This window comes from Pagrus major, chromosome 13 (genome assembly GCF_040436345.1).
Source record: "Pagrus major chromosome 13, Pma_NU_1.0".
In the NCBI taxonomy this organism is placed as follows: domain Eukaryota; kingdom Metazoa; phylum Chordata; class Actinopteri; order Spariformes; family Sparidae; genus Pagrus; species Pagrus major.
The window spans coordinates 8,984,104-9,239,879 of NC_133227.1; the positions used below are offsets into that span (position 1 = coordinate 8,984,104).

General features: G+C 41.4%; 5 protein-coding genes and 2 non-coding genes across 9 annotated transcripts; 5 read left to right on the forward strand and 2 right to left on the reverse strand.

The window, feature by feature from the left end:
• The first annotated feature begins 37,320 nt into the window (after positions 1–37,320).
• dchs1b (dachsous cadherin-related 1b) lies at positions 37,321–129,746 on the forward strand. The gene is made up of 29 exons (XM_073479403.1): positions 37,321–37,623; positions 54,047–54,892; positions 55,001–55,198; positions 55,390–56,163; positions 106,852–107,040; positions 109,162–109,393; positions 109,680–109,916; positions 110,774–111,832; positions 112,065–112,252; positions 112,438–112,534; positions 112,655–112,812; positions 114,760–115,197; positions 115,885–116,180; positions 116,301–116,416; positions 119,442–119,681; positions 120,225–120,350; positions 120,446–120,655; positions 121,199–121,455; positions 121,580–121,786; positions 121,877–122,273; positions 122,392–122,505; positions 122,637–122,848; positions 122,985–123,136; positions 123,533–123,663; positions 123,813–124,099; positions 124,610–124,751; positions 124,866–125,037; positions 125,122–125,531; positions 125,639–129,746. Exons 2-29 carry the CDS (start codon positions 54,065–54,067, stop codon positions 127,681–127,683), a joined length of 9,912 nt encoding a protein of 3,303 aa, XP_073335504.1. The 5' UTR covers positions 37,321–37,623; positions 54,047–54,064; the 3' UTR covers positions 127,684–129,746.
• On the forward strand, positions 43,313–43,385 carry trnav-uac (transfer RNA valine (anticodon UAC)). Its single transcript has one exon. It is a non-coding gene; the product is annotated as a tRNA-Val (tRNA).
• A 37,154-nt stretch (positions 129,747–166,900) lies between the features above and the next one.
• Positions 166,901–182,466, forward strand: arfip2b (ADP-ribosylation factor interacting protein 2b). Of its 3 annotated transcripts, XM_073479462.1 has the most exons (10): positions 167,132–167,216; positions 169,511–169,621; positions 172,530–172,586; positions 174,521–174,629; positions 176,706–176,792; positions 177,194–177,309; positions 177,411–177,632; positions 177,774–177,931; positions 178,150–178,324; positions 178,825–179,064. In XM_073479462.1, the coding sequence occupies exons 2-10, from the start codon at positions 169,523–169,525 to the stop codon at positions 178,978–178,980; spliced, it is 1,179 nt and encodes a 392-aa protein (XP_073335563.1). In that variant the 5' UTR covers positions 167,132–167,216; positions 169,511–169,522; the 3' UTR covers positions 178,981–179,064. The 3 variants fall into 3 exon arrangements, with proteins under 3 accessions (XP_073335561.1, XP_073335563.1, XP_073335562.1); XM_073479460.1 differs by lacking the exon at positions 176,706–176,792 and having other exon boundaries at positions 166,901–167,216; positions 178,825–182,466; XM_073479461.1 differs by lacking the exons at positions 172,530–172,586; positions 176,706–176,792.
• Positions 182,467–183,576: 1,110 nt separating this feature from the next.
• Positions 183,577–192,163, forward strand: fhdc3 (FH2 domain containing 3). The gene is made up of 12 exons (XM_073479872.1): positions 183,577–183,687; positions 184,715–185,245; positions 185,546–185,607; positions 187,868–187,970; positions 188,334–188,419; positions 188,896–188,996; positions 189,127–189,197; positions 189,342–189,449; positions 189,618–189,688; positions 189,832–189,949; positions 190,047–190,211; positions 190,911–192,163. Exons 2-12 carry the CDS (start codon positions 184,775–184,777, stop codon positions 191,952–191,954), a joined length of 2,400 nt encoding a protein of 799 aa, XP_073335973.1. The 5' UTR covers positions 183,577–183,687; positions 184,715–184,774; the 3' UTR covers positions 191,955–192,163.
• A 3,234-nt stretch (positions 192,164–195,397) lies between these two features.
• trnaw-cca (transfer RNA tryptophan (anticodon CCA)) lies at positions 195,398–195,469 on the reverse strand. Its single transcript has one exon. It is a non-coding gene; the product is annotated as a tRNA-Trp (tRNA).
• A 17,087-nt stretch (positions 195,470–212,556) lies between these two features.
• Positions 212,557–230,867, forward strand: trim3b (tripartite motif containing 3b). Its single transcript, XM_073479961.1, has 16 exons — positions 212,557–212,609; positions 217,642–217,817; positions 220,798–220,927; positions 221,490–221,600; positions 221,710–221,861; positions 222,833–223,013; positions 223,256–223,357; positions 223,542–223,640; positions 224,686–224,838; positions 225,082–225,460; positions 226,062–226,165; positions 226,288–226,455; positions 226,587–226,755; positions 228,094–228,164; positions 228,300–228,440; positions 228,672–230,867. The coding sequence occupies exons 2-16, from the start codon at positions 217,672–217,674 to the stop codon at positions 228,822–228,824; spliced, it is 2,259 nt and encodes a 752-aa protein (XP_073336062.1). The 5' UTR covers positions 212,557–212,609; positions 217,642–217,671; the 3' UTR covers positions 228,825–230,867.
• A 13,243-nt stretch (positions 230,868–244,110) lies between these two features.
• On the reverse strand, positions 244,111–253,362 carry trim47 (tripartite motif containing 47). The gene is made up of 8 exons (XM_073480071.1): positions 253,136–253,362; positions 252,554–252,765; positions 249,471–249,516; positions 249,191–249,286; positions 248,765–248,989; positions 248,398–248,420; positions 248,187–248,308; positions 244,111–246,503 (listed from the first exon to the last, which is right to left on the reverse strand). Exons 1-8 carry the CDS (start codon positions 253,316–253,318, stop codon positions 245,974–245,976), a joined length of 1,437 nt encoding a protein of 478 aa, XP_073336172.1. The 5' UTR covers positions 253,319–253,362; the 3' UTR covers positions 244,111–245,973.
• Between the last annotated feature and the right edge of the window lie 2,414 nt (positions 253,363–255,776).

The following is a 255,776-nucleotide window of genomic DNA, read 5'->3' on the forward strand; positions in this document are numbered from 1 at the left end:
CCTGACTCTGCATATTCATTCTGCTGCGAGCTGTCACATATATCTGACTCATAAGAGATGTCGCTTCCCATGTGTGAAGAATATATGACAACGTCCACTTCCAAGTCTGTCGTTCTCTATAGTTAAAGATTAACTTGTCAGCAGAAACAAAACACAACACTTTCATGCAGTAAAGGAGATCCTTTCTTGAATTTGACACCAATTTGTGCTCACTTTTCTACACTGTAAGAGGAAATGATAAACTGATTCAAATTCCCTTGCAAGTAAGCTACAGAACTGTTTAAGTGATGCTGTTGTTTGCATATTGACCACTAGATGTCCCTCTTGTAATGCATACAGTCGAACTGACATGCTACACCAACAGTATCATCAGCCAGCACCATAAACATATAAAGCCCTACATAAAACACCAGCTGTTGTGGACATGGAAATATAGGAAATATGTTGAGATCTGTCTTTTGTTATCCTTTATGATCTCTTACAGTACATGAAATGAATCACAAATGTAGACTCGCCTTGCTAAAGTGTACTCTAGATGGCCTTTTTTTTTTTTTTCAAAGGGTACATAGGGTCTATTGATGGCTCTGGGTTTAGCCATGACAAACTTTGTTATGTTGTCAGCTCAGCGATCTGAAAATTAGTCAAGAGCTGTCTCCACACAATGTCATGGTCCCTAAATCAAGAAAAATGCCATTTGTGAGTCCCCAAATGCAATTAATCTGAGATGCAATTAATCTCTGAAATTATGGTGACCAATTCCTGCTAATTAATGTGAATTAAAGGGGAAAAGCCCCCTTTTTTTTCCACATACACGTCAATTTTTAACTCAACACTGTTTCTCCTCGTCTGACACCTCCAAGTTATTGTATTTGTTTTTCCAAATTTGCCACCTCCTGTCTTTGTCCACCGCAGAGAAGGCTCGTCATTGTGCGTAGATGCATGTGTGTAAAACCTGTTTTTCTAAGACTCGCCCTGTCTCTGGGAGAGATGTGAGATTCAAGGAAAGCCTGTAAGCATGCAAAACGGTGTGTGTCTTATGGATGATGAATGGACATCAGAAATCCTGGCAGGGATCCCATCAGATTTCCATGCTCGGTTTACTGGATTGTTAGTCCAGCGTGGAAACAGAGCAACAAATGCCTGCCACTGCGAAGATAAACGAGATGGCGGCGATGCAATACTCACGTGAATCTGCAGTGAATATGCCGCATAAAATCAGATTAGACTTACACATGATGCATCACGGGTATGGTTATCAGCTCAGCTTTAAATTGGGTCTGTTTGTTGTTGGGATTTTTCATCTCTGCAGCTTTGATTCTACGAACTCCGTTGAGAGAAGTGACGCACACAGGAGGATGGCACACCTCCATGAAGAAACTTAAGTATGCTTGTTTTAAAGCTGGTTCAGTGTAAAAAACATGTAACAGACCTCCTCACACTTAAGAGACATAAAATCTTGTTGCTTTAAAACATTGTTAAAGTAGGAACATGCCAGTGAAAGTGTGTGCAATTTCCTTTTTCTCCCCCCCCTTTCTTTAAAATTTACACATGGCACGTCAGTTTGAATTGGCTTCACTCACGGAAACCCAAATGACGTCTGATCATAATGTGCAGTTATTTGATTTCCACCCTCAAGTCTTGAGAATCGTGACTGCAGCTAGATTGTAAGGTAATGTTGACACTGAGTTTCTCCTCGTGGAGGTTACACCAGGGATCATCTGAGGCAGTAGGGCCCGCTTGGCACCAAGCATGAGGTTTTCTGGTTAAATTAGAGATAGAGGTGTGGTGAGCAGTGATGGTTTTCCCAGGGTAGAGGAGGAACTCCGGTAGGGGGGAGATGGTCGTGGTGGTGGCTTGCGTCTGTGTGTGTGTCTGGGGTCGTTGAGGATTAAAGTGAAGTTTGACAACGTATGGTTGAGGGGATCGGGGGTCTTTGGTTTCTGGTTTCCAAACTGGCTGAATCAGCAGTATGATCATCTGCACCATACCACATCACATCACCAATAGCTCAATTTCTGATGTTGATCCAGCATGTTGCTAACAGACCTCTCTTTATCGCAACCTTCTGCTGCCCAGGGAGGAGATAATTCACTGTAATACAGAAACCCATTTGAGGTGGTTTGTGTGACTGAATCTAAGGGGGGCAACAGAGGGGCTTCCCGGTCTGGAGTGATTTGATCATGTGAGGATCATTTGATCACGCCAGGATCCACTGCATATTTATTTTTCATTCTCAGTTTTCATGAAGTAAACAGGCTCAACAGCACAGGGAGTTTATTACACTATAAGACAGATGACAGTTCATATGAAAGTGGGTTGATTTTGATATGCGAGCAGACAATTTCCTCTCTTACTCAGGAGAGTACTCTGACAACAAAAGCTGTTTCTGAGCTGTTTTCTACACGTCAAATTCCTAACACTGATGCATTTTTTAGAGGTTTTTTTAATGAACAGCTTCATTGGAGCAGATGCAGCGCAAACCCTCCCCTCAAAGAACCATCTTTGACAGTTGAGGTAGCGCAGAGTATTATTGACATACTTTCCCAGGCAGGTTATGAACTTCATGGTTGCATGCCTGCTTCTCTGCGCTCCTAATGAGTCCAGGGTGTACAGTTTACAAACCCTCAACAGGTTCTGTAACAGTAGCCTACTTAGACTGATCTTTTTCAATGTATTTGTGTCCCCCGCTACTTTTTAAAATGACCAATTTTGTCCCCATCACTTTTTAAAACCATAATTGCTGAAAAAATGTTTTGTTTTTTTTTAAATAGCTTGTGTCAAAAAAAATATAAAAATGTCTGTCCCTCAAACCCCTCGTCAGTAGTCTCGCCTTTAATTCTGTGACTCTGTGACATCACACTATGTCACCATGTCACACATTTGCAAAATGTATGCCTAGCGGCTAGTTTGGCATGTAAGACTCAATTCACCACAGCTGCTCTGTTGTTGTTAGCGGAGCTGGCATGTGAGAGCTGACCAATCAGAGCAGACTGGGTGTTTCAGACAGAGGGGGAATACAGTGCTGCTGGACTGGACAGTATGAGGAAACTGATGTGTTTTTTGAGCATTAAAGCATGAAAACCTATTCTAGTAGTAACCCAAAATAAAAGTATGAACCTGAAAATGAAAATAATATCTCTCCTTTAAACGTAATGTTTAATGTACCTACTGTAGCTTGTTAGTGACATTATCCGTCAAAACCACTTTTCAACACAAAGTGACGCTCTTGGTTTACATCCTAGATAAAGAAACCTACACTCATGATATACATTACATTTACAAGTTTTTTCAGTTTTAATGAAGATACATTGTTTAAATTGTGGATATATTGTAACAAGACTGGCAGTAGAAATTAAGTCAGAGCAGTTTGTTCGGCTATTGTCATCAGCTTCCATTTCTCTTCCACCCCTTTTCCCTTCTACAAAGGTCACGCTGCTGTGTTGGTTTACCCCTGCTGGTAGACCTGCTATCCACTGTGGATGCATGTTGGTGTGTTGGTAAGTGACGCATGCTCTCACCATGCTCCCCACATGCTCTCTGCGTCTGTGTTGTGTGTGTGCTACACTGTCAGAGGCCCAGTAGCTCTATCCCTAAACTGTAATTACTGCATTCCCTGCTGTGCTTTCCTCTGTGAAGGGTTATAATCACTTGTCGTAAGTGAAAAAATCTTCACATCATTTTTTTGGGATTTTCAACTCTCCCTCAATCCAATAGCATGGCTGTCCCTCTTTTCTGATTACCATTCGTATCACTGAGCTCAACACATTTGTCTACCTGTTTCTGTCCCATCTGGATCCCAGGGCTTCATGTGGTTACCCACTCCTTCCACAGATGTCTTTTTCCCGTCTAAACTGCCAATAATGTCGATTCCCCTGTTGGCCCTCCTCCACATCCTCCTTATTTTCTCTCCACTCCTTCACTTAAGAGAATTGGCTGTCTTTTTTTATGATCTGTTTCAAATATAGATCTAACTGCCATTATTGGCACACGCCTTAACCACAGACCTCTCTTCTCTCCTTCGCCATCTCCGACCACCCTACCAACCATGCTTCAGACTACAGAAGTGGTTTTACAGTCAAATCTCCACCTCCCCCGCCCTTCGTATCTACTGTGTGCGTCTCCTGCCGCTCACTACATACACTCAGACAGACAAACACAGCCTCAGCCAAGTGCTATATCATTCAGCTGCTTGTCTGCCTTCTGAAGTGCTATCATAAGAGGTGTGTATTAGTATATACACACATATTCATACCCAAGTTGGTAAAATGCCTGGATTTGTTGAGCTCTAAGTGTAATACAGTTCTTATCAAATCTTTTATGACTTATATATTTTTTTTATTAGCACATAATGTGATATGTTGGAAATACATCAGGTTTTTAGTTCTTTGAATGTCAATCTTTGAATGTTCGCTCTTTTTTATGATTTTTTAAAAAGCGTTTTGAAAGCAGAAAGCTGCTCCTCAATAGCTATACTATATAATTCTGAAAGAATAGAGCCTCAATAAGTGGATACAATACTAGATTAGGTTTTGATAAAATACAATCAAACCCTGCACACAAAAACGCTTGATTGATAATGTCACTGTATTCAGGCTTGTTTGATTGCCCATTCAGGAATGTAACATATGACATACTGTGTACGGCCCTCTGTCTAGAGGGAGGCTGCCTTTATATGTTAGCTATAAGGTGATATATGATCATTACATACATACATCCTTTAGATATATGAATATATAGATTTAAAACACATATGAAATACTCAAAGTAAAATCTGTACATGTACAAATACTAAAAGAATATATATTAAAGCATGTTAGGGGTAGATGGGTGGAAGTAAACTGTGTTTAAAGGTATACTAAATCACCACAAATGTTACCTGTTCTGCAGTAACTGATGTTCCTCAAAAATGTTTCTTATAGATTGTGGTTACTTTTGCAGTTAAACATTTTGGCACCATTGAGTGAAGCCATTCAGATGGTTTAGTGACTTCCTACCTGTGAAATCTAATACAACGCAATGTTAAAGATGAACCTTGATGAAAGTGAGGAGTTATTTCTGAAATTTCATCTTCCTCAGCCTGATGTCTGCGACAAGAAACCCAAATCTGCTACATTCTAATAATCATTTCATATGTATGTACATAATAATCTACTTATTTATGTAGAGTTTGTGTTTTACACAAGTACATGTATGTTATATGTATAAGTGAGTATAGATGCGACATACGTCAAAATATATAATTTATGTACATTCATATACATATTTGTATAAAATTGTTCTAATCACTAATAGGTGTCATATTTTTTGTACATAATTGTACATATATGTATATATATATATATATATATATATATATATATATATATATATATATATATATATATATCAAACTATTATTATGTCAAAGATGACTCTATTAGTATTTTCTCTATAATTCTACATTACTAAAATAACACAACAAACTGAATTTTAAAGCTTGTGTTATTGGATAAAGACGTGCTCCACTTCATGTCCATAGGCTGTCATTTTCTGTAAACACGGTGAGTTATATTGATTATCGTCCCACCCCTCTACTGAGGAGGACCGAGCTGAAGGTTGTTGTGTGTTGTTGCCACCCCGTTGAGACCACAATGATTACAATTTGCTGTGTGAAAGCTATGAATGTCATTTGTGCAGAGCAGCGTTCCTGTCTTTATCCACCAGTCTTAAAGAATGGCAACCCCCCACATGTCTCCAGAACAGTGGCAAAGGAAAGGTCACTGTGACAATCAATACAGCCTGGTTCTGCTTCAGTGAGTCAGACTAATCAGCCTGCCGCCGCACGAACAGTGATATACGGGCCACATTCAGTGTCTGCAATTTAAAGGGATTACAGTGAGCATTACTGATCCTGCTGGCACTGCCATTGTCTTCAGTACTCTTGTCATGATTTCTTTGCAGTCGTCATCATCTTCCTTAGAAATTCTCCTTTCTTTTGGTCTCCAGTCTTGTTTCTCTGGTCTCAATTTTCCTTATGAAGGTTTTATTGTCTCTCTGGGTATATTAACAGCAACGTGTGCCTTAAGTGGGTTCACACTAATTGCATTTGGTTGGGGCGTGCTCTTAAACACAAGCAGACAAACTGACTAAGAGAGGTATCTCTGGTCAAATCAGAAGCTCTCCTAACATTATAGGAACCACAGAGCCAGTAAACCTTCTGTTTGGCCACACTGGTGAACAGTAACCCACCGTGCTGTGGAGTGATGTGTGAGCGCACAGTCACATCTGTATTTATCAGATTTTCTCTGACCCAACCCATGCCTCTGTTCTTTGCAATGAGCTCATTTTTTACAGCCTGCAGTTGGCTACGTCTGGTTTTCGCTGGTCTATTAATAGGCGTTTTCATTTGGGTTTGCATTAGCACGGTTTCCGCAGCACTCCCAAGCATCAGGTTTCTGATTACAGTCTTGGGGTGGATTTTGTCAGAAAAAGTTAAAAAACCATGAGCTATGAGCAGCACAGAGTATATCAAGCTATTATCTTACAGATATCCAGAAAGTCAATTGCCAAGTATATTAGGTCTCTGCACACATATTAGAAATGAAAAAAGTCAGAAGTAGCTGGTAATATATTAAAGGATAAGTCTGGTGTTTTTCTGTATATTTGTTACTTTCAATAAACCCCAAGAAAAGACCCAAACGCCTTTGTTCGATAAAAAGGTATGGAAGTGACAAGTTATTACCATCCATGTTAGCATTCTTTTCCATTTTCTTGACCGCTTTAATCCGTGAGGGTCGTGGAGATGTTACCGCTTTATCCCCCCCTTTCAGGGGGTTGCGGGGGTTACTGGGGCCAAATCCAGTTTTCATATGGGCGGAGGCCATATGAAAACATTGATATGAGAGCATTCTTTGTTGTATAACGTTATTGGTATGTAAAGTGAATACAGTACACTTCCACTGGTGGTTAGTTGTTTTTTTTCTTCCCACTATTGTTTTGTATGTACACAAATTTTGCTTAAATAATTCATTTATAGTGTAAATTCTGGGTCCTTTCATACATGACACCATGTGGAAAAAAGATTTAAAAGTGACAGTAATTCTATCATGGTAGCCTGTCTGCTTCTGGCAAAATCATGATGGGAAAAAGAAAGTCATTTGCTCTATGAAAACATAATCTCCTCAAAGCTTACAACAAACTGTCAAAAACGTTGATCCTCTAGTGTAGTCTACTCAAACAAAGGGAAACAGTCGTACTGTAGTCATGGAGTCACTGTATTTTGAAACAGAAATAGGAAACCAATACAAATGTAGAATAGATAGAAATAATGAAAAAAACACCAACAAACAAACATTTTTTGGTTTGACTGCTTGAAGTGATCACTTTGACCCACTGAAGACATATATCTTCAAAAAGTGGATAGAAAACATTTAGTTGCATTTTCAAAAAAGGCTCAGTAATTTTCTAAAACTGATGAGCACTGTCATTTTTAGCAAATATTACTGAAACAGCAGTACTGCATTTAAGAGGGACTATTTTCAGCGGTGGATTGATATACATTGGTGCTCTAGTGAGTATTTCCTGCAGCAGGATGAAGACTGAAAATAACCTAAAATGGCTGTTTATTCATTATAATGAATGAACATATCACCCAGTGCAACTTCTGGCACATTGATGTGTTTTTAATATTTTTTGGACAACATTTGAGCTTTATGGCACAGATGAATAAAGTATGTCAAACTTTGTCTACACAGACATTTCTTCTCCCCGTGTGATTTGTTGACAGTAAGAACACTCTATCCTTCAAAGACAAACAACTCAAGTGTCCCCTGCAATTCATAAGAAGAATGTTAAGAGTATTTCCATGAGTGCTGTATTCACCATACAAGCTCAGTTTTATGTCAAAAGTTCCCCAAACAACAACCTCCGACTGGAACCCCCCTGTCGCTGACCCTTTAAATATTATTGTTTTGCTTTCATTTGTCTGAATTAGCAAATCCCTGGATGTTCAACAATGGAGTCAAATGATACATCTGGACCAAGCTTTAATGAAAGCAGTTATTTGAGATAGATTTGTGTTTTGTCTATGAAGCCAGTGCCACGAACCCAAACACGAGAGAGGAAGTCTCCATCACCTTTGGTACAGCAGTAGATGATAGTAGACGGGTCGGGGTCGGGATGAAGGGGATACAGGGATATTATGGTGAATTTATTGTCCATGCATCCCCACGGGCGTCCTCCCCCTCTCCTCTCTTCCTCTCCAACAGTGAGAGATTTCTTGGAGAGAAAACTTGCAGAATGAGAACACTGCAATGTCCTTGAGCCTCTCTTTGTTCTGTCATCTCCAGTAGGGAAGGACTGAGACAGAAACCTCCTGGAGTGTGCATAGCCTTGCAGCAGAGGCATATGCAGAAGCAGAAACTTCCTACCAGCAGGGCAAGTCTCGTGATACAGATAATATCCCGAGGGCTGTTTTGCCCTTATCTTCCTTTCAGAGGTCTCTTCCTCCAGCTGTTTAGACTTATTTGTGTCGACTGGAACACTGCTGAACATCTGTCCCATGTCTGTCCGTGATTGATGTCAGCAGTGTGAGTGATATCAGCAATATCACAAACACATATGAACATGAACATACGCATTTGTAGTACAGAGCAGACATCTGCCCATACATACGACTGCATAATCAGAAAATCAGACATGTGCGCATGATAGCTTTATTGGATATCCAGCTCTTATTTTTGGCACATTTACAGTCTGAGGAGCCTCATTTCCTGGGAAGCTGTGTATCTGTATTTGTATAGTGTGATGATTAAAATGCGTAGTTTTGTGCATTAAAAATAAGTTTGCCCAGCTAAGACTCTCAAATTTCTAATTATTTCTAATTATTTTTTATGTTTTTCACTCAGCCAAACAAAACTGAAAGCTTAACCCTGACCTTCAATAAAGTTGCTGAAATTGCCTAATAAAATGTGCCTCAAAGTTATTTTACTTGCTGAAATGTAATCATTAGGCAACCCTACACACACTACTGTCATAACTATTCTCAGTCTTCAGTACTATATAGGGTGTGCTGATATGATGTTGATATTCTGATACAATTACTTAAAAAGCCAAACTAAATAATGAAAAAAACACGGAAATAGTTCACATGTGAGTTAATATAATTACTGAGAGGAACACACCCACTGGACACTGTGAAAATAAGTGTAACCATCTTTAAAATCATTGAAAACCACGCCCATAATTTAGATTGTGAGTCATTTTGGAGGTATGAAAGTGTCGGGTAAAGATCTATCCTTCAGTGTTGGGAAGATGACAACAAAACATATGACAAGTCGAAGTTTTGCCAGAAAAACAAGAGAAACAACCTTTTTCTATATGCAGTAGTTGAAAGTAGCTAAATATACTCACATGCTGTAGTGAAATATAATTATGTGGTACTTGCAGAGTATATTCAAAATATTCAATACTTTAATTGAACATTTTTATTTTATGTTACTTTATACTAACCCCACCTTTACCAGCTGCAACATTAAAGGTGCAATATGTAAGAATTGGACACCTGTCAAATTCACACTCAAAGCAAATGAGCACCAGCATATCACCAGAGTACCTGCTAAGTGCCTCTAACTTTAGCTGCCGTTAGCTAGTTAGCTCAGTTAGCCATGCAGCTAGCGGTCCGGACTGAGAGCTCGGACACCAGATGTGTGTTGGTGTTTACACTGCTAGCACAGGAGCTTTAGAGCGGGATGGGCTGGGGCTAGCTGGTTAGCATGCTAATTTCTCCGCAACAGGATTAATATATTGTAACGTCAAAACTGTTATTTGTTCATGTTCTGTTGATGAATTTGGTTGATTTTTGAATACATTACAACTTACATATTGCTCCTTTAAAGTGATACATTAATCTATTAATGATTATAATCCATAAACTGTATAATATACGTATGTTATTCTGAAATAGGCCTTTTGCATAGTGTGTACTTTTGCATAGTGTGTACTTCACTGTACTTTTTACTTTTGTATTGTTTGTAAGTTTTGTGTGGGTTGAACTTTAGCAAATAAAACACATCTCTGGCCTAATCACAGTCATGTTTATTGCAGAGTAGTTGTTAAGCTAAATACCTTTAATAACCCGAAAACAGCATCTTGACATAACATGTTTTGCAGCCATAACAATGAACCATAAAGTAGCCTATTCCTTCCTTCCTCTTTCTCTGAAATGTCCACATAGTCGCCTTTCCCTTCGAGCTGTGTAGTGCTCCATCCAGCTTGATGTATATATAGTGTACAGTTTGTCCAGATGATGCCAAGCTAAATAGATGACAGCTCGCATTTCACTGAGAGGAAACCACTGGTCAAATACCAATCTATGTCAGTCTTCCAACTTTAAGTATGGTCAGAAAACAGCTTTAAGAATACTCTGTAAGACCACAGAAACACACACACACACACACACACACACACACACACACACACACACACACACACACACACACACACACACACACACACACACACATGCAGCCTTGCACACAAACCAAGATGGACACACTCACACAAGCATGCATGCAAACACTTACACCCACTTTTTTTGCAGCCTGCCTCACTCGTGCTCATAGTCTTTAATGTTGTATTTGAAGACAATATCTCTCTTTTCTTTCCCTACAAGATAAAAAAAGGATCTGAAGGTGCTTTTTAACATCCCTGCACCTGGAAATGTCCAAACTCTGCCAAGATTTTTCCCGGATTCCAGTTGTTAAATGCTAACTGACACAATAGGGGGTGAAACCAGATGCCTTGCGCAGGACAATTGATTCATTTTCTTCCACCTTACTCACCGATAAAATGGAAATGACCTCTCCTTAAAGCCAAGAGACCTTAATCATAAACTAAACTTTTAAAAAAAACCCAATAAATGTGTCTGATCGGACCTTTTTTGGACTAAATATCGCTATTTGAAAAAACCTTTTGGTGTTTCCTCCAATTACAATGAAATCTTTTGCCCGAAAAGAAGCTGGCTACTTGTCAGTTTTCGACTTTACATGTGTTGCCATTTTAAACAGTGAACTTAGGCAACCCAAATAATCTGGCGGTGGACTCCATCAGTACCAGATGCAGTTTTTGTGATATGGCTTGCTTGGTGCTGACTGTGATGTTTAGCAGAGAGGGGTGATTAACCTTCATTTGACCTTATTGATTATCCCTCTATCAGCCTGGCCAGCTCATATTTACTGATTAGTGTTGCTGTAGTAAAACAGAAAACAGAGATGGGTGGTGAAATGCTGACCTTTTAATAAAACATTTGGCCCTTTTAGCTAAATGTAAGAATTTCATATTATAACATTAAAAAAATAACTAAAAATATCTGTGAAGTAATCCCAGTTTTGACATTATGTCAAATATGCCTATGTATTGTGTTGCAGTGATATCTAAAGTAAGCATGCTAACCAGGTAGCCCCGGCCCTTCCTTTCTTGTAATACCACTTTGATAGTGAATGAACGGCACAGTGAACGCAGCGATGGCTGAAACTCCAAGCAGCTATTAGGCAGCAAAGAAAAGAAGTAATAGAAGAAGCAAAAGAAGGGTTAACACTGGCATTGCTCTCCTCCACTAGACATAACTCTAAGTGAGTAAAGGGATAAAACTTGCTGAACCCTCAACGTTTCTAAACTGGTAAACAGTTGTGAATGCTAATGTTAGCTATAAGCTAACAAATGTAGGCATCTTTGGTAATGGTGTTGATGTTCGGCTGACGATAAAGTTTATCTTACCACACAACCTAATCTACTCTGTACATCGGACAAAATTTGTCTTTGGTTTTGGGAACGGAATAAACAACACCTTCCACATGGTCGGGGTGTCCAGTGTCCCTTTTACAGGTCACCCAGCAACATCTTTTAGCCATCTCGGTAACTTGTTTTTCTTTTTTATACAAACCTAGCACATAACACATAAGTTTAACAGGAAACAGGGAAGTTCATCTGCTCAAAATGGGCGGGACTAAAGGGTCAATTCTTACATTTAGTGCTTTTAAGAAAGCAGAGAAATACGACTTCTGCTGTTACATTCACTGACCAGCACTTTTAATCATTCGATCTCATTATCGTGCCAAACTCTCAATAAGGGAAGGGAAGGTCAGTTCATCCGGAACAGAAGAGAAATGCGTTTTATGACATTGTTTTTTTTTCATTTCCCCTGCTTCACAATGGTTACCGTTTCCTAAAATCAGTATTTCCAATCTTTACAAAGAAAAAGCTCATGAAATTTTCGGAGCCAAGTAACTTCTGGTCTCCAGGCCAGATCTACAGAGGAACCAAAGTGCTATTGTTCTCAAAGATTTATGGACAATATGTCATCGACCGCCCTGCTGAAATATATCCTTCCACTTACTGACTGTGCCTGGGTGACCTTTCTGACCGGTTCAACAAACGTTGACCAATCAGTGCTAAATGTCTGTAGTACAAGGTACAATCATTATACAACACAGGGCTGCATAACGAAATTAAAGTTTGTAAACTCCTTCATGCTACACAAATTACAGAACATATAGAAATATACATCAACATGTAGTGCATCTTTTTAATCTGCATCAGGGTGTGTGTAAACAGCAGCAACAAGATGGTGACGATAATGTGGTTGGCATCTTTATATTAAAAGTTCAACTTCTGAAACACTGTCCATCAACTTTGATTGTGTGTGAGCACCATGCATCGATATAAGTCCACCTCTCCTCGTCCAGCTGTAGTCATGCGCTCTGTCAGCCTGGAACACGGTTCGCTCGTCAAGTGCAGCAGTTTGATCTGAGATCCTGTGGTGGAGAGACTGTCACTGATTTCACGTTTTTGTCCATTCCTTTGTCCAGACATTACCCAGGACCAGCCTTAAACCAAGCAAATGTGTGTTTTAAACAAATGCCCCTTTTAAGTGTATTTTTTACATTAAATTAATATTTCAAATTTTGGAAAATAGGCTATGCTAATTCACTTTCTTAACTAAAGTTAGATGATAAGATACCACAGTATTTTTTGTCTTTTGTTTATATATATATATATAGGCAAAGTTAGCTTAGCTAAGTTTAGCATAACTGAAACAGGCGGGAAACAGCTAGCTTGGCTCTTAAGCTCATGTTATACTTTCTTTGTTTGTCAGGCTAGCTATTTCCTGCTTCATCTATGCGAAGCTAAGCTAACTGTCTCTTGGTTCTAGCTTTACATACAAAGAATAGATATCGATATTCTCTTCCTTAAAGCTAAATAAAATGTTAAGTCAGTTAGAGACTTTCAGGGGCTGTTTTGAGTTAAGTTGTTATACTGCCGTACCTGTTAAAAATGCTAAGCTCAGCCTGAGATGAAACATGCTGTAATTATTTTTTCTTTAGCTTAATTTTTCCCAAAGCATTGGTTTACACTGTGTTTATGGAGGAGGTCTCGTGAGTGACATGACCTTTGAAATACTCCAGGGAGGGAGTCTGGCTGGCAGCAACAGTTTCAAACAGTAGTCGAGCTTTGATGAGGTCTGCTGCTGCCCTCTGTATTTTTTGTGCCAAGCAACCAACCAGTACATACACTGCACCAGCTCCAAGCACACATCCTAAACACAGATTTAGTAAATTATAACCTGCGCTTAGAGCTCTTTAAAAAGCTAACACTTTCTTTGATGCCGTTGAATGTAAAAGCAGACCACATGCAAACTCACATATAGTATATGTAAGCGCAGTGGTGGACTGAGGTCTACTGAGGTCAGCAGAGTCGGTATAGGATGTCCTGTTGATGTCACTCTGAGGACGGTGTTAAAGGAGGGAAGACACAGCTGGAGCAGCTGAGGGCGCTGCTTTGATCCTGGTGTGTTTGCTGGAAACCCCTGGCAACACAAGAGTTACAGCTCACAAATGTCTCTGACAGATGACAGTTTTATGAAAACTTTGAACCTTATCAATGACACATGATGAGAAAAGAGACAGGAGTATTAAAAGTCAGATCTTCTGATTGCTGTTTTGAACAAGATACTATGAATCCCTGATGCAAAAGCACAAGCCCCCATTTTCTCCAGTAGCCTGATTCTCTTGCTTACTTCAATATACTGAAAGCTAGAAAAGAAAACCTTGTGCTTTTCACTTCATATTTATTTAAGTGTGTTGTAGCTATCTGTGAAGATATGTACTGGAATTGTTGGTAATGCAAAAAGTCCTGCTATTTTGTGACTGGATCTGGACCGGGCGATTGAAACCAGAAGATGTGCCGAGACAATGTGAGTCTGTCAACATGCAACCCTAACTTCCCTAAGGATCAATATATTGAATGTTTTTATGTTCGACAAATTTGGAGCAATTCTCTTTAGTATTCCTACTTTCATTTTTGGAAACACTTCACTTCACCATGTCCCAACAGGTTGAGGCTTAGCAAACTAAACTCAGATTTTTCGATGACCATGGGCACAGGAAGTAGGGGTGCTGAGCGGGCTGCAGCATCCCCTAAAGGCATTATAAAACAAAAATGTCAATTGATTGTCCACATGGTATAAAAACTTTCTTTGATCGTGAAGCCTAATGTTACTCCACAGTTCTCTGGTTTATCTGTCAAGTGTATGATCTACACTGCAGACTGGAGTCTCTGTTAACAGTGCAAATGGGCACATATGCGTTATGAATGCTCTTCTCTATGTCTGTATTGGACATAATGTTTTTTACAAAAGAAAATAAATAACTTCATGTATAACGTTTGCCGAATTTACAAGAAGGACCAAATAATTAAGATTTGTTATAGAAAGTGTTATACAAAGTTCATACAGTTTCTCCTAACCCAACAACTCACAAAATTAAGAGATTTTAAAAGGGAGTCTGGGGAATTTTCTCCGTCTTCCTCTCTTTGCTGTTGTGGATTGCAGCTGGTGTGGCTGCTTTGACCTGTAGTTTGTTGGTGTTCAAGTTTGCTGTCTGCTGTAATTCAAAATGTTTTCACTACGCAATATAAGTAATCCTGGCCATTCAAATGAATACAAAATACATGAATGTTTTTACTACGACATCATTATACAGACTAACCCCTCAGCACCCCAACTGTGACTGACTTCCAGCGTCCCTGTCAGTGACTGAAGATGTGGAGACAAAGGAGGATTTGTCTGTGTGTGTTCTTGGGGCTGGATGCAGAAATGTGACACTTTTATACAGCATTTTTCAGCATATCCGACCAAATCACTGTCACTTTCACACACAGACGTGTCATTTTCAACATAACTCTTTTTATTTTCGAGTAATTACTGTGAACAAAATGGGGCCGTAGTCAAGATGATTTGCAGCTTCTATCCCACAGCAGTGGCCGTAAACTGTAAGCGTTTCTTAAAATTACGACTGCTTTTCCCATTAACCGCTTTCTTTCGCAATAAGCAACTTTATTTCTTCTGGTTGACAGTTTTCATCTTTGCTCTGCTAAAGAAGGTAAACACATTGGATAAACAGAGAAATCTTCCCATCTGCCATTGCAAGAAGAAGAAGAAACTATTGAACTGGGAGAGCTAAACCCTTCTCTCAAAACTAATCCAGGGTGTTTGGTGAGTTCTGACCTGAAGGCACAACATTCAAAATAAATTCTAGAGACTTGTATCAGCTGCAAGTGTCCCACCAGTAGGACTGTCGACAGTAATAATAAAAGTGTTTGAAAATTAACCTCATAATGACTTCTTGATGTTAAAACATTTGGCATCAATTGTGTGACAAATCTTTCGATGTTTTCATTCTTTAATGACTCATGACCGCCCGCTAACCAGGGCCTTCTTCTTTCAGTGCAGCTTCAGACACTTTGGGACAGACAGAGCAAAAGTGGAGAGAAGAAACAAGAGTTTGGAGAGGGTAAGTAGGGACACAAGAGTTAGGTAACGCAGAAAAAGAGGGTGGTTCCGAGTGCAGGGGCCAGATAGCTACAGAGGACAGGAATCCGAAGATGATACTGTCACTAAAATGAAAACCACCTGCAAATTAAAAATCACAGAGGCAACCCTAATCTTTTCTGTAGCCTGGGACTGATCACAGTGTCCTCAAGGGGTTATATTTGCTTTACAGAATCAGCTCCAACTCCCACACACTGTATCCAAATAAAACTGCCATATATTAACATTCACACGCACAAAAGACAGACCTGCACGCACAGAAAGTACACTTTGTTTATTGGGACATTTCTGATAACATCCCTCAAGGTTTTCTACACTCTCTGTTTACTTCTTCGCTCGTACCAAATCCAATCTGAAATCTTCCCGCTTTTTGCGCTCCTCCAAGTTAAGATCTCCCTCAGAGAACTACCACATCAGAGGGCGACAGGCCTTTAGCATTAGGCAGAACTGAACAATACTGGCATGTTGAGCAGTGTGACAGATGGACAGAATGAAAGAAAGAACATGAGGAGCCACAAGCCATATGAAGGGTCTTAAATCCCAGCCCCCTTCCATCATTATTGGGCTGCGTTCATCACATGCAGCGGTGGAGTAAAAAGCGTAGATTCCTGGTCAATCCTCACAGGGAATCTGTCGCATTTAGGAAAGTGTTTCATATTTTTCGAACCCATAATGCACAGTGAAATATTAAGGCATTATTCTATTAGTTTGAACAAGAGCTCCTGTGTTCTGCGTCAAGACCCTCTTTTATGGTCATGCTGAACACCTGGAGCGCACTGCGAAGTGCCCGAACAGTCATCAAAGTCGTTTCAGTGCGCGCCTATTTCAGTGGATCTAATGGCATACAAATGGGAAGGCCTGTTAGGCTTCCTCTCACACCTTCAACCCCACATGGCGCCCATATTTCCCTTCACACACACTCATGCACGCATAGATTGAGTGCTTAGCATAGCACAATAAGCCCATAACTATCAAAGCCCTCTGATTTTCAAACTCTTTCCTGTCTTTGTTGTCGAAAACCCACCCCAGCTCTCTCTCTGATGTTCAGGAAATTAACCAGTTGGTGCACAGGTGACCAGCTGCTCAGCTTCAGAAGTGATTACAGGCCGAGCTGGTCGCGGGGAAATGTGATAAAGCTAATAGCAACACTTGGCAATCACCTATAACAAACGCATGTGTTAAAAATCAAGAATTTGACGACCAATCTGAGAAAGTTACAGGGAGTAAAGGGAGTCTGGCTTTAGTTTTCAGTGAATGTTGCTTTCAAGTGTCAGGAGTCCAACATACAATTCCAAAAGTCCCTCAAAGACAACTGAACTTTGCGTTAGATTTGATAAAATGCGACATTTTCTTTTGTAAATCCTGGGATTAGATTTTTTTCTGCAGCTGCTCAGCAACAAAAACAAACTCGGCGGACCTCATGAGAGCGACCCAGTTGCCGCTGACATGATTCATCACACTGTGATGTTATTATTCCTTCAATAATTCATGCCACTATCACTGATAGAGCCAGATCACTTTCTTTCTCTTTGGCATGAGTTATATAGCATCAGCATACAGGCTTTCTGCAGCACTCTGGATCCCTTGTCTTATAACTGAAGTTGAGAGCAAAAAAGCACATATCCATCATGTGGGAGAATTTCGTCACAACTTGAGAAAACATTCCACGCAGAAGTAGAAAAAGATGTGTGTCTTCTTCACTGGTTATTGTTGAAATATTGTGCTCGAGCATTTTGTTGCTGGGGCGGATTGGAGGCAACTGGCAGAGGATGTGGCATTGTCAAAGAATGCATGTTGAGGTTTCCAGTCCAAATCATCACTGACTTATTTTTGTTTGTGTGTGTAAGCATTTCCATAGTTTATTTTCCTGATTCCATGAAAGATGGCCCACGTGCTATCTATATATTTAACTGTGTGTGTGCGCATTTGTGGCTGACACATGCTGTTCTTGTGTGCCAATCTCTCAGCAGTTTGCCAGCTGATGGGAGTCACACATAATAAATACATGATGGAGACCGGAGGAGCTCTGACACAGTATTCATTTTTTTATTCATTAAAGGGGCTAACTGGTGAGTTGAGCTAACTTTCATGACAGCTGTAACCGCGAACTCTGTAATGAATTCAGCTCTGGGAAGACTTGGGGACAAGTTTGCGGGTCTCCAACACATATGTGCGAGCTTGACGGAGGATAAACATTTATGGCTGCTTCAGCCTGTCATTACACCCAGCTGATTAACAGTGGATGAGGAAGAAGTCATCACTTAGACATGCACAAATGGAGGTGATTACGTGTTTTCTCAGCTTTCTAACGTTCTGCCCCAAAAACAAAACCCTCCTTGTTCTCCGTCTTGCTTCACATGGATATCACAGATACACACACTCCTCCAGCTGCCACTGCTCTCAGACCATCACGTCTAATCTTAATCTAACTCTGTTTATTATTCCTTACAAGCAACTTCCACCCTCTCCATGGAAACACTCTCTCTCCCTGGCAATTTGCTGTCTAATCCATAGTCAGATTGCACTAAAATAGTCCTGCGTATGGTGATTACAGAGCTCAGAAATCAGTGGTCACTGTGATGTGGACAGCCGGTGGGCATCCTAAGCAGTGCAGCAGATTTTCTGGTTGCGGTTGCACACACACACACACATGCACACACACCACCTTGCTTTTCAATTTAGGGGTATCTGTGTGTGCAGAGAATGATGGGAAACGCAGTGACCACTCTGTCCCCGTGTAAGCCCTGCTCACAACCGCCTCTATGGCATTGGCAGGATGGCGATGTGCACGTGTATGTGTGTGTGTGAAAGCTGCAGTAGTTAAATAATAACTGCCTAATGCATGGAACATTTGTGAATAAAACAGTGGTTGCCTGGAAGAGAGACGAGCGAACGCCCCCTCCCTTTGCCACAACCTCAATCTCCCCCAAATCCCCGCACCCGACACACTTCACCAACATGAAACAGACTGCCTCTGCAAGGCACGGTGATATTTCAGAAGAAAGCATTAAGCCGTGCCTCTGAGGCAAACTCGGAAAGAAAAGCAACAATTAGGTTAGGAAAGGAGGGGAGCGTCAGAGAGGGAAAAACGGGCAAAACAAAATAAAAAAGGAGAATTTGTGCCAGCTGGGGCCACGTGGGTTGTTTAACAAATGTCAGCACCCTGGAGCATCCAGGTTTACAGATCTCTCTGACTTTCAGTGACTTTGAAAAGCAGAGAGCAGAGCAAAATGAAGTAATTATGATGTCAACCTCATGCTCAAAGGTGACTGGCAGCTCACTGTCTGCCTGACAGGCACCATTACGACAAAACAGGGAAGAGGGAAATAAAGAATTCATCATTACGTTTCATGGAGGGGACTGAGGAATGAGTGGATTTCTCCAAAAGCACTTAAAATAAACAAAATGTGGCAGTGGATCACACACACACACAACCACACAAAGGAAAACAGTTATAAGGGCCTATGAGGAATGCATTTTTACCAAATTAACACGTCAGTTCAGTGTTGCGTGCCAACATCAGAGCTGGTAAATTCCTTTTATTGTGCTCGGTAGTCTCTGTGCCATGTTATTCTGAACCCTCCACTTATCTCACACAGTAAGTATTAGAAAGCAGTGTAGTGATATAAACCGGACACACAGAGGTGGAACTAAAACCACTCGTCTTGTCCTACAACACAAATATGATCAAAGAGCTCCTCTGAAAAGATGTCAAACTGATCTTTAACAGCAGTTTTTCACATTTAGCTGAACCATGTAACCGCATGTATTATATTCCAAGCTCATATGGAAGTAGGCACACTGGGTAAAAATGAAAAATTAGCTGCCAGTGTTGGCTTCTTTGGACATTCATAGTCATCAAGTAATTATTTGGAAATATTGTAAGAATAATAAGCGCAGTGCACATTTTTGCTCAGTCTATGCTTGTAAAGAAATACTTTGGAGCGTTTGCAAATATCTATACTACAAGTTGGCAACCTCGCTACTTTTTGTTGGTGCCTGACTATTCATGAACTTGGAGGTATGTATTGTAAAAAAACACAAACGTTCAATAAAAGAGAAATATGGCTGTAAATTGGAGAATACCTCCCTTGTGGTAGGTAACTGCTGGTAGCTCATACAGTGCTCTTTGTAAAGCCAAAGAGGCCCTTTTCCAAAAAACACCTCACCACGCCGTCGGCTCTGAGCGGCCCTACCTGGACCTTGAATCGTGCAAAAGTAGTGTTTATGATTTCCTCACCAGTCAAAATGTTTTACTGACAGTATTTAACAAATGTCATACATGCATCCAAAGTTTCTCTCCCGTCTGTTTTGAATCAAAGCCATTGGGACCGTACGGTTGTTGGTGGAAAATGCTCGCAACTTGGCCGAGACCTGCAGAGTTCTTTTTGTCTTTGTGAAATGAAGCATAATTGAATAAATATGTCCTGTAGAAAGGGTGTTTAGATGGCAGACGAGGAGCAGTAAATATTTGGGTCTTACTGACTGCCAAGCTGCCAGGGGAGGAGAGAGTTAAAACCTCTGAGGACCGACTCTCCGGTCAAAACATGCTATGGGCTAAACCCTTTATGATTTCTTACACTACGATATGTGCAACAGTAGAGCTAGCTTTGACTAAAGGTGCAATGTGTAAGATATGGCCAGAATCGTAGTTAAAAACATTCAGAAAATGTATATTATCAACAGATTGTGAAGAAATAACAGTTGTTACATTATGTCAAAGACATCTATGTATTGTGTTGAAGAAATGCCTGCTGAAGTTAGCATGCTAACCAGCTATCCCCATCTGTCCAGGCTGGTATTACCAATTTGTACCTCCAGCGGCTATAGTCCGACAGTATAGTCGCCTGTAGTTTCAGCTGGGAGTACTGTATGCTAGTGGCGAGTTCTCTACATTTCACAAGTTCTCTTAGCTTTTTAGGCTAATAAATAAACAAAATAACGTCTAGAAAGTAATATTCTTAAACAAATTTAATGCAAAAAACAACTGAACACATGCTGAATTCAGTTTTGCTCTTTCAGCAGACTTAGACAAGCTTAGTTGACTCACCAAAAAACACATTTCATTCAAACTCGACCTAAACAAAACTTTGTCTTTCCACAAAATGAATCCTCAACTCACAGAGAAAGATGTGAAAATATTTCAGCTCTGTTTTCTGATGCGCAACTCTCTCCGGCTACTCTCTCTTGTCCCAGCTTGCCATGTCTTGTCATCCTCAGAGTCATAGTCCTAATCCGAGCTGCTGTAAATCGCCTCCATACTGTATCCCCTGTTGTCAAACTGACCTCCGTTCGTCATGGAGGCTGTGTTCAGTCTCAGTTTGGTGTCTTACTGTATATACTGTGCTTTTTTAAAATTTCCTCCTGAGTAGTGAACATGCACAATAACAGACACAAATCATAAAACCAGGAGACAAGAAAACATATCTTCAAATGAAGTTTAGTGAGCTTTGGGAAGAAGCACGACTGCCATTAGTGAACACGCACCACATCATTAGTGGCTCCTGTCCGTCTCCCGCTCTTATCAGTGTGAAGTCTAGACTTAACCTTGTTTACCATGTTTACTATGCAGACAGGGCTGTCTAAATGTGTTTACAAATTTACATTTGTCTCTCTGTATGTGTGCCTTTCATGAACCATTTAGGAGGGGATATCTTGGATGATGCAGGCTGCACGGTCACATGTCGAAGGACACGCAGTGGAGGTCACATCTTTACATGGGTAGAGATGGGCTTCATGAAGGAAGGATGAATAACTCCCTGTTTAGTGGTGGACACGCCTTTGAAAGCTCCAAAGCAGATCTAATGGAGACACTCTGCAGTGCTGAGGAGTTTCAAAACCAAAAGTAAATCAATCTCAGCTTGTTACATACACTGTTGGAATGGCCTTTTGTGGGTTTTTATTTTGTCATGTTCTGCTCACGCAAGTTTTTTAACGGCTACAGCAGTGCAGTCCTTTTTTGTAACAGCAGTCCAAAACAGATAAAATACGCTTTTAGTCTTTAGACTCCTGTACAGAACCTGAGCTGCTCTGGTTTTTTCCTTTTTTTATGTACAGTGGCCTCAACTTAACTTTGCTGTTGCTCTCCATCTTTCTCCCTGTATACTTTTGTCGCCTTGCCAAACATCCTTATGAACAAAAATGAACTTTGTTGGAGCCTTTCCATCTCCTGGCCCTAATCCCTCTAAAAGCTCAGACAGCCCTCTGTAATGTAAACATAATGTGACCTGTACTGTGTGTGGCATTGGTTGAGAAACCAGCATTATCTTATCTTGCTTATTGTCTTTCTGCGGCGAGACATTTATTGGGAAAGAAATCCTAAACTCTTCCAAAAAACAAACATTCAAACAAAGTAGGAGCAGTGGGAGATGGCCGGCCTGGACGTAAATCACACTGTAGGAAGGATGCAGAAAATTCTCCAGCTTCTGCCCTGGCTCCAGCCACAGACAGCTGTGAGAGTTACAGAGCTGATTTCAGAGTTTTTCTTGACCATTTTCCAGGCTCAAAGTGGGGTTGAGTTCCTGCTCTCAGATTCTAAGAAGATAGGCAACGTTTTGAGAACACTGTATCATAAAACCTTAAATATAATAGATCAATTCCTTCTGTTTAGATGTAATCTTATACCCTGAACCATACTGAAAAAATAACAGATATTACTTTGGAGGTTGTGTCGTGCTCTGTATGTTAAAGCCAGATTCTGTTGAGTTCAAGCGGCAATCTGCAGGGCTGGAAATGAAGACAGCACAGAAGTGCCAAAAACTGCAGTTCCACTTGAGTCCATTTACAGTTTTATTGTAGATATTCCCTAACTAGACACAAAAGAAAGACATTATGACAATACAATCACCTAGCTATTACACAGACAAGACAAACAATAAAAAAGGAGGGTGGGGTGGTTACATTGTTAAATTATTTATCTCATGTGTTACTATTTGGCACAGGTTTCTCTTTCAAACTCAGCACCGACTCAACAAAGTTTAAGTGCTGCTTGAACAGAAAAGTGAATTAATGTGTTCACCCAGGTTTTGTGTTTTAATCAGAACCGATCAGAGCTGTAGCAGAACACCCGTGACTACTGCAGATTCAATTGATGCGGGAATAAATGCTGATTATACACATAAACATTGAAGACAAAAGCCAGATGTTAGTGGGTGTTAGTGGGTTTTTGTTCAGTGTGAAAGGAGTGTGTCCACAGGAACACATGCATGCACATGATTTTTCAACTGCACATACGTATAGCTCCAACCAAGATTGAACACCTTTATTAAGGAAAAAAAACAGGAAAACAAAACAAAAAACTCTGCTTGTAATTTTAAAAGTCCAACAATGACCTTGTTATTTTTACAAATGAAAGAGGGAACCATGTTCTGAGTCTAGGAATGATCTTATAATGTCCCATATGCATTCCCTCCCCTATCGCGACATGATAGAGATGATGCAGCTTCTTCCATGCTAATAAGCTTTTGAAGAAAAAGAAGAAAAAGAAGAAGAAGAAGAAGAAGAAGAAGATAATATAACCTCTTATTCAAGTGTACAATGAATGCCGTTTGGTTCCAGTGTTGGGCTAAAATGCCCAACTTTACAGCAGAGATGGACATGTTTACAGCCTGGTATAAAAGCTGTTTTGGTCTGCCACTTTGAGTGACAGCTACCTGCTAGCTGTCTAGCTAGCTGTCAGGATCCAGGCTTCTTTCAGCAGCGATGGCCAGAGCCACAATGTTGCACTTCAGAATGGTTATGCAGAAACCTCTGTGATGTCACAGGGACTTCACCCATGTTTGATACGCTCTACGGTTGAGTTTCATTCAGTGTATGAGGCATTCAAAGACCTGTTTGGATAATACAAGAAAACTGCACACATTCACATAAGATGTGCTAAAGTATTACTACATTTTGTTGGATTTAACATCTGATGTTTGTTTCAGTGGTTGGAAAATGTTCTTGTTAGCTGCAGTTGAGAAATAAAAGGTGGGTCAGTGTAAACTTCACCAAAGTTCACCATTTTTTATGCTAATATTATCAACAAGTCTTCTTCTACTAATTAATCTCCAACACACACAGATAATGTTGGGCCATAATGATAGCATGTGAACCATGATGGTGATTAATGGATTTGTTAATGATAATGTCAAGGCGGCCACTCAATCATAACGCTGCACTATGATCCACTGTGACGTACAAACTGTCCAATGTGAGTAGATGGCGGGTCACATCGGTCATGTGATGAGGTGTGACGAGGCGCTGAAACAATATGGCATCCGCCGCAGGATGTGCTTCTGTTCCGCCTGAGTCAAAGGTTGAAACCTTCTTATCTTCATAGGACAACACTTCAGCGCAACAATAAACAGGAAGCAGCTGATCCAGAGGGGCAACGTGAGGGACGACTTATCTCCCCCGACGCACTTGACCCTCTCATCTTCCTCTTCCTCTGAAGTCTCCTGTGCACACTTTACAGCCTCAGCCAAGGTTCCCACAACGCACGCACCACACACGTATAGACATAAACATGAAGAGTTATTGTCACATTAAGCTGCAAATTTTATTTTGGGGAGGACAACGGAAGTATGTGTGTGTCATGCTTGAATCTGGTCCAGAACATTAACCTTTAGCATGCAAAGAAAGATCAGATACGTTTCAAACGTGCAATTTGGCTAACAGGCTTTAATTAAAAGCACACGGACTCGTTATCAATCTGTCATTCACTCTAAAAATGGAATCAGGGTGGCACATTAACAGCACAGTTTCACAACAGTTCCACGCGGCAGCACATCTGGTTCACAACACCCACTAAATCTGTCCCCGTCTCTGCTGCTTTATGTGTGCGGTGAGTGAGCGAGTGCGCTGTGTAGAGGTGAGACTCGCTCTTTCCCACGATGCCGTGCACCAGCAGGCAGGACAGGGGCAGGGGCAGGGAAGGAAGCGGAGGGGATGGAATGCCGAACGCACACACACAAACACACACTAAGTAAGGACGCATTCAGGAACCTTGTGTGCCCATAGTGCAGAAGCTGGCCAGTGGATGGGCTCATACAGGAAGTTCTCAGCTTTGGCTACTTCCTGTTTGCTAGACGCTTGTATTAGAAGCACATTGTGGAATAGAGAAGGCTTTCAGCAGCTATTCAACAAGTGTCATGAAGCAGTATGAGAGTATTGCAAGCAAGTATTCTATAGCTGCTGTAGCTAATTGTCCACTTTTAAACACATATAAGCAGCACAAAAAAATGCTTTGCACATGAATATCTGGAAAAGATTAATTTAAGTTCCATGTTTCATGTTCGCCAAGGTTTTATAGCACGTGTGTCGGCCAGCTGCTAAATAGTTTCTGCATAACCTAAACAATCTCAGTTCTTAAATCGAGGCTGTCCTGATTTAGTGGATCTGCCTGCTCAGTGTATTAGCTTTGTAACGATAAAACACTGATAGAGGGAGGAAGGGAGGTGTCACGCAGAGATAAATTAGTGAGCAGGGGTGACAAGAGTGCAATAGAGGGGGATGCAGTCTGCAGGTACCGTGTTGATGTGATGTTCATGGTGATGAAAAGAGAGGAACAGGAAGTGAGAGGAGTCTTAAAAGGTGTCATGGCAGAAAGAGTGCTAAGTGAAGAGATAGACGTTGATCTTGAAACCAGCCTCCGTGGCTTCTGAGATGATTTCTTTGGAGCGAGTAAGTCCCTGCGGCAAAATTAACATCTGCATCCTGTGGAGGACTCCTCCACAGGAACCAGTGGGAATACTGTACCTGACAGAAGTGTGATAATGCCCTGTTTTCAACAAGATGCAGTAAAAATGAGTATAAAATGAGGACAACACCTGGACAGTTACATATCATAAGAGAGATATATGGAAGGGGAGTGCAATGATCTTCCCAACAAAGCGAGCTTCTGACCCTGAAATTTCCTCCGTCGCACAAAACCTGGAAGCTCGTCAGAGGAACTGTTTAATCTCCTTCTCTGATATCAGCCTGCACGTAAAGATACAGCGAGAGTAAGGGCTATTACAACTGCGGTATAAAACCTGGACTGCTGCTTTCCTGTTTTCACTCTTTTCCTCGAGATCACTGCTCGATAAGTAAAAACCTTCATGCTTGAACGTTTAAGATAAGTTTCTCCGCGAAATGATCAGCTAATGCTGGGAGGCCTTGTTCGTTCTTGGTGAGGCTTGCCAAGTGGAAGGAGGCCAGACTCTGAAGTAATAACAGTTCAGTCAGAGAAAGACAGGTTTTAACATTTCTTTCAACCCTAAGCACATTACGGGGGTGACGTAATTCAAGATAAGGCTGAAATATGACGCACAGAATTAGAAGAAGTCTTTGCTGTGTGAAAAGAGGATTTAATGATGGATTTTGGAAAGTACTGCACCCTGTATAGCAGGTTTGTTAGGGGTGAGTGGCTGCCATGATGATATCACAACTTTGTACACTTTATTTCAGACATAATTTCCGTCTGGATGTGAAACAGTTTGTGTGACTTCATTCTTCGAAACTCCAGGGAAGCTCTGAGCTCCTAATAACAATGCCCTTTTCCTGCTCTGTCATCCCTCGGCCAATTAATCCTCAGCCTCTCCCCAAAATACTCCAAAAGCTGCACATGTCCACACAGACAACTGGCATAAACAATGCACATGTAAAAAATCACTGAGATGACTAAAAAGGTCCGGAGGAAACCACATATAACCAACAGGAAATGTGGTGCCAACACCCAACAAAATGGACACACAGACTTCTCTTTTTTCCGTAGGCAGAACAAAATCACTTCTCCCAAGTGTATATATTCAATACATCTTATTCCACTTAACTCTCGGTCCCCTTTTTAGTGACATCTGCAGAAGTGCACAACGTAGTAGCTTTGAAAGAACAGCCAGAGTCATTGGGCCGGTGTGCGGTTGCATGGAAGGCACTCTGGCCTCACAGTAAAGTAAGCTATAATAATCTCCCTAAGAATACCCTGCAGGGACAGATGAAGACATATACAACTCTATTTGTTGCCCGTGGTAAAGGAAGGCACTTGAGAAAAAAAAGAAAAAGCTAGTGAAAGTGCCCGTAGTCTTTCAAGTGTGCTGAGTAGAGGTGAATATCCAGGATTGTAAAATCTTGACACGCTTTTTACTAGCATGACTATATATGAACATTTTTAAAGGATAAGGAGGTCATCATTCTATATTTGTCTTGTCAACAAATACACTGAAAAGACCAAAACCATCAATAAACATGCTACTCATTTGCTCGAACCATGTCTTTTGCACCCAAAGCCCATTTGTTTCAAGCAAATCTTTAGAAATGGCTCACACGTACCTAATTTCCCTATTTGTTGGGGGCAATTTTCAGCTGCATATTGACACATGTTTGTGTTAGAGAGCAGGACAATGTGTTTGGAAGTCATTTAAAAACACAGCATATAGTGCCCACACACAAACATACCGCTGAGCTAGCATTGCAGTAAGGTTTCAAACATACAAAGCAATACGAAAAACACACTGGTATCAAACCTACTCGTTATTTAGTTGGCTTCGATGAGGTTTAATGTTTACACAGTTTCCCCTCTCTACCCATGCTAATGCCTGATTCAACAGGTTGACCTACAAAATGGAAAAACTTACAGCTTCCAAGTTTGAAGTCGGGTCTCAGACTGCTGGTATCTATCTATTCTTGAGCTTGTACAGTTACTGGCCCTTACTGATAAGTCTGTAGTAAATCACACATCCTTGAGCTTGTGAAGTTAACGGACCTATCGTCTATGCAGCTAACATCAGAGCAGCCTTGCTTGGCTCTCAATTCGTAGGTGGACATATTCAGGTTGGGGGTGGTATTATTCAAATGTGCCTCTACCTTACGTAAGAAGAAGGCCAAAATCTGAATGGCTTGCTGAATCCCATGTTGTCTGACCTAGGCAGACCCCAAAAAGCTGACTGGGATGTCGTATCTAACAGTTTGTGGGTTGGTAGGCACTCCAGCTACCCTAGGTTTTTCATAATACGTCCCCTTTAATGGTTTATGGACAACAGTGGATGGCTACAGCACAGAGAAATAAGCCGCATCTGGCTTTGGCTGCACAGTCAACACTTTAATAGGATCAGTTCATTCATCTTGGTCTGGTCATAACAAAAGAAATATAAAAATGTGCCAGCCTTATCCTTTAAAACACTGAACTGTGGATAACAAGTTTTCCTTGCTCAAAAGAGCTACTGAATTGAATGAAACCACTATGACAAGTGGTATTTTGGCCATGGGAAAGGAAGGTCAGATTAAGCCACCACTCTTTCCTCTCTTGGCACAGACTCACTGAGTGGGAGCTGTGACCTCATCCTGTCCTGCTGCACAGGAAAGGTGGATCAGATAGCGGGGACACACACCTGCGTGGACACAGGGTCGAGGGAGAGAGAGCGACGGAGCGGAGAGACAAAAATTAGAAAGTTAATGTATGTGCAGTACTGTAGATATGACAGGAAGGGGACCGAATCCAGAGAGATGAAGTGATAACAGCTGAATGAAATAAAACATGGTGGAAAAAGACACATTAAGTCCTTTTTGGGACGGAGCTGCCAGGATATACGGAACTAGGATATTGTGTTGCCCGGCAGTCAAGAAATCATTTCAAGACATGTTTTCCAGAGGATTGCACTCAGAGGGAGGATACTTGTTATGTTACAGTATTCACTAGCTTTTTTGTTTTAAGTGATGAAATCTTTAAATTAGTTTCAGTCCACTGCACATGCAAACATGCCAATTTGGCTAATTTGCTGCTTTGATTCACATCGGAGGCGTCACAGTCCTGTGGTCAACTGTATGTGTGTGTTTGTCTAGGAGAGATTGAGGGAGAGAGACCCGGCCAACGAGACCAATCATACAGCCAATGTAGACAGGACCCACCATTAGCTCCAAACGATGCATTTCCAAATGACCCCGCAGCTACCACTTGTTAGCTAACCACTGTATCACACTTATTCCTGGGTTGTGTTCACGATGGGTCCAAAAATAATTAAAATGAGTAAAGAATATCAGATGATGTCAGATTAAATCATTTCTAAAGGCTTTCCGAGAATTTACAGCTCTGATTTAATCAGCTCTGTATAAATGCATCGAGCTGGAATAAATACAAGGCTTATCTAAGACTTGACAGGATATAAATCAAGGAGGTGTGCTAAAGGTTTGAAATGTGGACCGGGGTTATCGTGGTCACGGCTGTGGAGTTTGGGGTCAAAGGGAGGAGCTGACAAACAGGATAGACACAGGAGCCAAATAAATCCTGGTAATTTATAATACATTTCCTGATAAATGTCTGTATGTATACATATGAGTTTATGTATATGCATGTGTTTGTATTTGACTGAGAGGCAGAGAGAGATTTTTACATTTATGAATGTGTGCGGCAGCGATATAAATCTCGCGCTGGTCTCCTCCATCGTGGGGAGCCCCACCAAAAGTGTCACTCCTCAGCCATCTGCTATTGGTTAAAGCTGTGTAATTGCAACTCTGTGGCAAGTGTTCACACAAGATCGATGACGAATAAATTCAATCGCACAGACTGAAAGCACTGTCGCACACATGGACGGATGCAGGCTCTACAAAGACAAGGACAGGAATTAAATGTGAGAAAGAAGTATTAAACTTCTCCTCTTTCTTCGGGCTTGTGCTTAGCTCTTGTTTCACCAAGAAATGGTGAATTTATTTGTCTATTTATTCTGGTGACAAGCACTGAGGACCAGGGATTTGTGCATTTTAAAGGGACAGTTGACCCCCAAATCAAAATACATATTTTTCCTCTTACCTGTAGTGATAGTCAAGTTTGGGAGATATTGGCCGTAGAGATGTTGGCCTTCTGTCGAATACTGTGGAGCTTAAAGCACCAATACATTTGAAAAACTCAACAGCAATGTTTCTTTCTACAAATCTGCTAGCTAATTAAGTTAGCAAACATTACAGGTCAGATGAGGAGGATAAGGTGTAGGTGTAGTGCTGCTGGAACGTACCGGAGCGCTGCACCACCACTATTGTGATGAAGTGAGGAAATTAAATGTTCACAGTTTGCATAATCCAGTTGAAAATCATATTCATTTTAGGTGCTTGAAGATCCAGTCATCACTAAAGCCTCTGTCATGCAAGAGAGACAAAAAACAAAACATATAAATAAAAAAATAGCAAACGGAATTATCAACAATGTCATATTGACATTTAAGAGTCCATTGCCTAAAATAGATGTAGCAGGACTCAAAAGGACTCAAACTTTATTTTGTTTTTAAAACCCTTGTTTAAAAAATGACATTAAATTTACCTTGTACCTTGTAAGATGTGCTATTTGGTTCATTACGTCATACCCATGCTTTGAGTAACATTCAAGAAAATGTTCCACCTTAAAAGATACCGGTAGTCTTTGTGAATTTGTTTCCCCCAGTTTAAAGCTAGATAATGTCAACTAGTAACAGTGAAAAGGCAGCAAAAACATCCTTTCATTTCTTGGAACAGCTATAAAGGTCAAATGTATTACTTGTATAGAATGAAGTATGTGTATGAAAGTAATCTTTTGCCACATCATATTCTCAACATTATGAAGTCAGTCTAACATTTCATCATGTGGTCAGTTATACATGACTAATGTATGTAAACTTGCCACTGTATGACTGCCGGTTACTTGATCTTCATCATGTAACCGTTTGCATGTCTTCGCGGCGTGGGTGCTCCTGGTGATAGGGACAGAGTTCCATTACAGAGGGAAGTGTATTGGACTCACACGTTACAAACTAAGAGTTCAAAAGGTTTGAACAAAGAACTGCTGTTGCGGTTGCTTTTTATAATCTATTTTCCACGGTTATATACTGTATAATACTATGAGTGCTGGAGTTTGGTTTGTCTAGATTCTTGTTTGTTTTGTTCTGTCATTAGCATTAGTATTTTGTCCATGAGTAGATGCAGCTTCCTTCTGCACAGTGCTGCTGTTGGGTGTAGTTTGGTAGAAAGAAAATAAGTCTACATTAACTGCTCTCATCAACAGCTGTGGATTATCTTGAGTAAATGTGTCAGAATTTCTGGAAAAAGACAGTTTTTCAAATACCATCTAGTTCCATTATATTTGAGAGGATGCAGATATTTCTATGGCTGATATCTCCAAAACTACGCAACTCACACCAAAACAACCTAGATGGATAAATAGCACTTAGTAAGAGGAGAGATACTGTATGTATTTTTTTATTTTAGGGTGAGCTGCTCCTTTAAGCTGTCTTTCCTGTCTACCAAGCCTTTTCAAGTGCAGCATATATTTCCAAAGACATGTAGTACAGTCTTCATAACTCACAACCAAGGAAGTAAAGGCACAATCAACTGCTGGATCATTTTCTTATCTAAACTATAAATTGCATCTTTCATGTTAACCCTTTGGTATGCTTTCTTTTAGAAATGCGAGCATATCTGCAGGGGCCTCGGGTTCAGTCAGGAGGTGAGAACCAAAGTCTGAGAACAGGAGTTGGTTTACACTTTGTATCCACTGGTAATCTTATCTCACACATGCAATCATCCAGGGCCGGCCCTGGGCATAGGCAGTATAGGCAAATGCTAAGGGCGCCGTCATCCACGGGGGGCGCCGCAAACAGGGGGAGAAAAAAAAATACTATTTTTTACCAGTGCTATTACTAATATTATTTAGAAATATTATATAAGCCCACAGCAACATAACCTTATTGCAAAGCCTATTAAATATTGGAGAGGCCTTTTTTCTGGGTTCCTGGCTCGTTGCACTGTACCTGCCCTCTGTGAGGGGGCGGGGTCGAGAGGCGAGCTGCCTGAATCTGACCGGGACCGTGACCCAAGAGAGACGTTTATTGATACTGTACGGAACTACAAAGTCCAATAGACTGAAACCATCCGCGCCCAGGGGAGGACAAGAAGGAAAGCAGAGGAAGAAAAACGTGAAAAAGAAAGAGGTACAGTGACGTCAATGTGATTAAGTGAATCAAACTAATAGTTTAATGATCGTAGTTACCGTTGTTGGAGCAGAGTGTTAGCTTGCTAGCTTACTTCGGACGATAGTAGCATTGTTTGATAATCAGTAAATAGCTGAGTCGATGTAAGTTAATGTTACTCCACCTTACACTCATCAGGGACGTTTGGAAAGTTAACGTCAGGCCTGTTCAGGTGTTATTTTAACCTGTTCACTGTGTTTTCCTGCTTGTATGTCAGTTAAAATGCTCTGAGTTTTCCATCCACTTTATAAGTAACAGGGCAGTTGTAAGACTTTGGTTTATTGTGTCACAGTTTGTGTTTGTTAAAGTTTACATCAGTGTTAAAGTGCAGTTAAAGTGTATTACTGTTAATACTCCATACCTTAGCTTTCCCATATCATTCATAGGCTACATATATATATACACATATATAAATTTCACTGCACTTTACTGCTTTTTGCACTCTGGTTAGACTGAACTGCATTGCACTGACGATAAAATTGAATGAATCTCATTGTATTTTAAAATGTAACATCCAGTGGTCACATACTTCTCTCTTCAGATGCACTTTTAAAATATTTCACCACCACCGCCAGTGACACAGCATCAGGTGCTCCTGTCCTCTACCTCAGCACAGAGAGTGACACAGCATCAGGACTAAAGGCTGCTGACTGACCGTCTCTTCTAACTGACAAAGTAAGAAAGGAGTTAGTTCACAGACGACCATTTCAAATAAGAAACAGTTACACATATCCCAAAAACAAAGATGGGATAAAGTGTCCACATGACTTTTTTACCAGAGTCAAAAGAAGCTGGCTGATCTACTCAAAAAAGAATGATAGCTTGCACTGCTTCTGCTGCAAAAGGTTTCCTCCCAAAGAATACAGACTGTTTTTATTTTGTATGTAAATAGAATATTCTTTAATACCAATAGTATACCAGTGCAATACCTTATTTATATTGTATTTTTTATTTATCACTTGTTTCTTTCTTCAGTTTTTATTTGGTGTGATATTTTTGACTTAAAAGAAATAAAATCTTGAATACATACATGTAGTTTCTGTGTGAGTGTATGAAAATTGATTGTAAAATTGACTGCGATGCAATGGGGCGCCAGCCAAAATCTTGCCTAGGGCACCAAATTGGTCAGGGCCGGCACTGCAATCATCCTATAAAAATAAAGCTCAACACACTATGATAACAACAAAGACCGGGAATATAATAAATTTGATGTTAAATATTGTTGGGAATTATGTCGTCGGCCTGTTAAGGAGGGCAACTAGGAAAAATAAAAGAAAAACATTGATAATAGCATATTTATAGCTTTTTCTCAGAAAAGAAAGGGATTTCAGCTGCAGTGCAGTATAGCTCTGCAGTACAGGAAGACCATTACAGATTATTTACTGTATGTTGACCCAGTTAATTTTGGGAAAACAGTCTACTTGAAACTCCACTTCAAACCACTTCCTCTTGCTTGTTGCTCCTCTGGGACTTGATTTTATACTTTGTTAATTTTAAGTACGAGCACATGACACTAATACTGCCATGACTGATGGTTCAATCCCCAAGTGACCATTTTCACAATATTGGGAAAACAGAGACATTATGTTTGTTTGTTTTTCATAGATCATTGCAACAGTTTTTGAAAATGACTTCCCTGCAGAGTTAAGTTAGCCTGACTCCACAGTGTCTGGTCTTCCTGTCATGGTCGATCTGCATTACTGGTTAAAGTGTCAATGGACCATTTTCCCCCATTGGCGGCAACGTACACACTCATCCGTCGGGTGGCCTCCTGAAGCCAGAGGGCATGGATTGATTGCTGTCCTTGTCCACCGCCTCCAACACCCACCCACAGACCCCTCCCCATGTTCACACCTCCCACCTCCACACCATCTCTCCCTCCTCCTCCGCATCTCCCCCCTTCTTGCTCTGCTTCAGCGATGCAGGTGGAGGCTTGACCTAAAATCTGGGGTGATGAATGACTCCATCTTGCTGATGCTAGCAGTCCAAAGTGTGTGTGTGTGTGTGTGTGTGTGTCTGAAACTCTGCCCAGACTGCTGTGCTGCTTCCTCTCTCAGATTATAGTCCTAATCTTTTACATCCAGACTGATTTTTTATCAAGTGAAATAGCTTGACTACAACTTCAATAATAAAGCTACTTTAAATTACACTAATATGCCTGACGAATTACAGATAACACTACTTATTGAACTGCTCGTAGCAATTGTTAGTTAATCGGTAATCAGGCCCTTTAAATCCTGATTTAATGCTTACATCATTATTATTATTATTATTATCATGTGTCCTCATAAACAAGTTTATTGTTGCATTATAAGACAATTTTAAGCCCTTTAAAGACACTTTCATAAAAGTTTATAGACTGTGCAAGAACATTAATAAAAGCCTTGTAAGTTTCTTACAATTACTTATAATAGGATTACAAAGACAGAGTTTACCATTTTTATTTGTATAGTGCCAATTCACAGCAAAGATAAGATAGAGAAAGAAAACCCATATTTTTTGCTGGACACCACCTCGACAGCCAGCAGTTGAATGATGACATGCAGCTAGACATGTCATCATTGGTCAGATTTGGCGGGGGCCCAGAGAAAACTAGGGAGTCTGACATTGTCTTAGCAAATGTACACACCGACGCAACATTAATTTTAGTGACTTCCGAGAGAGCCAAACGAGAGTCATTACCACTGACATGTATTATGATCTTACTGTATTTACGAATTACCTTAGCCAGCAGTTTCAAATTTGATTGGTGGTGAACTGTGGGCTTTGTCTGTGAACTATGCATCTTTCAGTCACCTCCCTGGTTTCCCGGCTACCGGCGACGAGTGGGAGGAGCTACACTATGTTGGTCCACGGCAGCTACTGGGGACCGGCTAACTACAGCAGCTAATGATTTGGCATCCATGGTGCTGAGCTGCATCTCCAATTCAGTAAGTATAGTTAGAAGTTAACTATGCTGTAACAACCATTATTAATAAATGTGAATTAACAGTTACTTACTGTTTACAAACTATACTTTATAAAGCATTTATTAAGCAATTGTTTATTGCTAAGTTGCAACTGATGTTTATAACACTTTGTAAATGGTTGATTAATGGTTTATGAAGCATTTTTTGTTTGTTAACAGTGAAATAACTATTAACTAAGGTTTAACTAGAAATTAACCATTTATTAATGATGATTATTATAAAGTAACCAACTATGCAGTTATTAACAGTTAACTATTCCCTTTTCGTCTACTGGATCTAAAGCAAGACCACTGCCTTGTTAGGGTTAATAAATCCTTTATTACACACTTATTAACAGTTAACTATGCTTATACTTGCCAATAAGCATCTCATAAGGACTTATAAGACTTATAAATGATCGTTCCCTGTTTTTACCATTGTCTAAAGGGGTTCTGCAAGGTTCAATACTGGGTCCTGTCTTATTCACAATCTATATTAACAATATTACATCCTCTTTAACAAATTGTAACGCCCCTCTTTATGCTGATGATACAGTCCTGTACTGCTGTGCTAAAACTGCACATAAAGCCATTACAATTATTCTCCAGCAAGCTTTTGACAAACTGCAAGATTCTCTTATTAAACCTGAAATTAGTCCTCAATGCAAACAAAACCAAATTCATGATATTCTCAAGAGCCAGAGATATCACAGACATTGGTCTGCATATTACCACTCTAACAGGACACAGTACTGAAAGGGTTTCTGAATACAAATATTTGGGTACCTGGTTGGATCAGAAACTCACATTTAAATTTCATATTAACACACTTGTTGGCAAGCTAAGACAAAAAAAATGGTTATTTATACAGAAACAGAACTACTTTCCCCATGATCTGTAGGAAACGGATCATTGAAGTTGTCTTTTTATCTGTCCTGGATTATGTGATGATCTATAGACATGCCTCTGTCTCCACTCCACTCCACTAGACCCGGTTTATCACTCCCCCCTCAGATTCATTACTGGTGACTGTTATTCCACTCATGCATGGGCAAATTTAACAGTAAGACGTGACAGCCATTGGTTTCTGTTTCTTTTTAAAGCCTTGAAGGGCAACATGCCACCATATATCAGCTCTTTATTAAACTGGTCACAGAGTCACTATTCAACATGCTCTAGTGATTGTATAATGCTCCAAGTTAAACACTACATTTGGGAAAACTGCTTTCAGTGTCAGTGCTCCGTACACTTGGAACATTTTACAACGTACATCTAAACTTGATACAGTCATACCTATAGGTCAGTTTTAGACTTCTTCTACTCAGCATTTGACTGTAACTGTTTTTCACTACATGCTGTCCTGTATATTTGGCTGCCGTTTATCTTTTATGCACCTCAGTTTTATTTGTGTTTTTTCATGTTTGTTTGCAGTTTCTTATCATTTTCAAGCACTTTTTCCATTTTATCTGTATTCTGTCATATTGCTTCTTATCCGCAATTATATTTATGTACCCATTCTGTTTACTCGCTCTGTGATTATGTTTGTTGTTTCTGTTTGTGATCATATTTTTGCACCTATTCTGTGTTTTCAATTTGTGCTCGCGATATCATTAAAAAATTATTTTTTTGAGATTTAAATAAAGGTTGAATGGATGGATGAATGAATAAATTATAAGGGCTTTATTGCCTTTTAACTAACACTCTTTACAAGGACCTTGATGTAAAGCCTTACCATTTTTTAATTAAGCTTTAATTTTTTTATACCACATAATTGAATTTGAAATCATAATGTTATGTTGCACAGTTCTGTGCAAATCCATGATTATTAAATCCATAATTATTCAAATCAAAACACACAGAGACAGTTATTAGAAGCCACACATCTCAAATACACAATTGTAATTTTTATGGGATAGATGAAATGCAGAATTCCTATAGGGGACGTTTATCGTTTTGTAAGATTTAAGCAGTGTCCTTCTGAATCACATCATAATATTAATCTCAGAAGAAGGGGAATAATAGAAACGATCTTGTTAATGACTCATTTCCATGCATAATGTACCATGCTGAGCTAAACTCCTCTTTGGATGGTGCATGGTGCGCTCCTTTGTCTCAAAGACTACTTCCACTGAACGGAGCTGGGGGGCACCAAAGTCTGCTCTCCAATCTCCTCTCTCCACAGCCTCCCCTCTCCCTCTGTCCCCCCTTTTGTGTAGCTACTATACCCGAATAAATTAGCAACCCAAGTCGGCGAGGGGAGGAGGAGGAGGAGGGGAGAGGGGAGAGGGGGGCTGGGCCTTGTGGCGGAGGAGTCGGCTTTCACTCGGTGAGGTGCGCGGTGCCTTGAAGCGGCTCTGTCTCAGCGCGCGCGCGCACACACACACGCACACACACACACCGCGTCTGAGTGACTGGATGCTGAGAGAGAGAAAGAGAGGAGAGAATCGTTTCAGATCAAGCGAGAGGGGACCAAGGAGAGCACTGCAGCGCTACAGACGGCTCCTTTCTTCCTCCGTGGAGCTTTTTCCAGCTGATCCAAACGCGCTCACCTGACACGGGGACGGAGGCGCAAAAAAGATAAATAAATAAAAAATAAGACTACACAGAGCCTTCACTGGAGGAGTAACGCTGTACGGGATCAGAAAATCTGTGGAATTGGCTCAAGTGTCATTTTTTGTGGATATTATGTAAAAAGAAAAAAGAAAAAAAGCCCAGTCCAGCTGGCCAGCACGGCTCCATTCAAGATTTTGTCCCGGTGGATTGTCTGTCGTTGGGGGGTGATCGGAAACCCGTTTGCATACTAATCAGGTTTGGAGAGGATATCCAGAGCGCACATCCAGAGCTGCGGAGCGGGTCAGATGAATGTAAGTGACAGCTCCTTTATTCTCATCCTCAGTGTGTGTGTGTGATCTGTGATGCATCTGATCAGTGCTGGGTGATAAAGGTGGAGAAACGAGCTGTGGAAGCTTCTGGTTCTCCATATAGATGGGTGCACCCTGCATCTGCACCTTGCATGCATGAGCTGGTAGCCGGTCGGGCTGCTGGAGACCATAGTATGAAAGGGACTACAATAGTATGGCATGATCAGTTTATCATGTTGATGCAGCGTTGCCTCATATTGATTTTTGATCACCATTCACAGCCATTCCAGCTAAACAGCCAGATTGGAAAAAGAGAAAAGCCCCTTTTTAGGATGAACATGAAAGGGAGTTTGGTCTAGTAGGCCGTTATAAAGCCTTATTATATCTTATGGAACTATTTAATAAGAGTGAGTCAGTGGTTTCCTCTCCAGGGTTGCCAGTTAAAAGCGAATACACTTTATTTTGGAGGGAGGACTGAACCACTTAATGGGAAACACCATGAAGTGCACAAAGTGTGCCAGCATACTTTGGACTATCTCCTGGGGAGACCGACTGATGTGGCAGGGATTTAGGAAGACTGTGAGGCGTCATTAGTGGAGAGAATTAGAAGTATGGTTGTGTGCTTTTGCGCAAGGCACCCTCTCACTTCTTTTTTTGTGAAGACAGAACCAAAAGACCGCAGAGTCTCAGTAGACAATAAAGACCAAGTTACACACAAAAATAAGAAGTCCAAGAGGTATTTTATGTAGTTTTGTTATCCAGCAAATAGATTCTGACACAATTGCAATTTTCTTTTCTTCAACATAAAGTGTATTTATAGCAGCCAGTTCTGCCTGTATATGTTTACATGGCCAAAGAGCTAAAAAAGGGAACCCAGGGGCATATTTAAGCACCCAACCACAATAGTTATTCCAGTCATATCTGGTGTCCGTTGGCATCCACATGAGCTCCTGGTTTTTCTCCTTTAAGCAGGGATACGGATCTTTGCATTATTACACTATCCACTTACACGGTCCTGTGTGTAGTATACTGGCCTCAGCCTCTGGTCTGCACACAACCAGTAAGAGTTTGGTTTTTCTCGCTGAGCGATGAGGCGTGCAGCAAGACATTTTCTAACAGGAACCATATGGATATCTGTCGGTGCAGCTGCAACCGAGCAGAGCCTGTGTTTGTGCAAACAACATATGATTACTCACATCAGCTGCTTTACAGGAGCAGGACTGAAAGAAACTCTGGAAGCCTTCAGAAATCATGGCAATTAAGACATTTCTGAAGAGTTTCATTGTTTCCTTGTTTGATTCTTGAGAGCATAATATAGATTTTTGAGCCTGGCCCAGCATTTAATGTGACCTGAGAGTGACTGATTTTGGAGTGTGGCAGCTGGCGTTTCCGCCTTGACCCCTGACCTCCCTGTGAAAGATGTTTCCATTCATCCTCATCCTCATTTAACTATCAAGAAGAGCTGTGATAATTAATGTCACTCCAATTAATACCTGTAATGGGACAAGCATGTCAAGGCAGAGAGGGCGAGTAAACAACCATGCTGTTTACCTTGAACTTCATGTGGATCAGTGCAGCTGAATGGCCGAACATGATACAGGATCAGGGGATTGATTCTCATGCCATAATACATGCACTTCTTAGACAACAACATCTGCTAAAAGACTTACTATTACAATTCTTGGGGGAGGCTGTACAGTACCCTCTACCCTCCAACCCCCAACCCCTTCATTGTTCATCGGATTTTTTGGGCGCATGTTGGCAGCAACGTGGCATAAACCTTGGCGTGGTTTCCGCATCTTATTCCCCTACTTGAATCTTAAAATCTTACATCTGAATCATGCAGGCTTGCTGGGAAATATTGTTGAATCTCTGGTTTAAGCTTTCATCATTTTGACGTTATTTTCCCAGATTAAATATAATACATCCATCCACTGTCTCTTTTTTGTGTTTATTCTAATGGTATTACTTTAGGGAATGTCCAAGTTATTCTTCAGCAAATCTCAAACAATCTCGAGAGTTTACTTAAAACTCAGAAGATATACAGAGTAATCAAATTGCGCATTCGCCACCCACATTGACGCCGAGATCCAGCTTGTACTGTATACACCGGTGTCCTGTTCGTGGCTCCCACAAAAACCCACATAAGAAGAAACATTTGTCTTTTTCAGTCAAGTTTCATTACGTGCATGATTTTCCTATAACCCCTTCACAAATTCAGATGTTTGAATTGTTAATTAAGAATACAAAGACACTAAACTATTGCAGAGGGGACTGCAGAGAGTGAAGGCTTTGGTGTAATATCTGCTTCAGCTTATCAACTTGAATCTCGGAGTGCTGCCAGCAGAGAAATTGAGTGAGGGGTGAAGAAACAGAAAGCATCTTCCCACCCAAATGTTGCAGCTCAAACAAGAATCTGTCTAATTGTATCCCAGAACTGTTTTTTCCTGGGTTTTGTTTTTTGTGCATGGGAAATCAGCGCCTGAGTACAAATATCGGAAAGTGACTCACAGACTCCCTCACCCTCTGTCCCCCCCCTCACTCTCTCTCTGACACACGCATACAAGTGTACCCACATGGTAGGTAGGGCTTATATTAAGGTCCTTGTAGTAAACATTAGTTAATAGGTAATAAGGCCCCTATAAGTCCTTATAAGATGCTTATTGGTATGCCAAAAGCATAGTTAATAAGTGTGTAATAAATGATTTATTAACCCTAACAAGGCATTTGTCTCACTTTAGATCTGTAGCTACATGCCATTGGTAAACCTTTACTAAGCTTTTTTGTTGCTTTATTAGGATTAATACATACTTTATTATGCACTTATTCGTAGTTAACTATGCACTTATTTACAGTTAAGTATGCTTTATGCAGCTATTGGATCTAAAGTGAGAACAATGCCTTATTAAAGGTGTGATTTGTTAGAAAATTAGTTTAAAATGTCAGATTACCAACAGAATGTGAAGAAATGAATGTTCGTCAAAGACGTCTGTGTATTGTGTTGAAAAGATATCTACCGAGCTAGTGTTAGCGTGCTAACCAGCTAGCCCCATGCTCAAAAACCTTTTTCTCCCAAAGCTCCTGTGCTAGCAGTGTCAACACCAACACTCCCCTGGTAGTCCTGCTAGCTGCACGGCTAACTGAGCTAACAAGCTATTGGGAAAGTCATGGATGTATAAAAAGAATACAGTCAACAGCAGTTTGCAGTTACTCGGGCGATATGCTACCTCTCTTTCTTGGGATGAATTCAAGGTGGCCAGTTCTTACATACTGCACCTTTAAAGTTAATAAATCCTTTATTATGTCTGTATTAACAATTTTTTTAAAAGATTATTTCTTTGGGCTTTATTGGATAATACATCTAAAGATAGGGGACATGGAGCAAAGGGCTTCATAAATGTCTTATAATGTAAGAATGAACATGTTTATGATGGTGTTATTAAACACATATATAGTCATATTAACACATAATAATGTTAATAAGGACTTACAAGGGACCTATTAACTGATGCTTATTAAAAGGACCTTAAAGGGGCACTATGTAGGGAATAATACAAACTGAGAAATATTTATCTTTTCCATAACTGAATAATCAAGCCGTTCTCAGGGGAAAATAAGGTCCCCAGAACACTGTTTGAAGCTAGAAAGGTGACAGGGTCCACCAAATGTAAACAAGACAAAGACAGTCTGAAATTGTGTTGTCCTTTAAGGTCAAGTTCGTTTATTCAGATTATTCAGTTTATTCAGTCATGAAAACAAAGGGAGTTTGTTTATTTAGTTTGTTTAGGCATACAAAATCAGCCAGTGAAGATCTTTCTCTTCTGATTAAAATTTCTCTCCCCAAACTGGACCTTGCACCTTTCAAACAAAGTGTCACCATCACTCAATTACATCCTAACTTAGACCCTTACCCCTACCCACACCAAACAGCTAAATTAGCACCTTAAAAGCAAGGAGAGCCATAAAGAAACATCGACCCTCACAAGTATAGAAATACAACCCACACACTCTCCATAGTGTTGAATGGGAAGCTGATGAGAACCACCAAAAAATAATTAAAGTAACATAAATAAGATTGTTTTCCTCTTCCTGGCACCACAAGTAGCAAGAGGAAATATTTACCCTCCATCTTTCGCTCACTGCGCTACGCTGCTGATGCCTGGGGTTAGTGTTGGTGTTTTTATTTACCTCTCAGACCACCGTCTCAGACATAACATAAACCAAAGACTCAATATCGAGGGGATTTTGTGTGATTTCGGTTTATAAGGCAGCATGTGAACTATAACCAGTGTTAAGCTGCAGAGGGAGTTTCCTGGAAAGCCACTTGCGTTTGCATCATCCATCCACAGGAAGGCCAGGCTGCGGTTATTAATAGCTTTAGTTGTAGAGTCAGAAAAATATGATTCCCATTGATAAGGAATCCCCTTTGCTGATTGTTCCACATTTCATTAACTTCACCCCTCAGGGCCTCTTGGTTGCCATGGCAGCTGTAATCACCAAGTCTGCCATCTTGCTTGTGATTATAATCGTGAAATTTAATTACAGCATTGTAAAATTTGGGTTGTGGTGTGTGTGCTAGAGAAAGTGGTGCCCAAAATCTCAGAGCTTTAACTATGGAATTTCAAGATTTTATTTCTGGAAACCTTTCCCCTTTCCCATTTTCTAAGCAGTTACTATCCAAATTTATTTTATTCTTCATTCTTGCCTCTTCAACTCTTGGAGATAATGTTTGAATTATGAGGTTCATACTTTGCAATTTGTGGTCGTAGTAGTAATATTTTCATACAAATACATTCTGGCAAAATGAATCAAACCTGGTACATAATCATCCAAAGTCATACCTCATCTTTTAGCTTGGACTGAAACCTATTTTCTGACAGTGCACTGTACACTCTCCCCCCAGGGGAAATACATATCTTACCTTCCTACTTACAGTATGAAGACCCATCTATAATCTGCTGCTCTGGAGAAGATATTACTATATGCCTGACTCAACCAATCAAAGGAAATGACTGGACTCTGCTGTCAGGCGCAAAGTGATTGACTGGCTGGAGGTCTGAGACGGTGCAATTCAATTTTTGTTTGTTCTGAAGCCCAGTTCTGAAGTAACCGCCTTCATCGTTATTCATGGTCTTTGTCTAGTAGGGATCCTGTTAGTGTAATGATCAGGTCAGCTGAATTGGAAAGACTACAGACACTGGCCAAATAATAAAAAAAAGACATCCATACAGTGCAGGACAGAAAAGGGCTGTTTCAAATGTCTTCACTTGCTATGGTGTAATCTTTGAATTTGACAACAGACACTGATCCAAACTAGCCGGCATAGCCAGACCTTAGGATCTGGGATAATGACTGCTGGAAATGGGCTGTTATATTCCTGGATGAAGCTGCAGATGGAAGTCCTCTAAACCCTGGTGTTGTCTCGAGTTTCCCCATCCTGTGCTTCTCCACTGTGGGTTGGACCTGTGACACTGGCTCCTGAGTGCCAAAGTGTGGCTAAATCGTTCGTTGAAAGTCTGTGTTTCTCGTTGTTGCAATAGATGGATGGAATAAGTGAGATTGTTTCTGTGCATGAATGGATGTACGCAAGCAAGTGTTTGGCCTTTAGATACACTAGTTGTTGATGGAGATATGCCATTAGGGGTGAACGCAAGCCCTGTTTCCATCATTGGTTAAGCCATCAGATATATGTGGTTCTGTAGTGAAGTGTTTATCATGTCTGCTTTACACGCAGGAGGTCCTGGGTTCAATCCCCAGTGGAACCACTGTCTTGGTGTGCATGCAGCCTGTTACAGTACATTGGCTCCCGCTTGATTTATCCATTTTTTCCCCAAACTTTTAGCTGCCCTTTTTTCATCTTACTTGTTTTAACTTTATTAGTAATTTATTTAAGCTGCACCCTTTCCAAACTGCTAGTAGGGAGGGCTCTGTTGGCCTGTTTTCTTAATCCAAAGATCCAAAAGACAAAGGTATTCTGTGTAAAATTAAGCCAGGCTCAGACTAAAGGCGTATGGGGGTGGGTTTAACCCCAATTTGGCCCTCCCAACAATTGGAGGAGAAATCTGGTCTGGGGAATTTGAGGGGTTTTCCGATCCAGCCTTAAATGTCCTAAACTTCACCTGGACTCATCTGGGGCGTCCCGATACTTTCACACATGTTTGATTTTTAGGATTTAAAATGTGGATAAATGCATCAGTACTTTCCAAGCCAGACCACTACAAGCAATGAGAAAGACATCATAAAGCAGATGACCATGCTGCCAAACAAACGTTCTAGCCCTTGAGGCTAATTTTGGCGAGCATAGTACCTTTGACAGATGCTAAACAAGTGTGTTTCCCACACATATATTGTACTGGGGCAGCCCGCCCAGGTATATTAATGGCTAGCCACATATATTTGGCAACCCATTTTTGCCATTTTATACTTTTTTTTTTATCTGTCCAAGAGAATGACACTATTCATGATTGAGTAACTAGTAGACAATCTGCCCCATCTTGTTGCACCACTCTTTCTCCATTTTCTCAGTTTTGTTTATGTCTGCTTCCCCATGAGATCATGTGAGGTGGTGCATTGCTGCCTCTGGCGCAAATCTTACTAATACCCTGTAGTGTGTGACGTACTATCATTTTCAAGTCTATAAGTGTGTGCGTGTTTGAGATTAGAAGAACATCTGTGAAGGTACTCATTATGTGTGTGATGCAGCCTGATTTCAAAAGCAGTCTTAAAACTCCTTTAGCCGGAGCCCAGGTTTATATAAAACACAGTAAATCTTCATATTTGCAAAGCTACAACCAGCAGGTATTTGACATTTTTGCTCAATGAATGTCTTAATTGTTTTTGGCTGTATTTCTGTCTGTCCACTAATTGGTTAATTGATTAGCTGTTTCAGCACTGTATCCTGAGCCATCAGAGACATTTCTTCTCTGATCTTTTCATCGATTCTTCCCCATTGAAGGGGCGACCGGCGCAGGCACATGTGCATACACTGCACACATGTTTCTGAATGAAGCGAAGTATTAATTTCATTAGTCACATAAAGAGATGAATGTGGAAATGGCTCTGAGCGAAGATGAATGAAATGTGGTAACTTCTGCCCATCTGGGAGCTTGATGGATGAGAAGTGTCTGAGCTCTGAGGCTAGAAAGCCCGGCAGAGAGAGAGGAAGCGAGAGAGCCCGTCTTTGTAGCATCTCATGTGTTTTTAATGAAGTAAGTGAGATGATCTGAGCTCCTGGTAACTTCAAACACTCGCACCGAGCAGAGATCCGCATGTAGGGCATGGCAGCTCAGGTAGTGCAACGTGTTATGCAAGTTAAGGGATTCAGAGACTGGATGTGTGTGGGTGGTGAGAGGGGAAAAAAGGAGGGAGGAGAAAAAATTGGCCAGAAAATAAAAGTTTCTTGTTTCTTGATAACTAAGAGATGGAAAGCGGTGACCTTTAGCAAAGTCAGAAATGTTTTTTGTGAACCGTTTGATATTTCTGTCAGAGAATCAAAGCGCTATTGATCAGTCTGGACGTTAATCTTTCATTTGGAGCTCCAAACACATCTATCACATCATGTCTTTTTTATCATGATTCCCATTTGCTCATTATTAACTGATGAGTATTGATGTCTATGTTACTCTGCACAGCAAATTAAAACAAAGACAGACAGACTTAATTCCCAGGCTTACCACAAGAAACATAATGGAGTAACATGATCCAAAGGCATTCTCTTGGAGAACAGCTGTCGGCGCGCCACTAACCCGAGAGTTGATGGAGAATTTAATAACTAATAAGCCAAGTCACTGTCCCATATTCTGAGCGAGAGATGAGTAATTACAAATTTTAACAGTTTCCCAGATCTGTCAGCCAAAGAAGAACCTAATTCCCACTCTTTCCTCGTGAAGTTAAGCCTGTAGAGTTTCTCATAGGAAGATACTGACCTCTTTTCAACCTAAAAAAAAATTCACCGATAGCTGGCAAACTTTTCAACAAATCATTTAATCACTTTGATTAATATTTATGTGTTTTCTGGAGTAATAACATGACCTGATACAACCTTTTTCCTGGTTGGCTGTTAGGTCATGCCGCTGATTATTTCATTGAGTGGAATGCAGAGGGAGATTAAAGTGTGTGCTCGCCAGTGTGTGTTTAAGTTAGAGGATGGATCTTTGGTTTCTCTGCTCCTGAGCCTGTTTTGGCTATCAGCTAAGTGTTTTGTCTTTGAACCTTTCCCCTATAATGAATTCTGTTATTCCTTTAATATTGTACTGTGTGTGTGTTAATGTAATTATCACATTGTGGGGTCAAGAGTGTGTTCATATTGCCACATGTTGGGACTCAGCTCCCATATGGGAACAAAACAGAAGTCCTCACAAAGTTCAACATTCATTTTAGAGTTTTAGGTTTAAAATTATGAGTTTTGGGGGTTAAGATGGGGTTAAAGGTTGAGGTTAGGCATTTAAGGTTAGGAAAATCCTACAGGGAATTATCGTAAGTCAATACACTTTCCTTAAGAGTGTGTGTGAGAAGTACCACCTAATCATGCACAGAAACAAAATGAGTAATTTGGCATAATTGCGGTATAGTCAAGTCAATTATTTGCATTGCATTTAAATCACATTAACATCCAAATGTAATGATTCTCAAATGTTGCATAAGGCATTCAACTTTACATCGCAAAACATACTCATGCATGCAATGTCTGATATTGGGCTGCAACTAATGATTGTTCTCATTAATAATTAATGTATTATTACAGTAATTTGTAAGTTTGTAAACGGTAATTTACAAACCCGATCACCAGAATACATATTAGCTATATACTTTTCTGCAAAACCACAGATAACTTCAATCTGAATGTTCCTCTACTTTGCTACTTTCCGTTTGTTGCAGTTGAATTTTCTATTTCTCTTTTGTCACAACATTGTGCTTATGCACTGGTTAGGTCTACACACAAAAACCACTTGGTTAGAGTTAGAAAACAACATGGTTTGGCTTAAAATACCTGTTTTCCTTACCACAATCACGGATGGAGATGGTTTGACTTCCTGTGAAAAATAGTCGGTTTTGGTCCAAAATGTCCTCAGGTGTCCTGAAAAAACACCCGCTTTCGTCGCCACAAAAACAGATGGTGTCCTCACAAATACCCACCGGTGTGACCTGAACTGCATTCAGCTGTTTGGCAGCCTTGTTGACTGTAATAACTCCACCACCGTCCCTTCTGTCTCCCAATGTGAATATATCTGTAGTTAGCAGAAACGCTAACCCTAATGTTATATCCTGGCAACTGGGCTGTAATATACATGATTCATCGTTTAGTCTATAAAATGTAACAAAAATGTGAAAAACGCTAATTTTTATTTTAATTTGATGTCAAATTGCTTCTTTTGTCCAACCAACAATCTAAAACCCAAGGACCCTTTATTTAATCTCATAAATGACGAGCATGTGACTGACTAGTTGTTTTAGCTCTATTCTAATAATGCGCCACTAATACCTATAACAAAATACCTAGATATCTACCTAATACATAACCATAAATGCCTGTGTGTGATGGGAGTGCACGTGTACAACAATCTGCAGTCAAATGAAACCACCAGGTGCTTGTTTGTGCATTTTAATGTCTTCCACATTCAACCCTGATAAGAATATTTCCTGACGTTTAATTACTTCCAGTCACTGTCCTGTGTATTGAATCGGGGGTTACCTCCCAGACAGAACTCAAAATGCAAATCATGAATAGAGTAACAGTTAGTTCGGGCCTCTATCAGTGTATTTATTTCAGTTTCGCCATTGAGGTGAGGTAACGATGTTTGACAGAGAGTCATGGACTTGGTTCTGCTCGACAACTTGCCCTTTAGGGATATTAAACATGCTCTGATGGGGAGGGGTGATGAGTGATGGTAGATGGCAGCTGCTGCTTCACCTTCAGGGACATCTCGCCGTGTCTTTTTTTGTTTTGTTTTTTGACTCTTCTGGCTTTCTTTGTTTTGTTTTATGATCTCGCAACTTCTTGTCCCGGTATTCTTTGAATTCCTCCACACTTCCTCCACACACAAACGCACGTAGAAACAAAAAAATCACTGCACAATCACTTGGCAGCGTGGCCTTGAAGGTTAGTGAATCACCTCCAGCTGTGTTTTCACTTGTTCCATGGCTTCACCGACGGCCCAGAGGGTACATTATTTATGTGTTTGCGTGAGTCTGCATGCGTGTGTGTGTGTGTTTCAACACTCACTCGCACTCGGTTGAACTTCTTCACATTTCTGTCTCCATCGCTGTGGCAGTGTTCTGAAGGAAACCTCATCCAGAATCAAACTTTTCTTCTTCTGACTGCAACGTTCTCTTTCTTCTTCTGGCCTGTCGGGCAGTAAAATCTAGGACGTTTTGTCACAGGGGACGTGGAGTTTGTAAGTGTGTGACTGTATTCCAGCTTGACAACCTCTGTGCGGGTAAATAAACAAATCTGAGTCATCACACCAGCTTTGAATCGTTATGCTGCTGCTGCAGTTTTGGAGTCTTCTACAGTTGTTTTTCCCCAGCTTATAGTTCCCCGTGGAGTTGTGTAAGAATGTCAGTGCAGAAATGCAGAAATGTAAGTGTAACATGCCTTAAAGTTCTGTTGCAGCAGCATAATGAATTTAATCACTTAAACCAGTCCTTACTTGTGAAAGTGACAGAATAAATGAGTTAAACATAGCCCATAGCTCAGTACTCAGATGATTGAAAATGCACAACCTGTTGGTGTTAATCCAATCAGATGCAGCATACCAAAAATGACTTTATTGAGTAATATTTCAAATAGCGCTGACCCCAAAACGAGGCCACATACTGTACAACCAGGGCTGGTGTTTTATAGTTGAGAATAAAACAAAATTTAAACAACAAGTCACCACTTTAACCTCATTTTCATCGCATCGTTTCACATCCAAATGAGAGGATTGAGCCAAACCATGAAAAAATATTTCACTCTCCAAATACCTTTGGATTGGAACACAAGAAAAAAAAAAATCATTCAGACTTCCTCAATCAAAAAATAAGTCTTGTGCCCTCTAGTTTATTATTTTCTTGTCTGCCCTTCAGACAAGAACAAAAACAGAAATATGTTAAACAAAAGTGAGCACTTGAGCCTCAAACTAAATCTCAGTAGGCTCCTGGCACAAAGGCTCACTCTCGCTGTGAACTGACTAGTCCCTGCGATGACGTGGTCCCCCCCCCCCACACCTCTCTGCAGCCTCACTGATGTCACTGACGTGGACATTTATGTAGGAAATAAGTCATAAAATAAAACTCCACAGCAACATTTCATGGAGAGAGTTAAAAACAAAGGCTTTCACAGAGCTGAGGCGAACTTGGAAAAATGAGCTTGGTACAAAAGTTTCACTGATTCAGATAAGAAATTAAAAGATGTACCTCTCTTTCCCTTTCCCGGTATTTATTCGTGGCTGGATTAGTTGTCACTCTGTATCAGGTCAGCCAATGAGTCACTTCATCATAATTAATTCAAACTTAGGTGCTACCGGTCTCCACAGATAGGTTGGGTTTCACAGGTTGTGAAAGCTTTTACAGCTACTTCCCCTGAGGTGAAGTAGCACAACTGTATGTCACAGTCATGAACTCTCTCAGCGCATAGTAGTGGTATTAATATTGATTACGTTTGGTGCATGTATATTTTAGTGTGTGTGCGACTGTCCAGACAGCGGTCGTCTGGCTGTTTGAGGGTCTGGTTCAGAGTTGGTTCGGTTATGGAAACAAACTGATATCAATCTTTTAGGGCTGCAACTGACAATTATCTTCATGTCGATTAAGCCCAAGATGATGCTCTCAAATGTCTTTTTTTATCCTCAACCCAAAGACATTCAGTTAAATGTCAAGAAACCAGAAGATATTGACATTTATAAAAGATGGAATCAGAGAATTTTGACTTTTTCAATTAATTGTTGCAGCTCTGAAATCTTTAGTGTAGACCTGAATGGAGGAAAAGTAAAGGAGGAACTTAGGAAACATACGTATATGAGCATATAAAGGGACTTAAAATTACAGACACACACAACACATGCTCACAGCGCTGGTGACAGCTGGGGTTGGAAAACGGGACGTCTATATCCAGAGATCCGGTGAAAGGCAACTCAAGGGGAGACAGGGTTAGGGTTAGGGTCATAGTTGTCGTCCCCCAAAACACACGCAACCCAAACGACATGAAAACTGAGATGCAAAGCATTCCTCCACCTTCTACCCCCCTCCAGACACTCAGCCCTCCCTCCCTCTTCTCACAAAGCTTTTTACTACTGCAGACTGCTGCAGCCGGTTTCACCACAACCTGGCCTAACCTTTCATTCCCAGTCATTTAAAGATTTGGTGTTGCTCCAGTCACCATGTAATTGTACACTTGCTGTGAACTGTCACAAAAGGAGAAAGATTTAGATTTTTTAATGGCACCAAAACTAGTGCATTAACACCATATACATTCCTCCATGAACGTGATTTTTGCAGTTGGGGTTTTGAATATGCAAAGCCAAGGTTGTAACCACTGCCTGTATTTATAGCAGGCATATTTCTGATGTTAACTTGTGTATTTCACTTTGACAGCTCTCCCTTTATTCCTTCCCCCGTCTGACTTTTGCTGTCAGTCACAGAATCTGGCCAGTGTTTGTTCTGGGTGACACAGAAGCCGTTGCAAGGCTGAACTAGCGGCTGCCAACTATCCACAGGCGATGCCAGACCTCTCAACCGCTGAGGAACTAGCTGAACGCAACCCCGTGCTGTTCCATCAAAGCATTGAAAACATGGTTGAGATAGAGGCGGTACGGAGTGGACATTTTTTTAACTTGGAGCTTCGTGACTTTGGGTCCTGTTTAGCTTGGCCACGGGTAGCTGTGGCGTGCCCGGCTAGATCTGCTCAATCCATTAGAGGGGACGGACGGAGGGAAGGAGGAGGGACAGACATTGGAGGGATAGCGAGATAGAGAAGCCTGTTTAGATTTGGCACTGCAGGAGGAAAATGAACTGTTCCTCCTCACAACTGAGATGCACCAGTGTAAACACACTCAAATGGTCCCTTCCTATAGAAAACACTATGGTCTTCTATTATATGTTAACAGCACTTTAGAGCGGAGGCCCATGTATTTGAGGCTTTGAGGCTTGCGCACAGCAGAGGCAGATTATGGGGGTGCAATGCCAGATAATAATGTGGCTGAGACTGCATGGAGCCCTCTGGGTCTGCCCTGCCTGTCAATGTGGTCGCACAGAGATGATGTCACTGCTCGCATGCACATGTGTTGTGCAGGCGCACAAAGACACAGACAAATAATAACCCATGGCACACATTTTATATAGTTTTTTCACATTTTAGATAAGAAATTACACTACCTGAAACATAATTGATCATAATTAGCCAAATATTATAAAGAGTGCCACTAGAGGGAGTGAATCAGGCGGTTGTCTTTTACTCCACTGACCACCATGTCCAAGCCAGCTCCTTTCAGCATGGGCTATATTTTAGCCCTCGCTCCCTCCATTCCTCGTCAGTGCGTGTTTTCCAGGGTAAACACAAGAGTATTACGGCACACGTCAAAAGGGAGATGATGTCATGGACCGAGCGCTCATTGACAGTGACAGATTGCAGCCGTGCGATCTGTTCATCAATGTAACCTTTCACTGACACTCAACCGGAGCAACGAGGACGTATAACGACACACATACGCACTCACATACACACTCTGGAGTACGGCCTCTCTGACTTCATTTTTCAATCATAGGTTTTGCCTGCACAGCTCAGTGCTCCCTAAAGACAATAAGGCCGTTGAGCCAAAGCAAACTGTAATCACTCCCCGGAATGTAACTTTTTCTATTGTGTCCTAAATCCACGTTTTCCATCTCTTTGCTTTGTTCTTTTTCTGTCCTCCCTTGTGTTCTCAATGGCTGCATTATGGTACAGTGCTGTGGGTTCATTTCGTCAGAGCGGGGTCTCCAAGGGCTCTGACTCAGCAGTACAAGGGTTTCTTTTCATCATCACGCCCCTAATTGTTTCTCAAACCTCTTCTTTCAACTTTTCTCTTTCCCTTCTGCTCTTATTCGAGACAGACGCTCCCATAGACACCAAACACTCACAACTTCTTTGACAAACAAACAAAAGAAGGGTGTGCGCATGCAGACTGTGAGCTCAGCCTCAGCTTTGATTCCCTCTTTGTGTAGGAGTGCAGCAACTGTCCGGAGCAGCCGTCTGCACCACATGTAGGGGTCAGCGACTGTACCGGAGGGGCCAGTATCAGTGTCCCTCTGCCTGTCCCAGTGGAGCTATAGACTTTATTAATCTCTCCTCCACAGAGGTCTCATAAACTACCGCAGGAGGTCAGGGTCAGCACAAAGGCTGGAGGGGTGGAGGGTTGCTGGTGGATTCATTAGATATAAAATAATGTGCTTTATATTCTGTGTACACTCTAAATAGTCTCTCAGGAGTAAATCTAAAATTAATAACAGAGTTCAAGAGTATCAACACACATGATTTGAATAATGATTTATGTTACTCATGTTACTCAGATCTACACCAAAAGTATTTATCAGACTGCAGCCTTGAAATGAAACTGAGCAGAAACAAGAAAACTACCAAATTTAGCTTTAGGGCGAGCATCTCTGTCTTTATCTCTATTATGGGAAGTGATACAGTGATTTTGTTTCTACTGCTAAGTGCAACCTCACCACGATGAACTGTTGTATCTTTCCATTGGCCTGAAAGAAGCTCAGTCCATGCTCTTTTTGCAGGTGCGAGTGTGAATGCTTCAATTCAACATATGCACAAACACTGCAGCCCGGCAGCAGGCTGGCTTTCTCTCTAGAGGTGCGAGACATTCCTAAAGTTAACTGTCCAGATTATACATGCACATAGGGAGTGATTGTCTGGGTGAATATGGCTGGACGGCAAAGGCCAACACCCTCCGCTGACAGCTCACCTCCTGTCTGCTACTGCCCCACACATTTATAGTCTTGATAATTTGTCCCAAATATTAGCTAATAGCTGCAGGACTCATTCACATTCCATTGAGTTTTTTAATGTTGTCTTCATCAGTGTGTAAGTGTATAAAGCGGCATCCCTCTGGTCCCCGAACATGATGAATGGGTTGTGTCAGAGCTAGATGGTCCTCCTCATTGCAGGATGTTTTGAAGAGTTATATGCTCAATAAATCTTCCCCTCTAAATACGAGAGAAACATGCGTAAACAATTGGTCTCATTTCGAATATAATCTAAATATTTGCAGACCTCATCAAGGGGTAAAATGAACATCTATCTCGTGAGAGTTTACTAGAGCAGCCGTGCAGGTTAAATTTGCCAGAACAGTTGTGAGTGTATTTCCAGAATTTGGTTGTAGTGTGCGAAAGTATGCGTGTCAAACTTGGGTCAAATACCATTTGCGAATAATTATTGGTGTTTGTTTTAACTTGCTGGAAAGTACCAGATGGTGGTTTAGCTGCAGGATAGCTCAGACAGTGTCAGGTGAGTTTTAGATTTAGCCTTTTAAACTGTTGTGGTTACCTTTCTTGCAAATCAAGTGTCATCTGATGACACACAAGGCAAGTTAAAGCACACAGTAACAACTTTTTGCTTGAAGCATGACTTTGAAAGCTATAGTACGTATATCTGTTCATGATTAGATTCAGTTTATGACTGATAAGAATGATTTAGCATTAGCATGGGGATGGTATTATCTTAAGGATTTGTGAATGATTTAGACTTCAGAGAACATAAAGGATAAGCTGGCAGTCTTAAATGAATGCTTTTCCCCATAAATGCCCTGCTGAAGCAGCTATAGACTTACTTTCCCATGCATTCCTTGTTTTTCTGATTGAGTGTGTGTGCGTGTGTGAGTGTGTGTGTGAGCATTTGCTATCCTGAGACGAACTGCTCACGAAAGATCTTGTTGCGTATTTCAGTGACTTTAATGCGTTTTCTCTTGGGATTCAGTGTGTGACCGTTCCAGACACTTTACAATGTTGTCACCCAGTGAATAAAATTTGTTATCCTTCAGATAAATATAGTTTATGATTCTGTCCTCAGTGTGTTTCCAGCCAATGTGGATCCTGGACAGATTTAGAATTCCATTTTCATGCTCGTTCGAAGCTTCCTGATCCAGGCGAAGAGTTCTTTCCAAAATGTTATATATATCCATTTTATTGGGAGAAAAGCTGAAATTCGTCAGGCAGTGTTTTTAATATAAGTTCTGGATTGTAAAAGTGTTAGCACATTGTCATGTAAGGATTTAAGATACAATTTGTTTTCATTTCATGCTAAGAGAGAAAGTGATTTTTCAAGATGTTTTCAAATGAATTAAATGAAAAAACCTGTTCAATTGCTCAATTCGCACATCATAAAACATATCCGTACTTATAGAAATACATCTTTTCTCTGGCTGATGTTTTTCTCTTCCTCTCTTTTTCTCTCTCACAGGTGTAGCAGTACCCAGCCATGCCGTTAACAAGTAAAGGGTCAAGACGGAGGGCTTGGGTCAGCGGACCCTGTGTGTGCTCAAGTCTCTGGCGACGGAAGTCACTCTTTTATTTCTGCATCGTACTTCTTGCGCAGTCTACAGCAGTTCATGGAGGAGCACTGGAACTCCAGCTGGATGAAGAGCAGCCGGCAGGGACCATCGTTGGTGACATCAGTGCTGGGTTACCGCCCGGTGAAACCGCAAGTCTTTACTTTATCTCGGACCATGAGGGCAAAGGCGTCGGCAGCGATCTCAACATCGATGAAACCACGGGCATCATTACCACTGCACGCCGTCTGGACCGCGAACAGAGGGACCACTATAGCTTTATCGCTGTGACAATGACAGGAATCACTATTGAGGTGTCAGTCACTGTCAACGACATCAACGACCATGCACCTGTATTCCCCAAAAAGAAAGCTGTTCTCAAGATCCCAGAGCACACAGCAGTAGGGACAAGGTTTTCCCTGGAGCCTGCGACAGATGCGGACAAGGACCAGCTGACCACCCAAGGCTACTCTATTCGAGAGGGAAATGTAGGCCAGGCGTTCAAACTGGAGACCAAGAGAGGTGCTAACAAGGTGCTGTATCTAGACCTGGTGGTCAACGGACTGCTGGACAGGGAGAAACGCTCATTATACACTCTTGTCGTGGAGGCCTTTGATGGGGGCTCACCCAGAAGGATGGGATCCATGACCCTGGAAGTGACTGTGACTGACATCAACGATCATGCGCCAGCCTTCAATCAAAGCAGATATCACGCTATTATCTCTGAAAGTCTCCCACAAGGCAGCAGCATCCTCCAGGTGAGCTCAAGTCTTGTCAGTGTTCAGATAGTGACCTGTTACTGTCACTCTTGCTGCCCTCAATCCAGATGTTCCAGGGTAATTTAAATCTCTCTTTCATCTTTGCAGGTGTTTGCGACAGACGAGGATGAGGGCGATAATGGTCTGGTCCTTTATGAAATCAACCGACGTCAGAGTGACCCGGACCGCTACTTCGTCATGGATATCAAGTCTGGGATCATCACGCTGAATAGGCCCCTGGATTATGAACTGAAGAGGGTCCATGAACTGGTGGTCCAGGCCAGGGACAACGCCAGCCAACCTGAGGTAATTGCATTATGGTTATTCATTAGATACATTTTAGTCTGTATTTTTATGTCACCACATACCACAAAAAAAGATTTCCCTTCTTGCAGCATTGATAGCTCAGAAAATAGTTCTGCTTTACAGAGTTATGAGAAGTCCACTACTATAATGACAGAAAATGATTTGAGCACTAAAATGCACCATTTTCCCAGGTGACCAACGCATTCGTGACCATTCACGTACGTGACTACAATGACAACCAGCCCACCATGACCATCATCTTCCTCAGTGAGGACGGCTCTCCGAGGATTTCCGAAGGGGCCCAACCAGGCCAGTACGTAGCTCGGATATCTGTCACCGACCCAGACTATGGAGAGTATGCCAACGTGAATGTGTCCCTCGAGGGGGGCGATGGGAAGTTTGCTCTCACAACCAAGGACAGCATCATCTACCTGATATATGTAGACCAGGTTCTGGACAGAGAAGAACGGGATTCGTATGACCTCAGGGTTATGGCCACAGACTCCGGCACGCCGCCCCTCAGGGCGGAGTCATCTTTCACCATCCAGGTGACTGATATCAATGACAACCCCCCTCTGTTCGACCAGCAGGCCTATAGACAGACCATACCTGAGGTTGTCTATCCTGGCTCCTTTGTTCTCCAGGTGACTGCCAGGGACAAGGACCAGGGCCCCAATGGGGACGTCCGATATAGCCTCCTTAAGGGCAAAAACTCGCACTCTGATTGGTTTTCCATCGACCCGGTCACAGGGATCATTACCACGGCGACGGCTCTGGATTTCGAGTCAGAGCCGGCCCCTAGTGTGACTGTTATTGCGACAGATAGCGGTCGGCCGCCACTGTCTTCCACAGCAAAGGTGGACATTGTTCTGCAGGATGTTAACGATAACACACCTGTGTTCTCCAGCAACTTCTACAATGCCTCCATCAAGGAGAACACCCCAGCTGGGACCTGCTTCTTAGAGGTAAGAGAATAGACTAAGAAGTTTTCTCTCCTCCTTTCCCTTCAGCTCTCTTTCACTCTACTCTTCTTTATTTGGTAGGGGAACTGCCGTTTTTAATTCTCATGGCGCTCAATCTTGCGGCGTGTTGGCCACAAGATTATTGTCCTACATATGTAGCCAAAACCAAGTATTCACTGTCTCCCTTGTTCTCTCATCTCTTTCTTCACTAACCCTTTTTTCACTCTCGCCCACCCCTTAAGCCCTCTCTGATTACTCCCCTGGAAAAAGCCTGATTTATACATCAATATAAATGAGTCTGGAAATCAAAGTCATGTCTGAAGCGAAAAGCTGCCTAAAAAGTCTTATTTCAGAAAGGGATGGTGCATTTGGAAGCGCTGATGTATTTGTGATGTGATTCATAAAAAGTGGGCTACGAGGGGAGAAGCGCAGCCATTCAGTGTGTTCATTTAGAGTGGAAAAGATTTATAAAGGTGGGAGAAAAAAGAAACAGAGCGAGAACGGCAGGGAGGGAGCCTTCACCTGCATTCCTGAAGCTACTGCGAGGAGATTTACTCTATGCCGGTATGTCCTCTCTCTCACCTCGTAGGGTTGCCACGGTTACCAAGCCATCAGCGTAGGGTGAGCCGTCGGTATCGGCCCGCTATCTCGCGGCAGCTTCGGCTGTCTTCCTTTTATCTCGGTTCCAGCAGTTCTTATGTGTAAGGAGGACCTCTCCTGAGAAATGAAAAAGGATGACTGGCTGTTTGTCTTCCAGCAAGGTCTGAACTTGGCATCATGCACCGTTTAGACCGACTGTTTTTACAGGTTGGTTTTACCCCTCTGCCGTGAAGAGGATGAGAAGGAAAAGAAGCATTTCTGGCTCTCAGCACTTTTGAGAAAGCCTGCTGCTAGAACTTAAAAGCGCAGTGGTACTAATAAAAGGCTTTGGACCCCTAATCATACCAACCGAAGTGGAATTAGATAAATAGTTGAATTTCACATGCTTGCAGCTTCATTTAACATGTATTTGGAAAGGATTGCTGGATGGTATTCTGTGGAAACTGGCATGTGGGCCTACCTTTTAGGGAACATAGGCGAGGAGGGAAGTAATGAAGAGAAGTGATATGAGATGCAAATGAAAGAAGTAGGAAGAAGAGAGGTGGATCGACTTGTGGAAGGACTGAGAAAAGGAAAAAGAGGGATGTGGATAAATAAAGCTTTAACATGATTTATTTCTGAGGTGTCTTTACAATCACAGATACAGCTTGTCCGTTGCTGAATCACTGAACCCTGTAATTTACTCCTAATTAGGCTGCTCTGTTGAATTATTACATCCCTCAACCAATGAAATGAACCCCCTGGACAACGATTCCAGTGGTTGCAACAGTTGTAATCAACCGTTAGTCGTTTTCCTAATCCTAGCCGGCAGTTACTCTGGCACTAGGTGCAGGCATAATCCCATGCCAGACATCACGGGTGGTTTTCCAGTATGCCAGAGCGAGTGAATAAGGCTTGATTTGCTCATTCCGGCACGTTTCTTAAGGCTCGCTCAGACTGAGCCAAGATTCTCCGGGCAAGAGTCTCCCCACAGGGGCTGCGATTTGCAAGATAATGGTAGTTGGAGTAAACTTTTTTTTTTTTTCTGGGCCGGTGGACTATGTGGCTACTCAGATTGGACACACGCACACATGATGTTAGACCTGGCATTATAGCCTAATGGATGCCATTCCAGATTAGCTCTGTATTTTCTCCATTTGCCTGCCAACCAGCTGTCAAGATCAGGGAGCATTTGGTATTTTACTCTGTCAAGATAGTGACAAAGTGAAGAATTGGGTCAGGTGGTCCAGTCCAGCAGGCCCACTTTACATTTTTGTGGGATGTTTTCTGGCACGACGATCAGCTTGTGAGGTTTTGTCACGTTCCTAACAGAGTCGAGACGAAGGCAGAAAGTTCTCAGAATTGTACCAATATTTACAATAGATAACAATCACTGTTTGGCTTGAGGATTTATTATACTGGCAAGGCTGGCTCGGTTTGAATTTTGGACACTTTGTTTAAAAATGTGGGAAGAAATCAGCAAATGTTTAATATCTCAACAACAAAATATGTTATCAGAAGCGTTTGAAGGGCCGGTGGGACACGTAGCTACGCAAGGTAAGGAGTAGTTCTCTCTCCTTTCAGCCCAAACTTTTTCTGTTCCAGGTTTCATTTTTTCCACGTCTCTTTTTTCTTTCATGTGTGACCTCATCCTCCTTATTTGTTCTTTTTCTTCTTCTATTACATCTTTCTCGTGATGTCTCTTTTGCTTTCTCTCTCTCTCTCCACTCACACATACACACATGCAGCAAAAGTGTGTAGGAAGTTTTTCTTATCAGTCCGGCTACTATAGTAATCTGTAATGTGCTGCAATGTTTATGTAGCCGCGACACAAAGGAGTTATTTATTTCTTGGTTTCCCTGCTTTCCTCTTCCCCCGCTTCCTTAAAGTATTTCCCAGGCTGGAGAGGTTATGGTGCGTCAGTGTGTGTGTGTGTGTGTGTGTGTGCATGCACATCCATCTGATTCAGGTTCATATCCTGAGAAGGTAGAGATCATGAGAACAGCGTGAACTGTGGCTGATGATGAAAAGTGACAAGTGTATTTTACAGTGGAGCTTTTTCATTGTTTAAAAACTCTTATTTTAGGCAAAAGTTGCCGATCTGTGAGGCGTCTGTTCCAATGAGTGCTGATGCCACTGAGTTGATATGATTACTGTCAGTTTTTCTTGATCTTTTTCTTGGGCTTAATCTGTGTTTTTCAAAGTCTAAGCGTATTTTCTTTCTTGTGTTGGTTGTGCCTTGCACAGTGTCTGTCAAATCCAATGACATGCTCACTTCCAGCATGACCTGACCGCTGGGAAGCCACTACTGATCTCACAAGCACTGACGTGCACCCTCTTGCCAAGACTCAAATGCAGCACCAACAGACATCAACATTGAAGTTGCAAGCTAAAAGAAATACTGCTTAAGGAATAAAGAAAAATAATTTCAAATGAAAGTCAAATAAAAGAAAAGCACAGCAAAAAAGAAAGCTAGAGTTGCATGTGTGCCTTACTGTACTGTATGTGCCTGCCCGTGTATGTGTACACTATTAGGGCCAAGAACTCACTTTCAGCAGGTGATGCATCTCCCCTGTGATGTTCAGCATGTGGTTTCCTGGTCAGGCCTGTTAAACGACACTCAATCATCTCAACAGAACCACAGATGTGCTTGGCTGGGAGGTGTACAAAGACATGGAGAATGGCTTGCTGGGATTACGGCAGTATAATGCTAATGCTAGTCCTACATCTCACTGTATTGCTACTGTCTGGGCGACTGGTTGTTAAACTAAGAGTAATGAGATATTTTGACCAGAAATTAGACAAACATACCTGCTAAGATTTTGCAAATTTCTGGTCAAGACAAAATTTTGCTTTCATTTTAGTGTCACCAGTCAAATATGGCGATATCTACCCCTGTGGCCACACAACAGATTATTTCACCCACTGAGCAGGCCTAGCTGGTAGACAGATAAAAAAAAAAAAAACGAGACAAAGTGAATAAGAATATGTGAGTGTGGTGTGAGTCGACTGATATAGAGCAAAAACACGTAAGAAAAGAGACAGGTTTCTTTTGACAGGTGGAGTTAGTCCTCCTGAACTTCCCGCAAAACCACTTAAATAAACACGACACGTCTGTCTGTCAGAGTGATCAGCCCTTTTGGTGTGAAATCCAAAGTCTGGGACCCCGTGGCGAAAGTCTATACGGCTCTATAAGGAAAGACTAATCGTATTTCAAACATACACACACGCATGCACACACACTGAGACTAATCGCATTTGATAAACCAATAGAGCCAAGGACATAAGGTGACGCACTGAAAACAGGAAGGTGTTCAGCTTCCTGTAACACTCGACCGGTCTCCTGCTGGTGTCGCGCAGAGAAACCAGAGCCAGACCAAACCACAGCTTCCACTTGGAGCTTTCACGCTCTCCGCCAGCCCAGACTCAAAACACACACACTCCAGTTTTTATTAAGCTTGAAAATGCTGGGAGGAGATGAAATTTATTGCCCGCTTGATGTCTTCTCCCCCGCTTGATCTCACACAGTGGCAGCTGTGCTTTAATTCGCCCCTGCTCTGTTGAAATTCTGTCTTGTGTGTTTTAATTAATCTGTCAGTGTGTTTAATTTGCGAGGATCAATAGCTGCAGGTTGGAGCGATCACTGTCAACACACGCCTCGGTTGCATCTAACGGGTGATCAGCGCTGACAAATGGTCGGGTTCACACACAAACGGACACCAGCGAGATCGAAAACTTGGTGAATCGTTTCGCGCTGTTAACAGCTGGCCCCTGTTCTGACACGCTTTCTCTCTCTCTGGTTCTGCATTTCTGCCTCCCGCCGCTCTCGCTCCCCGACTCTCAGCTGCCAGCGATGTTGACAGGATGTGTGTGACGAGGGATCAGGATGGTGTGTCTGCTATGTGAACTATTCTCATAACATCAATCAACACTTACTGAGAACTCATCACCTGTTCGCTACTGGAGAGCGAGAGCCATCTTGGTTTTTACGCTCATGACCTAAACTTTCTGTACAAAGTGGTGACCTGTATTTGTTCACTTTATGGTGGAAAAGAACAGAAGGTCTGATTTCATGAGTGCTTTTTTTATTTAATTTTTTTAAATATCAAGGTTACCATCCTTGAGATTTGTAATACATTAACCCCCGTTTTTGTTGAGATGGCTTAGTTGAGCTGTTGATCCACCACTTTGGTCTAGACTAGAATACCTCAACAATTATTGGAAGTACATTCAGAGTGTTGCAGGGAATATGTGTATTTGAGGATGTTAGTATCGCCCTGGTTCCCTCGACCAGGCCGGTGGGATTATTCCATTGGATTTTGGATTAGTGCAGAAACAAGCTTCATGGCAAACACAAGTTTATGATATTTACAAGTTTTGTTTAAGGTCCTATTTGTAAGAAAAGATAATTTTTGAGCCTCATTCTCCACTTGTCAAATTCTGATGCTTTGGGAGATGGCGGCTGACCCGACCTAAAAGTGTGGAATTAGACTCCAAATCTTTTTCTACAAATTGGACTTTCCAGCAAGACAAATTAACCCATTTTCAGAATTTTTGAAGCGTAAATGCAATGGAAAGAAGTAAAAAAGCTAACTTGAGGCTATAAATGTACACCACAGTTGCATGCCCTCAGCACCATCAATAAGGTTCCTAGTACACTATACTATAAACACTTTGCTATAAATTGATAAATCTATAAGTTGTAAAGATATAAAGAGTTGTAAAGAGTTAGAATAGTTTGCAAGTAACCAGAGTATGAGTTTCCTTGTTCGGTGTAATGGTGTTCAATGTTCCCGACAACCTCTTTGGTTTAATTTAGCCACTTGTTAGCAACCGCCTTTCTTTAAGACAAGTAAAAGCTTTAAAATTCACCAATGGGTCATTTACTGTCGTATTTTATGTCACAGTAAACATAAAAATCTATTAAGCTTGTGTTAACCACAGATCTTATTACTGGCTGACCATAAATCCATTCAAAATACCAGTTGACTTCGAGATGAGGGAACCGTCATTTCCAGGCTTCTGGACTGCACTCTGTTGTTGTGAGAGGATAAATTCTACTGACTTTAGAGAACTCCTCACCTTCCCTTTAACCATGAGGTTGACATTTAAGGTTTCGAGTGAATCGCTCAACAACTATTGGATGGATTGCCATGACAATGCAAATGTTAGCATCCTAGCATTCTGAACTAAGATGGTGAACATGCTTCTGTATCCATTACACTATTCACTCAATTAGTATTCAGTAACTGTCTCTTTAGTTTTCACTCTTCAGTGTTTTGTCTGGCAGCACTGCAAATAGATACACAAGTTGCTCTTCTTCTGCTGCATTTCTGACTGTTTTCTGACCTCAGTGGTTGATGCTGTGACCTCCAGTAACCACACGCAGGGCCGGCCCTGGGCATAGGCAGTATAGGCAAATGCTAAGGGCGCCGTCATCCACGGGGGGCGCCGCAAACAGGGGGAGAAAAAAAAATACTATTTTTTACCAGTGCTATTACTAATATTATTTAGAAATATTATATAAGCCCACAGCAACATAACCTTATTGCAAAGCCTATTAAATATTGGAGAGGCCTTTTTTCTGGGTTCCTGGCTCGTTGCACTGTACCTGCCCTCCGTTAGGGGGGGCGGCGGGGTCGAGAGGCGAGCTGCCTGAATCTGACCGGACCGTGACCCAAGAGAGACGTTTATTGATACTGTAGCGGAACTACAAAGTCCAATAGACTGAAACCATCCGCGCCCAGGGGAGGACAAGAAGGAAAGCAGAGGAAGAAAAACGTGAAAAAGAAAGAGGTACAGTGACGTCAATGTGATTAAGTGAATCAAACTAATAGTTTAATGATCGTAGTTACCGTTGTTGGAGCAGAGTGTTAGCTTGCTAGCTTACTTCGGACGGTAGTAGCATTGTTTAATAATCAGTAAATAGCTGAGTCGATGTAAGTTAATGTTACTCCACCTTACACTCATCAGGGACATTTGGAAAGTTAACGTCAGGCCTGTTCAGGTGTTATTTTAACCTGTTCACTGTGTTTTCCTGCTTGTATGTCAGTTAAAATGCTCTGAGTTTTCCATCCACTTTATAAGTAACAGGGCAGTTGTAAGACTTTGGTTTATTGTGTCACAGTTTGTGTTTGTTAAAGTTTACATCAGTGTTAAAGTGCAGTTAAAGTGTATTACTGTTAATACTCCATACCTTAGCTTTCCCATATCATTCATAGGCTACATATATATATACACATATATAAATTTCACTGCACTTTACTGCTTTTTGCACTCTGGTTAGACTGAACTGCATTGCACTGACGATAAAATTGAATGAATCTCATTGTATTTTAAAATGTAACATCCAGTGGTCACATACTTCTCTTCTCTCTTCAGATGCACTTTTAAAATATTTCACCACCACCGCCAGTGACACAGCATCAGGTGCTCCTGTCCCCTCTACCTCAGCACAGAGAGTGACACAGCATCAGGACTAAAGGCTGCACCAATAGACCTGCTGACTGGCCATCTCTTCTAACTGACAAAGTAAGAAAGGAGTTAGTTCACAGACGACCATTTCAAATAAGAAACAGTTACACATATCCCAAAAACAAAGATGGGATAAAGTGTCCACATGACTTTTTTACCAGAGTCAAAAGAAGCTGGCTGATCTACTCAAAAAAGAATGATAGCTTGCACTGCTTCTGCTGCAAAAGGTTTCCTCCCAAAGAATACAGACTGTTTTTATTTTGTATGTAAATAGAATATTCTTTAATACCAATAGTATACCAGTGCAATACCTTATTTATATTGTATTTTTTATTTATCACTTGTTTCTTTCTTCAGTTTTTATTTGGTGTGATATTTTTGACTTAAAAGAAATAAAATCTTGAATACATACATGTAGTTTCTGTGTGAGTGTATGAAAATTGATTGTAAAATTGACTGCGATGCAAGGGGGCGCCAGCCAAAATCTTGCCTAGGGCACCAAATTGGTCAGGGCCGGCACTGACCACACGTGTTGGCAAACATACCCAGACTGAAACTATTAAATTTTTTTGGTCGAAGCAGCAGTTCAGAGCACAGATTCTACGCTGATCTCTTTTTCTGCTAGAATATTTTCAGTACCAATCAGCTTCACAATGTCAAACTCTTATCAGACAGATTTCTTTTCTCAGCTCATTGCAGGGTGCTGGATTCGGGCCCGGACAGGGTAAATCACTCTTTTGTCTTTCTTTCTTCCCTCAGAAGCAGTAGTTTGGTTCCATATCACTAGCTGTTGGCATATGCTGAGTTTTAAACCTATCAGAGTGTTCATTCATGTGTGATCAGACTGGCCGATGCCTCTGTGGAGAGGATGGCCTCACGCCTCATTAAGCCCAATACTCTGTACCATATGGCAGCGAGGGCTTTTCTCTCTTTTCTTTCTGTGCCTCTTCCAGTCTCACTGGTTTCTATTCCATTTCTTCATCTCATCTGTTAGTGAGTATCTCGCTTTCCATTCTTTTTTTTCTTACGTTTTTACCCCATGTCTCATGGGCTTTTAGCCTTTTGACTCCTGCACTGGACTCAACGTGATCTTTTCCTCTGCTGTTTTAATGGAACCAATGTCCCCTCAGCTAGTGAGTTTATGTATGGAAAATATTTTTTTCTTTGGGCTGTGCTGCTTGTTGTTGTTGCTCATTTGCTCTGAGCACCAAAACAGGCATCATTTTATTTCCTTTTCCTGGTTTAGTGACACATTTGTCTATTTAGATTTCCTGAATCCTGAGTTCAAAGACAAACCTTTGCATCAGCAGAGTAATTTTAAAGATAATCAACTTCTCAGAACCCACCAGGCACGGCGTACCATAGGAAAACAATCGTTTTGTAGGTGATGTGTTTCTGGCAACGTGTCTCAGTGTGATCAGACTCTAAGAAAGCAACAAATCTTTTTATATATGAGGCTGAAAACAGACAGCTAGTACTGTTCTTGGTCGATTAATGACTTATGCGAATAATTTTTGTTAATAATAATTCTCAAAATTGTTGCAAAATCTTTGACTAATTATTGTTTGACTTATTGTACCTAATTAAGAACCCCTAATGGCTGTTCTGGTTCCTGAATATCAGCAGACAGTTTATTTTCCTAGGTTTGTGGAAGACTTAGGTGCACATATATTTTTTTTCATCTTTAATAAAAGTATGGAATTTTGCTTGTTTTTGGACCATTATTATTACCATATCTGTATACAAGAAGTTGGAAAAGCTAGAGCAGATGATAAAAAAACAAGACCCAAAAAAACTTGCTAAGTTGCTCTGGCACTCAACTTCAACCATTACAGCTGGGAAAAGTCATAGAGTTTTGATGCTCTCTGCACTGACTTTACCCTTTGTCCAAAATGGCTTGGGTTCCATGCCTAAGCCTTATAATGGTAGAAAAAACCCTGCAATGATGGATAAAGGTGTATAGAAAAGAAGTTTGTGACTTGCAAAGCTTGCCTTTAGTGCAGCGAGTTTCTTTCCACAATCTGAAACCGACAAGGTGGACACATTCAGCTTTAACAAGAACACAACCGAGATAGCTCTGCCAGACTGAGGAACAGACGGATATCAAACAGCTGCAGGCACAGGATCCTCCATCCTCCATGGAGCCACACATGCACACTTTTTCTATCTGTCTTTCCCCTTCAGCCTATCTCTCTATTCCAGCTCTCCTGGGCTGCTTTGGCATTGTATTTCTTTTCAAACTTATCTGCAGTCCATACGACCTCTCTTTCTCCGTCTTGGCCTCCATTTTGTCCCTGTCTCATCTCTCATTGCTCCTCATTCTCCCTACTACACTGGAGTTTGAAAGTGAAAGGAGCAAACTCACACACAAGCGCACACAGAAAAACTGCACACACACACACCACGCGCGAGCAGCAGGTGATCCTGAGGCTCTCCTCAGTTCATTGGTCACACTAATCTAATTTCATGACACATTGAGTTAAGTTGGTGTAAATTAGTATGCTTCCTGTGTTTCTCTAGATTGTATTTGCTTTGGGAGGGGGCTGTGCAGTTTAGGACAGCAGGTGGTCGATAAGTTAGGGGCGAAGGGCGGTGAAAGCGCTCGTTTCCCAGTGTATCAGATTCTGTCATTTCGGCTTTACAGAGAGACAGATTTGAAGTCATAGTTGGGTGTGACCGAGACGTTTCTCTCTGAGCGCTGAGGTTGTGTCATAGTGTGCGAAAAGATGTGAATGATTTGAGTGATTTAATTCATTTTCTATGTTGTCTCTTTATCCACACTCCAGGGCATGACTTTCACTTGTTGTTTGTGTGTATGTGTGTGTGTGTGTGTGTGTGTGTGTGTGTGTGTGACGGCAGCAGCCTCTGAGCTGTTATCTGGCTGACTCTGCTCCTCTGCTGTTGTGTCTGTCCCAGCTCTCCCCACACTATTTATTTTCCTCTCAGGGGTCAAACACTGTGCAGCTACAGATATTTGTTTTTTCAAATGAATCATCCATTTAATCATCTCACTTGTCTCTCTCTTCTTCCTCCTTCCTCACCTCAGGAACTCAAACGGGGAGTGATGCTGAGCGAGGCAGAGAGGGGGGAGACATTACTATTCCAGATTCTAGTGTTGCGTTCACTGTGCCAAAGGACACAGTATTAAACAATACCGCTGATCCTGCCCGCTCTATATTTGAGATCACAGACATGGCACCGACTAACAAAAAGCATTTTATACTCAATATGGTCCACATCAGGTCTCTCGCTTTCTTTACATCTCCCAGATGCATTTCTGTCATGCGTGCACCTCATATTGTCTTTTCTTTGGACTTGGGCTTTTATAAGGATAGTTCTCACCATGAGATGTCTATTAAAGGTTAGAGCAACACCAGAAAGAGGGAGAGAAAGTTTCCACTACCCCTGAGTGGAATTTTTTAAGAGAATCTCTTACTACATCCCACCTGCCTATTTTGACCTTCGCTACTCCCCTTTTCTCCTTCTTTTTTCTGATTGCTGTCTGGTTTCAGAGCCATATGTGGGTTGAAATGTGGCATTTCACTGTACATTATACAGTATATGTTATATGACAACATCAGTTGTGGAAGAAGTATTTAGATCCTGTACCCCACATTTGGAGATACATAGTTGTCACCGGACAGGAAGGGTATGAATGGAATCTGAAAAGTACCTAAAGCTGTCAGAAAATGTAGTGGAGTAAAAAAGAAAAGTATTCGCCTCTGAGATGAAGTAGATGTATATAGTTGGATGCATAAAATGTAAATGTAAATATTAAAGTAAATAAGTACCTTGAATTACTTTAGAGTACTTGGGTAAATGTACTTGGTTACATTCCACCACTGGACATATGTAGATGTATACAGTACATTAAAATAAATGTATGTACAGAGAGGAAAAGAGGCACAGCATCAAACCCTGAAGCTTTTGGCTTGAGGGTTAAAACCACAGAAAAGTCAGAGACTTATTTCCACTGTGGGCCTCCGTGCACGTGAGCGTACATTTGTGTTTGTGGTCGCTGGCTGCGGTCTGTCAGACAGGCTTGGACGGACTACAGGAGTGGAAATAACTTGAGTGTTTGCACGGGCAACTGCTGTGATTTGTTTCGTTGAACTGTACAAATCTTGAGCTGCGAGGGCGACGGGACGGGGATGAACGATCGAGTGATGACAGCGGATGGAGAGGTGATCATGACGGGGATAAAAACGTTGGCGTGGAAAATCAATCGACACAAGAAAAATGTATTTATGGCGCTTGATTGTTAATTTTTTCTCCATCACAAACTCTTGCCTTTTTTCCCTGCAGTCCCATCTTCAGACACGTTATGGAGGTTCCTCTGTACTGTAGCCCTGTGGACTCGATGAACCCGTCCATGCAAGACGAGCAGAAAATTAATTTAAAAGGCAGCCGTGGGATGAAGAATAAACCTCAGTGTTTTTTCCTTTCAAACTGGCCACAAGTGTGCTTATTGCAGTTTCATCTACCCTGTCTCCAAGGTCTCATTTATCAATCATTTCAGCACAAATAGCTATGATATCCTTTTGAATGAACACTAGCTGTAATATTTGTAAAGCTCCACTGACATTAACACTAATAATAGACCTATAAATACACGTCTTTGAGTTTGCTGTTCATCAATAACGGCTTCGATTATTTCTCTGAGCTCTCTGGTTTAAACATTCTTGACAAGGCAGTAGGCTTAGTTCAAAACTTTCCTTCATGCCACTTTCATCTGCTTCAGGGTGGTCTATCTTTTTCTCAGCAACCATACCATAAGTCGTTATTAAGGAAAAGAGATTCTTCATCTTGGTCTGTCACTCTGCCTTTTTCAGTATTCCCACCCTGCAATTTAGATGAAGCTCTTGTAAGGACTATGACAGGATTGTCTCGCAGTCAGATCATGCATTAGGTGTTTGTGTTGGAGTCTTGTAAGGACTCCAAGATGAATCTTTCTGACATGAAACAGTAGTCGCGATGTGTTGTTTTAACCTCACACTGAGTACATTTACAGGCATTTGGCCTGAGCGATAGGTGTCGGCTGAGGTTAGGTAAATCATGTGACTTGGCCTGCGTTCTGTCTGGCTGTTGTAAGTGATTTAACTTGTAGAGTAAGGATGTGTCAGATTTAATGTCAATTTAGGAGAACCAACATTTCTGGTGCATGTGGCCCAAATTCAGCTCTGTGGTTTTGGATCAGATTTACTGTGGCCTAACACACCCTGGTGTGCAGTGCGCAGTTTAGGAAGCTCTTTATACTACTCGGAATAAATCTCTCGGTTTTGAAATAACATGCCAGTCTTGCAGAATTTAGCAGTAAAAGTGCTACGAGATGAAGTTCTCAAGTCAAAGTGCACAGACAATGTAAACAGCAGCGTATCTCTGAGTTTGGGTCTGGGTTTTGGAGCAGTCAGACACTGAGCTCCGTCTGCTTGAGGATGTAGCTCCGCTCCTCCTAAAGGGATCAAAGGAAGTGACTCCAGGAGGGAGTTGCACCAGCCATCTTCGAATGTCAGCATCGGGTGTCCTCACTGCTGTCACTCACCACTTGCTTAATGTTTTCACATCATGGCTCAGCAGAGCGGCACTGTTGTGGCAAGTGGGAGTGGTTGGCTGGCTCCAAGATGAAAAAGGATACCTTATTCATCGAATCTGATGTCCTACTCATTCATGTTCACAGAGAAGAGAGGAAAAAATGGTTTTGGTTCCTGGCCATTTCTTTACAAAGGAGGTTTTGCAAGGAAAGGATTTGCCTTAGTGATTCATCTAAATCCGTATTCCTTCCTACACCAACTAAACCTCATGTCTGCACGTAGAAAGATATACCAGCACAAATTTATACACAAATTAAAGAATTTTAGTTGAAAACATTAAAAAATAAACTGAAATTACAGACAGAATGTTAAAAAAATAACAGCCAAAGACGTCCAAGAACTGTGTTGCAGTGATAACCACAGAAGTTAGCATGCTAACCTGCTAGCCCTGGGGCTGAAAACCTCTTTCTCCTGGCAGTCCAAAGCTCCTGAAATACTGGTGTAAACACCAAGACTCCGCCAGCAGTCCAGCTAGCTGCATGACTAACTGAGCTAACAAGCTAATGGAAGCGACAGTCAGAATAGAAAACAGTTAACAGCAGTTAGCAGTTAGACTGGTGACATGCTGCCCCTATTTGTTGGAGTATGAATTCAACAGTTGGCCAATTCTTACATATTGCACCTTTAAAGAGCAATCACAGGTGATGCATTTAAAACAGGAATAATAACACAGGGAATATTTGAACAGAAGCTAAAAGAGCATACAAAAGACACAAAACCTTAGAGCTGCAACAATTAATCCATTAGGTGTCAACTATTAAATTAATTGCTGAGTATTTTGATAATAGATTAATCTAATTCCAGCTTCTTAAAAAAGAATATTTTGAGTTCTGGACAGAATAAGATGTTAAATGGTGTCATCATGGGCTTTGAGAAAAACAAAATGACATTTTTCACCATTTTCTGACATTTTATAGACCAAAAACTAATCAATAAATCCAGAAAAATAATCAACAAATTGACAACAAAAATGGTTGTGAGTTGCAACCCTAGTTTAATCCATAGTTATGTATGTACTGGTGATGCACAGTCTCTTTGTATCTCTAGTAGAGGCAGATATTAGTGTCTTGGCCAGCATCCTTCTCTCTGTAGGGGAATATCAATTTAGAAAGCTGGCAGTGCTTCGTGATGTCAAGTGGTGTTCATGAACACACATACGGTACATACACTAACTGCAATGCATACATGCTTCCCCATTAACATGCAGACACGTGTACATTGACAAACACCCACACCACTGGCGGGCTGTTGAGAGTATTTTGTGCCCTGCCCCAGGGGACGATTATAGAGGAGCTGCTTGATTGCAAGAATCTTGGAGTGCCGGATCCGCCGCTCTAAAACCGGATACAAGGGCTAATGTGAATCCATCGAAGGGTATTTTCTTCTCTCAGGCCTTTGTTTCTTATCTAAAGAACTATTCTTTCAAGTCATGCAGATGGAGAAATCAGGATCACAGGAAGTGCAGGACAGATGATACTGCTTAGTTTGTAACGCAATGTACACTCTGCACTTCATGTTCTAATGAAGCATGCAATGGTAATGAATTGCGAGTGTCTGATCTTGATTGATCATGGCTGTTTGGTATTTTACCATGAAGTGCAATTGTATTTACCTGCATTAAATTAGAAGGTGATTCCTTTAGGAAACTAATACACAATACGCACATGTATTAAAGCTGAATTATACGATAAGAAAACTTCTATTTCCTTAACTTAATGTATGTGCCTTCCCTCACTCACTGGCACACACATAAAGCAGGATACTTGGATTTTGAAGACGGATTTTGTGGAGCTATGTGAAAAAAGAATTCTCAAGGAATTTATTACTCTCGCACAAACATCTCAATATTTCATAATGAAGAGCTAAGTGCCGGAAAATATGGATAAATGATAGTACATAAATGAAAAGGCGCGGCAGGACTCAGAACGTTTTTCCGACAGCAAACAGGTCTACATGAAAAAGAAGACGAGGGGCTGATGAAAAGGATGGCTGCATGTGGTGTGAAAGCATGAATGCAGGATGCAGCCGAGGTGCTGATGGTTACCATGACAATGAGAGAGACGTAGAAGCAGGTCAGGGGAGGTGGGGCCGAGCCAATTCATCACCGCTTTTACCTCCTGTGTGCGTGGTCGTGTGACTTCACCTCTATCTGTCTAGGTACGCCCTTGAAACGGGGCGATCTCTCTTTCTCGTACCTCGCTTGCACACACATTTACACAGGTATTTATGAAAGAAGTGGAGCAGCACAGTAGAGAATTGGATGTGGAGCAGACTGGGAGTGGGCAGACCAGCCATGCGGGTCGTCTAGCACAGCATTTTCCTCAGAGAGATGGAGTAAAGGAAGACAAATGTTTCTCTTGAGTCGTTTTTACACTTAAGCAGCCTGTCATTCTCTCCATCGTCGGTGTAAGAAATTATCCTCTAGGACAGAAGGCTTCACTACGAGAAGTATTGATTAGATGATAGTGGCTTCAATGAGGGGACTCTTTGCAAATTAAAAAGACCTGATGAGAGTGAGTGCAGATTGGACTCTCCCCCCCCCCCTCCTGTCTCTGTGTGCAGGGGAGGAATCTTCCATCCAAAGGTATCTTTCATGGCTGTCAGAGGGGAGAGTGGGGTCATGTTATTGTAACTGGGCACAGAGAGGAGCAGGCAGACTCCTCATATGAACACTCACCCATGTGAAGGATGACCGCCATTACTTCACTAAGATAGCATGTGTATGCGTACATGTGTGTGGCGGGAGGTGGGGGGGGAGCGTGATGGTTTTCAAAAGGGGCTGGAGCCATCGTTCAGAGGTAACCATGGTAACAGGACTCTCAGGACCACAGGGAGGGAAGAGAAGAGGAGGAGGAGGAGGAGGGGGGAAAGAGGGTGAGACAGAGGGAATTATGGGGAGTGGCGTCTGTATCTTATGATAAGCGATGATGTAAATCTGCGCCTCACAGAGCGAAAAATGGAATGGAAAGTTTTTTTCTGGCAAGATGACAAATTGAAGTCAATTTTAGAGCTCATTAAAATGAAAATGAAAATGAAGAGAGGCTACAAAAGGAACGGCTTGAAGATTGATCAGAATGAGAGAAATTGGGTGTCAAAATGGGTGCAACCTACTCAGAATGCCTGAATTGATTTTAGATAAAGATAGAGGCAATCACTCTTGGCTAGTTTGCAGTTCTTCTATATGCTTCTTATGGAAGCAAATAGGGGACTTTAATAAAATAATTATGTACACTTCAAAATGAAATGGCATTATAATTTTCCACATACTGTATATGTACGTGCTTTACGAGTAAAAATCTTTATTATCTCTATTTGCATTTTCATTTTCACATCATCGTATGGGCTGTCTACGGCCATATTAGAATGAAAATCTGTTTGAAATTTTATTTTCATAGACTTAACCTGTTCTACAGTGGACAATAATCAAATGCAAATTGACTTATTGCATTTTCATTGTAATTTTTAGTCAAACAACATATACATACGTAGAAATGTATAATATTTTTGTGGAATTACATTTAATTTTCAAGTTTACAGCATTATTTTACATTGTCAGGTTTGAACCGGCTCACTGTCAGTGTTGACCAAAGGCAAACAGCAGCTGTATGCCTGTCCTTACCTTCACTTGACTGAACAGAGATGTACACAGACTGTCAAGAAAGACAGTCTCAACTTGTGTTGGTTATGATTCATATGAAAAGTTTGAACTTTTTGGATAATGTCCAGATAATTCTCAAGAAAACCTCAGTTTCAGAAATCTTATTTCCTACAAGTCACGACAAAGTAAAATAAAATAAAATAAAAAAAACCCAAATTGGATTATTGCATTTTCATTGTTTTACTCAAATAAACATACATGTGTGGACAACTCTAAGGTTGTTGTGGAATTCTATTTTTATTTTTCAAGTTAGCATCATTTTAATAAAGGCCCTCATGGGCTTCCATCTCCTTCATCTTGTAAAAACAACACAGATCTACATGCAACTACCCTTTTTAACAGCTCCCACAGTCCCTTATAAGTGGGTACAGAGGTGGATTCTCTCTGCCAAAAAATGTAGAAACTTCTTTATCTACTTGCTACAACGGGCCCTAATACTTCACAGCTCTCCTTATGAAGGAAACGTGCTATGCTTTGTGTGCAGTTTGTTTGCGTAACATAATTTCATGCACATTTGCAAGACAGATAACGTGTGTGTACGTGCGTAAGCCCCCAGCTTGCTTTCCCGACACCTCAAATGTGACTTAACATGAGGTTAACGATCCTCAGCCAGCTGAAAAGAAACAACATGTGCGGTTTTTATTTGCATCACCTTTAAATCCCTGTGGTCTGCCGCTGCTTTGAGGTAAACTGAGGTAATGCTCGCCCTGCTCTGCACAACTGTAAATACTCCATGCATGAGCCAGATCAACTGGCACAGCAGTAGGTTAGGCCTCGTGGTTTGAATTAGCTGAAAAAGTAAATTCGCGTTCATTCTGTTCATGCCTGCTTTTACTCACGGCTTCTTTTCTCCTCTTGCTTATCTAAACTGACAATTCAGGTTTGCTGCAGCTTTTTGAGGCTGCTTCATCCACAATACTTCCCCTTCTGTCTCTTTCAATTCAGCAGAGATTCTTGACAAGCAAACGCAGTATACACAGCCTCCAACTGTGGCTCTAAATGGAGTCCTTTGTTTTCTTAATTGTCAAATTAAACATGTCACTCTATTTGAATGGGACACACATATGCCAGCTGCCAGCTAACCCAATGGAGAAATGGGGGGTTTAGCCCTTATTCATTGACGACACGAGCCCCTTCCCCCCCAAAAAAAACCACTTGAACGTGCTTGAAAAATCTTACACGCACACACACACACAGTGAAAGGAGGATGAGGAAAAGTCGGTGCAATCTTTTGTCTGTCACAGAGTGAGGCTGGATGGACGACCCCCCCCATCTGGTAACAATCACCTCACAGGCTGCCTCAGTCTCTTGCTTGTGTGTGTGAGTTTAAGCATGTCTAGTGCTCACGAGCATAGATGTTAGGACAAGCATGTGTATGTGTGTTTATGCGTGTGTTTCTAATCCCCGCGTGCCACTAGAAAAGCCCCATCCATCCCAGCCCTGTCCTTGAAATATGAAGGAGGGAGGGAGGGTCCTGCCTTCAAAATGGAAACATACAATGTGGAATAGAGTGGGCTCTTTCTTTCTTTCTTTCTTTCTTACTTTTTTTTTTTTTTTTCCTGTGGGTGATTATTCTTTTATATTTATTTGCCCAGCAGACGTCCTGTTCCCTCTCCAATCACACATCCTCCATTTTACACATTAGCCTGGCCTCTCCTCCAGCTGCCTCTGTCTCAGAGTGGAGTGGATGTGAACCCTGTAGCGTTGTCCAGGCTGCCCGCCGCTCCGCACAATGCACACCTACATTTCACGCCGCGGGAGCGAGTTACTTGCTTGTTCCGAGATGAATGCTGCGAGATGTTTTGCAGAGGAAAGACCGTTTTGCTTAATTAATGTCCTCCTGCTGCATGGCCCTGAAGACACATAATTAAGGCTTACAATTCAGAGCTGTATTTATTGGTTTAAGACTCAAAAGAGGGAGGACTTGAACCTTGGCTTGACGTCCAATCAGTGGCTCATTTTCTGAAGCAGGTGTAGGTTCTCTATGGGAAAGATTATGCACGGAGCAGGGGTGCGTGATATACCAATATGGACGATAATGATATTTAGAAATGAAATATTGATATCTTGTTCAGAATACACATGATTTTTTTCTTTTTTCTTAACATTAAAGCCTGTTAACATTTTCCAGTAGACTCAAAATAAAAGTATGAAGCTGAAAATTAGCATAATATAAAACACGACAAATGAATCATCGAACCTGGCAAAGGCAATTCTTCAGTGAGCGACTGAGTTAAAGCCAGGTCCTTCAGTTGGATTTAAATTTATTCTCAAAACAAAAACAGGTTCTCCTATTTTTGGAGGTAAGCTTTCTATTTTCTTAACGCCCCCCTTTTTTTTAATGTCATCTCATCTTGGTTTCAGTCATGGCTCCAATACCACTCAGCCTGTGCACTGTGTAATAAAGTAATTTGGCTTCTTCTTCCCCCTGCCATTTCATCCCAGTGATTTAGAGGACTATAGTCAGGTCCACATTTTCACAAGGTTAGGTTTGATGAATAAGACTTCTTCTGGCGCAGCTCTCTGGGCGTCTAAGAGTGGTTCTCTCTCTTTCGACTTACATCAGCTAGGCATGATATACACCAGAGAGCATTTGGCTGAAATCCCGAAATGAGATACTGCATTGAGTCACCAGGGTAACAGATAAAATTAAGCCGGCGTCTCTTCAGGGGGAGTGTGAAAAAGAAGACGATGGATAAAAGCTAAAACCCTGAACATCGCCAAGTAGAAAATCTAACTTTGAGGTTTTAAAATATTCACCCGAGGTAGAAAGCATTCACTTCAACACAAAAAAAAGACAGAGAAGACGAAAATGAGACAGACAGGCGTGCAGGTGGACTGGCAAACAGGCTCTTATTCAGCTACACACAGGATTTCATGGTCTTTCTGTCTCAATATCTTGGTATACGAGGTTAACACGATGCTGGTGGTCTGCATGGAGTTAGCGTGCTGAGTGTTCCATTAATCCTGCTATGTTGCACATTGCCCACTCCAACACACACACACACACACACACACACACACACACACACACACACACACACACACACACACACACACACACACACACACACACACAGACACACAAGCTGAACATCCAACAGAGATCTACAGCCAAGATAGCGGAGAGCTGTGGCAATTATACACCTAATAAATCAGTCATTCACTCATTTTTGTATGTATGCGCTCACCGTGTGCCCCCCCCCACACCTCCCCCAACACTGCTGACCTTTACACACACATTCATTCACATACAGATGCACAAATGCATGCGGGCTCACAAATATAGAGGCTTGTATATTATATATTGGCGGGAGCTTGCACGCATAAAAAAAAAAGCTGGCTTCTGAAGTGACCTAACTGTGGTCTGTCGGGGTTGTCCCCAGGCCGAGACAGACTCCCTCGGATTCCACTGTTGGGTGGAGCGATGGAAGACCGGGTATCCGAGACCTGGATCAGGGGCGTAAACATACAGCCTGGTTTAGCCATCAGTCTCTTCTACTTTTGGAAACCTACAGTAGAAGAAAGGCGGGGTTCTCCTTGTGTCCTGCACTAAGCCAGGGGTTGGGCAAAACAGGATGAGTGTGTCAGATGTACTGAGGTTTGTCAGGTGTAGGTGACAAAGGTACATTTACGTCCCAACACCTGTGACAGAATTACAGCTGACAGCTCCATCCTCGAGGCTTAGCCGCAACTTCCACCCGAATTCATATTCATGCTGGACATACAGGGGCATACGCGAAAGAATGCAGACCACAGTTTCGACGGGCATGCAGGAGTTGCCAGGTATTGTGTCTTTAAAGTAAACGCTGTATTGGTTATGACATGAGATGTGGGATATAAGATATCCTGCTGGTATCAGATAGATGGAGAGCTTGCTTGACATTTTGCCAGACATTGCAGTCAGCGTTTATAGAAGAATAAGGAGACCTCTTTGTTTATGGCACCAGACTTATAGAAGTTCAGGGTCTGCAGTGTGCAAAATATGATGAAGTCAACAGATAGAGACAGATGGATAGATTTAATGTGCTGTAGTCATTAGCTGTTTATTCAATGTAATTACATGGTCCTTGTTCCTTACTTAATTAAAGGACAAATATTATATCTCATTTTCAGGTTCAAAATTTTTTTTTTGGGTTGCTAATAAAATAAGTTTACATGCTTAAGTGCTCAAAAAACACATCAGTTTTCTCATGCTGTCCAGTGCAGCAGCACTGTATTCCCCCTCTGTCTGAAACACACTGATTTCACTCCTGTCTCTTTAAGGCCCCACCTCCCACATACCCTGCTCTGATCGGTCAGCTCACACATGCCCGAGCCAGCACTGCTCGCCATCCCTCTGGTCAGCTCAGTCATGTTTTCAGCTTCCAGTTAGCTTCACTTCTACGGCGAAAATAGGCATAAATTATGCAAATGTATTTCATGGTGATGTAGTGTGATGTCACAAAGTCACAGAATTAGAGGCCGGCCTACTGACGAGGTTCTTCTCTCCCACAGAAAACACAAACAGTGTTCTTACATGTGAGGATTTACTGCTTTTCTTATGTCATTTATGATGGTTGCATTTTGGACTGTTGGTCGGACAGAAGAAGCAAGACGTCACCCTAAAGACTGACATATAAGTGACAAACTCTTGCTTATCTAATTGTGGACCCCTCAGTGGCCCCTAAAGCTACCCATTTTCTGTCTGGACCCCAATTTGGGAACTGCTGCTCTAATCTGAATGCCACCTACTGCAGGAGAGACATTGGACTTAGAAGTCAGGTTTGGTTAGCCGGCAGACCACAGAGCCAGGACAGAGGTAATGTGAGATGCAGGCTGTAGCAGACCTATGGAAACAGAGAGCCGTCCGTTTATAGTCCAGCTATAGAGATTTAATCTGTGCTATTAAGCTGGCCGGCGGCGTCCCTCTCCTGATCCTCTCTTATGGGAATTTTCAAAGAGAACTATTACTGTGATTTACTGTGGACAGGTTTCAAATAGTCCACACTCTGCTGTCTGCATCTCTGGGTCTGTTCTTTTTCCTCTGTTCGCTCTTCTCCCTCACTTTGTCTGTCTTATCGTACCTGAGCCAGACGACGTACACATGCATGAGTTCAATAATAAACCCCCATATACAGTATAGTATGCGGTGTGTTTATACATGCAGTAAACCTCGGGGTCTCTGTGTACACACATGGGTCTGTGTAGTGTATCCCTGCAGGGTCTCTGAGGTTAGGGTCAGGATCTCATGTAACCCGCCCCTCCCCGTTTTTTAACTGCAGTGCCCCCCTCGACCTCACTTCGATGTCCTGATCAATTACAGCAACGATAATCACAAGAGGCACCCCTCCCACCACCACCACCCCTTCTCGCTCCATCTCCGAGGACCATTTTGGTCACGGTAAAGTTGGCAGTGCAGCAGTTGCTTGCCTAATTTCTCTGCGATGAAGAATGTTGACAGGAGTGTAGCTGGATGTTGGCTGCCTATCAACTAAGGGTGCTGCATAGCTGCTCGTTCTGTAGTGCTGGTATTTCACTATTCTGCTAATTATTTCCATACGTCCATTTTCCCACTCGTCACGATTCAGATTAGTCACTTTCTGTGCTCCGCTGGTTTATTTTCTTAATGAGAAAAATTTCCCTTTTAAGTAACAAAACTCATTTGTGATAAGTAGACGAATATTTCGGCCATCTTTGCCCCACTTTCTCTTTCGCACTTGGAAGCAATCACACGGAGCCACACGAACTCTCCCACATGTTCCATAACTCAGTGTTGCTGTTCCTGTGTCGAACGGTGGGAAAAAGTGAATTATCAACAATGATCTCAGCGCTGTAGCACCGTATCCTCCATCTGGCATACAGTTTAATACTGACCACCTCTAGGGGTGACTCAGCTGTGAGGAAATGACTCTAATTACTGATTTGAATTTGCCGCAGCTAATTGGAGGATAGAAGAGGGGACAGGGAGATGAGAGGTCTTTGATCTGGTTTAGGGATGGTAAAAAACTTAAAGCGAGACGGTGATTATGAATTAATATTCTCCCAGTTTCTTTTGGTCTTGGTTTGTTCCAGCCCTCATGTCAATCTATTTGTCTGTCTGCCTCATCCTCTCAATCCTGTCTCCCCCTAAGGGATAGATTTAGCAGATGTATGTAAATATCTACATATGTGTATCTGGTTTATCCATCCCTTTGATTGGGTTAAGGCCTGGGCCCGGGGCAGAGACCGGGGTGAGAGCTGGGTCTGAGGCCCGCTACTCACGCAAGGTGGTGAGTTTGGACCCTAAGCCATCTGTCAGCCCTGTCTCTCTCACATAATGTACACACACACACACACACACACAGAGGGAAAGTCTTTGAGACAAAACTGCTGTTACATAATGCAGCTATTTACCGGCAAAAGTTTGAAACTCCGTTTTTTCTTGGATTAAAACATTGCATGGTAATTTGATTGCTGATTAGGGTTTCATGGCCATAATTCATGTGTAAACTCATTTAGTAGAGGATGTCATGTATTGGCATCAGTGAAATTTCCTCTCTCAAATGTTGGGTTTCATGTCTCATTAACATTTAGCACATTCAAGGCTGCTCTGATGAGTTGTTAACAGAGGACTTAACAACAGTGAGCATAAAAAATACACAAAGAAACGTCAAGAAAATTCACAACCAGAACTGACCTTTTGACACTTTTGACAAAGTGTCTCAGATGCTTTGAGAAGATGAACATGTGCTTGTGTTTGTGAGTCCCTGCTGGAGGGCGTCACAGGGTCACGCGGGTTAAGAGGGTTGCAGCAAAGAAGTCCACACATTGGGAAATACTTGGACATGAGCAGCAGGCAGGGTTACACACGCTCACTTTTCTACTAATTCTCAGGTTAAATGCGCAGTATGTAATTTCTGCGGCTCATGTAACCTCTCTCTCAGTCAAAACCAAACAAAAGATGTAAGTAATATGGGATCATGGGAGTTGTTTTCTCCCTGCACCAATTCTCATGGACGAGGTAAGGTTGTTATGTTTATTTTGCTACTGTTACAGACTTCTCTGGGTTTGACAATTGTTGGAAACATTTAGGATGAGGGAAGTAAGAAAACTCAACAATAAATACAACAAGGATCTGGTTGTTTTCAGGCATTTTATTGCAGAAATGTTATACATCTTTGATTGCAAATGTTGCTTTATTACAACTTGGGTATTATTTTCACAGTTGTATTGTTGTTGTTGTATTTCTCATTTTCAAATCATTTTCATCAAATCATGTATTGTTTATAACCTGCAAAAACAAAAAAACAAAAAAATGTCCAATATCCTGATTCAAATAAAATGTTGAACACACTGTTATTTGAATTTCCTTTGATTAACCAGGGGGATTGTTTATAACCCGTCTGCTCGTGTTTCTTGCCCTGTTAGACTTCACTGTAGCGATGTCAAAAGTTATCATAACCAATATAAATGATGGCTGAAACCCCAGAAAACAAGGATCCAAGTTTTAATGAACCAGGATTTCCTCCAAGTATTCCAGTTTTAATCTCCTCATTTCCCTCTGCCCGGCTTCCTACTGAGCCAAGATCACTTTTCCTCTGTCATCTGTCATGCCCGGTTGTCATATAACACCCAGCGTAACCTGAGGTCAGCTCTGCTTCCACATAATTGGTTGAAGTTACCTGAAGTATATATGCGTGTTCGGTGCAAACAGTAAGTATATAAGCAGGCGTGTTTGGGTTTGAGCTCATTTTGTGTATATACATTCAAGTAAATCATGTGGAGCCTGGGCCGAGTGGAGTGTTTGTAAGTGTGCGGGAGGGTGGAACAGGAGTGGTTAAACGTAATCGTTCATGTCATCAGTTGTTGAATGAGTTTGAGCTATGTAATGGTTTATATGTAAACAAATAATCTCCTTGAATCTCATGTGTTTGTGTGTATTTCTGTGAGGACAGAGACAAGTGTTATTGATGAGACGGTAAAAAAAGAAATAAAGTTTATCTTCTTATCAGGAAAGTCAATCGCTTGCCAACTCAAAGATCAATGTAAACTAGTTGAAGAGAAGTTTTCAGCTAATTGTTCAGACAATAACAATCTCTCTTCCCTGTCTCTCTTCGCACAAACACTGGTGTAGAGTGACTGATTGGGTAGTTTATAATGCTGACTGGCTCTCTAGTGTTCCCTCCACCCTCTCCACACTCATGCATACAATCCCTCCTTCATCCCGCGAGGTTGTGTTTCACTCTGTCGCTTCAATATTTTATGCCCGTTGTAGCGCCAGCGCTAAAGCATTTACAGACCTATTGATCATGTGCCGGCATGAAGGGGCAGTTTGGAGGACCACCGTCCCAAATCCAGACATCAAGGCTTCAAAGCACCAACACTGGATGTTTATGCTACGTCTCCGCTTGCTGTAGCATCTGTCTGTGTTATGCAGAGTGCATTGTGCATCGCGGTGCTCTAACCTTGGCGAGTCAAGCGCCAGGATTACTCTTCATCTCTCTGAACTCAACCACTCTGGCAGTCATTACCTGGAAATGCCCTCGCTTCAAAGACTTCTTGACGACAAATCGACGTGTTCACTTCTTTCTGGTTCTGTGCTGCCTGAGCTGATAGGAGGGGCTCGACTTTTGGCGTCTGAAAAGAGAGCTTTCTGTCAGGAGCAGTTAAGCATCCTTGTGTTCCGAGATTTGAAATAATCCGACGAAATCAAAGTTGCGTTACATTTCTGTTCCATATCTCATTCCTTCACTTGCGAGCCCCCATGCTGAGGGAGGCTCTTTGATTTCATAGTTTCATAACTGTGAGGATCAGTCCTCAAACAACCTCGTACTTCCTTTGAGTGAGTGGCTGAGGAGTCCAAGAATATCGCATGCGGTGAGAAGCTGTTGTACATTGTGCTGTGCATTGTCGACAGAGCAATCAAAATATTTTCCCAAGAGGACACGCAGTGCATAGAGAAGTGGATGCAAACAAATCTTCTACTTTCCCTGTTAACAAAACAAGAGGGAACAAGGGAAAGAAAAGCAGCTACATGGAGCACAGAGCCTATTTTTGTTGCTAATAATATTGAAATTCATGTTGAGTACGAGATTCCGATTTTATCTCATCATGACCATCTAAACTGTGATTTCAAATCCCTACATGAAATATCCTCAAATTTCTCAAGTGAGTCTTTAAACCCATGTGGCACCTTAGCGAGGTAAAACAAACAACCAAAAGGAAATGTAATAAATTTGCTTATAGTATCTGACCCACTTCTCTCCCATGGCTCCTGCAAGTGGGACTTTCTCTGTGTGTGACTGTCATGTTGCCATAGTAACAAGCAAGGAGACGACCACATCAGGGGGTCTTCTCTCCCATCTCCAATTTGTCTTTCAAAATAACACAATTAGCCACATTACAGTATGAACACGCCAACACATAGTCATGTAGTCTCCTTCTTAACCAGCCGTTACTCACGGCCAGCTGTTTGATTAAGGCTGTATGAGTAATCCAGATGTGTTCTCCAGTGAGTTGGCTCCCATAATGAACCAATGAAAGGCCTATTTCATCTCTGCCTCTGTCTGCAAAGCTTTTCTTCTTTATTATTTCACAGAGCCTTGGTCATGGCTGGTAGAGATTGGTTTTCATACCTATTCCCCGACGCCTTGTACCGTCTGGCTGTCACTGTCTGCCGCTCACTTATACAAATACATCCATGCATTTGCACACACATGTGCACACACAGTTTGTCTGGCGCTGCGGGTAGCATGCCGAAACCCCTGTTTAATCAATTTGTGATTGACAAGCATCTTTTTTTGTTCTTGTTCAAAATGAGGTTCGTCTTGTGAATAGAAAGAGAAAGACGCACAAAGAGAGCACGCTCACTGTTGCAAAACATCACATCGCTCGGAGCCAATTGAAGGCTCCACGCTGAATGTGCCAGTTATATTTTTCTACATGCATGTCTCTGTGTCTGTGCGAGAGAATTTGGGATGTTGATAAGGAGTTTAAGCATAGCTCGGATGTATAAATCAATGCTATGCAACATAGAGACTTGAATGCAAGAGAAGAAACATTTGTGCAACCAATCGTTTTATGTGTGTAACAGGAGGGATGAGAGGCGGAGGGGTGTGTTGAAAATAGAGGGATGTGCGTGTTTCTCCTGGGGTGTTACTGTAAAAAGGTTTAATTGAATCTGTGGAGGAGAGGTGTGAAATGCGTTTGTTGAGTCACGCCAGCATAACGGCCGTGTTGTCATCGTGATTCTGGAGGGTTAAGTAAATAAAGGAGTAATTGTTTGACTGCATGTGACCCTTTTAAGAATTACAGTGTTGTGTGAGAGGAGGAGAAATCCAATTTGTGACCTGCTCATCACAGTCCACCAAACTCAGCGACGGTCTGCTTCACAGTTCAATATCACCCACATAGATCATTAAAAGCACTCACACAAATCATTTCTAATTGCCCTGTAGAAGATGAATGTATTATTTCTCGGCCATAAACCACAGGCCTTTAAAGGGATTTTTTGTGTATTTGATCATCTTCTTATACTGATGATTCACACTTTCCCAGCAAACATTGGTCCGAGACCAAAACTTCCATGTGGTTTTGTCTTACAAACCAGGAAATATTGATCACATCTTTGCTTTTGTTGGGACTTTCACAGAAGAGACTCGGGTTTGTGTCCCATGTGAGTTTTTTTTTTTTACACTTTCTTTGCACATAGTTGACTTATTATTTTCAGTTTTTGTGATGCATAAAGCTGCTGAGTCCAAAGTTTGCACAGCTGGGAAAGCTGATTCGTATTAATGTCATATTTCAATGTTGATAGGATTTCAGTGTTGATCAGTCCCTACTGATGGCCAGGTTTCATTTTGGATCTATTATTGAACCATAACGTCATGATTGAATGATCACACAGCAGTCAGCAGCTTTGAACTGTGTTACTGTGGTGATCAACTCATTGTTGACCTTGTTTATTAGTACGTTAAGTTATGACCTCAGTGTTTCCACTTTACAAAGCATAAGGAATGTCAATTAATAGTTCACCCATAGTTGCCGTGGCAGTAAAACATCTCTTTTCATCAATCAGATACATCTAAAAGCAACCACAGACGTTGTGTTGTCAAATGTCTTGAAGTTCACAGAGGAAGTTTCTCGGAGGATACATCACTTATATCTCAGAATTATGTTGAGAAAGAGTGTGTGAAGGTGTGTGTGTGTTTGGCGTCTCCATGTGCTTTCCTTCTGTGATTTCTGCACAGAAGTCCAGCTCCTGAGCATATCGTTCCAAGCAGAACATCCGTTGCAGGTCCTAACAATAGTGGCAACTTCCTGGTTTATCGCATCATTTCCTGTCTCGGTTCTAATACCGTCTCACACCGCAGCGTCCGGTCCAAGAGACTGGAAATCCACCCCTAAGCCACCACAGTGATCAAGGACAGGGTAAAAGTTGAAGGATCAGGCGGAGCTGATTTAATTTCATAGATTGAATTTAGTGATTTAACACACCATAAATAACATTTTCTCTTTCTTCAATAAACTAAAGGGACACATGAACTCATGTCACATTACAGTCAGCCCTTAGAACATAATCTGGTCATCTTCATGGTGTCTTTTCACCGTCACATTCAAATGTTTCACTTATTAGGCAACAAATTCCCCTGTATCTCACATTTGAATAGCACGTGGTGTTGTAATTCAGCGATTTAGGTCAGCAATGGCAAACGGACAAATAGAGAGAGAATGTCCACCTTTTTCCTTTTTAAAGCCACATTTAGGTATCACACACGCAGGACTTAAGGACATGTTATATTTGCTTCATTGCATTGAAATAAAAGAATAAAATGTCAATTATTTAAATTGCCTCTACTTATGAAACATACTAGCCCCATCACTGCAGAGTATATGCCTGATTTTGAAGTGTGACCAGGTACAGTGAGGTTGTTCTTCTGTGGTGTGCTTGCTTACATCTCTGTTTGCAGAGGAGGGATCACAAGAAGGGCTTTCTCATCTTCATGTTTCGTGGATCAAAGACCTCAGACCGGGTGGTCTCGTGTGACAAGAAGAGCGCCTGAATCCTCTAGTCCAAATCTTCCTTTTCTCCCTTGTCTATGGTTTTATTTCAAAGCCCATGTAAGGCAAGCATTCAATAATACTCAACAATGACAAAACCATGGCGCTCCCCTTGGCTGCTTTCATCATTGTTGAATTAACTCATGCCAGTAAGGCTGAATCCCTCTGTAGGTTTCGTCTGGGAAGACACCTGATACACCTGGCCTGGAGCCTTGTTTATTGCAGCTGTGGAGTGCGATGAAGGCAGCAAAGACTAGCTGTGGGCTGCAGGTCAGAGGAGGACAGGCCTACTAACGCTCCGCTGACAAGTTAATCTAGTCCTGCTCCTCATCCAGCGCTCTCATGCCAGGGATATGGAGCGAAGTAAACCCAGGGGTAATGACAAGGACTTAAACCTGAGCAGGAATGACTTATTATTGTGTTGTTCTGCCTGGAACTTTCTTTTTGTCATACGTTTCATCCTGCCCGGGGACACGTGTCTAATGAAAACCTTCTTGTAGTGCCATGTAGCAATGATGCACTGATTGTGTGTAATCTTCCTGGATGATTTTAGCTTCCATTATACAGTATGTAATCATAATGTTTGGTATAATCTAAATCTAGAATTACTTCTTTGTATTTAGAAGATTGGGCCCTATTGTGTAAGGGCTCATCAGAATCAAGTGGCAGGCCTGCTATCAAAACGGCTCATACAGTATGAAATATGTTTTAAATCAAATTCAGTTTAGCTTTTTATATAATACTATAAACCAGGAATGTTTACTAAGTAAAGGCTGGAAGGCTCTCTTGACATTACCCATACTGAAATTCAATTTAAAGGTTAAATCCAAGAAAAAATAATTTACATTCTGCTGTTGCAATTATTGTGGACAGAAAATTAACATGTTCTCACTCCAACTCATCAAGTTTCAAACTATGACACTCTACTTACTCCTCAAGTGGCGCAATTTAGCCAAAAATATTAAATATGCAATGTCCAGTTGGACTTTTAAAATTAACCTTGCTGACAGTTAAAGGTGTAATATGCAAGCTTTTAGTTGAAAACATTCAAAAATAAGCTAAAATTGTCAGCAGAATGTGACATCTACTGATGTTAGCATGCTAACCAGCTAGCCCCAGCCTGTCCCAATCCAAAGCTCCTGTGCTAGCAGTGTAAACAACGACAATCCCCCGGTGCTCCAAGCTCACAGTCAGACAGTTTAAAGTTGTCGCAGTTAGGTTTAGGCACCAAAACTACTTGGTTGGGTTCAGGAAAAGACTTTTGGTTACACACAGGACTTGAACTAAGGTCTCCTGGGTGGAAGTCCTGATGATCAACCCACCCAACCACCTTCTGATGTGGACTTTTCTTGCCTTTTATACTACTTTGCAAGAGGGACACCTCCAGAATTTACACTAGGGGTACCTACAGCATCATAATTTTAAGCGTTTGGCCATTGAACAAGCTGGCATGTCAAGCATCAATCATGTGGAGGGAGAACAGCAAAGAATTTCAAGCAGCTATAAGGAAGTTTCATTTTTGTTGATTCTGGCTCAGATAAAGAGCGTGAACCAAAGCAAACTTTGTTTAAGTGTTGTACAGTAGCACACTATAGAGGAGCTTCTTTAATCAGACTGTGAGACCCCCCAATTCATCCTCAGCACTCAATTTTTTTACTTATCCAACCCCTTGATCTTGTTTGTTTGTGTCGGTCGTACCGATGCATCAGTGTTAAATTGATTGGAATTTTTCTAAAAAGGTTGAAAGTTCCTTGTCGTACATTCAATATCTACTCCTGTCTGCCAAAGAGCAAATAAGAGCATCAAGACTTGAACTGAGGATGTCATCAGGTGACACTTTTTGTGTCCATGAACTGAAATAGTGACTCATAGCATGCTCATAGTTTCTGTTTCAGAAAAATGAATTTCACTTCCAGCTATGACAAATTTTCCACATATTCCAGTAAAACCAGTACTGTCATGGTGTCCTAGCAGTTTTTCCATTATTCACAGCAATAATAGTCATACATTTATAGGAAAGGGTTAGAACTACAACAGAACTCTTTAAGTCCACATCTATCTTTACAAGAGGGGAGAAGTGTGAGTGAGTGTCTTCTACTTTGTAATGTTTCAGTCTGTAGAAATGTGCCATCTATGTATATGAGATGACCCAATCAGAGACATAAAGATGAACAATCATCATCAGCAAGTAATCAGCTTCGTCTTCCAGTTTGTGTCCACTCAGCCTTTCTTCATTCTTTGTTTCCTGAACCTGACACTGCTCAGTTCGCTGTTCTGGACGAAACACTGAGCGAGGGAAACACAGTATCCACTGATGGAGCCAGGTTTTTAATGGGAGGCGCATTGCAGTTGGCGATCTGCTGCTGTAAGCCTAAATATGAGTTGTCCATATGCATTATGCTGATGGAAAGATCAGATTTTGCTTTATTGTTTCGCACAGAAATTGTTCTTGTTGGTGAACTCTGTGTGTGTCTCTGTGATCGTGCTCACTGTACATACTGTACAGCCTGAATCTGTTTGTATCCTTATCCTTTGTTCACAGCTCTTGTGTGTGCACAGGCCAGGCATGTATGCATGTGTGTAGTCACAGCTTGTGTAGCCCTGTGCCAGTATGTGCCACAGTGAGTGCTGGAGATTAGCGAGAGCATCAAAGCAGCGAATCAGTGAAGCGGTGTTAGAGCGACGCCTGAGTTTACTGCCCCCTAGCCTTCTGTCATCGGCCACACCTAGCGGAGAACAAAGGGAGCGGAGGCTGGCACTGACTGGAGCATGGAGAAAATGAGGGAGGAGTAGAGTGGGAAGCAAAAGACAAAAGAGGAAAAACAAAGATTAAAAAACACGGGGGATAAAAAGTCCTGGCAGGGATAGGAGTGAGAAAGGAATGGAGGCTTAACACGGTTTTTCCTGCCTTAAAGGGGTTTTTTGGCTGTTCCTTGTCGATTAGGACCAGATGATGTCACACATTTTCATATTAGTGATGGCATCAGTTGCACCAGTGTTGGCTTGTGTGCTACATAAAGGTAAATCTAAGCCATTTCACAACCTTGTTAATGTCTTATAGATTGAAATAAAACACCAATGTAACCATTAGAATGAAATAAAATGCTCACATGAGTCAAGGCTTTCGATTTTGAGCAGCTTAACAACTGTAGCAACTGTAGCACTGAAGCTACTGCAGGATGTTTGAACCGGAGTTTTGTGAGGACGACATTAAAATAAAGCTGGAATTTGTAGAAAGTCTGCATCTGTTCATCGCTAAAATCCATAGCGTGGTGCATGTGTGTTTCCTTTTTTTAAAACAGCAGAGGTTGTAGTTAATTTTGGCTTGTGGTCCATTTACAAACCACATACCAAACCCATTTCCACTCTCAAAGCTGGCTGCAGCCCAGAGACACAACAAGCTTAAATGTTTATTCAGATTGAAGTACACATTGAAGTCCTGCGCGTGTTTCCGGGAGGACACTGAAGATTGTCGGATCCGATTTTCTTAAAACTAAAAGTGTTGCCCAGAATGTACAGCAGAGGAAACAAAGTGCACCCAGAAGTAGCTGAAATAAAATAAAAAATCAACCAGAAATATTTTTGGGTTCTCTTCCTGGTCAAAACCAAAATGAGAGTGGACTGTAGCAGAGAACATCCAGAAATGAATGCGACACACCCTGTCTGTGAAGTAACGGACAGTAAACTGGAACCAAAGCGGAAAACAGAGAAAAACAAATCAGAAAAATGCACATACCTGAGATGCAGATTCCGAAATAGAGATGGACTGAAACCAAATTAGATTAACGTGAAAAGTGGGGGGAAAGGAAAACAAATCATTGCAGTTCAACAGGCAATTACCCTGCTTTCCGGATTTTACCCTCAGCAAAGAATATTGCACACGTTGCCTTGAGACTTCAGACAAATTGTCAATAAGACGGGAGTGGTTGAGACAGTAGAGACAGCGAGCGGCCGCGAAGATGAGATCGAGGTGACGAGGATCGAACAGCGGGGGAGGAGGACGTGATAAGAGGGAAATGGAGGTTTAAGTCGGAATCAGGTTTAAAGGGGAAACACCCTGTCAGGGCAGAGATGGGCCAAGAACCTGGGGAACGTTTTGGTTGGCCCCCACACACAAGGCACCATTGTGCGTCCACAGTGGCCTGCTAACAGGGTTTGACAGGCCTGTTTTGACGTGCCCCTTGGGGAGCAATGTGTTTGAGATAGAAATTTACAGGGGCATTTTGTTTCTACATCGTCCAAGAAGCTGCTGTCTTTTGCTCCTTTCATGCTCCATTCATAAGAGACGCAGGAGGGATGTTTACCGTTTCACATGGAGGCAAATCTCTGCATGCTGTTGGTTTGCTACCATCCGGTTCATGTTGATGCCACTTTTTCTTTTTAATTGCCATCATAAATGAAAGAGAAGCTAAAAATCACTGCTGTCAAAATAGTCAGTGTGCACATATACGCTCATGCATGTTTCAGTATGCATGTATGAGTGAGAGCTCGACTGTATGTGTGAAGGCAGTGTAGTTGATCCACAGGGGGCGAGCAGTGTGCAGAGTAAACACTGTGTCTGTAATGAAAGCGAAAACCAATAAGACTAAAGACAACAGGGACCCCCTTTTTCCTCCCCCTCCCCAACGCTTTGTATACCTCCATCCCTTTGTCATCCCCATCCCTCCATCTCTATCTTTCTCTTTCTTGCAGTTGTATCAGTTGTCCTTTTGTCATTCTCTCCTGTAAGTGCTGAGCTGGGCTAAATGTGACCCCGGCGATGGGGAGCTCTGCTGCTACCCGAACTGAAAGGGGAGGGCGAGTTTAGGGGTGAGAAAAACACCATGATGTGGATGCCTCTTGGAGGTCAAGTAAATACATTAAAGGGTAGGCAAACAGAAAGGATACGGGGGCAGAAGCCGTTTTTGGCAGCAGCGGATCAAAGTGGGGGTTGGGAAGAAGGGGGGCAGTGGGATGCAAATCTGTCATAGCAGGTGCATGCTGATAGAAATGGTGAAGGCTGAGTTACAGTAGGGCGAGTGCAAGATTATTTTCATTTTTGATTAAACTGTCAATCATTTTCGCCAACAATTAATCGTTAAGTCTATAAAACTTCAAAAAACTGTGAAAAATGCTCCTCACAATTTGTCAGAGACCCCAAAATGACCAACAGTCAAAAACCCAAAGACTCTCTTTACTATGACAAATGAAATGAAGAATGAAAGGAGAAATGAAATGAGGAAAAGAAGCAAATCCTAACAATAAAGAAGCTGCAATCAGCAAACGTTTGACATTTTAGCTTGAAAAATTACAAAATTTTGTTTAGATCAATAAATTGACTCATCGTTACAGCTAATCCCAAAGGAAAAGTAGCATTTGTAAGACTATTTTTACTTAACAGTCTAGGTTTGAGGGTCATAATGACTGAATACCAACATTTTGCTAATGATTTGACGAGGCTACTTCAACCCCTTTGAAATGCTGTTTAGTGTATCTTGAGATCTCCGCCCTCCCTTCATCTTACACTCTGCCCCTGCTCTCCTCCCATTTGTGAAACCCAAATCCACTCAAACGCGGCTTTGATCTGGGTAATAATCTACGCCACCGCCCCCTCTCACCCCTACTCCCAGGCAGCCTTGGTGTGACCGGCCATGTGATAGCCAGGACCCCATCATTTCCCATTACTATGTGGCTTAGTGCATCTTAGTCAGTGCCTCCTACCTTGAACCCCTTGGCTCACAGTGTTGGAGGTCTGTTTACCCCGTGACTTTAAGCTAATCTCCCCTCTAACTCCCAGCTAAACCTCTCAACCTTCATCGCCTGTCCTCCCCTCCTTTATGGGTGAAATTGATGCCAAAATATACATCTGACATCTAAAGGAGAGTCACAGGAATACAACTCATATTTTCTATCATGCAAACTTCAAATTAAACCGTGACTGCCACAATATTCTGTCATCGTCTTTATTGGGCGGAGTGTTAATTCTCTTTGACTTTCCTTCTATCCCCTCTGCTTCGTCTTCCTCAACCCTCTGTTTCACATCTCCGAAACACCACATTAGTCCGGCACCCCCTCTCCCTCCCTCGCTATCCGCCTCTCCTCACGCACACGTCTTATCCTAACAGTTTCCAATCCCCCCGACACATGTTGTACGTAGCACTTTCACTGGAACATCATCACCTCATCTCTCGGCATCGTAGCCATTAGCGGAATCTCTCTTTCATCCCTTTTAGTCCGGACTTCTGTTTACACCTCCTTCTTTCTTTCTCTTCGGGACGGCAGTGACAGGTGCATCAGGATTTAGGCAGAAGAGTGCAGCTGATCACGTCCATTAGGGCCCACAGTGACGTCCTTAAAATGCTTCTTATGAAGAATGAAATGAAGAGAATCAGCAAATCCTTACATTTAAGAGGATGGAACCAACAAATGTTTGACATATTTGCTCAAAAAGTTAATGAAACAATTAATCGAGAATGAAAATAGTTTGCAGTTTTCTTTTGTAACAGCTAAGCAGTTCATCAGGTTATCGTTTCAGCTCTAATGCCCACCATGTCGACATCTGTGTTGCTGCTGATCTCCTTTTTTTTTCTCCATCGCAAAATCTATCCAACTTTTACCACCCTATTGTGGAAAGCATTTAAATCCGCTCAAACTTTCTGCATGAGGCAATCAGCGCCGTTTTTTTTCTCTGCTGCAATGACGTCAGGGGCGCCGTGTTAATGAATCAGCACAGTGAGTGCATGCAGCCGAGATACAGATAGCAGGAGAGATGGAGTGATGAAGATACAAAAGGCCCCTCAATTAATCAGAGTCGCTGAAGTCTCATTATTTCTATCTTTCACGCTAAAGTCTCTCTTTGTGGGGACTATTCAGCTCTAAATTAATCTTCATCCCGGCTTATCTCTGCTTCTTCGCCTCTGTTCGAGCAATTAGGATTTTCAGTTTTTCCCAACATTCAGATAAAGCGTTTGACATTCCTCTGAATACCTGCGGTGTGCTTTTCTAGTGTTTTATTAGAGACAATGGAGTAATCAGTGGCTCAGGCCCTGTCTGCCCAGTTCACGTCTGCAGTGTTTGTGTTTGAAGCTACTACTGTGCTGTACAGTGCTTGCACTGGGTCTTTGTGTTGAGAAGCCATTTCCCAGTGAGCTGACTGATGAAGTGCGGACGTGCAGCTGATTTAGGACTTCTTTCCACACGTCTGTAGGTGTGCAACGCTAACCCCCTTCTCTTTTTTCTCCCTCACATTCTCTCTCTTTCCTTCATCCCTGCCTGATTTGCTCCCTGCAGGAGTTGGCTGTGTCTCTGACCCCAGGGCTGCATCATGCCTAGCCAACCTGTTTTTCTTGGAAATTCCAGTTGGCTGAGCTAGCCGTGGAGGATGGGATGATAATGGGGAGGAAGGCTGCGCACATGTGCACTCGCCCTGTGCACATGAATGTGTCTTTAATAGATGCTCTACATCACTGACAACCTGGTTTACCAAGTGTGTTTTGGGTTTTATGAGGCCTCCGGTGCTCGCTTTAATCTGATAGGTTCCCTGCTGCTCGGCTGAGCCATCGCTGTCCACACCGACTGTCTTTTGTTTGTGCTGAAATCAGAGGGACGGAGAAACAAATGAGAGAGAGAGCTGCCAACCCAAAGGAACAATTACCTTTAATCCTCTCTGTGATGAGAGCAGATGAAAAGCGTGAGGAACAGAATACAGGGGAAAACAACAGAGAAAGATGATTCAAGCAGCTAAAGTAGCTTTAGACAGAACAGTTTATCCAGAGAATAACTTGGCTGCCTCCTCTGAAGCACAGTCAGACATTGTGGGTATCAGGCTTTGGTCCCACACGAACTGTGATTTAACAGGTGCTTTAGGAATCAGGACTGTGTTTCTCACCACTTCCTCATATTCACCTCACATGTGCAGAGTCAGGAAATTAATATAAGAAGGATAAGCGAGTTTCTCACCCCCTCAGGCTGTGTATGAATATGTAATCGCAGTGTCTAATATCCTCCCCCCACACATGCACGTGGAAGATTTTTGTGTCTCTGTGGCTCAATTAACCAGAGCGTGGTTATACTGTAGGCACGTGTGTGTGTGTGTGTGTGTGTGTGTGTGTGTGTGTGTGTGTGTGTGTGTGTGTGCGCGCAGAGCAGACAAGCGTTTGGCTCCTGACCATTCAGCAGAATAAAGTCAATCAATAGAATTCATTAAGATGTGATTGCTTCGACTGCGAGCTGACTGAGCAGTTAGTGTGTCAGTATGAGTGCATGTTGGGCATGAGTGAGTGTGTGTGTGTGCGTTGATGAGAATAATGTGTTTTAGCACTAGCTGTCGGCCTTTAAAAAACGGCAACACACACCGTGTGTAGTAGCTAAAGTTCATGACCTTCAGGGTCTTGCGTTGGGCCCAAGTAGTTTAACCTTCTCAACATTAAATTTACTAACTATGTTAAGTATCATCTTGCCGTCGACCCCGATGCTAATGAGCATTAACGCACACAGAAGAACCTCTATATGTTTCTCTCAACAGTCACCGAGCGGGTGACCCATCTCTGACTCTGGCCTTGGTTCAGGCCCAGGTCAAAGAGAGGCTAATCCAGTTATCATAGCTGCCTGTTACTCCTGACTGCACAATCAACTTAGCCGCATTGTCAATCTGAGGTTCAGTATTAACAGCCTCTGTGTGACCCTTAACATGCACATGACTACAGCAAATGCACAAGGTCAAGGCGATGTACAGTAACTGATCAGATCAGATGTGCGTGAATGCACATAAGTTTTGGTTGTACAGTATTACTGTTAGCTGTCAAGGACCTTTCCCAGATGTCAGAATACAAACATCTGTAGGGGAGCAACAATACTGAGGCATCAACAGCTGCAGCAGCAGGCAATAACACCTTCAAAAAAATGTAATTGTTTATATAGTGCAGAGAATCATTTGAGTAATCGTGTCACACGGAGCGACAGAACATATGGTTATCTCTCACAGTAACATCCAGTAGGTCATTGTGTGCAATGCTACTTGATTGGCTTATTGTTTCTAACAGTTGCCCTGCTTTGAGTACTGTGCGACATCTTGTTATTCTTCATTTTACCAAGAAATGTTTTGAAATCTTTTCCTAAATGGCTGTTCAGGCCTTTAATTCATTGTGAATATGAACGTCACCAAAAATTACAGCTGCAAGTTTCTTTTCTTTTTTTTCCCTTGCCAACAAATTTAATTAGCTAATTTAAATATCTCACATTTAATTAACATCTGTTTTGGTGTAAATCTGCAATTTTTTATTCATGGGGCTCGCGATTCATCTGAAAATCAGTGTTTGGGTTAAAATATGCCTGTGGCTGCATGTGGACACTATGCGTGATTGTGAGTGATCATATTTAGATTTAAAACCGGCACTGACTTAATTTGATAGATTGAATTATCTAGAGCTGACCACATAAGACTGTTTGATCTAATTCAAGTAAATGCCACTTGCTTTGTCTCAATAGCAGTTTTGGTTTGACTAGAGTCTTGCTTGTTTTTTATTTTGACACTAATGTTATTTGAACTGATTTGATCCCCCAGTATTGACTGTTAAATAGCATTTCATTTAATTAACGACACTAAGCATGAGTTCCTTGAAATCAGCCCTTTTGAGGCTTGTGGTAGACTTATTTTAAGACATTATAAGTGAAAATCACTGACTGCACTGGCATCTAAATTTGCTCATTTCAAACAGGACAACGCTTTCAACTAATTGTTTTCACTTAAACTTGATTGGGTGCCTTTACAGGGGAAGCTATAACAGCAGCTGTCATATACGGGCCTGTTAGCGGTTTTACTTATTTATATTGACCTGTGTTTCACCCTTGTTTAAGACACTTTTATAACGCTTTACACAGTGTACCTTCTACTTTGATACACAGACACTATGGGATTACTGCTTTACTGTTTGAGGTAAAGTGAAGCAGACTCAGACAAACACGCACGTGGACCCTCTGGTTCGGAGCTGCTGTGCCTCTCTGCAGTCAACAACAATCAGAGTAACCGAACACCAGATGTAAGCTCAAAGCTCAGAGGGTGCTCCTGCTATCTTTTATTATTGTCACTTCCCTGAGGTGGAGGTTGCCAACTGCGTGACCTCAGGCAGAACAGGGGAAAGAGTACAGATGTTGACGAGGAATTCAGGTGTAAAGAGCACAAACAAAGAGGAAAGAGAATGCACGTACGCACTGCTCGTTAAATCTGTTCCGTGTGCTGATCTGCCGTTCATCAATAAAACAGAAAACATGTCCGATTAACGCCCACGTCACACAGGCCGCTCGTTTTCCTTTTGCACAAAGATAACAGGTGTTACGCCCTTTTGTTCTGTCAGTCATACATTCATCTGCTATCATGAATGACCTGTTACACACACACAAAAAAGCCCCACGCAAACTCGTCTCTAGGGGTCAAAGAAAGCGAGGAACAGCTGGCTCACCTTTGACCTTTAAGACGCTGATTTGATCACACATACACAGACCCTCGTCCTTGAAACTAATACTGTCAGAGGAGTATTGGCCCTTTGTGGGACCGTTTCTGGAGGGCAGAAAAAGGTGCTTTACTCTCTCCCCAATAAAGCCTAGCTTACTTATAATGATAAACACACTCTGCCTTATTAGTGTGAACCTCCCACACAGCTTGTGTGTTGGTTTACAGATCGAGAAATAAAATGACACTGAAACATAAATGTTTATACAGAGAAAATCAGGCTTCAACTAGCCTGGAAGCCTGAACGTATGCATCCAACAGAGCCTGCTGCTCCTCAGAGGGGACTTGGTTTCAATCAGATTTACTTTATAAACCCGTGATTTAGTTTGAATTGGAAACATGTCAGTGTAGAATCCTTTAACTCAAGTTTGGCTAGATTTATTGTATTCTTAGCCCCTGGGCGGAGATAGAAATAGATAAATAATGTAATAAGTCTTCGAGTTAAAGGCTTCCATCTGGCAACATACAACAATGCCCTAACCGCGGCAGTGCCACAGGCGTGAGATACAAGGAATCATTGTGGCAGTGACTAATCATTCTTGGAGTTTACCTCCGTGTTTGGACGAGGTCAGACGTTTTTATCTGCCATGCTTTGAGCTTTTAGGAGTGGTGGAGAAACGTTTGTGGTTTCTTCAATGAGTCATGTTTGGCTTCACCTCACAAGAAAATGCTACGTCTTTTGTCTCGTGGCGCGAGTCAACCGATACATTCGGATATTCCCAAGTTGCTTTGACGTTTTAGCAGCCAGTTATATTTTCAAAACAGCATATTTATATTTCACATGAGACCAAACTCTTCAAATGTGCAAACCAAAACCTCCAGTGACTGATTTGCTTGTTTTAACATGCAATTTGCTTTGACTGTGGCCAGCGGCAGTAAACAAGATGATCATATTATCACAATATGATATCACTAAAAAGCCAGTCAGTGAGAATATTGTATTATGACCTAGCCCTAATAAATGCTGATGTTAATGTGCCAGTTTCTACATTATTTGACTGAAATCTGGTGTTAATTCATTTATTAATTCAGAGCTCACTGTTGACACGCTGACTGACGAGGCCATGACGAAACTGTCCCCTGGCCTCGGGGATCACATCCAGGAAGCATGACTAGCTGGGCGGAGGGCTTCAGAGGCTTACAGACACTATTTTGGCTAAGTGGAGCGAAGCTGTGCAATCAACAGGGATAAGCTTGAACCTTTGTGCAGCATGTTTGGAAGGTATTGTCTGTATCTCTATTTGTGTATCAACTTGAACCATGTTATTGAGAAGGCAGCAGTTTTTTTCCCCAGTTGGCCCCAGATGGGAAAACTTTGTCAAAACATCCCAGAATAATATCGTGATGGCAGCAATAATGTTTATTTTAAGACTGTTGAACATGAGCTTTATCAGAAAAACTCACCAACAGAATGTAAACATGACCATATCAGACATTTTTCTCAACAATTTACTACCAGTTCAAAGCTCTAACTTTAAGTTCTGTCAAACATTTCTTCTCCACTTTGATAAGACTCGCTGATGACAGAATCTTATTTAGAATATTTTAGATCTCTGGAGGAGGTTGACATTAACTTTCTCCACTCCTTCAGCAGCTGTCTTCGTGATAGATTGTTCGAATCGCACCCATCGATCTCCTCCTTTGTGCACTTTTTGCTCTCACAGATGGACTAATCAATACTCATAATCAGAACTGTTCACTGCGTCTGCCCGCGGAACACAAGCAAACACACACAGATATCAATCGGGAGTCGCAACGCAACGCACGCAAACAAACAGAAAAATGTCCAACAGAGCAGATGAGTTAATTCTTCCATCTTCTCCCCCTTTTTCCTCCCCCCAACTTTCCGAGCAGACATGCTTTAAACATAAAACACAAATTAGAAACAATAACCGTCAACAAGATGCTAACCCTCAAAGTGCCCGCGCCCGATAGTATACACTTAACAGAGTCACACACTCGTCAAAAAGAAAATAAAAATCCTGTGGTGTCCCAGTGGAGGCAAAAAAGAACAGCAAAGATTCCACACTCTCTCTGCGTCTTTGTCATGTTTGTGTTGGATAAACCACCGAAATGCCCAAAATTTATATATATAGACACACACACACACACACATGTCTGCTTCCATCCTGGGAGGAATGCTGCAGCTGAAACACAGATGCACCCTCCCAAACACACACTACAGTTTCAGCGGGTTAGAGGATTTGAAATTACCCAGAGCGGTGTCCCCGAGGCTACAGTGGGCCGCTCGCTCTCAATCATTCATCCTCTCATTCATCCGTAAACACAACAGTCTCAGGCAGCGGTCCCCTGTCTGAGGTCCGTCTTTGTGCTCTCTCACTCCTTAATTACTGTTTTCTCTTCATCTCTGAAGCTAAATTACGACGGGAAGACAATAAGTGACAATCACTGTGTAAATCAAAGATGATGACCTAGAGAAAACTTTTCCTTCATGCACTTTGTTCTCTGTTTTAGCAGTTTTTGTTGCACGTTGATATTTTTAGGATACATAAAACAGAGCAGTTGCACTTCTCATCAACAATGTAACAGCGCTGAGCCTCATTAAGCTCACATTTATCTGAATTTGATTGTTGACCAAGGATCACTTACGAGGGCGCAATGTTGATTTCCCTAATTATGCTTTTAAAAAGAACAACCCGGCTTCTCAGCTGATGTTGAAGACTTTTGATAATTGTGGGCCATATTGTTTCTATCATTTGCAGACTTAAAGCTGCTGTAAGTGACATATTTTTATTGAAATTAGTGTTAATTAGCTCTATATTCCAACAGTAATCACTGTTATGGAGTGTTTGGTCAGTAACCCATGTCTCTCCTCCAGCTGCTCATGCAGTGAAAGAGAAAAGAAATTCTGGCATTTCTGCCTACTTTATCCAATCAGGGCAGAGAACTCTATGACAAAGGCGGTCCTGTCTGCTTGTAAACCCATAGAGCAAAAACTTCACTCTCTCCGTATTTGACCAGGTGTTTCTGCAAACATTGCAATAAGTGTCGTCTGCGTCTAGTTTTGAAAATTGTAACCACACTTGCAGCGGTTTTCAGCTCACCATTGCGCAGACTCACTGTCACTAGAACACGCTGTAGCCGTGACATAGTCTCATGCAGCATTCAGACCAAACGCGATGAAAATATTTGCGTTGCGTTACTCGCAAGTTTGATTGCAGGGTTATTAATTTTCAATCGCGCCGTCCACTCGCGTCACAAGATAAAGGTAACAGTAAACAATGAAAGTTTCAAAACTAAAATTCCTACATTTTGCACCGTTATAATTAGAGTTGGATACTTTAGACCTCATATAAAGTGACATTTTATATTCGTCTCTGTGGGTGGCGAACATGCACATCCACCCTTCAACTTTGACACCTGACCTCAGACTCCTCATTAGCTTCACTGTTAGCAGATAGCGGCATTAAACCCCCTGGTATTTCACAGATAGTCACTGTTGCTAGCAGCTGCCGCACCAGCCAGAGTGAGCTTCGCTGAGGCCTCGGACACAGACAGAGAAAGAGAGACGGGGTTTAAACGGCTATAAATATTTAACAGTAGGTAAAAAATAGGGCCGATTTCTTTGCTGATTAGGCCAGCTGTCAGTCAGGGCCCATAGGATTCACTTTGAAAAGATCCTTTAACAAGGGGGCAGGGAGGCACAGACACACACATACGTAGCAGTACTATAGCACACACACACACTATTGCATCCCTGGGTTAAGAGTTGCCACACCGCAGGGATTTGCGCAAGATAGGATCGAGACCATCCAAATCCCCCGCGTCTCTTATCAGTCTTCGGAGTCCAGTAAGGTGATGTCATCCCTCATTGTGTTGCCCTATCCTTCTGTCCATCCCTGTAACCAGCTTTTTATCTCCCTCCGACCTTACTTTTAACCTCCATTCACAGTCGAGCCCCTCTCCTTTCTTCCTCTACCCGTTTTCAGAAAAGAGATGACAGCTTTGTTCCTGATCTATAGAACTAATAGTGACTGATCTGGTATAATTGCTGGGTGTGTTTTGAGGTTAAAATATATATAATTGAAAAAAAATGGGAAAAAACAAACATCATACATAAATGTGAGATCATTCAACTTTGGAACAGACTTGTGAAAATGCCTGAACAACAGCTCCTGTGTCCTTTAACATGAGATGCAGCCCGAAGATAAACTTCCTAACACACACCACATGGGCCGAAGCTGTAACTCTACGGTATAGTTTACTCTTTAGCTCTGAGTGTGGTACACATGTCCCGTTGTGTGTATATGCATTAAAAGTATGCACATTTGTGAAAGACAGAGGGCACTTTGAGTGGCCATCACCCCTCATTATGTTCATTAATAATATTAGCATTCTTTCTTCCAAATATAGAAGTCAATCTCTCTTGCTCCGTCTCCTCCACCTCCCTCCCCTTCTCTCCCCTTCAGTGGTTTGATGTTCCTAATCATTTCCAGCCGTGAACTCCACATGAAAGACAACAAGCACTTGCCGTAATAGGGTGGTGAAAGAACGAGCGAGGGAGAGGACAGAAAAGAGAGAGGGGGGACGCTCGAAAAGAAAAGGGGGAGGTCAAGGGAGGAACGGAGATTGAACGAGAAGCGAGATGAAGCCTCGGCCCTCCTCGTTCACATTTCAAGGTCTCATGTTATCATTAGCCCTGCCTTTTGTTCCTCTGCCAAACTATTTCCCTCCTCCTCTCCCACTTTCCCCTCCCTTCTCTCCTTCCCTGCGATATATCTTAATTGTACCCATAGTGCCTCAACTCATCTGCGACAGAAAGGCAGAAATTGATTTGGAGACTTGAGAATGCCTAATGTGAGGATTGCAGCTCACTGGAGAGCAAAGGAATGTGTCAGTGGAAAAGTTAAATGAATGTTTTCACTCTATCTGACACTCCAGCACAGTTATTGCCTTTAAATCCAGACTCCTATTTCAGTTTGTTGTAAATAACTTCAGCTTGTGTGCAATTATCCAACAATGATGCATTCAGTTCACCAGCTCCAGGTCTGTCATGCTCTTTTATGGTCATTGCTGCTCCTCTAAAGGGTTTATTACAGCTTGGGTCTTATTCTTGTGCTTTCTGGCACCAGTTAGGTCTGTAATAATAAGATTTTGCTCCTTAAGTTAATTTCTGAGATCTGCTAATGCAGTGGCATCCCCTGAAAATAAGTCAGATGGGGAAAGAAAGTATGAGAAGTCATGGTAAACAATCGCTTAGGTTTCAAACAAACTCTGAAACAAACGTGAAACAGAAACTGCAGGAAAACTGATCATTTAAATGAGCAACTATCTCATCAAAGTAAACAAAACTGAGAATCAATGCCAATTCAATGCAAGATTGAAATGTCATCCCAACTGCATAAACTATAGAAATTACTGCCAAAACTGTTAAAGTAAGATCCAAGTTGTAATAAACTGGAATTATCCTTTAATTCAGCATATGGTTGGACAACATTTGCATTAATATTAGGTTTCTTCTTGGCCTGCTTGACCTCGGAGATGATGATTGCTTTATAAACATCAGAGGAAGGGTGGATTAGACTGGGACAACTCTCTGCATTTTACAGGTTTTGCTATGAAAGCCTATAGAATCTCTCCCCTCTCTCGCTTTCATGAGAAGCTGTAAAAGTCCAGAGCCGCTGCAGAGCTGCAGCTGCGTCCGAGGAGCCGTGCGCAGACTCCCTCTGACACTAACTGATGTTTTACAGAGACAAACTGCAGAGAGCAGCAGGATCCACCTGGACCAGCGCCCACATCTGGAGAGAATGAGCATAGAGGAGAGGAAAGGAGAGACGAGATAGAGTACAGCAGAAGGGGGAAAGCAATGAGGATAATGAACGAGAAGGACAGAGAGGGAGAGGGGTGACGAAGGACTGAAGAAGGAAAAAAATCTAAATTAAGTAATCTGATGTCATACCTGTCAACCTTGAGTTTTTGGGGTAGATGTTGGCCCACTAGCATCATTATACACTATATGTTTATCTACACCCCATTACAGACGGGAGAGCATTAAATACCTCTGACAGACGTCTCTGGATGATGTGTGTGAGCCTTGAATTGCAGATAGGAAAGGTGTGTGTCTGAGATCTAAGTGGACCCTTGGAGAGCCATCTACCCATGCCTGCAGAAGGAGCATACGGTAGAGGAAGGCTAAGTGGAAAGGTAGAGAGCGGTTGTTAAGAAGAGTGAGGCAAATGAATGATGAGGTCTGGATCTTTGCTAATGCTCCAGTGAGTGATTGCTCCTCTACTGTCCCGGCCAGGGATGAATGGCTCTCCATGGACAAAAAGCTCCGGGCCTGCAGTCCTGGCTGAAGCCGACACTCGGCACGCTCTTCCTGGCTGTTTTTCACATAGTCCTTACCAGGCTGACGTGGGCTGAGCGAGACTTAGACTGTGTCTTTTAACAGATACGAAGTCGTCGGTCAATGCACTACATGATAGGTAAATCAAAGGACTGTATGAAAATCTTAAGCTGGAAGCATGCTGGATGAATTTATGGTTCATGTATTACAAGTTCAGATGGTTGGCAGATGCTTAACAGAAGCAGTGCATTTGATGATTTTTCCACTGATAAACGCACATGTTCTCAGAATCAGAAAGGAAGCTATGCAGCAGGTACATCAGGTAATGCATATTAGAATTATCAAGTCTAAATGATTCCTCTGCAGGTCAGTTATCATTCACGTGCAATGTTCCTGTCATATGACCGTGGTTATTCTTTTACAAAAAGCTGGTTGACATTCCCTCGGCTGACGACACAGTTGCCTCCACTAATTTAACATCCACATCCAAAAGATTTTGTATTTGGGAATTTAAAATGGATTACAATAACGTTTAAACCCCCTTTACATATGCAGTCTATCCCTGAAATGTTCAAGAACATTTCCTGCATTTCTGGTACAGCTGCGTTGCAAAGGAAAGCATTAGCATTGGAGGAAAAAAGCATGTTTTTGAATCTCTAAATTATTTACAGTCTTTGGTCACAGAAAACATTTCTCTCTAGGGGTGTCATGATTAGGATTTTAAATAAAAAATCAATCAAAAAGAGCTTTCAATTTTGTCTACCGACATCAATCATCTGGAAATGTCAATGACATAAAAACTAATGATCTATTGATCTTCCCAAATCAAGAATCGATAGTCCAACAATTGCTGAATGGTGGATTTTGAGACTCGTGACACCCCTAATTTTCTCACAAACCTTTTTGAATATAAAATACATTACAAGGTTTCTCCCATGTTCTTCTTTCTATGGCGTGAATACTGTCTGAATGGTTCTTCAGTAATTTACCCAGAACTATGTGTGAAAGAGGCTTAAGATGGATATTACCTAATTTTTCATCATTCTAGTTGAATTTTCTGAAGTGAATATATCATTTTGACCCTTTTGATTCTTGTTACCTCAGCCTGCTGGCATCGATGCTTTCCCTGCCGTGCATGTTTTACCATGTTTCCTCCACACGCTGCTGCATTACGTGATCCCATCAGGTGGGATATCAGAGCTCCCACGGAAAAGAACCACATTGGTGGTTTATCCACGTTTAAGCCCATTAAGTACAAATTGTGTGTACTTTGCTTTACTGCAGAACGTTTTGTAAAGTGAACCACACTCTAGGCATTCACCACCTTCCAGGCAGCCATTAGTTTCAGTTCATGCCTGCAGAAACCACTATTATGGTCCTTTAATATGATAATGACCACCATAGGATGTGAATGTTTTTCTCAACTGAAGCCCATATCTGTACATGCTGAATCATCCAAAGCAACCTGATGCGAACCAAACTTTTGACCCTTCAGTTAAAAAACAGGCCTTCTAATGAGTAGACCAGCCTGCCATCGACAATACACCTGTGTCCAAAAATCTGTGTAAATGTCGTTGTAACCACAAATATCATGGAAACGAGCGCTACGCAAGCTTGTACTTGAGTGCCAGAGAGATTAAGATGTTGAAAGGTATGGGCTGCTGTCCGTGTATGTGTTGCTATGTAGTTGTGGTTGTAGTTTATGTATGTTTACCACGGCGGGATACCTCCGGGGAGTAGGATGAGCAATAGGTGAGCAGAGCTGTGGCTGGCTGGCTAGTCATGGATCAGAGAACAGACTCCGGCGTGGGAGGAATTCCTTGTTGGCAAACACCCTCGTCTGGCCTACCAGGTCTCTTGATTTAAGAAGACACGTCAAGAGGGTGTGTTTACTAGATTATCTTATTGGCTTTAAAACTGTGTTACTTATTTGAGTCGAGATAAGTGATGTAAATGTTGAATTTGCCAACAGACTGGGAGTTTTTGCTGTTGAGTCGGCTTGACAGTTTGATCCAACCCTCTGGCCTGCGCAGTGTAAACTGAACATTGGTGCCGTGCTGTCAGACGGATTGACAGGAAGGAAATGTTCTGATGACAGAGTTGATCCTTACAAGCTCCTGTCTCTTCAGGAGGGCTGATGCGATTTTCTTCTGCTACTGTACACATTTCAAACTGTTGTGCTTTGACAACGCTGTCATGTACTCCACCCATGGAGGTTCGTCTCCATCTCTGTTTTGTCCTGTTTTTTGTCCTGCTTTGACGTTTCAAGCCTGGAACCACATAACCACTGTGCTGTATGAAAATCTCAAATCAGTACATCTTTTATTTTATAGCTCCCAAGGTTTCCATGAGAATGCGCTTGCATAGGCGTTCTCTTCGTACAACCGTATGTTTTTCTTGCATATTATTTCCAGCATGAAGAATCCATACCATACTGCGGAGGGTTTTTAAATTTCAGAGCGTGTGGAGAATCAATGTCGTGCTCTTCTTCTTGTTCCCAGCCTCTAACCAGTTCAAAAACTACTTCCAAAGTTATTTATGTACACTGTTTCCAACCCCTGTATATCATAAAGCTAACAACCACGGTCATGTCTGAAGCACCCTTTCCTTTGTCCTTGTTTGTGATCTACTCTTCGGGGTAAAGATAGAGGTGAGGATGAAGTCACCCCTATGACCAGGTGGGCGGTCATGGCTGTTTAAGCCTCTTTAATTAGATTTACTGAAAAGGATGGGGTCATCATATATGCAAGTGTCAGTGTGTGTGTGTGAGAATTTACACGTACGTCCAGTCCTCATCACCACAGGTGGCTAATCCATCACAGACAGTCAGGAAGATATGAGGAACAGCCAGACGCGAGCCTGTAGATCACAAAGATAGCGTTAGTCTCAACACTGCACTCTTTAGGAAGTCCCAGCAATGATCTAAAGTCCCCACTGACCAAAGAATGACGGACAGTATGACCCCTCAAAAACCACAGCCGTCTAGCCACGGTAATGCTCTGACTAAAAACCCTGAAGGATGTGGTTTAATATCTCATGTTTTAATATCCTAGAGGAGCAACAGTATGAGTCAAGGTGGTGTGTTTCTGTCTATCTGTCCATAGCCAATAGGTAAATGTAATGGTGAAGACATGTGTTGGACATGTGGACGGAAGGAAGTCGTCGGCGGATGTCTGCTACGGTGGTCCTGTGCTCTGTGGGGGTCAGGGCCAGAGCAGGCTGTGGATCATGACTCAGACATAAGATGAAATCATTAAACAACAAGCACAGACAATGCAGTGGATGTGCATCTTCAGAAAAGGATCCTATATGAGGATTTTACAGTACAATATCGGGGCCACCATTGAAAAAGACAACAAAATGTAACAATATTCATCTTATAGTCATCATATTCATGTAGAATAATCATGGTAGCAGCAAAAAAGACCCATATGAGACTCCAGCCACATAAATGATTGAACAAAAAGCGAGCTTTAATGACAAACTGATATTTTAAAAAAAAGAAAAAGAAAACAGGTAGGCAGCTTAAACTGAGAAAAGAATCAGGAGGACAAACCAAGAACCAAGGAAACACAAAACACACAAAAACTAACAAGTACAAACCAAATAAAGCGTGAGGAACACAGGCTGGAACACAAGGTACAAACACCGACAAACACAGACCAACTGACAACATAAATAGGGAAAACACATGGCTAATTGGGGACAGGTGAACCTACTCAGGAAAATCAGAAGGGAGGGAAAACAAGAAAAGACTGGAATATAACATTACATTACACATGAGGATGAAGCTTACAAAATAAAAGTGGAAACAATAAAGCTGGATCCCAATTTTATGACAAAAACAAGTGTATCCTCTACATATTTCTGACTTTTTCCAAAATATTCTTACATGATGGCACTACTTAAAGATATGATATATAACATATCGACATTGAAAAGTCTAAAAATGACTTCAAACCCAAAGAAATCTGCAATTTTTTTCCCCAAGGTAACGATCCGTTTCATTTGGTCGCCTGTTGCTACAACTTTGTCAGAAGCATCAAATGATATATCAAAGAGTGAGGATGGAAGTCAGTGAACACAACTAATGTAAAATGTATTAAACTCATCCATGAACATATCTGCCTGAGTAACATTAGATACATTTTCATCGGACTAACTAAGACTGCCATGATCGCACACTACTTCACAACATCATCAGACTCTTTTTTATTGTTTTTTACTGAGAGACCTCTAGCAGTAGAGATAACAAACTTTGCATTTCATTCTTGAAATATTAAAACTTTTTGTCATAAATCATTCATTCTCATAACATTGCGACTTAATTCTCGAATTCTCAGATCATACAACAAACAACTGTCTGGCCATAATACTCATACATATCTCTATTGTTTTATCTCTCTGACTGTAATGTCTGTTTATTGCATTCTGAATTATCATATAGCAGCATTTATGATGTATCATTTTGGTTGGACACAACTGCCTTGCAGACAAAATTGTAACTACTGTAAAAGTTTCTAGGGAAACAAAAACGTTGCCTTATGAGGAGAGACTGTACGACAGAGAGGGAGTGATGTCATGAGGCCTCCTGGGTCTTGGCTCGCATTCAAGGCTTCGAGATCTGAGGGAGAACGCTACTTTTAACAAGCGTCATAAACGCCACCAAACAATGTTATGGACCAGTGTAAAACTTCTGTCAGAGGCAGGACCCGGGAGCTCAGGGGACATTTCCCTTTTGTGTTTTGCAAGGAAATCTTTGTTGTATTATGGGATTTCTGAATGTTTTAATAGATTTAGTCGGCGCATACAATGTATGTTTGTGCATGTGTGTTTTTAGTAGAAAGAAGGATGTTAGGCAGATGTGACAAATGAGGTCAAGGGTTGGGTCAAGCCCTCTGTCTGTTATGAGTCTATGTGTAAACAGTTTGAAGTCCTTTTGTAGGAGAAATATGGAGCAAGGATTAAAGTCTGAGGTGCGTTTTTAAGTGGCTCTCCCAGTCAGTCAGTCAGTCTGTATCTTATTTAAAACCCAGTGAAAAACCAGTTTGTGTCACTCGACCTTCCAACATCCTTTAAAGTGCCTCTGTTGACCCTTGAACCAAACTCTGTCAAACTCTCCTCTCTTTTACTCAAGGTTGCCTGTCAGTTCCCTCCCTCTGCATGCATGATAGCACCTGTCTTTTTGCCAGCTTTTCAAATGCACCACAGGGGAGATCTATCCTTTCTTTTTCATACCCTATATCTGTAATCTATAAAAGTGAATTGCTCTCGCAGATGCTCGGTTTTTATAGCACCCTGGAAATCATAACAAGTAGTGCTATGGTGTGTGCTATTTGGATAAGTGCAGATGTATGGGCCTGTGAGATGACTGTATTACGGGACATTATTGTGATAGCAGAAAGCCCCTTAGCTCGTATATAATAATCGTGACACATGTAGGTTTTCTTTCACACTGATTCCTCGACATGCTGGGTGTGTTCATGTGATGCTTTTTTGAAATCCTTATGTCTCACAGGCTGTTTGGCACTGGTGGACCGACCACATCTTAACCTCATGTTTCTTTTCCCATCAGGTGTCCGCCACAGATGAGGATCGTGGTTCCTTTGGTTCTATATCCTACACCCTTGGTTCTAGTTCTGGAAGCACAGCACCGTCCCTCTTTACCATTGACAAGGAATCTGGCCAGCTTTGTACCCGCACAGCTCTGGACCGGGATGAGGGATTGGACAAGTTTGACTTGACCGTCACTGCAACAGATGGAGTAAGAACACTCTTGTCCTAAAACTCTTACTAATAGCATTTCAGTAGTTGTAGCCTAATACTTATCTCTCTTGCCAAGAGTTAGACAAGAGGATCGATACCACTTTTACATCTACGATAAGCATGAATATGAAGCTACTGCCAGCAGATTTGCTTATCTTAGCCCAAAGATTAGAAGCAGGGTATAACAGCTAGCACAGCAAGCTGACAAACCCCCCATAAAATAAGAGTGTGTATCACAGCAACACAGGTGCACACAGATAAAGGGTGGGAAAGAGACAAAGACAGGAAGTGGAAAATCACAACAAGACACATGAGGATATAACTACAAAATAAAACAGGAAATAACTAAACAAAAAACCCAAACCAGGACAGTAGGTGGATTTTGTTAGTCAGACAGAACCAGATTAGCTGTTTTCACCTGCTTCCAGTTTTTGTGCTAAGCTAAGCTAACTGGCCACTGGAGGTAACTTCTTATTTATTAATAGATATGAAACAACCAACCCACCAAAAAATGATTGTTTTGTTACACAAAATCATCTGGGAAATCATCCTTGGAAACTGTCTGGAAAAGGGCAAGTATTTTCAGAAAAATACTTGGCAGGTGATTGGACGATCCGTCCGTTTGTCACCTCGATCACAGGCTAACTTGAACAAATCTGATCAACAGTAGAAGAGCGCAATCAGCGGAGAAAGTTGTGAAACAAACTCTTAATAAAGCCAGTTGGAAGAGAGCGAAAACATCTTTTCCACTGAGAAAAGCCTTCAGTGCCGTTCTTTCATTTTCATTCAATGAAGAAACACTCTTCAGTTCTCTTCAGTTCTTAATACACTAAATTCTTTATGAGCCACCAGTGATTGGATGCTAATTGGTGTGCATAACTTAAAGCCTGGCAAGATTAATTCTCGAGATCACATGGTCACAACTGCCTTGCAAGGTAACATCAGTCGCTTTGTGCAACACCAAAGTACGCTGAAGTCAAAGAGCTATTTCTTTGTGTTGCTCCATGACCAAACACATTGCTTACTGAGTGTGTAATGCATCTTCCGATCAAAGCTTCAAGCTAAAGGCAAATTAAAGATGTGTACAGCTGCACTCAAATAAATCTGATCAAAGAGACATGTTTGAAGAAGACAGCGTCCTGTCTCTTACTGTGCGTCTTCAAACAAATCAAGGGGGAACCGCAGCAGCATGGCAAAGCAATCAGAGCAAACAGAGAGGTAAAGAAGTAGGAAAACAGATCCACTTGAACAGTCAGTTCAAAAAAGGTCCTGCTGTAGGATACCTTTTTAGTTAAACATGATGATTTACTTGACCACATTTACACACTTGTTGCTCTAACATCATCCCAGTAGACCCATACACATTTGAAGTATCAATTAATCTCATTGGCTGAAATTTAAAAGGCATTGGAATTCCACACGAGCCGTTAGGGTTACATAAAACCCTAACGGCATAAAAGAAATAACACTCCAATTATTGGTTGGTATGTTGATTGGTTAGTACGGGTAGTGTTCAAACTTATTATTCTCTTTATTTACCCCAGTTCAGGTAAAGACTGAATTCAGGTCTATGATTTACCACCCAACCCCAACAGTGTATCTTCACTCCCAGCCCCCAGCACATTCCCAGCTCCGTTCAGCTGGTGTCTGTTCCCTCTGTCTCGGCTATCCTTGTCTTTAATGGGCTCGTAAAACTAAGCCCGCAGATTCAATGTAATGAATGCAAACTCTTCCCCTCACTGACAAATGCATACTACGCTTGATTGGCTCCATATTTCAGGGATCTTCAACAGAGAATCCATCCTCTCTCTTTTACAGCTGCTTCTTCTTAACATAAATCTTTTGTCGCAGTTTCGTAACATGAAAGTCCTGGTCTGTCGCTTTTCACCAAGGGTTAGGAGACAAATTGAAAGTTGTCTTCGGGGATATACAGTGCAGGAAGGGAGGGAGGATGTGGTCTGACTCAAATACCTATTCTTATGATTTAACCTCCCTTTGCCTCAATAAACTAGTCAGTTAAAGTCCTTAATTCCTTGCAGCATTTGTGCCTGCTCTGCTTATGTTATATTGAATGCATCTTGAACCAAATCTAATCAGAGGAATCTTTCCTTTTTTTCAGGGTGGTTTGACCTCAGTAGCCCGTGTGCGGGTCAAAGTCGTGGACATCAATGACAACAGGCCCGCTTTCTACCCAGTCCTCTACACAGTCAGTCTCAGCACCCATAGTGCCCCTGGAACCTCTGTCGTCAAGGTAACGGCGAATGATCCTGATGCTGGGGAAAACGGCAGGGTGACCTACCGCACGGTACCTGGAGGAGGCTCAGCGTTCTTTACTCTCAACAAGGACACAGGTATGTACTCACCGTCCATCCCCAATGCTCAACCCAAAGTAATCCCGGTTGTAATGGCCACATCTCGCCCAAATTCAGGGTGCCAAGCATTGGCCATAGCTGGTTCAAATACAGGTAAAACAGCCCAAGCCATAACACCCGAAACCTAGCAAAATCGGACAACCAAGCTTGCCTGCATTGGAGTGTTTAAAGGGTTAGGGGTTAGGGGTCAGGGGCGAGGGGTTAGGGTTAGGTTTAAAGGATATGGAGTAATTCATCTTCTCTACTTATCTGTCTCCTTCTACAGGTGTGATTTCTCTCTCTCGCTCGCTCCACGGCAAAGCCAACACGGTAATCTCCATGGTGATATCTGCCGAGGACGGTGGAGGTCTGACGGCGCCGGTCAATGCCAGGGTAAACGTGAGCGTGGTGGCAGGCTCGGTGGCATCTCCTGTGTTTGAACAGGCCCAGTATTTCTTTACGGTACCCGAGGACGTCCTCAGGGGGACACTGGTGGGAGTGGTCCGTGCTTCTGTCAAGACAGGTGAGTCTGTGCTCTCAAGTCATCTGCTGGAGTCTGGCATTAATCTGTCGATGTCTATTTGTCATTTCAGGCTTGATTAATTTATGTAACATGAGAGAAAACGCCTTCAAAAACAAGTTTAAAAAAATCTGCCAGCAGAATGAGTGAACATTGTCTAAAAAAGTCTGTATATCTGTCTGAAATGTTACTTTCTCAGATTTTGAGTTTTTGCCGTGAACCTGCTTTATGTGACTCACACAGGTTTCATCTGTCTGACAAATACCAGTATAGAAATGCACTAATGGGCTGGACAGTGTGTGACGTCTTACCTTTCACCCAAGCAGTTGCACAAATACACAAGAGCATGCACTCCATTAAGAAATCACATCCATCACACAGCATGGACTTTACTGGGGATTATTTTCACTGTGGCCAGACTTTTTATTCTCTCTCAGCATTAATGATGGAGAAATGAATTTGGATGGGGCTGCGGTTCTGAGTGGGAGTCAAAATAAAGTGTTCTCAGCGGTGCAGTGGGCAGAAGATCACTTATATCTGTCTGTGTTAGTGTACAAGGCTTTCAGTGATTCCATCTCCGCACCCTCTTTGAGTGAATCCAGCCTTTCATTAACACTTAGACGAGAAATAAACACACCACATTGCTGTCTGCACGAAGTGGATATGGATCTGTCATCGGTGTTTTTTATGTGGCGGCAGTTTAACAAGCAAAAATGGCCTCAAATTGCTTGTTCCAGCATTTCAGAAGTGATAATTTGATGCTTTTCTGCAATAATGACATGCCTTTTAAACTACTTCATTAAATTACAGCTCAGCGTTTTCTAACACTTTCTTTTGCCGTCTCCGTCTCTTCCATGCAGGTGTTTCGAAGGATATCTTATACTCCATCTCCTCCGGTGACCCTGATGGTTACTTCACAGTAGACAGTGCCTCTGGTACTATCCGCACCGCCCTTCCTCTGGACCATGAAACCTGCTCCAGTCTTGACCTGGAGATCCAGGCACGCTCCGGCTCTCCTCCGGCATACGGAACCAGCCGGGTACGAATAACCATTTCAGACGTCAATGACAACGCCCCCACCTTCCTCCCCTCCTCTTCAGAGTCCCTCCTTTTACCTGAGATCACCAAAATGGGGACTGTCATCTACACTATTCAGGCCACCGACAAGGACTCTGGTCATAACGGTCAGCTCAGCTTCGACCTGGTCTCTGCTGGAGCTGCAGGCAGCAGCGGCCAGAGGACGTTTGGTGTTGACCGTGGCAGTGGGGAGGTACGTCTGATTGGGAGTCTGTCATACGAAAGTGTCCCACGCTATGACCTTCAGGTGGTTGCCAAAGATGGTGGAGCACCTCAGCTTAGCTCCACCTTCACCCTTGTGGTCCACATCCAAGCGCAAGACGCACAAGGCCCAAACTTTGACACCCTGACGTACCGCGTGGAGCTGCGAGAAAACACACCTCTCAACACACGCTTCCTCCAGGTTAGAGCACTCAACATAGAGGCTTCTGGGAACGGTGGAAGCTCCTCCTCATCTTCCTCCTCCTCTATTTCCTACCGCCTCAGGCCTGATGGTGACGCTGCTGGTTTTGGCATCATGCCAGATAGCGGATGGCTTTTTGTTCGTAGCTCTCTGGACCGAGAGGTCAAAGACATGTACCTGCTGACTGTCCTGGCCACTTCAGGCCCAGCAGGAGCAGGGAGAACCGGAAGTGCGACGGTCAGGGTGACAGTAACCGACGAAAATGACAATTCCCCAAGACTGAGCCAGGAGAGGGTGTTCCTGGCTGTCAGAGAGAACCTGCTGGCGGGGACAGGCTTTGGCAGGGTGTCTGCAACAGACAGAGATGCGGGACTAAACGCTCGACTTACCTACAGGCTGCTGCACACTGACAGACACTTCCAGATTAACTCACAAACAGGTGAAGACTTGTATTTGAATTGGAAAATGCTAATAGTACACTTCAAGCAGTTTGTTGTAATTGTGTTTCACTGAATGAAATGTAGTTACTTCATAAACAGCACTAATACCAGCATGATTTCCCTTGAGGAAATAATGATTTGCTGTTTGTCAATTAAATGATTGTGGCAATTACCCCCTAGCTATTGCAAGTAATGTAAGCTAAGGCCTTCTCCCCTGCTCTATTTCCTTAGGTGAAATTAGCACTCGCCTTGCCCTAGACAGAGAGCAGCAGTCCAGCTACCAGCTTGTTGTGGTTGTACACGATGGGGGTACGCCTCCTCGCAGCGCTACTGGCACCGCTCATATCACTGTGCTGGATGAAAATGACCACGCCCCCAGTTTCACTCACGCCAGGCCGGACAGGGAACTGGTCCTTCAGGTGAGAATGACGGTTTAGGTTTACAGTAAACTTTTCACATTATATCATGATATCGATTCATTTTTCCTTGCTGTAAAAGACAAGGTAGGAAAAGGATAAACATAAAAGTAGGATGCTGTATGTAGAAAAGGCATGGTGTTTTGCAGAAAGACGTCAATATGAAGAACAATCTCCCTTTATTGTAGGTAATGGAGGGACTTCTATCTGGAACAGTCCTAGCAACTGTGACAGCTAAAGACCCAGACGAGGGAGAGAACGGGACTGTATACTACTCTTTATCAGGTGAGTGCATTGCTACAAAGCCCCCCACTTAACATTTCCAGACCCATGCAGCTGTTAGTATGTTTATTTAGTGTTTAACTTAACTTGATGTGATGTCTGTATCTGTTGCATCCTCTGAAGGCCCCAGAGCAGAGCGTTTCTCCCTTAACCCGACCTCTGGCGAGCTGAGAACAGCATCCCCCCTGAGAATGGCTGAGCGTTCCGAGTACACCTTCACAGTGACCGCTGCTGACCATGGCACACCAGGCCTCAGCTCCACCTGCCAGCTCCAGATACAGGTAAACATAAACTGAACATTTTCATATCCTCATTCATCCTACAGCTGCGTGCACATTTGCTACACATTTGTTGTGTCTCCAAATTGTTTCGATGGCATTAGGCAATTGGAAACAAAAGCCAATCTGCTGACCGAACCCAAAACTGTCACATCCACACATTACCTCAGTCCTTTTGCATTCCTCACAGCGAGTAATTTCCTCAAACTGTGCACAAAGAGAACAGTATAACTGTCAAAGGAATTGGAAAAGGAGGTAAATATGAGAAGGAGAGAAACTGAACCTGTGCCTGAACAAACAAAAGCATCTATCCAATCTAGTGTGTGTTTCCTGCTCCGAAAGTTTGTGGGGTAACCAAAACCCAAGGTGAGAAACCCTGAGCAGCAGGAGGGAGCTGGTCTGGACTGAGTTATTGTTCTGAACTTTCTGTCGGAGGGTCAATCCCGCATATCAACACACAATATCAGGAATTCAACAGCACAGAGGCATGTAGCCAGAGAAGGGTGGTGGTTTGCTTTGACTGTGGAGCTTTGAGCGCCGTGTTTTTATGTGATGTGATTTCAGAAAGGAAAAGGATGCTAATTACAGCGGGAGTGCTTGCCTTAGATTTCGCTTGTGCAACACTGAGATTAGACAGAGGGGAAACAGGCACCTTGGAATCAAATGCTCCCAGATGAGATTTGATGAGAGCCAGCTGCATCGAATCACACACAGAGAGAAAGGGAATACACCGCCGTACGGTAGCAGGCGGCGATACATACACACACGCACGCACACACTCGCTCACTGTAACGACACATTCAAACACTCTCATGAGCTAACATTTCCAGATAATGATTTTGAGATAACATTTCACATAGCTGTGGGTAAAATCAGACACAGGGATACTGCTGTACACCACAAGTGCTACAGTACTACAGCTTGTAAAGGGAAAGTGCACTGGGGAAAAGTACAAATAGCATCAGAGAATCACATTCGAGATAATTGAAACACTGGAATGTACTTGAGCAAATGACTTTAAAAACATCAAGACTCCTTGGAGCTGCAGTCCTGTCAACCTCTGTGCAAACATTTGTACCTACAACACCAGAAAGCTTAATTTAATGCGTTCAGTTGCTGAATTTCAGACGAAAAATAGGACATGATTTTTTTCATGGGAGTCAAATGTCTGCACATAGGGCCTGTGTGTATGGGGCTAAATAATGCACATTATCCACATCATGTTCCTCTTCTTTATTTTATCCTTGCTATTCATGTTTGATAAAGAAAAGATGCAATTCGCTGCAACAGATCTTGCTAACGAAAGCGAGGAATGCTGTGTGTATGGATTTCTTTTTTTGATGATGAAACCAGAGCTTGTTAAAATCTGCTTTTGTTTGCTGTCTTCAGAGCGCTTTGATCTGTCCAAGAGCGATGTTGAACCCTGAGGCTGTTGCTCAGAGTGGCGAAAACCCTCTGGCACACGCTCGTTTCCCTTTTGACCGGGCTGCGGCATATGGAGGCTGTGCTTAATGCTCCGCATTATTTGAACTGGAATATTTACAGTTTTCCCTCCCATTACACCCTTCATTATTTTGTCACAGGTCACAAACTCTGATTCTCATCTTGAAGCCAGAATGCTGCAGTGTCGAGATATTTACTGGAAGGATCGTACATAATGTCTCCATGCACAATGGGAATGCCTGTGAGGGTTATTATAGTAATAGCAACAAAACAGAAACAGACTACAGCCCAAGGTTTTGTTTAGGGATAGGCTGGGAGAGAGCCATATAGCTGCATTGTCTGCAGAATATCAAAGGAAATCAGATCCAGTATATTCCCCTTGACACTTTTCTTCTATATTTGATATAACACTATTTATATCGAAAGGTTTTCACAGAGAGAACTTAACATGACCGGAATCAATATGATAAGATGAAGCCCTTTTGACCCTGGTTTACTTTCCTTCAGGTTCTCAGCTCCGCCAAGTCCAGCCCAAAGCCCAACACGCTCTCCATGACCTTGAACACAGTCGAAGGGGCCACTCCGGGCTCCATCATTGGCTCTGTACGCCCACATGACCAACAGGAATCTTTATTGGAAGGCCAGGTGACCTACCTGGTAGTGGGGGGCACTGACCGAGATGGGACCTTCATGGTGGACCGTTTAAAGGGTGACGTGTACCTGGTCCGCGAGCTGGACTACGAGAAGGGGTCGAGCTACACGCTGCACATCGAGGTGTCGGACTTCTCCCAGGCATTTCCCAGCAGCCACCTGGTGCGGCTGGATATCAACGTGCAGGACAGCAATGACCATGCCCCCCAGTTCACAGAGGATCCTGTTACCATTGTGATCCCAGAGAACATCGAACCAGGGGCTTCAATTTATACCTTCCAGGCTTCGGATCAGGTAGGAAAGAGATAATATCATCCGCTAAAGAAGAGTTAAAATGTTAACCAGTGATTGATAATTGTTGCCATTGTATACGAGGGATATAGCCACACAATTAAGACCACTGACAAGTGAAGTGAATAACATTCAATGTCTAGATACAGTTAAATGTTCTGCTGGAAAACATTGGGCCCTGGAACTCATGTGGACGCCACTTGACATGCACCTCATGGCACTCCCAATGGCAGTGTGCCCCACTCCCCACCCCTGAAGACATTGACGCAAGGTCCAGCTCCAAATTCCCCCAATCCTAATCTGATCAAGCATCTGTGATACCATGTATCAGACTTGGCCATCATCCATGGTAGCCTCACCATGGATGGGACTTGGCTCTGACCCATTGAGGCATGACACAATCCTGTGGGTTGTGAGGTGGGGCCTCCATTGATCACACTTGGTTCGTCCCATGCGTGCTTGATTAGATTGGGATCTGGGGAATTTGGCAGCCAGGCAGGCGTCTTGAGCTTCATGTTTTGTTCCTCAGGCCATTCCCTAGCAGTTTTTGCTGTGTGTCAGGGTTGTCCTGCCGGTGCAGTGGTGTTTGGGTGGGTGGTGTCTGTCATCAAGACCCAAGGTTTCCCAGAAGCACATTCATCATCAAAACTCTCCACTAGCTTTGTAATTCATCTCTTTTCTCCTTTATAGGATGGCAGTGGACCCAACAGTGAGCTACATTACTCCATCGAGCACTACTGGCCAAACACGCCCGACCTCCTGACCCTTGACCCCTCCAGCGGAGTCCTGACTCTGGGGCAGAAGTTAGATCATGAGTCGACACCATCCCTCTACCTCGTGGTACGGGCCACGGACCAGGCAGTGGATCCCTCTCAGAGGCGCTGGGGTTCAGTCACCGCCCGGGTGTTTGTGACAGACGAGAACGACAATGCTCCGGTCTTCAGCTCACCGTCTGCGGTCAGCGTCATGGAGGATCAGCCTGTAGGGTGAGTAACTTTGGTACCTTAATGTACATTATTGTCATTGCTTTGACGATTTCATTTAAAACTTGAAGCGGTTGTCATGTTTGTTACAATCTGACATTTTGTTGGTATATTTATCTATAGGTTTGTGATTTTGTACGTGATGGCTCGAGATGACGACGAAGGAGAAAATGGCAGAGTATCATACAGAATCCAGGCAGGCAACAGCGCTGGTCGCTTCAGTCTGAACCCAAACACTGGTAAGCTTATTTTTAGGCTGGGACACATCATCTAAAAATATAGTAATGTTCCAGTAATCTAGGAGGGTCTGTGCAGACTGGGGCTTTCCCATAAATACCCAATTTACACCCCATCAAGAGATGATTAGGGCAGAATTCACATCATTTCTTGCGTTTACAATCCTGCTTTGAATGATTTAACACAGCAGGAGTAGTGTGGCCTTTTTCTGTTGGGTTTTATGATTGATAGATAATCAGCGTCCCACCCGTAGAAGCCCCCTGAAACAAAACTTTCCAGAAGATCGTAATTACCCACTGAAGTGCTGCGTCTAGGGGTCTCAACTGCTAAAACACTCATAACGCTCATAACCCGCTTTACTAGATGATCTTTCAATGCCTCGGAGCAATATTTCACTTGAATAATGCTTTGGTTTTCTTTTCTTGACGGATTTGTTCATGGGAACCGATTTGGGACTATGGACGTGACCGGCCTTTGATATCTTATATATGTGTGTGTATGTGTAATCTCTTCATCGTCAGAGCTGGTCGGTGTGGGCGTGCTCAGATCTGGCTGAGATGGGATTAGGAGCCATAAGACAGATATTTAATGCAGCTTCCAGATGGAAGAAAGTCTTTACTTCATTACTGTCAAGTGTCTGGTGTATTAGCAGGGGCTGATTTCACTTCTGGTTTGTTTCTCAGACTGTGTGGTGTTAAGCTTACGGTTAATAATAGCTGTAATAGCAGATTAGCATTGTATTGGGAAGACATTTACCAAACTGCCCCGCTAATGTGGGGGGTATCATTAGCCTGATTACCACCTATAAATTATACGTCTGCGCTGCCAACATGAACTTTCTGTTATTTCCCAGTACAGCTGCTTTACTGCTGGTTTTATTGACCCCTTTAAACCTAATGTTTCTTACATGTCCATCCCTTTTTTTCACAAGTAGCTTCAAAATTAGATAAAACATTTAATGCATGCTGTTTGAGAGCATTATCTGCCTGTTCTATCCTTAAAGCTATGCCCTTCTTACGGTGTTAAGGTAAAATAAAATCCCAGACACAATCTTTATAGCTGCAGTTCTGCTGAAAATGAAAAAAATCTGTTTGCCTTGTGCAGTATATTATGCTCATTTCCATGTAATTCAGTATGTTTTAAATCTTTGGAAACCTCAAGATCTTCGGTAGCCTCAAAATAGAATTTCATGTGAGTTTGAGCAAAGCTAATCCAGTAAGAGCATCTTTATCATATGGTTGGTACTGTATCAGTAACATTAAATTGGCTACAGAGGAGGATAAAATAGTACAGTAAATGTTTTGCATCTGTTTGGCCGAAACACGGGAGCAAGCAAAACCTCACAGGAACATCTGAGCCAACAGTCAACACACGATGTATGTGTTTGGCATGCTGTGGCATTTATAAATTACACATGTCTCTCAGACACAGCATGCCAGCTGAAGTTGTACACCACTGTGAGCAGTACACACACACACACACACAGATACACACTCATATTTCCTCTCACTTTGGCTGACCCTCCTTGTAGTCGCTGGTAAGAGAGGAACTGAAGCCAGAGACTGAGAGGTAGTGGTCTGATTCAAAGCCTCTATCTGAATCAACTCGATTTACATAAAACACACACACACAACTAATGCTAACTGATACTGTTATGTTAAGCCCAAAATGTAGTTTTATTGCAATTCCAGGTTTCAGTCTGGATCCTGCATATGTTTTCCTGCATGCCTGCACTCGTGCTTTACAATAATCATACAAGTTCACTGATAAAGCACCGCAGCACACCAGTAGTGGAATGGAACTAAGTACATTTACTCAAGTACAATATTTAAGCACAATTTTGATATACTTTACTTTAGTATTTCAATTTTGTGCTCCTTAATACTTCCTGCACCTACAGTTACCTGTCACTTTTTACATAAAAAAAAATCTATGCCTATTCAGTGTTGTAAAAAGTACCCAAAGTCATACTTGAGTATAAGTAAAGATATCTAAAATATTACTTTAGTAAAAGTGAAAGTCACCCATATAAATATAATTGAGTCAAAGTCTTAAAATGTTGGATATTAAATGTATCTAACTATCAAAAGTACAAGTAAAAGTAAATTATACACATATTTACATGTATGCAGATACTGTAGACTGGGGTTGACAGATTGTTGACCGCTAGACTATATCATATCTGATATTCAGCATTTTTTTGATTATTAGAATCATTTTTTTAATCCGATTGCTGATTAAATAATTTAATTTATCTAAAAATGTGCTACTTTGTCTCTGATGCTGCAAAATTACTAGTAACTAAGTTTTCAAGTAAATTTAATGGCGTGAAAAGTACAATATTTGCCTCCAACTGGAGTGGAGTGGAAGTATAAAGTAGCTCGAAATTGTACTTAAGTACAGTACTCGAGTAAATTTACTTGGTTCCATTCCATAACTGTGCTTATATGATATGATGCAGTTATGTATCAAAAAATCTACTAAATGGCATAGACTGTATCTAAAATCAACTCCACATTGATGAACTACAACAGTATAATGCTAGAAGCCATTCAGCATAATGAGTACTTACTTGCTAGTAATACTTCTGCACTTTGACTTACAGTGAGCTACATTTTGAATTCAGGACTTTTACTTGTAACAGAGTATTTTTTGCCTGTTGTATTTTTTACTTTTGCTGAAGTAAAAGATCACAGTGCCTCTTCCACCCGTGCAGCACACCACTGATTCACATTTGGGAGCCAGAATAGAATAGCTGGTGTGAAGTCACCGTGGTCTTTCACTTACTGTGGAAACTCTCATAAAGCAAAGCTGTAAGGGTTTAGTTTTTACTGGTCCTCTAGGCATACAAATACTGCCTCTCTCGGGTACACAAGATTACATGTTCACAAAACACACACACATTTCAAGAACAAAAAAAAAAAAAAAAAACCCAAATAAGAATAGAGGTTTTAAGTGAAGTAATCTGGAAAGTTTTAGAAAGTTCCTCACCCACTGCTCACTGACTCCTTTTTTTGTCTTTTGTAGGCTCTCTCTCCATCCTTAAAGCCTTAGACCGGGAGGAGCAGGAAGTCTTCAATCTGACCATTGTAGTAGAGGATTATGGGATACCTCAGCTGTCCACCTCTCAGGTGCTGTCTGTGCAGGTGATCGATGTGAACGATGAAGCTCCAGTGTTCCAGCGAGCCGAGTTTGAGGCCCAGGTGATGGAAAACCGAGGACCAGGCACAACTGTATTGACAGTTACTGCCACTGACCGGGACCAAGGTTGGTTTAAATGTGTCATTTCAATAATAACAATAAGTAGAGTTACTCTGCTTGATAATTCAACAAAATATTAAAGTCAAATCATATGAACCTTCACAGGAACATATTTTTTTCTTTTGGCCAGTAAGAAGTATGGATAATGTCAAGACGGATGGATGTAGAACAAAGTATAAAATAAAGAAAGTTTTTAAAATTCAATGAAGGCAGAATGAGTTAACTTGTACAGCTGGTTTACAGTACAAGTGCCTCAAAAATGAATGGCCAGAGAACTAAACAATAGAGACATTTAAATGGTTTGGAGAAACCAAATCACTTTAAACCAAACCACAAGCTCACGCTAATGAAAACGTGTGGTCGCAGTCAATCGTCCAGAGCATAATATTTCTGGAGCTTTCATTAGGGCTTGCCAGCGGATTTATGCAGCTTTGGATTCATTAATATCGCTGCTTTATGTCACTGAATGTGGCCTGTTTTCTTTATTGCTTCTTCCGTAGTGTGCGCAGCCATTTATTTTTCTTATGTCTGTTTTCTGTTTCAATCCAGGTTCTAATGGCCAAGTGACGTATGGAGGTGTGACAGAGGAAGGCTTCATCATCAACCCTGTGACGGGAGTCATCACCACCACCAAGGAACTGGACGCTGAGCTACAGAACCACTACACACTCACCGGTACTTGTCTCAGCTCAGTTATTTCCACATATAGCCACAAATCTTTGTATGGGATCCAACATCTCATCCGCTTCACAATTTCCATCTCTCATCAGTGTATGCCAGGGATAGAGGGCTGCCTCCTAACTTTGCCAAGGCTGTGGTCCGTGTGGAGGTGCAGGATGTGAACGACAACGCTCCGGTCTTTGCAAAGCCGTGGTACGGGCTGGAGGTGCCGGAGAACCAGGCCCCTGTAGAACTCTTCTTTCTCATGGCCACAGACCCTGACTCTGGTCCTGGTGGAGAGCTGGAGTACAGGATCACTGGTGAGAAACAGTGTTGTGTTTCATTAGAACGGGTTTACAGAGCGATTTGGCTCACCACAATTGCTGTAATTGCCGTTGCAGGGTGTGTCGGATGTGAGAATAAAAATATCTTGGGAGAGACAGTGAATTTTTGTCATTTCTGGTGTTTTCCAGGCTTAAAGTGGTCAAGTTTAACAGATTGTTGACAGATTATTACAATTTGCACTCAGTTGCATATGTATGTGATCACACTTCGTCAGTTTTGGTGATATGTAAAGTTGTGCAGGAGTTATTTTGGTCTTCCCAAGTCAGGATTGGATATATCCAGTATTCGGATCAGTGTATTGCTTTTGACAGAGCTCTATATGAAAGATCAGATCTGCATACAGGTCCGTTCTTGACATACTTCTGTATTATTTCAATTATAGCTCATTCCATATACCTGTCTGGAGCACATTCAAAATTAGTCTTAAGTGCAGAATTGGCACAGTTTCACTCTCTCGTCTTCTTTTAACACTCAATCCACAGAATTTCTTGACAATTTTTTCTTTTCTTCCAATTCAGCTGGGGACCCTGATGGAGATTTTCACCTCCACACCAGCACAGGGGCCCTCTCAACCTCACGTGGCCTCGATAGAGAGACGAAGGCTGTGTATACTCTGGAGGTAGTGGCCACAGACCGAGGCAGCCCTGCTCTCAGCACCACTGTCACAGTGGAAATCAAAGTGCTGGATGTCAATGACAACAGCCCTGTCTTCAGCAAAAGTAGCTACACTGTTGACGTATCAGAGGACGCTGCAGAGGGGTCCAAAGTTCTAGAGGTAAGTGGAAACGGGACTCAGAATACACGCTTTGTCAAAGTATCTGATCAACAAAATGTATATCTGACTTTTATAACAAAATATTTCATATGTCAATCATTAAAATGTGTTTATCTATTTCCAGGTGTCAGCCGTAGATGCTGATGATGACCTGAATGGGAAGGTTCTGTATTTCCTTAGCCGAGAGGCACACGGAGCATTTACAGTGGATGAGAACACTGGTGTCATCACAACAGCAGCCCCTCTGGACCGGGAAAAATGGGCGTCATACAGCTTCCAGGTGTTTGCTGTTGACCTGTCACCTGCTGCTCCCAGGAACACCTCTGCTCAGGTAAATGAAGGGTTAGATTTTGAAAGTGTTCAGTTGTCTGATTGTTGTGTTTTTTTTAAGTATTTGTATTTTTTTTAATCTTCCTTCTAGGTGACTGTCACCATCCTAGACGTCAACGACAACACTCCCTTCTTCATCCAGGATCCGCTTGTCATTGAAGTGTCCAGTAGGCGTTCCCAGCGGGTTCTAGCCACCATGAAGGCTGAGGACAAGGACTTTGGAGCCAATGGTTCTGTGTTTTACCGTTTCGCCACTCCAGTGAAGGGCTTCAGCATCAACTCCCTGACTGGGGAGATCCAGGCAACTGAGCCCCTAGGGGATCTGTCCCAGGCTCAGAGGACCCTGATAGTGGAGGCCATGGACCAGGGCACGCCAGCTCAGTCTGCACAGGGTGTGGTGGTGATTTACGTGAAGGAGGTGGAATACAACGGCATTCGCTTCTCTAGAAATGCCAGAGATGTCAGCATACAGGAAAACGCTTTGAAAGGTGCGACACTGATACAGTATTTTTTAAGGATTGGAATCATCATCTTAGTCGATTTGTCCCTCCCTCTGCTGTCACAGTTAAGTATATATATTTTCTCTTGTCTGCTTAAAAAATTCAGGCACAACTGTGGCTCAGGCTCAGGCTCAGCACCCAGATGGCACACGAAGAGGTATCAGCTACAGCCTCTTCAGTGGGAACAGAAAGCAGGCCTTCATCATCAGCTCCTCATCAGGTGAAAGTCACAATAAAACACTGTTGTTTTTAGGTGTGAGTAACAGATTGTTAGTGTGATGTGGTTATAAAAAGTCAGCAAACACAAAGTTTAATCTGTTATTTTATGATTTCCTGATCCTCATTTTCCAGGTGAAATCAGGGTGCAGAGCTCCAAGGGACTGGACTTTGAAGACACCCCCAGACTGCGTCTAGTTGTGAAGGCAGAAACTATATCCTCCACATCTTTCATGGCTATCAACCTGATTCTGCAGGATGTCAATGACAACCTTCCTCGCTTCCAGCTGCAGAATTATGTTGCCTACATGAGAGAAGCACAGGGATATGAAACACCAATCATACAGGTACCTCCATATATAAAAACTGCACAGTAAATAATACAAAGTCATACTGACATTTGGTCTACTGGAGTTTTGCGAATGGTAAAGATAGATCCTCATTATTCTCCATTTTTCTTCCTCCTCTTCCACCTTTTCCCAGGTGATGGCTGAGGATGTGGATCAGGGCCAAAATGGTCAGGTGACCTACTCCATCCAGTCATCCGGCATGAGCGGCCTGTTCAAGATCGATCCAGTGACAGGAAGCATCACTACATCGGCCATCATGGATCGTGAGATCTTTACCCAGACCAAGTGAGAACAGATCTGAAAATTCAGCAAGAAACTATTCTGTGTGCACATTTTGAGGAGGGACATTTATTTTACCTGTACAGCTTGTACAGAGAAGAACATAACAGTTTGTATTCACAAACAAGTAAACGTGTATAAAAGGACAAATTAGATGTAGCACATCATGAATCATATTCACTCCGCTGGCTTATATTTAGATAGCTTGTGAGGAGGTTTACATAGTCTGCTGAGGATAGAAGCACCAGTGCAAAGTGATATCTGTATGCCAACTTTGTGAATCACCTGCTGTTCATTTTCACAACATGTTGCTTTTGTGACAATATAAGAATGAAAAACAAAGTAGATGTGCATCATTTTGTGTTCCTTTTTAATTTTCTCTCAAATTAAAACCCCCCACAGACTGGTAGTCACAGCGACTGATAGAGGAAGTCCACGATTGGCTGGTTCAGCCACACTCACAGTGATCATTGTTGACCAGAATGACAACAGCCCCACAATTCCTTTGCCCAAGGAAGTCCGCATCCCAGAGAGTAAGTACTTTATTAACAGCAAATATTTTAAAATCGCAAAGTAAATTCTGTCACTGTACAAACCAAGGTCGTATAGTTTAGCATCATGGCTATGCAACAATATAAAAAGACTAACAGTTTTATGTTCAATGTCGTTCTCTTTCAATCAGACATGTTGATCGGCACAGAGATCACTCTTGTGACGGGTAATGATGTCGACTCCAGTCCTGCCCTCTCCTACTCTTTGCATCTGGACCCAACAGCCTTAGGCAAGTTTGGGATTCACCGCTACAGTGGAGGCGTTTCACTCACCGCCCCTCTGGACTTCGAGGAGAAGACGTGGTACACCCTGACTGTCAGAGCCACGGACACCCAGCACCAAACAGAGGCTAACATAACGATACTGGTGGAAGATATTAATGACAATGCACCTGCATTCACCCATGATCTCTATCAGGTAGGATGGCTTATAATTCAAGCTGGTCTTCTTTTTTCTACGTACATAGTACATTCGTTACATTCATTGTGCCTAATTAAATGTGTGTTAATAAAGTTTGATAAGGAATTGAATAACTACAGAAACAGTGTCTCTCTAGTAGACTACTTCATCGTGGGAGGAGAAAATTGCACTCTACACACACTGTAAAAAACACACATGTGCATTCCCAACGTGTACACAGTGTGGGTGATAAAAGTTAACTGCCTAATATTGACTGGGGAATGGTTGCAGAGATGAGCATGTACAATATTTACTTCTCTGTCTCAGGAAATGACCTCAACATTAGCACAAGCTTAAGAAAAACAGGAACTACAGTATAAAATGCAATTTTCTCCACTGTGAGTTTAGTGCTTGTTGACTTCCTGAGTTTGGGAAAACAGTATACAGTATTTCTGCAGTCTGTTGTTGGTTTATTTGTTTGTTTTGCCCTAATGTTCTAATGTTGTTATTTATATCTCTGCACCCCAGGTAACTCTGCCTGAGCACACGCCACCAGGAAGTGCAGTTGTCACAGTAACAGCAACTGACAGGGACTCAGGAGAGAACGGAAAGATCACCTACCGAGTGATGTCATCAACACAGGAGGGTTTCTACATTGACCCCAATAATGGTGAACAACCTTGGCTTGCTTTCCTGATATAGTTTAGCTCAAGTTTCAAAAGAAAATCATATTTAACTGATAAGATTTTGAAAGTAACTCCCTCTCATTGTCTTCCTTATCCAGGGACCCTGTTCATCAATCACAGAGCTGAGTTTGACCCTGAACGCCCGTCAGTCAGTATTGTTATCGAAGCATGTGATGGAGGCTCGCCTTCACTCTCCTCCCTCACCACTGTCCAGGTCCAAATCTCTGACGTCAATGACAATGCGCCTGTGTTTCACCAATCAGAGTACAGGTCAGTCTACATTCATTAGATTCTGGAAGTATTATGGTGTAACCTCAGCTGTTCTTACATATGAGATCGTCCTTCTGTCTGCAGGGCCACAGTTTCTGAGGATACCATCCCAGGCTCAACAGTTCTGACTTTTGAGGCCTTTGACAGCGACCTTTCCCGAGAAAACTGCGGCTTTGACTTTGCGATTGCCAACGGGAATGAAGGAAATGCATTCCAGATTGAAAGCAGCGTGCGGTTCATAGAAGGACGGGGCTTTCAGACAGTTGGGACTCTGCTGTTGGCGGAGGGGCTCGACTTTGAAACCAAACCGCTTTACAACCTCACTGTGGTGGTATCAGACCGCGGTGTGCCCCAGAGGAGCTCTAGTGTTGCTGCAGTGATAACCATTGGTGATGTGAATGATAACCCTCCGGTGTTCAGCAGAGCAGAATATACTGTGTCACTGAGTGAGGGAGCTGCCTCTGGGACAGAGATCATACGACTGACTGCTACAGGTGGGCCAAAGTCCAGTTATCTCTCATTTTTATCTCCTTTTTTCATTATTCCTTTCTTACTATGTACCTCACATACTTCATTCTACTCTGTTGTTGTCTTTTGCCAGACCCAGACTCAACTCCCAATGCTGAGATCCAGTATACCATCAGCTCTGGTGATGAGGTGAACTTATTCACCATGGACCAGTGGACTGGAGCCTTGCGACTTCAGCAAGCACTCGATCGTGAGCACCAGTCCACACATACTGTCATCATCCAGGCAACAGATGGACAGGGTCACTTTGCACTAGCTCCAGTCTTTGTTGAAGTCAAAGATGTAAATGACAACCATCCATTCTTCCCTGTGGATGTCCTCACTGCGAGTATCAGAGAAAACCAACCAGCAAACTCAGCTGTGACTGTCCTACATGCCATAGACCATGACACAGGAGTTTTTGGCCAGCTAAAGTACTACATGGTGGAGAGGTCTGGTGCAGGAAAAGACAGCTTCAATGTGGATCAGAAATCAGGAGAAATCAGAAGCAGAATTCCCTTTGACTTTGAGAAAATCAACTCCTTCAACTTTGTAGCAGTGGCAGTCGATTCAGGCAACCACTCAGCCACTGTAACTGTGCAGGTGTTTGTCACAGGAGAAGATGAGTATGACCCACTCTTCACTTCCTCTGATTTCTCCTTCGAAGTCCCAGAGGGAGCCAAGAAAGGCCAGAGCATCGGCCAGGTCCAGGCAAATGATGAGGATGGAGGGGTGGATGGTATTGTTCTGTATTCTCTTCCCACCAGCTCGCCGTTTTTTGATGTCAACAAAACTACTGGGGTGATCTTCCTGAAGTTGGAAGGTTCAGGCAGCAGTAGCGGCAGTGGATCAGGCCGGAACAAACGGGAAGCCAGGCTGATGACCCTGGATGTGAAGGCTCACAGTCCTCTAGAGGCATCTCGCACCACTACAGCCCAAGTCTCCATCGATGTCACAAACACCAACTTTGGCCTGGCCCCTGATGTCAACATCCTGCTGATTAGCATCATTGCTGTATCACTTGGTTTTATTGTTTTGCTTGTGATCATGGCTGTGGTGGTGTTCCTTGTCAAGTCACGCAGGAGGAAGAAAGCCCAGGATGCAGGAAACAGAACTGTTGCCTCAGGAACTGCTCTGCAGAAATTGGATGATTGCAACTCAGGGCAGGGAGGGGAGAGGATCTACCACCAGGCATTGCCAGGCTATGCTGGAGATCAGAGTGCCGGTGGTGGTCCCTACACTAGAGGGGGCTCTCTGGATCCTTCTCACTCCAGTGGAAGAGGGTCAGCTGAAGCAGCGGAGGACGATGAGATCAGGATGATAAACGAGTACCCCCGCGTCGCCTCCATCACCTCGTCCATGCAGGAGCACATCTCGGCCAGAGGACCAGACTCTGGAATTCAGCAGGACGCTGACCAGCTCTCTGATATCTCCTGTGAGCCTGCAGCTTTGGAGGGCAGCACCTGGTTCAAAGGAAAGAAACTGGGAGGCAGTCTCAGTGGGACCTTGCTCTCTGGCCAGCTCCCAGTCTATAGGGACGAGGGAGGTGGGTACCTCGGAGTAGGTCGCGGCCTCAACATTTCCCTCCCCAAGGATTACGCCTTCCCTGAGGATGGTAAACCGTCAGTGGATGGTTCCCTCACAGCTATCGTTGCCAGTGACGAGGAGCTACGTGGAAGCTATAATTGGGATTACCTGCTCAACTGGTGCCCTCAGTTCCAGCCTCTGGCTAACGTCTTCACAGAGATTGCCAGACTGAAGGATGAGACTGCCCAGCAGAGCCAGAACCCTCGCCAACCCTTCCAGCCCAAGCACAAAATGGATCCCAAACCTAGAATCGACCCTCCACCACTGATCACATCAGTGGCCCATCCAGGGGCCATGTCAGTTCCCCCGAAGGTCCCAGTGATTGGACGGACATTCCCGCACTTGGCGTCACTTCGCAGGTCCCCTATCAGTCATGAGGGGTCCATTTCATCAGCAGCAATGTCCCCCAGCTTCTCCCCTTCTCTGTCCCCGCTGGCAGCTCGATCTCCAGCTGTTTCACCCTTTGGAGTCAACCAAGGGCCCTCAGCATCCATGATCAGCACCAGGGAGCCCTCGCTGGACCAGAGTCCTGATCACGAGATGAGAATATGAAGGAAAAATTTGAAAATTATTTAAGCACGAACTTAGGGACAGACAACATAAACAAAGCATGATGGAGCATCCTTCTGGCTGTTCTTTTTCATGGATTAAAAGAAAGAAAGTGGAGGTATCAGTTGTACTGTCATTCTCAGAAATCGTTTAGTGAAGGTCTCACAAATGTCCAGATTGTGACATTTGTTTCAAGTGTCCGACCATATGAATTTTGGATAGTAAACACACCCACAAAAACGTACTTAACCCTCTCCTGGTAGAATATTTGCATTCTTTGAAGTACTTCTGTGGGTCGGCAGTGTTACAGGAAAACACAAACAAGGAACATGTGCCTGGGTTGACAGGACCAGCCCACTCAATGTCAACAGAACAGTGACGCAGGTCTCCATGAACTGAACAGGGTTAAGAGGAAACCGACCTCTTCATGGGAATGTGCACTTACCATGCCCTGCAGTCAGAGATCCCTTAGTGTGTAGATAGATAGATGTGTAGTTTTCTTGTTACCTCGCTGGCTGGCCAGAGAGCGAAGGATCCTGTTCCTCTCTTCGTGTCTGTGGACATTTTTACACTCCAGTATTAAACTCATCTAGTGGCTGCTTTTAAAATGGCCTCTGGACGACGTGTGTGTGTGTGTGTGTGTGTGTGATTCCCATGGACAGAAAACTGTGTGTTCACAAAGACACTGATTCATTGAGTTGCCAATGCATCACAAAGTGGACGAGCAGTGGAGACAATTGTTTTTCCTCACCGATTCAGATGACACTTCTTTTGATTTTTACTTTTATTTTTATATATTTTTATATGAAATTATGATTTCAGATCCAGAAATGCCATTATTCCACATGAAGAGGTTATTGTTTTTGTGTATTTGCATATATGTATATTTGTATGTATGCAGGCTACGCTATGTACTGTCTCCTAGGTTTTTAGAGACTCTTGTGACAGTTCTGATGTGAGTGAGAGGGAGACTTTTGTGTTTCTAGCATTATTTATATGAAAAGAGGACTTGCTGCCACATTTTGACAGTAGGAAACCAAACACAGCTCACACTACGCTGTGTTATTACCTTAAGATTTTTCTTTTTTTTGTCAAACTGTAGATCATCCCAAATCCAGAACAGAAATCTGATGAAAACCTGTGATAAATCTAAATGCCTGCTTCTCCAGCAGTTCAGCGCTCTGCTGTGGTTTGCAGTTATGCACAACAGCACATTCCCCTTTGTTATTCAGGGATGACTCAATTTGCTGATCACCTCTGTGTCTTTGAAAGAAAGTGCTTCCTAAAAGTCAATTACATTACTCACTAACTTAAATGCATTTTACTGTGAAGTTGTTCATCTCAGCACAACAAAAGTAGCGTGCAAAGAACAGGCTTGGACTCTCGTAGGAAGGTGGCGTAAGTGGCAATGTAGCACATGAGCCAGACGAGCGGGAAGCAAAAGCCTGAATGCATGAGCCTTGATGAATGTACAAGGATTTCGAAACCGGTGCAGTATTTATTTCCATGTTAACTCTCTGTTCTGTGCATTTTATTGCTATGATTCACTCATGATTGTCACCAACATGATGAGGTGTTTTCAGGTTCCATGTGTTAAACTCATCATCTGCACCTTCTTTCTTTCCTCTCATCACTGAGATCCAGTTTTAGCTATCTGCTTGTGTAGCATGAGGCTTTAAAACTGTCTTTTTCATGGGTTTTTATCCTTCTGGCCTGTTTTTAATCTTTTGGAGGTAATTACAGTGATTGGAATGTCCTCTTGTTTTCCAAAAAGATGGCTTCTACCTCTGTTCTTTGTTCAACATAACCCTACAAATCGCCTGATGCAAAGCTGGCACTGCAGCTAAAAGCTACACATGCCATGAGCCTAACTTCAGCACAACACGCTCTCGACTCGTAATTATGCTGTTTTCAGAAAAATTTCGGCGTTGGAGGACGTCCATTTGGAGTTCAGTTTCAGATGACTGCCAGTGACTGATCAGTGGAGCGATGGCAGGATAAAAAAGAGCTGTACATGTATTTAAAGCAAATAATAAATTCCTACTGATCTCTTTTGACAAACTGGAGTCAGACTTCATCTTTTTTGGAGTTTAAACCGAGGCTTTGAGGGAAGAACTGAAAAGCAATTAAAGTTTAACAATGTTCCTGCTATCTGCGCTGTGAGTGGTAACTTCGAAGAGCTGGAGTTCACTTCAGTCATTTATGAGAAGAGTATTATAAGGGAGGGGCAGACTTGGCTTTGGGCAGAATCACAGCAGACCTTATGAGGACGGTGAGCCAGGAGACAGAGACCTACATCCAGGTCACCATCTGGCTTTCAGCAAATTTTCTCCTGAAGGTAAAACTACATGCAGTATCGGTTAATACTATATATTATCATATTAGCTATTTCTTCTAAGTTTGGTTTGCTGTGGTTTGGTGAATCCAATTGATAACATTTTAAAGTGGGGAGGCAGAGGATGATTGATGATTTCCAACATGGATGAAAGGTGCTGAAGAACGACAAGAGAAAACACAAATTGAAAAGAAAATAATAATGTTGAAAACCAACATTTCTTATTTGAACTGTAAAATGAGTAGATGCATTTAAAATATAACTTAAAACCTAATACAACCATGGCTGATATTATTTGTACACTGAACCCCTGATTTGACAAAATGTGTAAAGTTTGGCACAGATATAGAGAGACGAAGACATGCTCCTTCCGGTGGACCACCATGGGATCTCATTCCATAAATAATGTATATGGTAGAGAATGGCGAGAGACAAATACGTTTCTGAACCCAGCTGAATTCTGCCATGAATCACATATATGATGTTTGTGAATTTAAAATATTTTTTTCAGCTTGAGAAAGTGACAGTTTGTCATAAAACGTATCAAGTATAAGACTGTGAAAGTATGTAATTAGAAAGACTACACACCCAACAGTCCCGTAAGTGAGGTGGTCTCATTGAACGCTCACCAAAACCTATAACTGAAACCTTGCAGAGCTATGGTCCCTCATATTAGATGCTCACAGACCTGACTAACTCTCTGCGACTGCAGCTGTCAATATGGCCAGAATTTTTCTTTTTTAATACTCTTTCTGTGGTGAGGTAACGGCCATTTTGGACGATGTAGTTCACTGACCGGTTTCAGACACAACTAAATGGTATTTTACTATCTTTATGACAAACTGACTGTCTTGATTCTTAAATTTATGTTCTAAATTGACACAGTTTAGTCAGGATCAAAAAAATGTGTCTCTCGCCATTCACTACTGTACACATTTTTTCCGAAAACAAGGTCTTCGCCTGGATTGTTGTTATAAAGACACTTTGCCTCTTTAAACTACAATACATATGACATATGACATACATATGACATTTACTCATATATTCCATATATTATTACTCTTAATTATGATTTTACCATTCTGAAGAATGCTCACATCCAACACTGTCCTGAATGTGTTTTTAACTAGAATGTGTCTTTGGTAAATCCGTGGGAAAAGCATTTATTCTATTACAGGATAAAGTAAAGGTTTGCATCTAGTGGTAATGACAAAACCTGAGATGGAGCCAAGCTCCCATCAACAGTGGGTTTCAGATCTTCCAGCTCATATGAAGGCGTATGATGTTTATGTAGCTGAATAATTGCAAAATGTTTATTTCATGTGGAACACAGACATGTTTGCATAGCTGCTGTGGATTTCTGCCTCATTTGGTCATCACACACAGCCGGTACAGTTTCTCTGTTATTGTTATGTACAGAAAGAGCTGGACATTGATTTTGACAAGGTGCAAGAGAAAGAGACAGAAGCTCCGTTTGCTCACGTCTTACAGATTGAGAGATGATGATGAATGGCACATTTGAAATACAAACATTTTGAATATAGATTTTGTTCTTTATACAGTGAACTGTGTGACATTTGAAATCACCTGAATTACACATGTATTACACATGAGTATATTCTGGCTAATTTAGGAACATATAGTCTTGCCTGTAAAATAAAAAAAAAACCTTGCTCCCCTCTCTTACACTCTCACCTCAACACACAGCTGTGTTTACAGCCTGCTGTCCCAAGACTGCTTTTGCAGCCTACTCCTTCACTAACCTCACACAACTCCAAAAAATCACGAGCACACACACACACATACACACTACATAGCTACTACACAGTGACACACATGGCCCACAACAATCTCCCCAGCTGATGTTGGCCCAGGTCCAGCTCCTACAGGCACATACTTGGCAGGTTCTTCAGTTGCAAAATCTGGGAGAAATCTATCCGGAGCACAAGTCTATCCCCTGAGGAAGTTGTAAGCCACATATGAAATCCTTGCTGGTACACTATGATATGTGTGTGTTTGTGGGTAGAATCAGTGAGAGAGTGGTGGCCCCTCAAAAGACCCAACGCAGTGCCATACATCCTATGCATCTGGTGTTAAAGCAATAACCACCATGATAATGGAGACTTGTTGAACCCTTGAAATGAACGTTTTATCACCGAAAAGTCTCATTTGTATAAGCCGAGACATCACTTGAACATCCATTCTCCTTTACTTTGCTTATGTGGGCCTGAAATCCAAGACCCTGAAAATCTATGTTCTCAATCATGCTCTAACTCTTTGATGGGCTCTCTGTAAAAATGTGATGCCAAATAGAGTTCAGCAACATTTGAATCAGAAACTGATGACAGTTGTTGGATCATTGGTTTAAGTTAAAAGGGCCCTGTCAATCAAATCTGATCAAACCACACCCACACTGTTCTGATGAAGCAAATTGGCCCACTTATGTGCATTTAACTATTGATTAATGATAACGAAGGAGGTTTCTCATTCTTATTTTTTTAAAGTTTCTTTTTTTGTCATGAACATATAATGTAATAGATAAATACTTAAAATTTGAAACCAGGTTTGTTGAGTTTTAATATGATTAAAGGTCCAGTTTGTAAGAAAGTTGATTTTTGAGTCTATTTCCAAACTCAATCAAATGCTAACGCTTTGGGAAAGTACGTCAGGTCGGCCACCACCCCAAAGAGTTTGTATTTGGAAAGTTGGGAATGAGACTCAAAAATCAACTTTCTTACAAATTGGAACTTTAACATCTTCCTTCTGAGTGCGCTGAGATCCAAATTCTCAAATTTGGTGCAAGTCCCCGATCACAGAGAGACTTGTTGCTACAGGTGCGTTCGCTTTAAAACTGCCATGGAAAATCCTTTTGGACAAAACAGTGTGGTGGATTGGGGCCGTGTGCGCAAATGGCCATCATATGTAAATAATGGAAAAGCAGTGATACTTGCACTGAAAGGTTGAAATATATTCCAACTTCTAAAAGCCAAAAACACGACACGTGGCACAAGAGAGGAGCGCGCATTAGGCATAGCTCTGCCATAGGAATACAATGGTTTCACGGGTGGTGATGTGTTTGCGACATGTCTCAGTTTGATTGGACTCGAGGCTCACTTAGAGAGTTGTATCACAAACATTGTTAATGGTGGATGAAGACTTTAAATGACAAACAAGGGAGCGTTTTAATTTATCACTGTTTGCACTTTCACATTGGAACACAAATACAGGACTTCAAGCATTGCTTTCTCACTGACAACTTTTGGAATTTGTATAATTGTAAATGCCAGAAAAGTCATCCTGAGAGTTTAGAGAAGAAGTGAAGGCTTTTTAGAAACACTATTATGTACTCTGATAAATCTTCACAAATGTCAGTCTTGAAAAAAAAAACAACTTTCCATAACAGCTCACTTTGTTTAAGAACGTTTCTTTCCAGTGAGTCTGGATAATCTGCAGCTGCACTCTCTGGGAATCAAGCCTGTAAACATCGCATTAGACTTGGCCCACGCTGTAGTTAGCATCCAGGTGCTCTTTTCTTCTGACTTTGAAGAAGTTAATGATGAATCAGTACATGCACATTAATGTACAGCTCCTAAATCAGAAAACCTGCATGCAGCTGTTTAGTATGAAGCATTGTGCACTGTGTACTGGAGACAAATATTGATGCACCGCACCAGATACAGTACTCAAGAATGTAGGTCAGTGCACACACACAGAGGGAGAGAAAAAGAGAAGAAAATGGTTAAAACAAAAACAGAACAGAAATAAGAACAGCTCTCACTGTTGCTGTTGTCAGAGAAAGAGTGAAGTTTCCATTAAGACAAATTAATGAAAAACTGTTGTTAGAATAAGACCCAAATATGGTGTCTGTTGCACACATGTGGCAATCTCGTGTGTGTTCTGTATGAGAAGACTGAAAAGCATCTAAAACATGTGACTAATTTTGCCTGGATGATCCACCTCTTAATACTTAAAATCAATTCCTTCTGACAAAAGACAGATGAAAAATTAAGTTTCTGTCATGCCTTGGCAGGTGATTTCCAAAGTATGAGAAAATAAGGATGACACCCAGTTTGGGCGTGAGATTTTTTTTTTTATCAGAAAGCCTCTATTAAACCCTGGAGGTGTGGGACTTAAAATAGGTATTTTGGAGGCAGGGAGGGCCTGATTGCATTGTGGGGAATGTAGGATCAGAATGATTACTTCTTTAGTGGGTTAGGGTTAGGGTTAAGGGCTAACTGTGTCTGTACTCACAATTAAACCCTCCAAGTCGTCTGAAATGCTGCAAAAAAGTCAAAATATCTCGGCCTTTGCAACATTGACCATTCTCACAAATGTGTCTCTTGTCAGTCCACCTACTTTATGGATGTACAATATTAAATTGACGGCGTAATCATGAAAGTGTTTCCCACAAAGTTAAGACGTTTCATTAAATCAAGAGTATCAATTTGAACTCTGCTGACTGCATTCACAGTCATGAGATCGTCCTTCATTTTGCATTTTACTTCATTTGAGTCAACAATGTTAAATTTCCATGTATGGAAAGATAAGAGTAACTCAATTCAAAAATCTATTCAAAATGTCCTTTTCACCCAAAATTCTCTTTGAAGAGATTCCCAGAACTACAAACAGGACCTGTGGAAGTTGGCTAAGACAACTTCAACTCCAAGGTCAGTCAGGCCCCAGTGAATCTGTTCCCCCTCTCTGGTCTCCCCATCCCAGGAAATTACCATGAACACATACGTCCCTACGCACTGACATCCAAAGGCTCTCAGCAGTATCTCTTGTGCCAAGATCCAGTTTCACGCTGTTTGTCAGTTGTTATCTCTGCTGGCGAAGGAAAAGCTTCTCACTGTTGTTGCTGTGTTGTTAGCGAGATGTGTGTTCTGTAAGCGTGTGTTTGATGTTTGTTTCGTGTCTTTTTGGTCCGTTTGGACATTGATACTGTCATATGGTAAACGCATCAACTTTGGAGAATCAGCCTTTATTTTCAGCTGATTCCTGTGATCCAACTGCTTTTCTGTTAGTTTTGAGCACCAAAAGAGGTGCAGAATTCTCTCAAGCCGAGGTCCAAAGGTAAACGGTAAAATTTACCAAAATTTAAGCAACATAAACTGAGTTAATTTCTGCTTTCCTTTGGTGCTGTACCACATGTGTGACCGACAGTATTCATGGAGGAAAAACAGTCACCGGGCCTCTGACTTTCTATTTATAGTGATTTTTAGTTGTTTTTTTTCTTCGGCGTCAAGCGGAGAAAAAAATGACAGGAGAAAGGAGCCAGCTGAGTCAGTGTGAGCCTGGTTCTCATTTGTGCTGACCTTGCGTTACAGGGCTCTCTCACTAGTGTCACTCACACTTCGCACTGCAGGAGAACAGAGAGTGTGATGGAGTGGAGAATGGTGGAGATGGCAAGGAAAAACAAAACGTAGTTCACCACGGTACTTGTCGGGATTTGGAAATGCAGTCAGACTCTGCTTTATAAAGCCAAAATAACTGGCCGGTGTTTGAACTCCGCTACATTTTGAATTAGTCAGAAATTACAAGAATTGAATGGAATAATTCCACTGAGACTTTGGTGCCGTTTTAGCCTTTCTAATTGCCATTTTGACAGATTGTTTAATGCACATTGTTTGTACGTGGTTTAAAAATAGCAGCATTAATCAAGTATTTAAATCTTGAAAAAATTAATTGTTCTCCGGATTGCGGGGCAGAGCAATCAGTCAGCAAAGCAAAGTATGAATGTATGAAAACGCAACACGCTTCTAAAAAATGCTAATTTCCCCAAAGCTCCTGAACGTTTCCCTGTGAGAGCGTGCAGGTGTCAGATGCTCTGGTGAGAGCGCAAACTTTTCAGTTTATGGCCAGTCAATCAATCTGTTGGCTTTTTACGGGCTCAAAATACCTCAGGCAAGACATGAAATATGGACTACATACAAGTTGTTCCAAGAACTTTTAACAAATGTAAGAACTTTACAGTTCAAGTCAGGACTAGTGCTAGAATGCAAATATCAAGTTGTAAACTTCACAACAATGATAGACTCACTAACATTTTGGCCACTTTGACCACTTGTGATCAGAGCTCATTTCCCCGTTCTACATATGAATAAACACATACAACATTTCAGTTTGCAAAGACCAAATGCAATGTTGTTTTTAACCAATGGCCCAACAGTAGTAAATGCTGGAACAGACGGACACGCACAAAAAAGGGTTATGGTAATCTATAACATTTGCCAAATTAACGAGGCCCAGATAATTCTGAATTTGTTGCAGAGTTTATAAAGTTCCTCTCAACTCAACAACTCACAAAATTGCACAATCTTTCCAGGGAGCCTGGGTGACTTTCTCCAGAGGGGACAAAGAAACAGCCTATATTGGCTGGTGTTTACTGCATTTGTAAAATTTGACATGTGAACCATCAATAAAATGTTGTGTTCTTTCATAAATGTAGTGTTAATGGTGCATCTGTCTGCTAAATGTTGGCAGGCCAGATGTAAGATTTAGACACAGAGTCACACACTGGCCAAGGAAATAAATCTTACCGTATTGCATTTAATGCCGAATATACAAGAAAGACACAAATGAATAAGAGTTTGCCTTTGCCGTTCCGCAAAGTTTATTCTCCCCATACAACATCTTATCAAATTGCACAACTTTTAAGGAAATCTGATATATTGTGACTACTAGTTAAATGGGGCAATCAGTGTAAACATCTGCTGCTCATCTTGGTAGGTAAGACTGTCCAAACACATAATTTGTATTAAAATGAACGAGATGGAAATCAGGCAGCGTGTTTATTGTGCTCTTATGGAAAGGATGTCAGTTGAGTAGGAGGCCCCTCAATGTGGCCCAGGACTCATTCAAATACACATGTGGCCACCATCTTTGAATGGTCTGAGTGATCGGATTGGATCTCAATATTTTGGTTGCACTCACAGATGCCAGGGGAAAGCATGGCCTTAGTCGCACGGGAGTCATAGAATTACTAGACTGACTCCATAATATCAGTTACACGGTAATATCCATTTCCTGTTTGCTAACAATAGCTATCATTGACTAAGGATGATACAAGCCAAGTGAGGCTGTTAGTTTATGACCTAAATTTAAGCCTGCTCATTATTTTAAGATCAGCAATTACTTGGTGATCTTAAAATAATGAACTTGAAATTAAATTATTAGCAATCAAAGCCACTCACAGCTTCCATGGTCACTGATAATGAGACTTTAAGTGCTTGGTAGCACTTTGAATGATCACTGAACAAAGTTCTGGTAGAATTTTCTGATAATTCACATCTTATATATGGTGTAAATTAAATGGAACAAGGTCAGCAACGAAACTACATCCACCACCACAGTGCAGAACCAGAAATAAACTAAACTTTTGACAGCAAAGTCCCGTGTTGCAGCCATCTACTGCTTTTACTGATTGTGAAGAATGAAGAGCAGTAACATTTATTCATGATCTCATGCTCTGAGCCTGAATGAACCATTCAGCCCTGCACAGGTTGTGGTGTCGCCTGCCAACACATAATAGGGTGGGGTGCCTTTTCTTTCTAGTGATTCTTTATTTGCATGAATTACAGAGCATGGTTACTGAGGCAGAGTTCAGAGGTTGTGGATGGCACCCAGTTGGAAGGTGCGGAGGAAAAGGGAGGAAAGCTGAGCGAGCCAAGGTTATTCAATCATTCCTGCTCTGCAAAAGTCCTAATGGACTCCATACCTCTCTCTCCTTCATCCCCTCTCTTCTGTTTTCTCTCTCGATCTGTGTTTCTACAGTAGGCGACTGCAGCGGGAGAGCTGGTCCTGGTCCGAATACCTGTCAGCCTGTTAGTCCGTGCGGATTGTCGGGATGTCAGCAGAAGCTCTCTCGGAGTTCAAGATAAGGTTTAGAGTCCTGACTTGCCTTTTTCGTACTTTCATTTATCCTTCTGCGTCCAGTTTTGAAAACTCACCATTTCTCCATTTACTACTCGACAACACCGCCCCCCTCTCTTGCGCTCTCTCCTCTTTGCCTTCTTTATTTGTGTCCAAGATGTGAGCCAAAGGTCTGACACAGATACCGAACTTAAGAAAACACTTGTGGCCCTCAATCAGGAAGGTTAAACCAACACTGTAGGCAGTGAGGAAAAGTAACATGACAACAAAACCACTTCTTTCCAGCACTGCAAACAAAATCTGAGCTAAACTGAGCCCTTTAAAAGGGGAAAATTGTGATTGTGGTGGAGGCAAAATATGTTTCACATTACAAGCCATTATGCTGATACATGATTGATAGATTGATAGAGACAAGCTTTTTCTCAGATGGAAAATTTCTATATTCTGCGCTGAGCATTTTCAGCATTTTTAAAACACAACCGTTGCCTATTAATTTCCCCGTGGCTCTGCATATCACGTGCACACCTGATGTTTTTCCGCTATGTGTGGAGCATATCCCAAAGCTCTGTAAGGAGGTGTAGGTCGCTGACCTCTCACTGTCAAGGAAACATCAGGCATTATCCTCTGCAGATTTTTCAAATAAAAACAATAACGGCAAGCTTTACTTGTGGGGTTACAACAGGCATTCCATCCGGATTATTCGTCTGCTACTCACTCCTGAGCAAACTCTCACGCATGCAAACTTTCATAATGGATTCAATAAGAGCAGAGCAAATCAGCGGAGACATCCGATCTCAGAGCTTTCACTTATTGTTTTGCATTTTGGCCATACGCAGTGAAAACAATAGCAGAAAGTCATTGCTCAAAGTCACAGCGTTCTCTCCAAGTTCATTTTTAATTAATTTTCCATTTTATTCTAATCTCCCATGACTGCTATCTGACAAGAATGTATTCATAGAAACACAATCCATGCATAATAAGCTTCCAGTAATGAAGCAGCTTACAGTGTTGTTTTGTAGCTACTTCTGTTCACTCAGTTCTATTATGATTCCTGTCTAATTATTTGATTTATTCTCTCGCATTTGTAAACAGCTTCTGTCTTCCTAAACATGTAAATTTTCCGACATGTGCCCGTCAGCCTGATGCAAGAGTCTCTCCATGAGACTGTCAGAAGTACAGCTGTTTCATGATTTGCATTACAGTACATGTTCTTAGAGACAGTAGCAGTCAAAAGTTAGATAACCAGAGACACAGCCAGTAGTTCACCCTGGAATCATTATTATTTCCGGCCAACAACAAGGTTATGTTTTCATGTTTTCTGTTTGATTGTTTTGTGGTCAGTTGGTTGGTTGGTTGGTTGGTTGGTTGGTTGGTTGGTTGGTTGGTTGGTTGATTGATTGGTGGGTTGGTTGGTTGGTTGGTTGGTTGGCTTGTTAGATGGTTGGTTGCTTGGTTGGCTTGTTGCATGGCTGGTTGTTTGGTTGGTTGGTTGGTTGGTTGGTTGGTTGGTTGATTGATTGGTGGGTTGGTTGGTTGGTTGGTTGGTTGGTTGGCTTGTTAGATGGTTGGTTGCTTGGTTGGCTTGTTGCATGGCTGGTTGTTTGGTTGGTTGGTTGGTTGGTTGTTTGGTTGGTTGGTTGGTTGGTTGGTTGGTTGATTGGCTGGTTGGTTGGTTGGTTGGTTGGTTGGTTGGTTGGTTGGTTGGGAATATTGAATGGAACGTGATTAAAAAATCAGGTGTGTTCAGGTTGCTGGTATCTATGCGCGAGGACAATTTGGTACAGATCCTTAATCTGGGGATCTTAAATTACAGCATGGTTAAGCAGTTATGGTTTAAACTTTAGAGTGATACAAGGCTCGTGAGTTTGATATTGGATTAGGCTTGACTGAATTAAAGGGGACTGTTGGGCCTTGGTGGAGGTATGCGCTCTACTGATTGCCATTCTAGTTAACTTTGAATATCCAATTCTTCAACATCAGACCACTCAGTGTAAGACACAGAGATGCCTTACATCATACCACACAAAGCTTAACTTTGAAACTATCTTATTTTGAGGACTGCCCATTGTTCTGACAGCCCAGTATTCAGAAACCCCAGTAGTCAGAAAAAAGCACCCAATGTCCCTTTGGTTGGTTAATGTACGTAGCTTGGTTAGAGTTTGTTTTAGATGGTTGGTTAGATGGTTTGGGTAGGAAAAAGAATGTCAGAGTAAATCAGAGGCAAAGCAGGGGGTTAGGGTTTTTGTGGAATATGGGTGATAAAAAAAAATAACACAGGGAATCACTGGCACGACATCCCATTTTTGTGTGTTAATTTGCATTCAAATTTACTGTACCATTACAGCCACATTTGTCAGTTTGGAGCAGATGCCTTTTTGTTCCCTACCCCTCTCCCTTTTTTTTGCACATTATTCATGATTTCTCGCTCCTTCGCCCGTCTTTCTCCAAACCATGTCTCATGTGAGTTACATTCATATGCAGCTATTTTGCAGCAGTGATTTACATTCGATGGCTGCGTTCATTGCCAGCAGCAAGCAGTAGTCTGATATTCATACAACCAAGAGCAAGAGTGAGAAGGCTGTACAGGACCAAGTGGGTAACAGAGTTATTGCCATTGTTCATGTGCTATTTTGTCTTTAACCCAAGCAAAACAACTCTAGACTGTCTAAAGTTATCGCAATATAATTGAAGTCCTGTGTATGAAAATGAAACAAACAACACATACACAGTAAGTTTTGTTTTTTAATAGCATGCAGTGTAGTGCTTAAAAGTGTCCTTTCTGTGTTGATAACAGAAACATTTACTGTAGATGACGTATAAATTTAGAAATTCGAAATATTGCTCATGTAACAAAATGAATAATTGTTGTTTTGACTAACTTTACAGATCAGAATGTGTTTCAAAACTTTTTCTCACTCACTCTGCTTGTCTTATGACCAAAAAGATAATCCCAGCAAACCTCCTGTGGCTGATTGGACAAGAACTACTCCATCTTTCTGTCTTCAGTACGGACGAGTCTTATAGCTTCAGACGAGTCTTCCCAAAGTGGAGAAGTAAAACAGGGAATTAGGGAGTATTTACAGTAAGAGGGAGATCAGTTGTATGGAAGGTTTTGGACGAGAAGAGACGTGGATCAGGCTTATCATTGAGACAAGCCAAATGCTTGTCGTCTCAGCTTAAAGCATTGGACTCCTTAAGTACTGTAGGCATGAAAAATGTGCTCAACACTTTGTTTAGATTAAGTTGGAGGGAAAAAAGAATTGCTAAGCATGATGGCTTATCCACATTATTTGCACTTAAATAAATTGACATCAAGTTCAGTAGGATTTTTTTTTTTGACAGACACTCTTTCAAGCGGGAGCATCGTGCTCCTTTGAATGTCTGAGTTGTCAGCTGAAGAGTGTGAATTGATGGCTGGCGTTATAAAATTCGAGCATTATGTCATTTTGAGCTGTGGAGCAAAATCTAACTTTACTTTTCTCTTCAAATATTCTAATATGATTTATGTGGGTTACATGTGATGACAGCAATGTCTTTTCTCTTGAAAGTATTTTCCAAACTCACAGCATGGAACACATTTAGTACAACCAATGCTTATCTCAATGGATTGGTCAGTAGGCTATATTGGTCAGCCAATTACAGCAAGGATGAAAATGTTATCCTTATCATTAATGAATATGTTTAGCTATTACTTATTTATAAATGTTGCTTGCCTTTCTACACAACTGAAAATGAAACATTTTGCTCTCTATCAATAAAATCCCAAATTTTACGATTTGGGATTTCGTTATCATTTCACAGCTTCCTGATTGATCAGCAACTGAAAAGACAACAGCTAACATTAGCATTCAACCACTTCTTTGCTAACATTACCGTTTACACAATATGATAGAAAGGAGTAATTCATTCTGAAAAATAACCCACATCTTGGACACATTTATTTAAAGGGGCTCTATGCAACAATTTGTAGTAATTTCCATTCATGAATCACTTTTTTATTGGCCATATGTTGGCAGATTGTAACGTGACAAGAAAAATTAGACCCTCTCCGTCTCTCTCAGTTGCCCATTCAGACCCTGTTGAACTGTGGATTTCTTTTTTAGTATTAGTATTTTATTGAATTTTTGAACATTTACACCTTCTGGTTCATGACTTCGTGCATGTTTTTGAGTTGAGTTCACTAACATAAACAAATGACTGGCTTCCAGTGCAACACAGAAGTTCCACAGAGCCCCTTTAAGTCTGGAGAGAAGTGGTGAAATGATAAAGATTTCCTACGACGTGCAAACTGTAACACAGTTGGAAACAACTGAGCTACCCACTCTGAGCACTAAGTGAAAAGGAAAATGGCCGCCCTATGAATATGGTCTGTTGCTGCCATTTTGTTGACTTGTCATATTTTGTGTTGGTGGCAGCAGTAGAATTGTTGACAATTCAATCAGACATTTGGGAGCCAATGGGATGGCTGGTCCACATCCAGTGAGTAGGTGTGGTCATGATTCATGGACTCTAAACCCAGGCTAGGTCTGGCGAGTATTATCAAAGCCCCCACAGTTCTTTGAACATTTTGTTTCTGTGTCACTATTGTATTGATTAAGGTAAGACTGATGATACACTGGAATGTGGCACCACCTTTAAGAAACTCAGCAGGGAAACTGAGTAGTCCAGAGTGCTCATTATATAATAAATCATTACTGTAAATGGCAGCCAAGTGTTTCTTTGACAGGGCTGAGTCACTGCAGCTGTCAGTAGTAGTAGCAGCTGAGTCAGGATACTGTGGTTCCTGTGTTTGATTATAAGCCAGTGTCTCAGGGCTCCACATGTCTCCCAGGGTGTCTCTCACAGGCTGTTTCTGTGAGTAAAATACGAAAAAAAAAGGACAATCTGTTTTGGCCCATGTGAGTAATGAAACCACATTTCTTCTCTCTTGCACGGAAAGGAGTGAGAGAGGGAGCAGAGAGAAAGAGAAATCATATTAACAAGGTTTACGGTTTGCGACTTCCAAAAATGTTGTTTTCTGGCTGATAAAAACCTGGCTTTCTTTCCCTGATTTATAACGATGCTAAGCTTAGCGTGAGGCTTATTCCGCAGCCGGGTACGCACCTGAAAGGTCAAACGATCAGAACGGATTGTCCCGGTCGAAGTGGGTGGCGTAGCTGGAGATTAAATGAGTCAGATTTAAACGAGGTTGTTTTGTTTCAGCCTTATAATGAATGGTTAACCTCCGGAAGAATTGGTTTGGCTTCTTTACTGATGACAGCCGCAGACCCCATAATAGAGATATCAGGCATAGCGAGCTGTGAATGATGAAGATTTACGGGGGCGCTGTGGATATCTTGGAGGTGTCCCCCATGGCTCCCACATTTCCTGTCATGTCCAGAGAGCAGACTCCCTCCGTAACCTGAGCATGAGAGTTCACTCTCATCACTGCCACCTCCCCTACTGTGTCCTCTGCTGTTGACTCCCTTTACCTCCCCTCTCCCCAGACTGATAGTTATAGAGATTTAGATAGATGCATCAGGGTATTGCACCTTTCCAAAGCCCTTTTCTATCATACTTACAGTGCACTGTCATTTTGAATTATATCTAGCGAGGAAAAACACAGCCTGAAACACTTGCTGATTGAGGAAAAACAAGAGCTATCCGAGTCTGGTGGCAGGGAAAGAAAGAAAAATGGAGGTATTTTTGCAAGTCACTGTGCTGCTGGCGATGTTTTGATCCATTCTTATCTCCTTCTGATTCACTGCAGTCGCTCAACACTGGTTTGTTTTTTCTCGCCCATAGTTTATTTTTAAATCTTCACATAATGAAACATGGTACCGGTCAGTGCTTCAAGGTTTGTTATCCAGTAGTGTCAGTGTGAAAGATGGCAGCACAGTAACTCTTTTCCCTGGAAAGACAGGGGAGATTTGGATGCAAGTTTTGTTGGCGTAATCGTTAGTAGTAAAGCACAAATATGTCTTAGTGCCAGGGGAGTGGACACAAGGTGCTCAGAGGTCCACGTAACTATTTTATACTTGATTAAACCATTTTGTAGGTCGGCTGACATGGAGAAATTTGGAAGAATATTAATTTACTAAGTTGACAAACCAAATTCTTTCTCTCGAGGGATTCATTACTCCTTCGCCTCATTAAACCCTGTCCTCAAGAAATCCTGTTTATCAAAAGGTTTATTTAGTGTATGGATTTATGATTACAGTCCTGAGGCCTGTACGATGAAGCAACTTCAACTTACCCAGTAAGTCCAGGTTTTCAGGTTGATTTTGATGGTGCTTAGAGGCAGTGCCAACTGGGGATTGTGAATTGTAGTTTCCCCAGTAAACACTTAGACCTCTTCCGGTGTTGCAGTCCTGTCTGACCGGCCGGTGACTGCTCTTCTTGGGTTATAATCCTCATCCAGAGCCGCTCTTCCCGGGTGGTGTGTCTCTGAGCTACAGATGGTGGACAAGGACGGGCTGCCTCTCCACGAGCAGCCAGGTGGCAAACTCTGCCTTGCCAAAACCAAGTATCTTTAGTCCTGTGTCCAAACTTGGTGTTATGGAGGGTCAGCCATCCCTGCAGACACTCGACCAGTCCACTCTGCCTATCCTAGAGACACAGCGGTGAGCTGGAGAGGTCAGTGTGTTTACCGGGTAAAGTACAGCTGGCAATCCGCTGTATCACCACCGGCAGCAACGCGGACACACATGTATAAATGCTCACAATTTAGGTTATCGCGTAGCCTCTGCATAGAGATTACACACATAAGCACTGAGTTGACATGCAACTATAAATCAGCCTTTAAAACACATAATCCAGGCTAAAAGCATTTGCAGCTGCCAAGTGCAGGAGGAACAATTGAAGACTGTGTGAAGGCCAAAGTTAAGACTCATTAATATCATTGCTCCATCATTAGAGCACGAGTATATCAGACTACAATAACATTTTTGTATTCCATTAACTTAATGCGTTGCCTAGATGTATTCCTACACTTTATATGACAATTTTAGTCTTATTTAAGTATGCAAGACTGTAGACACAGATAAGTCAGTCCCTCTAATGAGAATTGATATTTCTCATGATAAAATATCACCAGGGAAAGCTATAGGTCATTGCTAGTATCTGACCACTCTTCCCATTCTAAGAGACCCTCTAATGAACTACGTTTCAAGCTCCATGGGATCTTCTACAAGTGGTGATGCAACTTTCCAAGAGAACTGATTAGCCAGTAGGTGGTGCTTTTTAAGTGTTGATCTGTTATCGCAAACATAACCGAAGCAGGTTAGGTGTGCAGCATAAAATACCATGACGGTATACCCGGTAACACCATCATCATGACCCTGAAAACTCAGGGTTAGACCTGAAGTTACCTTGCTAACCACAAATCCTGCATTGTTGTGGTGTTCTGGTGTTAAGACAAATGAAAAGTAGCACCTTTCAAATGGTGTAACTGAAGTGTCAATAACAGTGTGTATAACTTGATTCATGTTCAGATTTGTCCTGACAAAATTGTCAGTTTTTGATGTACTCATGAAGAGACAAATCTGCTGTATTGAAGGGTCAGAGGTTTGAACCTCAGATTCTGAGACCCTGAGTGGATAACATTTACTGAACCTGCCCAAAGAAAAACAGCATGATCTTGAAAATCCATCGTCATGGCCAAGAAAGGGCACCATTTGTCTTTTGTATCATTCAGTGTTTCCAGCTTTAAAGCAACACTGACTTTCTCTGTCAGCCTTGTGACATTCCTTTAAGCTCTCTCTGCTCAGTGGTCGGAACACTCAGCACTTGCGGTTACTATTTGTAGACATACAAGTAAATACAAACCACTATCTCCCCGAACATTTCAGAGGAACTGCAGGGGGGATTTTTGACAGGGGGCGAGTTTAGCTTTGGCTCTTTTACCCCCGCTTTCTCTTCTCGCCTCTCGTGGCCCCCGCTGTGAGAGTCATCCAGGTTGTAAAGGATACGGTTTGTGGTTGTACATAGCTCAGATGAACTGAATTCCTGGCAGCACGGCATGTCACTCGGAGGAACAGTAAGATGTCAAGGCCAGCGAGCCCTGAATGAAGGAGGGAGAGAGAGGCAGAGAAATGTGCCCAAGAGGTTGAGTGTTGGAATAAGATGGATGAGGTGAGAATTCCATTTCATTACAGAAGCTGCTCAGAGCGAAACTGTTTAGGTTTTTTTTCTACTTTTTTGACATAAAGAATTTTCTGCTTACTATGAATTCTTTTCCACATCTGCAGGTAGCGAATGTCTCAGCAGCTTTGTTTCAACATCATGCAATTTTAATCAGCTTTCTATGTACGATGCAAGATGCAACGTATTCCACTGACTGGTATTTGTAAAGCTTTGACATGTTGAGAAATATATGCTTTTTTGCTTCACTAATGTACTAACTACTCCAAACCAAAAAACATGAACTATGTAGTTTGTCTTTTTGCTTTGTTGTCTGTTCTACCGCTCCATTGTTGGTAGTTATGTTTGATCATTTCAAAACACAGTGGATTTACACAACTCATTACCCCAGGCTTGTTGCTCATACTACACCCTGTTATATTTGAATAGGTACCACCCACCTTAAATGTTTGAATTCTTAGTCTAGAAACTCAAATTATTGCTCCACTTATTCCCCACCAGCTACATCTTTTAAAATGGTAGAAGTGCAGAGTAGCAGCTAAAACCAAGGCTGGCATCGCACAAACTCTGGCCTTTGACATGGAAAAAATGATTGAGGGTGAGGGACAGTGTAATCCTCGGGGCAGCAGACGCTGGGATTTGTGAAAAATGCATATCATGAGGTTGATGCTTGAACTGGATCCAAGTCTGCGGACCTTGTGAATAGTACACCGTGTGAAAAGAATTGGTCTGTATGAATTCAGACACGGCTACAGAAACACTTTATTCTTATGCTCTTGTTTTCCACTGAATAATGGGCAAATGGGGAGGCTGCTCACAAAAGAATGGCTCGTGCCATTAATCACTGGCTAAAAATAAAACTTGCACAAGCACAACTCTAAGTGATGGAGAAGGTGACCAAAACAGTGACTCTCCAGAGAGTACAGCTAGAGATGTTGAAAACAGCTTAATCATCCCCGACAGTGTGTGTGTGTGTGTGGTGTGTGTGTGTGTGTGTGTGTGTGTGTGTGTGTGTGTGTGTGTGTGTGTGTGTGTGTGTGTGTGTGAGGCTATACAATGCACATACAGTAAATGTGTGTTTCAAAGACCTAAACTTCTAGAGTAGGACTATCACTCATGGCCCAGCATATGTGTGTTTGGAGAACCCAACAGCCGCTGATTGTACTTTATTTACAGCCAGCTATAAATACATATATGGATCTTTTTACAGTCAGCTCAAAACTGAAGGCCGACTCTGAGACACCCACACACTCTTCACTCTCAGGCGTGTTAAGTGAATGGGAGTATGGCTCGCCTGTCAGATGGAGGATGCAGACAGAGGACATATAGTAGATACTTGTTTTTGGGATCTCTGCGTGCTGAGATCACGCACTTGGCTCGCACACATTGTGCAGCTTGATGCCAAAGTGCGTTGTGCATTTACACAAAGATAAATACAAGGGTTGGTTATTTCCCCGACTTTGCGCGTCTGTGTCACATTACAGATGTTCATGTTGCAAACATCATTCTTGTCATCCAAAAGGGGAAAAAAATAAACCGCCTCAGCATTGTAAGCTGTTACTGTAAGTTATTGTCCAGCAACGCTGTCAACTGACCTCTCCTGAACCTCGCTCAGCATTGTTTAGCTGAGCCAGACATCTTATTGTTTTTGCTTTTGGGCTTTCTCTCACGCTCACCCTGTCACTGCGGAGGGTCTTTCCAATACCACCCTGCTGACCTCACACAGCGAACTCTCACTTTGTTATGAAGCATTTCTCTCCCTGAGCATCTTTGCACACATTGCAGGGAATGCTCAAACGTCTGTGTACCAGTGCTCGTACCTAAGTTCTTGTAAGCACAGGCAGGATTTGTGTGTACGTTCCTACGTGTGGTTCAAAACCTCGTGTTGAAGGCCCAGAAACACAGGTTGAAGAAAACTGGAACGGGCTCAGAAACAGCGAGCAGAGCAAACACGAGTCCAAGACTTCAAGTGGAAACTATTCCAGACGAGAGTCCCATCTGCTTTCACTTTAGAGTCTGAGTCCTAAACTAAATAAAGATCCCTCCTCAACACTTTTATTGCCTTTCTCTTTCTATCCATCCTTCTTTCTCGTCCGCTGTATCTCCTATCAGGATCATTGTTACTTTGTGGGAGCTACACACAGTTGACTTGAATGTGAGCATGCTATTCTGTACTGGAATTTTTTTTCAGTTGGTTAGGTTCAGGAAAACATTGAGGTTTGGGTTAAAATAATTGTATCAGTTTTGTACAGTATGTTGCGTACGTATCTTATCATATCCGTTATGTTAGCTTAATGAGGTTAGTAGTTTAGTTACGTCATAACATGGTAAAATTGTAACATGGTAATATGTTATGACCCAATAAGTACCACTGACTTAATTTCAAACTGGACACTAAAATCAGTCTGTGCTTGTTTAGCCCAAATTTTCAGAGGTTGGCGCCTATGTAAATATAATATAAGCTGCTTTTTCAGTCAACATAAGTGGATTTTTTTCTGATGAGGATGGGCATGAGATCATGCCCAGTTCACATGTGACATAATTTTATTTTTAATGTTAAAATTTTAGTTCATGTGTTAAAATACCAAAGAAGCAAAATTTCATGTGATTTCATGTGACAGGCTTTTGTTTTCACATGTGAAAACAAAAGCCTGTCACATATGAAATTATGTCATTCACACATGAAATTGTAAATTTCAGGTGGACATTTTCAGTTTTATGTGAGAAAAGCCAATTGCTTGTGAAAATGTGAAGTTCCCATGTGACATTGTTTTCTTTTCACATGTTGAAATTTTCGTTCACATGTGAAAATATTCAATTGACATGTGAAATTGTGATTTTTCTCCTGAAAAGGTACACTTCATCACATTTATTTTTTTATCCTCTCATCACAGAAGGGGCATCCTGCTTGTAAAATAATTAGTGATAGGCAAAATTATTTATTGTTTATTCTCAATTGTTCATACAGTATACAGTATTTGTGCATGTGTGTTTTATGTCAGTAACGGCAACTTGCTTTCTCTTCCTGTACTACAGTAAGCACTCATTTCTAAATGTGATATGGGAAGAGAGGGGGAACAATATAGGGATGCGCTAAAAGACAGATGCCAAAAAACATCTGAATACTTTTATTATTTGTTTGTGATGCCTGAGTAATGAGGACATAGAGGGCACATTTCATGTGACAAACACATTATTTACCATCCCTTTATTTTAGTGCTTTGAGGATCATAATATGATTAAGTAAACCATTATTCTCTGAGGTTGCATCATGTAAATGCTTGTCTCTGTGGCCAAGACGACATTTATCAAAGACACATTTGTTTTTAACTTTGTACACTTCCCAGCAGCACAAGCGGCCATGGAGTAGCATGGCAGCATTAAGTCTTCCAATCAATTCAGCAAACAGAATTGCTGAGTGCAGGCTGGACTCACAGGGCACTACCGTAATGAATAGTTACCGCACTAAACCAAGACCATCCGACTGAGTCAACACCACAATTTTGAGTCCCATTAAATTCTCACAGGGCTGCAGCTCTAGTGCTGCTGGAGGTAGACCAAGAGCTGCTTGAATCCACGTTTAAGTGTCTGTGTGTTCAACGTTAACCCTGGGAGCTCCTACACAGTGAATTATATCCATCTGCTAATGTCATTCCAGCATGCTGCCTCTCCCTGCCTCTCCCTGCATGGTACGGTTTGTATTGTCACACTCTGCAGCCAATGCAATCATTGGGCTAACTCCCAGGCAGCGGCCCGTAGCCAACGGAGGCCATGTTTTTGTTTGTCTAAACAAACACTGTCCATTTTTGATGTTAGGTTTGTTTGAGTTTCAAGCAGCAGACACCAAAGAGAGGGAGTGGAGTTGTTGGGCATTGAACAAAGGCTTCTTCATCCATACAAATAATTCATAAAATGAATGAAACGCTCCTGAAGTCCGCGCGGGTCTGGAGCGGCATCAGCTGAACAAAGAGCTGATGATGAATCAGTGGTCGACTGCCTGTCCCAAAGAGACATTTACTGTATATTTATGGGGAGGTAATTGTGTTTGCTGATGTGCAGTCTAACTGGCTGTCTCTGGCTTGCTATTGCAGGTCAGTGGAGGGCAGACTGAGCTCAGAGAGCGTCTGCCTACTAGCTGACCTCATGGACTATGCTGCCTCCCATCTAATTCTTCCCGTGGGACTCTAACCAGCCACACAGGGTGCATGAATAAGTCATGAAGTCTTTTTGTCTGAGATGATGCTCCTCTTTCTGATTGCTATCCTTTTCTTTCACTGTTGCGTACTTTAACTCAGAAAGACAGGCTCTCTTCATTAAAGCAAAACCAGCCCGTGCATCTGTGGTTCAGGACCGGTTTTCTTTTAGGAGATGCACACTTGCCCTTCTCTTTCCCCTCTCCTCTATTTCTCCTTTGGGTCCAGTTGTGGTGAGGAGAGCGATTTATGCATATATTGATTTACTTGTCTGTGTTAGCACCATGCGAGGGAGGAGGATTTCTCTGTGGGGTTCTCGGCTGGCTGCAGTGAGCCCACATCTGGCCGGCGGAGTCAGATCAAATAGGTAAGCAAGTCCCCTTTGAGAAACACAGAAATGTGTAGAATGAAGTGACAAATGATGAGTGTGTATCAACAAGAGAAGAAAAAATGTTGAGAGTCTCATGCCTTGTTTGTTACTTTGCTGTCCCATTTCTTTATTTGAATGAATTTAATTATCTTTGTCCCTATGTGCTTTATATTTCAATTGGAAGCCTGGCCTTCCCCCGGGGATGAAGGTCTGCGTGATGTGGGTATAGAGGTCAAAGGTCAAAATACAAAGTGCTTAAGAGGAGTGAGAAAGGCTTCAAAGATCTGCAATCTCAAGGAACAAGATTGACTGTGAGAGAAAAGAAAAGAAACTAAAATGGTGACCTGATGCCCCTTGGAGCAAATTTGCGTATAAAATGTGCAGAAAGTCAGAAAAAGCATTGAATACCTTCAAGTTTAGTTTGCAGCATTGACTGGAAATAAGAAATTCTGCTCCAGTATGTTCCTTTTTAATCATAAATCACCTTGAACATTTTTTTTTAACATCACATACCAAAAAAGACCTCACATATCTCACTTCCCCCTTCACATATGCTGCTCTCACTCTTCAGGATAATCTCTGCAAAAACCTGAGAATATCAGGGCATAATGAGTGACTATGGGGAGTTTGTTGGATTAGTGTTGGCTTGGAAATGTCTGTGATATCTCTGGCGTTTTGACAAACATAAAACAGATGCACATTCACTTTACAATCTGAATCCAGATCCTACACAGAGCAGTTTCCACATGAAGAACAATTCACAGTTGGGTTTCCATCCAGAATAGACAAGAAGTCAGAAATGTATTAATTTAACTAGCCTTTTGTGTCATATAAAGCTTTCTTGCTGTGTAATCTTATCTGTCCTGCATTTGTCATCAAACAGATCAAATTCTGCATAAAACGACTAGCAACGTGACAGTTTTTGGGCCATCCGGCTAGCTTGCCAATCTTTACAAAAACAGATAAGCAAATAGGCCGACGCCACCATTTCAGTGTATAGGCCTGCCATACATTGTTAGAAAGCTTTGATTCTCATGACTTATAATCATGCAAACCATTTCAGGATAAAACCACAGCAGCAAGATACAATCAACAAATAAACAAACAAACGAGAACTGTCTTGTCTTATTCTTGAATGTCCACTAGATCCATTTCAGTATATAATAGTATATTATATACTGTATATGTATATACATGATTAAATGATGAAATCTGCAATGCTTTTTCATGCTTTTATCTGTAAAAAAGAATCCTCATTTCACAGCAAACACCATTGTCTCTCTACACTGGAGATCCTGAGTTGGCAGCCATTTGATTGACAGCTCATTTGAGCAGATATAAGCTTTTATGCCATCCCTAGAGCCTACAACAACCGATTAGTGATCATGTAGACAACTGACTCACTCTCTCTCTCAAAGTATGCAAGTTTCTGTAGTCTTATGTGTTTCGCTATTTGAGTAGGCTGTTTCAACTAAGTATTTGTTTATGACTATTTTATGGATATTCCCTTAGAAAAACATGTGTTAAGTGTCCATTTTCAGCAATTTTGTTATCTAATTTGGACTTGGACATGTAAGACATGTAAGTTTTCCAGCTAATAGGGGCCCTTGAAGATCATCTGTATGCTTTTTTTGCATTGAAAAATGTTGGCAAGAAGAAAAAAATTCACTGTTTCAAACTCCTGTAGATTTATACCAGAAACACTTACAGAGCTTCTGACAGCTCGGGAAAAAAACAGCTTTTAACCTTTCAAAAGAGCCCAAAACCATGCCTGTATTCTCAAATGGTTCAACAACAACTTTTCAATTACTCTGGGCTAAACTGAGATAGGTGTTTAGGATCATTTTACATACATTTCCAGGAATAAGAACAGGTTAAATTGAGATTTTTGGATCAAGCAAAAAATAACATGAGCATGGCAGGAAGAGACGACAATGCAATATTCAATCACTGGTCACAAATCCGGCCATCCTAACACGCAGCCAAAGCAAAAACACGAGTCATCAGACATCTATTTTTGGTACAAATATTTTTGCCAAGTGTGACTCAAAAGTATCAACACAACACAACCTGTTTTTCATATTCATGACATTTAGCCAGTTGGGAAGGGAAAACTTGCATTGGCTGTTACTTGTGTTGAGTCTGTCACTAACAAATATATCACTTTGTGTGTGCTTGTGTCTCCCACGATGCATTTCTTCAAAATCTGGAAGACAGAAAAGTTGATAAAGGATGAGGATCCCAGAGTTTCCGACTCAAAAACATCCGCTGATGGATGATGATGTGCGAGAACAAGTGGAAGGCCCCGAGAAACAAACATCCTTTCATTTACAGAGAAACATTCACGCTTGTCAGCTGATAAAGCTTTTCCGCAGCGGGTGATTATGTGTATTCAGATTTTTCCCTTTTGGCCATTTGACACATTTTTGAGAATGACAGAAAGAAGGAGAGAGGAAAAGTTCATGGAGGGGTTTAAAAAGAGGACACTGAAGTTTACTTGGTTAAAATTCAGGATAAAAAAACCCACTTTGCTGTATCTCAACGCTGGCAGTCTAAATCTAGCTGAGCTTCAAGCAGTCAAAGGTATTAAACTGGTTCTTAAGCTTCCACAGATGGATACACAATAGTAAGACCCTTTTCTGGTTTACCCTATATACTGTTGAGGTGGATGTGGATGGGGGCACTTTAAACACTGAGCTGTGAAGGACAGATGTCTCAGAAATATCAGCAGGACTAAGATGAGCAGCTTTCGCAGTAAGCCACAATGAAAGGCTGTTAGAAGCTGCGCTCGCCCAGAATAAAGTTGAGGCTGTTTTTCTTGAACTTTTTCTTTCTGTAGTAGGATGAGGATTTGTAAGAGAATGTGGGGCTCACTCCGGTTTTCTGGCTAGTGTCGACTGGTTTAATCTCTACGGTTGATCCGGTGAACATCCCGTCTTAGTGGAGTTTTAGAAGAAGGAGAGGAAAGGAGAAAGTCTGAGCTTGTAGAAGAAAGTATTAAACCACTAACTTGCAGTGAAACCTTTATGGCAGCTGGAAGAGGATGGTCAGATGGATTTGGACCAAAAAGTCACAAAATCACATGTGAGGTTTGCTAATTATGATCACCTGTGGAAACAAATGAATATAAATGAAACACATGCTACAAGTTGACTCTGACACAGGTCTGATCAGCTGTGAATGACTACAACCCTGCACTCAGATGACACACTACGGTTGTGCAATCATCACAACGGCTGCAAAAATGGAGGAGCTGCTCCGGTGTCTTTTCTTCCTTTCAGTCCTGTGCTAACCCGAGTTCACAGGTTTTCATAAACTCTCTAAACACACCGAGATTTAGTCCAGCCAGCAGCTCTGAGAGAGAAATTACACCATGGCCATATAAGGACATAATGTCTCCTGATCTGCAATCTCAAATGCAGCTGTGTGTGTGTGTGTGTGTGTGTGTGTGTGTGTGTGTGTGTGTGTGTGTGTGTGTGTGTGTGTGTGTGTGTGTGTGTGTATGTGATTTTGTACTTCTGAAGCAGTTTTAGACCTTGAGGGTGCGTAAGGACATTTTTGTCTGACTAGAGGCAGTTTTCAGGTCAAGACAGAGGGTCAAGGTTAGAAACAGGATTATGTGTCTGTTCGGGTCAAGTGACGGTTAAGGGTCATGTGATTGCTATAGTTGGGTTTTAGGGCTAGGAAGAGAGAAGAGGCCAGGAGAGGGTATTTAATGATGTCTTTGTTATGATTATTTTTTATGTCAACATGTGTTGAATATTCTGATTGTATAATTCTGGCCGTTGCCAGGTTATTCTGACAGTGAGAGTGATTAGAGAGCCAGTAAGTTTATGTAAACACTAGGGGTGCATGATATAAAGTATTGGAAATGTATATTATTGGGGAAGAAGAAGAAGAGAGGGAGAAGGAGGAGGAGGAGGAGGAGGAGGAGGTGGAGGCGAAGAAGAAGAAGAAGAAAGAGGAGGAGGCAAACAAGGAGAAGAACATGAAGAAGAAGAAGAATGAGAAGAAGAAGGAGGAGGAGGAGGAAGAGGAGAGAACAGGACGAAACCTGGATAGAGCTACTCAATGTGGACTAGAGAGCCAGACATGTCATTGCCAGTGTGAGTGTTATAGTTTCAGAGGAAGACAACACCATTACAACTTGCTATTCATGTTCCATAAGGGTTTGGGAGGAGGGAACACAACACAAAACTTATTAAATCATCCATATTTGCTCACTACCTCTTAGCCTTACCCACACTTGTTGTGACCTTTTTAAAATACACAAATCTTATCTGTATCAGCCGTGAGAAGCAGGTCGTTAGCAGTTATCAGCTGAAGAAAATCGGTGCATCCCTCAGAAATACAATATATAACTGAAGGTACTCATTGAGATGGCTTTTTCCCCCTCAAATTTGCTCTATCAATGCAATGTGTTTTCACCGTGTACAATAAAATATCAATTTGATTTTTTGACATGCCATTTGAAATATCTTGTCTCCTTCCCAAATAAAACATTTGTGTAAATCCTCAGTCTCTGCACGAGTGCCCAAAAAGGGAGTCAATGAAAACTCTCATATCATTTCTCAATCTCTCCCTTTTTACAATGTCACATGTGGTGCTTTCAATCCAAACGTGTCATATTGATGCTGTAATGTTTGAAAAATGCAACTATTTCTCATCTTTAGAAGCTTTTCTGGATCCTCTGCGCGCACTGTTTTTTAAAGGAGTCCGGGGATAAAACATGGAATTGGGTTTGGAGGGAATACAAGAATGAGAGGAGGGGAAAACGGAGAAAGTGTAAAAATCTGCAAGAGCGAGAGAAAGCAGGTGGGCCTGAGGGCTCACGTCTGACCAGTAAAACTCTCGGCGGCCTACTGTGCCAAGTCTGACTCGCTTTCACTTCACGCTGGGGTTCACAAATGCTCTCGCCCTGAATTTCACACAGAGGAGAGGGACAGACGGAGGCAGACACAGTGACACAGATACAGAGGTCAACGTTTTGAATCTCTGGAATGAGTTCGCCCCATTGTTGGCCTCTTATTTTAAAAGATTTGACGGGTAAGTTCATTTTGATGAGTAGTCTTATCCACAGTAGAGAGGCTTAAGAAGTGGCTGTTTGGGTGGCGGTGGCCCCCTGCATACCTAAATCCTTATAAGCTGTCTATAAATTAAACCCTCTTGAGGAATTCACTTCCAGGCGAGATTATATTTGAGGTCCCCCATCACAGGTAACTGAATGAGCTGTCTGCTTCCTATATGCTGCTGCACGGGGGCTGTATATTTGTAGTTTTTGGCCAGTGAAGTGATTGATTTTTCTTCTTTAAGGTTTGTTGTTGACTATCTGGACTGAATCATTTCAAAACCATTAACAGCATCCTGTGTCTGCAGACGGATGTCAGCTTCTCTCTCAACAGCAGCTCTAGGAGGCAGAGGTCAACAACTGGCTTTTACTTTATATGTTATCATCTCCAAGATGTTGGCGCTGAAATCAGGAGGACGAAATATGAGGAAAGTGAGTAGGGGCAGGAGAGGTTATTTGCTTACTTTTGCAGGTAGGGGAAGATGGTCTTGTCATTTTAAAGGGTTTGTGAGGGGATGTTTGCTCACCCTCTTAATGGCTTAAAAGGACTGGAAGCATCTATCTTTCTCTCAGCGCATTTCGGGGGGGAAAGCCCAAGAGGAATGGACCAATTCTTCCCCGTGACTGATTGCACGAACTCCAACAGATATCCCCAAGCCCACATGGAAAAATACCATTATTAAAGTAAATATCACAACGGAATTTCCATTACGCTGACACCAGGGAAGGATATAGTCCATATCAATAAAAATCCCATGAAACCAGTTTACATTTTAATGCACTCATAAGAGTGCATTTTGTGTTTTTGTAGAACTTAACAAAACACAAGTCAGTACTCAGTAGTCTTTACAAATACTCAATGATGATGACAATGATGCAAGCAAACATCTTTTTTCCTCCATTTTGAGTTTGCGTGCATGTGGATATAAACTACACATTTACAGGATAATTGCATTGCCAAAAAAGACTAATATATCTCTAGAGCAACATATATGCTCCAGAGGAATGTTCATGTGCATGTGTTGTGAGAGCGTCTGTGAAAAGGAATGAAAGAAATGCTGCACGGCGAAAGGATGGATACGAAAAAAATTCTAGATGGTAAAAGATGATGTCAGGAGACTGTGAATGCATCCGCGCACGCGTCCATACGCAGACAAATCACCCTCTAAATCATTCTCGCCAGCCGCCACTGACCGTGACCAGTGACAGCAGTCTGTCTGTCAGGCCTCCGTCATGTACACGGCGCCTGGCACTGGGGTTGACAGTCTGAAACATGAAGACCAAATGAAGCTGGGAATCTCTGGGGTGGCTGGAGAGGATCTTTCTGCACCTCCATGTCCAAACATCTGGCCTGCTGCACTGCTGCTACAGCTGGAGGTACAGAGGGGGTGATAGAGGTGAAGAGAGGGCAACAGTGGTGTATTCACTGGGACGAGAGATGCAGCTGTTTTGTGATTTGTTGCTTTTTTTTCTGTGTGGATTTTCTCAAGACTTAATAAATATGTGAAGATTAAGTAAGCATATAATAAGTGGTGCATTTGCCTGGAGAAAAGTAGGCTTCTTTGTCATTATTTATGTGCATGTATGCAGTTGTAGTGCCTGTAATCACAGTGGACCTGTCAGTGGTCCGTTTGACATAAATTTGGACATTACCCTTAAACACAAACGTTCCAGTGAGGCTCGTATTGTGGCGTTGCCTTGTAAACAGACACATTCTTGGCATGATGGGCACATTACTTAATGCAACTTTGGATATCAGATTAAATGTAGCCACAGCACACAAAGGAGTATATCTTTGGAGGGCCTGTACAGGAGTAAATGTTGACTTTAAGCTTAGTTGCCACTCTGTATCCTTGCCAGATAATTTCCTACGGTTTTAATTATCCATCTTCGGTGATGTAGCCTCAGAGCAGCTACTCCTACTGTTGATGAGGTCATGTATTTTACTTTGGTGGTGGGATGCCTCCAAGACTGAAAAACAACACTCTCACAGAATGAAAATGCAGTCATTATCTACTCTTCCTCTTGCTGTTGGAAAGTTGGGTGAAGTTTTGCAGTCCACGGAACATTTTTGGAGCTTCACAGCAAAACAGTGTTGCAGCATTCTCCTAAACAATTGAAAAAGCTAGTGACTTGTTTTAAAACCTAAAAAAACAGTGGAAGAAAGGTTACACCTTATAATAAGAGTACATTAATTAACAATAATTAATGCAGTAATAAACATTAACTAACAGTTAACTAATGTGTCTAGTAATGATTTACTAATACTGTTCATGTTTACTAAGGTGTTAATTTATACTTGCTATACTATGCTATTAATACTAGTTAATACAGTAATATGCATTGATTAACACTTAATTAATGTAATAATAAGCATTAAGTAACTGTTAACAAATATCTCTTGTTAACATTTATTAAGGGTTAATTAAAGTTCTAACAAATAATGGTACATGGTTGATAAAGATGTTAACTAACATGTTGCTTATGTCATGAAGTCCACAGTTAATCCATTTGTATTAGCTTTTTGAATTATTAGCAGTAAACTGTTTGTTTTTGTAAGTGTCTTTTTTATTTTACTTTATCATCACAAAGATGTTCCTTAGCCTAACTTACAAAGTGTTGTGCATTACTTAACCATAATCAACCATTTATTAAGAATCTTTGTAACCCTCATTGGAAAGTTGAAAACATCTTCTCCTTAAAAGTAACACTTTATAAATGCATAAGAGTGGGGAATAAGCCTTACATAACCATAATTAACAATTTATTCACTCTCTTTGAGACCCTTAGTGTGGAAACTTCAACCCAACCCAACTCTCCATCGGCATAGTGGTGAGTAGATAATAACTGAATTTTCATTTTGGGCAAACTGTTCCTTTAAACTCTTATTTCTTAAGTGTCTGCACCATTGTTCATCTGCCCTATTTCTGTCTTCTTTCTCTTTTTTTCCCCCTACAAGCATTTCCCATCAGATCCAACTGACCAGCGTAATGGAAAGCTCCACACCGAACCAGGCTGGAGTCGACGCACTGTGCCGTCAGCCTAATGGGTCTCGTAAGGCTGAATAATGTTAATGTCACCGAGGAGCTCAGACAGAGACCACAAAGAAAACCGAGAGTGCCAGTGTGTGAGTGTGTGTGTGTGTGTGTGAAAGGATTATATGAGAACAGAGCTGATTGGTGCTGCAGTCACAAGTGAATAATTTGTAGAAATATCGAGGTATGACACATCAAGCAGTGTCACAATTTTTAATTCCTCCTGCACAAAAATGCACTTCAGCTCATTCATTCACTGGAATTTATCATGGTAGGTTTATCAGACTAGTTTGATAACATCGGACAAGGAGTAAAACATATTTTTAAGACAAAGAGCAGCGTGGAATGTCTGTGAAAAAAGGTGTTTCCTCTTTCATTGTTAGTGGTTGACTGCATGTGACTGCCTCATAAACCCAGTGAACGCTCGGTGTTTCTGTGGCGGCTTGTTTGATTACAGTCCATTTCCCCTCTCCCACAGCCCCACCAGGTGGCTGCCCAGCTCCCTCCTCTGTGATCGAAGCCCACAGTGATCCCGCAGCGCTCAAACGTCCTGAAGGCCCTGAGGTTAGTTTAGGGGCTTTCGGGCTCGCTGCAAAAATTATGGGTTCGTTAGAAGAGTTTCAAAGAACACTGGGACATACAAAGAGATCAAAGAGGTGCCTTTAAGCTCCCCGATTTTGAAAAAGGACTCCTCAGACTACACAATATGTTGGAGGTCCTCAAAACTCCTAAACACTGCATTGAAATATTGGTTTGAAAGGAGCCACCAGATATGAGTTATTTTTAGTCATCCTTTGTTGATCATGTCATTTTTCTCATCTCTGCAAATAAATTCGAACATTTACAAAAAAAGTCACATTTTGTATCTTGCTCATGGAAAAAAATCAATCAGAACTGAGTATTCCATTTTTATAGGCTTGAATGATCTATTCTGTTTGTGCTTATCATGAGATGGACTTAATTTTCATTGGACATGATGCTACATGAGCTCATTAATCCAATAATTATGACTGCTGGACAGATCTTTATGAAAACAAATCACCTCAGTAAAAACAAAGTTTAGGAGACTATTGACTCTCATTTACTCCAGATTAACTACAGCTGGTGTACGTGTTTAGAAGATAGCTCTTATTTATTTTTATTTCATATGCATTTTCTTCCCCCTTTCATGATCGGGCCTATATGTATCCCCTGTTTCCTGCTGGGATTAGCGTGTTTGCTTTGATGTGGCTCATGCCCTGCTTAGTGTGTGTGGGCAGGCCTCTCACTCCTGTGTGTGTGTGTGTGTGTGTGTGGCAGGGTTGAGGTGAAGGGGTACATGCAAGCTCCCCTTTTTACTCTGGCAGTGTTTAGATGTAGTGCGTGACCCTGGAGCGCACCATAAACCAGCAGATTCAGGAACAAATGCAGCTGTAAAACACCAATCTTGGCAACTGACACAAACACTTCTGATCACAGCTGTGTGTGTGTTAGTGTGTGTGTGTATGTGTGTGTGTGTCCCATTATGCGAATGTACATTGTTCGTGTGGATTTTTAACAAGCTACGCTGTGTTCTGCCAAGTGCAGGTAGCTTGTTTCAGAAACAAAATAAACTCAGGAAGCATTAATAACATCTCTGGCTCACATGGGACCATTGAATGCTTCCAAATTTGCAAAAGCCTCCACATGAATTACTAATTCTACGGTGTGAGAGACCAACCTCAACAATATCATGTTCAATATGCATCCATATCAATACTTATCATGTGTTAAATTCATTAATGTTGTTAAGAAACATTATTATCAGACTGTCAGTTGAGGTTTAAAAGTAAAACACAGCTTTGGGTGAAGGCCGAAGTGTTCAGGCTTAAGATATCGTGTTAGAGGGGAACCCTTACGAATAGTATCTGATATTTAACATATTTAATTATCAAAAGTAATTATCTGGCAAAAAAATTGCATTTTTAAATGATCAGAATCGGTGTTTTTCATCCATTTATTTTCATTCTGTTGCCAATAAACTAAATTCATTTAAAAATGTACATTTTGACTTGTGCAAACTGCAAACTAACAAGAAACTTATAGCAACATTATGTAACTGTTTTACCTTAAAATCACAGCTTCTAAATCATGTTGATGGTACAGTGTCTTGTAACAGGGTGAATGGTGTCTCTGTCACATGTTGCTGCACTGTGTAACTTCAGTGAGAGGGTAGGATTACAGCATTACATCCATGTTTACTTCAACGTACAAGTTTTAAACATGTAACATTGTTATGATGTAATGAGTTTTGTTTGTAGTTAGCGCCTACATTACTTCTGACAAACTGTTACAGACCTGAGATTTGTATTTACAATAGTGGTGTTGCACCCAACAGTTATCAAACAAACTTAGTCAAGTAAAAAGTGAATACCTGCCTCCAAAGGTAGTGCAATGGAAGAAAAAAGTAGTAGAAAATGGAAACACTCAATTGTACAGTACTTGTTGAGGATGTGCATTGGACAATTACATGTATTACGTTGTCCAGCTAAAGTTCAGCACTAATATTTGACAATCTATTAAGTTTGTTAGGGTCCAATAATAGTAATATCTAAAGTGTTATCTAAACTTTAGCCAGCAGCATGAAAGCTCATTCTTTACCTTGGAGTAGTTTAACAAAAGTCCACTCACTACCTTTACCAGAGATGGACTTTTGCTCAGGTTGTCATAGTTAGATCATATGATGACAAATGAGCTCATGTGTCAGGTGTTCCTCCAGATCATTTGGCTCAAAACAGGAAGAATGTGTGATGTGGTTGAAAACTCTGGAAAAAGCTGGTGTCTTAGTGTATTTATCCTGTATACTGTAGATGTCATGTTATTTGGCTGTGTTCATGTTTAGGATTTGGTGCCATCATGAGGCCATCATAACTTAAAGGAGCCAACTCACAGAGCTGACTTGTTCACGACCGTCTCAGCACTACTGTTGAGGAAGCAGGTGTGATGCGGTCGAAAACTCTGGAGTAAGCTGGGAGATGGGCCTTTGGTTACAGTTTTTTTGTTTAACTACTGTTTCGAAGGTAAGGAATAAACTTTGCTTCCACTAATTTTTTAAATGGCAACTTTAGGATGTTTGAACCAAAAAATGAATTCTACATAACCAAAAATAAAAATACAGAGATCTGCAAAATATGTAGTATTATCTGTTGGAAATGTGTTTCTAACTGTAAAAACCTTCAGTCACTCATCAGTGGAAACGGAAGGACAGGATTTACACTACAGCGCCCTGAAAGCTCCTGTGCTAATATTATAGCTCAGCTACACACGCTTTACAAAAACAGCAGCACGATATCCTACAAGGAAAAAGAAAAACTTTTAACGGCAGTGACCTGTAATATTTATCCAGGGTGACTCCTGAATGGCTCGCTCACAGCTCTAGAGGGCCCCGCAAACCTCAGGGCACAGGCCTGTGTTTTCGTTGCTCCTGATGCAGAACAGATGAGAAGGACTTTTTGGGGGCATTTTTAGTTGCAATAGAGGACTGGAACACCTCTGCGTTCAGTAGCTTCGTGGTCGGTCAAAATATTTAAACAGTGATATGACCTTAAAATACAAAACAGAAAATTTGTGTGCGCATGTGTGGTTACTTCACAGAATTTTGTCTACAGCATCATTAGTGGCTCACACACAGCTTCAGCGTGAGGTCAAACAGTCTTTGTTTGAAAAGAGGGTGGGGCGTCTCTCCACAATGTAAACACTTCAATAGTTTATTAGCAGCATTTCTGATTAGCTGATGAACAAAGGCAATCAAGGCCGGTGTGGCCTCTTAGACCATACATCAATGTCATTTGCTCAGGGTCTGGCAGTGATTGGCATGTTCATTAAGTGTCCTGTTTACAATAAGCTGAGAAGCCCACATGTGAAGCTCTGAAAGGATGTTAGTCATTTTGTCGATGATGAAGATGATCGTAAAAGCTGCTGTGGTCGACATCATTTCTCCCTTACAGAGATGACGTCCAGGCTGATGTGCTTCATCAGCTTTTGAACTTATTTCTTTGATGATAAGAGCTAAAGCATCTTGTTAGTCTGCAGAGGCTTATAGGAAGTCTGCTCTTTGTGTATATATATACTGTATACTGTAGATGAGATTGTAAATTGGCTGCATTTATGTTTGGGATTTGGTGCCATCATGAGGGCATATCAGGTATAAAATGGACCGAAAATGCTTTTTATTGAGTATTTAATGATTGTGCAGAAGAGGCAAAAATGTGAAATGCAGTGATTTTGATTTTTTTGCAGATAATTTTGTGGAGACAGCGTCTATCTGCATGTGTTGTGAAAGTGTCTGCATGAGACTTTCCCCTACATTTGCGTGAGTCTTCATGTGATTCAACAGGTGAGTCTGCTCACTAATGGCTGAGTAAGGAATAACATCCCCTGATTCCAGTAACTAGTCCTTCTTCGGCCAAACTCACGCTTCCTGTGGTTGCTGACTAAAGACATCAAACACTTTCTCCACCACTTTCTACAACCATGACATTTAACAGAAAAATACGTACTGACCTCCTCTGTGCCACACGCTGCTAACTCTGCATTTTCCGTGGAGGCAGTGACACGTCACTGCCCTTCCAGTACTCCGTGTTCTTGCTGTCCTCACGTGTTTTTCCTCAAGTGCTAAATTTTCATAAGGATTGTCACGAAAGGACACCGTTCTGGTGATTTTACAGCAAGTGAGAGTTTAATTGATGTGTTTATTCTACATGTATATGCAGTGAAAGTCCTCCACATGTACATTAAAGTAAAAACACAGATGACTAAGCACAAACCATAAAAAGCATCTATGAACTATGGTCCTGGATTTGTAAAATGTAGTTGTTTTCATGGCATATCTGTTTTTTCATTTTTTCCAGGGATTGATTTCAAGTTAAGTTACTTAACATACCAACCTGCAATTGTGTGTACTCTAGTTTTTGGAGACAATAAATGCTGTGATGAATTTGGATTTGGTGGACTTGGTGTCCATTAAAGCCTAAAGGCAAAAGAGGATAGGTGTCATGGTCCTGTCATTTCCGTCTCATGTTTTCATGGATCTTGGCACTTGTGTTTCCCTCCTGTGTTCCTGTGCTCCTTCCCAGCCTGACATACCCTTCACACCTGCCCTGCATCAGCCTTGTTAGCCCTGCCCTGTTCCTAGTGTTCTTCCCAGCCTATCAGCTTCTTTCCTGTTCTCTCACCTGTGCTTCTCCATCTCTCTCCACCTGTACCTCATCCCCTTGTCAGCTTTGTTTGCATTTAAGTCCAGTTTTCAGTTCAGAGTTATGCTGTTGATCAATTGCGTGTCATCTCTTGCATTTGGGTCCACCTTCTAGCTCTTTCAGTGACAATAGATGCCTTTTGTTTTGCCATTTCATTATTATTGTTGTTATATCCTGTCAAGTATTGCAGTCTCCATTCTCATGCATAACACACATGGAACTAATGTAACTGTAGCATGTGTAGCGGAATACTTAATTATAGTTAACTAAAACTAAACTAAAAACCATAGGTGTGAAAAATCTAGTTAACTGAAATAAAAAATAAAGACTTTAGAAAAAATGAAATTAACTAAAATGATATTGTTAACAAAAATAAAATAAAAATAAAAAATCTTAGTTGTAGTCGTTGTCACTTTGGTCAAAATCTGTCAACACAACACGTCACTTACTGAGACCAAGATGTCAACATGGCTGCTTTATTGTCTTTACAAAGTGTTCTAACAAATACCACCCCCTAAAAAAAAAAAAAAAACTCGTACTGAAAGTAACGAAAAACTAATGTTCAACTATATAAAATCATTGTAACTAAACTGAATTAAAAACAAAAATTGAAAGTGAATTAAAATCGAATTAAATATATAAAACTATAACTCTGCTGTAGGCTATAAACTCAGGGCGGACCACACTGTACACACATATCTGCAGTAGCAGCAGCTGTGGCTCATCATGTTAGATGTTTGCAAGATAACATTTAAAACATTTTAGTTGTTTTTTATCTATTTAGAATAGAGAAGAAGACATTGTATGACACGCCGCATGTTCACTGGGACAGGTAGTGATGCAGACTGGCACCAAAAAACACACCAACAGCTGTAAAGTTTATACCGTATTCAAACACACTTCCATTAGCAAAACGTTCCCATATGGCTTTTCACGCCCCCTCCAAAACATACTACGAGAGTTTCTTTTGGCTCCACGCTTCTTTCAGCATCCAATCTTATTCATTAATAAAACATTCAGTCTTTCCCTTCGCCTTCACTTCCCACCTTCTTCCTCAGACTCTGAGTGACTGCAGAAGCTGTGTGACTCCCCTCAGCCCGCCAGTGTTTGTAGGATCTCGTCCAGCACTGCTGACATTGTTCATAGTGCTCCATTCATACTCGAGTGCAAGAAGTATGTGCTTGATGTGCCCGTGTTATGTTTCTGTCATCAGTCACCTCAAGGCTGAATCAAACTGTGGTCATGAACTGTAACATCCAACAAATATAATGCATTGTTCTCTGGCATGAGATCTATATTATGACTGGGACAGCGGCATGTGTATAGTGGCTGTTACCATCCTTTCATTCAAACATGACAAATTTGCTTCAATTCCAAGCAAATAAAAGGATTCAAATTATTTTTCTGATGTCAGCATGTTCTTGACCTCAGGACAGACTTTATGGACTATTACTACTTGATATGTTGTAATTGTTTTATTGTGTGTTTTAAGGATCTTTATGGAAATGCTCAGTAGACTGAAGGAAAAGCCTCAAGACAAAGTGCCCCAGCACCTTTTTCCACCAGAAGATCACATACTAAAATGTACCCACAGAGGGCAGTATTGTAGCTTTGTTGTGCTTTAGCCACAGCCTGAGGTTTGTAAGTTAAAAGCAGGTTAAGGAAGACCACCACACAAGTGATTGAGATAACGAATAAGCACCCTTAAAACTCACTGCAAACACATACAAGAGGAGAAAGGGGAAAACAACTGAAACAAATTTTACAAATACAAATCTTGTGGGGGTTACCTTTTGTTTCATTATGTCCTCACTAATGTTTTTTAAAAAATTGCAATTATGGTGTTGTGTGAAGATAATAATACATCTAATTCTTGTGCGAAAGCATTTCCCCTGCATACCCCCACTGCAGTGGTTGCCCCATTGTATCAAGCTACTGTATGTAAATGATAAGCTGACTCTTTGGGCTGGGATGGGGCGTTTACATGTTTGTTGCTACACAATAGGTATTCTCTTCATCCTTTATCTATGAGGAGGAGACAGTACAGTTCTTTGCTGTTGCAGCATGCATTTAGGCCGTTTCAGAAAAAACCTACATGTATACCAGAAGGTAAAGAAGCTAATTTTATGCAAGGCAGGTTATTCTGCCCCCATGATCAAGGTGAGTTTATACCTTTTACCTAGGTGGTAAAGCGTGTGTCTCATGTACCAAAGACTAAGTCCTAATGCCCCTTTGCTGCATGTGTGTCTCATTCTCTCTCTTCAAGCCCCCAAAACATTTAAAAAGAGACATACTATACTATAATATACTATACTATAATATACTATACTATACTATAGCAGCCACAGGGGGCAGGGTTCCTTGGAATAATACTTTTTGTATACAACCTTTGGATTCAGAGAGATCTTTAGTCTTATCATGTCTTGAGGCACAATTAAAAGAGCACTTAACACTCACACTCACCTGAGTTAAAGTGCAGCCATCAGCAGCCGGCTGTAACCTGCACACATCACCTGCAGGATGCTCCCAAAGATGGGCTGCAGCCGAAAGATGGAAAAACCAAGAACTCTCACTCCGCTACAATTTCCACTCAATGTGAAACTACTGGAGGTTGCCTGCACACATCAAATTCATCACATTAAATATGTGTAGAAATCGATGTTCACACCAGATTCTGTGTTTGAAACCACTAGTTCACTTATGATCATGTCACGCACTTTCAGTGAAATCGTTTTTATTGACTGCGGCTTATGAATTATCCCTCAACGCATATATCATACATGCAGTGGCAGGCAAAAAAAGTTGCTAAGATAGTGCCAGATTGCTTAGGCTACTAGTTATATTATAAATATAAGCATTATACTAACTAAACTAAACTATACTAACTAAATAGCCTACATATAATATAAAAACACAAAAATTAAAAATGTTACAAGCTACTTGTACACCGTGGCAGTTTTTGCCCGAGTGACCCATCCTCTCGGAAATAGACCATCTTTTTGGGAGCGCGTCTGCAGAATGAATTCCTTGGTGTCGTCAGTTCCGTAAAGCGTTCCTCCTGGCATTAAAAAAGAAGATAGAGGATTATTTACGAGGAGTCAGAGGACACACGCACTAAGAACAAGACTTTACCTGGCTATGTCATTAAAATATTCTTAAACAAGAGCACTACGTTGTTTCCCACGGACAGTTTTTTCCTCGGACTGACAAAAGACACATCAGTCTGCTCGAAGCCGCGCAGGAACTGGGATGCACTGCCGTTAGCCTGTTATTAGCTTGCTCGCTAGCTTCCCGAACAGCCCTGTTTTTACGACGGGACCAAGCACACCGTAAGTCAAAGCGTTTGGAAATATTTGATCTTGTCTGGGTGAGGGATTTTTACACGTCTGACTCTGTTAGCAAGCCGGCTAGGCGCAGTGAACTCAGCGGGTTGTTTACCATTCGTTAACCTGCCTCCCCTTAACAGCTGCATGTGTGAACTAGAAGCAGGCCTTTTCTAGAAAGCAAATTCTTCTTCAGCTTGAAAAGCTGCTTCATTGTATTACATATTTTCAACCAGTAGCTATTAAGGTATGTTATTTTTCCGGCCTGAATAAACCTTACTATGTTGGGCAGATTGAACCCACCTGCATCCAGCGTTACCTGCTAGAGACTGTGCACCTGTGCTGGTGCACCTGTCATGGCTCCCACCATGTTTAAATTGTGCAATTGATTTCAAGTCAAACCTTCTAGTCTGTCACTAAAGAAGTAAACCATTACTCACTGTATCTCCCTTTAGGTGTGACAATAAATAATAAAGTTCAGTATCTCTGTTGTAGCACATTTAGGGCTGCTAAATGGTCAGTAACTAAACACCCTGTTGCCTTTCACATTGACAATATACCACAACTACACCTGGTCCTATTTCAGGTGTAGATGTTATGCAAAGCAGCCAACTTGTTTGTTCAGACTTCAAGCTTTAGTCTGGTAAAAAGCTGAACTGAGTGCCTTGTACTGTAAGTGTAGAATCTCAGTTCAGTAAGCAGACTGTTCTCTGCATTTCATGGGCGTAAAACTACAAGTTAAATCTGTTTTGATCAGGTAGGCTAATATGAAGAAGAGGTCATGCCAGAGGTGCAGTAAGCTGTCCTAGAAGAGTGTTACTGTGTCGAGGATTGTTGGGAAAGAGAAGCACAACTTCCATTGTCCAAAGTAAACAGAGATGTGTCATTCCTCAGGAAATGGATTGGGCATGGCCAACTGTGTGTTTTTGATGGCAGAGCCCTCCTAGTTGAGGTCAGCGCAAATGTAAACAAACTGTGCAAGTACCTCCTTTCATCAGTGCCAGCAAGTGACTGCCATCAACCCGCCATATAGTTATGTTCAGAGTCAGTCAGCCACGTGGAGCAAATCTCAGAAGGACACCAACCTTTTTATTCTCTGTTTTTTTTTTTTTCAAACTAATTAAATTTTTGCCTTTATTTTTCGTCAATCATACGCATTTACCATACATTCATTATTAGTTATATGCTGCATATAAGTGATGTCTTATAAATCCTGCCATGGTTCCTGCTTTTCAGTGGTGTTTTAAAGTAAATCAACAGCATGAGAAGACGCATCAAATACTTATAACTAATAACTAAACACATATACTAGTCTTGTTTAATGCTTTTTATCAGAATTTAGTTAAATTAAAAACATATGATAATAATAATAATAATGATAATAATGACATATTGAGAATGACATTGTGAAGCCTTTGTTGAAAATATGACAATTTTTTATAACCAACAAACCAATGTTGATTCATCTTGTAGCAGCCACTTACATAAATGTGCAAACATGTTACATTTTCACCTCTTTCACCTAAAAGCAGCTTTTAATAGTCTGAATAAAATCACCATACATTACTAATCACTTCAGTTTCCAGGCCTTTTATATTGGCCTAAAGAACAAAAGGCCACAAAACACCCACAAGTGCAAAATGAATCACCCATTGTATTCTTGGCTTTTATATTTCTCCTATGCAGTGCTGCTCTTGTACATGCAAGACTTTATCAAGGTGTGATGTTTACCTGTGTAATCGACACCCTGCTCTGCAGCGTGAAAACCAGGATAAGCAACAAATATTAGGCATTCAAATTTAATTTTGGCCTTGCCCCCCCCCCAAAAGAAATCCAAAAATCGCAGCTATATTACTGCTTGTCCAGCATTTTTCTTGTTGTTGCAAATGTTCTGCATATGCGATTGTATAACATGAATTGTGTGAATGTGGAGCAGACGAGCTCTCCCTCCTCTAGTCTGGGTTTTTTAGGGAGTGGACACACTAAAATATGGAGCTGTAATCGAGCTGTAGAGTAGAGTGGCCACTTCAGTACGACAGCTCATTGTAGTGCCGCACGGGGTCCTTCAGAGAGGTGTGTTGTTTTTATGCTGAGCAGTAGCCTTGCTCTTTGAAAACCACCTTCTCGCTTGTTTGTGGCAATTATATTCCCATCTGCCGAATAATGATTTGGTTGTTTTGACTAAACTGGTTGGTCTCTCCTCTTCAAAGCAGCATTTAGGCCTTGCTGTTTTTCCATCTCTGCCCTTTTTCACTCGCAGGTGTCTGTTGAATCCACATCTCTCTCCTTTTTTCTCGCAGACATAGTGCATTATGACAGACAGCATTATGAGTAAAGCTGCCACAATGGAGATTCCAATCAACAGTAATGGTGACACAGGGACACTACCAGAGGACGACAGCCTTGAACAGGTGGGTCAGGTCGGCTGCTGAATCTGTTGACAGTCTCATATGTGAAACATTTTGAGAACACCCTGTGTTATATACACGTTTAAAGCTCATTAAGACTATACCTGGAAACAGGGTGCTAACTGTTAGTGTCATCCAAAGCAGACAGAAAAACATTTACATATTTAAATCCAAACCGCAGCTAACAAAAGAGAGTACAGCTAATACAGAGTTAATGCAGAGATAATAAATTGTTGACCCTTTAAAGACTTCTATTAGTTTTAAGTATATGTTCATTGTGAGTTTTAGTATAGGTTTAAGTGTACCTTTTTTGAAGGCTTTGCTTTATTATGAGATCACACTGGCTTTCATCACGCACCCACTTTTTTTTTTTTCCTTGCCTTCTCTTAAGGAAATTCTAACAATAGCCTTAACTTCATGTATTCAGTGATGCATTCAGTGGGACAGTACTGTCCCTAAAGGTTGTATCACTCACATGAGAGCACATGAAGAAAATCAAACCGACATACTTGAGCAAGCTGATGTCATCACGCGGTATTTCTGATGATGGGTGAATGTGGGGCGTCAGTTGTTTGAAGTTGACATTGTGGTCATGGGTATTGTTCTCAGCCATCACGAGATTAGCTAAGTGAGTTGGCTCATTTAATACCATTCACACTGTTGCACCACTCTGCGGTAATATTGAGTACTTCTTAGTGAATACAGTTGTCAGTCTGGAACACTGGCTGTGTGAATGTGGCCAGTCACTTGAGGTTTTCACTCACTCTAATATATCTGTATTCAACTGCTCAGAGCCGGATATATTTTCATCCTTTGTTGTGAACGTAAATATTCTTCTCCGCCTGGGTTTAACTAGTGTTGTATTACCTATTACCTGTCAAACATTGCTAGAAGTCCTTGGGTCTGCCTAGTTACAACTGAGGAAAGAGATCCTACTGGGAAATCAGGTGTTAGAGACCATCTGTCTCTTTGTGAACTCGTTCTTCCCTCTAGCAGCTCATGTGGCCTCTTGTTCAGGATTGTAAGACATATCTCTGGTATGTTTGATTTAACTGAAATAATAACTCAGATGTAGTTGTTGCTCGCCAGGTGGGGACTTTTCATTTACGGAAACACCTCTTTCGAAGACTCCAGCGAAGCTTATTTAACATTTTGTTTCCATCATTCTCAGGAGTGTCTCAGTCAGAGTCAGTTAGAATGAAATAACAGTGGAGTTGCAGAGTAAGTTAAGTGGAATGGGTTGTTTATTCTCCTGCGACCCAAGGCACTCCTTGTTGGTCAAACAGATGAAGATCCTGGATGAAGCACTCGCAGTTGATTTTGTTATTTGCTCACCAAACTATGAGTGGCTCCACTCCAGTAGTAAAACAAATTGCTACCCTCTCACCAAGCTTGCACAGTGAAGCAAGTATTCAACCGTTTGGTGTGGCTACCTCCAGTCTAATGTGTTCACGTATGAGGAGTGTTTAGCTGCACTGTTTGGAGCTGGATATTACCCGGTTGTCATGGCAACTCTGCAATTAATCTGAAACTGGCTGTGCTTTGTCCTTGGGTGAAAGCCCTCTGAAATCAGATTGATATCTACTGTGCAGCACTTTTAGTCAAAGCTGCAGCAGTCTGTGTCGCTCTTTCAGATAAAGACGAAGACTGACAGGTGAAGGAAGAGCAGGAGTCTGGTTTCAGATGTTGTTGCATTGTGATTGTGTCAGAAAGGGGAGGGTGACTGGCAGCTTGACAGCGACAGAGATAGGATCGACTGCCAGCAGGATCCTGGCAAAAGCATCAGATGCTTCACTGGTGTCTGCTCAGTCAATCAACAGTGTTTCAAGATGCTTATACTGTTAAACACAAGTTCTCAGAGGTGATTACTTTATTAATTTGGAGATATCCCAGTTGTAGTGTTTTTGTAGAATTGCAAAGCTGCTCAGTTATTTTGAAAGTGGTGGTTTGTGGCGTTTTTAAAGCAGAGCATCTGCTATCCAGCCTGTATCTATCATGTCATAGCTTTCTATACATGAACAGACGAGATTTTTATAAGCCTTCCAAACCTCACTGTTAAGATACGACAACCATATTATTTTATGATGACTTAAGAGTGCTTTAGTTTCCTTCATCTCAGGCAACAGGCTCTGTGTCAACATTGCATACAAGGAGGAATCGGTGTCCGTGCTAGTTTTCTTCCTCATTGAACAGATGCCACAACATGAGGCAGATCTCTAAAAAAAGATGCACATGGAGCGAATGAAGGAGAAAATGTTGTTCAACTGGCCTTGTCCTTCTTTATAACTAGTTTTTGGTTGTTGGTTCACTGTCTGTGGTTAAATCTTGGCAAGAGGTTAAATGTTTAAAACTGTCACCTTCAGCTACAGAAATTGGCACTATTGCTTTGATGAAGTCTTTTCAGCTGAAAGGTTACATGTCACTTCTGATACATGACCCAAAATTAATGACTAATATAGCTAATTATATTTTGGGCTCTTGGGTGTTTGTGTTCTTTCTGATTTATCTTTGTTAAAGTTACTTTAAATGTCTTTACATGTCTTGTAAATGATTGTCTTCATTTTTTCAGTGTTGCACTTGAATCAGTGTTCAGACAGTGATGGAAAATATCATTGCAAAGATGAAGTAACATGTTCACACCCAGTGGATTGGATGATCTGCTTAAAACTTAACACAAAGCAGCTAAATCCTGACCTGCTGTGATATCACTCATCACTGTTTTCCATCCTACATCCCTGCTGTCTGTGGACATTACAATGATTTTTCTGGGATTTCTTTTACATCGTTCTATCTTATTTCATGATTTCAGTCATGGATTTTTCTTTTTTGTCTCCTTTCCTTTTCTATTTGTTTCTCTTTTTTTGTTGTTGTTCTTGTGTTTGTCGATGTCCTCCCCTCCATCTACGTGCAGGCTGCAAAACTGCAGTGGAGCTTAGATGAGAAGTTAGGGAGCTCCAGAGGCACCAGGGTGAGCAGGCCATTTGTGCATGTGTGTGTGTGTGTTTATGTTGGTGTGTAGTACTGCTCAGTGGTTTGACTTTGTGCGGCATTAAATTGCCTCGCATCACTACGTTGGTTTAAATGTCAGACATTTCATTTTTATGGCAAACCACTGTGCAGCTCAAGTTGTGCTGCCTGTTAACTTGGCTCCTACTAACTCTAGATAGAGGGAATCTCTCATTCATGTTTTGAGAGTCATCCCTCTAATTGTGTAGTGTTAACAAAATAGCTGACAGCTAACACATCTCACATAACTCTGTTTCCATTCAATTTTTAGATTGTGGTGAGCTAATCTAGCATAGATTATGTGTGCACTTGGGTGATGTCTGAGTGTGATTACTCTATTTTAGGGGGTGATGGTTGAAAAAGTAAACACGGTGTCATACTAATAATCATCATCTCATACTACAGCTGGAAAATTGATGTGAATTGGCTGCGCCAGTTCTGTCTTGATATTATGAAATGTAGCTGTGTTTTGGCAAGGCGGTCAAGAGAGAGCTGACCATGACTATGAACAGATGAGGCCCTGAAGCAGAGCAGTCTAGGGGTGAGAGAGAAAATCGATCCTTAGAAGCTTGTGATTCTCTCTTCAAAAATGTTGTCTTAATGCATAAAAGTTAATAATCGCATATTTAAAACCTTATTCTTGACATTATGATTGCCTGTAACAATGTAACAAGACTGGGCTGTACGTTCTAGAGCTGCAATTTACAATAAATTTAATTGTTGATGAATCTGTTGATTATTTTCTTGATTAAACGATTAGTGGTTTGGTCTATTAAATGATAGGAAATGGTGAAAAATGACAATCAGTGTCTCCCTAAGCCCAAGAAGATATCCTCCAATATCTTGTTTTAACTCTTTTTTAACATAGTTAACTGTCATTAAGGAGTAAAACAACTTTTTTTTAAAACTTTTTTCTCTTAAAAATAAATGCCTCATGCTGGTTTATTCGTCATAGAATGCTGTTTAGCAGCACAAGTCACAGCAGTTGCATTTTTACTTCCTTTTAGTAGCATCAAGCATACTCTTTGTGTTTACTTACAAAAAAGGAAACAGCCACCTCCCTTTCAGAGCTTAGAGTTCCCTTATCACAATCTTACTGAGCATCTTAGCCCAAGGTTTCAGGAAATATCCTATATATTATGCTCCTGTTTACATTTGACGATATGGATCTTTGCCCATAGTTCAGTCACTGTGCAAGTGTTTGTAGAGACTGAAATAAGAGGCTTGCTCACGGCACAGGCAGGTTTTAATTCAAACCTGTTTATTGTAGGAAACAAGGTTCGTATAAGGTTTGCAAAAGTGAGAAACCTGTTCAGGACAGATTTTCTTTTTATAAATACCTCACCAAAGAGCTGATACTTGAGCAGCAAGATAAACAAAAGAAAACAATGAATTAGAGTTAAGGAAAACGCCTACAAGATGGATTGTGTGGCTTTTATCACATTTCACCTCGTGATGCAGAGCTTTACTGAAGCTTTTGGTTATTTTGGAAGGAGAAAATAGTTTGTTGTAGCAGTTCCTGTGGCATAGATCAGTGGAGTCACTGCTTAGAGTAAGACTGACTGACTATGACAGCTGCTTTTGTGGTCCTCTTTCTTGGTCCAGTGTCATTAGACAGGTTGATTATTGATGGGCACTTAAGTGGTATGTTTTCTGTCAAACACTTTATGGTTTTCCCTGTAGATAAGTGGTCGTAGTTGGACTGCCTCGTGTGTACTCACTAACCTTTCTAACATAGTGGTGTTTGTCCCCCTCTAGTGACTAAGTCTTTAATCGACATTGTCTAAATTTAACACTCAAGTCATAATCTCCTGTTTACTGTGCATATCCCTACCCAAAACCCTCTATCCTTCCCTTTGTTCTTGTTTTTTGTTTTTTAATTTCCCCACTTTGCAGGACCTACAGCAGGTGATGGTATCGGGTCCCAATCTCAATGAGACTAGCATTGTATCCGGGGGTTATGGTGGAACAGCAGAGGGTATCATCCCCACCAGCTCAATCAAAGGTAGAGTCTTATTTTTTGTCTCTATCTCCGATAAGTCTCTCTTCAGCTGCACTGTCACTGTCGCAGTTTGACTTCTTCTGTTGACTCTGTGCTGCGCCTCTGACTCAGGAGTTTATTCAGAGCACACGTGTTTGATTACTGGGGCCTTCAATCATTCTTCCCATGAGATCATGCTGCAGTTAATTTTGCTGTAACTGGTGGCCAATTTCTGTGCTGATTCATCCCTAGCTTAGGCCTCCACTGTATCTGAAAATGTGCCTTAGTGGCTTGTCGTCTATGTAGAGATATGGGAGAATGACCTGTTGTGCCAGATTGTCTGTTACACAAAACCAACTTGGAAATCCCCCTTTCAAACTGTTTGGAAAAGGGCAGGCACTTTCAAAAAATACTTGGCAGATGATTGTACGAACCATCTGTCTATCACTGTCTATCTCAGGGCTAACTTCAGATCAGTGAACCATATGACACAGTAGGAAAGCCCACCAGCAGAGCCAGTTGGTAAAACCTAGTAATAGGTTAAGTAAGTAATAGTGAGTACCAGAAAAAAGTGATAGTTTGTTGCAAATTGTATATTTTGAGCCCTAAAACTCCTGATTCTGTGAATGTAAGTGACCTTTCTTGAAATGTCTGACAGGTCTCCCCCACCAACACAGCCCCCTGTATTATTTTAATGGTTTGAAAGCAGTAACGCCTCAGAACAATGCCATAACTCTTCTTTAGGTGCCCTTCATCAGACACGGTTCTCCCCATTAATCACTATGATGTTTCTTGTCTTTCATCAGCAGCCAAGCTCATGCTGTTAAGTTTACAAAATAGCTTCACACTGAATACTGAATAACTCCAGTACACAGTGACTCGTGGTTTCTTCACATGTTGTGTGATACTGAAGTCCCACTGAGGGATTAATGTACTTCTCTTGTTCAAAGCACTGACTTCAGTGAAGCTCTAAGCACAGTGTCAAAGGGAAATAACAGCACTCTCTTTGCTAATTATTTGATACTAATATATCTGACTCTTTGTCCCGCTCTCTCTCTCAGGCCCTGCTGTGCGCTACAATGCAGAGTTTAACAAAAGGATCCCAGTTTCAGCATTAGGTGGCTCCTTAGACCTTATTATTATTAATAATGGAGAACTTATATCCAAAATGAGACATCCAGTCTGTAAATACGGTTGAATTTAACTGGTAATTGAGAACTTGTTCTCTACAACAATTAATATAATGTGGCTTTGAAATCCATTTTTAATGGATAATTCTCACATGATGGATATCTCATTCTGGAGAGATCTTTTTTTTTTTACCAGCTTCTCTGTCCTTTTATCTTCATGAGATTTTCCCTTTAGCAGTGGAGAGAAGGGCAGCACACTCACTTCTGCTTTCTGCTTTTGATCTTGGACATATTGGGACTTTTTCTGTTAGAGCTTGTTTTAGTTTTTTCTCTTTTTGCAAATTATTCCTTTACTTTCTGTTGGTTTCTCTTATAGTTTAGGCTTCCGTTAAGGAGTCTCTGCTAATTTTTCCCAAAATAACTCACTAAACTGATCTCTGAAATCCGTAGCAAAACAGAAACCATTGTAATGTCGATCACGGTGTGTATTTGTTTTAAAATCTAGGTAAGATGTTCTTAGGAGAGCCTTATGATGGGGGTCCTCATTTGTCTCATGTTAATCATTTCCATTTGTTATTTATTGAAAGGCTGATCCAAATGCTGCATTTCATGCTGCCTCCATCTTCATCATCACTCATTTGTCTGCATTGTTCACTGAGTGTCATGCACTAAATGTTGTCTTTTCATCTTGTCTGTCCTCCACCTCCTTTCCTCACCATTCCCTCCCACATCCTTCTCTTCTCCCTTTTGTCGTCTTGCTTTTCTGCCTTTTATCTGAATCTCTCTGCTCCTCCCCACCATCTTCCTCCTACGCTATCTTTCCATTTTTCTATCTCAATAATTACTTCATTTAAATCCTGATTTTGAAAAAAAAACAAAAACATAAATCCCATTCCCACACCCTACCCTGATTCATACACACCCTTAACCATTCCTTCACCCACACCCAACAATCCATCCACTGTCACAGACCTGCGTATGAAGGCCAGACGAAGTAGCGTTTCCTCAAGCAGTTCTTTCACCTGCCATATAGCAAGCCAATCACATGAATTCAAAGGTACTGGGAAGGGAAAGAGGGTGAGGTTGAAGGTTCAAACAGGCTCACCATTGAACAATCTTATTGCCATTTCAGCAGTGACCCAAAATATCCCTGAAGTCTACAGTATATTCACTTTTTAACACAGTCAATAAAAAGATTTGGTGTTTTTCTTAGTGTTTCCTTCCTGTTTGATTCTCCACATTCTCCTGCTATTTAATCACTCGTATCTCTCTCCTTTGCATGTTTTACAGTGCTTTAAGGGCTAGCGGTGATAGCAGACAAATTTCAGAAACCATTTTAAGCACAGTTTTGATGCACTAAAAGTAGTTAAGCGTTTTCTGTTTTCTACCTGAGGTGCTTGTTTGCTCATGTTTATTTATAATGTTCTCATGTTTCTACATTTGGGTCTTATCTCTCAGGTTCCAACATGCACCACAGCAGCAGCAGCTCGTCAATGACAGCAGAGGAATCGACCCGCGGTGTTGCTGTTGAAAAACTAGAAACAATGAAGAAGTGGGGCATCAACACTTACAAGGTATTTGAAGCCACCCCATGTCCTCATGCTGTGTGATACAATCACAGAAAGGACTTGCATTGTGTACTAATGCCTCCGTGTGTCTTCCTTCATTGTTCCAGTGTACAAAACAAATGATCTCAGAGCGTTTCGGTCGGGGTTCCCGGACTGTGGACCTGGAGCTGGAGGCCCAGATTGAGGTGTTGAGAGACACTAAAAGGAAATATGAGAATGTGCTGCGATTGGCCAGAGCGCTGACCAACCACTTCTACAACATGGTGCAGACGCAGCATGCACTGGGTGACACCTTTGCTGACCTCAGTCAGAAATCTCCAGAGCTACGGGTGAGACCTCAAAATCTATATAGCCTTATCTTTAGTTATAACGTTGAATAACATCAGACGAGGTCCTACTGGTTAGGTTTATAGAGACAACCTTTTATCACATTAAAACTTTTAATGTTCTGTCATTTTTGCCTTTTGTAGGACGAGTTTGGCTACAATGCAGAGACTCAGAAGCTGCTGTGTAAGAATGGGGAGACTCTACTTGGTGCCGTTAACTTCTTTGTGTCCAGCATCAACACACTGGTCAACAAGACCATGGAGGACACCTTGATGACAATCAAGATGTATGAAAATGCCAGGTGAGGACGTGCAGTACATTAATTACTCTTTTCATCCAAGAAACTGGAAACCCTTAAACACATAAATACTGATATTATCATGAATTAATTATTGACCTTTTTTTGACCTGTACCCATCCACTGGGGGTGTTCAAGGTGTTTTGGCTTCACTTATGATGAGCTGTCATGTCGTCCATATTTATATATCTCAATGTTTTGGCTCCCTCTTTTGTGAGCAGATTGGAGTTTGATGCCTACCGGTCAGACCTGGAGGAACTGAGTTTGGGTCCAAGGGACGCTGTAGCCATGGCTCGCATCGATGCTGCTCAGGAACAGTACCAGCTCCAGAAGGAGAAGTATGAACGCCTCCGCTCCGACGTCATCATTAAACTCAAGTTCCTGGAGGAGAATAAGGTTAGTGGGCAGGGTCGGCACAGTTGATCATCAGCCTTCACAGTGAAAAAAGCCTACATCCGGTAGAGATAAGCAAGTACTGTGCACCAGTATCTGTATCCGTTCAACTCACTAAATTATTTTTGAATTCAGACTCGGGATGGGTGGGCCTAAAACTGAGTGGGTGGGACCAACCTCAAATCACTATGGGTTGATCAGATGTCTTATATTTATTATTTACTAGAAACTTAGAGAACAGCCACAGAATTGAGCTTCAGATCATTGTTAGTGATCACAAGACAAAGAGAACTTTTTACAGAGCACATTTTTATAAACTTGAATGAACTTCAGTGAACTACCCTGTAAGAATTCATCGACATATTTTACTTAGATGACACTTGTACTTGTAAAAAGTACATTATCTTTACCGGATATTTGTATCAGCCGAGTACTAGCTTAACCCTAACAACCAGCTGTGACTTGATGTAGTCTCTAAGCTTCACTGTTTCTCTCTATTTTAGGTGAAGGTGATGCATAAGCAGCTCCTCCTCTTCCATAACGCCATCTCGGCGTACTTTGCTGGCAACCAGCAGCAGCTGGAGCAGACGCTGAAGCAGTTCAACATAAAGTTGAGGCCCCCAGGGGCCGACAAGCCCTCTTGGTTAGAGGAGCAGTAAGAGGGTCTGCTGGACCTCCTGCAGCCTCCTTCTCAACCACCTCCACCTGTTACCTGTTGAAACCCCCTACTTACAGAGGACCACTACATAGGGATACACTTCCAGATGATTGGGTGGATGAAGATGTGAGATGAGCGTGTGGCTGGATTGGACAGATGAATTGCAGGGTATTAATGATGAATGGGCTCGATGCAGCAGGAAAACCAAGTGGCCAGTTTTATGAACAGTCTGGGGGCTTTTAGTGCCTCTTCCCAACTCTCTTTTTGTCACTCTAACCTTCTCTTTGTGCTTTGTTCCCAGAGAAACTGTTCATCTCTCCCTTCCCTCTCTCCTATTTGACTCAGCCTTCTATCTCAACACTATTTTGCTGTGTGAGCTTGTACTAGTCATGTTCATGGCCATTATTGTATTCCTCAAGTGCTCCCAGTGCTCTGAGTTACATCAACCCCACGTCATGTTATTAACACAGACAGATAAAACACACTCAAATGTGACCAAACGCTACATCAAAACTCTTCCAGACCTTATCGCTCTCCTAGTGTGCCTCCTTACATATGAGCTAAAGTACTAAATGAACATGTGGCCTCGAGGGAAGAAGGATACGTTAACTAAAAGATTTCAAACTTTACACAAAGGGGATTTGTATGGTACACTGGAAAGGAATGATCAGACATTTCAAATCAATGTACATTTCAAATTAAGTACTGTTTCACTCTTGAAATAAATATTATATGATTGTTTGTAGCTTCTAAAAGAACACAATGTTGTGTTTTAGTATAGTTTTTGCTTAATTTGACTGTTATCTGTGTTTATTTTGTAATTATTCCACTTCTAGTCAGCTGTATGTCTGATGCTTCAGAGTGAAGGACAGTATACCGTTTGGGCCAAGTGTGCTGGTGTTTTCGACTGCAGGTGTTGCAGTGCTTAGTCTGTAATTATGATAAATGCTACAGTTTTCAGTCTTAACCTGAAAATTCTTTTGACTCAAATATGCAACGATCATTTTAAGGAACACTGCCACAGCTTCCCAAAGTCATACTGGTTGGGGTCTTTACTAATTGTTTTTTATTTACCCAAAGAGATGTTTATTGGATGATGACCCTCGCTAAGTTTTCATGTTTTTTTGTTTGTTTTTTTAAAGGAACATTGCTTGTTTAGTTTCAATGTGGACTGAGGAGACTTTGAAGGACCGTCGATGGGTATGTGAGTCAGTTAAGATCCAACACACTTGAATGGATTCACTCCATTATTTAATTGTTTAACGGACTGAATTTGAAAGGAATTCATTACATTCTGTTTGCATTGATGCATTGACTTGTTTTTGTCTTAGAGGGGCACTTTGTAGTTTTTGGGAAGAAATTAAAACTCAAATTTACATTAATGAGGTAATGATACAAACTCAGAAATATTTGTTTTTTCTATAATTGAATAAACAAGCTGTTCTCAGAGGAAAATAAGGTCCTCAGGATGCTGTTTGAGGCTAGAAAGATGGCAGGGTCTGCCAAATATAAACAAAGTAATACAGTATGAAATTGTCCTTTTAAGGTCAGTTTGTTTATTCAGTCATGAAAACAAAGACAGTTTGTTTATTGGTTTGTTTAGGCATAAAGAAATCAGTCAATGAAGATTTTTCTCTTCTGATAAAAAATTCTTCCCCAGAACTACAAAGTGCACCTTTTTAAAGGTGCAATGTGTAAGAAATGTATTTGAAAACAATGTCAGTTATCAACATGTGAAGGAATAACAGTTTTGACATTATGAAGTTAATGTCTTGTGTTGCAAAGCAAATTTAGCATGCTAACCAACTAGCCTCAGTCCATCCTGGTCCGAAGATCGAGTGCTAGAAGTGAAAACACAAATGGTTTCCTGGTGCTCCAAGCTCCCAGTTCAAGCTGCTAGCTGTACAGCTAACTGAGCTAATGGCAGCTACGGTTGGCAGCAGTTAGCAGTTTACTTTGGTGATATGCCGTCTCCTGTTTGTTGAGAGAATGAATTCAGCTGGTGGCAAATTCTTACATATTGTACCTTGAAGTTAACAAGGACATATCATTGACATCAAGGGTCATATCTTTTAAGCCCTCCTGAAACAGAATATGTTTGTCTTTGGTTACCTTTCTTCACACTGAAGATTACTGTAGCTGTCTAATATTACTAATCCTGATATTTTGACATAAAATCTTGTAAATTAATTGTTGGGGAATGGGGAAAACACTAATGACTCATCATTTGTTTTATCTCCTCTAGTTGAAACATTGTCTTAGTATGATGGTAGTAAACAATCATCCATTGTTGACAATTAAGAGGATGTTTTACAAAAAAAATATCAGCGTGGTACTGCATATGTAATGTTGAATTGTTATTCATCAGTGTATTTATTATGTTAATTATGTGTGGAATCAACATATTGTACACAAAAACATCTGGTTTGTGCAAATTACTCAATCTATGGGTATGACATTGATACATTTTGCAGATGGACATGCCTCAGGATAACCAAATCTCTAACTGTTCTACTCCGAAACATGTATTGATAGAAAATGTTTTAGTTTCCCAGTGTAAACCCTCTGTGACGTCAAGTAAAGATAATCCAGTATCATGAATGTTTTACCATGCTGAATTTCACTCATGTAACAGAAGGGGAGAGCTCTATCAGTTACTGGTCCTCCAGCTTCATGTGTCCTCTGTATTTGCATGGCAGGCAGCGATCCAAAGTACATGTGCAGATATGTGTGAATGCACTGATGCTCTACTCTTGGCCTTCTGCATTCCAGCTCGCATGGACTGGCACATCGCCATGCATATGATTTAGAAACTGGCTGAAGCAGAATCAAGGATATGGGTCGATTTTAATGCTGCACTCTTAAAGACAATTATAAAAAGAACTGGATCTGATGGAAGAAGATAAAAGAAATGGATTCTATGGTTTATTCGGCTTGTGTTTTCTGATTTTTGTGTGTCAGCATGTCAAATGGGTGTATTTTATTCTGGCTGGAAAAAAATCACTCAGAAAGATGTAAAATTGAAGTTTCACTGGCCAGCTCCTGGTCTGTTTGACCGCCACACAGCAATATTAACTAAATGTGACTCCCCTTTTTTCCGAACCTGCCCCTTTGAAATTCCTAACCCCAACACCAAGATGAATGGCAATAGGATTTTTATTTTGATTCATAGTTGTGAAACCTCCAGTAAATTGAAAAAGCGTGACAAGAGTTTTAAGTCACTCTGCTAGAAGTCTTTACATTGTTGCCAAGAGAGAACCAAGATTTATAAAGATTAGATGTTTTATTTGTGTACAATCAATGTTTTCTAGGCTGAGCTGGTGTGTTGTACTGTATGTATGAATGATTGCACATAATGGTATTTAAAGATGATAAATGGAGCCGTGTCATTGGTTGATGTGATACTCTGCCTTCATTCCTCACTCAGACCTGAAAAGTCCCACCCCACCCCGAGGGAACAAAATTAAAAGTACACATTTTCAAATGCTCTCTGGCTGTTTTTTCTTTTTGTTCCTCCATGTCAGTATGTGTTGCACTGTAGGCCACTCGGCTCTCTGTTGCATGAAACAACCATCTGATTCAGTCACATAAAACTTTAAGCTTTTGATTACAACTGTACACAGGTATTTTAACAATTTTGATCAACCATCATCAAATTTGTCTCCTGTAGTTAAATACTCTTGTTTTATTATCGAGACAACTGGAACAAGAAATGGACAATATATCGTTATTGTGATATGAGACTGAATATCATATTAATATTATATTATAGTGATATGGTATAAGTGTTGTCTTCTCCTGGTTTTAAAGGCTGCATTACAGTAATGCGAGTCATTTTCTTAACTTACCAGACTGCTCTACATGTTCTAATACGTGCCTTTATCCACTCAATCATTATATTCACGTTACCGATGATTATTTTTGTGTTCATATTTTGTGAAAGTTGTCATCCCTACAGTCTTGTCACAATAACGAAAATCAAAGTTTTGATATGTTATTTCATGCCCTAATTTGAGCATTTATGAAGTGCTCATTTATGAAGATTTTCAAAATGTAGATATATATACTCTGTGTTGTTATATGGCCAAAAGATATATTATTTTATTGCTATATCGCCCAGCCCTAAAAATCCAATATCACTCTTTGACATCTAAGGACCTGTAGTTTATACATTTCACACACTAGCTGCACCTGTTTTTTGTTTTTTTTTACTTTATTTACTTTTTTAAATTTCTTACAATTTTTGCTGCAAATGTTTTTTTTGTTTCATTGCAGCTGTGCTGTTAACTTTGCACATCTATGAATATATGACAACTTTTTCCTCTGCCGTTCTTTATCTACAGTAGTAGTAGTGTAGAAGGACTGTTATTCACATTATCTAGCCTAACAGGATACACTGCAAAATATAAATATTACATTTAAATATCAAATATATTTATTTATTTATATTTTTTTGGTATAGGTATAAGAATCGGTTAAACCCATGTTGATCACCAAATGGAAGCAAACAGCTCCCCATCTTTTTCCTTGCCTCCTTCCAAAAGGGCGTCCCCGTACCTGGAAGCTGCCTTGACTGTGATTGGCGGAGGCGATCCCGTCACCTGTGACTGCTGCTGGTGAGACAGGCTGACTGTGGTACTGTGCGGGAACACGAGGTCAGATCTGAGTGAGGATCTACCTGACAGCCTGCCTACATTTTAAAAACACGGTGAGTAATATTCATCTGTAACACCGCCGTCCTTTTTGTTGCCGGATGATTGGTTCAGTCAGGGATGTTTTTTGTGAGGATGTGAGCCCTTGATTGAATGTAAAGAATTGAGAGCGAAACTCGGTTTGAGAAATGTCAAATGAATGTTGCCGTGTTCGTCAGAAAACGCACAAACATATTTTGACAACACTTTCGGAGTCTCTTGCGTCAACGTTTATAATCGGCATACAACATCTCATCACGCAGGATATGTTTCAGTATAAACGCACTTAGTTCCAGTTGGTACGCTTGTCATTTTCTACAGCTACCCTCTCCGTAAATAAGCAGCGGATTTCAGCATCAAACGGTGTAGAAAGTTAAGTTTGTCTGTCTATATGTTTTGGTTGCAGGATGCCATCTATGCCGAATACACCACTGGGTTCTAATGAGCAATACGAGGTGTAATTCAAGTTATTTGGGGAATTGACATTTGCTGTGAGGAAGGAAACATTTAAAAACGAGATTTTCTTTACGGAGTTTCGTGTTGCATCGACATATGGAACAACCATAATTAAGGGAGAGGACATTTTATTTGTGCTTTAGATCACGGAAGAGAAGAGGGCAAACACAACACTGACAATGTCTTTCTATGAGTGAGGTGAGATAATACAATGTTGACAACTAGTAATATCTGCCATTTCACAAGTCCTTCAAAAAAAATAATTGAAAAGTAAAAACAAAACTGATAAAGGAAATTCTTTGGTTAAATATTTAAATTCTTGGATTTTTGACCAAGAAATTAGGGCATTTTGCTGAAATCAAAGAGGCTTTGGGCAGGCTGTCGAGGGCAGCAGTTGCACAAACATGATGTTTATAATTTTTTGTTGATTATAAAGTTGATCGCTTGGTTGTGATGTTGATATATGTTGGAATTGAATAGCCTCCATGGCTTTAACAGTGGCATGTGCTCAGGCAAACACACATCTCTGGCTATCTGTTGTCTGAAACACTGCATATTTCATAGATGTGTATCTCTCTGTCTCCTCAGATCTGAGTGGCCAACAGTGGGACACTTGCTCTTATCATCTTCTGGATTTGAGAGATACAGATGGAGGGAGTGCTGATTTTAAAATCTGCTTCGCTTCCCAACTGTTCCTCTCCACCTTCTTCACCGGATGCTCAGGAAGATTCAGATCCCCAATCATCTTCATCATCTTCCCCTGAGCTGCCCGTCATGTGTGTTACCACTGTACCACCACCACCACCTCCTCCTCCTCCTCCTCCTCCACCTCCACCTCCACCACCACCTCCACCTTCTCTTCTTCCTCCCCCTCCTTTCGGCTCCCGTGGTGACAATCGACGTTCCATGAAGAAGCTGAACTGGGACACTATCCCCAGCCAGCGTGTGCTGGGCAAACTGAATGTCTGGACGTCTAAGCGGCAGCAGAGGGACCTCGTGCTGGATATTCGGAGCATGGAAGAGCTGTTCAGTCACGTAGACAAGCGGGCTTCGATACGCAATTCAAGGGTCATGGGTCTGAAGAACTGTGATGGCATGGAGATTCCTCAGGAGCCTCAGGTAAATGGGTAAAGGCTGCACTCGGGCCTTATTTGAAACTTTGCTAGATACAGTGAAGGTTGAGTTCCAGTAACTGATACTGACCGTCCCAATGTGTAATTGGCAAGGGAAGTTATAAAACACACAAATAGGAACTGCTTTTTAAAAGTTCCACACCAACCATGTCATCGATGAGGAACTCGCTGAAGTGGAAACATGTTTGGGAGTGTTTTTGCTTCCTCAAACATTATTTGCAATATAAAACTGAATTTAGACTTTATAGACCTTCTTGTTGATTAGTAGTATTTTCCTTCTCTTTAGGTCACGATCCTTGACTCTAAAAAGAGCATGAATATTGGGATCTTCCTCAAACATTTCAAGAGGTAAGGATTGCTGAGAATGAAACACATTGACAAACAAATTGACATTCCTGTCATGTCAAACCCAGAGTCGGCAGAGTCAGAAAAACAGATCTTGACTCACGTCCACTGTGCCAACCATTACCCAGACAGCAGGCTCTTTATCTCAGTGGACCATATTCAAATAAATGGAAATGCCTTTTTAAACCTCATTTGAGAGCGTTCATTCGTAACAGAGAACAAAACATTTGTTTCAATAAACATGACCAACTTTATTAATACTTGAATGATAACATGACCTAATAGGTGAGGCTGAACAGAGCAGAGGTTAGGGAAGATACATCCAGCAGGTGTGTAGCCATGTTGTTTTTTTTACCACTGTAATGCAGCTGCTTATGTGATTCTTCCTATGTAGTAGTTGTTTCCTTTAAAAAGTGCAGTCTCTAGTGTAGCAACAGGGGAATGACTGCCTGTTGGGTCGCTACTTAACTACTAACACAGCCGTTTGTGCTCGCTGGGGCTCATGGACCAGTGATGGATGAGTGTTTCCTTTACATCTCCCCTGTGGTTACGGTTATGTGTCTTGAGTTATGACCAGCTCATTTGAAGTTCAAGGGTCAGGTATCCTGAATACTGAATACCGATAGTATTTGCTAATGATTTGGCACTTTGTGGAAAATACACAGAGGTGTTGTGAACTGTTGGTGAACTAACAGTAACAGGTGGCCTGAGCATGACCACTGCTTGCACTATGCATTGTAGGCAAGTGTGTAGGACTGGTATCGGGATGTGGAGGACACAATTAGAGGCCAGTCGATATATCAGTCAGCTGATGTTGGCCTGTCACAAGTAAATCGGAAACAGTATCACTGTATACATTGTTTCTTTTCACAGAACATAATGCAGAATCAGATTCTTGGAGTAATTTAAGTTAATGAAATTCCCAGTGAAGTTTATTGTTTCAGTGCACGGATGTCATTTTGGACAATAAAGTTTGTTGTTAAATGGTAAAATATCCTTTTTTACTGCCTAATATCGGTGTATCCAAAACTATATCATTGAGTGGGCTCCAGATAAAAAACCTAATGCTATTTTCTGCATTTGTATTCATTTATATCAATATAAATATATCAAACAAATAATATGATGAAATTGGTTGTAAATTGCTGTTTTATTAACGCACTAACCCTACTTGAAATCAAAATGTAACGTAATACTTGATAAATATTAATGTTGTATTTCCACTTCTACTCCAAATACCTTCGTTTTAGGAGAATAACTGTAAATAAAACCTAGATTATGTGTCTTCAGTCTTCCTCTCTGGTTCCAAACAGCTCCAACAGCTGGTATTGATATATAGTTTTACGATGAGGTTTCAAGTTAAGTAGAGGGTTTAACCTACTTTACTCAGCACTGGAGTTTCTGTGTCTGAACCTTATCAAGATGATATCACCTTCGGTGCACGGTTCACCCAGCTCTCAATTTGAATACCAAATGACCTCCCAATGTGTGTCAACATCCAAGTACAGTAATGATGTCTGCTTTAGCATCTTAGTCAAATTCAAGTTGCATTAGTTTCGTTGTGGTAGTGACGAAAGCGCACTTGATGATGCTGTGTGAAGTCATTTTGACATTCGATTGGCACTGTAAAAAACTCCCGTTAAGTTGTTGCGTCAAGTGTGACGCGCGGGCTGAATATCTCAACAGGCATTTACGTTTTTCCTACTACGTCAGAAGAGATTTCCTGTAAAACACAACAGTAAAATGTGAAAAACTTCATAATTAAATTATTAAGTCAAAGACCACATTATTTTTTAGAGCACCTTGCTGCACAAATTTGCATAGTAAAAACTAAAATCTGTAACTTACCACAGATCTGCAAAATTCACATAATTATTTTAATGACATCCATGACTTCAGGGTTTGACCTTGTGACTGCCTTTCTGTTTAGCAGCCACCTCTCTAGCCTTAGATGCACTGCACTGTACTGCACTTGAACACAACACCTTGAGGGCTTACTCATATCAGCTAGTGATCTGGAACCGCAACATAAAATAGAAAAAATAAAGCAGCACATGATTCTCAAGCAGATTTGAAGTCTCTGTAATTTGTTTTTTCACACTGTTCTGAAATGAGTGGAAACCAGTGGCAGCCCGCAAGGTCGAAAAACAACCAGCGTGACTTTGCAGAACTCATCGTGTTTGATAAGTGATGCTTGTTGTAGCAGTATTTCAGGCTGCACAAGTGCATCTTGTTACAGATGTTGTTTTGTCTCCCTCTGCAGGCCAGTGACAGAAATGGTGCAGGACATTTGTCAAGGGAACTGGCTCAGATTTGGGACGGGCAAACTCAGAGAGCTTTGTAAACTGCTGCCAGAAGAAAGTGAGGTGATGACAGATCCACTCTTCTCTGCTCGTCTTTTCACTTTGGTCCAATATGCATTAAATAAGTCTAATGCACATTTAAGTGCCTTAAACTAACTACCACAAAGCCATTTATCCTGCTGTGTTCTATTTAGATACCACATTTTTATCTATTTGAAAGAAAAAAGATATTGACCAGAAGGAGCTGTTTGCTATCATTGTGTAATAGTATATCATGTCCATTACTACAAATGCTTCATACTGGTCAGTCATGCTACCTGCCCTGATTACTATCTGATACATGCGCACTTCAATTCCCCTTTTTCTACAATTTCATCTTGTAATATCTACAGGAGGGAATGTTAATAAGAATGTGTCAATGCACAGGTGAAGCAGCTGCTGGCATTCAGAGGGAACCTCTCCTCGTTACCTGAGGCTGACCGGTTCATGGTGCAGCTGGTCAAAGTTCCGGGGTGAGTGTGGACCTTTCCCTTTTTGAAATTTTATTTCGGGCTGGTGAGCCACCTTGATGGAGGCAACCTAGCTGAAAAGGTTTTGGCAAAGGTGTGTGACATGTTTTAATTTTAATCAGCTTGAAGTTCACATGGATCTTGCTTAAAGTAAGAAACTCAAACATTTATGAAATATTTGATTGCATGTTGTTTAAGCCAACCAACTTGCTGACAAATGTTCAAATATATTTTACACATATTGACACTTCTTTTCATGAACAGTGACCTTGCATATTATTCTTATAAATCTGCCACTTGCACCACATACGACCCATCAAATCATGTGCATTCATTGAGGAAATCTGTGCTGTGTGTATGATTTGACGTTCAATTTGAAGATTTGACCTCATCTAAATACATCTCGACTTCATAACAGGTGATAAAACTGATAAAAGGACAACAGTTAGTTGCATTGTGTTGATGTGTCCTTCTTTCAGCTATGAGGAACGTCTAAAAACGATGGTGCTGAGGGAGGAATTCTTTCCTCTTATGGAGGAGGTGAAGAACTCTGTTGCTGTCATGACCAAAGGAGCTAATGGTAACGTTGCACATACGTCAACCAAAGCTGCCCACAATCCCGACATTTATCTCTTTTACACCCCCAGTTCTCATTTGACAGTTATATAAAGGTTCTTTGTCTCCATCTTTTTTTAATTCTCTCCCCTCAGAGCTGTTGGACTGTGACGACCTCCACTCAGTCATTCGGCTGGTATTAAAAGCCGGGAATTACATGAACGCTGTTGGTATCTTTCTTTAAGAATTATGCTTTTATCGCCTACATTAATATGTTATATATCTTATATCTTGATACAAAGCTGCCCCAGGTGTTTTACTCAGCATGTCTTATACTGATGAAATGACAGCTGGAATAATTCTCATTCAGGGTGGTTACAGTGCCAATGCCATTGGGTTCAGGATGACCTCTCTGCTCAAGCTGGCAGACACAAAGGCTAACAAGCCTGGCATGAACCTCATGCACTATGTTGCCAAGGTGAGGAGGAGGAGGAGGAACCCTGGGACAGATGCTCACTGAACAAAATATTTCTGAAAGCATTGAAAACCCCCTGCTATCATGATATGTCCCTGAACTGATTTGTAATGAATTCATTCTCCTGCTTTACTCTCTTTTGCTCTCCCTTCCTTTATCTTCCACCCACAGCAAGCAGAGGACATCGATGCAGAGTTGCTGACTTTTCCCAGCCAGCTGGAAAACATTGGGATGGCATCAAGGTATCTATCATGAGTACCCTGACAATGTAGTTGGTTTGGTTTGTTCACTAACCACAGTGTCACATGTTTTCAATCTGATGTTGAATCTGGTTGATTAGATGGACAGTTTTGTAATGCCAATGCGTAATGTTGCTCGCTAACAGAATTTGCAAAGACGAGGTAATCACAGACTTTGAGAAAGAAGTCAAGAAGATCGAGGAAGTGAAACTGTACAGCGGCAGACAGCCTGGCCTCTTACAACAAATGGAAACATTCCTCATGGTAAAGTTACTCCCTCGTTGTTGGAAAAGCACCAAGATGAGCTTCTGAATACTTTGTTCGGTTCTTCTTTATACGCCTTCATGTTGTCATTTGTCAGAGGGCTGAGGCCAAGCTGGCCAATGTGGAGTCCTCTGTCCAGGAGCTGAATGCTCTGAGCAACACTGTCGCTGAGTACTTCTGCGAAGACCCGGCTACCTTCAAACTGGAGGAGTGCTGCTCTATCTTTCATTCATTTTGCAAGCGGTTTGACACAGCTGTACGGGTAAGTATGGAAAGAATTATACTGTTGCTTTTTATTGAAAGCAACACTGTGTACCTTTCTGGAGAAAGATAGTTTATTGATGATTCTCATTCTAACAAACCAAACACTTATCCAGGGTCGCTGGGGGCTGGAGCTTAACCCCTGGGCGAGTCACGGGGTCCACTTGAACTGGTCACCAGTTCGTCACAGTGCTCAGTCTCGTTCACAGATCATCAAATACAAACGCTTTGGGTTAATGGGTCAGGCCAGATTCCAACCCAAAGCATCATTATTTGATGACCTAGAAGTGAGACTCAACAATCGGCTGACTTTCTTCAGAATCACTTCAGAGTTACATAGTGTTGCTTTAAAGATCCAGTGTAGGGTTTATGGGATTTACTGGCAGAAATGAAATATGATATTCATTATATGTTTCCTTTAGTGTGTAATCACCTGAAGATGAGAATCATTGTGTTTTGTTACCTGAGAAGGATCCTTATATCAAGAGAGTGAGAGGTCCACCATGTTGCAAACCAAACACTGGCTCTAGAGAGGATCTTTCACTTTTTGAGAAGGGGGGTATTTCTTTAGTTACAATCTGCAATCTCACCACTAGATGCCACTAAATCCCACACACTGCACCCTGTATGGGGTACTCTGTCATAAGTTAGCGCTTAGTTGCATCTGATTTTAATGCATCCTCTCTTTACATGACTGTAGGAGAACCGAGAGCGAGAGGCATCAGAGCAGAGGCGCCGGCGGTCGGAGAGCATGCGTATTTCAGTTAAACGACGCTCCACAGTGTCTTGCCCAGGACGTGAGCCTGGTCAGGAATCTTCAAGTTTGGAGTCTGCCTTGCACAGCTTTCTCTCCACCGTTCCAGGGGGATTAACCAGATGCAAAAAGAACACCCTGCCTCCAGTCGAAGGATCCCCTTCTGAGCGCAGATCTCTGATCGTTCCATCAGTACAAAAAACTGAGGCTACGCCCCCTACTAGACAAGAGAGGCCTGAGAAGAAGCAACCCAAACTGCAGAAAGAGAATGAGCAACTGGACAATGAGGGAGAAGCTGAGAAGATGCGTGAGATAACTCGGAAGGTGCTTCGCTACCAAAGCAGCAAAAGCAGCTTGAATGGACACAAAGTCTCAGGCACTCCTCCTCGGTCGGAGAGAGAGCAGAACACACCAGCTACCCCAAGCACCCCTCAACCTAGAACCAGAGACCACTTCTTTGCCCACCATGGGGATGAAGGGTCCCCGTGGACTATCCTAAGTCCCTTTACCTGCTCCCAAAGAAACCAACTCCAGCAAAACAGACAAGCTCACAGACGCAGACTATCCTCAATGTCTGCTGGAGATGACCTTGATGATGGAGTCTGGGAGAGTGACAAAGACAATCATCTCCCCACTTCCTCCAGCCAGGACAATCAAACATCTCCATCAGTCGGTTCCGCCTCTCTACCCGAGTGCCCCAGTCAGAGAGCTGTGTCACAGGGTCCAATGCTCAGGTCGGTTTCCATGGATGAAACCAGGCCATCTCCAGCATCCCGCTTCCGGCTGGGAGACTTGTTCCAGAGAAGCATATCTCAGCGGTCATACTCCTCTGGATCAAGGATGGAAAGTATGAGAGAGAGAAGAGCAGGAGTCGGCCACATAGACGGGCAAGTGAGCACTTCAGGGTTTATATCCTTCTTCAGACGCATTGGAGGCAGAAGTAGGCCTGGCAATGTGGAAGAACGACACTTCAAAGGATCTAATACTTGATTAAAACTTTTTATTTAGACAGAGACCAAGCTTTGTCATTTTTTTGTGTTTTAGATTAAAATGTGTTTGTCTTTTTTTACTGCTCTGTTTTTTCCTTCAATGGAACCAAGGCAAATGGGGACTTGCTTTGAACTGTGAAGGTTTGTGGGGCTCAAACCTTCTTTTTTTGTCTTTTTGTCTTGTCTTGTGCAATAAAGGGTGACATTCTACCTTTTTTATAATTTTACTTGTATATGAAATATGCTCTTCGTTCTCCTGGTTGAATTACTCACTTATCCTTTACCTTTTCATGTTATCCTTGAACGTCTGACTGGCGCTCATGTCTCCTTAGTGACCCCTGCTCAGTTTCCAGTACTTTCCTTTCACTCATCTATTATTTCTTTCCACTGTCAGTCTGGCTGGAAGGCAGTGGTTGGGGTAGCAGAGGGATTTAGGGTTTCAGTCAGGGTAAGGGTTTCTACACTTTTAGGGTTTGGGTTTTAAGATTAGGGTTAGGGTTTGAACACCCAAATCCTGACCATAACTGAGGGTTATGGTCAGGATTTGGGTTTAAGGGTTAGGGTCTTAATACTTTTAGGGTTAGAGTATTAAGGTTAGGGTTTTAATACTTTCAGGATTTGGGTTTGAACACTTTTAGTAGTGTTGTGGTTTGGATTTGGGTTGTAGGGATTTGAAACTTTTACGATATGTACAACACAACCATGAAGAAAAAAGCAATCACATTGAAGAATTAGGGATTTTCATTTAAAGGTCAAACTCTTTGCTGCTGCTGTCCTTACAACAACTTTAAATAGGACACATTACCGTTGGTGAACCCACAGTGGGTGTTGCTAGCCCTTCCTTTGGCCTCTAGTTGATCTGTCCCTCCACCACTGTGCCACCCTGATGTCTCTGCTCAGCAGTAGCTGTGATTTCGAATGGAAAGAGGAGAAAGAGACATTCAGCTGTGTTACTTGGGCAACAGGGTTTGTTTACAGCCATTTCATTTGAGCTCTCGCAGTGTAATAATACTCTCTTGAACAAACTGCTCAATACAGGCTCCTTTCTGACTGTTCTGTTGTCCTCCCACATCCATCCCTCCCACTGGCGGGCACTCAATAGGGACATTTTCAGTCGCCTGGCATTTCGAATCAACGGGGCTCAATGAATAGAAGAAAAGAGGGGAAAATATGGGCTGTTTTTTGACAATGAAAGCTAGCTTTTTTCACTTAGTTATAAGCATGCAATCCGTCTTTCTTGTTAGTCAAACACAAACTCAAAGCATGGCCTTGTGCACAAGCAGAGATAACAGTCTGGTACTTGGAGCTGAGCACTACGTCAGCAGCGACTGACCTGTTAGATGTAAAACGAGAGCTCTAGAATACAATCAGGCCATTGTGATACAACACTGTACTGCTGAGGACCGTCTCATGTGAGTCAGCTCCTGAGGACTCGAGGTGACCTGCTGTCTCTCAGTCACCGAGGCTATGCTAATCAGCTGTGCGGTCAGAATCAGTGTGTCTGTGTTCCGGTGAAAGATGAGAAAGAGGCATGAATAGAGAAGAGAAAGGCGGTGGGGTGGGGGAAACTTGGACCGAGAGAGGGAAGGAGACTTGCAAGTTGTATTGTGAGAAAGCATTTAAGCAGAGAGCAGAGAAGAGCATGTGAGAGGAGAGAGGAAGCCAAGACAGAGGAAACAGAAGGAAACTGAACAAGAGCTGAGCTCAGTAGGACTTACAACAGTGACAATCCGGGATATTTTTTAATGTGGGAACTGGCTGCTGGAGCGAAAAGGTAGATTCATATTGTTTTCAAAGATCACCTGTGACATATATCAGTAAACTTAGTAAAATCTTTCCATGGTTTTAGTCTGTGTGCATCTAAAAATGACCTAAAGCAAATTGTCTTGCAGGAAAAGGTCTCGTTTCAAAAAGCAGGCCTGCTGAAATTTACCTCGCTGCTCTTTGATATCATAACAGCAGATCACAGTGTGCTATAAACTTAATCCACCATGACAGCCACAGTTTGGGAATTTGGCTGTTTACAAGTGTTGTAATCAGATTTGTGGTTGGAGAGAATCCACTCGTGATGCGCTGAGAAATGTTTCCAAAGATGCATTTTAAATCACATTTTTCTTAACTAACTGCGCAGTCTCTGTGACACACTTCTGTAAAGGAAAGCTGAACCTGCCAGACCTGTTGCCAGTGGTGGAATGTAACTAAGTGTAGATATAGATAAAGATATAGATATATAGATAAAGATATACATATATATAGATATATATATATAGATATATAGATAAAGATTTAAGATAACTAGTTACTACACTGAACAAAAATATAAACGCAACACTTTTGTTTTTGCTCCCATTTTTCATGAGCTGAACTCAGAGATCTAAAACTTGTTCTATATACACAAAAGATCCATTTCTCTCAAATATTGTTCACAAATCTGTCTAGATCTGTGTTAGTGAACACTTCTCCTTTGCCGAGATAATCCATCCCACCTCACAGGTGTGGCATATCAAGATGCTGATTAGACTGAATATTGCACAGGTGTGCCTTAGGCTGGCCACAATAAAAGGCCACTCTGAAATGTGCAGTTTTGCTTTATTGGGGGGGTCTGGAGGGGTCAGAAAACCAGTCAGTATCTGGTGTGACCACCATTTGCCTCACATCTCCTTCGCATAGAGTTGATCAGGTTGTTGATTGTGGCCTGTGGGGTGTTGGTCCACTCCTCTTCAATGGCTGTGCGAAGTTGCTGGATATTGGCAGGAACTGGAACATGCTGTCGTATATGTATCGTATACGTGTCGTATCCAGAGACAATAAAAGGCCACTCTAAAATGTTCAGTTTTATCACACAGCACAATGCCACAGATGTCGCAAGTTTTGAGGGAGCGTGCAATTGGCATGCTGACTGCAGGAATGTCCACCAGAGTTGTTGCTCGTGAATTGAATGTTCATTTCTCTACCATAAGCCGTCTCCAATAAAGCAAAACTGCACATTTCAGAGTGGCCTTTTATTGTGGCCAGCCTAAGGCACACCTGTGACTAACCCAACAATCAACAACCTGATCAACTCTCTGCGAAGGAGATGTGAGGCAAATGGTGGTCACACCAGATACTGACTGGTTTACTGTTCAAGCCTCATGTCCACATAGCACTCCCATTGATAGGAATTGACTGAGCATTAAAAACAATGGTGAAACCTGCAAAATAGAATCGGGTTTTAAAATTAAAATAAAATATAATCTAACACGAATATGGCTGCGAATTGAAAATGTTTGCCAGCTGAGGTGCCACAATTCCTTTTCAAATGTGTGACGTTCAAATAATTAATCGGCTGCGCAGCTACTCGTGTTAGCAGATGAAAATTTCTGCATTTTCAGATTTGTGTTTCTGTGTCCAGAAAACCAGCTGATCGATAAATCTTTACTTCACTTGATGATGAAATCAAAGAAATGACCCCGACGTGATTTGAACACGCAACCTTCTGATCTGGAGTCAGACGCGCTACCGTTGCGCCACGAGGTCTGATATGTAATGAATAAACGACTAATCTTGTTGGTGCGGTCCATTTCTGTCTACTTACTAACGTACACTAACTCCGTCCAAAAATACCACAGCCCAAGACACTTCTCAGCATGTTTCTCAGATGTCAGGACATCATAAATGTTTCATATGTCTGCTAAGACAAGACAATAGATTTTCTTTCTTACAGCTCATTATCTTATTTGGCTTTTTGGCTTCAATGACTTCAAGAGCGCGTTTCTACATTTTCAGACACAAGACGAGCCAAAGGTGAGATCACAGCATTGCAGATTATATGCAAAGTATTCAAGTGGACATACAGCAATACCATTCAGTAAAACGCTAAGATGCTGCAGGTGATGATGTCCCCAGTCAGTCACTAGATGGTGCAATTCAACAGAGGTTGGTTCTGATTTGGTCCACCGGCTTCTGTCATTCCATTTTTGAACTTCTTGCTTTTACATCCAGCACACATCCACGAAGACCCTCCACAGGATAATAGTTGGCCATATAAAACAGTGACTCTGAATCTTTTTCATGCCAAGGACCCTGGAACTGACACAAATAGACCACGTGGCCCCTTTTATTGTCGCAGGGTTAGGGACCCCATCTGATAATAATAGATCTTAGATGTTTATTACAGCAAGTGTAAGAAATCCAAAACCGTGCATGCCTTCTTTTATCGTGTTACTTTGGGACTTCGGGTCATAGTTGTGAAATTTGGACCAAAGTAATGCAGCTTATAAAAGAAAGCATGTGACACAGTTCATGTTCAAGTGGCTGTAAAATGAGTCCACAGTAGAGTGGACAAACAAAACAATTTACACAGTCCCTGTGTGATGATTTATGATGCCATGCTATGTTCCTGACACTGAAATACATCTGTGCAATATCTTTTTTGTAATTTAGATTCTTTCTGGTTTGCAGGTCTGTCTGTTAATCCATCTGTTTCCTGCACAGGACAGATGAGGAGCATCTGGAGAATCTAGGACACTTACCTGCTAACCTTCATTCAGCCTGTTCATAGTAAAATGGATGGGTAAGTGCACAAACACACACAAAGGATGTAAAAGTCTGTTGTCTGACCCTGTTCATATACACAGGTCATATCACCAGTGCCTTCCTGACATCTCAATCTCTCACAGTGACGTGGTTTGTTGTCATTCAGGTAACATAAAACATTCACTGTATCATCAGTCCCCTTTAGATAGTCTCGCTCCGTGTTGATGTTAATGTCCTTCCTGCTCCAGCTGTACCCGCTCTGATTAGAATACATGCTGTTTTCTGTCTCCGCTGATGAGACGGGCTTGAACGTCAGGGAGCCGGAGCAGCACATTGATTAGCAGGGTAAATGTCACATCACTGCCAGCAAGGTGAACGGATGGCGACGCCGTCAATATGTATGTCTTCGCCACGCAATTGTTTTATTTCACTGCTTTTATGACACCAAAGCCAGATTTGCTTCCTGTCAATCGATAGATGTAGCAGGTAGTCTGGAACGTGGGGTTCGGTCTGAGATTTGTGTGTCTCTCCTCTGCAGGAAGAAGCCTCCTCACTGTGTTTACAGTGGTCAGACTGTAATGTTTGTGCTTTATCATCTGTGGTTGGTTTGGTTGAGTCAATTGTTTTAAGGTCACAGGAGCTCGACAGTAACAGTCTAACTAAGCATGAAAATGCCTGTGCCTGTCTGTGTGAGTTTGTTTTATCACTGGACAACAAGAGAAGGCCTCAGGGCCACATTTACTCACTTATTGAGTTTTCACTTGTAATATGTGTAAATTAAGCATCTTATTTAATAAGACAGCAGCTCTCTGCGCAGTCAGCTCCTGGACTGAGCCTGGTACCGAACCTCCACAATGCACTCTGCCAGGGAATATATATGTTCTGTATGAGATCACTAAGCTCAGAGAAGATAACATTATTATTATTATATACACTGGCTCCGTTTCAACTCCACCTATTAGACAAAATATTGCTCTGAAAATTATGATATTATAATATTTTACATATATGAATAATACTTAGATTGATAATACATTAGGAGGCAGTAAGCACGTTCATGGGGAACACAAAGGAGATGAAAGACGCACAATATGGACACAAGGTACACACACTGTGGAGGTAAATACAGCCAAACGCACACTTAAATGTCTCAACTAAACAATAAAAAAATACACTGTGCTCTAATAAGCTGCTTCATTTTTGTGTCTAATAACAAAGTTTTAGTTATATATATATAACCCTATATTTAATGCAGTTTGCCACTACTACCACTTTACGCACTGTGTTTACCCCTCCTTTTCATAAGTGGTTAACTTTTCCCGCTAAAAAACTTCCCGACACAAAAAACATGACCTCAGAAGTTTTAGCATCATATGAGTAAAAAAGAACTTCTAATAACACGTCCGCTCCTATTATTTGCACAATCTTCCCTTTAAACAATGAGGAGTGATGTGCACCTCGCAAAGGCATCGCACAAACAACGCCAAACTAGGTCTAGAAACAGAGTAAGAAGTCTAACACACCCAGTTTATACAGCCTCCCCCACACACCTCACCTACTCTCTTTCTCCCGTGACTAATACCCATCTGACCACATTCATGAGGGTTTAGCCCGATTTTAAAATCCACCACGATCTACCAGTGCGTCCGCTCTCATAAGTAGTACAGCAGCTAATAAAAGATTTCCGAATGGAGACTGGGGGGACAGAAAGCTGCCACTATGTTCGAGTGGTGGTGTTACATTAAACCTTTTTATATCTAGAAGAGGAACGTTAACTTTGACAACAGTTCTTGTTCCTGAAAATGAAGACTGGGGCCTCTTTGGTTTAAAGGACACCAGTGGTTTCATATATTTAAGCCAGTTACCTGCAAATGACTTCACATTGCTGCTGAACATTTTCCCAAAGCTTACCAGACATTTTCAACTGACTCCCTATCTCTTCGATCCACACTTCCTTGACACAGTTAACCAGGTAACATGTAGCCTGCTACAGTATGTAGCTTTGCATAAAACTTTTAATGCAAAACTATATTTCTGCCAGTTTTACATTTCAGGCCACAGACATTTATGAATGAGTGCAATGACATTCATCCAACTGGTCCCCCATGTTGTCACATCACTGAGGTTAATATTCACTATGAATGGATTCCTTAGCTCTGGAGTCAGTCTGTTAATTGGTGAACACACAGAACAAGTTCAATTTATAGAAACAAGGGTTTATTTGTTTATCATACGGAGACAAGCTGAGGAAATAAGTGGAAAGTGCATATGTGGGGAAAAATCTCATTCATGTCTATAGACCATAGACAGATATAAACTTGACAGTAAACAATGAAAAAGGGACAAACATAAGTTGGATTAAAAATAACTTTACGGATAAACAGACTGTATTATAGTGTAATTAATTACATTTTTCTGCTGTGTGTGTATATTAACATTTTACAACTATTAACTGTTTTGTAATAATATTCTAAGAGATTGTCTCTACAGAGTTGTAAATTGTGCTTTTGTCCTTGTCCTTGTACTGTGGGTTCCTGTCAGCTTTATATATTGTTACACTGACAAAGTGATGAGTCAGACTTACAGCTGAGTTTGTGCTGAAAAGAAACGATCGGGTGAGGAAGATTTAAAAGGCTAGAGAAAGACAAACAGAAGATTTAAGTTATACATTTCATAATATTGTGACACGAAATGAAAGTGCTGTGAGACAGTTAATCTGAGAGCGCTGTATGCTCTGAAAAATCAGGACCACCAGTGTGGAGATATTGATTGAACCACAGTGTCTCTGCGTCACCTTTACTGCTCCAGCCATCACATTACAATATGTCCTCTCAGTCTGCATTCAAATGAGCTTCACATGAGCTGTAATCACAACGAAGATGTATGCTTTCCGAACGCATGTTTGAGCATGTCAGATTATGCTTTTGCGGTGTAAGCCTTGCAGTATTTCCTGTGCAGTTTCTTGAAATCACAGGAGATGGACAGACCTTTTCTCCTCTGTATAATATATACTTGTCTGCACGCTGAGTCAAAAGCTTGTCAGTACCTGGAGGGTTTTTCTAAACCTGCACCAGAGAGCAGCTTTTATGATTTTTCTGGTCAGGGATGAGAGGCAAACTGGACTGTTTCAGAGAGAGAGAGGGAGAGAGAGAGAGCAGCCATCTGCATGTTCTGCTGCACTGGATGCAGTCTCCATGGCAACATGGTGCTCCCGCAGCAAAATCCTGGGAAGATGGTTTGGTCCCCACCCCCATGCGCATGCACACAGGCGCTCCACACACACTTGCCCATGCCTCCGCTCACAAGCAGCACTGTTACAGTTGTCTTGTCCATACACAGCCTCTCTTCGCCACCACAGAGACGCAAACTTCATAACAGCGTTCTTATTCATCCTTGAACCCTATCCCTAACTTCCTCAATCATTCCTCTGCCTTTGTCTTTGAGAGCTACACATTTGTCATTTGAGTTACCGGCAGGCTTTGGTCATTTTTCCCATCAGTCACCCTGCATCTACACTCTCTAAAGAGAAAGAGTGACTGGGCTGCTTTTCCTGTTCATCACACTGACTGACTGGTTCTCTCATATGAAGCGTCACCGTTTTTCTTTTTTTGTTTGATAGTTTCAGCTTACACACAAATCAAAAAAAGGGGAGCAAGACAGGAGAGGTAAGAGAGAGTGAGGGCAGGAATTAGAAAAAACATAAAAAATCTCTGTCTCTTTGTTGCCATCTCCCCTTCACTCTGCTCGTCTCTCACACTATTGGTCAATTCAACCCCCTCCCATTTTCACACCAGCCAGTCAGCTCGTACAATCTCTCTGTATCTCTTGCCTCCAAAGAGCCTCTCTCTCTTTCTCTTTCCCTCAGTCGCTTCCCCTCCCTCCAGCACACACATTCAAGCGTTAAAGCCGGATCACACTCACTCACACACACACACACACACACCCTGCTCCTGCCTCCCCTCCTAGACTCTCTGCGTGAGGTGCTTTTTGCTCTAACGATGTCAGGCTTTGTGGACGGATATGGTTCCCTGTGGAGGAGAGCGCGCTGAAACTTCCCTGTACCTCTCCCTCATCTGTCAGGAACCTGCTGTAAGTACATCCTCCTCCCATCCTCGCTCTTTCCTGCCATCCCCATCGCTCATTCCTTCATCCTCCACTATATTCCCATCTCACACCCTGCTCCCCTTGGCAGAAGGTGCCAACCTTTTCTCCTCTCACGTCTCCCTCTCCCCTCCCACCTGGACTTCATCATACACCCTATGCAGTCTGTATGCAAACTAATGTCGTGGGCCATTTGCTGGCCTGTGCTGGGTTTAGATCGTGTAGCATAACCTGAAATTGTTTCCTGCTTGTGTATGTTAGACACGCTCTGTGGGGCTGACCTGGCTGTGATTATAGATGAGTGGAGAGATAGGCTGCAGCTATCTGTGCTGGAGAGGTGGTGTGGTGATGGGGGGAGACAGGGGGACACTTGAAATGATGATTTGCAGCTTGATGCAGCATGTCTTTCACAAAGTATTGGTTGCACTGAGTGTGTAATAGGAGCTTGTTTTGTTAAAACGACACACAAATCAATTTTTTTAGACCATTTGATATCATTGAGTCCACTTTATATTATAGAAAACTCTATTTAAAACCATCGCAGCCAGGTGAAAAACCTTCAAAGGTCCATAGGTTTGGTGATTTCTGTCATTTCAAAGTACATTCATTACATGGATGAGCAATTTCTACAACCTGTCAGTCCCAGAGAAACCTTTCAAAACTCCTTGGATAGTATCAATTATGCATTGACATCAAGCTTCAAGCAAAACTCTTACTTCGTCTTTCACAGTTTCACCCTTTCACAGTACAGTCTCACGCTCTGAAGTGCCAACATACAGTACGATGTGAGCAGAACCTCACTTTGTCCCCAGGCTCGCGTTTTAAATAGAACGCCAACAAGACAAGACAAGAGGTACGCACTCTTGTGCATGTGTGCAGAAAAGCTGTTGGATGTCAAACAAGGACATTATTTAAAAAAAAAAGAGGGTTGAAATCATGATCCGGGGGCACCTCTGGTCGCTGTGGGGGGAAGTGGAGACTGGAATGTCCAGCTGGCATGGGAGGAATGTCACAGGATCTGAGCGGGAGGGGTGAGAGTCAGGCGAGCCGGGATGTAAACTGTAAACCACACACTCAATGATTAACTGAGTGGTCGCCAATACTGTAACTACTGGATTTTCTGCCCCATTTGTGTCAGAACTGTCATACACACACCACTCTGGCTTGTTTCTCTTAAGATGTGGGTGTCATTGTTGGAGAGTCATCAGCATGCTTGGATTATCAGATAACTTGATGCACACTGGCTATTGTGTGTTCTATGAAAGACTTTGTGCTAACTCAACTCATGTTAGTTCTTCATTTTTTTCTCTTGTCACAACACCTGTTATGGTCCAGTTAAGTTTAGGCACAAAAACCACTTGGTTAGGGCGAGGAAAACATCACATTTTTTCTCAGAATACAAGTTGTAGTCGCCACAAACACAGCTGGAGATGTTTCCAAGGTGTCATTAAAAACACCTGGTTTTGTCGCCACAAACTTGTCTGCAGCTGACCCGACTTCCTGTTTCTGTATGTTGCAACTTTGGTTTTCTCTTGGATCAGGTTTCAATTGTTCTGTTGTTACAATGCAATGCTTATGCCCTGGTTAGGTTTAGGCGCAAAACCATTGCCAAGATCACGTTTTAGCTTAAAATACCTATTTTGGTTCGCCACAACACAGCTGGAGATAGCCCTACTTCCTGTCAATAATGTCTGGTCAGCGGCTGAAAATCGTCCCGAGGTCTCCATAAAAATATCCTGTGGTGTCACGTTTACAAATGTTGAAACGCAGACTCGAACTGTGGTCACTGGCTTGCCGACCTTGTCCCTTCCACCTCCTGATATGAAAGTCAGGTCATAAACATGTAATGCAAATGTTATGTAGAAATGTCAATATGGCACTATGACACATACAAATTTGAACTTATCCGTGGTTTGCTGGAACGTTAACTGCTAACATGTTATTCTCCCCACTGGGCTGTTTGCGCAATTTAAAATGTTGCCTTCAAATGCTTTTTAATGTAATACACATTCTTTTTCATGACATCTTTCTGTAAGTGGATGAAAGATAATTGTGGCATCCAGCACTGTGACAAATTACATGACGCCAGCAGCAATAACCCTGCTGGTTGTGACAGTTGTAATTTGTATATGTGTGAAGGTTTGCCGCTCTCTTCGTCCTCCTTGCTGTCTCGATCAGCTCTAAGGTGATCATGTTGCCATGGGTAACAGCAGCAGGATTCCTCCTCCACTCTGCATGGTCAGGAAAATATTTGTGCTAGTATAGATATAGAAATGTATTTTCTTTTATGCTGCTTTGATATGAGCCCATCAGAGAGGGGGGGGTTCTGACAAACTTGTACTTTGGCACAAAATCAAAGAGGTGCAGCTCCAACTCATTAAGTTTCAACTTTGTGAAGTCTGAAGAAGAAAAAGTCTGAGCAAAGCTCGAGGAGTTCCTCTGAGAGATGTAACAGCATCAGCAGGGAATTCTGTACGAGTCTGGTCGGGTTAATTGTTGAAACGCTCCGCTGTTAATGCTGTGAAGGCGAATATAGCGTTAATGACTTTAGCTATTGATTTTTCCAAACATCCCATTCCAACTTTTCATTATCATTGTATTTAACTGTCTTAAGTGAACGGTCATGTTGAAGTGACTGTAGTGATTACAGGCTTGTTTTTTCTTCCACGTTATGGTGTCAATTTCTATGTGCATTGTACTTTCATAGGTTATGTTTTATGTGCTTCATATTCAGCTTCATGTGCACTTGCTTTAACATTGTAACTTGTTGGTTACGAAATAACCTTGTGTGCCTATATATGTGCAAACACAAACATATGTGTTTACGTGTAGAATAAATATGTGAGTGCATGTTTTGCGCTCCGGCTGCGGGCATTCAGGTTTTTTCCAAAGCACACTCAGCCATGTGGGGGGAGAGCCATGTGGTGAAAGCTTAGAGTCCAAGCTCAGAGATGCAGTCATGTCATGTTGGATATATTTAGATGGATCCCTCGGGGGGGCTCAGTAATAGCACTGGCCATATTGCACCATTTCTTTAGCATTTCATACAACATCAGCAATAAAACACTCTTGTTTTACCCTGTTTGGTCTGTTTCTAGATTCAGTTAAGCATTTTATTAACTGCTTTAGGGACCGATTTTGCAACAACAAACGCTATAAATCTCAGTACAGGGCATGAAAATGCATAAGTATTAAGCATTTGAGAGAAATTTGCAAGAAGTTTGCATTTCTGGTCATATTCGTTGATCAGGGAGACAAGTGCCTGCAATTCCGACCTTTGTGGTTTTACATAGATTTGCGTATTGATGGTTCAGTTTAATTAATTATGATCTAAAGGCCCAATGAAGATGTTTACCATCCCATTGGGCATTGTATAGCTCCAGTATTTCCCTTTTCTGTGATAGTGGAGAGATAAGGCTATTGTTCTAAAGGATAGATTAGTTACACTCACTGATCTGTTAAAACAGTGCACTATTGATGTTCCTGTGTTCACTGTCTTGATCGTAATCCTTGAACCAGTCATGTGTTGGTTCATTACTTCCTAAAGGAGGCACGCTGTCCCTCATGTCAGCACTAAATGTTTCTGTTAGTATGGAATAATACCATTAAATTGAGTTCTTCCTGCTGTACCACCAACCCAGTTGCCAGAATGAATGTTAGCAATGTACGTTCCTACAAAACTTGCACATGTTAAACTTTTTATTTTTTTTTGTTTAGTTTGCAATTTTATGTCGTGACAACACTGTGCTTATGGTCTGGTTTGGTTTAGGTGCAAAAAAAAACTTACCTGGTTCTATCGCTACAAACACTGCTGGAAATTGTCTCGGTATCTTGTCAAAAATACCAGTTTTTCAGCTGCAAATGTTTCAGATGTATCATAAAAACTGTCTGGTTCTGTCGGCAATAACACCTCCTGAAAACGTCTTGTCTGTGCTTTCAAATGTTGAAAGTCCATGTGGAACAGTGGTCTCTTACTTGGCAGCTGTCTTGCTCAGGTGTCAGACTACCACCAGCTCCTTTCTCCTCTGTGCATGAAAATCAGATATACACGTCTGGATGTGATGTAACATGTATTGTAGATGTTGATATGATAAGCATTAAATGTAGAAATTTAAAGGAGACCTACAGTATTATGCTTTTTCAGTTATTTCCTCTCCTTCAGTGTTTTATAAAAGTTCTTGTGCATGTAAAAGATCTTGAAACATAAGGTCAAAGTCCGCACCAACAGAAGCTCCTCTCTCCCACAGAAAATACTGCTCCTGAAACATCTCGTCAGTAGTCCCGCCTTTTATTCTGTGACAGTGTGACATCACACTACGTCACCATGTCACACATCGCGGCTAGTTTGGCACATGAGAATTAATTTAGCACAGCTGCTCTGTTGTTGATAGCTGTGCTGGGTCAGGTGTGTGTCAGCTGACCAATCAGAGGACACTGTGTATTCGAAGGGGGGGGGGGGGCTTAAAGAGACAGGAGCTAAAACAGAGTGTTTCAGAAAGAGGGGGAATACAGTGCTGGACAGCATGAGGAAACTGATGTGTTTTTTGAGCACTAAAGCATGTAAACCTGTTCCAGTAGTAACCCAAAATAAAATGATGAACCTGAAAATGAGCATAACATGTCTCCTTTAATGCATCTGTTTTGCAGAAATGATTATTTCTAAGACTAGAATATTAGAGAATCAAGACTGTGGTGATGGCAGTTGGTCATAAGTTTTCACAATGGGGAGAAATGCTAAAAATGCAAATTTTTGCCTAATTTGGCTGAATAAGTTATATTCCAAGCGATTATAATGTAATGTGTTTGAGGCTAGTGCACGACAAGCAGTGCATTTAGAATCCACAGGGCAAAGAGGGTTAGATAAACAGAAAACTTGTAATGTAGCCATGTACTGTGGATTAATGATGAGGTTTTGGAGTGTCTGAATGCCATTTTGGGATCAAATTAAAACCACTTCCAATCAGCTTTAATCAAACCCCTTTAAATAAAAATAAACCCTGTCATCATGCTGTAAGCTCAGCTGTGCAAAAGAGAAATGCAACAGATTTGATTCGTGAAGCCCTGTAGCTGAACTCCGTCAGTGTCTGTGTTTGGACAAATCCTAATTTGTTCTCTGTGCGTTCATATTTTTCCCACTGACATGCCTCTGTGACAGTGAGTCTGAGCGTGCACCTGTGTGTCTGTGTGTGTTCATGTGTGCTTGCGTGCTGGAGTGTGAGCCGTGTATTAATATGTTGATTCAGGCGGTTCCTGTGACACATTCCTGCCCAGCTTGGCTCAGATCAGGCGAGCTGATAATTTTAGCTGCGCTTATGTCAGTCAGTCCCGCTGTGCGAGGAGAAGGTACCTCTCTGCGACGTTTTTCATCCACTACATCATCCTTGCCAGAGCACTATACAGGATAAATGCATGCGTTGTAATGTGTTAGTCAGCAGACAGGCCTCCCTGCTTTTTTTTATTTCCTTCCTTCCTTCATAGCAGCATTTTGGTGTTCCAAGCTTCCAAGTTCCAAGGTTTTTTATCAACTCCATGGTCATTCTGGGGCCTTGCTGGGCTGGATTGCATTATATTGGAAGGAGTTTCTCTTCTTTTGTCCACCCTCAAAGTGGTTTAGAGTTCTGCTGGTTCATGTGCAGAGGTTGACGGATGTGCAAACCATAAATCTGCTGACCTATCAGCATGACGAACAAATTATGGAATTTCTAATCCCCTTAAGTAAATGAATTTCCACCCTGTTAGGAATCCGAGCTGTAACGCACATTAACGATTCGATGAGGGGCTTTTTTTTCACGAGGCCTGATTAGAATGAGCAGCATGAGAAAAAAAAGAACTGACTTTTACACTGAGGCAGGCTATTCTGCTCCTGACAACTCCAGGGCATGTTACATAAAAACAAAACTGTATTTTATCTCTGACATCCTTCACCATGTTTGATTTTTGTGTGTGTGTCTGTGATGTGAGAGGAATGTGAGCAAAAACGCTCATGGCTAAGACTTTTTATTCTTTAGTTGAGATCGTTGTGCTTATTTTCTGAATATTTGGCTCTTACATAAACTGCATTTTTGACCTTTTTTTTGTTTTTCTTTTCCAAAAAGCACCCAGATGATGACAAACACCACCATGCCTACATACATGAATAGATACGCCCTCGCACAAAGACACGGAAGGTCTGTTAAACTTCACCCCACCTGAAACACCATTGTGGTCGGGGTGCCAGGCGACACGGAGCTGTTTATGTTAATATATGTTTAGCTCAAAGCGTCTATTCCCTCAGTTATTTAAAGAAACAAATTATTTCAGGATCAGCTCCCCTACCCTCTGGCACATGCTCCTCTTTCACTGAAATAATTCTCTCTGTTGGGAGAGCGAGAGGGTCGGTTAGGATAAGAAAGAGGGTAAAAAAATCTGTGCATCATGTAATATTCCCTTTGACTGTATTTAACTGCTAAATGTTTGAATGTACGCTGTAAACGGATTATATAATCTGTTTATTTCTTCTGCTTATACAGTTGTTTACAGGCTTATAACTGCCCATGCAAATTCTGTTGATGTTTAAAAACACAAAAATAATGAATTCTAATGTCAAGGGTTTGATATTCATAATTCAGCACAAATGTGAGCAGAAAGAAAAAGAGATTGCCTCTTTACTCCCCACAAATTTGGTCAGATTTCAAGAGGTTGTGACAGCGTGAGAGTGTGCGCACACTGGCTCTGCGTCAAGATGTGAAGGGGCCTGTATCTCCTGATCTGAGCTGCCCGTGCATCTATTTCTCAAGGCTCAGTGGAGTCGAGCTGCTGTTCTCATGCTCGCCTTGATGTTATTCATGTCAAGCATCTCTTGATGAAGTTCTGTTTGCAACAGAGTGGAAATGAGGACAGATGAAATGGTTCAAAGACTGCACAGAAACACTGCATTATTTTTGTGGTTTATTTCAGAGGTGTGAGGGATGGAAATCTTAGTACTTGACTTTAGAGTTGCAATGATTAGTTGATTAATCTTTTGCGATCTAGTCAATTGAAAGGCAATGATTCGCCAATTAGTTTGATAATCAATTAATCATTTAAGTTATTTTTCAAGCAAAAATGTCAAACATTTGCTGGCTTCCAGCTTCTTCAATGTAAGGATTTGTTGATTCTCTGTGAGTCTTTGCTTTCGGACTGTTGGTTGGACAGAAGAGGTCATCTGAAGATTTCACTTTGGAATCCGGGAAATTGTGATGAGAATTTTTCAAATGTTTTGGGCATTTTATAGACAAAAACGATTAAAGGAGCAATATGTTAGAATTGGCCGACTGTGAAATTTATACTCGAAACAAATAGGGGGCAGCATATCTAACTGCTGCTAACTGTAGCTGCCATTAGCAAGTTAGCTTAGTTAGCCTTGCAGTTAGCGGTTCAGACTGGATGTTCGAGGGACAAGGGAGTGGTAGTGTTCACACTGCTAGCACAGGAGCTTTGGGACCAGGATGGGCTGGGGCAAGCTGGTTAGCACATATACTTCAGTAGATCACTGCAACACAATACATAGACATCATAATGTGAAAACTGTTATTTCTTCACATTCTGCTGATAATTTTCCCCCTTTAATTGCTTTATCACAATAACCGGTAGCTCCAGTAATTATATATTCTACTTCAGTAAAGATGGTGGGGTTTGTGTAACGTATTTTGAGATGAAGAATGAAGAAAAATGGCCAAAATCTGTGTAGTATAGGCTGAGATATCTTGACTTTCTGTGCCTAGTTCTACTACACTTCCCATAATGCAACTTGGCAGCATATTTCACTGGATACAGTCCACAGCAGCTTTTTCCACTTCCATACATTCAGTCTTTCTGTTATAAATTTGTGGTCTCATGCTGAATCAGAGGTCACTCTGATGACATCACTATGACATCATCAAGGTTATTTTCTCCAACTTCAATAAAACTGGCTCCAGAGCCACAGAGGACATTATATAACTGTATGCACAGGGTGTACAGTACTCATCATGACAATCGAATTCAACTTCAAGCATACAATCATTGAAGTGCTCCTTAAATGACTGCTTGTTTTATGATCTCGATACTTTTAACTCAAGCCTGTGCGTCCGTTTTTCCTCCTCTGGTCTGTTTTGTGTGGATGTAAAGCATCGGTGTGAAGTGGAGCACTCGGCACACAATTTAGCCTCACACACCTGCTTCCCCTGAGGCCAGCTGTGGTGTAAAGCAGCTGGGGAGCTGCTACAGCTTCTGAAAGGAAGCGTCAGTATTTTCTTTTCAACCCATCAATCAATCAGTGATTTGCATGCACAGTAGACCTGCGTGTTTACTACGAGCTGCCTGCAACAAGCCTCTTTCTTACAGGAGTGCGTGCATTGTCTCAAATGTCTGAACAGGCCTTAAATGTGTCTGTATGATGCAAATGTGATGTATTTGCATGTATAGAATAGCAGAGAAACATGCATACAAGTCCCTAATAAAACACCAACATTATAGAGGTCAGCCTTCTTCTTTTGCTCTTAACTGTGCATGTAACCACACAGGCTGGAAACAATTGTAATACGTGCACTACATGTACTGGAGCCAGGAACATGTAAATGTTTACATGCGCATCCTTCTCGAGTGTTTCTGAGTCATTACTATGCTGGTCATCTGAGGTTCCCTGCACTCTTTCGCAGTGTGTGTGCAGCTCAGAGCACGTGCCTGCCAGTGGTGTGAAGCGGATGAGAACTGATAGCTCTATATATAGAAGTATATGTATGTGGAGGCTTAAGACTGGACAGCGCAGGAGAACGGAGGCTTGCTGAGCATACTAACGAGGGTTACGCAGGCTGCTCCATACATGCCATCTATTTGGGTGTGTGTTCTTCTTCTTATATATGTTTGTGAGGCCCAAGTGAAGGTTTAAACCCTCAGAGTAAGGTGTGGGTGTTTTTGTGTGTGTGACTGGTGCAAGGATGAAAGGCAGAGGTGAGGTATAATAGATTGAAACAGCTCACTGACTAGGTGTGTGTGTGTGTGTGTGTGTGTGTGTGGGATGGTGTCATGCCCGGAGCTGTCAGACTACAACACCATCATGGTATCACTGTATAACTTTCCCAATCATACCCTGTTACACAAGGACCTTGTCGTCACTCAGTATGTGTGTGTGTCATTACTTCACCTCTCTCTCCTCCACATCTTCACCAGTTTACCTGCTCTGTGCATACCAATCATGAGGCTTCAGAGCACAGGCAGGAGAAAGCTTATAAAACCAAAGATCAAGCAAAAAAATAAAATAAAAAAAAATAACAAGGCATCAGTGCGAGCGAGCACAGAAGCACCCTTTACCATCGTTACTCACTCTCAGTCTTGCAGAACCTTTCTTGTCACATTATTTGCCGTGTGACTTCCACAAGGCACACAACAACAAATGTAAAACCAGCCCGAGGTGGGTGGGGATCTCTTGTTGGATATCCTGAGAACATTATTGTTATTAAAATCATTACTGTTATTGTTCTGCCTCTTACTGTAGAGGCCCTGGGGCAGAACGGTTTCTTTCGGTTGTTGATGTTGCACAACAGTAAACTGCTGCACTGCGTTTGTTTCTACTGTTTAATTCACACTCAAGTTGCTCTTTATTATATAGCATTATATGGAGTTTGAGCCATATATAGCTGGAGCCTTTTTATTATTTTTATTTAGAATTAAACAGAAAATTAAGGGGCGCCCCTGTAGGCCAGTTGGTAGAGCATGTGCCCCGTGTACAGAGGCTGGGTCATCGCTGCAGAGGTACAAGGGCTGCAGCCCTTTTTCTGCATGATATCCTCTCTCTTTCACCCCAGTTCCTGTCTCTCTTCAGCTGTTCTATTAATAGAGTGATGAAACATCTCCCAAAAAAAGGCAAAATTGTGTTGTGGTGATACGAACCTTTTAGGGAAAAGTTTATCCAAAAACGAACATTAGGTCATTGTCTACTCAAGGCCGTGCTGATGGAAAGACGAGCCACGTTTCGTGGTCCATAAAACATTTCAGGAGCTTTACAGCAAAACAGCGTTGCAGCATTCTCACAAATAATTAATGTTAAAACAACAAACAAATATATAGAGCCTCCCTACAGCTTGTTATTTACACATGCGGTCAAGCTGCATCCACTTCAGACGCAGAATTCAGACTTCAGACTTTTAGCTTAGCAGCTACAGTGAAGATTTCAGCATTAAGAGGGTGTAAATAACGTCTTCTCAAATCAGTTTAGGATCTCGGGGCTTCCAGAGACGAGCGGTGTGGAGTTTGTTTGCTTGTTTTTTAAACGTGTTAAAACAAGTCCCCATCTACTTCAGTTGTTTAGAAGAATGCCGCAGTGCTGTTTTGTTGAGAAGCTCCAGAAATGTTTCGTGGACGAAGAAATTTCACCCATCTTTCCATCAGCATGGGGCTGAACAGACTACAACTGAATTTTTGAGGGAACGTTTCCTTTAATATCTTAAAATATGTAACGTAACAGTTACGTAACAGATCTACGGTCTTTTGGTTTGTACAGTACTCCCTTCATATTATGTGCTTTAGTATCGGGAGACTCATCACCGGTGCCGCTGGTGGTCCATCTTCCTCTCGTTTAATAACTGCAGGAGTCGTATATTGTGATAAAACTGTCATTTCAGCAGAAAGCGCAGTGGTAAGCCAATAAGTGCTCACTGCAGGGATGACTAAAGTCCTCTTCAGAGGGCTGCCCACGCTGGAGTGCTGCATTTGGTATTGGTCATGTCAGATACCTTCTCTCTGATTACTTTACTGTGGAGCATGTAAACAAGCCATCCTTCAGATTGATCATTTTGACTTGCTTGTTTGTGAGTTATAAAAAGTATTAGAACCACAATGGTTTCTACTTAAAACAATGGAAGTGCTTAAGAGGCTGCTGCAATATAAAAACTTGCAAATCACTGCCATAAATGTCCGTATGGGGGAATCAAGAATGAATCCACTGCAGACAGCTACTGATATGTAATTCTCTGAGTGGTATTTTCACCCTTTTATCCTTTTATGTCCTGTTACACCCACCACAGCAGTCTGGCTTGGGACGATGGGATTTTTGGAAAGGTGTGCGTGGGCGTTGAGGAAGGAGAGCCGGAAGCGTGGCAGGGAGGGAGGGAGGGAGGGCTGGACTCAATCTGCACAGATTAACTGTAGAGATTGATGTTTTTGTCAGAGGATCGTCACCTCCTGCTCCGGATTAAACTCTGACCACTTCATAAGAGACGGGGCGTTCAAGGGATTGGGTGCAAAAAACGTCCTGCGACAAGAAATTTTGCTTCAAATTCAAAATGATAATCTCCTTTTTGGTATTAAGGGTGTTTCTTAATCCATGCATATGTGTAATTTGATACTATAATGCTAGACGGAGAGGCATGTGCTTTAAATTCTCATTTTAAGATTTTCTTTTTAAAGGTGACATCATGAATTATATAACTCTGTGCTTTGTTTGGCTTGCGTGTGTGTACTTGGCTGACAGAGAAGTGACGTAATTCTTCATAACTGTAACTGGAGGCCAAATGAGCCAAACCTTTGGATGATCGTCACCCGTCATCTGCTGCGTCTGATCGTTATCAGAGTGAACACACTGAATAATCAGGCAGCAGATTATGGCCTTATGTGTGACAGGGTTCTGTCTTTCCAGCCTTGACAGTTGTACTTTTCTTCTTCTTGTCTCTTTCAATCCTCACCTCTCACTCCCTCCGGCCAGCACTGAATTGCTGGCCCATGATGCAATCCCTCATCCCTGCTAGTTTAGGTTTCCCAGCCAATCACAGCGCGGCAGTAGGAGGGTACGCAGTCAGCTCATGCTAGTAAACAGCAGAGACAGTAGGAGGGACTTTAAATGTGCAGTCCCGCCCTCTGCTGTCATCACTGTTTGGCCTTTTTCAGCGTGTGGAAAAGGGAAAAGCGAGAGAAGGAAAGGGGAAAAGGAAGAGTGGTCAGCAGGGCCGAGGGGGGAAGTGGGCGTGCATGTGTGAGTCAGGGTGTGTGCTGATTCTTTAATGCTGCCATGGAGCCTTCTAGACTGGTCTACTCCACATTTCTGACAGTAGGTAGTCTTTCAGTCAACTCTCTGTGTCTTGTCCTGCATCTGTTCATGTTTGACTTTCAGTGTGAGCTCAGCTGTTACCGGAAAGGAGTGTGTGAGTTTGTACGTTTGTCCAAGCTGTCAGCACATTTTCTTTGTTGCCGTACAGGTGTATGACAGTGAGCAGAGAATAGAAGAGCTGTTTAAGTGTCTCTCTTTCCCTTTTTACCTGCCCTCCTGTTGAACCGCTAAGAGGACATTTAATTTCCCGTCTTGCCTACTCCCTTTTCTCCCCCCATGTGTGTGTTATAAGAGATACACATGAGCTGCGAGGATCCTGTTATACAGTAAAGCAACAGCCGAGGTTCCAGCGCTGAATTAGACAAAGAAAACTGTTACTTTGTGCTCAGTAAAGCCAGCAGTGAATAGACTCATTGTGCATTAACTCCACGGGTGTTGTCACACACAAACATGCTGCACACACACACACTCACAAACAATTAGATACACATGCAAACACTGTAATCCTGAGAGTTTGGGGAATTATTCAGACTAAGGTCACCGGAAACATAAACGCTGTTACTTCTGCACATATAATGGTCTGAGAATTATAACACATTTCATTTTGATGGTTTAAGCTGACAGCTCTGCAGGATGTGTCCTCTCATGAATCATTTTTGGAAGCTTCCCGCAGTCCTGCCTGGGCTTGGTTTTATCCCACCCTGCTGCCTTTAACTGCAGGGCCCCAAATTCAAAATCTGCACGTCCTCACTCACTTTTTTTTTCTTTTGCCTGTCAAGTTAACTGGTCATGGTTACTTTAGAGCGTCGACACTTAGAATCGTGGCCTACTTAGGAGTTGAAGTGGGCATGAATGAAGTTGGGACCATTTCAAAACACTGTCTGTTGAATGCACGTAACTGTAAACATGAACACGAGCACCCTGCCACTCATGTGCATACATGCATGACTGTCACGTGTGTCTGTTGTTGAAGCACGTATGCGTTTTAGGTTTCCCTCAACTTGATAGTAAAGCGGAAACAGACAAGAGAAAAAGACAAGTGCTTTGTTAAAGGACTGTCATGCGTCAAAGGAAATGTTTGAGAAGTTTTTACTGTTCATCCTGAGACTGTGGAGTAATTATTACATTTTAAGTTTATTGTTTGAGTTGTCATTTTAGACAGTAACGTTTATTGTTAAACTGTAAAATATCCTGCCTCCATTATATATTTTTGTCACAAGTGTTTGATAACCACATTTGAGGGATCACTGCAAAATACGTGTGTATATTGGCAGATATATCAATATTGAAATTTTTATTCCCGGTCGGTCGAGCTCTAATTTTAATGAAGTACTGTAGTGAGATGCACTGGTGTACAAATGTTGCGCTCCAAATGTAATGAAACATCATGTTTGTTTGGTACAGATCCCAACAAATGTCACATCATCATGATTTTTTCAGCAAAAATCTAAATTGTGATGCAAATTTTATCATTCCAACTGATCGCCAATCATATAGCAATTATAATAATTGCAATCTGATTTTTTTTTACCATATTGTGCTGACCTGCTCTATAAAATGTCCAAAAATTGTGAAAAATTCTCATTGCAATTTTCCAGAGACCAAATTGACATCTTCAAATTGTTTCTTTTGTCAAACCAAAAAGTCCAAAACCCAAAGACTCTTCATTTACTATCATAAATAACGAAGAAAAGCGGCAAAGTCATGCATTTAAAGGGGCTCTATGCAACATTTTGTATCAATTTACCATGTAGTAATCACCATGTAGTGAGTGGATTGTAATGTGACGTGAAAAATTAGACCTTGCCTGTCTCTCTCAGTTTCCTATATAAGCCTGTGGATGATTTGTTTAAGTTGTTTGATGCTGCTGGACTGTGGATTTCTTCGTAAAGGACTCGGGTCGGATTTTCGGTGAGGATGTGACTTTATTCACTCGAATGCCTCTCACCGCTCTGCTAGCAGACAGCAACAGTAGCTAACGTTAGCTTAGAAATGGAGTCTGCTAACATGTAGAAACAACTGGCTTCCAGCACAACACAGAAGTTCCACAGAACCCCTTTAAGACGCTTGATTTTTGCTTGAAAAATGACTGAGACAATTATCGAAATAGTTGGTTATTCAATTTCTTTCAATCAATGAATCGACTAATAGCTGCAATCTACTCCGAATAGATGGGCTTAGACCTTTTTTTCCATCCAATGTTTAGAGAAAGATTTCTTCTTTGGGATTTATTGGGCTCCAGATTCTTACTGTGATTCACTCAATAAAATGTGTTTTAAAACATAACCAACAGTAAACAAATGGACCCAGGCACAGTCCTAAAACCCCTGGTCTTATTTTAGTTTCACTGTCATTGCCTCCTGGCCTTCCCACTAATACACTTCTAAATTTAGACAGACGTCATTCCAGATGATATTAGTATCAGTGTGTTCTAGTACAGAGAGAAAATGACAGAGAACTGTGAGAACTGTACTGAGGTACACACACATCCTGTGGTTGATCCCTCTTCAGTTCCACGCTCTATTGACAGACATTCAAGCTTCTTTTCATCAGAGACAACTGGATACTCTTGAAGTGCCAGTTTCTAAGCACAGGGTTTTTAGAGAACAATGCACATTTAGATTTAAACAAAACATAAGCTACTTACCGGTAATCATTTCCACCAGACAACCTGCCTGACCCTAAACACAGAGTGAATGTGACATGTTGGTCGTTCTCATGGCTGACAGATTGAGAAGTGACCTGTACCCTCCCAGTCTAGAGATTGTATGTCATTGGATCCTCTATGTGTGTGTGTGTGTGAGAGAGAGAGAGCGTGTGTGAGCGTGTGTGCACAGTGGGCAACAACTGACAATAGGACATGAGCGGAGATGGGACATAGGGGATTGAGTGCTGCATGTATTAGATCCTGCAGTGACAGATGTGCAGACGGGAGGGGGGGATGGAGGATGATGATTACCAGTGCCTGTTTTTTGTGCTCGAGTGTGTGTGAGTGTGTCCCTCTCATTGATTGTGTAATGTTCATAACTACTGTATATCTTAAGCCCAGCCATGTTTGTTTGAGACACATACTGCTATTCGCTCATCCCTGCAATTTGTATGAGCATGTGAGTGCATGTCTGCGTCTGATACATGAATAATACAAGTGCTGACCCACTGAGAAACTACATCGCTGAAGCCAGTTAGCAACCAGAGATAAAAATGGCACTCAGGGTATTAAACAAAGGTGACGATTTTAAGCCGTAGGGCAAGTGAGGTGTAACAAATACATGTTGTCACAGCCAATTGTCACTTTTTTATTTTAAAAAGTCACTGTGTTGATTTTGTTTTTCCACATTTAACACCACATCTTCCCACTTCATTTACACATTCAGCGCATACTGTAGCAATGAGAAGATGCTGTAGTAGCATCTTTTTTACATACCACTGTAATTATTACACCACATGTGTTTGGGCTGGCACTAATTAATGTGAAAGTGGGCCACACTGGAAACAGCATTGGTTTGTGTTGCTAGGCAGAATATCCATACCTTGCAAGCTGTATTTCCATAATGGTTGAGGTTATGTAATGCTTTGGGTCTTCTCAGTTCTGGTAAACTCACAGTTTGTTGGTACTAGTTCACTTGTCACTGACATGTATGTATTGGCATTTATTCAGCGTCTTATTTAAAATGTAAATATGTATTCTAGATGTAGCTTAAACCAGTTTTGCATATTTTGTAACACTTAAAGCAACATTATGTAACCTTTTTACTTTACAACATCAAAATCATGTTGATGGTACAGTGTCTTGTAACAGGGTGAATAGTGTCACCCTATCGCACTATGTAACTTCAGTGAGAGGGTAGGATCACAGCGTTACATAATCTGTGTTTAAAGGCAATATGATCTCTTCTCTGAATTTAAGCAAAAGAGTTTTCAACCACTCAAATAAAAAGCAGGAATATAACTTGCACTTTAAACCACTTTATAACTTGATAAAGTTAACTTGATAACTTGACCATAACGTGGGTCTGGAGAAGACGATTTGTAGGCCCAGGCAACTCTGTAGCACCACATTGCTTCATTTATAATGGTATGTTGGGGACACATTCTACCTTTATCAAAAGAAATGCAACTCCTGCAGTTACAATATTGCCCTTAGCAATTGTTTGGGTAAATTGTGAAGCCCTACTGTAGACAGTTTGCTCTGGTGGTAGATTACAGTATGAACCAAAACAAAGTTTAGCAGTTCTGACACCTCACCAGTGACTTGTAAATATAAACAGAGTGACAAACACAAATAGAAGGAAACATAGACTCTACTCAGCACATTCTGATTTTAGTCACATGTCTCTGTGTGTATACTTGCTGCATAGTGAGGACTGAAACAAGTTTTCTAACCTGCAGAGTGAGGACATCTTGACCTGTCGTCACAACTTCAAAGGGCTGTTTGAAGGTCAAGACTTGGTTTAGGTTATGGTAATGGTTATGGTAATGGTTATGGTAATGGTTATGGTTGGAAGCGTTTGGTTGTGATGTTTAAGGTTAAGGGCAAATGAATGCTTTATGGTAATGAGGGTCCTCAAAAGTATAGAAGTATGTGTGTGTGCATGTAAAGTTTGAGGAGTGTATATTTTTAGAATGTTTTTGTGTACCTATGAGGTCACTAAAGCCTGTTTGAATGCTTTATTGTGGATTGTCTTTTATTTTTCTGCTTTGGCATCAGCTGAGATGTTAATTAAAAGCCAGGCACAAGGCCGTACTGGTTTGTCTACATCTGCTGCTGGCTGTACACTCAGGACTGTTGCATGCTTCTGTTTCACACAGTTCTCTTTCAGCTGGCTTTTGTTCGGCATTAACCCAGAAATAACAATGGACGCGTTTTTTGTGCTAATCAAGGAATTAAACAGCTTTGTTAACTTCGGTTCCTGGTACCTCCTGTCGAAAGTTTGCTGAGCATTAATGGTCCTGAAAGTGACACTCTCAACAAAAGCTTTTATAGACAAAACACAGGCAAACATTCAATGCTTTTTTCTTTGTCTCTCTGCAGGTCTACCGCTGTCATTGTCCGTGGCTTTAAATGTCCTCTGCCATGGCGAAGCACGAGGCTGGGAGCACCAGCCCTGTGGTGCGTCAGATAGACAAGCAGTTTCTGGTCTGCAGCATCTGTCTGGATCACTACTGCAATCCCAAGGTCCTGCCCTGTCTGCACACCTTCTGCGAAAGGTAACTAACATTTGTGCTGTCAACTACAGTGACAACTGGCAAAAGTCCTAATTACCTAACGCTCCCCTCAAGCCAAACCTGACTTAAACCCAAGTCTCCGCACGCCATCTGCTATGTAGCCTGGCCCCCGCAAACAAGGTGGGACAACACATTTTGTTAACATAGCTCTTTCCCCACCAGTACTGATCCTCCTGTCCTATTACTGAAGAATTCTTGTCATATTTACATGTCTCCTAATAGAGGAACCTCATCTATTGCAAATCCCTTCCCTCAATTAAACAGCTCAGAGCACTTCTCCTTACTGGCTCCTGTGGATGAGTGCATTCCTCAGCATCAGGGACTGCAGTCTGAGAAAAGGCTCATTGTTGGGAGACACAATCACAATGACTCAATCTACAGTTCCTCAGAAAGATGACTCCCCCTCAGGCGATTCTTAGTGGGGCCTTTCTGTGCCGAGCAGAGGAGGCTTTTGGAAAGCTTGTTATAGGTCAGGGTGGGAGGATGGAGAATGACGATGGAGGTATGTTGGGAGGCACTGGGATTATGTTACAGACTGGTTTACTTCTAAACCTGCGATCAAACAAATATTTATGGAATAGCCACACAGAGAATGCAATAAATCCTTTTTCCATGCAGTGTGAGGGGCATTTTGCCCACCGGAGGGCAAGTTTAATCCCCGGTTTAACTGGATGGCATGTGATGTGGAGCCCTGCTGAGGTGAACAGATTTTTGTCTGGAGCTATACATGATGTTGCCAGACAGATGTTTTAATACCGCATGGGTTGATGTAGTTTTAGGGGGTTTTAGGTCTGAGCTGGCTAACCCATGCTGGGCCTGGTCTGTTTGGTGGTATTGTGTCTCTTTTAATTTTGCTCCCCCTGTCCTCTTCCTGTAATTATCTGTCATTGGGCACGCAAACTTACAGTACAGCTGCTTCTTGATATCCTAATTGCGTGTGCACTATTAAGAGATCAGGATCATGGGTTTGCTGTGGGTTATGCTACTTTTTAAAATCATGCCAAAACAAATGACATCTTCCTACAATAGAGGCATGTTACGACTTGTGCCCATAGAAGGATTAAGGTAATTGACAAATCAAGAACAAATGAATCCTCCTGTTTTATATCATTGTGAAGAAAAAAAAAAAAAATATATATATATATATATATATATATATATATATACATATATGTATAAACAAAATATATATATATATATATATATATATATATATATATTTATTTACTGTTATTGGACAAATAAAGAAATTCTAGAAAAATGTGATGTCCATTGTTTTACTATTTCCAAACATTTTATAAATCAAGCTCAACAACGTTAAGTTTTCTGTTTCCTTCAAATCGGGAAAGTCTTATATAATAAACTAGAAAACTAGTAATAAACTATAAACTAGAGACTTTTTGTCTTTTTCAAAGAACACTTAAGTATGTTGTGTCTGTAATGGAGATATGAACTCTTATTACGCATTTTCAATATAGTTTGTTTTATCGGAAAAGCAGTGTCTTTTCTTGCGTTAATACCATTTGAAATCTTTAAAAAGCAGTTGCGATGATGGTTTTCATTCTTATACAAATGAGTGACAAGGAAGAGCAAAGGAAACTATACAATGACTACACAATACATGACTTTGATATAAAGTTTCTAAAGTTTTCCGGGTTGTTGTTCCAACTTGAGAGGGCAGTCATTGTGACGAGCAGGGGCTGGCACGTTAGCATGCTAGCTTCAGGTATCTCTGCAACAATACATAGAGGTTATAAAATCAAACTGTTATTTCTTCAAATTCTGTTAGTTATTTTTTTTATGTTGTCAACTAAAATTCTTACATATTACACCTTTAAGGTTACGAACAAGACGGTTTGCATTTATGGCATACATCTTTTGCGTTGACTTTTTATGTGTGTGACTCAACAACTTTTGTCCCCAGGCTGGCACCCCACAAAATAAAATTATGGTTTCACATAAAAGCTGTGACAACGTATTCAAGCAGTCGCAAATGAAGAGATAACTCGCACGACAATGAAAATAATCATTAGCTGTGGCCCCACCGGCGCCCTTTTCACCACATACAGTAACTGTTTGAGCCTGTGCTCCCCAGCTGGTTGTGCGTCAGACAAAGCAACAGTAATTTATCCAGGCCTCAGAGCGCTTCAGTGGTGTTGACACAGCGGTAGGTAGACAGAGACTTTTGTCAAAGCCCTCCGTTGTTCTCAAAAGCTCACGACTGCAGTTTACCGAGGCTTGGTTGTTGCCGGCCTGTGTGGTGCCATAAATTAAACAGAACGGTGTTAGCGTGCAGCCCGAGCAGCTGCCAGACATCCTTGTGTACAACGACAACAGAGGCTTATCCCCGACACTGACCTCAGGTTTCTTGTGGCATTAACAACCAATATAGTGATAACAGAACGTCAGCGCATCACGTGCTGGATGGCAGCCGGGCTGAAGGCCAGGAGTGCGGTGTAATCTGCATATTGCAGCTGAACTTTTGCTGACTGCGGGTTTGGTTGTGGCTTGGGGGTGTCTCATGTTAAATAGATTGCCTCCTGAGGGGCAATTGAACCTGCAGTGTATCCTCATTCTGTAGGGGCCGGTGGGATCGACTGCTGCCAGGATGAGTCAGACCTCCTCAAGCATAAACAAATAGGCAGCACACAAACATATTCTACCTAAAGTCTTCTGTCTCTTTGGGTCTCTGTTAGGCGGACTATTTAGCCAGAGATTCACTTACTGAAAGAGAAAACTTGTGTTTTCTCCTGAGTCTGTGGGTCCTGTGTATTGACTGATTCACACTTTCCCCGTATTTGTTGTGACAGGAGCACTATTTAGGCACTGCCTCTCAATTATAGTGATAAGGTGACAGCTCTCTCCCTCAAGTGTCTCCCTCTCCTTCTATCTCCACTTCATTGGTAAACTGGATGTGACTCAGGAAGATTTTATACACTAATTCCTGCTCTCCTCCTTCCAGTTGTCTCCAGAACTACATTCCCCCGGAGTCTCTGACGCTCTCGTGCCCAGTGTGTCGGCAGACGTCCATCCTGCCGGAGAAAGGAGTCTGTGCTCTGCAGAACAACTTCTTCATCACTAATCTCATGGAGGTGTGACTCTTGATCTGTGTTGTTTTTTTTTAACTCTAGTCAGACACCAATTGCGTGGAATAAAAGACAGAATGCAGATAAAACCAAACAAGGAAGCAAAGATTGTTTAAAACAATTACTGACAGAACTCAAGAGGGAGAGTCTGTGAATGTTTCCTGGTGTAGAACAGAGGGAGGACATGTTTGCAGAATGAGGTAATTGTGGACAGTCCTTTATTCTTCAAGAGGCTTAAATTGAAGGTTATGTGGTTTCTGTCAGGCATGTAGGGCTGATGATTAAGGTTAGAACTGGGGTAGATAAAAGTACAACAAGGATGTTTGTTCTTGTCATGAACGCAACAGCAGACTACAAGGAAATTCAGACAAAGAGAAAAGTATTTATGGGGCATAAAGGTTAATATTGTTATTAATATTAATATTACATATATTGTTACTGTAAAGTCCCCAACCTCACTCTCCCTTGGTTCCATCACCATTCAGCCGTCCACTTTCAGAAATAAGACATAAAAGGAAATGTTTATTGAAACTTGCTCATTAAAAAAGTTTTAAATGTTTTTCACCAGGTCCTTCAACGAGATCCGGAGTGCTCGCGGCCAGAGGCCTGCAGCGTCCTGGAGTCAGTCAGCGCTGCAGCTGCAGGGAAGCCCCTCTGCTGCCCAAACCACGAGGGAAAGGTGAGAAGTTTACCTACCTCTTTTGTTTTTAAGCAATAATAAATGTAAAAGAAACTGATACCTGCAAAGCCCAGCAAGAGTGAACGAGCATTTTTGTCTCCCTCTGCAGGTGATGGAGTTCTACTGCGAGTCGTGTGAGACAGCCATGTGTCTGGACTGCACGGAGGGTGAACACCGGGAGCATGTGACTGTGCCTCTGCGGGACGTCGTCGAACAGCACAAGGCTGTGCTGAAGACACAGCTGGATGCCATACGCAGCAGGTGGGGGCTTGGTACTTTGATGAAGCTTTCAGAATATTTGCTTCACATCAGGTGTTCAAAAGCTTCAACATTTGGCCTAGATTTGGCATCGGCCATCAAAGACCAGGGGTGGAGGAAGTGCTCCGATCTTGTGCTTACGTACAAGAGCAATAGCACCAGTGTTGAAATACTCTGTTACAACTAAAAGTCATGTTTTTAATATTTTACTTATGTAAAAGTATAAAAATATAAGTGTCAAAGTGTGCTTCCAGTACAAAAAGAAGAAGAACTCATTGTGCAGAATAGATTGTTTCTGATTAACGTATGTTATATTATTGGATTATATTTACTGATACATTAATGTGTTCATTTTTCTATGTAGTTTTGGGGAAGAAATTTTAATCTGAAGAGAAAGATCTTCATTGAAAGTTCTTTATGCCTAAACAAACTAAATAAACAAACTCTCTTCCTCCATGACTGAATAAACAAACTGACCTTAAGGACAACACAATGTCATCCTATTTTACTTTGTTTATATGTGGTGGACCCTGCCACCTTTCTAGCTTCAAACAGTGTTCTGGGGACCTTATTTTCCTCTGAGAACAGATTGTTTATTCAGTTATGAAGAAAAAAAAAACATATTTATGAGTTTGTATTATTACCTCATTAATATAAAATATTAAAATTCTGAGTTTGAATTTCTTCTCCATAACTACATAGTGACCCTTTAATGTTGAAGCTGGTTTATAGTAACTACATATGCAGTTAATCTGCTGGGTGTTTTAGGAATTTGTAAAGTTTTATCTTAATCCATAATCTGTAATTGCAGACTTTTAACTTTCAAGACTTTTTATATGCACAAGAACCTTTATAAAACACTGAAGGAAAAGAAAAAACTAAAAAGCACAATAGGTCTCCTTAAATATTCATTTCTTTGTGTTGTGTTTTTTAAAACATTTTTGAAAGAAGTTTCACATTGTGTCCTCTTGCAGGCTCCCTCAGCTAACAGCAGCCATCGAGCTGGTGAGTGAGATCTCTCGCCAGCTGAATGAGAGGAAGAGCGAGGCGGTCGTGGAGATTACCAGTACGTTTGAAGAGCTGGAACGGGCGCTGCATCAGCGCAAGACGGCCCTCATTACAGACCTGGAGAACATCTGCAGCACTAAACAGAAGGCTAGTTGCGTTTTCACACATTCGCATACAAAGAACATGCACTCACTGTGTCAGGTGCGCTTGCATCTTTGCACGCACAGACCTTTTTACAAACAGGTAGTGGAACATGACCTGCCGCATGTCTCACATTCCTGTCAACACACTTCAGCCTGCCGACCTTAATGGTTTTGACTTCTCCGCCCTTCCTCTCTTGCTCTTTTGTGTCCCTTCTTTCCCTTATCTTTCCACTTACCTGAGTGCAGGTCCTGCAGGCTCAGCTCTCATCTCTCCTCCAGGGGAAGGAACATATCCAGAGCAGTTGCAGCTTTACAGAGCAGGCTCTCAGCCACGGGAGTGCAACTGAGGTGGGCTGGCAGACTAATTTGTAACAGCACGCTAACAAACAGGTTACAACACATGTGGGAGTCAGCTATTGAAAGTGCTCCAGTTGTGAAGCAGGATGTGAGCTCATCTTGCAAATGAACTGAATGTTTTGATACTGTAAGAGAATGGCTTACACCGAACAATACGTGTCTCTTGCAAGTGCAGGTGCTGCTTGTTCAGAAGCAGATGAGTGAGCGGGTAACGGCGCTGGCCAGACATGACTTCCCAGAAAGACCACATCAGAATGCACACCTGGACTGTCAGGTAACTACTGTTGTTTATTCTGATAGAAATTATTTGTGACTTATAATCTCAAGATGAAGTTTGTTCTTTAAAAAATGTGGGCCAGCTGTCACTTAAGCTGGGGTCCAATCGTTATAAGAGATTAAAGCAATTTATACGTTATTTTTCCAAAAGAACCTCATAATGACACCTTAAAGGGTTCTTCCGGTATTTTTAAACCAGGGCCCTATTTTTAAATATTTTAGGATCTAAATGACACATACAGTTAACAAGGTCCAAAATGTGGTGGAATTGGTGCAGTAGATCTTCCAGTAGCCCATGTTGTGGCAACAATGGCTAAAACTCCTAAGTAATCATTGAAGGTAATTGCGCCATCAAAGTAAGTGTCTCTGCCACAAACATGCTTGGATTGTGGTCTTACAACATTATTGAAAGGATCCCTACAGAGACAGACTTTTTACTTGAAATGTAAGGTCCTTTTTGTTTATACAGAAACAGTCATTATATCACTCTGTTAAAAACTCCTTTGATAAAAACTGTAATTTTACCTCACAACATGGGAGTTTCCTTGATCAGTGAGACCAGTAGTTATCAAAAGCAGAAATCTTAACCCAGACAAAATCTCATCAAATGGGGTCCCTGGTCTAATTTGTGTCAGTTTTGGGGTCCTTGATGTGTCAAAGTGTGAGAACCACTGGGTCAGACATTTAGAAGAACAATCTCAGCTTTTTGGTGGCAGAAATGAAACTTCTAGTGGACTTACTCCGATAGTTAAAGTTGCACTCGAGGTACTTCGCAGCCTGTTTTGCCAATGCAGGCCGAGGCATCTCCTGGACCAATTCCAAAACACGAGTTATCTACACTCCCAAATATTTAGACAAAGGGCCCAGGTTAAAAAATATGTTATTACCCTATTTCATTGCTCTGGTACTTGCAATATTCTCTCTCCTTTTAACTCTGGTTTGCAGTCCTTAGCTTGATAGATGCTTGATTTTCTTCATCAGCTACAGTTTTGTCCCAGTGGGCAACGGAAACTGACATATAGTGTGTGTGTTGTTTGCTCCAGGTGGAGACTGAAGGTCTGCGACGCTCCATCCAGAACCTGGGTGTTCTCCTCACCACAGCAGCTGTGGCTCACACCTCGGTCGCCACGGGAGAGGGCCTCCGCCACGCAGCGACTGGACAGCACCACACCATCACCGTGACGACAAAAGACAAAGTACCGTCTTAAAATTATTTAGCTGCATATTTCAGTTCAAAGTTCATGGTATTTTCATCATGTTGCTCTATTTCAAGAAGTCAGTTGTTTTAAGGTGGTCGCCAAGGCAATTAAAAAGGATTATTACTATCAAAAACAAATGTGTTAGCAGCTTGTGATGTGTCTGTAGAGGCTACAACAATGTGTATTGTTGTTTTTATTGTCTTCATTTGGTCTGGAATTGAATCAATGACCTCTCTGCAGGATGGGGAGCTGGTGCGGACAGGAAATGCTATTTTAAAAGCTGAGATAACCTCTGCAGACGGGAGTCGGGCTGCAGAGACAGAGATAGCGGACAATAAGAACGGCACATATGAGGTGGGCTACACAGTACGCTCTGAGGGAGAGTACTCTTTCGCTCTGTTGCTGTACGGCCAGCCGATACGCGGCAGCCCCTTCCGGCTGCGGGCGGTCAAGCCCTCAGATGTGCCGCAATCTCCAGACGACGTGAAGAGGAGGGTGAAGTCTCCCAGCGGGACAGGAGGCCACATACGGCAGAAAGCAGTGCGGCGGCCTTCCAGCATGTACAGCACCACCAAGAAGAAGGAGAACCCCATCGAGGATGAGCTCATCTACAGAGTGGGTAAGAAAAATGCCTCGTTCAGGAGAAAAAAGTCCAAATATAATGTAGACCTATGTCATAGTGGGAAAAGCACAACATGTCCTCCATAAAGCAAGCCTACTGGTTGTTTTACATGCTTTTTTAATTAAACTTTTAGATTGACATCTTCTCCTTTAGGCATCTACTGTTTTCATGTCATGCCAGTAGAACACAGAATGAAAATCAGCCTGCTGTGACCTGATGAAGAAGTTGACTTCCATAGAAAACACTATTCACAACCTACAGTATGCAAATAGATAAAAGGCTGAAAACAAATATGGATGTCTAACAGGGAGAATCTAGTAGCTGCCTACTTCCACAGACTATAAATAAATTAAGGTAAAGCGACGTTCTTAATTTGGAGGATTACCTTCCTCAAGCAGGTCTGTCAGGTCTTTGCAAGTTCATGAACCCAAACATGAGTTTATTTGCCTTTTGAAGTCTTATGTTATTGTGTATCAGTGCAAGTATTTTAAGTCCCTAACCACTAGTATGAGCCTTTAAGTACAAGTATTACACACTGAGACAAAGGTGAAAATATCAAATGGCACTTTCACTGACTGTGTTACTATTTATTCGTCAGGTACTCGTGGCAGAGAAAAAGGGGAGTTCACAAATCTGCAGGGAATCTCAGCCTCCAGTAACGGCAGAGTGGTGGTGGCCGACAGTAACAACCAGTGCATACAGGTGAGACGCACACAAAGAGGCATTTAAGTGCAGCCGAGTACAATCACATAGATTAGGAGAATACTGCTGTAGTTCTGGATGAATTGCACTCACAAGGGGCTCTCTGATGGAACTGGTTACAGGTATTCTCCAATGATGGCCAGTTCAAGATGCGCTTTGGGGTCAGAGGTCGGTCTCCGGGGCAGCTGCAGAGACCGACGGGCGTCACTGTGGACATGAATGGTGACATCGTGGTGGCCGACTATGACAATCGATGGGTCAGCATCTTCTCCTCTGATGGGAAGTTTAAGGTGTGATGTCAAGTTTTCTAAAGTAAAAACATCTTACTGCTCCTGAAAGAAAATATATAAAAAGGACATGCTGTACGCTTGTTTAAAAAGTCTTTCTTGTCATTCTTTGCCTTTGTCTTCCTCCCTCGCAGAATAAGATTGGTGCGGGCCGGCTCATGGGTCCTAAGGGTGTGGCTGTGGATAAAAATGGACACATTATCACTGTGGACAACAAGGCCTGCTGCGTCTTCATCTTTCAGTCCAATGGGAAGTTGGTGACTAAGTTTGGAGGCAGGGGGACGTCTGATAGACAGTTTGCAGGTGAGCACAGGGCCTGAATATGAAACAACAGACCACTTGTTAACAGGGAGCTCACAATGACCTCTCTCTCAACTGACTTTACCTGTGAGTGAGGCAGCAGTGTCTACCAGGCTTCCTCATAACATTTCCCATATCTTGCATAATATTTCATAACACAAAACATCATATATATTATTTTGGATTTTTTTTTATTATTCTTGTATTTCAATATCTCAACCAGGTTCATTCTCATTCAACAGATGTCTTCCTCTCCAAAACTGTCCACATAAATACATAACACAAATAACTCTTAACACTCAATATGTGGTTATATATGAATATCTCTGCACACCAGGCCTGAAAATGGGTATAAGGCAGTGACATTAAGCCCAATGACGAACTGTGTGTGTGTTTCTCTTGTCTTTATATCAACACATTACATCACATGCTACATTCTGTTAAAAAGTATAAGCCTGTAAACATTTCCTTGGACGCAAAACCAGGCGATACAGCGCCCCCTGCTTCCTCCCCCACACACTGCGCCTGTGCTGACCGACCTACTCTATTTTCTTCTATGCTTATCCTTTATCTCTGACTACCTATTTTTCTTTCTTTCTGTTTCTTCCTCCTGTTTTTTTCAATCCAGAAAAACTTGGCCCAAACTTTAATAAATCTGGCTCAGTTTTCAGTAAGTACTAAGTGTGGCCTTGCTGCAACCTTAATCCCACAGTGCGGTGCCCTCTGTCTAACCCGACTCCCTGATTATGTGTCTGACCTCCTGACAACCCAAACTGTTGGATCACGCTGTGCCTGTACAATAATAATCACAGATATTCAAGTACAGACATGTTGTAATAATCACCTGCTATTACAATACTCAACATTTTGTCACATTGTGCGTTGTGTTTTTTTGTGTAAATGGTGATTGAAAAGATCAGTGTGAATGATTTCCACTGCTCCGACTTCAGTGCCATGAAACTAACTGAGACAATCAGTATTATTAGAGCTCAGCCAATAAGATTTCTATTCACCCAAATAGCTACCCATGATTCATTTATTGTAAACGTCTATATCTGGGACAACAAGATGTGCTGTTGGGGATTTTAGTAGTGTTCTGACATTCTGAAGAAATGGGGAAACAACTCAAGTTAAAGCATCTAATGCATGAATAGAGTGCCGTCAAAGTACTCCAGGCAAAACAGAACAGCTAACCATCTGATTAAACAAGGTTTTGTAATCACAGCTTTAGGCACCACTTGTTGTAATCTGTGTTTACGGTCTACTAACAGTAAAGGGAATGGTGCAAACTACAGGAATGTGTTTCTTTTTCCACAATAACCTTCTTTTCTCCTCATCTAGGTCCGCACTTTGTTGCAGTGAACAACAAGAATGAAATTATTGTGACCGATTTTCACAATCACTCTGTGAAGGTAAGAGATGCTCCGCTAATGTACTAATGTTGTATTCCTTCATAAAGATATACAGTATGTACATTTTCTGTATTGTTTGGATCAAAGTACGCAACGACATGTTGACAAAATGTTTTCACTGACTTCCTGTCCTAGGTGTACAGCGCGGATGGAGAGTTCTTGTTCAAGTTCGGCTCTCATGGGGAAGGCAACGGCCAGTTCAATGCTCCCACTGGTGTGGCTGTGGACGCCAACGGAAACATCATTGTAGCTGACTGGGGCAACAGCAGAATACAGGTGAGACAGGCTTTACCCAGCCTGCCTGCTGTCAACTTTTTACGGCTCAAGTTATTTTTCCTCAATGCAGCTTGGTTTTTATCAACAGTGAAGTCATATTTAGGTCCCAAAGAAAAAGTTACATAAAACTATGGGAAGTGGCCGATACCAGTTTGATGACTGATAATGTCATATTTTTGTATTCTAAAAATGCAACATGAACATGAACCTTTGTGTTTTTTCCTATTCCAGGTGTTTGACAGCACAGGCTCCTTCTTATCCTACATCAACACGTCAGCAGACCCACTGTACGGCCCCCAGGGCCTCGCCCTCACCTCAGATGGACATGTGGCTGTTGCCGACTCCGGCAACCACTGCTTTAAGGTTTACAGATATCTGCAGTAGGCTGAGGGAAGACATCACCAACACAACTCCTGCTTAGACAAATTAACATCACATATTGCTTTTGGATATAGAGCTGCAGTGTGCCAGCACACTTTACAGTGGCCCCAGGTTCCACAAATCAATTTAGTCTGTATATACTTTTGAAAATGTAACATTCAGAGCTTGTGACCAATAAATTTGAGAAACATAAAAAACCCCAACTCCAACATTTTAAGTGTAATTTAAATTTTTTTATAGATAAAATAAGCTAGGTATCCCAAAAATTACTGCAGGAAGTCACATTCATTCTAGAAGACTATCCTGGTGAAATTAAGCTTCAAAATAAATTAAACTTAAGCAACTAAGGAGTAAAAAATCATGTTATTAACATTAGGTATTTCCTTATTGGGTCACTCATGTTCTGGCCACCTCAAACCCTCAATACCTTAAGTTTTTAACCAAACTTGGAACAAGACGTTTCAGCTCTATTTTTTACAAGTGGGGCCTCAACAGTAGATAGCCTGCCAGTCTAAAGTTGGTGATAGCAATTTTTTGAGTGGCAACACAGATGGGCAACACTCCCAGCAACCAGCAAACAAAGCGAGACACAGAATGATGATGCTTTGTGATTGAACAATGCTCAGGCCTTTCCTTGAACACTGTCGCATGTCTGTGTGTGCTCCAAAAAAATTAAAAATGACCCCGCTGTCACTGCCTTCAATTTCTCATCAGTAAACACAATGCAGACAGGAATGTGTTGTTATTCTCATTCTGCACCTTATCAGTCTGACAGGATCTCTTTTCTTTTTCTCTTTTGAATCATAACATCAGTGATATGCAAGTTTTTTTGTGTTGGTACCCAAAGACAAGCGTCAAGAAGCACAACAGTTAGTGGACAGTTTTTGAACCAGCTCTTTAACATTAAGTTCGGTCCCTTCCAGCTCGTCTTTATCTTCTTTCTTTCCAACCAGAAACAAACTTCTTATATCTAACCCCACTGGTTCTTGCACTTTTGTGTATTCATATCTACAACCTTATGTACTTGTACATATGCATATTTAGGTGTATATATGGATTCGGTGTCCATGTTATTCCACTATATAGCCTACTTATTCCAGCACTTAACGAATCAAGGATTTCAACACTGGAACATGTTAATATAGTGGAGGGTCATGCCAAGTAGTAGCCAGCTGAATGACATCAATGGAGCAAAGTTGTATACACATTATTTGCTGTGTTTTATTTTTTCAAAGGACTTAATTTATTTTTTATTTTATTTTCTACATAATTTGTTCTACAAATTATTTTTCTAATTGGTGCATTTGAACTGTCTCCTCTTTGCCAAACATCGTTGTACATAGGCCTTGTAACTCGTAGCACTGACAGCCGTTCTCTCGTTCGCCTCCTCCCACAGCTCACATCAGTAACTTCTCCTTCTGCCAAAACGTATTGTTGTAAGTTGATGTTGAACATTGCACAAAATACAAATATTATAAGAGTTATATAGTTTGCAAGAGTAATATATGCCTCTGTGTATAGTTATCATTGAACATAATCAAAAAAGTGTACTGTATATTACAATCATATTCTTGTTGTAGCTGAGAAGCACCTTTATCATGGAGTTTTGTATTCATATGTTGGTAAGTTCAGCGCTTTGAAGGTTTTCTGCATAGACGAACACAACACCAGCGAACATGCAGTGACAGCAAGTTTTTCACCTGTGTTTTATGAATAAACTGTCTGATTGATCTGTAATTCGTTCTCTATTTCCATCGGCATTTCCCATTTCATTGGAAAACTCTCTCTAATAATGACAGATTTGACTTTCTCACTCTTTTTAAATTGAACACTGTGTTAGTATTTTTGTTTTTTATGTCTGTCTCTCACCTGTAACTGACCAACTCATATCCGTGTGAAATAAAGGAAGCACATATAAATGAAACACCACATCAACCATCTTGTGAAGCCTACTGTATACTACCAGAGGCCAGTGTTACAAGAATTAATCATTTATGTAATCATGGCAAAGGTATGATTGTAAATATTAAAGAATGACACAATGAACTGTTGTGCAAATTATCTTTTTTGTATAACAAGACTTTAATTAATGCATTCCTTTTTTTCTGTCGAGATGGGAATCTTAATATTCAACTGCCTTTTAAAGTAGATTAGCTATTCTGAGTCCCATCCTGTCAAGCCTTTTTTCTTTGTGAAACGCTCCTGCTCTCTAGTGGCTATTTGAAAAACTGTCAAATTAGCTGCAAACATGGTCAGTTTGTTAAAACATGTAATTTTCTTTATATATCCTTTACTACAAAACACTCAAACATGAGCAGCCATTTCGACTTATATCTTTGGTAGTAGTAATGATGACCTTATTTCTTTAGTCATTTCAATCAGGACAGTGAGTTTTAAATGAATGAATGTTTATTGAAATGTGCACATCAGATGAGAGTCTTTGGCAATCAGGCCCCATTGTACATCCATTTTATTTCAAGTGGGAGGGTGATGGAACCTAGACCTCAGTGTTGGTGATGGGATGGAGATGATGGCTGAAGATCGGGATGTGATTAGGTGGAGGTGAATGGGCTGGAGGAGGGTCACAACAATTTTGCAGTGAAATGACAGCTGACGGCTGACAGCAGCGAAGAGGAGGCACCAGTGGTGTTCAGAGAAATTACCATTACAAATTGTCCCTACACATACTGTGACGAGAAAGGCTGCCAAGCTAATAACAAAGCTAAGAAAAATGGATGGACAAACACAGTTTTTCACACATATTGGCAACTATTGTAACTTTTCCAGGTTGTTAATTTCTTTATGGAGGAAACAAGCACTTAGAGGAAACCCAGAACATATACACTTCACATAGAAACTCTAGTTGAATTTATTTTATTTATAAATCACAAAAGGCAGATTTGTTTCGGAGAACTCTAAAGGTTTACAACACTCTCATCCTCTGAAACTTGGTCCAAATCAGGAACTCCACATAAAAACCCTTTAACAGGAAAAAAAAATGGGAGAAACCTCAGGAAGAGAGAGGAGGAATTAGTCCTCCATACTACCAACATTGCAGTGGTCAAATTGCAATGGAGAACGAGTTCTATTTTAACACTAATAATAACATTGTTATTCATAAGTGTAAAAAGTTAGAGATTGTCAGGAAAATAAAAAAAGTGGAAGACGCAGAGCAACTTCCAGTTCCCCCAAGAGTCGATTGGACCTCTCCCACAGAACCTAAGTTGCAGACCTGTAAATAAGACACACTACACATTCACACAAAACTCAGACAGAACGAAAGAAAGAAAAGGACAAAGGTCACAAAACAACATACAGTTGAGGAGTGAAGAAAAGTCACATCACCGATACATACAGGTATTATATACTACTAGTATCTATACTGTAAATACAGTACACTTTGAAGAACAACTGGACAGAATCAAACAAAGGTATTTTCAAGACACCAGCAAACCTTGGTAGAGGGGTTGCTGGTGTCTTGAAAATAACAGTGAAGACAAAATGGGAGAGACAAGACAAAAATATGTGACCGCGCTGAAATAATGAAGCAAAATATACAAGGAAGGACAACTAAGAGACTCAAAGAAAGGAGAAGCTACTGCAGGAGTACAATTTGGACTTGAAAGGAGCGATCACACTGTGTAGAGCAGCACAGTCTGTCAAAACGTAAACAATAGAACTGTTTAGTAAAAGCTGCAAAGTGGATGTATTAAGAAACCTGAACACAGAAGAGCCAACAATTAGAGTGCTGCACCAGGTTTAAAACACAGACAAGGCAATAACTGTGGCAGTGGTAAAGCATGCACACAGAGGAGTCAAAAATGACAGAGCTGCAAGAGAAATCCGAACGAACCCAGCGAACCAAGACACATAATAGATAAAGGATGTATCACGACACCCCACTAAAGTGTACAGGTGGAAACCTCCTAAAACCCTATTGGTGAGGTTGAGGGCAAGGTGATGCTTGGGAAGACTTGCACGAGAGGGACCTTCTTCCAAGGATTGAAGGCATCGTGAGATTTAAAATAACAGAATTGCAAGAGCGAAATAGAAGATAATGCAGATTGTGACACCACTCTCCATTCAGCAAAGATCAGCTTCCAACAATTGCATTTCTAAGCAAAGTTTGAAAGCTGCTTTGGGAAGACGGACCACAGAGAGACCCTCTTCCAGGGCACTATGATGTCTTGTCAATCATGAAAGCGGAAAGTATGACAGTAAAGAAAACAGTAAACGATGAAAAAGATTGTGACACCACTCTCCATTCAACAAAGATCAGCTTCCAACAATTGCATTTCTAAGCAAGGTTTGAAAGCTGCTTTGGGAAGATGGACCACAGAGAGACCCTCTTCCAGGGCACTATGATGTCTTGTCAATCACGAAAGCGGAAAGTATGACAGTTAAGAAAACAGTAAACGATGAAAAAGATTGTGACAACACTCTCCATTCAGCAAAGATCAGCTTGCAACAATTGCATTTCTAAGCAAGGTTTGAAAGCTGCTTTGGGAAGACGGACCACAGAGAGACCCTCTTCCCGGGCACTATGATGTCTTGTCAATCATGAAAGTGAAAAGTATGACAGTTAAGAAAACAGTAAACGATGAAAAAGATTGTGACACCACTCTCCATTCAGCAAAGATCAGCTTCCAACAATTGCATTTCTAAGCAAGGTTTGAAAGCTGCTTTGGGAAGACGGACCACAGAGAGACCCTCTTCCAGGGCACTATGATGTCTTGTCAATCATGAAAGCGGAAAGTATGACAGTAAAGAAAACAGTAAACGATGACAAAGATTGTGACACCACTCTCCATTCAGCAAAGATCAGCTGCCAACAATTGCATTTCTAAGCAAGGTTTGAAAGCTGCTTTGGGAAGACGGACCACAGAGAGACCCTCTTCCAGGGCACTATGATGTCTTGTCAATCATGAAAGCGGAAAGTATGACAGTTAAGAAAACAGTAAACGATGAAAAAGATTGTGACACCACTCTCCATTCAGCAAAGATCAGCTGCCAACAATTGCATTTCTAAGCAAGGTTTGAAAGCTGCTTTGGGAAGACGGACCACAGAGAGACCCTCTTCCAGGGCACTATGATGTCTTGTCAATCATGAAAGCGGAAAGTATGAAAGTTAAGAAAACAGTAAACGATGAAAAAGATTGTGACACCACTCTCCATTCAGCAAAGATCAGCTTCCAACAATTGCATTTCTAAGCAAGGTTTGAAAGCTGCTTTGGGAAGACGGACCACAGAGAGACCCTCTTCCAGGGCACTATGATGTCTTGTCATTCATGAAAGCGGAAAGTATGACAGTTAAGGAAACAGTAAACGATGAAAAAGATTGTGACACCACTCTCCATTCAGCAAAGATCAGCTTCCAACAATTGCATTTCTAAGCAAGGTTTGAAAGCTGCTTTGGGAAGACGGACCACAGAGAGACCCTCTTCCCGGGCACTATGATGTCTTGTCAATCATGAAAGCGGAAAGTATGACAGTTAAGAAAACAGTAAACGATGAAAAAGATTGTGACACCACTCTCCATTCAGCAAAGATCAGCTTCCAACAATTGCATTTCTAAGCAAGGTTTGAAAGCTGCTTTGGGAAGACGGACCACAGAGAGACCCTCTTCCAGGGCACTATGATGTCTTGTCAATCATGAAAGCGGAAAGTATGACAGTTAAGAAAACAGTAAACGATGAAAAAGATTGTGACACCACTCTCCATTCAGCAAAGATCAGCTTCCAACAATTGCTTTTCTAAGCAAGGTTTGAAAGCTGCTTTGGGAAGATGGACCACAGAGAGACCCTCTTCCAGGGCACTATGATGTCTTGTCAATCATGAAAGCGGAAAGTATGACAGTAAAGAAAACAGTAAACGATGAAAAAGATTGTGACACCACTCTCCATTCAGCAAAGATCAGCTTCCAACAATTGCATTTCTAAGCAAGGTTTGAAAGCTGCTTTGGGAAGACGGACCACAGAGAGACCCTCTTCCAGGGCACTATGATGTCTTGTCAATCATGAAAGCGGAAAGTATGACAGTTAAGAAAACAGTAAACGATGAAAAAGATTGTGACACCACTCTCCATTCAGCAAAGATCAGCTTCCAACAATTGCATTTCTAAGCAAGGTTTGAAAGCTGCTTTGGGAAGACGGACCACAGAGAGACCCTCTTCCAGGGCACTATGATGTCTTGTCATTCATGAAAGCGGAAAGTATGACAGTTAAGGAAACAGTAAACGATGAAAAAGATTGTGACACCACTCTCCATTCAGCAAAGATCAGCTTCCAACAATTGCATTTCTAAGCAAGGTTTGAAAGCTGCTTTGGGAAGACGGACCACAGAGAGACCCTCTTCCCGGGCACTATGATGTCTTGTCAATCATGAAAGCGGAAAGTATGACAGTAAAGAAAACAGTAAACGATGAAAAAGATTGTGACACCACTCTCCATTCAGCAAAGATCAGCTTCCAACAATTGCATTTCTAAGCAAGGTTTGAAAGCTGCTTTGGGAAGACGGACCACAGAGAGACCCTCTTCCAGGGCACTATGATGTCTTGTCATTCATGAAAGCGGAAAGTATGACAGTTAAGGAAACAGTAAACGATGAAAAAGATTGTGACACCACTCTCCATTCAGCAAAGATCAGCTTCCAACAATTGCATTTCTAAGCCAGGTTTGAAAGCTGCTTTGGGAAGACGGACCACAGAGAGACCCTCTTCCCGGGCACTATGATGTCTTGTCAATCATGAAAGCGGAAAGTATGACAGTAAAGAAAACAGTAAACGATGACAAAGATTGTGACACCACTCTCCATTCAGCAAAGATCAGCTGCCAACAATTGCATTTCTAAGCAAGGTTTGAAAGCTGCTTTGGGAAGATGGACCACAGAGAGACCCTTTTCCAGGGCACTATGATGTCTTGTCATTCATGAAAGCGGAAAGTATGACAGTAAAGAAAACAGTAAACGATGAAAAAAATTGTGACACCACTCTCCATTCAGCAAAGATCAGCTTCCAACAATTGCATTTCTAGGCAAGGTTTGAAAGCTGCTTTGGGAAGACGGACCACAGAGAGACCCTCTTCCAGGGCACTATGATGTCTTGTCAATCATGAAGGCGGAAAGTATGACAGTTAAGAAAACAGTAAACGATGAAAAAGATTGTGACACCACTCTCCATTCAGCAAAGATCAGCTTCCAACAATTGCATTTCTAAGCAAGGTTTGAAAGCTGCTTTGGGAAGACGGACCACAGAGAGACCCTCTTCCAGGGCACTATGATGTCTTGTCAATCATGAAAGCGGAAAGTATGACAGTTAAGAAAACAGTAAACGATGAAAAAGATTGTGACACCACTCTCCATTCAGCAAAGATCAGCTTCCAACAATTGCATTTCTAAGCAAGGTTTGAAAGCTGCTTTGGGAAGACGGACCACAGAGAGACCCTCTTCCAGGGCACTATGATGTCTTGTCAATCATGAAAGCGGAAAGTATGAAAGTTAAGAAAACAGTAAACGATGAAAAAGATTGTGACACCACTCTCCATTCAGCAAAGATCAGCTTCCAACAATTGCATTTCTAAGCAAGGTTTGAAAGCTGCTTCGGGAAGACGGACCACAGAGAGACCCTCTTCCAGGGCACTATGATGTCTTGTCAATCATGAAAGTGGAAAGTATGACAGTTAAGAAAACAGTAAACGATGAAAAACATTGTGACACCACTCTCCATTCAGCAAAGATCAGCTTCCAACAATTGCATTTCTAAGCAAGGTTTGAAAGCTGCTTTGGGAAGACGGACCACAGAGAGACCCTCTTCCAGGGCACTATGATGTCTTGTCAATCATGAAAGCGGAAAGTATGACAGTTAAGAAAACAGTAAACGATGAAAAAGATTGTGACACCACTCTCCATTCAGCAAAGATCAGCTTCCAACAATTGCATTTCTAAGCAAGGTTTGAAAGCTGCTTTGGGAAGACGGACCACAGAGAGACCCTCTTCCAGGGCACTATGATGTCTCGTCAATCATGAAAGCGGAAAGTATGACAGTTAAGAAAACAGTAAACGATGAAAAAGATTGTGACACCACTCTCCATTCAGCAAAGATCAGCTTCCAACAATTGCATTTCTAAGCAAGGTTTGAAAGCTGCTTTGTGAAGACAGACCACAGAGAGACCATCTTCCCGGGCACTATGATGTCTTGTCAATCATGAAGGCGGAAAGTATGACAGTTAAGAAAACAGTAAACGATGAAAAAGATTGTGACACCACTCTCCATTCAGCAAAGATCAGCTTCCAACAATTGCATTTCTAAGCAAGGTTTGAAAGCTGCTTTGGGAAGACGGACCACAGAGAGACCCTCTTCCCGGGCACTATGATGTCTTGTCAATCATGAAAGCGGAAAGTATGAAAGTTAAGAAAACAGTAAACGATGAAAAAGATTGTGACACCACTCTCCATTCAGCAAAGATCAGCTTCCAACAATTGCATTTCTAAGCAAGGTTTGAAAGCTGCTTTGGGAAGACGGACCACAGAGAGACCCTCTTCCAGGGCACTATGATGTTTTGTCAATCATGAAAGCGGAAAGTATGACAGTTAAGAAAACAGTAAAGAATGAAAAAGATTGTGACACCACTCTCCATTCAGCAAAGATCAGCTTCCAACAATTGCATTTCTAAGCAAGGTTTGAAAGCTGCTTTGGGAAGACGGACCACAGAGAGACCCTCTTCCCGGGCACTAAGATGTCTTGTCAATTATGAAGGTGTAAAGTATGACAGTTAAGAAAACAGTAAACGATGAAAAAGATTGTGACACCACTCTCCATTCAGCAAAGATCAGCTTCCATCAATTGCATTTCTAAGCCAGGTTTGAAAGCTGCTTTGGGAAGACGGACCACAGAGAGACCCTCTTCCAGGGCACTATGATGTCTTGTCAATCATGAAGGCGGAAAGTATGAAAGTTAAGAAAACAGTAAACGATGCAAAAGATTGTGACAACACTCTCCATTCAGCAAAGATCAGCTTCCAACAATTGCATTTCTAAGCAAGGTTTGAAAGCTGCTTTGGGAAGACGGACCACAGAGAGACCCTCTTCCAGGGCACTATGATGTCTTGTCAATCATGAAAGCGGAAAGTATGACAGTTAAGAAAACAGTAAACGATGAAAAAGATTGTGACACCACTCTCCATTCAGCAAAGATCAGCTTCCAACAATTGCATTTCTAAGCAAGGTTTGAAAGCTGCTTCGGGAAGACGGACCACAGAGAGACCCTCTTCCAGGGCACTATGATGTCTTGTCAATCATGAAAGCGGAAAGTATGACAGTTAAGGAAACAGTAAACGATGAAAAAGATTGTGACACCACTCTCCATTCAGCAAAGATCAGCTTCCAACAATTGCATTTCTAAGCAAGGTTTGAAAGCTGCTTTGGGAAGACGGACCACAGAGAGACCCTCTTCCAGGGCACTATGATGTCTTGTCAATCATGAAAGCGGAAAGTATGAAAGTTAAGAAAACAGTAAACGATGAAAAAGATTGTGACACCACTCTCCATTCAGCAAAGATCAGCTTCCAACATTTGCATTTCTAAGCAAGGTTTGAAAGTTGCTTCGGGAAGACGGACCACAGAGAGACCCTCTTCCAGGGCACTATGATGTCTTGTCATTCATGAAAGCGGAAAGTATGACAGTTAAGAAAACAGTAAACGATGAAATAGATTGTGACACCACTCTCCATTCAGCAAAAATCAGCTTCCAACAATTGCATTTCTAAGCAAGGTTTGAAAGCTGCTTTGGGAAGACGTACCACAGAGAGACCCTCTTCCCGGGCACTATGATGTCTTGTCAATCATGAAAGCGGAAAGTATGACAGTTAAGAAAACAGTAAACGATGAAAAAGATTGTGACACCACTCTCCATTCAGCAAAGATCAGCTTCCAACAATTGCATTTCTAGGCAAGGTTTGAAAGCTGCTTTGGGAAGACGGACCACAGAGAGACCCTCTTCCCGGGCACTATGATGTCTTGTCAATCATGAAAGCGGAAAGTATGACAGTTAAGAAAACAGTAAACGATGAAAAAGATTGTGACACCACTCTCCATTCAGCAAAGATCAGCTTCCAACAATTGCATTTCTAAGCAAGGTTTGAAAGCTGCTTTGGGAAGACGGACCACAGAGAGACCCTGTTCCTGGGCACTATGATGTCTTGTCAATCATGAAAGTGGAAAGTATGACAGTTAAGAAAACAGTAAACGATGAAAAAGATTGTGACACCACTCTCCATTCAGCAAAGATCAGCTTCCAACAATTGCATTTCTAAGCAAGGTTTGAAAGCTGCTTCGGGAAGATGGACCACAGAGAGACCCTCTTCCAGGGCACTATGATGTGTTGTCGATCATGAAAGTGAAAAGTATGACAGTTAAGAAAACAGTAAACGATGTATCACGACACCTCCCTTGAGTGGGCAAGTAACAACCTTCCAAAACCCCATTAATGAGGATAAATTGGAGGGATACTTGGGTAGACTTGCACAAGAGGGACCTTCTTCCAAGGATTGAAGGCATCGTGACATTTAAAATAACAGAATTACATGAGCGAAATAGAAAAAAACTTCACAAAAAAGCCTAGGTTGCATTTTGGCTAGAGTTTCACTTTAACTTGAGGAAGTTCGTGTTCGGGCTGTCTCAATATTTTAAGTTGACTGAATTTGAGAAGTCAAGTTGACAGCTTCCAACAACTGAGAACACCTGAGCACCTTTAGGAAGATAAGCACTAGAGGGACCCTTTCCCAAGCCATCAATTAAGCACTTATTTTGAGACAATCCTCAACTGAAAACTTAACTGAAAAGAACTCACAAAAAATCCTTTAAGTAAAGCACCTAGCCATAAAATGAAAAGCTATAACAAGAGAATGATCCCAGTAAAGCTATACCACGCAAACAGTATTGTGTAAAAACACAAAAACATAGCAAGTGAACAGAAATGAAACTTCACCCGACTTTCCATCGACATGGGGGGTGAGCAGCAGATTAGACAACTCCCTTTTCATTTCTGGGTAAACTTAACCTTTCATTTCTAAAAAGAAAACCATCTGATGCTCTGTTACATAATTGAAGTAAGAGAAAGAGACAGAGAGAGGAGTGTGTAGAGAGAAACAGAGGGGGAAATGGTGAAAAAATGTACGGTGTGTGTATGTGTGCGTGTCAAAAGAGGAGAAAGTGGCAAGATATGAAAACAAAGACCAGCAATTTAAAAAAAAAAAGATGTCATACAGTTCAGATATGACATAAACAAAGAAAAAAATTAACAATGAAACTAGATACTGGAGCTCAGACCTAAACAACAGGCGACAAAATTTAAAGTATGAGGACTCTTTGGAACAGCGATACAATAAAAATGCATGGTAAAAATGATACAGATGTGATTAACTGATAAAAGAAATCACTGTAAAAAGAAAAAACATGTTTTAACTTGAGGAAGTTTGTGTTCGGGCTGTCTCGATATTTTAAGTTGACTTAATTTGAGAAGTCAAGTTGACAGTGAGCAAAGAACAGCTTCCAACAACTGAAAACAACAAAGCACCTTTAGGAAGATAAGCACTAGAGGGACCCTTTCCCAAGCCATCAATTAAGCACTTATTTTGAGACAATCCTCAACTGAAAACTTTACTGAAAAGAACTCACAAAAAATCCTTTAAGTGAAGCACCTAGCCATAAAATGGAAAGCTATAACAAGAGAATGATCCCAGTAAAGCTTTACCATGCAAACAGTATTGTGTAAAAACACAAAAACATAGCAAGTGAACAGAAATGAAACTTCACCCGACTTTCCATCGACATGGGGGTGAGCAGCAGATTATCTTCCATTTCTGGGTAAACTTAACCTTTCATTTCTAAAAAGAAAACCATCTGATGCTCTGTTACATAGTTGAAGTAAGAGATAGAGAGAGGAGTGTGTAGAGAGAAACAGAGGGAAATGGTGAAAAAATGTATGGTGTGTGCATGTGTGCGTGTCAAAAGAGGAGAAAGTGGCAAGATATGAAAACAGAGACCAGCAATTTAAAAAAAGATGTCATAGAGTTCAAATATAACATACACTACTCAAAATGAGTTAGGTGTATTGGGATAGGGGTGCATATATGTATGAGTTAGTTAAAAGTCATGAAATGTGTTACAAAACACAAAATAACAATTCAGATATGTCACAGAACAAGCAATCAAGTTAAACACTAAACTATCCCAATATCCCTAACTCCTTTTAAGTAGTGTAGTTTAGATTCAGCACGAAGATCCCTACCTTTAGGACGAGTCGTTCAGGATTTCACAGACAGACCCTCGAAATCCACTTTCCAGTACAGGTGGGCAGCTGAAGAGCGATTTGAAGTTCGGCCGTTTCCTCCTGCTATGACCTCTGTAGGCTATGTGTCGGACAAGATAAAAGTTGGATAAGTCGAACAACCACTGAGCAAAACGAGCAAAAACCAAAATGACAAAAAGCTACTCCCGGCAGTCAGCAGCGGGTCCGGCAGTAGAGGAGCGTTCTGCGTGGCTTTGATCCGCTAAGAATAAAGCACGTTCCATGAGTTTAAATGAAAATAGGCCTTTCAATACTTTTCAGGATATACTTTTCATCACATTTTAATTAATTAATATGTAAATAACCTACATCTACTGCACCTGTTTAATTCCCCCTTGTCTGATTTCTATAACACACCATGGAGAGTTTAAACTGTTTTGCAATCAAATAAATTAAAACTTTTTATTTTATTTTCTGCTTTAAAAATATATAATTAGTCGATCTGTTTTCACTGTTTGTTCAAAATGACAAAAAGCTACTCCTGGCAGTCAGAAAAGAGTCTTACCGCGGAAAAAAGGGCGTCCTGTTCCCCATCCACAAGCGCTGGACACTTCCCCGTGTGTCTCCGTAGAAAGACGGGCAAGAGAGTACTTGTGATTCTGTTTCCAGTCCGAGCAGCTCCACCGTGCGTGTGTCCAACAGCGGGTCCAGCAGTAGACTCTTGTACGAGAGGAGCGTTCTGCGTGGCTTTGATCCGATAAGAACAAAGCCACGTAACGATGATTTTTTCAATTCAGTTCAATTCAATTCAAAAAACTTTATTTGTCCCCGTGGAGTAGTTGTACACAGACACAAACAAGTCGGCAATTGAATATTTTATTCAATTCAAATATTCAATACAATTTTATTATATTTTGAATGAAAATAGGCAATATAAATCATAATTTATTTGATACTTTTCAGGATATACTCTTCATCACATTTTAATGAATTAATGTGTAAATACATCTGCTGCACCTGTTTAGTTCCCCCTTGTCTGATTTCTGTAACACACCATGGAGAGTTGAAACTGTTTTGCAATCAAATAATTTAAACCTTTAATGGTTTCAGGGAACTTTTTTTTTCTGCATATAAATATATATTTCTAATTAGTCAATCTGTTTTCACTTTGTGTTCTCTCATTACATTCAAAGGGGCACTATGTAGTTTTGCAGAAGAAATTCAAACTATTGACAGTATTAATGAAATGATACCACAAACTTTTTTCCATAACTGAATAAAGAAACTTCTCAGAGGAAAATAAGGTCCCCAGTTCACTGTTTGATGCTAGAAAGGTGGCAGGGTCTGCCACATATAAACAAAGTAAAACAGTGTGAAACTGTGTTGTCCTTTGAGGTCCGTTTGTTTATTCTGTTTATTCAGTCATGAAAACAATGAGGTTTTTTCATTTCATTTTCTGCATAAAAATGATTTTTCTAATTGGTAAATTTGAGCTGTCTCCTCCTCGAAAAACATCGTTGTACGTAGGCCTTGTGACTCATGTTTTTTATTTATTGGCATGAGCATTGTCTGTGTCTTTTCAGTCGAGATGAGAGTCTGAATGTTCCCAATATAGAGAAAGTAGTTTAGCTTTTGAGTCCCATCCTGTCAAGCCTTTTTGTGTTGAATGCCGCTGCCCTCTAGTGGAGATCTGAAATGCTGTCAAATTAGCTGCAAACATGTTCCAAGCTGTAGTCACTGAAAAAGTAATGGTCATTTTAAATATATGAGTTACTGCAAAACACTGAAACATGAGTGGCCATTTAAACTTTTCATTTTCTTTGGTCAGTTTGTTTATTAAAATGGCATAAACACTTCATAATCAACATCATTAATAAATGATGAATGTGTAGTTAATTAGGCTTTAGTCAATAGTTAAACATTGAAACGCTTTATAAACTATTCTGTGTGAAGATTTATAAACATTAGTTGCAACTTAATGACGATTAATTGATTAATAAATGGTTTATAAAGCATTTCATTGTTAACAGCAAAATAACTATTACCTTAAGTTTAATTTATTAATTTAACCACCATTTATTAATGGTGGTTATTAGTGCAACCATAAAAACTATTTTATTAAAGGTAAGACTCCTTCCTGCCTTCACACGGTTTGTTTATGATTTTGCATAATAAACACTTATTATAAAGACATTGAATATTACTGCAAAAATCTCATATTTTGCATCTTCGTTTAAAAAATGTCAGTAGCTATCTATCTTCAGAGACTCCTAACTGTAAACCAAATGAGTCATAAAAGACTGAGGCTCAAAATCTGTTGCATAAGGTCACAGAAGCAGCCATTACAGTTTGTGCTCATTATAATGCAGAAATGTTTTCCTGTCCTACACTGCAAGGACAGTGCTGCAGCTTATAAACACCGTTTCAATCTGTCTAATAAGTAGACATATCATTCACATTCATGTATTTGTATCACATTGTATGGAGGACTATTTATACAGCCCTTTGTTAACACCACATCTCTGCGATGAGACTGGAAAAACAGTCACTATTGAGTCATTACCAAAGCAGGAGGAGGAGATGATGGAGAGAGCTGTTTTCTCACCTCCTCCTTAAAATGTTCCCGCAGTAAGAAAACAGAATCATTAACGCCAAACTGTCTCAGATGGTTAAATGAGGATGTCGGACCAGAATAGCAAACAGGGAGCAATAGTCCTCTTGAGAAAGCTACTGCTCACTGCAAAGAGTCAGTTCCTTTTGTGTTTCTGACAGGTATAATTTTGGACTTACACAAAAGGAGCCACTACCACTCAACCATATCAAAAAGGTTAAGGACTTGGTTAATATATTGTGAAAATTAGACCATCTAATAGCCAGAACAAGGAAATGGTAGAAGTTATAATATTTGGATGCTGTAAAGCATAAAAAAATAAAAACATAACGCCTTCCTAAAGACAATGTTGAGCTTGTTACAGTCTTATTTCAATAAGGGAAATAAAACACAAGTCTTTTTCCTCTTTTAATCTCACTGTAAAGTGGGAGAAACACGAAGCACAGTCATAGCAGGTGAAAGGGCCGCAAACAGGAACTACCAAGATTATTTTTTTAGGTCACACTTGTTAAGACAGAGTCCAAAAACTGCTAAGCTGAATACATGAACGGAATTTTGCAATTTAAGTATGTATAGCTATTAAATGAGGTATGCAGTCGTAGACAAAACATTTATCAGCAAATACGCCAAAGTTAACGAGCACAGAGTTTAAGTCCAAACACAAGAACACCTTAGACGCCTAAAATTAAACTGAAAAAGGAGCAACTTGAGCTTGGCTGTAGGGACCACTATTCTGAGAAAATATCATTGACCATGCTGTTAAATGCTTCTGCTGTGCTCCTCGATACAAGATTTGAAAAGGGAAAAAAAAAAAAAAAAAGTCACTGTACGACCCTGTAAAAAATGGTAGGCATCTTACTTGTGCGAACTGCACAAACAAAAATTTAAATCCATAAAGATTATAACCTCAAATAAGAATGTTTAAACTGTAAGCTTATGAAGGCAGAACAAAATATATATAATTGTCCAGATACATGTATTTCTTTTACATTCATAAATCAAATAAAAACAGCATTGATTGATTAAAAAAAAATAAATCACACAGGACAATAGCAGCCCAAAAAAATGTCAGGACCAACTTGCAGCACGAAGATCAACTTGACAATTATTCATAATCTAAAGCAAGATTACTTAAAAGAATATAATTAAGAAATGCGGCAGGTAATTTGTGGAAAAAAAGCAAACCGAAAAAGGGATGAGGATGTAACAGAATCATCATTCAGCTTTCCACAGGGTTTTGTTTAAGTCCACCAGGCTCTTGGCTGAGAATGTTGATGGAATATCTTTTAAAATAAAAAAGGTAGAACACATCTACAGTTTTACTCACTGAAAGACGTCGCTGTAAACTTTACCGTTTGCAATTAGCTTATTTGAAACTGTTCACTTTTTAATATCAGCTTATTTCAGGCTAAAATACCTGAAAAAAGCAAAACGACATGACTTTATAGCTTCAGTATCACTGCTGACATAAAATAAGGTGCAAATGTGAATATACAGAAGAAAAAAAACTGTCAACAATATACAGAATCTAAAATAAAAGATGACTTTAAAAAGGCTGAAGATAAAATCATCTGCGCTGACGTCAACAAAACAAACAATCCCGAGCAAATTGTTCCTGGAAGTTGAACTATTGTCTGAGAGCTGAAGTCCCAGTACGAACCGGACAATTTCAGTCAAATAATTCTGATAACTATCAGCAACTACTGACTGTTCTTCAGTCTTGAATTATTGAGGGAAACTTAACTGTCAACAGCTATCAATGTGATAACTATGTCATATGTCCTTCATATGCCCAGCACTGACCCTGCCCTGCAAAAACGTAGTTTATGTACAGTAGTATGGCATAGCAGTTGCTAATAAGATAGGAGCTGTATATGCTCTAATCAACAAGAGCATCTGAGGCATCTGCATCCCAGCAGACACAGTGATATAAACAGCAAAGCACCTCACCTAACTCCCAGCCACAGTAGTCAGGGGTATAAGCCTACAGTGAGTGTGTCTAGGTTATAAGATACCAAATTTAAAATGTTCAACCTCAGAACCTCAGAGACACCTGGTAAATCTTATTCAGTGTAACTCTTATTTTTCTAACCAGTAAGACCAACAAGTAACAGCTCAAATGCATACAGTACATGGCTCCAAGGGTCAACATCACCCTGGCACGCAGCCCGGTCTGTGAGATTAAACCTTGCGAACAGTAAATCTGAACAACACTGGAATACATGAGTAAATTTAAACACCCATAACAGCTCTCTCTCTCAGTAATAGTGGCATATCTGCAGCCTGCTGCCAGGATCATTCTTCCCTGGGCTGAAGAAAGGGTAAACAGGCTCCTCGAAGCAGGTGTCAAACATGTACAGTCTCTTCATTGTGACGGCGTCGTAGAAACTGAGACGCCCATTGTCGTAGTCCAGGTACACGCCGACCCGAGGAGAGTTCCAGTAGTCGGCGACAGGGATGCGCCCATGCTCTCCGTTGGCATACAGCCGGTCCTGCAGACACAGGCTCCAGTACCCTGCGGAGGGAGTGAGGCTGACAAAGCCCTTCCTGTTGCTGCACTCAGTGGTGACTCCCAGGTACCAAACACCTTTGTCCCTCACATCCACCTCCCAGTAGTGCTGGCCACTGGCGTACTGGGCTGTGGCGAGGACACCACAGAATCGGTTGAAGCGGGCTGGCAGGTCTGGCTCCTGGTTGCGAACACGGCCCTCCTCCACTTTTGTGTCAAAGTCTGAGATGAGCAGGTTTGGGTGAGCGGTGTCTGGGTCTAAGGTGAGGTTCTGAGGCACTAGAAGACAGACAGGGAGAGATTAGTTCACCTTGCTCATTAGGCTCAAGCTGGTAGTGCATTTATTTAAAAAAAACAACAACAAAAAAAACAAAAACAAAAACTAATGTTATCCGATTCGACTGAATGCATGTTCTTTGGGGCTGCATGTTTCCGGTTTACTTCTACAGTTTACTTCTAGTACAGCTAATGGCTGCATCTGAATTAGTGCATCCAAAGTCTATAATAAATTCTACATGCAAATGTGCTTAGCATAAATATGTAGAATATAGTATGTGTTTGTTGTATGCATGATGCAATCAATTCAACAGCATTTCCCATACATTGATTTATTTGTGGCGGCCCACCACAATAACATGGAAAAGAAAAAAAACATCTCATAATGTAGTGTAATATAACCGTAAGTAGTTAGTGGTTAATGACAACTTTTAACGAGTAATGAGATGTTAAAGAATCTAATCAAAATGTGAATGAATCATAAATGAATGGTTAAAACATGTATTGCTCTGCACTAGTTGATTGAACATGCACTGAATTGTGTTAACGTGGAGTGAAATATAACCACAAATGTAAGAGTGAAATCATGTAACCAAATATACCACACTTTTATTATTTTTAAAAGAAATGCAGTCAGTAGGGCAGTGGAACATATCAAGGAGGAGACTTAAGTTAAAAAAAAAAAAAAAAAAAAAAAATGTCTCACAGCCGCAGCACAGTGGAGGCACAGATAGTACAAGGCCACGAAGTGGCAGCACAGTAGATAAGATGTGGGGAAGTCCAGGATACTAGCTGCAAAGGAACTTCAAAGCGTATGCCCAGTGAGGAGGCTGTCTTGACCAATGGAGGTGGGCACATGTTTAGCCTCGTGCAGGGAAATACCCGAGTCAGCAAAATTTGATACATAAACAAAGGAAAGAGCAAGGATTGGATAGACCATGGTGCCCAACCCCCATCTTAGTGAATATAAGAAGTATACTTTGTATTGAGAATTTGGGTCTTTTTTGATGAGCTTTTGTCTGAGAGATCTCATGTTTTAATTGTCGACAATTAAACAGTACTGCACTCAGCTTTGGAGGACTCCTGGAGATTATTTCCTTTTTATTGGTGACTTTTTGAAACTCTGAAAAACCTTTTTGAACAAACAAAGAATAAGAAATCGAGACACGACAATAACATTGCTGAGCTGGTCGCAGGGCACTGATTCGTTCAGGCCCTCCTTTGCCTTGCTCTCACAAACACATTGACAATAGAACCATCTGTGTATGGCCCATCCTCACTGAACACTCTGGGAAAGGATCATTGCTGGCTTTCCCCTGCAGTGAAGACAGCCGGCCAAATTCATGGGTTCATGAATGTTAGTATCATGAACACAACCGCACAAATTTGTCCAAAATTGATCCATGCCACTGCACTTTTATGGTTTCTTGGAGATGCCAAAAAGGATGGAAGTTATGCGACACAAAGTGAAGCAATGGAGGTGTATATAGGCCTATTATATGATATTATTTAATAATTTAAGAAAGCGTGGGTGCACCTCCTTCCACATACACACGCATGCCGCCCCCAACAGCACTTGCACCATGATGCTGCCGACAAAAACTTTTCTGTATATTGACAGCCTTAGACTTCAAATGGCAACACTTGTGTGTTCAACGCATGCTTCTGTATGAAGAGTAAACTCACTGGTATGCAGCACATGCATCATCTTCTTCCACATGATAAGCTGGAAGGGCCCTGAGAAGTCTGTAAATTCAGTCTGACAATTAACTGGCTCCAGAGATGTAAAAGGCTTGCAATGGATGGCCCTGTGGAAGAAACATGTTAGAAGTTTTTAAAAGCCAATTCTAAATTGGATTTTTATCAGTCTACATTAACTACATGGTAAGCTACTTACTCATTGAATGTCTCAGCAAGGCTCTGTTAGAGGAACAAAAAGCATTTTGATTACAATTGAACAAACTTTATATAATTTTTATAGTCTCAAGAGAATATTGTTTACATACAGTCAGCGGTGGTTTTTAGCATGCAATTCAAACAGCAACATGTTAATGGAGCCTTAATTCATGCAAATAGGGAGAGAGAAATGCCAAATACAAATGTTCCCATCTACCATTACGAGATATTTTGAAAGAAAGCAATCAATGCATTGCCATATAAACACTAACAGAAAAGGGTTATCCATACTGTAAAGCTCTAGCAGAGGCATGGTGATGTGAGACTTAAGTCACCTCTGAAACAGATAGCGGATATGTTAGACTGACCTCAAAGCTAGTTTTCCCACTGATGTGGCTGTGGATATTAGCTATAGCTTTGTCCACATCTGCCGCCTCCGTTTCCACAATCTTCAAGTTGTCATCTATGACGGCCATAGTGGCCACTTCCTCGGCATCGAGGCTCTCGAGCAGGGAGTCCCTCTCATCAAGCAAGAACTGGACCAAGGCACCGACATCCGCCTCTATCTTCTCCTTGAGTCTCTGTTTCTTCATCTGGAGGACAGAGCGGTTCAGGGGATTAGAATGAAGGATTTGATGAGAAGTGCTAATCGTGTGTATGTTCAGTTTTAACATTTCAGTGCAAATATCAGGGAAAATAGAAATGATGATCATTTGAACCAAAAATATAGTAAATTTAAGCTTGGCCCACAAACATGTTAACATCACCAGCGAAAACAAAAAAAGGCCACCTACCCTGACTTCACTTTTGGTGCGCTCATCAGCCGTTATAACCTTCACACACTGAGACTTCTGCCAGTTGAGCTCCATTAGCCTCAGTTTCAACTCCATCTGTAACAAAACATGTACATCAAGACACATGCAAACAAGAAAACAGGACATAATGAATCATGATATCACAAAAAAAAAAAAAAAAGTACAAATATTCTAGATGTAGTGACTAAGATGTGAAGCAAAGGCCATACTATCTCTAATCCCACATGTACACATAACAGACAATTGCATCTAGACTTACCTTCATATCATTCACAACTTCTGGCACTGGTGCTACCTCATGGTGTCTGAAATAATAAAAACAAATGGCTAGGCAGTTAGTGGTTTACAGAACAATTTGTTCTCCAACCCCAAAACACTCAAGTGCCCTTCAGTGTTTCTTGCAAGACAACATTGTGTGTATCCTTGAAGTCCAACAACCAGAGTTGAGTGCATTTCCTTCATCGTAAAACATTTGAAAAGCAGAAGTTAAGTTGCAGTGTTCTTCATTGGCGTCTTTGCTGTTGAAGTGCTACATTTGTTAGTGTGCTAACGCCTTGTGTGAAACCACCAAAAAGATGTGAATTGTACAGTCAAGCATGTGCGTCCTTACGCACAATACAAACAAAAAGGGGGCCCACGCAGGGAAACTTTGCTACCATTAGTGGTAAAAACTCCACAGGGTACCACACAGGAGTAATTTTCCCAAGATGCATTTTAACAACTGTGGGTGCATGATGAAAACATGCGAGTAAAAAACACTCCATGTGACCGGTTGCTTAGCAATCAATTCACCCTTGCCAAAATTTCACCAGCCCTGACATTTGCTAAAACTCCTGTCTTGTCCATGTGAATTTGTTTAGAGATATCAAAAAACCTCTGCTCTGGAAAATATCTGTATCTTTAAAACATTCTTCGCCCAATCAGACAGCCACAACGCAGTCCAGGACACATTTCTTAAACATGATAGTGAAAAGCCAAAGACAGTCAATAACGTGTATAGATTCAAATGGGTTGAAAGCATACTGTACATTATTGTAATTTCAACAAGCCAACTCTCTTACAAAGGAAAATATCTAGACGCAAGTAAGAGCATGTTCCCCGTTTTTGATGTGGATGTCAGTAAATGGCAAGATTTATACAACGTCTACACCTACACAGATATTTCAAGATGAAGCCGATTCTGGCTTCTGTGTTGTGTATCAAGCTGCAGTCTGGCTGAGGATATGTGATTTTAAGAGCCGATATGTACGGCAAACAAAAAGTAATTTAATTTCAGGAGGATTTTAAACCAACTTTACATGACCATTTGTTTAATACAATCTGGAAGTTTTACTAAAAGGCAACATACTAAAGCACAATGTGGTGATTAACTGTTGAGGTTTAGAGGTGTATAAGGTTAAGGTACAGTGTGTAGGATTAAGGGGCAGAAATTTAAAATAATATTTGTAAAATAACCTAAAAATAAGAATTGTAGTGTTTTTGTTTCCTTAGAATAAGCCTTTTATCAAAAGAAGGAGCAGGTCCTTTTCCACAAGTCTGCCATGTTGCACCACCATGTTGCTATGGTAGCCCAGAACGGACAAACCAAACACTGGATCTAGAGAGTGCCTTTCGCATTTTTCACAAGCACAACCGTCTGTCTTATGGCTAAAAGCGTATGTCAATGGATGAGTGTATAACCGTTCTAATCTATAATGCAAGCCAGAAAGCGTCAGTAATGGGCCTAAAAGCTGTTTTCTAACCACCGTTAGACAACAAAGCAGAAGAAGACAATGAAACAAGACAAAGAATACTGTTGTGCACCAAGCTCTAGGCTATGGCAAGTCCAGATTAGACACCGGACCAAAAGGACTCGCCTGCTTCTTTCATATCAGCTGTGTGGCGAAGTGTCCGAGAGCGAGTGGTGGATCGCACAAGGACGGGGTGTTGGCATTGTTGGACAGCTGAGCGCGAGTGGAAACACATGAAATATGCTTTATTAGACGGCATCACCCAGATATGTCAATCACCGGAGCGAGGCACATAAAAAAGCCCAACAATGTACCCCTGCTGTAGAGCAGTAAAGCAGCCTGTAGATATGAAAAGAGACAGTGCCAAAGACATTATAGAAGCTGCTTAATGCACTACCAAGTGTGAGGCAACATTTAGTTTCTATGCTCCACACCTGTGGAACAAGCTTCCTGAATACCTTGAACTGTCAACTCATTTAAATAACCATGACTTCTTTGTACTGTTACACCCCTAGTGGCTGGTAGAAATTAGCAACAAGTAGGTAGGATTTGTGCATTTGGATTGGGGTTTAATTCCAACCCGACACCAACATCGACAAAACCCATAGATCAGGAGCAACCCTCTCAAAATCCAATATGTGCATCAACAGCTGTTTGTCCTGCTGTTGCTGATTTGTAATGGGGTGAGATTAATTCAGTTTGCTATGCTTTGTGGAACAGAAAAAAAACAAGTGATTTAGGAAAGGCTAATAAATGATGGCAAATCCTGGCATCTCTTCATCAGAACAATGGTGGCTTTTTCGCGAAGACAAAATGATGTGGCAAAGAGATTAGACTTGGACCAAGTTATCTTATTTATGTTCAAGTGTGGGTGTTTGCATGACAAAACAATATGCTTTCTTGTAATGCACCAAAATAGCTACTTGGCATGGTCAGAAACCTGCTGATGCTTAAGTTCCAGTGTTCATCACACTAACTTGTCAACCTGATGAGAAACTGTTTTAGGTTTCACTGTCCCTCTCACTAAAGAAGTCTATGTGCATCAACACAAAGATATCGTATAGCATACAGTTTGACCCAGGTCACTCTTAAGTAAACATAGCAACTCTGGCCTATGGAATACAGCCTTTTTCAGATTAGACTACCTTATCTGGACATCCAGCGATAAGTTAAGAAGGCTACTGATTGGGATGCTCGTCAGAATGGTAGTGATTTGCAGACTGTACTGATCGCTATTATTCTCCTTGATCAAGCACGTCAATAAACACTGCTTCTTAAGACATCAGATCTCCTGGTTTCTTCTTCATAACTACAAGTCTGACAGCTCTACAGAATTTCCATCACACTGTCTAACTCTGGGAATATCTGCAGTTCATAATGCATGCAAGTGCTGCTAAAAATGAGGCATGTTTGGGCACTAACTCACTCTCTCTCTCTCATATATAGATTCATTTAAATGGCAAGTACTACATTGGTACCCTGACCTAAGCAACCTCGGTGGCTAGTAGCTACACCTGGTTCTGATTCTTAAAGAGGTGAATGATGAATTTGCCGACCCAAAAATTGGTCAATTTTCTTCTCCTACATTAAAAAAGGTGGGTACACGACCAACCTGTGTGCTCTGGATTCCCTGCAGACTACACAGATGGGCCTCTTATCAGTCTGGCAGTACAGTTTCAGCTCTTCTCCGTGTTGCTCACACTTTCCATCGACTTTAACGGGCTTAGCTTGTGCGGGACAAGACCCCAGACAGTCCAGATCGTCCAGTTTGGCAACCAGGTTCTGCACCAGGTAGTTTTTGGTGAAGCTCCTTTTGCTGAACACCTGAGAGAACAAAGAAAGAAACGGAGAAAGACGCAGAAATCTGCTTGTAACCGAGCCCAAAGTCAGCATTACACTCTTTGCAGTAGATTTTTTTCTTATTCAGTGTCATTACTCGCTGAAATACAAAGTTAGTCCGTGATAGTTAGCTGCCGTAGCCGACCTGCTGTTAATTTACCGTTAGCTACTAGCAACGTTAGCCCCAAAATGCACTGCGTAGCTAATGTCATTTTTTTTGAAGACCGTTCAAAAGGTCGTCAACCGGCTACAATAAATTCACTGCCAAACAATTCAAGGTAATACTGTCGCAGGTGCACCGACATAATTTTCGAGAAAACATGGTGGCAAACACAGACAACCTATATAAACTTACCGTGCGGCACTGGGGGCACTGATAGCCGTAGTCTCCGCCATTTTCATCCCAGTGCATGCAGATGCAGAACCGACAGAAATTGTGCCCGCATTTCAGTATGACCGGGTCTTTGAAGAAATCCAAACAAATGGCACATGTGAGCTCTTTCCGCAGGTCGTCTCCAGTTGCTCCAGCGGTAGCCATGTTGACAAGCCGAGAGCTGCACAACACTTCCGCAGCAGGAAGTGAAGGAGGAGGAGGAGGTGGGAGGGAAGCGGCCTCATTTGTGGTGCGTCATATTCCCTCTTAACCAATCAGATTCCCCCCCTCTCTGTCTCTCTCTCTGTCTCTCTCTCTGTATTAAAGGCTGATAATCAGTAGTATTGGTGATAATTAACTCCCTTTAAAGGTACTAATACCACACTGTATATTCATATTTTACCCTTGTAGAGAAGTGAACAAATAAAGGATGGATCAACAAAAGAGCGTCTTTGTATTATTTAATAAAAATAGAAAAATAGAGAATAACAGAGTCAATCTTTGTCAGCTCAAAGAGCAGCGCTCTGACAAGTCTGTCAAAGAGCTACAGAGAAAGTCACAGTGTATAGAATACTGTGATAATAAGACAAAAAGGGATGTTCAGAGCGGAAGATGAGATGGCCTTGAAAATACCTCAGTACCTACGTTGAACTCACAGGTGTCCTGAGAACGGAATGTTTATTCTGTACCCACACAGGTCTCGTAAATTAGCCGAGGTCACAGCTCACCCCGTGTCGGATTGTAACCTATAAGTTCATGCCCAGGTCAGACCATAACTCACACATATTCAAAGGAGTAATAACATGTAAGATGAATGTTGGATAGTAATAATATGCTAGATGGAAAGATAACGATTATATGTGAGGTGAATGGTAATGATACATTTGGTGACTACAAAAACAAAAGGTTATTTGAACAATTTCCGCCTCTTGGGCCATCAGTCTGGCAAGATTTGTTTTTTAATCAATTATGAGTTCAAAACCATGCTTTCCCACCATTTGAAATGCAATAATGTATACATAACTATCAAATATATGATAGATATACAAATTACATACAAATAAATATTATAAAACGTATCACTGGTGTTACTGTGTGGCAGAAGTCTATTAATTTTAAATAAAAATCACACTGATGACGTCACTTTGATTCTTTTGACCTATTTCCTGAAGAACTATGAAGAAATAACATGGTTAAGTCCGCTGTCTCTTTTCAGTTCTAAGAAATTCTCACATCCATTTTAAGATTTTATGTGAAGCTGTTAGTAGCCTGATGTCGCTGGTGTGATTTTCTTTATTAGTAGGGAAACATTTCAGTAACAAGCCCAATATCTGGTAAGGGCAGTGAAATAATACAATTTTGTTTTGTGATGTTTACATGGGCTGCTGACACAATGCATTGCTTATACTCTTTTTAATTTAATGTCTTAAAATGGTATCCATTTTAATTTTGGCAGGTTCAGACCCAACCAAACCCACCTCCCTTAAAACTTTATACATTTTATTTCAGTCTGATAAAGAGAGTAGAGTATGTCTTCGAAACACCCTTATTGATCAACAGGGCAACAGGAAATCTGGGGCCTCGCGTCCAAAATGTCTTGGATGACTGCATGCCTGCACCTACGGGTAGTTGTGGTTTGACTATCTGTTACACTATCTCCTGTGTGGCACCTGTTCTAAAACCGGTGCACTCTGTCCGAAGGCCTTTGGGGGTTTAGTGCCTCACTGACAAATTCTGTTTGTTCATATCATTTTAATGAACTTAGTATCTGATGGAGGAAGTGAAGAGGCTGTAAGACAGAAGGTTTATAAAGGGAGAAGAGAGTGACATTAGGGGCTCCCTCTTTTCGTCTTAGAGCTTTTGCCTTTGTGACCAACAAATCCTCAATTTTGTATTTTACTTTTTGTATAATTCATGACGTCAAAAATGTTATGTCTTTACATTCTGACGATAATTTTGGTTGATTTTTGAATGTTTGAGCTAAAATTCCTACATATTGCATCTTTAATAAAACAAGTAGGCCTTTAATTTTTTTTTAGGGTACAAGGGGATCTGAAGCTGCTCTCTCAGCTCCCAGAGGGAGAATTCCTTCAGTCTGACCCTTTAAAGTAGGCCGTTCTGATAGTACATTTAATGCCACACCACCTTAATTGCACACACTTTGTTGTTAACTGAGCAATTAGATATACTAACATTAATAAGCTCTGAAATATGTGCTACAAGGACAGCTGGTGATTAGAGAAGCCAGGCTGAACTAGTCTCCCTATGCAAGTCACCAATTGGGCTCTGTGTAGAGTGTGGGAGGCCCGTTTTCAAATGTACGTCATGGGTTTAGGGTAGCTGTCTCCTGGTGTGTTTCTGTGTCAGGAGAAAGGATTGGTTTATTCATTAGTTTGAATACCATTTCTGTCTTTTTCTTTCATCTCCTAATAACCACACCAACTGATTATTATGATTTGCCAATGAATGTAAATCAAAAAATGTTTGCTTGTGCAAGGCATACCTACAGCACATATAAAACAGATATGTAATACCTTAAATAAGCACACATTTTAAATGTAGGCAAATCATTCATAATAATCAGATGGTGAGATTATATCACAGCTGTTTTTAACTTGTTTCA

Excerpts from the sequence above, each read along its gene's own strand:
- dchs1b (XM_073479403.1), top strand. The coding sequence starts at position 54,065 with ATGCCGTTAACAAGTAAAGGGTCAAGACGGAGGGCTTGGGTCAGCGGA. Across the intron at positions 112,813-114,759 it reads CCTGCCAGCTCCAGATACAG|GTTCTCAGCTCCGCCAAGTC; the intron begins GTAAACATAAAC and ends ACTTTCCTTCAG. Across the intron at positions 115,198-115,884 it reads CCTTCCAGGCTTCGGATCAG|GATGGCAGTGGACCCAACAG; the intron begins GTAGGAAAGAGA and ends TCTCCTTTATAG.
- trim47 (XM_073480071.1), bottom strand. The coding sequence starts at position 253,318 with ATGGCTACCGCTGGAGCAACTGGAGACGACCTGCGGAAAGAGCTCACA. Across the intron at positions 249,287-249,470 it reads AAGTTGTGAATGATATGAAG|ATGGAGTTGAAACTGAGGCT; the intron begins GTAAGTCTAGAT and ends GTTTTGTTACAG. Across the intron at positions 248,421-248,764 it reads GTGGGAAAACTAGCTTTGAG|AGCCTTGCTGAGACATTCAA; the intron begins GTCAGTCTAACA and ends TTCCTCTAACAG.
- trim3b (XM_073479961.1), top strand. The coding sequence starts at position 217,672 with ATGTCCTCTGCCATGGCGAAGCACGAGGCTGGGAGCACCAGCCCTGTG. Across the intron at positions 221,862-222,832 it reads CTGGATGCCATACGCAGCAG|GCTCCCTCAGCTAACAGCAG; the intron begins GTGGGGGCTTGG and ends GTCCTCTTGCAG. Across the intron at positions 225,461-226,061 it reads TGAGCTCATCTACAGAGTGG|GTACTCGTGGCAGAGAAAAA; the intron begins GTAAGAAAAATG and ends TTTATTCGTCAG.
- arfip2b (XM_073479462.1), top strand. The coding sequence starts at position 169,523 with ATGACAGACAGCATTATGAGTAAAGCTGCCACAATGGAGATTCCAATC. Across the intron at positions 172,587-174,520 it reads GGAGCTCCAGAGGCACCAGG|GACCTACAGCAGGTGATGGT; the intron begins GTGAGCAGGCCA and ends CCCACTTTGCAG. Across the intron at positions 174,630-176,705 it reads CCCCACCAGCTCAATCAAAG|ACCTGCGTATGAAGGCCAGA; the intron begins GTAGAGTCTTAT and ends CCACTGTCACAG.
- fhdc3 (XM_073479872.1), top strand. The coding sequence starts at position 184,775 with ATGGAGGGAGTGCTGATTTTAAAATCTGCTTCGCTTCCCAACTGTTCC. Across the intron at positions 188,420-188,895 it reads CAGCTGGTCAAAGTTCCGGG|CTATGAGGAACGTCTAAAAA; the intron begins GTGAGTGTGGAC and ends TCCTTCTTTCAG. Across the intron at positions 188,997-189,126 it reads CATGACCAAAGGAGCTAATG|AGCTGTTGGACTGTGACGAC; the intron begins GTAACGTTGCAC and ends CTCTCCCCTCAG.